Source organism: Camelina sativa, chromosome 12, assembly GCF_030686135.1.
Source record: "Camelina sativa cultivar CO46 ecotype springtype chromosome 12, ASM3068613v1".
NCBI classification, from domain to species: Eukaryota; Viridiplantae; Streptophyta; class Magnoliopsida; order Brassicales; family Brassicaceae; genus Camelina; species Camelina sativa.
This window is the reverse complement of record NC_141891.1, coordinates 33915642-34202212: the sequence shown is the minus strand read 5'-3', so window position 1 is coordinate 34202212 and position 286571 is coordinate 33915642. Positions and strand designations below refer to the sequence as shown.

Here is a 286571-nt window from a genome sequence, read left to right as displayed (position 1 = left end):
CATAAACTATTCCATATACACTATAAGACAATCATGAGTCCATATTGTTGATTGATATCAATAGAATTGTGCAAAAATTATAGATTCCAAAAATTTGTATTGTGACCAAAGTCGGAGAGTCACAAAAGGGTAACACATTGCGACTAACTTGTTACTAACTTTGGGACTCTTGATTTTTGCGACTATCTTGCTACTGAATTTGCGACGATTTCGCTACCCTTCTGTGACCATTGTGTTACTAATTTTAACCATTTTATTATTTTTGCCAAGGTTTAGGCGCGTAATATTCCCCCCTTTTTTTAGTATGTGTCTCTTTTGCGACCACTTTTCGACTCCTCTTCGTTAATTACTAGGCAAAATTTTTAGTATGTGTCTCTTTTGCGACCTCTTTGCGACTCCTCTTCGTTAATTACTAGGCAAAGAACACAACAAATTCTCTTGTTTCTCTCTTTCTATTTTGACAAAGTTTCGAAAACCTTTCAACTCTCTCTTCTTTCTCCTCTCGAATCTCTCCTCTTCCTCTCAATCGATCAAATCTCGCCTCTTCTTCTCTCAAATCTCTCCTCTTTCTCAACTCTCTCTAATGGCTGGTAGGGGTTGCGGAGCCAGATCCGCTGGAGGTGTTAGGGTTTATAATGGTGCGACTAATCCCAGTTCTGCCGCCGTTAATCAGGCCTTCAATGGTGCGAGGGAACCCATTCGAGCCGCAATTAATCAGGCCTCCAATGGTGCGACTTCACGCGGAGGTCGAAGTGGTGTCGGAACGTCGTCTCACTCCTCGAATCCATCAGGCTCTCAGTCCGTGAGTAATTCGTATAGAACTATGCCGTCCCAGTTTCCGCCGAGGACACAACAATTGCCTGCTGCTTCTCAACCACTGCGGGTTGCTTCTCCACCACCGCGGGTTGCTTCTCCCCCACCGCGGGTTGGTTCCCAACAACCACGGGTTGGTTCTCAAGCACCGGTTCTTGCTCCTTAACCACCGCCTCCTCTTCCTCCACTTATACAAGAACAAGAAGAGGATTACGAAGAAGTAAACCCTAATCCCAATCATGCCGAAGAAGAAAACCCTATTCCTAATCCTGCCGAACAAGACTACCAAGGTTTGTTAGATGCAATGCTAGCTCTTCCAGGCCGACAACATCTCCCAGTTCTGTCTGTCGATCCCATCCCCGACGTTGAGACTCTATGGTAATTTCTCTTAGAGTTAGGTTGAGTTAGAGGTTGTGTTTTTTGCTCTTAGAGTTAGGTTGAGTTAGAGGTTGTGTTTTATTGTTTGGTAGATTGTTTGTTTTGTTTTGCGATTGAGATTGAGATTGTTCTCTTTGCTCTTAGTCGTAGGTTGAGATTGATTGTTTTGTTCATTAAGTAGAGGTTGTGTTTGATTGTTTCGATAATACTGATTGTGTTACTTTGTATTGGTTAAGACTGATTGTGTTTGTTTTGTGACAGGTTTAACAGACACAAAGGAAAGATTTCTCTCGTGATCTTTGGAATATTTAGAAGGAAATTCGATGGTCCTTACTACAGCTGGAAGGTTACTCCTAAACACATTCAAGAGAGATATTTCAGGACATTTGCGGTAATGTCTTATAGCTTTCAAAGTTTTATTATCTCTCATAACTGACTTAGTATCATCACTAACTTAACTCAATTGTAATATGTAGCGGAAGTTCTATTGGGATACTGGGATTACTGAGCTTGTTAGAGAGGGGTTCTTAAAGATAGCCAAGAAGCGAATGAAAGGCATTGTTAGTCAAGCTAAAAGCAGTGGTAAACAACATGTTTGGATCACCCGTGCAGAACTATGGGCTGAGATGTGTGAACATTGGAACGAACCTGATGTAATGGAGAGGAGCACAAATGCCTCGCAGTGCAGAAACTCCGATCGTGGTGGTCTTGGAGTCCACAAACACCTTGCCGGTCAGAAATCATATGTGCAAGTTCATCAAGAAATGGTAATTTAACATTGCTTCCATGATATAACACCCTAAACACCTTGCTTCCATGATTATAACACTCTAAACACCTTGTTTCCATGATTTTAACATTTCACAATTTCTTTGTAGGAAGAAGAATTAGGCCGTCCGGTATCATTTGCTGAAGTGTTCATGAAGACACATACTCGAGCTGACGGATCGTTTGTTGATCAAAAAGCTAAACAAGTAGCTGAGACTTATGAGAAAACATTAGAGGAGAGACTGTGTGAAGTGGACGATGATGGTCCAGAAAATTCAGCGAATTCTTCTAAACGTTCAACTCATCGTACTCTCAGCATTGATGAAAAGAATGATATCTTTCTTAAGGTAACTCCTTAGTTTCTTTATTTTGATGAGTGTGTATGATTATTCTTCATGATAACTTTCTAACCTTGATGTTTCTAACCTTGATGTTTTTCTTTGTTTTAGTGTACTCAAACAGATGAGAAGGGAAACCTTTTTGGTCTTGGATATCTTGTTGAGACAGTAAGGAAAGGGAAAAGGAAGGAAATCTATGCAGAATCTTCTCAACCATCACTTCTCGAGCTTCATGAACAACTTCGCAAGAAGATAGCTGATCTAGATGCTGAGAATGCCCGACGTGAGAAGGAGCATCAAGAGCTTCTCATCTACGTGAAAGAGAAAGATCCAGCATATGATACTATTATTGCTTCCTTGCGACCAAGAGTACCAGCAACAACACCAGCAACAACACCAGCAACCACACCTGAAGACTCCACACCTGAAGACAACATACCACCAGCCACCGTGTCAGGTACTCACCAGCCACCAAGTTAGACACAAGACCAGCCACCACATCCCCTTTCTCCACTTACTCCAAGTTATAAACATTGTCTTTTTATCTAAAAAACATGAATTGCTTGTTTGAGATATTTACTTGTTTTTGCTTTAGGATGATATTTTTGGTTAATACAATGATTATGCTAATCTTTATGTTTAATGAATGATTTTGATATCTTTTGTGGTAATTTGGTTTTCAATTGTAATTTATTGTGATTCAACCAAATTTGATAGATAAAACAGGTTTATTATATGCTAAAATCTCACCAATTTGCGACCAAATTTATTTCTATGAAATTATCAGACTAGTGGCAAAATGGTTACTAATAAACGAGGACTATTTTGCGACGACAGAAAGGAGTCTGAAAATGGTCACACAATTTAATCACTAACTTGCGACTGAACTGTAACTACGTTTACGACCGAAACTTCCTAATATAGAGAGTCTGTAAAGAGTCGCTTATTAGCGACTATATTAGAGCAGTCATAATTCCATCGTAAAATTGCGACCATTTTGAGACACCTAAATTTTGCGACCATTTTTTAACGACTATCTGAAATAGTCGCATAATAGTCGCAAAGTAGGTTTTTGCGACGGTTTAGCGATGATTGTTGGTGTCGCTAAACACATGTTTTCTTGTAGTGTCTGAAGAGCTGAGGATCAAGCTCTCTACCTTTAGACAAGGACCTGCTGAATATTACAAAGCTGCTTGGGTAAGGTTCAAGGCATACCAGAGAGATTGTCCGCATCATGGTTTCTCAGAGGTGCAGTTGATCACTATCTTCTTTAGTGGTATTGATTGGAGGTATCAGAATGTCTTTGGATGCTGCTAGTGATGGGAACTTCAAGACAAGGTACCCTGATGACGCTGAAAAGCTGATAGAAAGTCTAGCATCAAGCAATAGCACTAAGAATGCAGACCTAAAGCGGAAAAGAGCACATGAAGGCCATGATTCAAATCAGTTTGCTGCAGTGAATGTTAAGTTGGATACAGTGCATAACCTTCTTGTTGGAAAGAAGTCAGTCCATTTTGCTGAAGATGTTGAGACTTTTGAGCCAAAGCCAGAGATTTGCGAAGAATGTGTCAACTATGTGTATGGAGCTGGGTATCAAAATCAGAGATTTGTTAAGAAGAATTCCTTCACAGAAAATCCAAACAACAACTTCACTAGGAACTATGGTTCTTCTTCTTACCAACCCCTCCCTCCACCCAATTCAAAGAGCAAGATGGAATCAATGATTGGACAGATTTTGGAAGGTCAACAGAAGTTAACTGTAGACTTCAATGGGAAGATTGATTCTGTATACACTGAGCTGACTGGGAAGTTTGATGCATTAAACACTCATGTCAAGAAGCTGGAGAATCAAGTAATTAAGACTGCTGGGTCTGTTAAAAGACAAGAGGAATTTTTTTTTTAGAAGAACAGAGTCGAACCCCAAGCATGCTTGTAATGCGATTTTGGTGAAGGAAGGAGACGGAGATACGTTAGTTGATCCAGCATTGATCGACAGTACACAAGAGCATCAATCGATGCAAACTCAATCAAGCGTCGATCGACACAAAGTTAGCATCGATCGACACCCCCCCCCACAGACAGCTACGGTTTCTATTCCAGTTCCACCATCTAATTCAGAAAAGCATATAAGCCTAAGGTTCCTTTTCCTAAGCATAGGAGATCCAAACATGAGATTGAAGAAGCTAGATGCAAGGTTATGATGGACAAGGTAATGATTGAGATGCCTTTGATTGATGCAGTCAAGTTTTCTCATGGGATTAAGCGGTATTTCAAGAGAATGGTCACCAATGGTTTGAGTTCTGAGGAAGGAGCACTGCTTACAAAGGATGTCAGCTCAATTCTGTTGAAGCAGCCTCTACAGAGGAAGAAGGATAAAAAGCAGGAGGTGGTTGTCTCTAAGGAAGTAAGTGCAGTGATTCAGAGTAGGATTGTAGAGAAGTTACCAGATCCTGGAAGTTTTGTGTTAGATTGCTCTATCTCCACAGGAAGGTTTCCTCACTCACTTTGTGATCTTGGCTCTAGTATTAACTTGATGCCCCATTGTGTTGCTGTGAGACTTGGGATGATGGATTTCAAGCCAACGAAGATATCTCTTATCTTAGCTGATCGATCCCGCAGAATTTCTGAAGGTAACTTAGAGGATATTCCGATTAAGATTGGAGAATGCATGATTTCCACTGAATTTGTGGTGATGGAATATGACAAAGAGCCTGCTGATCCTCTCATCTTAGGACGCTCTTTCTTGGCTACAGCTGGTGCCATCATTGATGTTAAGAAGGGACACATATCTCTGAATGTGGATGATTTGGTCATGAACTTTGAGATGGACAAGCTGAGAAGGGTTCCCACTATTGATGGTCAAACATTTTCTGTGAAAATTGCTTCTGATGAAGATCTGCTCATAGAACTTCATGAAGACGTTAATGCTGGGAATGTCAAAGAGTTGGAGACTGTTGAGAAAGTGAGCAAACAAGCTTTTAAGCTTGAGGATTGGAGTGGGGATAATCTAATCAGTACTAGAGACCATGATGAGGTTCTGATCCATGACAAGTCGCTGGTAGATGATGTTTTTGTAATGGAAACACGGATTGCTGAGTAAAGCTGCAAAATCGTTGAAGAAACACGAGTTACAGGCCAAGCATCGATCAATGCAGCTGTTGCATCGATCGGCACACCTTCCAGAATCAGTTCGGACTTGACCACAACCACAGATTCTCGAGTTGGTTCCTTAGCTGCAAGTCTTAGACCAGTTATAAAGCTGAAATCTCACCAGTCCACAGTCCAGAACCCACAGGTTAGGCCAAGGTATGCATCTCCTTCTCCCAAACCTTCTCCTATCATCAATAAGAATTTCAAAGGTACAAAAACTGTTTTGCAGTTAACCAAGCCAAGAGATTATCGTAGTGATATATCATGGTTTTTGTGGTTTTTAACCATGATATAAGGAGTCTTTTAGACTCTTTTGATTTGTTTTCTAGGATGTTTTTGAGTCTTTACAGGTATTCTAGGATTTTGGCATGAAAGGAGCAAAGTGGAGCAATTTGGATCAGTTTGGAGCAATAATCCGCAAGAAATCAACTTGGAATCGATCAGAGGAGATGGTGTCAATCGACACTGCCTTAGCATCGATCGACACCCAGTCCAAACCGACGAGAGAGCCAAATTTGGAAGTTTTAACAAAATTGCCCGAAGTTTTTCATATTTGCAAGAATAGTCCCTGACGTGTTTTAGGACATATATATATAGTTTTTAGGTTTTTAAAACTCTTAAGTCTTTTTCTAGAGAGTTTTATTTTTCTGCAACCCTGTGAGATTTTGAGAGTTTTTGGGAGAGAGATCTGAACTGTTTTGAGAGAAGAATTCTTAAACTCCTTCCTTACTCTTTTAATTACAATTGCATGTTATTCAGAATTATGATTTGTTCTTCATTAAACATGTCTGAACAGTTTGCTTGTTAGGCTTAGGGTTTTTCATAAGGTTTTTATGAATTATTAGATCTGTTTATTTAGGATTCATTATCTATCAAGATCTTCATCATAGGTTGTTCTTCATATTAATTCTTGATTGGCCATCTAGAATTAATACTTTAGGAAAATAAATTGATATGAGAATATAATTGATTTTCCTGATAAAACCTTTTGATGAGAAAAATTATTTCTTGCAAAGAGATTTGATTTAATAATTTTGTGAATAATCTAAACTTGTTTTTAAAAGCTGATTTATTACCTAGAATTTTGCAAAGAGATTTGGATTTTCTGGTTTTAAATTTAGATATTATTTGCAGTGAGAACTGATTTAATTTACAAAAGTGTTTAGAGTTCTAGATCTGTTCTTAATTGTTTGAATCCTAATTTATTGATTGATTTAATATTTCATAATTTCCTGAGAAATTCCCTAGGCCTAGCTTTTTGATCTTCTGAATTTACAACAACTCTTATTTATTTTTTTGCATTGCTTTTATTTTAATTCAATTTAATCTGTTTAGCATAATTATAAAACTCTATAATTTATTGTCTAGACTTGAGTCCTTGTGGAATTCGACCCCTAAGTATTACAGTGACCTCGTAATTTGAGAGAGTAGCTCAGGGTTAAATTTGAGCATATCACGTAGAGCGCTTGTTTCTTCTGTTGATGATTTTGCAGGACATAAAAGAAAGCCACCCATACCTAAGTCCCGCCCTGGTCATGTTCCTCATGTCCTTTGTAGACCTCATTCATCTACTGCCTACACACCACCTTGGATGAAGAGGACATTCTCTCGGAAGCATTCACTGCCATGTTCCAATCCACCGGATGCCTGAGATCCGACACAATCAAGCTAATGACTGAAAACAAGCGATAGTGGGAGGCAACCCACTGTTAGGTTTTTTTTCTTTTTCCATTTTCTTTTGAATTGTTTTTTATTTTATTTTATTTTATTCGCCAATCTCTTACTTGAAAGCACTGGGGGCAGTGTTGTTTAAGTCTGGGGGAGGTAGTTACTAACTATGTTTTTATTTTTGAGAGTGAGAAAGAAAAATGGTTTTATTGAGTCAAATTTTTGTTGGGAACTATGATTTTTCTTTTTAGTGTACTGCCTTGGTTGATTAACGCTGCAGAGTGAATCCACAAATCTGATTAATGAAAAATCCAATGGCTGACCAGTGAACCAGAGACATCCAAATTTCCAACAGAATCCACAAAAGCCTGAGGTAATTTCTGCGCTATTCTTTTTACCTCATCAAGGAGATTGATGTTCATAGAGCTTGACTCCTTGTTCATACCTGACAAGTAAGATTTCAGAAAAGAAATTTTTTTGGTACTCCTCTCCCTTATTTAAGTTTGAAAGATTTTTTTTGAGAGCTTTGTTTAAAGAAAAAAAAAAGAGAATAAAAGATGAGATGATTTTGATCAGTTTAGAGGGATAGGTAAATTACATGTGACACCATTATTCTACTCTTGAGTCAAATGATCATACAAAGCTTGGAAGCGAGGGGTAGGTAAATTACCAATGACTCCATTATTCGCCTAAACCTTTGATAAAAAAAAAAGATAAGGAAAAAAATAAAATAAAGCAAAGCTCAAAGGAAGATAAAATAGAACAAGTCTGGGGGAGAGAAAGAGTACCACATGTGGTAAAAGATATGTCTGCTTGTTATGGTATTGTGGTATTGTATGGGAATAAGTCTAGAAGGTTCTTGACATTGATCAAATTGATGAGACCCACCGATGAAGGCCTAATGGAGGAAGTAGTGGAATTTAGGATGCTATGAAAGTCAACGGAGAAGTACAAGGTGGTTCGATGTAACATCCGCGAACCAAAAATTGGTTTTTGGGGATGGGTGTTGATCGACACCAAGGGGGTGTCGGTCGACACCACTAATTTCCGGTTCGACCAGATTGAGTTTTTAATCGTTTTGGTTTGATTTGGTTTTGGGAAACCATTGAACCGGGTTATTTAAGTGGAAATCGACGAAGGGAAGGGTTTTGGCTTTTGTCTTGTACGCGGTTTATCGCTTTTGAGAAAAGAAAGAGTGAAAAAGTGTTCTTGAGCTTTTTGGAAGAGACTGGTGAGATTACTTGCTGTTCTTGGGAGATCTAAGGCTGGGAAAATGCTAGAAGCTTGCTAGGAGTGAGGGAAATCGTTATTATTGGTCAGAATCTTTCTGCAGAGAGGTGAGTGCATGACCATGGCTAATCTAAGCCTTTGATTCCCTTGTTCTTGCTTGTTTGTTGCTTGTTTGTGTGTTTTTCTTGCTGGGATTGGTTGATACAGGTTTCTACGGATGCATAAGGCTTGGGTTTTGAGTATTGGACAATTTGGAGGAGATTTTGGAGCAAGATTCGACTCTCGACTTCGCGCGGATCATAGTTGCAGAGGGAGTGTCAATCGACACCACTTGGTGTCGGTCGACACCAGCAAGTTGGGCATCGATCGATACTTTGGGGTAGTGTCGGTCAACACCAAGGCCAGTGTCGGTTAACACTAGGCTGGTGTCGGTCGACACCTCCCTTCCAGCGAGACGATGTTTGATTTCCTGGTTTCTGTGTTTTGTTTGATGCTTGTTTGGAACTTTGGAATCATTGTTGCTTTTGTGTATAGCCCAGTAGAGGAGAGGATTGCCTCACTGAGTGTTTATCAAATACTCATGCATCTCAATTTGTGTTTGTGGTGTAGGTAAAGGCAAAGTGTGATCGTGGAATGAAGGCAATGAAGAGGAGGATGTTCTAGGGACTTGATTGGATGTTGTCTGGCATTGCTAGGTTGCTAGAATTGAGTCATTAGAAACATTGCTAGGTTACTGGTTCCTTGTTTCTTGTTGGTTGGTATTTGGATATTGCTTATGCTATGATATTGGATTGTTATTGGATTATTATTGGTTTATTATTGGATATTGGTTTTGTTATTCCGCTATTGATTGTGAATGTGGTTAGGTGACTAGTGGATATGGGACCACTAGTTGTAGTTTATATATATATATATATTATTTTTTTTATTTATTAAAAAAAAGGTTGGTCGTTTCATTTTGGTATCAGAGCCCTAAGGTTCTAGATTTGGGTTCACTAGGTTTCTGTTGTGATGTTTGGGATTGCATGTCTTGATTGATTATGTGAGTTAGTCAATTGTGTGTGGCATGGAGTCCTAGAACATCCTCTTCGAGCATACAGTGTGATTCCACGGTGAGTATGTGTTTTTGTGTTTTTGGGTATGTTAAGATTGCTTGTTAGCCTCTGTTCTTGGAAGTGCAGTGGTTAAAGGTGTTTGAGTTGTTGGTCGTGGACGGGGACGTGGTCGTGGTCATGGTTGGGCGGGACCCGAGGCCAGCGAGTGTGTGGTCCAGAGTTCCACGAGGAGGTACGTCATAGGGTCGCAAGCGTATCAGGAGGGACCAGAGAGGGTTAGCGGTGTGAATGTCGGGGGTGCTGGCAACCCAGGTGTGGGGTTGCAGCAGGTGGAGCCCAGGGTCGAGATGATCGCTTGGCGGAGCTATTGGCGTGCTGTTGGAGCGGTTACCGAGAGGGGTACCAGTGCAGGCTCCAGTTGTCCCGCATGTGGCGGGGTGCAGCCGAGGGCTACGGATGTTGAGGAGTTTCCATCTTATGTTAAGAGGATGAATAGTATTAGATGACCAGTATGAGATTATTCTCAAGAGGTATCGAGCCTAGAGAGGCGGATAGGTGGATATATGCAGTTGGAGCAGATATTTTTGTAGCTTGGTGGTTAATCCAGTTGGATATTGGAAGTTGAGTGGACAAGCATAACATTGCAATGTTATACTTGGACCACAGGAGGCACTTTTGGTCGTGAGATGTTTATAGTGGTTAAGGATTGTTGCTCCTGAGGGGATGGTGATTCCCCTGAATACCGATAGCTCGAGGGGCTGGGGGCTCCGAGAGTGGCAGAGGGGATTATGTTCTCCTGAGGGGATGAGTAGTTCTCCTGATACCGAGATCTTGAGGATTGTGTTCCAAGAGTGAGACGGTATAACTCGAAGATGCTGGTCTGAGACTGAGATCGGTATGACTCAAAGGTTGCGACCTAAGGGTGGTGGATTTGGGAGCAAGCAATACCTAGGACGTGAGTATAAACAACCCGATTGAATGTAAACCGCGAGAGATTGATGGTGGTTTAATCTCGGGTTTTAAATGTGTTGACCAATGGGTCAGGGTTTTATGAACCAGAGCGGTTTTGAATGTGTGGCTGTTCGCCAGGATTGTGAGGCAGGTGGTGCTGGAGTCCGGGAAGGGGAGTTACAGTAGGTCTGAGCTGGGAAAGGCATGTTTGCCAGATACATAAGTTCACGAGAAGCCTTCATGGCAAGATAATCTAATCGTTGCAACGATGTTGGATTACGTTCATTGGAGATGGACAGGGTTGCAAGATTCAGGGTTTTGGTAAGCTTGTTGGAGGGAATAAGTCAAGTGGGTTGAGTTGGCGGCCTGCAAAGCATTTGATACGGTGAATCGGAATATGCGAACGCATGGTACTTATTTGTTTTATTACGCTCGTATTGATGATTTTCTGTGGAGAATTGCTAAGCGGGAAGCTAATTTTGAATTAAGCTATCTTGTGGAAGTTTCCCTAAGAGGCAAGTTACTAGAGGTTCTTGGACGAAGAAGAAGGTTGATATCCGAGTGGTGGTGAGTTGTTGTGGGCATACTTGATTATTGTCTAGTAGATTTGGAGACGCGGCTAAAGGATTGGTTGAGCAGGGGACTCTTTTGTCTTAACACTTCACTGTGGGGAGCGCAGTGTTCATCAAGAAGAAAGACGAGGTATGGGTTTATGAGTTGTGGCGATGTCGTTCGGGTTGACTAACGCGTCAGCAGCGTTTATGAGGTTGATGAACAGCGTGTTTCAGGAGTTTCTGGACGTGTCTATCATCATTTTAATCGACGCTATCCTGGTATTTTCTAAGAGTCCTAAAGAGCATACAGTGCATTTGAGAGCAGTTCTGGAGAAGCTGCAGGAGCAGAAGTTGTTTGCTAAGTTGAGCAAGTGCAGTTTTTGGCAGCATGAGATGGGTTTCTGGGTCACATTGTTTATGTAGATGGAATTTCTGTAGATACGGAGAAGATTCAGGCTATCAGAGTTTGGCCTAGACCGCAGAATGCCACAGAGATTAGGAGATTCCTTTGGTTGGCAGGTTACTACAGGAGAGTTGTGCAGGGTTTTGTAAGCAAGGCAAGTCCGATGACTAAGTTGATAGGGAAAGATGTTCCTTTTGTTTGGTCACAGGAGTGAGTGGAGGGTTTTGCAAGCCTGAAGGAGATGTTGACTACTACGCCAGTGTTGGCTTTGCCCGAGCAGGAGATGGAGTCTTTGGCAGGAGAGATCAGTGCGTTGGGGTTGTGTGCTGTTTCACAGGAACCATTGGGTTTGGAAGCAGTTGATAGAGCAGATCTTCTGAGTAGGGTACGGTTGGCTCAGGAGAAGGATTTGGGGCTGGTGAATGCCTCTAAGGATGTGGATTCAGAGTGTCAGGTCTCAGATAATGGTACTATCTTGGTGCACGGTCGGGTTTGTGTGCCCAAGGATGAGGAGTTGAGGCAGGAGATTCTGAGAGAGGCTCATGCGAGCAAGTTGTCTATTCATCCAAGAGCGACTAAGATGTACCGTGACCTCAAGAGGTATAATCATTGGGTCGGGATGAAGAAGGATGTGGCTAGTTGGGTTTCGAGATGCGATGTGTGTCAGCTAGTGAAGGCTGAGTATCAGGTTCCTGGCGGTTTACTGAGGAGTTTACCCATTCCTGAGTGGAAGTGGGATATGATCACCATGGATTTTGTGGTCAGATTGCCAGTGTTACGGACTTTTGATGCTATTTGGGTCATCGTGGACCGGTTGACTAAGTCAGCACATTTTCTGGCCATTAAGAAGACTGATGGAGCATCACTGCTGGCTAATAAGTATGTGAGAGAGATAGTCATGCTGCATGGGGTGTCAGCGAGCATTGTGTCTGACAGGGATTTTAAGTTCACTTCAGTGTTCTGGAAGGCATTTCAGGCAGAGATGGGCACTAAGGTGCATACGAGTACAGCTTATAATCTCCAGACTGATGGACAATCAGAGAGGACGATCCAGACGTTGGAGGATTTGCTGAGGATGTGTGTATTGGATTCGGGTGGCCATTGGGCAGATCATCTGAACCTGGTAGAGTTTGCTTACAATAACAATTATCAGGCGAGTATTAAGATGGCTCCTTATGAGGCTTTTTATGGGAGACCATGTCGTACACCATTATGCTGGACTCAGGTGGGGGAGAGGAGCATGTTTGGTGCTAGTTTTGTTCAGGAGACCTCAGAGAAGATTCGGGTTCTCAAGCTAAACATAAAGGAGGCTCAGGATAGGCAGAGGAGTTATGCCGATAGGAGGAGGATATCTTGAGTTTCAGGTAGGAGACAGAGTGTACCTCAAGATGGCCATGTTGCAGGGTCCGAACAGGTCATTGTCTTGAGTCCAAGGTATATGGGTCCATTCAGAGTTATTGAGCGGGTTGGACCAGTTGCATATAGACTGGAGTTACCCGAGGTTATTTGTGCATTCCATAAGGTTTTCCATGTGTCTATTTTGCGGAAGTGTCTCCGTGAGGGTGAGCGAGTGATGGCTAAGATTCCTGAGGATCTTCAGCCTAACATGACTTTTGAGGCGAGACCAGTGAGGGTTCTCGAGAGGAGGATCAAGGAACTTCGGAAGAAGAAGATTTCTTTGGTGAGAGTCCTGTGGGACTGTGATGGTGTTGAGGAGAAGACTTGGGAGCGTGAGGCAAAGATGAAAGCGAGGTTCAAGAAGTGGTATGAGAAGCAAGCCGCAACTTGAGCTTGGTTAGCCTGGTTCCATCTGTAATCCGTGGCTGGAGCAGGAATGGAGTATTCCAGCCCATCTCTCTTGTTACTCGGTCGCTTGGGATGGTTGGTTGTGCGACTCAGTAACAAGATGAGGTGGTGTTCGGGGTACAAATTTTCCGTGAGGCGGGGTTTTTGGAAGAAAGTTTTCCTGAAATAGAAGTTTCCAAAAATAGAAAGTGCTAAATATGGAAAGTTTTACAAGAGTTAGAATTTGTCCATTTTAGCGGTGGAGAGCCTTGGAGGGGCTTGTGTGTGGCCTTAGTGGCGGACTTTTGAGTCAGTGTGCCTGTGTGTGGCGGTCTTTTTAGACATTGTGTGGCCTTTGTGGCGGGCTGTTTAGCCGTGTGTAGCCTTTGTGGCTGGCTGTTTAGCCAGAGTGTCTTTGTGACGATCCTTCGGGACAGATGGTCTTTGTGACGGTCCTTCAGGACGAGTGTCCTTGGTGGCGGTCCTCTTTAGGACATTTGTTTGGCCTTGGTGGCGGTCCTCTTTAGGACGTTTGTTTGGCCTTGGTGGCGGTCCTTTTTAGGACATTTTGTTTGGCCTTGGTGGCTGTCCTCTTTAGGACATTTTGTTTGGCCTTTGTGGCGGCCCTTGTGGCATGTATATGATCCTTGTGTGGTCATGTGGTATTCCAGTTAGGGGATATGTGGTTGGTAAGACATTGAGATATTTTACGCGAGCCACGGGAAGAAAACCTGGATAGGGATAGGACTCAGACGTGTTCAGAATTGTTTGCTCGCGGCTCTTGGAGGACTTAGGTTCTCCTAGTACTGCCATATTCAGAGACTTTGTGGCTTGGGAATATGGTTGGTATATCGACTTTGGATGACGATCCGGGGGCGCGCTGTAGGGTGGCAACCTGAGAGACAAGTTGGATTTTTCCTTATATATTATGGCATGCGGGTTTAGGCCCGATGAGGAGCCAATATTATGGCATGCAGACTTAGGTCTGATGAGGAGCCAATAAAAACTCAAGGTTTAGGCCTATGAGAAAAAGAATGTCCAAAAGTCGAGAGCAAATGACGCTTGGAGCCTAGAGGTGACCTTCTGCAGATCGGTCGGAGGAGTGCGGGCCGTGAAGACGGTTGCACGGGAGTCCTTGGCTGATGGTTGTTTGAGATTCGAGGACGAATCTAGTTTGGTGGGGGAGAACTGTAACATCCGCAAACCAAAAATTGGTGTTTGGGGATGGGTGTCGATCGACACCAAGGGGGTGTCGGTCGACACCACTAATTTCCGGTTCGACCAGATTGAGTTTTTAATCGTTTTGGTTCGGTTTGGTTTTGGGAAACCATTAAACTGGGTTATTTAAGTGGAAATCGATGAAGGGAAGGGTTTTGGCTTTTGTCTTGTACGCCGTTTATCGCTTTTGAGAAAAGACACTGTGGGATAGTGTTGGTCGACACCAAGGCCAGTGTCGGTCGACACTAGGCTGGTGTCGGTCGGCACTAGGCTGGTGTCGGTCGACACCTCCCTTCCAGCGAGACGATGTTTGATTTCCTGGTTTGTGTGTTTTGTTTGATGCTTGTTTGGAACTTTGGAATCATTGTTGCTTGTGTGTATAGCCCAGTAGATGGGAGGATTGCCTCACTGAGTGTTTATCAAATACTCATGCATCTCAATTTGTGATTGTGGTGCAGGTAAAGGCAAAGTGTTATCGTGGAATCAAGGCAATGAAGAGGAGGATGTTCTAGGGACTCGATTGGATGTTGTCTGGCATTGCTAGGTTGCTAGAATTGAGTCATTAGAAACATTGCTAGGTTGCTGGTTCCTTGTTTCTTGTTGTTTGGTATTTGGATATTGCTTATGCTATGATAATAGATTGTTATTGGATTATTATTTGTTTATTATTGGATATTGGTTTTGTTATTCCGCTGTTGATTGTGAATGTGGTTAGGTGGCTAGTGGGTATGTGACCACTAGTTGTAGTTTATTTATATATATATATATATATATTATTTATTATTTATTAAAAAAAAAGGTCAGTCGTTTCATTCGATTTGGATTTATCTGCTAAGCATGTGGATTAAGGTTTGGATGATCATGGCATTACTTTAAAAAGAAAATGAGTTCCTGCGTTTTCAAACCTCTTTCACTGGGCTAAGTTTATGTTTTGCTTGAGGGTAAGCAAAGGCTAAGTCTGGGAGAGTTGATATATCATGGTTTTTAGGTGTTTTTAGCCATGATATAAGTCTTATTTATAGAGTCTTTTTGGTATTTTTAGAGTCTTTTGAATCTTTATAGGATTTAACATGGATGGAAGCATAATAAAGCTAAATAGGAGGATTTGGAGTATAATCAAGCATTGAGGCTGAGCTACGATGTTGGGAGACCAGATCAAGAGTAAGCACCGATTGATGCTTCATATGTGTCGATCGATGCATAGCCAAAGACGAAATCGGAAGTTTTCCCACAAGTTTTGAAGATTTACAAAGCTGCCCCAAAGTTTTCCATATTTGCATCATTAGTCCCTGGACGTGTTTTAGGAATATAAATAGGATTTTTATGGTCATTGTTTAGACCTAAACTTTATTTTTCCCTGCAACGTTTGAGAGAAAACCCTGAGAGATTTTTAGAGAGCTTTTGGAGAGAAGAATCAATACTCCTTCAGAGAAGATTCAGAACTCCTTTTCTTCTTCTTTTATTCTCTTAATGCTATCTATTTTATTCATGATTTGTGTTCTTACAATTATGTCTGAGTAGATCTGCTTGTTAGGTTTAGAGTTTCTCATTAGGGATTTCATGGATTGTTAAATCTGTTTATTTAGGATTCATTATCTTTCTTGTTCTTCACCATAGGTTGTTCTTAATGCTAGATCTTTGATTAGTCATCTGGATTTAGATATTAGGATTATTAATTGATATGAGAATATAATTGATTTTTCTGACAAAAACCTTTGGTGAGAAAAATTACTTTTTGCAAATAGATTTGAATTAGTGATTTTGTGAACTTATCTAAACTTGATTTTATTGCTGATTTTAACTTGAATTTTGCAAAGAGATTTGGATTTTCTGGTTTTAAAACTTAGATAATATTTGAAGTGAGAACTGATTTATTTTACAATTGTGTTTAGAGTTCAAGAACGGTGCTTAATTATTGAATCCTGATTGCTTAATTAATTGATCTGATTTTCTATAATTTCCTGAGAATTTCCCTAGGCCTAGCGTTTATTCCTATTGATTTACAACTCTTTTATTTTCTGTTTTTGCATTACTATTTAAATTACAATTTTGGTTTAGCATAATTAAAAGATTATTAAATCTATTGTGTGAATCTAGAGTTCTTGTGGATTCAATCCCTAAGTACTACAATTGATCTCTTAATTTGAGAGAGTATCTAAGGTAAATTTGAGCACATCACTAGATGATAATGTTTTCCTAACCAACGGTGATGGATGCTCGGAGATAAAAGAAGACCCAAAGAGTGAAGAATTTGCAGAATACATGTACATGTAAGTCAAATTCTTATATCAGATCATTTTTCAATTATATATTTTAAATATGTGGATATATCTGAATTATACGTTAATTTACACTAACATTTAGGTACAATTACATTGATCATGGAGACTCAAGAATCAAATATTTGGATGATACCGACTATAAGTTCGATATGGACTTAAGATAATAAACAAATCTAACTATATTTGTTTAATGATTAATTGATATGAACAATACTGATTTAAATTTATCCTTCTGCAAAATACAGTGATGCACTTGACTCATATATTCATCTTGCTGTTGAGGACTCCTTTGAAAAGCATCGAAATCCTTATTGAGAAGTCTGTTCATATCCGATTTTCGAAATTCTGTAATTTTATTGTTTTATTGATAAACACATTCGGTTAATTTTTATTTCAAAATATGTTGAGATTTTATAAATTAATTAAAATAACATTATTCAAATTATTTATAAAATTTCAAATGATGACATATAGATATTTGTGTAATTTAAAATATAAAGTCTATTATTATAATTTACAAAATAATGTTTATTTAAAAGTTCGACATGTGGTAATTTACAAGTGTTTGATAAATTTCATTAAATTTGCAGAAGTATAAATATGTTAAATTTACTTTTTAAATAATGATATTAAACATTTTTAGGATATATATAAATGATATGTTTACATTCCTCATCATTATCGTCTTAAAAAATAAAGTAAGTAATTATTCCAATAAAAATCAAGTCGGTTGTATAATATCTCTATATATATTGATACGCTAATGTGGTAAAGAGTCGTATGCACAATTCAATATGACTTCTAAAAAATATGAATGTTCGTCCTTTTGTTCAGTTAGGCAATCTCAACCCTGCGCTAGACAATCAAAAATAGAGTCTTTATCATAAGAATTTGGAAGTCATTAAAGTCTCTACAGATGGTCTTCGTTGACAGTGATGTAAGATTTAATAAAATATTTTAAACGTGATGTTTATTTGATATCTATATCATATTTTTAGTAAATCTCGACAATAGATTTTTAACTTCTAATCGTTATATATAGGGTACAAGGATACATGTATCTATTGAAGATGGTTTGGTCAGCAGATTTCAGAACCAACTCGCTGTCGGCGAGTCTAAGATAGTTGTGTAACACCCGCGAACCAAACTCTGCGTTTTGGGGTGGGTGTCACTAAATTCTGGTTCGACCAGATTGCTCCAATTGTCAATTTTGGTCTGTTTGGTTTAAGGAAAACCATTGAACCGAGATACTTAAGTGGAAATCGACGAAAGGAAGGGTTTTGGCTTTTGTTTAGTCGCCATTTATCGTTTGTGAGAGGAAAAAGAGAGAAAACAAGTGTTCTTGAGATTGTGAGTGAGATTGGGAGATTTCTTGGCTGTTCTTGAGAGATTTGGAGCTGGAAAGGATCTAGAGGCTTGCTAGGAGGGTTTCCTTGCTTATGGTCTGAATCTTCCTGCAAAGAGGTGAGTGCATGATCATGGCTAATCTAAGCCTTTGATTTCCTTGTTCTTGCTTGTTTGTTGCTTGTTTGTGTGTTTTTCTTGTTGGAATTGGTTGCTACAGGTTCCTATGGATGTATAAGGCTTGGGTTTCGAGTATTGGACAATTTGGTGGAGTTTGGGAGCGAGATTCGACTCTCGGCTTCGAGCGGATCGCGGTTGTAGAGGGAGTGTCGACCGACACCAAGTGGCGTCGGTCGACACCAATGAAGCGGCATCGATCGACACTGTGGGGTAGTGTCGATCGACACTGTGGGGTAATGTCGGTCGACACCAAGAGCCAGTGTCAATCGACACTTGGCTGGTGTCGGTCAACACCTCCCTTCCAGCGAGTTGATGTTCGTTTTCCTGGTTTGTATGCTTTGTTTGTTGATTTTTTGGGACATTGGAATCACTGTTGCTTGTGTGTATAGCCCAGTAGATGGGAGGATTGCCTCACTGAGTGTTTATAAAATACTCATGCATCTGAATTTGTGTTTGTGGTGCAGGTAAAGGCAAAGTGTGATCGTGGAATCAAGGCAATGAAGAGGAGGATGTTCTAGGGGCTCGATTGGATGTTATCTGGCATTGCTAGGTTGCTAGAGTTGAGTCATTAGAAATATTGCTAGGTTGCTGGTTCCATGTTTTATGTTGATTGGTTATTTGGTTATTTGTTATGTTATGAATATTGGATATTTATAATTATCGGATATTGGTATTGTTATTCCGCTGTTGATTGTGATTGTAGTTAGGAGGCTAGTGGATATGGAGACCACTAGTTGTAGTTTATTTATTATTATTATATTTTTATTATTTATTATTTATTATTTAAAAAAAAAAATGGGTCGGATCGTTTCAGTTTGGTATCAGAGCCCTTACGGTTCTAGGTTTGGGTTCACTAGGTTTCTGTTGTGATGTTTGGGATTGCATGTCTGGATTGATTATGTGAGTTAGTCAATTGTGTGTGGCATGGAGTCCTAGAACATCCTCTTCGAGCCTACTTTGTGATTCCACGGTGAGTTTATGCTTCTGTGTTATATTAGAAATTTGTTTGCTTAGTCTTCTGTTCGTGGTAGTGCAGATGGCTAGAGATGGTGCTGTTGCTGGTCATGGTCGTGGACGCGGACGTGGTCGTGGTAGGGGCAGAGTCCCAGAGGTTAGTGAGGCCAAGGACCAGAGTGTGACAGTTGAGGGTGTTGGCGAGTCGCATGATGTTCCAGTGGCCGGTGGTGCTAGGGTCCCAGGTGTGGGAGTCCCAGCGGGTGGAGTCTCTGGTGTTGATTATGCGGCTTTGCTAGCACAGGTGTTAGAGCGATTGCCAGCTGTGGTACCAGCTCAGACTTAGGTTATGCCACCAGTGGTGGCGTAGGAGCGGCAGCCAGTGGCTGCAGATGCAGGAGCACATGGACGTTATTTGTCCATGCTCAAGGAGATGACGCGTCTCGGGACTGAGCGGTTTTCGGGTGGTACAGACCCTACTGTTACAGATGCGTGGAGGACAAGTGTGGAACGTAACTTCCATACTCTGAGATGTCCTGAGGATTTTTGGGTGGACATAGGGGTCCATCATTTGAGTGGTGATGCTCAGGTGTGGTGGAGATCAGTGGCAGCTAGGAGAGTGCAGAGGAAGGTGACTTAGGCTGACTTCGTCTTGGAGTTCAACCGCAAGTATTTTCCTAGAGAGGCATTGGACCGGTTGGAGGTGCAGTTTTTCTAGTTATCTCAGGGGACAGGGTCAGTACGGGAGCTGGACTTGGAGTTCAGTCGACTTCTTTGTTATGGGGGTCGGGCTATGGAGCCTGAGGAGGTCCAGATCAGGAGGTTTATGAGGGCTCTTCGTGATGACTTGAAGGTCCATTGTAGAGGACGTAGTTATGCTACGCGTGCAGAGCTGGTTGAGAATGCAGCACATATTGAGGAGGATATCTGGGCACAGTCAGTGGCGGTTAGTCCAGCAGTTCAGGCTAGTAAGGCTCAACATCATGGAGGTTTTAGCAGGGGCGGCAAGCCTGTGCAGGGAACCAAGAGGAGGTGGGAGGCTACGCAGACGCAGAATGGCGGGGGTTGCTTCAAGTGTGGGAGCAAGGATCACAAGTTTGCTAGCTGTCCCAAGAGGAGTGCTCCGACGGTAGGGCCTCGGGTATGTTATCATTGTAGGGAGCCAGGGCACATCAGGCCCTTGTGTCCCAGGTTTCAGCCGGCAGTAGTGGCAGCGTTGGAGAAGGTGCAGCCTGGAGGTCAGCAGGTGGCACAGATTGAGCAGGCGCCACGGGTTTACACGACTGCTAAGACTGGTGGAACCAGTGCCGGAGCGATCACATGTATAATTTCTGATACGTAAGCTTTGTGAAATTTAGTAGGTTAAGATTTTATGTTTTTCATGTGATAAAGTGTTAGGTTCTCAACACATGAGGTTTGTGTAGGGACCTAGTTGGTGGGCGGGTTTAAGTCCCACGTTACATTTGATTCTGGAGCTTCTCATAGCTTCGTTACTCCGGAGTGTGCAGAGAGTGCAGGGATCAGAGGGGATCCCGGGGAGCATACATGAGTTGTCAGAGTTGTGGGAGGCAAGTTCCTGAGAGTCGTTGGACGAGTTAGAGGAGTTGATATTTAGATCGCAGGAGAGTCGTGGCTAGCGGATTTGCTTATCAGTCCAGTGGAGTTGTATGATGTTATTCTCGGGATGGACTGGTTGCATCGGCATATAGTGCATTTTGATTGCCATCGGGGTAGAGTGGAGTTTGAGCGTCCAGGAGGGAAGTATGTTTTTCAGGGGATTAAACCGACTTCGGGGAGTCTCGAGATCTCGGCCATCCAAGCTAGGAAGATGATCGAGAAGAGCCGTGAGGCTTATTTGGTTACTATATATATGCCAGAGTCAATGGGGAAGTCTACAGTCAGCGGTATTCCGGTAGTGGAGGAGTTTGAGGATGTGTTTCAGTCATTGCAGGGATGACCACCATCTTGGTCGGATCATTTTACTCTTGAACTTGAACCGGGGACGATGCCGTTATCCAAGGCTCCTTACAGAATGGCTCCAGCATAGATGGTAGAGTGAAGAAGCAGCTAGAGGATTTGTTGAGTAAGGGATTCATCCGTCCTAGTGTATCACTGTGAGGAGCGCCGGTATTATTTGTGAAGAAGAAGGATGGCAGTTTCCCGTTGTGTATCGATTATTGGGGTTTGAACCGGGTCACTGTGAAGAGCAAGTACCCTCTTCCTAGGATCGATGAGTTGTTGGATCAGTTGAGGGGTGCTACTTGGTTCTCCAAGGTAGATCTGGCGTCGGGTTATCATCAGATACCGATAGATGAGGCAGATGTGAGGAAGACAGCTTTCAGGACGAGGTATGGGCATTATGAGTTCGTGGTGATGTCTTTCAGGTTGACTAACGTGCCAGCAGCATTTATGAGATTGATGAATAGCGTGTTTCAGGAGTTTCTGGACGTGTCTGTCATCATTTTCATTGACGATATCCTGGTTTATTCTAAGAGTCTTGAGGAGCATGCAGTGCATTTGAGGGCAATTCTGGAGAAGCTGCGGGAGCAGAATTTTTTTGCTAAGTTGAGCAAGTGCAGTTTTTGGCAGCGGGAGATGGGCTTTCTGGGTCACATTATTTCTGCAGAGGGGGTTTCTGTAGATCCGGAGAAGATTTAGGCTATCAGGGATTGGCCTAGACCGCAGATTGCCACAAAGATCAGGAGTTTCCTTGGTTTGGCAGGTTACTACAGGAGGTTTGTGCAGTGTTTTGCAAGTAGAGCACGCCCTATGACTAAGTTGACAGGGAAGGATGTCCCTTTTGTGTGGTCACAGGAGTGTGAGGAGGGCTTTAAAAGCCTTAAGGAGATGTTGACTACTACGCCAGTGTTGGCTTTGCCTGAGCAGGGAGAACCCTATGTGGTTTATACAGATGCATCTAGAGTTGGTTTGGGGTGTGTGCTGATGCAGCATGGGAAGGTGATTGCCTATGCTTCGCGGCAGTTGCGGAAGACTGAGGGCAACTATCCTACTCATGATTTGGAGATGGCTGCTGTAGTTTTTGTCCTGAAGATTTGGAGATCTTATCTTTATGGTGCAAAGGTACAGGTGTTTACAGATCATAAGAGCCTGAAGTACATATTTACTCAGCCCGAGCTGAATTTGAGACAGAGGCGGTGGATGGAGCTTGTGGGCTATCACCCTGGTAAGGCTAACACGGTTGCAGACGCTCTGAGTCGGAAGAGGGTAGCTTCGGCTCAGGAGCAGGAGATGGAGTCTCTGGTGGGAGAGATCAGTGCTTTGAGCTTGTGTGCTATTTCACAAGAACCGTTGGGTTTGGAAGCAGTTGATAGAGCAGATCTTCTGAGTAGGGTTAGGTTGGCTCAGGAGCAGGATTTGGGGCTGGTGAATGCCTCAAAGGACGTGGAGTCAGATTATCAGGTCTCAGATAATGGTACTATCTTGGTGCACGATCGGGTTTGTGTGCCCAAGGATGAGGAGTTGAGACAGGAGATCCTGAGAGAGGCTCATGCGAGCAGGTATTCTATTCATCCAGGAGCGACTAAGATATACCGTGATCTCAAGAAGTACTATCACTGGATCGGGATGAAGAAGGATGTAGCTAGTTGGGTCGCGAGGTGCGATGTGTGTCAGCTAGTGAAGGTCGAGCATCAGGTTCCTGGCGGGTTACTGAAGAGTCTACCCATTCTTGAGTAGAGGTGGGATATGGTTACTATGGACTTCGTGGTGGGTTTGCCAGTGTCCAAGAGGTTTGATGCTATTTGGGTCACTGTGGAGCGGTTGACTAAGTCAGCACATTTTCTGGCCATTAAGAAGACTGATGGAGCAATGGTCTTGGCTAAGAAGTATGTGAAAGAGATAGTCAGATTGCATGGGGTGCCAGCGAGCATTGTGGCTGACAGGGATTCTAAGTTCACTTCGGTGTTCTGGAAGGCATTTCAGGCAGAGATGGGCACTAAGGTGCATATGAGTACAACTTATCATCCCCAGACAGATGGACAGTCCGAGAGGACGATCCAGACGCTGGAGGATTTGCTGAGGATGTGTGTTTTGGATTGGGGTGGCCATTGGGCAGATCACCTGAACCTCGTAGAGTTTGCTTACAACAACAGTTATCAGGCGAGTATTGGGATGGCTCCTTATGAGGCTTTGTATGGGAGGCCGTGTCGTACACTGTTATGCTGGACTCAGGTGGGGGAGAGGAGGATGTACGGGGCAGATTTTTTTCTGGAGACCTCAGAGAAGATTCGGGTTCTCAAGCTGAACATGAAGGAGGCTCAGGATAGGCAAAGGAGTTATGCTGATAGGAGGAGGAGAGACCTTGAGTTTCAGGTAGGAGACAGAGTGTACCTCAAGATAGCCATGTTGGGAGGTCCGAACAGGTCATTGACTGAGACTAAGAGGAGTCCGAGGTATATGGGTCCGTTCAGAGTGATTGAGCGAGTTGGACCAGTGGCATATAGAGTGGAGTTACTTGAGGTTACACGTGCATTCCACAAGGTTTTCCATGTGTCTATGTTGCGGAAGTGTCTCCGTGAGGGTGAGCGGGAGTTGGCTATGATCCCTGAAGATCTTCAGCCTAACCTGACTTTGGAGGCGAGAACAGTGAGGGTTCTCGAGAGGAGCAGACTTGGGAGCCTGAGGCGAGGATGAAGGCAATGTTTAAGAAGTGGTATGAGAAGCAAGCCGCGACTTGAACTTGTCTAGCCTGGTCCCATTTGTAATCTGTGGCTGGAGCGGAATGGAGTATTCCAGTCCATCTCTCTTGTTTACTCGGTCGCTTGGGATGGTTGGTTGTGCGACTCAGTAACATGATGAGGTGGTGCTTGGGGTACAAAGTTTCCGTGAGGCGGGGTTTTGGAGGAAAGTTTCCTGAAATAGAAGTTTCCAAAAGTGGAAAGTGCTAAAAATGGAAAGTTTATATGAGTTAGATTTTGTCCATTTTTGGTGGTGGAGAGCCTTGGAGGGGCTTGTGTGGCCTTTGTGGCGGAGTTTTGAGTTATTTGTGCCGTGGGTGGCAGTCTTTTTAGACATTGTGTGGCCTTTGTGGCAGTTTTTTTAGACATTGTGTGGTCCTTCGGGACAGATGGTCCTTCGGGACAGATCGCCTGTTTAGGCAGTCCTGTTTAGGAAAGATTGTTTGGTCTTTGTGACGGTCTTTTTTACGACAGATTGTTTGGCCTTGGTGGAGGTCATGTTTAGGACATTACGCGCCGTCCTCGAATCTGTATCGACCGACACACAAAGTGCATCGACCGATGCAATGCCGAGCATCGTTTTCCTCCGAAGCTTCTCGCCGGATCTTCGTTCCTACAACCACAAAACTCGATCCCAACCCACAAGAAAGCTTCCTAACGTCCCAAATATCAATCTAACAAGCCTAACAACACATAACAAGCAAATCAGAGAGATCTCTAGCTTAGATAAGCCATGGTCATGCACTTACCTTTGCCAAGAAGATTTTGAACCTCAAACAAGCAAGAAAACACTTCTAGAAGCCTCCTACAACGTCCTAAGCCTCAGATCTCACCAGAAAATACCACTAATCCACATAAATCACCAAGAACACTCTTTCTCTCTTTTGTTTCTCTCAAAAGCGGCCAAAGTAGACTAATAAGAGAAAAAAACGATTTCAGGGTTTTCCTTTTCCCTTTCCCCAAAACGCAGCGATTAACTTAAACTCGTCCGCACAAAACTGAACATGCATCGACCGATGCACCTATTGCATCGACCGATGCAACCCCTAAATCGGGATTTTGGTTTGCAGATGTTACAATTCTCCCCCACCAATCTAGATTTGTCTTCAAATCTCAAACAACCATCAGCCAAGGACTCTTGTGTAACCGTCTCCACGGCCTGCACTCCTCCGACTGATCTATGGAAGGTCACCTCTAGGCAATAGACTCACGCTCCAAGCGTTATTTGCTCTCGACTTTTGGACTTTCCTTTACTCATAGGCCTAAACCTTGAGTTTTTATTGGCTCCTCATCAGACCTAAGTCTGCATGCCATTATGTTGGCTCCTCATCGGGCCTAAGCCTGCATTCCATAATATATCAGGAAAATCCAATATGCGTCTCTCGGGTTGCCACCCTACAGCGTGCCCCCGGATCGTCATCCGAAGTCGATATACCAACCATACTCCCAAGCCACAAAGTCTCAGAATATGGCAGTACTAGGAGAACCTAAGTCCCCCAAGAGTCGCGAGCAAACAATTCTGAACACATCTGAGTCCTATCCTTATCCTGGTTTCCTTCCCGTGGCTAGCGTAAAACATCTCAATGTCCTACCAACCACATATCCCCTCACTGGAATACCTCATGACCACACAAGGATCATATACATGCCATAAGGCCAAACAATCTATCCCTAACAGGACCGTGACAAAGACCAAACAATCTGTCCTAAACAAGACCGTCACAAAGACCAAACAATCTGTCCTAAACAGGACCGTCACAAAGACTAAACAATCTGTCTAAACAGGACCGTCACAAAGACCAAACAATCTGTCAGAAACAGGACTATCACAAAGACCATATGTCCCGAAGGACCGTCACAAAGACCATATGTCCCGAAGGACCGTCACAAATACCATCTGTCCCGAAGGACCGTCACAAAGACCATCTGTCATAAAGGACTGCCTAAACGGGCACTCTGGCTAAACAGCCCGCCACAAAGGCCACACATCTGGCTAAACAGCCCGCCACAAAGGCCCCACATATGGCTAAACAGCCTGCCACAAAGGCCACACAATGTCACAAAAGACTACCACACACGGGCACAATGACTCAAAAGTCCGCCACTAAGGCCACACAACTGGCTAAACAACCCGCCACAAAGGCCACACAAGCCCCTCCAAGACTCTCCACCACTAACATGGACAAATTCTAACTCACATAAAACTATCCATATTTAGTACTTTCCACTTTTGGAAACTTTCAACTTTTAGAAACTTCTATTTCAGGGAACTTTCCCAAAACCCCGCCTCACGGAAACTTTGTACCCCGAGCACCACCTCATCTTGTTACTGAGTCGCACAACCAACCACCCCAAGCGACCGAGTAAACAATAGAGATGGGTTGGAATACTCGATTCCCGCTCTAGCCACGGATTACAGATGGGACCAGGCTAGACAAGTTCAAGTCGCGGCTTGCTTCTCATACCACTTCTTAAACCTTGCCTTCATCCTCGCCTCAGGCTCCCAAGTCTGCTCCTCCACACCATCACAGTCCTAAAGGACTCTCATCAAAGGAATCTTCTTCTTCCAAAGTTCCTTGATCCTCCTCCCGAGAACCCTGACTGGTCTCGCCTCCACAGTCATGTTAGGCTGAAGATCCTCAGGAATCTTAGCCAACACCCGATCATCCTCACGTAGACACTTCCGCAACATAGACACATGGAAAACCTTGTGGAATGCACGCATAACCTCAGGTAACTCCAGTCTATATGCCACTGGTCCAACCTGCTCAATCACTCTGAACGGACCCATATTCCTTGGACTCAACTTAATCTTAGTCAATGACCTGTTCGGACCCTGCAACATGGCCTTCTTTAGGTACACTCTGTCTTCTACCTAAAACTCAAGATCTCTCCTCCTCCTATCAGCATAACTCCTCTGCCTATCCTGAGCCTCCTTCATGTTCAGCTTGAGAACCCGATTCTTCTCTGAGGTCTCCTGAACAAAATCTGCCCCGAACATGCTCCTCTCCCCCACCTGAGTCCAACATAACGGTGTATGACACGGCCTCCCATACAAAGCCTCATAAGGAGCCATCCTAATACTTGCCTGATAACTGTTGTTGTAAGCAAACTCTACTAGGTTCAGGTGATCTGCCCAATGGCCACCTCAATCCAACACACACATCCTTAGCAAATCCTCCAACGTCTGGATCGTCCTCTCTGACTGTCAATCTGTCTGGGGATGATAAGTTGTACTAATATGCACCTTAGTGCCTATCTCTGCCTGAAATGCCTTCCATAACACCGAAGTGAACTTAGAATCCCTATCAGACACAATACTCGCTGGCACCCCATGCAACCTGCCTATCTCCCTCACATACTTCTTAGCCAAGACCGTTGCTCCATCAGTCTTCTTAATGGCCAGAAAATGTGCTAACTTAGTCAACCAGTCCACAATGACCCAAATAGCATCAAACGTCCTGGACACTGGCAAACCCACCACGAAGTCCATAGTAATCATATCCCACTTCCACTCAAGAATGGGTAGACTCTTCAGCAACCCGCCAGGAACCTGATGCTCAGCATTCACTAGCTGACACACATCGCACCTCGCGACCCAACTAGCTACATCCTTCTTCATTCTGACCCAGTGATAGTACCTCTTGAGATCACGGTACATCTTAGTCGCTCCTGGATGAATAGAAAACTTGCTCGTATGAGCCTCTCTCAGGATCTCCTGCCTCAACTCCTCATCCTTTGGCACATAAATCCGACTGTGCACCAAGATGGTACCATTTTCTAAGACCTGATACTCTGAATCAACATCCTCTGAGGCATTCACCAGCCCCAAATCCTCCTCCTGAGCCAACCGCACCCTACTCAGAAGATCTGCTCTATACCCCGCCTCCAAACCCAACGGTTCCTGTGAAACAGCACACAACCTCAACGCACTGATCTCTCCTACCAAAGACTCCATCTCCTGCTCCTGAGCCAAAGCTACCCTCTTCCGACTCAGAGCATCTGCAACTGTGTTAACCTTACCAGGATGATAGGCTATCTCCAAATCATAATCTGCCACCAGCTCCATCCACCGCCTCTGCCTCAAGTTCAGCTCGGGCTGAGTGAATATATACTTCAGGCTCTTATGATCTGTAAACACATGTACCTTTGCACCATAGAGATAAGATCTCCAAATCTTCAGGGCAAAAACTACAGCAGCCATCTCCAAATAATGAGTAGGATAGTTTCCCTCATGCTTCCACAACTGCCGCGAAGCATAAAGAATCACCTTCCCATGCTGCATCAACACACATCCCAAATAAACTCTAGATGCATCAGTATAAACCACATAGGGTTCTCCCTGCTCAGGCAAAGCCAACACTAGCGTAGTAGTCAACATCTCCTTAAGGCTTTCAAAGCCCTCCTCACACTCTTGTGACCACACAAAAGGAACATCCTTACATGTCAACTTAGTCATAGGGCGTGCTCTACTTGCAAAACCAGTACAAACCTCCTGTAATATCTTGCCAAACCATGGAAACTCCTGATCTCTGTGGCATTCTGCGGTCTAGACCAATCTCTGATAGCCTGAATCTTCTCCGGATCTACATAAACCCCCTCTGCAGAAACAATGTGACCTAGAAAATCCATCTCACGCTGCCAAAAACTACACTTGCTCAGCTTAGCAAACAACTTCTGCTCCCGCAGCTTCTCTAGAACTGCCCTCAAATACACTACATGCTCCTCAAGACTCTTAGAATATGCCAGGATATCATTGATGAAAATGATGACAGAAACTTCCAGAAACTCCTGAAACACGCTGTTCATCAATCTCATAAACGCTGCTGGCGCGTTAGTCAACCCGAAAGGCATCACCACAAACTCATAATGCCCATACCTCATCCTGAAAGCCGTCTTCCTCACATCTGCCTCATCTATCGGTATCTGATGATAACCCGAAGCCAGATCTACCTTGGAGAACAAAGTAGCACCCCTCAACTGATCCAACAACTCATCGATCCTAGGAAGAGGGTACTTGTTCTTCACAGTGACCCAGTTCAAACCCCGATAATCAATACCCAACCGGAAACTCCCATCTTTCTTCTTCATAAACAACACCAGCGCTCTCCACAGTGATACACTAGGACGGATGAATCCCTTACTCAACAAATCCTCTAGCTGCTTCTTCAGCTCTGCCATCTCTGCTGGAGCCATTCTATAAGGAGCCTTGGATAACGGCGTCGTCCCCGGTTCCAGTTCAATAATAAAATGATCCGACCGAGATGGTGGTAATCCTTGTAATGACTGAAACACATCCTCAAACTCCTCCACTACCGGAATACCGCTAACCGTAGACTTCCCCACTGACTCTGGCATAGATATAGTAACCAAATAAGCCTCACGGCCCTTCTCGATCATCTTCCCAGCCTGAATGGCCGAGATCACGAGACTCCCCAAAGTCAGTATAATCCCCTGAAAAACCAACTTCCCTCTTGGACGCTCAAACTCCACTCTACCCCGATGGCAATCCAAATGCACCATATGCAGATGCAACCAATCCATCCCGAGAATAACATCATACAACTCCACTAGACTGATAAGCAAATCCGCCGGCCACGACTCTCCTGCGATCTGAATATCAACTCCTCTAACTTGTCCAACAACTCTGAGGAACTTGCCTCCTGCAACTTTGACAACTCCTGTATGCTCCCCGGGATCCCCTCTGATCCCCGCACTCTCTGCACACTCCGGAGTAATGAAGCTATGAGAAGCTCTAGAATCAAACATAACGTGGGACTTAAACCTGCCCACCAACAAGGTCCCTACACAAACCTCATGTGTTGAGAACCTAACACTTTATCACAGGAAAAACATAAAATCTGAACCTACTAAAATTCACAAAGCTGAAGTACCAGAAATTATACTTGTGATCGTCCCGGCACTGGTTCCACCAGTCTATGCAGTCGTGTAAACCCGTGGCACCTGCTCAATCCGTGCCACCTGCTGACCTCCAGGCTGCACCTGCTGCAACGCTGCCACTACTGCCGGCTGCAACTTGGGACAAAAGGGCATGATGTGCCCTGCCTCCCTGCAATTATAGCATACACGAACCCTTACCGTCGGAGCACTCCTCTTGGGACAGCTAGCAAACTTTTGATCCTTGCTCCCACACTTGAAGCAGCTTGCACCACTCGACGTCTGTGTAGTCTCCCACCTCCTCTTGGTTCCCTGCATAGGATTGCCGCCCCTGCTAGAACCTCCATGATGTTGAGCCTTACTAGGCTGCGCTGCTGGAGTGACCGTCACGGACTGTGCCCGGATATCCTCCTCAATCTCTGCTGCAGTCTCAACCAGCTATGCACGCGTAGCATAGCTACGTCCTCTACAATGGACCCTCAAGTCATCACGAAGAGCGCTCATAAACCTCCTGATCTGGGCCTCCTCAGGCTCCATAGCCCGACCCCCTAACAAAGAAGTCGACTGAACTCCAAGTCCAGCTCCCGCACTGACCGTGTCCCCTGACAAAACTGTAGGACTGTACCTCTTGCCGGTCCAATGCCTCTCTAGAAAAATACTTGCGGTTGAACTCCAAGACGAAGTCAGTGCAAGTCATCTCCCTCTGCACTCTCCTAGCAGCAACTGATCTCCACCACACCTGAGCATCGCCAACCAGATGGACCCCTATGTCCACCCAAAACTCCTCAGGACATCTCAGAGTATGGAAGTTACGTTCCACACTCGTCCTCCACGCATCTGCAGGAGAAGGGTCTGTGCCACCCAAAAACCGCACAGTCTTGATGCCCTTCCTATCCTTGAGCATGGACAAATAATGCCCATGTGCTCCTGCATCCGCAGCCACTGGGTGCTGCTCCTCCGCCACCACTGGTGGCACTACCTGAGCCTGAGCCGGTACCACTGCTGGCAACTGCTCCAACAACTGTGCTAGCAAAGCCGTAAAGTCAGCACCAGGGACTCCACCCACTGGGACCCTACCATCACCGGCCACTGGAGCATCAACACCGTCCCCTCCGACCACACTCATGGAATCCTCCTGGACACCTTGCGACTCGCCAACACCCTCATCTGTCACACTCTGGTCCGCAGTCTCACTCACTGCTGGGCCTCTCCCCCTACCACGACCATGTCTGCATCCACGACCACGTCCACGTCCACGACCACGACCAGCAACAGCATCCTCTCTAACCATATTCACTACCATGAACAGAAGGCTAAGCAAACAATTTCTATTATAACACAGAAACATAAACTCACAGTGGAATCACAAAGTAGGCTTAAAGAGGATGTTCTAGGACTCCATGCCACATACAATTGACTAACTCACATAATCAATCAAAGCATGCAAATCCCAAACTTCCACAGCATAAAGCCTAGTGAACTCAAACCTGGAACCATAAGGGCTCTGATACCAAACTGAAAGGACCCAACCTTTTTTTTAATAATAAATAATAAATAATAATAATAATAAATAACTACAACTAGTGGTCCCATACCCACTACCCACCTAACCACAATCACAATCAACAGCGGAAATAACCAGTATCATTATCCAATAAATAACCAATAATAATCCAATAATTATAACATAACCAATATTCCAATACCAAACAACAGGAATCATAGAACCAGCAACCTAACAATATTTCTAATGACTCAACTCTAGCAACCTAGCAATGCCAGACAACAACCAATCGAGTCCCTAGAACATCCTCCTCTTCATTGCCTTGATTCCACGATCACACTTTGCCTTTATCTGCACCACAAACACAAATTGCAATGCATGAGTATTTTATAAACACTCAGTAAGGAAATCCTCCCATCTACTGGGCTATACACACAAGTAATAGATACATCTCTAACCATCAACCAACAATCAACAATCAACAATAAACAAATCAGGACTCTGCATCGACCGACACCAACATGCATCGACCGACACCAGTTGGAGGTTGCGTTGACCGACGCAAAATCTACATCGACTGATGCAAGGTTAACTTGCATCGACCGATGCTCCCATTTCATCGACCGACGCATGCTTGACATAGCACAAAAACCCTAAAGTTTACGCGCCGTCCTTGCATTTGCATCTACCGACACACAAAGTGCATCGACTGATGCAATGCCGAGCATCATTTTCCTCTGAAGATTCTTGCCGGATCTTCATTCCTACAACCACAAAACTTTATCCCAAGCCACAAGAAAGCTTCCTAACGTCCCAAATATCAATCTAACAAGCCTAACAACACATAACAAGCAAATCAGAGAGATCTCTAGCTTAGGTAAGCCACGGTCATGCACTTACCTTTGCCAAGAAGATTCTGAACCTCAAACAAGCAATAAAACACTTCTAGAAGCCTCCTACAACGTCCTAAGCCTCATATCTCACCAGAAAACGCCACCAATCCACAGAAATCATCAAAAACACCAAGAACACTCTTTCTCTCTTTTGTTTATCTCAAAAGTGGCCAAAGTCGACTAATGAGAGAAAAGAAACTATTTCAAGGTTTTCCTTTTCCCTTTGCCCAAAACGCAGCGTTTAACTTAAATTCGTCCGCACAAAACTGAACATGCATCGACCGATGCACCTATTGCATCGACCGATGCAACTCCCAAACCAGGATTTCAGTTCGCGGATGTTACAGGATATTTATTCCGTCATCGTTTACAGGTGGAAAGAGATATATGATGCAACATTATCTGGACGCCATGGCTACTTGCAAGTATTATGGATTTCCTGATCTTTTCATCACTTTTACGTGCAACCCAAAGTGGCCTGAAATAGATCGTTATCTAGAAAGGCAACGTCTTAGTAAAGAAGATAGACCTGATATATGTAGTCGAGTTTTCAAGATGAAACTTGATAGATTATTGGATCAAGTGACAATGGAAAAAACTTTTGGTATCGTAAATTCTAGTATGATTTATAATATTTATTATTATTATTTATATTAGTCTTCCTAAAAATGACAATATATTAGTGCTTATTTGTTTTCATATTTTTCAGCCATGTATACAATAGAATTTCAGAAGAAGGGTTTGCCTCATGCGGACATGATTCTGTTTTTACATCCAGAAAATAAGATGCGTACAACATACGACATTGATAAATTTATAAGTGCTGAAATTCCTGATAAAGAGGTGGATAAGTATTTATACGAAGTTGTTTCTAATGTGATGATTCATGGTCTGTGTGGTCCTATGAACAGAGATAGTGTCTGCATGAATAATGGACATTGCACTAAATTCTTCCCAAAACCATACATGGATAATACTATTGTCGATGATGCTGGTTATCCAATATATAGACGACGAAACGATGGAAGAGTTGTGGAAAAAAGAGGTTTTCAATACGATAATAATTACGTTATTCCCGATAATCGTGATTTGTCTCTCCGTTTTCGTGCTCATATTAATGTTGAATGGTGCAATCAGACACGTTCAGTAAAGTATTTATTCAAGTACATCACTAAAGGTCCGAACTATATTAGAGCCAAAGTAGGAGAAGAAGATCAGGAAAATGAAATTAAAAAGTTTTTCAATTGTAGGTAACAGTTTATTCAAACTGTCAAACATTTTCATATTTAATATATTTTTAATATTTTTTAAAACGTATCAAACTAATTCAAGCTTTTTTTAGATACGTATCTGCATGTGAGGCTTCTTGGTGAATTTTTGCTTTCCCGATTTGTTATCGTACTACAGCCATAGAAAAACTCCCGGTTCATCTTCCAGGACAAGAATTGGCTATTTACAACGAGGATGATCCAATAGAAGATGTTTTGCACCGTACAACAAATAGAACTTCTAAATTTTTGGGCTGGATGGAATGCAACAAGATTTATCCCCAAGCCAGAAAACTCACATATGCTGAATTTCCATCAAAATTTGTATGGAGTAGGAGAGAAAAACTTTGGAAGTCAAGGTCAGAGAAACGGAAAAGTTTTGCAATAGGCAGGATTACGTACGTACCGCCTTCTGTATGACAAGCCTATTACAGTAAAACCTCAATAAATTAATACTCTATAAATTAATAAACACTATAAATTAATATTTTTTTCTAGTCCCAAGTTGGGCCAGTGTAAAAAATACCAAAATTCGATAAGATAATAAGATAATAATTTTTTGAAATCCTCATGTAAAATATGGTCCCAATAATATCATAAATTAATAATTATGTAAATTTATATATATATATATATATATATGTTGATATAATAATATATGTTTCTTCTAAAGCTCATATCTATAAAACAATTGTTATGTTGTATTTTCAAATTATAATGATATAAAATATTCTATAACATGTCATAAAAATAGCTAAATTTTTTTAAAGTTTTCAATTTCTAGATATCCATCATTTACATTTTGATAGTTTGATTGACTATTAAAATGCAACAATTGATATTACTATTCATAAATTTAAATTTATGTATTTCATGTGTATAAGTAAATTTGTCTATTGTATTTGTAATTTATTTTTAAAAATGTTTTCTATATATTACAAATTCGATTCTTATACCATAAGATTTACAAAATATGCTAAAATTATCTCAATTCATAATTTTAAAATTTTAAATTATAAAACTATATCTATAAATTAATAATTATTAATTTACACTATAATTTATAGATAAATTAATATCACTATAAATTAATAAAATGTAATGGGCCCAATATTATTATTTTATAGAGGTTTTACTGTACTTGCGAGTTTTGCTTAATAAAATTCCAGGACCAACAAGCTTTGACTATTTAAAAACAGTCAACGGTGTTATTTATAAGGACTTTCAAGAAGCTTGCTATGCATTGGGATTACTTGATGACGATAAGGAATACATTGCGGCTATAAATGAGGCAGGTTAATGGTGTTTTGGGGAATTTCAAAGGAAGTTATTTGCGATCCTACTGCATACAAAGAGTTTAACTGTTCCTCTTGAAGTTTGGAATAAAACAAAGGACACCTTGTGTGAGGATATTTTTTTTAAAGAAAGGAGAGAAAGGAACGATCTAGGTACATCCAAATGTTATTTTGTTAATTGAAAATATTTCATTTCTTTTTTGCAAGACAAGATTATAATTGAGTGTTTAACTTTACTGTGGTAGGTCTAATGTTGACACGGGCTCAAATAGAAAATATATGTTTAACTAAAATAGAGCTTATGTTGCGATCAAATGGTACGTCTCTTACGGTCTTCGAGAAAATGCCTAAACCAGATGATAGTATAATGAACATAGATGTTAATAGGCTTATCGTAGATGAGAGAATATATAAGCCTCATAAACAACAGGAATTGTACGGTAAGTTGTTGCCTATGCTAACTGATGAGCAGAGACGTGTTTATGAAGAAATCATTCACTCCGTGAATCACGACAAAGGTGGTATGTTTTTTGTCCATGGTTTTGGTGGTACTAGTAAAACTTTCATGTGGACTATTCTTTGTGCTGATATAAGGTCTAAAGGTAATATTGTTTGAATGTTGCTTCAAGTGGTATAGCTGCTTTGCTTTTGGAAGGTGGTAGAATGGCTCTTTCAAGATTTGGTATTCCAATCAATCTTAATGAATATTATGTGTGTTCGATTGATGCCGAATCTAATCTTGCTGATTTAATTAGAGAAGCAAAGCTCATAATATGGGACGAGGCTCCAATGATGAACAAGCTTTGTTACGAAACTTTGGATAGGAGTTTGAAAGATATCATGAGATGTGACAAGATTTTTGGAGGTAAAGTTGTTGTGTTAGGAGGTGATTTTAGACAGACACTACCTGTTATTACAGAAGGAGGAAGAGTAGCGACAGTTTTAGCATCTATCAACTCATCTGTTCTTTGGAATAGTTGTAAAGTTCTTAAACTTACCGAAAATTTGAGACTTTGCAAGGCACGTATTAATTAATAAATCTATGGATGCGGGTGCTCTCGCTACTTTTTCAAAGTGGCTTCTTGATATCGGGGATGACAAAATCAACGAGTTAGATAGTGGGGATGTAGAGATAGAAATTCTGGATGATTTATTAATTAATACAAGTGGAAATCCTATTGAAGTAATAGTTAAAGAAATCTACGATGAACATTTTGCAAGTAGGATTGATCCAAATTTCTTTAGTAAAGAGCTATTCTAAGTCCAAGAAATGATGATGTTGATAAGATTTAATTTATGCTTACCAAGCTCCCAGGTATGCGAATAAAATAGGATATGGAAATTAAAAAAAAAAAAAAACTAATATTTAAAACATATCTAAAATTCTAAAATTTTCTTATTTACAGGTGAGGAGAAACGATATCTTACATCTGATAGTATTGAATTGTCGGATACAAGTGGACGTGATGATATGATCTACACTCAGGAATTCCTAAACAGTATACAAGTTTCTGGACTGCCAAGCCATGTTTTGACGTTGAGAATAGGAGCACCTGTCATGTTGCTAAGGAATATAGATCCTAAGGGAGGTTTGTGTAATGGTACGAGCCTATTATTACTCATATGGCCAATCATGTAATCGTGTGACAACCAGTCCCGCGGACCCTACTAGCCTCACTGCTAGCCGCTCCAACGGACCCCAAGCTGGCCCTGCAGGGCATCGATCCTAACCCCTCACCGTGGAATGGAACTATTCATCCAAATCCACCAGTAGGTTATTGGTGCGCCAGGCGTTCCTCGAACCCTTGTCCTCACCCTTTAACAACCTTCCCACAGACAAGTTGCCACCAATTGATCTGCAGGTCAATTGGTGGCAACTTGTCTGTGGGAAGGTTGTTAAAGGGTGAGGGATCTGGGTTCGAGGAACGCCTGATGCACCAATAACCTACTGGTGGATTTGGATATCCATAGTGATGGGTTCGGATCGATGCCCTGCAGGGCCAGTGTAAGACCCCGACCCTAAAAAACCCATACTCGGACCAAAACTGGCCGATAAAAATTTTCTAGGGCCGACAAATTCTATGCGATAATTAACTAAGTACAACAGCGGATATGAATAACAGGTGAACTAACTTAAACTTCCGAATTTATTAAAATATTAAGAGGTTCAATTCAACGAAATAACAACTTGTCCCATGCATGGAAATAACAAAAACTAAATAAAAATAACGCCATGAATATTTCTACCCAAAGCCACACCATCCTTCCTCCTCCCTTGCCTCCGTCACACGAGCTGGTCAGCCACTAAAGTCCCGATCATCGGACCTATCTTTTCCTGCGTCCATAAAAAGGAGGCGTAAGCAAACAAAGTTTACTTAGTGGAGCGGTCATCCCGTCTCACTAGGCTCAGTTCGACGATCTCAATCTAACACAGGGAATATTCCAATCAAGTCACGCAAGTCAATCAAATACCATGGATAGTCGCCTAAATCTCTTAGACCAACCATCATTCATATTGCAATAGAAACCATAACCATAAGACAAGCAATTAACAAGATTAAATAAACCACGGGTCAAGAGAATCAACCATGGAACTCGGCCACAGTCACGCACTCACCTTCGGTATCGACCTAAGGTGTTGATCTCTCGGTTTCTATGCTCGGGTCTGATCCCCGCTTCTACACGGACAGATCAATACCATTAATATCCGAGATAAATCTCCTAACTATAACCATACCATCGACGGATCAAGGTGGAAGAACACTTACCGTTCTTCTCGACTCTAGACTTAGGATCTCTCTCGCTCGACCGAAACTCTCCTCTTTCTCTCTCGCGGCGGCTCTTGGATTCTTATGCGGAACTAGGGAAATTCTTAAGGGTTTTATCCCTTATATAGGATCCACGAACCGCCCTAAGTTTCCTTGGAACGATAAGTCTCACCGCCCATAACTTCCCATAATTCTCGCATCTCTCCTTATCCGATCACCTTTCCATTACCGCGAGTTTCCATTTCTCTCGGGTTTCCTTTCCCGTAGGTCACCTTAAATCTCCGCGAGATTTCGAGTCCTTTTAGTCCACTATCCGCCCATCGGCCAAACCATGCCACCTTGTCCATCGGCCCGGTCCATCGATCGCCGATGCAACCATTTCCGGATAGTGCACTTCACTATCACTATCACTTCACTACCACTATCACTACACTATCACTATCACTATCACTATCACTAGGACTTTCATTCCTATTTTACTCGGACTGTCTCCCAGACTAAGTACCGAAACCTCCCATCCCATTTCTCGACAATTTACAGACCCGTTCGTCCGAACCAATTTTCATCCAGAAACTTGCAAGCCTGAATGATCTGATCACTGTAAACTTGGGATTCCATTCCCTTAGTTCAACATCTGCTCACTACTTCAGTAGTCTCGAACTCTCCATTTCCGTCGCCCAATCCCCATAATTTATCGAGTCTTAACGTCGGACTCTATCGTCGCTGGTTACCGCGTTCTATCGGCAACTCTCGATACCAAGTATCGGCAACTCTCGGTAATCCTCGATACCAAGTATCGGCAACTCTCGATAATCCTCGATAAAAATCCTCGATGAAATTCCTCGATACCATTCCTCGATCCTCGATGAAATTCCTCGATACCATTCCTCGATCCTCGATGAAATTCCTCGATCCTCGATGAAATTCCTCGATGAGCTCCTCGAGAGAATCCTCGAGAGAATCCTCGAGACAATCCTCGAGAGAATCCTCGAGAGAATCCTCGAGAGAATTCCTCGATAACTCGACTCGGATTTCTCGACCCTCCCCTACAGAGGTTCCGGGTCGTTACAGCCAGCCTATGGGGGCAACTAGCAGTGAGGCTAGTGGGATCCACGGACGGGTTGTCATAAATCGAAGCAAGAATCGTGACAGGAAAAAAGGTTGGTGATAGAGTACTTATCCCTAGGATGTATGTTAGTCCACCTGATACAAAGTTTCCCTTTCGTATGAGGCGACGACAGTTTCCTGTTACCGTGGCATTTGCAATTACTATAAACAAGAGTCAAAGTCAGATGCTAGAACATGTTGGATTGTTTCTACCGAAACCGGTTTTCACACATGGACAGCTTTATGTTGCCTTCTCACGAGTCACGACCAGAAAAGGATTGAAGGTGTTAATTACAGATAAAGATGGGAAATATCAGAATAAAACACTTAAAGTTGTTTTCGAAGAGGTTTTTGAGACTGTATAATTATGGTTTGTAATTGGATAATTGTTTTGGATATTTAGATTTGAACTTTATTTTCTCTCTTAAAATAAAAAAAAATTTAGAGATTTGTAACAATTTATATATTTTTGGTAAGAACATTACTTCTTTTAAAAGTCAGATATAGACTTTCCCATTGGAAAAAACCATTTACTACATTTTACTTATTTTATTTTAATTATAAAAATGGATAGATACATTGTAAATGGTTTAAGTACATATTATTACAATTTCCACATTATTCTATTTTAATTAATTACAACAATGTTATTTGCAAATATATAGTTTTGCTGTATCATAAAATGTATATTTTAATTATACACTCTTAGGTACATTTAATAATAATCTTACATCATATCTACTGACTATAAAATTAACTTTAATCTGTAATTATATTCATAATAATAAATATTAAAAATGTTAAATATTCAAACACTAAAACGATTAAGACGCAACGCAACGTTTAATCATGACTGTTTGTATTCTTACAAATCCAGAATCCCCTTTCCCTTTACGATAAGATAGAAGAATCACGAAAACCCCTAATTTGAGAAATAATGAGTTTCAAAAAAATTGCTGATATTCTTCCCGGAAGAACTGATTGGCATATCCACGCCAAGGTCTTACATTCTCATGGATGAAGAGGTTAGCGTCGTTAATTATACATCATTCTTACTTAAATTTTAATTTTAACAGTTCTGATACATATGACTTCTTACACATTTGTTATTAATCTGTGAAGGGCAATACAATTGAAGCTACTTATTTAGCAAACACAGTCGCTAACCTCCGAGAAGATATCACCGATGGCGAATCGTATGTTATTAGTACTTTCAGAGTAATCAATCCTACCCTGAATGAGAGGAATACTAATCATCCTTATCAAATAAAATTTACGGATGATACCACAATGAGGCTGGTCCAACAATGGAGTCCAAAGAATTACTTTCGATTCGAGGATTTGGATGATATATATCGTGGAAGAATTAATCATCCCACCTCTTTCGGTAAGTGTTAGGTTAATTAATTTAATATTAATATGGTTAAATCCGTGAATATATTAGATTATAACTTTGTGTTCAGGAATCTAGAATCTTTATAGGATTTGTTTTAACTTTGTGTATTGGTCCCTCCCTTTGAAAATTATGCATAAAACTTTTACCAAAAATAGATTTGGAACATTTTGGAAAGCTAACTTCTGTCTTTTTCCAAAATTAGATGTGTGTGGGTGTATAGTAAATGTGGAAGATAAAAGAAGAGCTTATAGTGCCAATAATAATAATGAAGTTGTCCTCACATTGTTAAATGGCATGTAAAAGGCTTTTACTCTCTCTTTAGGACAATTATGTTTTAAAGGTGACCCTGTTACGAATTTTTATTAATTTGATAAACATGTAGGAATGAAACTGTGAAGTGTCGTCTCAAAGACAACTATGCTTCTGAATTCATGTCTAAATGGCAATCAAACGGGTGTTATCTCATATACAAATCCGAACCTGTGTTTTGTGTAATGCGGTTTGTGAAGGCCGAAGAATATGAAGGTATGTAACATAAAATAGTTCTGATATAAACATCATAATGTAAGGAATATATTCACTTAAAACTGCAAATGTTTATAGGTGCAATATGTATCGAAAACACATTGGCCTCTTCGAAAATCTTTATAAAACCAGGCTATGTAAGATATGATTATGTAAAAATAACTTTATAAAATTTATATATGATTCTCTATGATGTTAAAATGATTTTGTTTCATTCACTTTATATATTTTCATGACTAAGTTTGCTGGATGTTATTACTTAAACCATGTGATGGAGCATCAAGGTGAGAGATCAGGGACTCAGACATAAACAATGGAGTCAGAAATGAAGTAACGGTGGCTTAATGAATTTTTTGTAAATGCAAAATTTAGAATAGATTTGAATGTTTGTAGTAACAAGTACAATGGTATTAAAAAAGAACATTTATGGGTTGCTTAAAAAATTATTTTAATGATCTAAACTAAATTACCTATTATTTTGTCCAAAATTCTTATATCAAGTTAACTAAAATTGAACGTAATAATTGTATTTGGCTCATTTAAAATTTTCTTACATTCTATTTGGGCTTGAATTTAAAAATGGACTTTAACATTTCAATTAAACTTTGAAAATGGACTTTAAAATTTCACTCTATATTTTGTAAATGTAGATTAATACTATAAAATTTTTATTCTCAATTCATCTTATTATTATAAAAAGTGAAAAAATAAAAACAAATATGAAACTTTCCCAAAAAAAAAAAATATATTGTCTTAGCATATGAACTACTATAAAAATAAAAAGATCAAAGATATTTTAAAAATACAACAAAAAATTGATTCAACATGTTAAAAAGGTTTGATCTTTGGTTGATCTTTAAATAAAAAGATTATTAAGATCTTTATAATTTAATATTTTCCATAATTCTCATTATATTTTGCTGTAACATACCTCAAATGATAAGATTGCTATGAAATTAGGATATAGGTTTTTATATTGAAAAAAACATTTTTGTTATTAGTATCAAGATTGTTGTTTGAAAATATATAATTGTTAGCTGTATCATAAAGTCTATATATTAATTATCAGTTCTCAAACACATTTAAATTCTAATTTTGCATCATATCTATTAACTACAAACTTTGTCTTTCATATGTTATTATAATTATAATTATAATATATAATAGTAAAAAAAAAAAGATGAGACACTAAAACGTTTAAGACGTAACGTTTAATCGTGACTGTTTGTATTCTTACAAATCCGGAATCCCCTTTTCGTCTTTGATAACAGAGAAGAAACAGGAAAAAAAAACCTAATTTGATAAAATCATGAGAATCGATTACATTTCTGATCTTCATCAGGGAAGAACGAACTGGTGTATCCACGCCAAGGTCTTAAATTCTTGGTATGTCAGAGAATTCTTCACAAAACGTATTCTTCTTCTTGTGGACAAAAAGGTTAGAGAAGCTAATCGAATGACTATTCTACTTATATTTGTTATTTTAACAGTGCTTATATATTAGATTACTAACACAATGACTATCAAACTTTGAAGGGTGACACAATTGAGGTGGCCTTTGTGCCAACTACACTTAAAAAGCTCCTGAAGTATATTGATGAGGGTGAATGGTATGATATTAGGAATTTCAAAATCATCAATCCAACACTCACGGAGAGGAATACTCATCATCCTTTTCAGATCAAGTTTACGGATGATTCAACCATGACTCTGCTTGAATAAATAAATTTGAAATATTACTTCCGATTTGAAGATTTGGATGATATATATCGTTCAAGAATCCATCATCCCGTCTCTTTCGGTATGTTTTTTTTTTAAGTTTTAAATCAATTCAATTATACCCCGTGAATATAGATAATTGTTATCTTTGTGTTGGAAAATCTTGAGACTTTTTAGGAATTTTGGAACTTTGTGAATTGGTCCCTCCCATAGAAAAGTACAAATATAACTTTTTACCAAAATAGTTATATGTAGATGATAGATTTGGAAACATTCATTCATCTCATTGGAACAAAAAAAAATGTATTTTTGCCACAATAGATGTTTGCGGATGTGTAGTAGTTGTGAAGGACAACAGAGATCATTCTGATGAAGTTGTTTTCACGCTATTAAATGGTAGGTAAAACACATTTATTCCACCTATCATGTTACTAAGATTTATAAGTTTGACTCTTTTAGAAAATGTTTTGACTATCTACATCTGTAGGAATGAAACTATAAAGTGTCGTGCAGTAAACAACTATGCTACCCGTTTCATGTCTTCATGGGAGTCATCTGGATGCCATCTCACATATCAAACGGAACCGGTGTTTTGTGTACTGCGTTTCTGGAGGGTTAGAGAGTATGAAGGTATGTACTAACACTTGCTTGATTGAACAAATGCTAACCACTATGTGGTATACTCATTTACCAAACTTTTATATAACACTTTAAACATCCTTAGGTAAACCGTGTATTGTAAACACACTGGCCTCCTCCAAGATCTTTTTAAAACCGGAGTTTGTAGGACTTGAGCATCACAAGGCTATGTAAGTTTTGAATGTTTATTAATATCAAGAGTGTATCATGCTAGGGTTTAACTTATGAATGTGTTTTCTATATCTTCAGCTCGGAATTTGCTGGACGTTATTACATAAATCATGTAATAGAGCATGAATGAGAAACTTCAGGGACTTAAACTGAAGGCACATTAGTTTAAAAAATTTTTTTGTATATGCAAACTTTATAATTATTTTGAATGTTTGTATAAATAAGTACTAGAAACCCTCATATGGGTTGCTTTTCTATATTTTCACAATGGTCTAAACGAAGGAAGTCAGTTAGAACATTAGTAAATATATTTATAGACCAAAGAATTAACCAAATAACATTAGTTCATATATGTATATACCAAAGAATAAACCAAAGAACATTCGTTCATGTATTAGAGAGATCAGAGTGATTTCCTTTTCTATAATTTTCTAATTAAAATTAACCATAACAAATGTATTGGGCTCATTAAATACTTGAAAATTTGTATATGGGCTTTAAAAGAATACTATAATAAACATCTTATTGAGTTCTCTTATTCGTTTTTTCATTTTTAAAATTGAAATTTTTTAAAAAAATAATTTTCTTTTTTAAAATAACAAAATACTGATTTAAAAATTTATGAAGTATAATTGGATTTATTTACTAGGAGAGTTACCGGCACGCTTTCCTGCCCGCACAAGCGTGCCGGTAACTCTCCTAGTAGACAAATATAACATAGAATACCAGATTACATGTCCTAGTTTAAAAAAAAAAAACATACATTATAATTCTATTAAGAATGATATTATAGTACCAAACTTTCTCTTCTAAGTTTAAAAATGGGCATGACGATTCACTCTCATAATGAATAAGCGATAACGAGTTGGACAGTTTTCGTATTATCAGTACATTATTATTTAGAGAAATCATCAGTAAATTACAAGCCAAATTGAATCACACATACTATGATAATACACAGTAAATTTTAAGGCCAAACGTCTGGCATCTCTTTTCCTCAAAAGGAAGAAGCCAAAAGCAACCAGTCAAGTGGAGACCAGTAGGCAGTAACCATACACAATTCACTCGTTTCCCCACACGAGAAAGATAAGATAATGGAGTTTTCTGCCACATGGCCTTATCTTAGTGGCCCATATCGATAAGGGTGTCAACACCTTTCCTTAATTCTGTGGCAGCTAATGACGGTATCATCAATTATGGACCCTTTGATCATTGTAGGGCTTTTTGCCTCTTGCAGTTCTTACTATATAAAGATGACCAAATCAATTGACAGACAAGTAAGTAAGAGAAAAGAGCAAAAGAAGAAGAGTATCAACAAGAAGTACTAATGGCTTCCTCTATGCTCTCATCCGCTGCTGTGGTTACCACCCCGGCTCAAGCCACCATGGTCGCTCCATTCACCGGCTTGAAGTCATCCGCTGCTTTCCCCGTCACCCGCAAAGCCAACAACGACATTACTTCCATCACAAGCAATGGCGGAAGAGTTAGCTGCATGAAGGTAAATGTCATTGATAATAACACTCGTTTGTCACGTGTAATTGAACAAAACTGAAAATAATTGGAATTGGGATTATATAGGTGTGGCCACCAATTGGAAAGAAGAAGTTTGAGACTTTATCTTACCTTCCTGACCTTACCGATGTCGAATTGGGTAAGGAAGTTGACTACCTTCTCCGCAACAAGTGGATTCCTTGTGTTGAATTCGAGTTGGAGGTAATTAACACACAACTCTTCCTTTGTCTCTAATTTTACTTACACTGCAAGAAACCAAAGTCAATAGTCGGATTTTCTAAACCGAAAAACATTGTGAATCATCGTCCAATACCAATTGTATTGAATGGTTTTACGATGTGTGTATAGCACGGATTTGTGTACCGTGAGCACGGAAGCACACCCGGATACTACGATGGACGGTACTGGACAATGTGGAAGCTTCCATTGTTCGGATGCACTGACTCCGCTCAAGTGTTGAAGGAAGTGCAAGAGTGCAAGAAGGAGTACCCTAACGCCTTCATTAGGATCATCGGATTCGACAACAACCGTCAAGTCCAATGCATCAGTTTCATCGCCTACAAGCCCCCAAGCTTCACCGGTGCTTAATTCCCTTTCTTGAATATTCGACGTTGATCATGTCAGAAATTAATTCTGTGTGGTCAACGCAAATTTAACTATTTAAGAATTTAATTAGCCGACTTCAAAGTTGAGAGATTATCTTCTGAAAATGAAAATGTTGAAGGTTATTTTTATGTATCGATTTCCCTTTTATAATATCTACTCATTTAATTTCACTTTTGCTCTTAGCCCTTTTATTTTCGTTTCAGTTTCTTTACACAACAAGTTGGTTCCTCTAAACCCCCCTAATAATTACTCTTTTTTTTCACTAGACTAAACCATTAATCTCTATAGAAAGAGAAAAGTGTTTGCTACATCACAAAAATGCCTCAATCAATCGACCCTCCATGATTAAAAACTAAAGTTTAAGTAAGAGGATTTAGCTATTTTAAAGATGAAAATAGTCAGTAGAGCTAGCGAAAGGTAATGAAAGACGTAAAGGAAATCCAACCAAATGTATCTCTTAAGACTGAAAACATGTATTCCAAACTGCTTAGTTGGATATTAAGTTTAGTTCAAGTCCTAAAAATACTGAGATATCATCATAACACGCACGGATCAAGTAAGACTTAAATTAATCGAGCATGAATTTGCTAAATCCTGAAAACTGGTTTACGTTAAATTAGATCATTGGTTATATAAGTTATAAGTTGAACAATGTGAATTTATAATAATCTAAATGTAGTTTTCTTTAAAAAAAAATCAAATGTTTTTGGACTTTTCAATGCAAACAGAATACACACAATGTGCAAAATTCAAAGATAAACACATAAATTTAATATATAAACAAATGGAAATTACGGACCATTTTGTCCATATCCTGGATTTAATTCTCATCTTTCGGAGTCAGATAAAATCCAAGTTTAAAAAAAAAAAAAAAAAAAAAAAAAAACCAAAAAGTAGGACTTAAAAAGACAATTAATAGCGTATAGAACAAAAAGGGGCCGGGAGAGCTATTATCCATGACAAGGTTTGGTGACGCTGCTTCTCATATGATTTAAATGGGGGACATGTTAATGAAGAGCTTTAAGGTGATCAGTGACTTGACTGACTTCTTGCCTCGGTTCCACACCGTCCATTGAAATGAGTTATGTTCATTCCTCATGATCCGTTGTTGCGTATATGATTAAACTGACATGGTGGCCGCACTACAAAAGAACAAGGCTTTTAACGTCAGTTTTTATATCGGTTAATGTCGTTAATAAACTGACCCTAATAATATGGCATCGTTTAGTACCTTTCGTATTATGGGGCGACGTAAAATTTTGTGTCACGCAATCTGTTTAACTACCATTTCTTGTTAAAAAATTATTCTTGTTAAAATAAATACAAAATTGTGATAAAGAATAATTGTAAAACGACAATGGCCCTTCAAATAAAATTAAAAACCCAGTTTTATTCAATACGAGGTAAAACATAATTGCTCTTAATAAAATAGAAGATCTTATTTAATGATTACAAATGTTAGTAGAAATTGTAGAAATATTGACAGTTAAACTAGTTTGATATTTACAGAAGTGGAAATTGCATTGTTTGCACCCAAATTTCATAACACCATCGGTGTTGATATCCTTCCGATCGAATAGGGGATGGTCTAGTCCGATCTTTCTATTCACAGACGTCCTCGACGTAGATTGTGTCTTTTCTTCCCCTGATCATGTCCTCTACTCCGGTACTTAAAACGTTGGATGGAAAGAATATGTTCGGTTTCTCCCTTCCCTTGATCAAACCAACGACTTTTACGAGCTTAACCGTGGATATGGTCCTACAAAATTTAAGGTTTTCCAAGATTTAAAAAACAATTTACCTCATATTATACTCAATTATATATGAGATAAAACTCTATACACTATATTTTTTTGTTCTCTCTTCATCTTCTTCGTTTAAAAATAAAACCGAAGCAGTACTGAATTCCCAACTTTCTCATATCTGTTTTATAAATGCGGCCTTATTAATTCACCAAGTTAAGCCAAGCTAAATCATTCATGGTAGATAAAAGGTCCAAAAACAATAAATTTTAAGGGCATGCGTCTAATTTAATTTCTCCAAAAGGAAGGAGCCAAAAGCAACCGATCAAGTGGAGACCAGTAACCATACACACTTCACTGGTTTCCTCACAAGAGAAAGATAAGATAATGGAGTTTTCTGCCACATGGCCTTATCCTAGTGGTCCGAATCGATAAGGGTGTCAACACCTTTCCTTAATCCTGTGGCAGTTAACCACGTTATCATGAATCCTGGACCCTTTGATCATTAGGGCTTTTTGCCTCTTATGGTTTTCACTATATAAACATGACCAAACCAATAGACAAAACAAACAAGTAAGAGAAAAGAGCTAAAGAAGAAGAGAAACAACAACAAGAAGTACCAATGGCTTCCTCTATGCTCTCCTCCGCTGCTGTAGTTACCACCCCAGCTCAAGCCACCATGGTCGCTCCATTCACCGGCTTGAAGTCATCCGCTGCTTTCCCCGTCACCCGCAAGGCGAACAACGACATTACTTCCATCGCAAGCAACGGCGGAAGAGTTAGCTGCATGAAGGTAAATGTCATTGATAATAACACTCGTTTGTCACGTGTAATTGAACAAAACTGAAAATAATTGGAATTGGGATTATATAGGTGTGGCCACCAATTGGAAAGAAGAAGTTTGAGACTTTATCTTACCTTCCTGACCTTACCGATGTCGAATTGGGTAAGGAAGTTGACTACCTTCTCCGCAACAAGTGGATTCCTTGTGTTGAATTCGAGTTGGAGGTAATTAACACACAACTCTTCCTTTGTCTCTAATTTTACTTACACTGCAAGAAACCAAAGTCAATAGTCGGATTTTCTAAACCGAAAAACATTGTGAATCATCGTCCAATACCAATTGTATTGAATGGTTTTACGATGTGTGTATAGCACGGATTTGTGTACCGTGAGCACGGAAGCACACCCGGATACTACGATGGACGGTACTGGACAATGTGGAAGCTTCCATTGTTCGGATGCACTGACTCCGCTCAAGTGTTGAAGGAAGTGCAAGAGTGCAAGAAGGAGTACCCTAACGCCTTCATTAGGATCATCGGATTCGACAACAACCGTCAAGTCCAATGCATCAGTTTCATCGCCTACAAGCCCCCAAGCTTCACCGGTGCTTAATTCCTTTTCTCAAAAAGTCATATATATTGTCTCTACTCATTTCATTTCCTATTGTCTGTGTTTTTTTTTTTTTCTGTTTCTGAGACATTTTCTATATCCGATTGTCAAATGTCTGATTTATGAATAATGTAATTTCTATATCTCTGCGTCTTGATTTTTTATTCCGATGATCGATTAGGTTTCCAATATTTGTTGCGATATGAAAATAGACGAAAGATAATTGAAGAAAAAAACTTATTGTTGGATAACGTTAGTAAGAAAACATTGTACATTCACATAGAGTGTAAGTATCATTTATCCTTAGATGTTAGAAAGTATCATACTCGGTTTATGTAGAATTTCATACACTAGTCATCATCATTGATTTTTTCTTTCACAAGCTTCCTATCCTATGGTACATACATTTACAATATTCTTGGTAGTTTATGACTAGCTCTACTAGTATTATACATAAAAGATGACGACATATGGATTCATATTCTTATTTTTCCAGTGTTTTTAATAGGAACAAAATTTAACTTTTTAATTTATTATTTTTTCTTATATAAGTATTAAAGTAATTTTTCTTTATAACGACAGTGAAACATATGTTCGTAAATCTCATTTACAGATAGTTTAATAGTTAAAACCATAAAGAAAAGGCTGGTCCACTTGAAATCTATGATAGACACATTTGTGGACGGTGTGCCCAGTGCCATTCAGAAGATAGGCTTGTGGATAAGAGCTCAATTTTAAATTTATGATTAAGTCCATCTATCTTATTAATGATCTCAAATATCAGTGTGAAACTTGTGCGTTAAATGACTCTATGTAAACCACAAGAAAAATCATCAAATGAGTAACGGTAGCTTTTTGTTCAAACTTGACTCTTCAAACAAAAAGAAATACTAAATTAAATAGTCTTTTATTCCTTTTTTGGGTCAAAAGAACCTTTTTTGGTCAAAAGAAGGGAAAGTTATAATAATATGGGATATTTCCACCCACATCCACTTTCTCGCAAACAAATACCACCAAAACCCACTTTTCATTCTCTCTATACTTTCTACCTGTAAAATTACATCTTACACCCTATAACTAAACTAACCTTCTCTTTCTACTTTTTATTTTTGTTTCCTTCTCATCTCTCTCTCTAACTTTTCTCTTTCTTTTTTAATATTTTTTTTCTTTAACATTTTTTTATTTTCATTACTAAATTTTAAGTTTAGTAACTTTAGTTGGTGATCAACATACTAAATTTTACGTTTAGTAACTTTAGTTGTTGACAAACAAAAAAAAAAGTTAAGCAACTTGTAAATAAATATTTTTTGCACCTTTCAATATTTTTTCTTTCCACAAAAAAAAATTCATGAATCTAATCTAAATCAAATACAATTGAATTGGTGTTCATAGTCAAATCAACAATTTCTAAGTTCAAACTAAATTAATTAAATAATTTAGAAATTAATGAATTTATTTAACTAAAATTTCAATATGAAATATATTGTTTGTCCACATACTTTAAGCTTAAATTAGATGCATGATGGATTAACAAAATATTGCATTCATAAATAGTTATCTATTTAAATAAGTTTTAAGAAAACTTTGATTTGTTACCAGTACCCCAAAATTATATTGGTATCCACATGAACATGAATATATGGATTTGATGTTGTCGTTGTATCATAAACCCTAAATCTCTAGAACCCGTAAATTCAGTTGGTATCCACATGACTATGAATATATGGATTTGATGTGTTGCTAGTACCATAATTATGGTCATAGATTTGATAACAAACTTTGATGTGTTATTAATACCCACATTTATGGTCATGTGTTACTAGTACCCACAAGTTCTATTGGTATCCACATGACCATGAATATATGTATTTGATGTTGTTGTTGATCCTAAACCCTAAATCTCAAGAATCCACAAATTCTATAGGTATCTACATGACCACAAATATATGGATTTGATACTATCGTTGTATCATAAACCATAAATCTCTATAACCCAAAAATTCTATTGGTATCCACATGACTACAAATACATGGATTTGATATTGTCGTTGTATCCTAAACCCTAAATCTCTAGAACCCCCAAATTTTATTGGTATCCACATAACCATGAATATATGGATTTGATGTTGTCGTTGTATCTTAAACCCTAAATCCACATAAGTCATAAATCCTAAACTCTAAACCCTAAAACATCACCATGTTTAGGGTTTACTTTAACGTCCATCCACCTTTTCTACCATTAAAATTTGGTTAGATATATCCTTAGCTCGTAACCATAACATCACATAGACACTAAATCCATATAAGTCCAAAAACGTAAACTCTATACCCTAAATCTTAAATCCTAAACCCTAAACCATACACCTTGAACCCTAAATCCTAAACCATGAATTAAAAATATAGACACATCATCCACATACCTAAACCCTAAACTTTTAACTTTAACCCCTAAACCCTACACCTTGAACCTTAGACAATACAACTTGAACTCAAAACATAGACATTGAATCTATATACCATCTAAAGTCTAAACCCTAAACTATGGTGATGTTTGAACATGCAACAAACTTGTCAATAAATTTCATCTGGATTGCTTGTCCACGTGGTCAGAGTTTGGTGGATAGGCTTAGAGATTAATAATGACCATGTTTATTGTGTAGTATGCTTCTAGTGACACTTCTAAGTTCTAATATCTCTACTTCTAGCTTAAAAATAGTACAAAAATATTTGGCTAAAAGACATCTAAGTGTCACTACTATGGTGATGTTTGAACATGCAACAAACTTGTCAATAAATTTCATCTGGATTGTTTGTCCACGTGGTCAGAGTTTGATGGATAGGCTTTGAGATTAATAATGACCATGTTTATTGTGTAGTATGCTTCTAGTGACACTTCTAAGTTCTAATATACCTACTTCTAGCTGAAAATAATACAAAAACATTTAGCTAAAAGAAATTTATGTGGCTAATTTATCTTGGACAAATTTCTGCTCATGTAAAGAATGAGCAAGATATTATAAGATAAGTATCCATAACTACTAATCCACATGATTGATATTCAATGTTCTAAATAAATCAATGTTGTTAATTTTTATTTTGTTTATTAACCACTTATGAGTGTATATGTTTCTGGACTAACACAAAACATGAAGCAAGGAGCTCATGGTGTCTATGGATTTAATTGTGTGGATGTTGTATGATGATTCTTTGGTCTGTCTACATTGGTATCCACAAAAAAAAATATCCACATGATCACATCCATAGCCACCATTCAACTGTTATTCTTCAGCTTTAAAACTCGTTTGACTCTAAATAAATGATTGATGTTTGTCCATTGAGATATAATGGGTTTCTTTTCAAGTGCATCAAGTTCACAGAGAACTTTTGTTTAAGTATCTGCACGTTTTGGATGGGTTTGAATGAAAATCATGAATCTTAATGTCTAGATATGCTTTGTAAATCCATGGAGACCTATCCATAGTTTTTCTATCCACTAAACTTTGTTTACTTTTTTTTAAAGTGAATAGTTTTGGTTTTGGGTTCAAGGGTTTATGTTCTAGGATTTAAAATTTAGAATTAAAGGGTTTTCTACTTATTTGGTCTATGTTGTGTTATGGATAATATGCTATAGATAAAGATCTAACCAAATTTATGTATGTATATTTTGTATGAATAAACACAAGTAACTATCTATTAACAATACTGCAATTGATTATCCACTTATCATTGAACAAATGTTCAACGACAAATGGATACTGTATAATCTAAAAATTCATAAAAAATATAGCAATATGTATCTTAAAATGTAGAAAATATATAATCATAACATATTTTATATAAATAAATAGACAATTTGTTTTATGATAACCATTTAAAGTGTTAACAATAAAAAAAAAAAAAAAAGAGAAAAAAGGAGAAAAAGAGGAGAAGGGCAAAAATGTAATAGGAATATGGCCACATAAGGCAAAAACTTAAGAAAGTATAGCATGAGTGGAAAGTGGGTTTTGCTGGAAGAACTCACCCCCAAAGTGGGTTTTGGTGTCATTTTCCCTTATAATATTACATAAAAGTTTCTTTATTACAAGAGTAGCACACAATTGTTGTTAATTACTAAAATAAATTATGTACCCATAGTACCCCTGGAACTAGTATTGAGAAAAAAACACAATTACGGCTAATGCCATTAGTGGAAAATAAAAAACATTGGGAACTGGGAGAAAGTCTACCGGTTCTTTGACGGTACATTTTTCTGGTACATAAAGTCGGTAGTTATAGTTGGTATATTAAGATGGCAGATTGAAGGGGTATGTTAGATTTAATTGGTATACTTAATTGTAGATGGTACACTTATGGTTAAGGTAGATTAATTAGATAAATATATGATTGTGTTAGATTAAGTTGGTAGAGGAACTGCCTTTGATGATAGACTTAAAAGGTGGGAAAGATATTTATGGTAGACTAATGACCCGTTGCGACAGATATATGTGACAGACTTAGTCCTTAACAGATATATTTGATATATTTTCCTTGTTTTTTAAAATAGTTTTAGTAGTGTACTGGTAGACTTCTATTTTGTGGTAGATTAAGTAGGCATTTTTGACAGCTGTAAAGTCTTACTGGAATAATACGAATTTGTTTGAGATGGAAAAGACAGTATAGAGTTGCGATAGACTTATTGGGGGATCTATATAACTCACTTTTTATAGGTTTTTAAGTTAGAAATCAGATGTTGAGATGAAAATCTATAATAGTTGAGTAAAAACCCCACAAGTGAAACTAAAAAAATAGATATAAGCCGTGAAAAAATAAAGTGAGACAGGGAAATTAGGGTTTTCAATCGTATGTTAGTGTAACATCCGCGAACCAGATTTTGTGATTTTGGGAGGAGTGTCGATCGACACCCTAGTGGCATCGATCGACACCACTAATTTCAGGGTTCGGCCGGTTTGATTTAATTCACGATTTTTCGATTGGGATGGTTTGATTAGTGGTTTAACCGGGTATTTAAAGGGGAAATCGACAAAATAAGGGTTTAGTCTTTTTCCTCTGTCGCCGTTTTGTGTTTTGGGAGAGAAAAAGGGAGAAAAGTGTGTTCTTGGGATTCCTAAGAGAGATTTAGTGAGATTGCTGGCTATTCTTGAGTTTTCTGTTGCTGGGAACGAAGGAGAAGCTTCCTAAGGAGTTGCTCTACTGTTCTTCGACCTTTTCCTTCTGTATTTTGAGGTGAGTGCTTGACCATGGTTGATCTAAGCATGAGATCTCCTTTGTTTTGTGTGATTCCTTGTGGTTTGTGGTGTTTGCTTGCTTGGGTACATTGTATTTGTGATTTCTAGTGCATTCCGAGATGGTTAGATGTGTTTGGAGTCGAATTTGTGTTGATTGGAATCGGAGTTCGTCGCTGAGTTTCGCGCGGATCGTGCCTGCAGAAGAGGTATCGATCGATACCACTCTTGAGGAGCATCGATCGGCACCGTCTTGAGTAGCATCAATCGGCACCATTCAGCATCGGTCGGCACCAGTTCCTGTAGCATCGGTCGACACCGAGTTAGCATCGGTCGACACTAGTACCTGCCGAGTCTTGTTTTCCTGGTTTGATGTATTGATTATGTTCTTGTTGTTTGTTGACTTGGGAGTCTCATATGCTTGTGTGTATAACCCAGTAGATGGGAGGACGGCCTCACTAAGTATTTATGATAATACTTACGCATCTCAATTGTTGTTTGTGGTGTGCAGGTAAAGGCAAAGTGTGATCGTGGAATCAAAGGCAATGAGGAGGAGGATGTTCTAGAGGCTTGATTGATTGTGATCTAGCTGTTGTTAGGTTGCTAGATTAAGTCATTGGAACATTGTAGGATGTTAGCTTTTGGTTATTTCCTTGTTTGGATTATGGTGTTATTGGTTATTGGATTATTTATGTTGGAATTTTATTGGATTAATGGAATTGTTTTATTTGGTTATCCGCGGTTATTGATTGTTGTTAGGATGTTAGTGGGTATGGGACCACTAGTAAATTAAGGTATATAAAAAAAAACGGGAAGGGTTGTTTCATTTTGGTATCAGAGCCATTACGGTTCTAGGTCTAGGGTTCATTGTGCTTTTGCTGTTGATGTTTAGGATTCCATGCTATGATTGATTGTGTGAGTCGGTCAATGGTGTGTGGCATGAAGTCCTAGAACATCCTCTTCGAGCCTGTTTTGTGGTTCCACGGTAAGTTGTGTTTTTGTGTATTAGAATTATTGTTTGCTTAGCCTTCTGTTCTTGGATGATACAGATGGTTAGAGGTGAGGATGCTGTAGTTCGCGGTCGTGGTCGTGGTCGTGGGCGTGGTCGTGGTCGGGGACGGGGTCAGGTTCCTGAGGCCAGTGTGAGTGTGACCCAGAGCATGGCCAGTGAGGAGGTGGCGGAGTCACAGGTTCATCCTAGTGTGTCTGGAGACTAGGCTGGTTTGGGTGACGGCAGGGCGGATGGGCCCGGTGTCGGTCACGGTGTTGCCCTGGGTGTGGGGGTTGCAGCTGAGGGTGCTCCGGGCAGGGAGGATGTCTTGATGGACTTGCTAGCTCAGGTTTTGCAGCGACTTCCAGCAGTTGTGCCGCCAGTGGTTGGTGGGCAGGATCCAGTAGTGCCGCCAGTGGTTGGTGGGCAGGATCCAGTAGTGCCGCCCGTGGGTGGTGGGCAGGGTCCAGCGGTGCAGCCTGTGGCAGGTTTGCAGGCAGGTGTGCAGCCGGGGGCCGAGGTAGTGGATGCTCAGTATGTGCGGATGATGGAGCAGCTGCGGCATGTGGGAGCGGGGTATATCTCAGGATGTACCAATCCGAGTGTAGCGGATGAGTGGAGAGAGCGGATGGAGGATATTTTCCTTTCGCTTAGGTGTCCCGACCGGTACAGGGTGGATCTGGCAGTGTTTTACTTGTCAGGAGATGCTCGTGTGTGGTGGAGGTCGGTGACAGCACGGAGGGTGCATCGGGGTATGTCTTGGGGAGATTTTGTGTGGGAGTTTAACTCCAAGTATTTTCCTCAGGAGGCTCTTGATCGTATGGAGGCACGGTTCTTGGGTTTGACTCAGGGGGACCGTACAGTGCGGGAGCTGGATGCAGAGTTCAGTCGGCTTGTGGGGTATGCAGGCAGGGCATGGGAGCCAGAGTGGGCTCAGGTGCGGAGGTTTTTGTTGGCTCTGCGAGATGATTTGAGGACTCGGTGCAGAGTGAGGAGCTATGCTATGAGAGCAGAGTTGGTTGAGGTTGCAGCTGGGATAGAGGATGACTTGAGCTCACAGGTGGTTGTGGTCAGTTCTTCGGTGCAGCCACAGCAGTCTCAGCCGCTTTCTGTTCCTAGCAAGGGCGGCAAGCCTGCGCAGGGGCAGAAGAGGAAGTTTGATGTTATGCAGAGATCGAGGCACGGGGGTGCGAGATGCTTTGGGTGTGGTAGCAGGGACCACAAGGCGACTAGCTGTCCACAGAGAGGTGAGCAGCGGGCAGTGACAGAGCAGCGGGCGGTGACGGAGCCGCGGATAGATACTCGAGTGTGTTACTACTGCAGAGAGACGGGGCACATCAAGCCTCGTTGTCCCAAGTTGCAGCAGAGGGCAGTAGCAGTGTTGCAGGCTGGAGCTCAGCCAGGGGTGCAGCAGGGTGGGCAGCACAGTGTGCAGCCGGTGGCACTAGTGCAGGAGCGATCACAGGTATAACTTTTGAGATTCGAACTTAGTCAATTCAATAGTTCAGATTATATTTGTTTTTGTTTGTGGTCAAGTGTTAGGTTCTCAAGACATGAGGTTTGTGTAGGGACCTTGTTGGTGGGCGGGTTTAAGTCCCATGTTATGTTTGATTCCGGAGCTTCTCATAGCTTCATTACTCCGGAGTGTGCCGAGAGTGCAGGGATCAGAGGGGATTCTGGAGAGCGTTCAGGAGTTGTCAGAGTTGCTGGAGGCAAGTTCCTGAGGGTTATTGAACGAGCTGGAGGAGTTGATATTCAGATCGCAGGAGAGTCGTGGCCAGCGGATTTGCTTATCAGTCCAGTGGAGTTGTATGACGTTATTCTTGGTATGGATTGGTTGCATCGGTATAAGGTGCATTTGGATTGCTATCAGGGTAGAGTGGAGTTTGAGCGTCCAGGAGGGAAGTTGGTTTTTCAGGGTATTAGACCGACTTCGGGGAGTCTCGTGATCTCAGCCGTTCAGGCAGGGAAGATGATCGAGAAGGGCCGTGAGGCCTATCTGGTTACTATATCTATGCCAGAGTCAGTGGGGAAGTCTACGGTTAGCGGTATTTCGGTTGTGGAGGACTTTGAGGATGTGTTCCAGTCATTGCAGGGATTACCACCATCTCGGTTGGATCCTTTTACTATTGAGCTGGAACCGGGGACGATGCCGTTATCCAAGGCTCCTTACAGGATGGCTCCAGCAGAGATGGCAGAGCTGAAGAAGCAGCTGGAGGATTTGTTGGGCAAGGGTTTTATCCGTCCTAGTTGTTCACCGTGGGGAGCTCCGGTGCTGTTTGTTAAGAAGAAGGATGGGAGTTTTCGGTTGTGTATTGACTATCGGGGTTTGAACCGAGTTACTGTGAAAAACAAGTACCCTCTCCCGAGGATTGATGAGTTGTTGGATCAGTTGAGGGGTGCTACTTGGTTCTCCAAGATCGACTTGGCTTCAGGTTATCATCAGATTCCTATATATGAGGCAGATGTGAGGAAGACAGCCTTCAGGACGAGATATGGGCACTACAAGTTTGTGGTGATGCCGTTTGGGTTGACAAATGCGCCAGCTGTGTTTATGAGATTGATGAACATCGTGTTCCAGGAGTTTTTGGACGTGTCAGTCATCATTTTCATCGACGACATCCTGGTATATTCTAAGAGTCCTGAGGAGCATGCAGTACATTTGAGAGCAGTGTTGGAGAAGCTGCGGGAGCAGAAGTTATTTGCTAAGCTGAGTAAGTGCAGTTTCTGGCAGCGTGAGATGGGGTTCTTACGACGCATTGTTTCTGCAGAGGGAGTTTCAGTGGACCCAGAGAAGATTCAGTCCATTAGGGAGTGGCCGAGGCCGCAGAGTGCCACTGAGATTCGGAGTTTCCTGGGGTTAGCAGGTTACTACAGGAGGTTTGTTCGGGGTTTTGCGAGTATGGCTGATGTGTCTGCATTTTATAGGGTTTTAGCTATAGTTTTTACACTTGTTTTGAGTCTTTTGTTAGGTGCAAGTGTGCTTTTAGAGTCTTTTTAGTCTTGTGTGAGTCTTTACAGGTTCTAGGTGACTTTGGAAGGAAACTGAGTGTTTTGGAGGTGAAAATATGCATCTGGAGCTAAATTGGTTGAAGACTGATCGAGCTAGTCAGCAGATGGAGTAAGAGTAGAAATTCGTTCCGGATCGACTGATCCTTTCGAGATCGACCAATCCAGTCCCCAACGCAAGTTTTCCTTTTTTGTTTTAAACCGACTTTTAGGGTTTTATTTTGATATTTAAGTTAGAGGCACGGCCTCCAGAGACATAAGTTTTATTTTCTGAGACTATTTAGTATTGAGAGCAAAGGGAGAAGATCTCTAATCCTTCTTGACACTTTGGAGAAGATTTCTAAACCCTATTTTCTATTCTTTAGATCTAGTCGTACATAAAACCTCACATTCACCCTAAAATTCTATTAATTACAACCAAACAAATCTCTCTCTGTTACAACTCTTTTATCTTCTGCAAAGGCTCCATCTTCTACTCCTTATAGCTTCTAAGTAGATATTACAGGATACCTTAAACAATCATGAGGGACCTAAACTTGCAAAACTGACTACACTCAAGTGAAGCGATAGAAGGCTGGCAGTACCAATTTAAAAGATATATCATCAATGTCCAAAGCTCTGCAGGCTAAATATAATTACTAAACATGCTTCAGTAATTCATGACACCGAGCCGCGAGTTGAGTGAGTGTGTGGTCTTCATCAATCTGTTGCATCACTCTCAGCTGTTTCGCAGCATAATCTAACCTATGCATCTTTATGAATATCTGAACATTCAAAGCATGCCTACAAATATGCATAAACAACCATCAGCTACCGAGTAATGGTAAGACCTTAACAATCACTAAGACAAGATCCAACAACAAAAAAAATCAAAAAGCTTACAGATCCATGGTTCCTCCAGAATGAGTATGCTTGAGAGCCTCGTTGTAGTCTTCCTCATGCATGAATATAGTACCAGCAACCAACCTAATAGTAGCATTGTTTCCTACAGTTGGATCAGCCAACCATTCCCTCAAGCTTGAGATGGTTGATTCCTAACCAAAATCACATATTCAAACAATGCATATCACTAAAATTAGCAATCAAAATCCTAGAGTAATCTTAAATTCAGCTACAGAACATGAATCAGAACATCTCAAAATCTCCAAAATTACCTTATTTCAGGACTCGATAGATACATAGCAAGGAGCTTCACTGCCTGCAGAGGAGTAGCAGCCGCTTCGTCGATCTCACTGATGATAAGCTACGAAGACGAAATTTGAAAAAACAATAATTTGAACTACTTGTTAACTAAACAGCAACCCTCAAAGACTTCAGACATCAGTCATCCCAAACTGACCAATCGTCATTAGAATTCAGAACCGTTCTTTCCGAAATGTATGCCCTTTATCTTTGGTTCTACAACAAGTTGGCAGCAGTATTTTTGAAATGTTATGTCTATGGTCACATCAACCCATATTCTGAACACTAAGTACCAATAAGCATACACTTACGTTCAGTTGAAATCAGTATTTAAAAGATAAAAAAGGATTCAGAAGAGAAAGAAAGACATTTTGAAAGAAGCCAAGTATCTGGGCCACAAGAACATCCATACTCCCAAAAACACTCAGGGATACTTCAGTCCCACTAAAAAACCAACAAAAACCGAATATATAAACAAGTCAAGACACTCACAACAGCTTAAAAATCAGTATTAAAAACAAAAACATAGATTGACGAGTTTACACACCTAAACGTCCTATAAGTAAGAGAGAGAGCTTAAATCTAAACATATTATCTAATTTTTTGCTTTATTAATATATCTTTGGATCATGTTTTTGGTGAAGGGCAGAGGCACATTATGGGTGGGCAGATGTCGTAGGTGATTCAACACAGTTGCTCTTGATCCAACCCCGAAAGAGACCACCAGGTGTCTACCCGAACCTCGAGTTTGGATAAACAGTAATTACCCTCTTTTTGTTCTTCTTTCCTTCATCATCCTCGTCATTATCCTCGTCCTCTTCATCATCATCCTCTTCCTCTTCATCATCATCATCCTCTTCCTCTTCATCATCATCCTCATCCTCATCCTCATCCTCTTCAATCTCATCATCGTGGTCTTCCATATCAAGGTCATCCGCCTCAACAGCTTCACCAGTGAACCATGACACAGCGTGCGAGATGGGATGAAACTTTGACTGAAAAATTAAGTGAAGAGAACAGAAGATGAAACATGTGCCTCAGATCTTTTGACTGAGGAATTAAGTGAAGAGAACAGAAGATGAAATAAAAAGGTACAAACCCGATATCATAGTCGTGTTCCATTTGGCCTTGGAGTACATCAGCCTGTGCAAGATTCAATGATCAGATTAATGTTTAACACAATCTTATGTACTGAATCAAAAGTTAAACTGCAACGGGAGATGGACATACCATTTCATCATCAAGATCCTCATCGTCTTCAGGAACTTGGGGTGGAGTGAAAAAGTTGAAGAAGCTCTCACAGTCCTCAGTCTTAGTGATCGGCTTAGTGTTTTTGGATCCTTTCTTTGGCTTCTTTTTTAAGAATCTTTTGTGTCAAACACTTTCGAGGATATGTCTTGGTCAAGACAGTGTTCTTGAAGTAAGGGTTTTGATCAAAGGAAAACTCAAGCTTGAAACCTTTTGATTCTTCAACCCTACTCCCACTTGATATCTTTAAGATACTTGAGAGCCCCTTTATCTCGCTCAGTTATCTAAAACCATGGAAAAATACACATAAGGAACCTGATAAAATATAGAGAATCGCCCTTTTATTACCCAAAAAGAATAAGAAATGTCTAATAATGAACCTCCTGAGCAGTAATTTCATTGTTCTTCAATGCAATAAGCCAGAATTCGGGAAAAATGTCATTAAAATCCCCAAGTCTACATTTTCGTTGATTTAAATCCCAAATTCTGCTTTTGGAGGAAAAAAAACACCAATTATTTATTGACTTCCAAATAAATCGCAAACTCTTGTTGACCTAGCCTTTTGAGGCACAACATTAAGTGGTCAAACGGAAAAATTAAACGGGGTTAATTATCTGTTAACGAGATCCGTTAATAGCAAAATGACGCTGTTTATAACACCCTAAAACCCCCCAAATTAAGAAATCGATTCTCAATTTTCTCAATTCACAAACCCTAATTGATCTCAATTTATCTTTTCTTCTTTAATTTCAATTTTCTTCTTCGGTTTCTCTCTTCTTCTTCGAGTTGACGAGATGAGTTCTAGCTCAAAGACATCGGTGGTAGCTTCGTTCGACCGTGGAGTGCCATTGAAGTGTGTTTGTGGAGCCGGTGTAACGATCTTTACATCGAGAACTGAAGAGAATCTTGGTCGACCGTTCTTCCAATGTATAACAAAAAGAGATCTGGAATCTTCTCGTCATCGAAGATATCATGTTCGACTAGGGTTAGATCGATTAGGGTTTGTGAATTGGAGAAATTGAAAATCGATTTCTCAATTTGGGGGGTTTTAGGGTGTTATAAACAGCGTCATTTTGCTATTAACGGATCTTGTTAACAGATAATTAACTCCGTTTAATTTTTCTGTTTGACCACTTAACGTTGTGCCTCAAAAGGCTAAGTCAACGAGAGTTTGCGATTTATTTGGAAGTCAATAAATAATTAGTGTTTTTTTCCTCCAAAAGCAGAGTTCGAGATTTAAATCAACGAAAATGTAGACTTGGGGATTTTAATGACATTTTTCCCGCTAGAAATCTGGCACTCCTTTCTCTGAAGAAAGACAATTTTATATCATTTACAAAGGCCATGTGTTCATCATCATCATTAGAACCTAATAAAATATACAAACTTCAGAGTAAATTGATAAAATTACTTTCAGCTGCTTTCTCTTTTCCTTGTTCTGATTTTACATCTTCCCCTACACCTTCAACTTCAACCACGCCGTTCACAATCTAATATCGCTGTATGTGATTGGGTAATTAGGAAAGAAGAAAACCATTACCATTAGTTATAATCACGAATGATGTAGAAAAAAAAGTAAAGAACATGCATCTTTAACGAGAAAGTACCAACAGAGAGAAGTAATATTTTTTAACCTTCAGCAGTTGAGGTGTCATGTATCACAACAAAGATTTCTAATAAAAGGATATTAAAGACCATAAGATGCTCAAAGCATCAAAGACCGTTTACGAACCTTGGTATACAAAGGCTGGTATAGCTTTTGATATTTAGCTTCTAGAGCTGCCCTCTCTTCGAAGAATTTGGCTTCCATCTCATCATATTGGTTCTGCAAAGGTTTCATACAGAAAGAAAAATGAATCAAACAATTGTTGTTCACTTCACCAAATATCATCAGAACACAACAACAGCAATCCAAACAAAATACAAAATTAAAGATCACAAATTTAAAAGATGAAAATTTTACTAACCTGGATCTCTCTTAGAACCTCGACACGCTTCCTGACTATCGGAGTCAAGTTCTCAAGGACATCTGAGTGTTCTCCAGCCAAGTTCTGCAACTTGTTCTGCAGCAAACACACAAAAATCAGGAAATAGTACAATAGCGCTATCAAAAGTCACAAAACTTTCAAACAATCAAATTAAGATGCAGAGACAATCCCTAAAAAACAAACTCGTATTCTCTTATAATCAAATCAATCCCTAAAACCCAATCTCCAAATCATATCGTGAATAAAAAATTCACCTTAAGATCATTAACAAGCCCGGCACGATCCTCCTCGTTAAGAGCTACAACAACAACAAAAAAAAAGCTTTTTTCAATAAATCAAGAAAACAAAAAAAAAAAAGAGAACCCACCCAAGGCCTCGGTCTAAAATAAAATATGTTACCGGCGGTGAGATCGGCCATGTTCATGCTGTCCTTGTTGTTGCTCATCTTCGCACGAAAAGAATCTGGCGGAGGAAGATAAGAAACCTTAAAACCTCAGCATTAATTTCATTGTTCTTTTAAGACTAAAAAACGATGCTTAAGGTAGGCTCTCATGGGGATAGCTACGGAGAAATTTTCTCCGGCAGATGTAGAAGACACTCATCTCCAACAAGAATATGGTTTCTTATGTTTGGATGCCATGATTTTGTCGAAGAAGATGAAGCAATTAGAAATAATTAATTTGGTGTTTTTTTCTAACCAAATCTTATTATATATATAGAGCTTGGTTCTCAAAGTTAGTAAATCACCAGATCGTGACACGTGTTAGTTTTAACGATCAGATATCAAAGTTAAAAACTTATCAGATCATAACATGTGTTAGTTTTAACAATAAAAATTATAAATTAGTAACTTATCATATTGTGACATGTGTCAATTTTAACGATCAGATATCACATATCAAAATTAGTAACTCATCAGATCATGACATTTGTCAATTTTAACAATCAAAAATCACAGTTTTCAAGCTTGGTAAAATGATGTATAAGATAAATGTAATCTTATTATATTAAAAAAAACTTTGTCAATCCTAAAAGAAAAAGGATTGTAATACACCCCTCTATATAAGCAAATAGATGATGACATATTTTTCACCAAACAAAATAATTTCGACAAGCTTTGTTTTTATGGTAAAATTTTCTTCTTTAGTTTTTAATTAACCTTTTGTTTGACACATTATTGTTCTTGAACAAGTCTCGAAATAAATTTGTTTGTTGTCTAATCAAAGCAAATATATAAAAAGATTCCTAAATATTATCATGTATTTATGTCGTCGTTTCTTTGAATTTTGTTTCGTTTCTCAATTTCATAATGTATACTACGCAATTTTTGACTTTGAAATGTTAACAAAGTTTCTTATGCATAATAACTAAAGTTTTTGGAATTAACAAATTTCTCATGGTGTTATTATTATTTCTATTAATTTGTAGGAAATGTAGCATAAAAAAATAGATAAATACACAAATTCAAGATAACAACAGAGATTATATAACACTAGATAACCTAAATAGAAAGCGTTCTTATCATCGAACGTAGTCTTACAAGAAAGTGGGAAGTAAGAAATTTAAAAAAAAAAAAACAATGAGCTCATTGGAATAAATTTTCTCATTAAATAGAAAAGGGATTAAGGAAAATATACAGAAAATTATGAATTCTAAAAAATGTCAATACTCACTTCTATATAAACATAGATCGTCTCATATTATTCATCTAACAAAACAATTTATTCAAAAATAATGCTTTCAACATTGTTCTACTGGCCAAACTTTTTTAATGGAAAGACAAATTTCTTTATTTTTTTAAACCAAAATATACTCCTACTTTCTACTTTTTCAGTTTGGAATATGTAAGATTCATATGTTGACCCAAAAAAATTGAAGATTAATATGTGCATCTTCGTTTTCTAATACTGTATTTTAAAATTTATTGGAGTAGTTTTCGATTGTTTTATTAAATTTGTATTTTCATCTTTGAATTATTTGAGGTTCATATATTACCGTGCTTATCATTTTCTATTATTTCATTAATTATGTCAAATTAATTTTCTTGTGATTTCTCAACCTTGATTGGTTGGTCATAGACCTTTTTTTGTGCAAATATAACTATTACCATTCGTTCAATCTCGAAAGGAGATAAAGAGAAGAAGGTCATCAACCTAATGGTTGGATAAAATAGGCTAATCAAACACAAGCCTACAACAAACATAGATAGATTGGAAAAATATAAATCGTTGTTGATAGATCCATAGGAGCTTGAAGACAGAAGCTACATCATGGTGTCTCAAAGAAACTTCCATGAATACATTGGGAAATTTAACATTAGTTACTATCAAAAGATTTTGTGACGTTGGGAAAGGGTCTTTAGTTTTATTGGTTGCTGGAGCAAGCCACTTTGAGATAGCTAAAAGACGTGAACATGTTCTCTCCACACAAGAGTAGGGTAGAGCCGAGGTTCTCTCTTTGGTGGAGGAGGTTGGACGCAAGGTTATCTCCCCAAGGAAGGCAGGTAGGAGAGGTTGGAAGCAAGATTATCTCCCCAAGGAAGGAAGGCGGAGCAAAGGTTCTCTCAATGGTGGAGGAGTTTGGACGCAAGGTTCTCTCCATAAGAGAGGAGGACAGAGCCGAAGTTCTCTCCTTGGTTAGTCATACACTATTGTGATGTAATTTATTTTTTATTCAAAAAATTTTTGAGTCAATAATTTTAGTGATTAAAGAAATTATGCAAAAGTGAGAGTCAAGAAACATATAATAGTTGGCTTAATTTGTTCATATAGACATTTTCTAGGAGGTGGTTAATAATATATATGTAACATATAATATATCTAGGTGTAAAAAATACACTTTTAATGGTAAGATATATTAAAGATTTGTATATGGATATAAATCAGTGTATTATAGCAAAATAATTTTTATATATAAAGTTTAATAAATTGTAATATATTTTTATTAAACTTAATTTTATTTACAAAACTTTAAACCCGTACATCGGGCGGGCCCTTATCTAGTTTAATTATAAATGGCATGCATAGTAAATAAACATAGTTGTACTGGTTTATAAGTAATGTTCAAACTTTTTTGTAGTGTTTTAGTAAGAAAGATTTCAAATGTATTATTATAGTAATAAGACGAATTTTATGTATTATTATAGGTAATTTCGCTCAAAAGAATGTTCTTTCTAATTAGAATGTATTCTCTCCTTTTTTAAAAAATAGACTTTAGAGAATTGTTGTGCACATGCATAAAAAATAAATTACAAAGCCAATAAAATTTTGTGTTACATATAAATATTATTCTCGTCATTTTAACTCTAGTTAATAGGGACAAAAACTGTAAATGTCACATAAAGTATGTATAGGAAATACAAAATATATATATTTTGAACAAATTTTATATACAAATTTTCTCATATAGGTTATTTCATAAGATGGTAAATAAAATTTGTATTTGTCAAAATTTTCCAATATAAATTGAGGTTTCCTCATTTGATACCATTTTATCTCAATCCATTTATATAAAGATTAAAATCAAATAGAAAAGGCTTTACAAAAAATGGGACGATTGCAATTTTGGACCCCTGACTTGAATCAATTGCAAAATTGCACCCCTCTTTTTCTCTCTCCAACATTTGCCACTTTTTCCCTACTAAATCCTCTGCCATTCCATGTATTCACAGAAATGCCATTATTTCTGATTTATTTGAATTTCTTGCGAAAATATTTATTACATCCATATCCTCATCTTCTTCTTTTATTTACGGTTGTGCCACCGCCATCAATTTTCCAACCATCATTAACAACCAAATTTGAAGCTCTTAATGCTTCAACAACCCAAATTTGTGAGCTTAAATAACACCCAATGCTATGAGAACTTCATTTTCTAACATCTCCTCTCCATTTTAATCTAAAAATTTGAAAGTTCGTTAATCTTGTTATATCTCGTGAACAAGGAAAATTGGCGCTGTGTTTCTTCAGTGGTGACTAAATACGACGTCCTCGGTGCTTGACATTGCGAAACAACCACCGATAAGGTTATTTTCCGGTAGATTTCGTGATTTTCTTTGTTTTTTGTCGAAATTAGACTTCATTTGTTAGTCCAACCGTCATAATATCATGTAAAGTCTACTATGTGGTCAGTTTTGCAATTAAAATTTATCGACTTTCGAGCCCGTAGACTAAAATTCCAGTCTCCTTAATTTCATTTAAAAACAAAAAGATATAGTGTAGACTGCATTACAATACTTCCAACCGATACCTCGTTTGCAGTCTACTAAGGTGTATTTTTGCAATTGACCAAATTATTGACTTCTTAGTGATGACTGCTAGTAGAAATCTTCTTACGATAATAAACGAGTAGACTTCCATAGTGACTATTTTTGGAATTGACCAAAATATTTAAGCATTGACCGTAATATTAATATATTAAAATAATTAGTTGACTGCAAAAGAAGTCTACTATTTAAAAAATGCAAATGTTGGTCAATTGCAAAATGACCACGGTAGACTGCAAACGAAGTCATCATTAATGTAGACTTCGTACGAAGTCTACTTGGCGAAAGTCAAACCTGATCAATTGCAAAACTAACCACGACGAAGTTTACTTTTTTTTGTTGACGGATAGTTAAAGTCTACTTAGTAGACAGAAGTCTACTGTAAAGTCAATGGGTTGGTCAATTGCAAAATTAACCATAGTCGACTATATTTGAAGTTAACCGGTTGAACTTTCCATTGAAGTCTACCTTGTTTTATCTATTTAATTGCAAAACTAACCAAAATATTAACAATGGAAGACCACAAAAGAAGTCAACCGGTTATGGTAGACTTCATTCGCAGTCTGCTTTGTAAAATTGTAATTGCAAAAATAGACCCCAAGAAATAGACTTCATTTGAAGTTTTCCTTGTGTAGTCTTTTTTATGTCTACTCGTTGATGTGAACATGAAGTCAGCATAAATTGAAAACCAAATTATTGCAAATTGGTGAATAAGTTTTAAGATTTTCTTGATGTATTCTTTGATATATATTATTTACTTGCCTCTGTATGTTTTTGACATGAATCCATATTATACATATGGAGAAATCAAGTTTTTGGTTTTCATAGGCAGCTAGGTCACAAAGGTAGACTAATTTGGGAAGTCAACGTGTTGGAGTTATCTGTGAAGTCCGTATAAATGAAATAGTGTTTAACTGAAATTTATAAATTTTTCTTATTGATTTTGTACCTCATTTTTTTTGTATCGATTATGTTCTTGCCTCTGTATATTTTTTTCATGATAATATATTATACTTTTGGGTCAATCATGTTTTTGGTTTTGTTAGGCATCTAGGTTATTGATTTAAGACTTCTATGGGTAGTCAGCTGTGTAATGAGTATTTGACTTGCTGCTTACTCTTTCAGGTAAATGGCGTAAATACATGTTGTTTTCGGAGTATGGGTGACGAGAAATGGGTCTTGGCATTTTGATATGGATGGGCGCAAAGGTGGGAGAATGTTTTTTTTGCGACACGGTTGTACATACGCTGAGCTTCTTGAAATGGCTGTAGAAGATTATCAGATTGACAAAGAAACAGAGATGGTTCAGTTATCGTATCCCTTAACAGAGATGATGCTTCAGCAATTGCCCCAAGATATCCCAAATGATAGATCAGTTCAGAACTTGATAGATTTTAGTAGTAGGAATGTTGTTCGCCTTTGCGTCTCTACGTGATGCATGGATGGACAACCGGTTAATGAATGTGTTAATGATATAAAAAACTCTCGTTCTATAGATGATGGGGAGTCAATGGGTGAAGTAGGTGACGATGTAGATCCAGGTACGGATGAATGTGTAGAAGAATGTCAAGAAGCTCTCCATGATACTACAGATGAGAAGCCAAAAGATGTTGACGACATGGATTTCGATTACAGAGAGTACGGGAAATTTGAAGATGAAGAAGACGATGACGATGGAGATCACCTGGATGAAGATGCTGAAGAAGGGAAACCGTTTGTTGGTGGTATTCATGGACAGTTAAATAATCCTTGGATAGACCAACTGAAAGTAGGTCAATGCTTTCCATGCAAACATGATGTCATAACAGAGGTGCGTTTGGCCGCTATTATGTTAAAATTCTCTTTCAAAATTAAGAAGTCCACAAAGACTCGGTTGGTGGCAATATGCTCTGTGCCAGGATGCACGTGGAGGGTCGTCGCCAGTGTGAAGAATTATCCAACCACTTTTTGGGTCACCAAATATCTGAACGTGCATACATGTTCTATTGTGGACCGTCTAGCTCACCGTAAGCGTTCCACCACCAAATATATTGGGCAGCTTTTTGTAGACCGGGTAGGAATAGTAGATGGTGTTGTCCTACAACATATCGAAGATTCAATGAGGACAATGTTCGGCATGACATTGGATTACACAACTTCGTACGGGCTTTACAACATGCACTAGAATATGTGAGAGGAAACGCCAAATCTGGATACACGAATTTACCTTATTGTCTTAGGAAAATAGAGCAGTCAAACCCGGGGAGTGTCGTTGACCTTGTTGTTGATGACGAGCATAGGTTTAAGTACCTTTTCCTATATTACGATGCTTCAATCCGTGGTTTCAATTACGTGAGGTGAGTTATTGTGGTTGATGGGACCCATCTCACTGGAAAGTATGAAGGTGTATTGCTAGTCGCTTGCGCACAGGATGGTAACTTTCAGATATTTCCCTTGGCTTTTGGAATTGTCGACTCAGAGTGTGATGCTTCATGGGATTGGTTTTTCACCAAATTAAGTGAGTGTATCTCGGATGAACATCCACTGGTAGTAGTTTCGGATAGGTGCAGTTCAATAGCTAAAGCATGTCGCAATGTTATTTCATGGGCAACACGAGGGATATGTTACTACCATCTCCAACAAAACATAATTACTAATTTCCGTGGGAAGCACCTGATGTACTTGGTGAAAGGGGCAGCATATGCGCATACACATGATGATTAGAACCGCAACATGGATTCTCTCACTAACGTAAATACGGCCCTTGCAGCGTACTTGAATGAGGCAGATCCAGCTTTATGGTCTCGGGTTTACTGTCCAGGAGATAGATACAACATCAAGACTAGCAACATTGCGGAATCTATCAACTCCATGATAAAGAAGGCCAAAGGTTATCCCATAACATATCTCATTGAGTTTATTACGAAAAAGTTAGGTAGGTGGTATTGGAAAAGACGAGAGGATGCACTTAGTCTGACAATCACTTTTAGCCGGGGTGTTGAGTTCTTATTGGCCGTAAGGGAGCACTACGCAGATATGATGACGATAGAACGCATTGATGGTTGGCGTTTTTACGTTAGGGGTGGGCAACATGACTGCTTGGTTGACTTGGAAGCAAAAACTTGTTCATGCGGAGTGTTTGATGTTGAGAAAATACCATGTTCACATGCAATTAAAGCTCTCAAGTCAAGTGGATTGCATATGTCTACCGTAGTTGAAGCTTACTATAGAAAAGATTATGTCTATGCGTCATATGCGGCTAACATCATGCCCAATATCGAGCACGATCCAATTGGGCCAGATATCCGATGTATACCTCCCATACCGAAGCGGAAGCCTGGTAGGCAAAAGAAGTCTCGTTGGCTAACATGGCTAGAACTGTCACGTAAAAAAGGGAGCAAGCCGAGGAAGTCTCATAAGCAATATGCTTGTTCAAAATGCAAACAGCCTGGACATACTTGACCACATTGTGTAAGTAACAATCCCACTTGATACATTTTTAACGTTTTCTATATGATCGTCGGTTACACGAACAATTATTTGTTCAGGTTGCTGAAGACGGCGAGTAGAAGTTAACTTCATCGTGAAGTCATCTAGAATTTCCGTAGCAAAAATTTGTCTTTGTAATATTTTTATTTAGGAATGTTCCCACGTGTTGAAGTCGACATTATTAAAGACTAGTACTTAACTATAATTTATTTGTAAGACCATTTTATGATACTTCTCTTCTTAACCAACCACTATCAGCTAGAGAACGATGAGTCAAATTTCGGGGTCAATTTCTGATACAAATTTGCAAACACAAATTAATGGTCCAATCTGCAACCACTGCAGTAGATCAATGATTATTGTGAAATCATGGACAGATGCAAATCCCGGAAAAAATTTCTTCAGATGCACTGTTCATGGGTTTTCACATTGGTCAGACGCAGAACCATGACGTTGTTGGCAAAGGCGGAGCTTATTGGATGCAAGGGATGAGATCCGTTGGCAGAGAGAAGAAATCAAGGTGCTTCAAGAATTTATAAGAGATATGAAAGAACAAGTGTACAACGATCTGGTGAACTCTGGGGTGGTTAACACATATGTTGAAGACAAGAGGGGAAAATATGATTTACTGGCATCCAATGAAAGGGAAAAAATGCTTCGACAATTCGTCCTTCTCTCTTGGATAGGTTTCATTGTTGTCATTGCAATGTGTATTGGGATGAGTACGAAGTCTCTAAGTTAACTTCAGTCAGATGTCTATTGCACTTTCTATGTACGACAATGTTTCAAGTCTACATTCATTGTACCCTTTCGCTATCTCTACGTTCGTTGTACCCTTTCGCTATCTCTACATTCGTTGTACCCTTTCGCTATCTCTACATTCATTGCATCGTTGCCGTCTATTCATCTTCTTCTTTACATATAAATATCCTCTCTATTTCCACTTCCACTCAAGCTATTGCATCTCCTTCTTTGATAACAAGAGAATAAGTTGGTTACGAGATATGGCCGGAGAGAGTTCCAGCAAGCATAAGCGAAGCAGTTCCGATTACGAGTGGGAAGAGGAAGTAATAGGTGCTATGAAACACGCGTTTGAGAAGACGAGAGCCATGGATGAATCAGAGACGAGAGATCGTTTCAAAGCAATTCTTCGTATGATGAGAGATCACATGACGAAGAAGGAAGAGGCTATCGCCCTAAAGCATCAAGTGGATCTGATCGACGCTCAACTATCCCTATTGAATCAAATATTGGGTCAACAACTTGTCGAATTCGAGGCAGAGCACAAGAGGTTAGATGAGATGAGAGAGGTTGCGGAAGCTAATGTCAAACAGTGTGTTGTTCCTCCTCCTATGGATTGGGGAAAACTCCAAGTCCGTCTCGACGATTAATTTACATTACCCAAAGCCTTATTTGTTATTTATTTTTTAACTTAATAATGTAGCATACTGAATACCTATTTCTATTTTCTGTCAACTCTACATGTCAACTCTAAGTTAACTTCAGAAATATGTTTACTAGGCTTTCGCTGCACGCTATTACTACAGAAATATATTTTCTTTCTGTAGGAATGTTATGATTTTTAAAAAACATTTAAAATTACACATACCCCGATAAAGTTATTTATGTAGATTGTAGAAGAAGTCTTTCGGTTAACTTCACCCATATGTCTACTCAGCTTCCACTGAACGCTACTTTGTTACAGCTTTCGCTGTACCCTGCTTGTTTAATTTTTGCCTTATGTTAATTTTTTGCCCAACTACACACTTTAACTCTGTTTTAAGCCAAACGTTTGAAATTATATATATGAAACGTAAAACTGACCAAAAAATACCGATATATTTCCCATATAATTAGTAGAGAACAAGAACAATAATCCTTACACATTACACATTAGAGTTTTAAAGGAGGATCATATAAAAAAATATCAAGATACCACCCATCATCAGTAGGATCCCACCCACAAACTATAAAGATCCCCCAACAGAAACAAAACATCATCCTACATCATCCTACATCATCCTATTTAGTCATACATAATTTAAACAAGAGTTTAAGTCTTTCAAACAAGGGAGTTTATAGTTAGTCTTGGATTGGGGGAGGATCATAGAGCCCAAACTCCTCCATGTAGTTATCCTCATTTGGTCCACGGCATTCAATCTCGTGAAATAAGTCACAAGCTATCTTCTCCCTTATCCATGTGATGTTTGCGTCGCACAAAGTAGTAGGAAATGTTATCCCAAGAGCATGACATTCCATGTACTTCAAAGTATACACACCACAGTCACCTGGCTTCCTGTTCGGAGGCACTCCCTTTGTAACCCGCTCATGAGTGAACTTCTCGTACGACCACAAATGCTTGAACTCTGGAGTGGCTAACTCCTGCAGCACGTAGGGAACCAACACGGCAATGGGCTCGACGGCAGATGCAAGCTCTTTGTCGCTGGTGACACTCGGGATGCTATCCAAGACGACGATGTGTCTCACGGGAATCGATATCCACAAAGCTACCCAGTGCGACGCCTTCACGTTTAAAGGTGCGTATAAGTCGTCCACTTCCAGACCCCATTGCTTGTTAGTCTGTGCATACGGTGGATACTCCCCTGAGTGGTAGCTGAAGGCACCGGCTGGCTACAGTTTCCCAGATCCATTAGGATTAGCATTAGAATTGACAAAGTCTTTGTACTTCGTCGTCTAGATATGAGTGAACATAGCATCTGGGAAAGCCAATCTACTCGTTTTAAACCACTCAGGATGCTGTGCGTGTCGATGTCTAAATTGATTCAAAACCGCATCCATGTGCTGGATAACCACATGGAATTAAAACGAAGTTATATAATATTGAAGACCGAAGTTTTCTAGTATACTTGAAGTAGAAGTTTTCAGTGTAGACTTACCGAATCTCGTAGCCACACTGCTTTTGTCTGCAGTTCGTGCCACCAAAGACAACATTGGGATTTCTCTGGGACCTTGTTCTTGTATGTCCTGCGGGTGATGAATGGGTTTGGATACATATAAGTTACTAGATTTCGAACAATATAAATTTTGAAACATATCATAAAAGTTGGTAAACTTACGGATTTTTCTTTAAGAATTCAACAAAAACCTTCTTCAAATCCTTGTCTGCTTTAACAAAAGGATTGTACGCTGATGTGGCTGGCTTATCACCAATGATAGTCTTGGCTGTGTTATCACCAACAAACGGAGAACGTTGACTTGACGCCAACCTCTTAACCCTTTCAATCTTGCCTTGTGCCGCAATCCTGGCTGCTTCTTTCCTTGGTTCTTGTTTCTTGGTTTAGCAGTGTAGTCGGAAACTGTTGGGATTTCCGTGCGAATAAACACAGGTCGGTCTGACTCAGTGTCAGATGAATCAGCGCTGACTATCTTTACCACCTTCGTATTAGTACGAGTAACAGCTCGAGATGGTTTCGGGGTCTCAGATTGACCTGGCTTGTTCTGCAAATTCCGATTTAAAAGTTACATGATCATTTATGAAAACAAATAATATTAAAGTCGCAGCATATGTTTAAAAGTCTCGAATAAAACAAACAAAGACAACACGGATTTAGAAGTCTACTTCAATAAGGAAGTCTATTACACATAAGGAAGTCTACTTCACACGGATAAAGAAGTCAACTTCACATAAGGAAGTTTACTTCACATAAGGAAGACATCACTTGTTTTTATGTCTTCGAAGTTGAGTCCTTCTGGAAGTCTAAATTTTTCTTCGCCTTGTACCTGGTATTGTGATTGTGAGGGATCGTAGTAGGAAATTGCAAGTGTTCAGAACTAACCATATCCGACTTAGAGTCATTCTTCTCCTTTGATACGGCCTCTTTCGTACCAGTGGCTGCCTCATCCTCCTTCTGTTCCTTTGATGCATCCTCTTCCGTACCAGTAGCTGCCTGAGAGTCCTTCTTTTCCTTTGTTAAAGGATCAGCCTGTTTTGTACCAGTTACGTCTCCCTTCATTTTGTCAAGATCCAAAGCCAGGCTCTTAATCTTCTCAGTCAACATGTCAAACCGAAAATCGTAACTGTTGAAACCTTCTCTCATCTGATCGAGCAGAGCTCCTCCCCACATGCCGAGCTCATCTTTAAAAGAATCCAAAATGTTGACACCCATGTCAATCGAAGGACCTGGACAGTGCCTCTTCCCACTTGGTTCATCAAATTCACCGGCTCTCTTACTCGATCCCTTTTCTTCAATCTTAACCTTTGCATTGTTGGATTGATAAATACCAACCGTCTCCCACAAACCTCTCCCCCACTTCCATGGACCAAAATCCCCATTGAATGCTCTCAAAATGTTATCAATCTTCTCATCTGATTCATCGTCTTGCCAAACAGGACTAATCATGCCACCAATGGTTTTGTAGTTTCTGAAGTTTGTCTACAATTTATATAAAACAAAAATCAAAAGCAAGTTCAAATCTAACACAATAGGGTTACCAACTCATCTAATATCGTAGATAAACTATAGACAAACACGTGGATGCGTACCTGTTTTAGAATATGCTCTTTGACATGTTTTCTTCTGTGAGAACCGCGGTAAGCAAGCAACGGTGGACTTGGATTACCTGGGAAAGGTTCCCCAATTAATTTGGCAAAATCAGGCATAGCTTCGTACACCCATATCTGTAGAGGTTCGACAAATCCGTCTAAGGTGTAACTCTGCTTGTTTAAGTCCTTCTCCTTAATAGACTGAATCAGGTTCTTGAAAGCAACTCTTCCCCATGGATAATCAAGAAATGCATCTAAATCCATGACTAGCCTAGCCATATTTAGACGGGTGGGCGTTGATGGTTTCCTAGCTTCTATAAACACAGCGTAGATGGCTAAATAACCCAACCTAACACGCTCTATTCTATCCCAATCGTTTGAGTTCTTACATGCTGCGATCAGTTGCTCAATACTCGGACCGCTGTCTAAATTGACTCCAAGCTTCTCCCAAAACTCTTCCATCTCGTCTGTAACCTCAACCTCTGGCTGCTCCAACGACTCGACATCTTCACAGTTAAGTCCAGTGATGTCTTCAAACTCATTCAAAGAAAATCGTAGAGGGTTAGAGTTAACAAGACTCCAAATCTCGTACTTTTTGTTGCAGACTATCTTTAAGGTGAGCATATGGTGAACCAGTCTGGAAGCCCATTCAAATTGGAGACGGTTGAACTATAACAAGACACCCAGTCGAGATTGATAAATCTCGTCCCATTCATCCGGCTCGAGAGCTTTGTAGAGTTCATCAAACAGCTTTGTATCGTTGCTGTAATAGCCGATGCTTTTTTGAGGAAGAGGCTCATCACCTTTCGTGTAAAACCTCCGAGGAAATTCTAGTTTTCTCTCATCCATTCTGCAAGATAAGATTAAAAAAATTATTGAGAAAGTGGAAGACTAATCCAACAAGAGAAGGCTACTATCGAATTGCGGAAGAAGTCAAACTTTCAGTTTGATCGAAGAGAACAATAGCGAAGATAAGCGGCGGGAAAAAGCGGTGGAGTTTGTCGAAATCGGCGGAGATAAACGGCGGAGAAAAGCAGAATCGAAGAGTTTCCTTATGAGGAAGAATTAGAGATAACTATCATTGTTATCTCCGTTTTTAAGTCATAAAATTTAAAATAATTACAATAAACCCGGTTTTATAAAACCAAAATCGTTTAATTAGAAACAGAACCAGAAAACTATAAAGAAACTGTAAAGAAACCAATTAAAACCGGATGCCGCGTATCGGTAAATTAAAAAATATAAATATTGCCGCCAACTAACGTCAAATCAATTTATACCTTGTAATGATTATGTCGACGACTTCTCTCGCAGACTTCACCACGGGAAACTGAACCGTCTGCAAATCCATCAAATCAAATAAATTTTTGTACTATTATGCTGAAGACATATCAAATAGACTTCTTTCTGAGGAAACTAAAACGTACTTTAAACTGCAAATCCATCAAATCAAATTAATTTTTGTACTATTATGCTGAAGACTTATCAAGTAGACTTCTTTCTGGGAAACTAAAATGTACTTTAAACTGCAAAACTATCAAATCTAACTAACTTTTGTACTATTATGCTGAAGACTTATCAAGTAGACTTCTTTCTGGGAAACTAAAACGTACTTTAAGGAGTAAATCCATCAAATCAAATTAATTTTTGTACTAATGTGCTGAAGACTTATCAAGTAGACTTCTTTCTGGGGAAACTAAAACGTAATTTAAGGAGTAAATCCATCAAATCAAATTAAATTTTGTACTAATATGCTGAAGACTTATCAAGTAGACTTCTTTCTGGAGAAACTAAAACGTACTTTTAACTGCAAAACTATCAAGTATAAAGTGATATGATATAGAATATTTTTAAGAATGAAACAAACGTGAATGATATGATGAATTGTAGTGATATATAGAAAGTTTCAATTACCCAACCATGATCAGTCTCCAATTAAGCGTGGATGATTTATATTGACCGATAAAAGACTTTCAATCACCAATTCTCCGTCATCGAAGACTTTCAAGATGAACTACGTACTATTTTTTAAAAGAGAGAAGAAATGATCTACTGATAACTTTTTTGGTTGCAGTTTTAAAATAATCAAAAGGCCCCGGGCTGGTTTATATATACGGTTACAATGAACAGTTACATAATTAATAACGCAAACCGTCGCGTCGTAAATCATTAAAGAGTATCCTTCGTCGACTGATTTCTTAATAGAGAAGTCTACTAAATAGGTCAAAAAATGAAGTCAACGATATCGTCCAAATATTAAAGAAACTGAAGTATGTTTAACAGATTACAGACATAAATACGCCATTCAAACAAACGGCCACGATAAAGAGAGGTTCACAGATTTTACTTGAAAGATCTACGAAGCAAAAGAGATTAATACAACAATTAAGATTTTATCGGTGATTAAGACATTCTCGACCACCCCGCATACACGACAAATTGACTGACGTAATTCCTTCATCTGATCTTTCACCTTCTCTAACTCCTGCTGAACCCATAGCATTTCATCATTTTCCTGGATGGCTGTAATAGAATCCCTTTGGTCAGCAAGTCCATCTCTCATTGCTTGAAGTTCTTGCATAATAGCCTCATCCCACCATTTCATAATATGGTCTTCTCCATCCTATACCGTATCATAGAAGTAAATATACCATAAGAATATTATCTATACTCAAATAATAATTATACCATAAGAATATTATCTATACTCAAATAATAATAACCCATCATACAATCTAACAATCTCATGGTTATTGCATCCAAAGAAAATCTTTCCAGGATTGTCGACTGTGGTGGAACATTTCATAACGGTTTCCCTTCCGCAGAAACATCTGTCAGGAATTCCAACTGTCAGGCCAGTAAAGTTTACTTTGGGTGGACCTTCACTCCATACTTGCAAAGAACTAGAAGATGGTTGAGTGTAGCTGTATAACCCCATATCTGTGTGCAAAATGAACAAAAAACTATGAGAACATATATATTTTCGAACAAAATTAGCTAAAGCGTTACAAAAGCAAATAGCCGACTTCCTATGATGAGAATACTTATCTGAAATGTCCTTCAGTTTCGAAGACGATAAATGATGAGGATAGAATCTGAATTTTAGAGAGCAACAATATCAGAATTTTAGAGAGAGAAATTGTGGAGAGAGAGAAATTATGGAGAGAGAGAAAGCACATACAAACTAGTGTTCACCTACAGAAAGAAGTATTTATATGGTTACCGAATCCGGTTAGGTTAAAGTAAGAGAATTGCTATGCATTCGGTTAGGTTCAGCTATCGGTTTGGTTAAATTGTTGGTGAGCTTAAAATAATATAATATTACTATTTGATGGCATAAGAAAGTCAACCATGAATAGTCTACAGAGAAGTCTACTTAAGCAAACCCTAAATCAAATAATTTTAACCTAATCATCCTTACCTCCCTTAATTTGACTAGTTTATATGTAAATTTATTTTATTACAATGTAGGAAGTCTATGTGGTTATTATTTGGTCAAATGGTTAACCAAATTATTTTTTATAATTTTCAAAATTAAAATTTTACCTATAATTAAGGAGTAGACTTACTTTTAAGTCAACCATGAATAGTCTACAGAGAAGTCTACTTAAGCAAACCCTAAATCAAATAATTTTAACCTAATCAGCCTTACCTCCCTTAATTTGACTAGTTTATATGTAAATTTATTTTATTACAATGCAGGAAGTCTATGTGGTTATTATTTGGTCAAACGGTTAACCAAATTATTTTTTATAATTTTTAAAATTTAAATTTTACCTATAATTAAGGAGTAGACTTACTTTTAAGTCAACCACGAATAGTCCACAGAGAAGTTTACTTAAGCAAACCCTAAATCAAATGGTTTTAACCTAATCAGCCTTACCTTCCTTAATTGGACTAGTTTATATGTAAATTTATTTTATTACAATGCAGGAAGTATATGTGGTTATTATTTGGTCAAACGGTTAACGAAATTATTTTTTATAATTTTTAAAATTAAAATTTAACGTATAATTAAGGAGTAGACTTACTTTGAAGTCTCCCCTTTGATGTCAATTTGAAATCAACCTTAAAGATATCTATTGCAGACTTCATCGGGTTAAATCTGTCATTTCGGCTTCTGTTTTTTTGTTTGGTCGTAAGGGGGTCAACTGTAATTTCAGCACCCTTAGTGGTTATATTTCTCAAAAAACGAATATGGGATCTACGAGCTCATTTAAATACAAATAAAGGTACTAAAAATGCAATTGTCCCACAAAAAATTATATAATAATTCGTAAAGTAACCCAAATTGAAAATTCATTTGGCATTCAAAATTGTTTTCTTGTTTGGCACTTAAACCAAATTAAATGTTCTGCCAACAAACCAAAAATTCAAATTTAATGTATGACCATAGTTGTTCCAAACTTATAATTTATTGTTTGTTTATCTACAGTATTTAAAAACATTTTCTAACTTAATTATGGAGTTGCGACAGAAGTAGAGTCCAAAGAATAATAAATAGAGATTAGAAAAGAGTATTATTATTTATTGTTAAATATTAATTTTTTAGAAATATAAGTGTTTAGTTGCCAAAAAAAATATATATATAATAGAATTTCTTAAACTAACTTTTTCAGAATTAATATTAAAATATATTTTTAGCATCTTTGTTTACATGAAGATGCTCTAAGTCCTTGATTGTTAGCAACACAGAAATGCACAACTTACCAAAAAGATTGGAGAGAAAACAAAAAATAAATACAAATTGATCCTACATGTGAGCAACATATAGAAATGTGGAAGCAGTTGAATTAACCTTCCTAAATCCTTTTCATATTTATCCAATTCCAGGTTCTAGAGCATACTTCTTGTTTGTGTGTATTCACGGCTTGGTATGACTAGATATGACAACTCAAAGAACTATTGAGTTAATTACAAAACTGAGTTTGCCCTAATTTTCTCTCCTAGACACTATAATCGAGGCGCCGCTATCACCATTTTTCTCCGACACTGGTAGAACTCCGGCTCGCTGGCGTCGGGATCTTCCAACCTCTCCGCTCCTCCACTACTTCCTTTATTTCTTTAGTTTCACCATTCAATCTTTTTTGCCCTTTTGTTTTCCCCTTTTGTTTCCCTACCAAACCTCGACATTTACCCTAGATCCAGACAAAGGCCTGATCTTGTTCTCCTACAGAAGGATGTGGAGTCCGGCAAGCCCCATCCTCACCTATTCACGCCTAGACTTACCGTCGATGGTACCAATGTCTTTGTGCTTCTTTTTTCTCCGATCCGGATTGTGCTTTGCCCCTGAAGTTTACTCTTCCTTAACGGCACTTGAGTCGTTGTTTGGCGAAGAATCTTCTAGAGTTTCGGCTTGTCTCCGTTATTTGACTCCCGTCTCAAAGGTCTGTCACCCTATGAGCTTGGCAGACCCATGCCTACTCCCACCGGAGATGCAGAACCCTTCACTCTCTCCGGGTAGCCGCCGCGCGAGTCAACTCCCCTGGCCATCCCCAACATCTTTTGGATCTCTGCGGATGAGCTCTGGACTTAAACTCGGCTTGCTAGCATCCCAAATGGTCTTGCCCAACCTCCAAAATCCCTGGTCTACTCCACCTATCCTTATGTTATCTAGTAAACATTTCTTAGGTTAATTGGTTGAACTCGGTATCTGAAGACTACATCTGAGAATCCAATTAACTAGAATGTTTTGTAGTAACAAAGTGTATGGTAGATCTTTGGTCCTTGCTCAATCGGTGAATTTGTTTTCTAACTGGAAGAACCAACAATCACTTTTATCCCTATGCTAACACTACAAAAAAAAACCTACATTAATAGCATATGATGATAGCTCGGTTTTCTCATTTGCTATTAAAGATGAGTTTAGAATTTTAGTCTTGATAAGATAGCATTCAATAAACGCTAAGCCAAAGAATCTCTAAGCGGGAATCAAAAATTACATTGTCCGCCAACACTTAACCAAATAATTCTAACGTATTCAAGCAAACTACTATCATCACCACCACCATTATCCGGGCTGTAGCCCCCCCCCAATCCCTGCCATGGTATTGCTTTTGCAAGTGCTCCTCGCTCCGGTGAGTTCCTTGGTCCTGATTCTTCTGTCAAAGTCACAAAGTCTTATGACCGTGATCTCCTTGTCATCTATCAAGTTCCTCGATGATAATAGTCTTGCAACCATGACCTCACATGTCTCAAGCTGCTTTTTGCATTTGTTTCACAGCTCTCCTGGACTATTGCTTGATGGTTTCTATCTCTTTGTGTATGTTTATGGCTTTGGGGAAAGGCTCTACTTGTAATTTCTTGTACTTTGGGAGTTTATATCCTCCTCTTTGTAATTCTACTATTTGAATGAATAGAATCATCAGTTTGTCCCCAAAAAAAAAAATATACAAATTTTACGAGTAGAATTTACAAATAATCACTTATCAATACAAAAATCCTTGTACAACAACAAAACAAAAGCACTAGGAGAGTATGTTGATGGGTGCACCTTGGGAACCTCGACTCAACAAAGAATATGCTAAGCTAGACCCTGCTGCCACGACCCTCCATAGTCTAGTAATTTTAAGAAACCAACCAATGATTAATTGCGTAATTGACATCGATAATGCCAGTAAAAACTCGAGTTTGAACCATGACACCCAATATGAACCTAAAGATTCAGACACTAATTCCTATCACTAAGGGCATGCCCATTGGTCATACTCATCTTGGTGTCTTAAACTTTTAATAAGATTAAAGTAATACTAATCTAAGTTTAGATCATCAATCCATTGTTTTTATTTTTTCTCCTCCCATTAGTCATCCTTTAACATGGGTGTCTTATATAAATTTTATTAAAATTGTGTTTTAAGTATATTTTATAATATTATAAATGTTGGTGTGAATATTACAACTATTACAACTACCAAGCAATTTGTGTTTAAGTGTTACCTTTGGAAACGTCGGTTTCTTGGAGAAGGCTTCATCGAAACTTCAGTTAAATCCAAGGAAACAGCTGAAACAGTAGCTACAGGTGAGTCGGAGAACACAATTAAAGATGTTGCAAAAGAAGCTGATGATGATGAGGATGATGATGATGATGAGGAGGAAGAACAGGAAGGGGATGAGGATGATGATGAAAATGAAGAGGAAGAAGTGGTAGTTGCAGAAACTGAGAATCAAGAAGAAGGAGAGGATTTAGTTAAGAATAAGGCTGCTGAAGCTAAGAAGCATCTTCAAATGATTGGAGTCCAACTCTTGAAAGAATCTGATGAAGCAAACAGAACAAAGAAACCTGGGAAGAGGGCATCTCGTATGACACTTGAGGTGTGTGTATTAATATGTTCATGAATTTAGTCACATGTTCATGAATATGATATTTTAAGCATGCTTACCAATGCCGACTACATTCATCAGGATGATGCAGATGAGGATTGGTTCCCAGAGGACCCATTTGAAGCATTCAAAGAAATGAGGGAAAGGAAAGTATTTGACGTGTCTGACATGTATACAATAGCAGATGTTTGGGGTTGGACATGGGAGAAGGATTTTAAGAACAAAACTCCGAGGAAATGGTCACAAGAGTGGGAAGTCGAGTTGGCAATTGTACTCATGACAAAGGCAAGAGTCCCTTCAAACCTCTAAATCATTATTATATAACTTTCTATGAATAATGTCAATAATGTAACAATAATAAACGTAATCATGAGTTTGTATAGATGATTGAGGGTGATGTTCCAACTATTGGCGATTGTGCGGTGATATTACGAGCTGCTTTAAGGGCTCCCATGCCTTCAGCCTTCTTGAAGATCTTGCAGACGACACACAGTCTTGGCTACTCCTTTGGCAGGTAACTCAGTTACAACCACTCTTTTGGGTTTAGTCAGTTAGAGAAGCTAGCCCAAGGCGATCAGTATGGCCAAACTTGACTATAAACAATGAAATCTGAATACCGGGTCTTGACTAAAAGACCAACAACCGTTTCTATCCAAAGCCAATAGTAGAAGTCAATAGCACAGAGAAAGTGAACCATCTTAGAGAAGCAACAAAGAAAAAAAAATTAACAGTCTCCTTCCGATCTAAATAGTAACAATGACCAAAAAAAACCAAAGTATAAGCAGATTTTAACTCAGTAAATGTGTTTTGATTGGAGACAGAAAGTTTCACCTTTTGGAGGACATGTGACATCTCCAACTGGTTTTAGTATATGATCCACAGGGCCGCCTGAATGAAACAAGGTACAAACAATTATAACAAGACGTTGAAAAATCAAAGGAGTAGTGAAAGAAGATGACATTCAAGTATCAGGATTTTACTTACAGGGGATTAGTGTGTTTTCCACGGTTTAATGATAAACTTTACTCGAAGCTGCATCATATTCAATAACCTTGATAGAAGCAGTGAAAATGCATAATAATAAGTAACTTAACCATGGTTTGTTGTGAGACTTAACCATGGTTAGTTTAGGTTATTTCTTGAGTCTATGGCTATATATAAGGTCTGAGAGAGTAAGAGAGGGTCATCGAGTATTTGGTGAGGTCTTTTAGGGGGAGTGGGAGGAGCTCCATTAATAAAATCCTCAGTCCCTTTTGTAATTCCAGTTCTATAATCTATCAAGTCTATTTTATATAAGCAAATCGTATCAAATTGGTATCAGAGCAGTTCGGTCCAATGGGAGATAGTGATGGTTCTGTAGAAGTTCTTGTTTATTATGGCGATGAAGATCCAGCGATGTGGATTTCATGGGTGGAAGATTACTTCACGGACTATGGATTCACCGAAGAGACAAAGATTTCCTTTGCATATGGATTTATGGAAGATGATGCTCTATTGTGGTTCCAGGAGTCACAGACTACGTTCACTAATTGGAATGAGATCAAGATTGGTCTGCGTCAACGATTCAGCAAAGGAAAAGAGAGTATTGTGACTGTATACACGCAGAGTGATGAATTTGACTCTAAGGTGAGCAGATGGTCAAGCTATTTAGATAGGCTGGAGAAATATCTCCTTGAGACTGAAGAACAGTTAGAAATCCCAAATCTAAGTGGTGAGAAGAAGGAGAAGGTAGCTTCTGACTGTGAGGAGATTAAAAGTGGGTTTGCTGACATAAAGAATGGAGAGACGCACGCACATGAGGCAGAAAAACAGATGGAGGCCAACAGAGGTGAAAATGCCTTCCAAGTGTTTTGATGAAATGCCTAATAGAAGAAAATGGAAGACGAAGAAGAAAAAGAAGAGGAAGAGATGGAAAACGCTTTCAGAGGTTGATGGGTCTGTAAGTGGTTTAGAACCAAATGGTGATACAGATTTGTTGAAGGTGTTGGCAGAGAGGAAAGGAGAGAATACTAAATTCTATTTCCCACATCTGTTAGAGGAAAAAGTAAGCCACGAGGAGCAATTTGCTAAGCTAAACAAGACAGGTATCACAATGTCTCTGAACTCCCACGAAGTGTTCGACAAAATGATCAGGAAGGAAAAAAGACAGAAAAAGAAGATCACTAGAGGAAAAACAAAGAGGGAAGAAGCGAGGACAGGAACCAAAGTGGACACAAAGACCAATCTAATGGTTCTGGAGAGGCAATGGAAAGGTCAAAGAGTGATAAGGAGGAAAAATATGGTGTATGGTAAACTCAGGAGATGTAAGTACAAATCAGGGAAATGGGATCACCTCAAATTTCAGTCTCAGATGAAGAGAGCCATGAAACGTCAAAGCACCAGAAGGAAAGAAGGAGGTAAAAGAGTCAAGTGTTGTTGTGTTGTGCTTCATAAGCTTCTACTGTGGGGAATTAAGGTTAAGAAGAAGAATTCGCAAACTCAGAACCAGGTAGACTGTTACCAATTGCTCGACAATATGGTGCTTAGTAGAAGTAAAAGAGTCATTAGAAAGGAAACATTCTCTAAGATGTGGAAGAAAGGAACAAAGTTCAAAGAGAAACACAAACGGAAGCCAAAGGATACATTTCATCACTATCTTTGTAAGAGAGGCTTTAGTGATCAACTTAAGAAGGAAAAGAAGAGATTCTACAACAAGCTCACTAAGCTCAAATACAGATTCAGGGTGCTGCACAGGGAGAAACTACTTCGACATCTGAGTAAGAACCAGTGCAAAGGTCATTAAACTTGGACAGTGAGAGAATCACAAGGGCTAACATGCTTTAGTCAATTGGGAAACATGAGAACTGACCAAGTGACTGACAAAATATGGCCGTTGAAGTTACCTAAGAAGAAGAAGAGAGCTTTTGTTGAGCAGAATTACAGAGTGAAGAAGAGTACAAAGCTGAAGCCTAAGAGAAAACTTACGAAGCTCAACAATTGTGTCTATGCACTGATTTGTGAAAAGCAGTTAAGGGGATTGATGACAGTTGATAAGCAGCAGTCCATGACAAGCGGGAAGAGAGTCAAATTTAAAAAGAAGTACAAGAACACTTGTGTGTTGCGAACGTATACGATAGAAGAAGCTCCACTAGGCAAAGGGTTAAGGGAAACGGCATATTTCAAAAGAATATGGGCCTTATCGCTCGGTAAAGAGCTTGCCACTGCTACCACAAGACATGCAGTGTGCATTGACGTTAACAAATGGATTCAGTTGTCATTATTGGGAATTGAAAAACTATTTAGTGCGGGCTTGAAAGCGTTGGATGGGAGACAGGGTGTTAGCCTGGAGATAGTTCCCTTGGTTCTTAGTGCAGGTTTCATGAGTGGTGATGATTCTTCTCTGGAAATTGTTGCTGCAATGGAGGTCTCAGCAAACAGAAGCATACAGTCTCATTTACCTACACTACTGCAAGTGGATGGGTTTGCCTACACTACTGCAAGTGGAAGGGCGAATGAATTTCAAATAGTGCTAAACATTAGTGTGGCCGCTGTTAGTGGAGAAATAGAAGTTAAGCTGATGGGGAAGGGGTTTCTTGTTGTCTATCTAAACAAGGTGGCTGAACCGGAAAAAGAAAATAATGGCATGGCGTGGGAAATTCGTTATCTGGAGCAAAAACTTTGGGAGATAGAAATGGTGTTTCAACTGGATGACGTCACGGCCAAACAGATAATCATGTTGCCTAGTTCAGTGTACTCTTTTGCAGAGAATATTAGTTATGACGAAATTGAAAACATGTTGACGTGTGAGACTCTGATACAAGCAAGAGACGTAATGTTGGTGCAGCTAAAGGAAAATTTCCAAGTCAGATCAGAACTGAATTTGGATTTGGAGGCCATGGACAATCTGAAAGCAGGGCATGAAGAGTTGTGGCTGAAGCGGGAAGTGCTGCCATATTTTGAATGTCCTGGGAAGCTCAAAGAAGGGGTTGGATAAACAGGTTGCTTATTTCAACCTTGAGGACAAGGTTGTTTTCAAAGGCAGGGGTAATGATAGAAGCAGTGAAAATGCATAATAATAAGTAACTTAACCATGGTTTGTTGTGAGACTTAACCATGGTTAGTTTAGGTTATTTCTTGAGTCTATGACTATATATAAGGTCTGAGAGAGTAAGAGAGGGTCATCGAGTATTTGGTGAGGTCTTTTAGGGAGAGTGGGAGGAGCTCCATTAATAAAATCCTCAGTTCCTTTTGTAATTCCAATTCTATAATCTATCAAGTCTATTTTATATAAGCAAATCGTATCAAACCTCCACATCTAAATAAGGATTAACTTCAAACATGTATCTGATCGAGATAAAGCTAACCACCTCCCACCAGTTTTCTCCTTCCCTTGTCGTTTCCAGACATTGATATACCTCGGTAGGTACATTCCTTGAAAATAGAATCCCAAATCAGTAAACAGTACTGTAAGCAAAGACTATGCATCTCATTCATATATAATGGGATCTCGTGAGAAAAACGTCGAGCTTATTCTAAGCAATAGGATCAAAACCTCGAAACCTTGATATTTCACATTATAAAACCCATTTCGAAAAACTAAAACAAACTTTGGAAAATCGAAATTTTCTCACAGTCAAACCAATCTTACAAACAAAAATCTGAAATTACAATACAATCCAAAAAAAGGAAAAAGGTTGATGAAATTTAATGGATCTTACTTGAGAGATCGATTGGAAAGATTCAACGAACTGGAAGTTCGAGCGGCCTTCAGGATCCGATCCATTAACACAGAAAACAAATCTCTCTCACTTCGTCGCTCTTCTTCTTCTCTGTCGTTTTGATCGGAGATGATATGTTAAAACAATTATCGCTTCGCCGCCGTCGTTGCCGTGATACCAGTCTTCTTCTTCGGCGCCTTTTAACCTTCGACCAACTTTGCTGTTCATCCCATGGCTCTCTCTACCAATCTGAGCAGATACGAGGCTGATGTTAGCCTCATCGTTGGTCGCTTGTTTGTGGTGGATTTCTTCTGCTTCTCTACGATAATTACCAACGATGATGGATTACCACGTACAGCTTCGTAGTGGTTCATCTCAGCTCACTTTGATGTATCAGTGGTTTCGATCTATGTTAAATTTTGTCTTCTCGGTTTGAATTTAGTTTACTGTTGGGTTAAGATCGTTTGTTTATGTTGGGTTTGAATTTAGTTCACTTTGATGTATCAGTGGTTTCGATTTATGTTGAATTTTGTCTTCAAGCACGTAGATAAGGGTTAGTGGGTAGAGAAAAAAAGAGTGTTTTGGTTTTTTAGTCTGGTTAGATAGATTTAATTTTATGATATGTTTGCTTAAAATATTATTGTTTCTGCGGTATCCTCTCAAAACGATGGGGATGGTCGCAGAACTTAAATGACATGATTCTTGACTATCTAAAGCAATATGCTTGCACGCGAGTATGAGTTTGCTTCACCTTGCACCACTTGGAATCAAAACTCATTTAGCTTGCGTGTAACTTTGAGGTCTGCTGCGCACATTTCACCACCTAAAATCGGTCTGATAATTGTTATTTGTTCATTGCAGTGCAAGACAACAGGGGATACACATTGATGAAATTGTTCAGCAATTGAAGATCCCAAAGAACAAGCTAAAGTATGCTCTTTCCTACTTTCTCCTTATAACCTCTATCTCTCTTTACTGTCAAAGTTGTTGGGTTGATGAGTTTGCGTTGTTTTGTTTCTGGTGTATGTATAGGGGCCTTATCAAATCATGAGTTTGGTAAATCCGTAGATAAAGAGTCATTAGTATTGTCCGGTGGTTTGAGAGTTGTTTTCAATATCTAAAACCTAGGATCACGTTTATATAGCTCACTTCTATTGTTTCATAGGACATGTGGTCACCAATTCTCGCTTAGGGGTATTAATTTAACTCCCCTTCTGATTACAAACTTGATTGCTTTTTAGGTAGTGATTCTGTAGATAGTGCTTTCCAGTTATGTTTCTGACGATAGTTGTTTTATGAGAAGGAAGCTACAAAGATGCTAAAGATATAGAATTTGAGGGTCTTGGCCTACGAAGACATGACTGAACGTCGCTGCCAAGAAGACGACGGTATGACCTTGATTTCTTTTTTTTTTTCTTCTTTTAATTTGTAGTAAGTTTTCGAACATTCAATTATTAACGTTAAGAAAGAAGATTTGTTGCTCAATCCCTTGAAATGCTCTGTGGAAAAATGTATGTTCTATTTTAAATGCTGAGCCTTTTTTCTTGTCTTGCTCTCTCTTATAATGTGGCTTAAGTGTTTGCTGAAATGTCGAGTTCTAATGGTGTTTCTTGAAAGCATGAAGACGTTCTGGTGCTACAAGGCTGTGTTGTAGGACTTTGGAAGATGTTTACGCGTCTTGGAGGAGTCACGGATATTGGATGACGTGGAAATACTTTTGAAGGCTTGTTAATTAGAGGACAAGATATTATCATATTGACTTGAAAATTTGGACTTATCCTTGTTTAGGAAAGTAGGTTATAGGAGGGTTCCTATATATTGTATTATTAGGCCAAACAATGTTTGGCCGTTCAAAAAGAATTTTAGAGAACTAAGCGAGAAAGCTTTTAGGGTTCTTAGGGATTTTGGTTAGATTAAGAATTGGTCAGTGACAAGCCGTGTTGACTGTGTGTAAATCTGATTAAACATATCTTGTAAGATTGTTTAAGTGATTCTTAATAAGAAAAGAAGTTCTTTTCAATATTGGCTGCATCTTCGTTTTTACAATTGGTATCAGAGCAGTCAACCAACGAGAGCTCTATACTCGCTACAGGTTGAGATCTTGGGATAATGATGCAGTCGGGTAATGAGTTGATGATGCTTCAAAGGGCTGTGATCTTAGATGAACAAAGCTATGGTCATTGGAAGGTCCGCATGGTTCAGTTGATCCGTAATCTTGGTGAGGATGCTTGGACGGCTGTTGAAGAAGGCTGGGAGCCTCCATATGAGAAAACTGAAGCTGGTGACAATATCACTAAACCTAAAGCACGCTGGACAGTGGAAGAAAAAAACTTGTCTAAATACAATGCTAGGGCTCTTAATGTTATCTTTGGTGCTATTGATGATGATGACTTTAAGCTTGTTCAAGGTTGTGAGTCAGCCAAAGAAGCTTGGGATATTCTACAGAAGACTCATGAAGGAAACTCAAGTGTCAAAATAACAAGATTGGATCAGCTTGCTTCTCAATTTGAAGTCCTAAGGATGGATCCAAAACAGACAATCTCTCAGTTCAGTGCTAAAATGAGTTCTATTGCCAATGAAGCTAAGAATCTTGGTAAAACATACAAGAATACCAAGTTGGTTAAAAAATTAATTAGGTGTCTGCCATCTAAGTATGCAGCACACAAAGCTGTCATGAGAGTCTCTGGAAACACTGATACTTTGAAATTTGAAGATCTGGTTGGTATGTTGAAGTCAGAAGAGATGGAGGTTGCTGAAGAACAGAGAATTCATGACAAAGGGATTGCATTCAAGGTAGATGACACAAACGACCAGCTGAAAGAGATAAAAGATATCATGTCCTTGATGGCAAGAAACTTTCGAAAAGCTCTCAAGCGTGTTGAAAAAGGACAGGGACGAGAATTAGCATGCTGGAATCGAAGTGCTACAGGGAGGTCTTGTTCTACGCCAAATGTATCTGAGAAAGAAAAAGCTAATCGGAGAAAAGAGATTCAATGTCTTGAATGTGGTGGTGTTGGTCATTACAAACTTGAGTGTCCAATGGTTAAGCGCAAGGCGATGAAGTGCTTTGAATGTAAAGGGATTGGACATTTAAAATTTGAATGCCCAAACATGGTGAAAGGAAATAATAAGGCATATGTTAGCTTTAGTGATTCAGAATCAGAGAGTGATGGGGATGAAGAAGATGGACGAATGTTGAATCTTTTTGCATACAGTGCTAAAAGTGATGATATAGCTGATGAAAGCTCAGATGATGATGATGAAGATTCAATTTCAAAAGAGAGCTACTGTATTTTGTATGACAATTGGGTTCAGTTGTGTAATGAAAAGCTGTTACTTGTCAAGGAAAAACTAAAATTGGAAGCCAAGGTCAATATGCTAGAAGAAGAATGTAAGTCTGAAGTTACAACTTGTAAGGAGCTACTTCCTGCTGAAAAGGAGTCGCTTGAGAGAAAGTTGAGAAATCTTCAAGAACTCTATGGTTTGGAGAAGGAAAGATCAACAAGCCTTGACAGGGAGCTGAATGAGAATCACAAGAAGATTAGGATGTTGAATGATGGTGGCAAGAAGCTTGATGAGATACTATCTATGGGAATTGTAGGATCTCAACATCAAGGTCTGGGTTATCATTAAGAGGAGACTATTGAGCTGTGGTCTCGTGATAAATCAGTAAGTTTCGTTAAGAGCAATGTAAATCATGAAGCTGAGTCAAGTATTCTGGAAAAAGTGGTACAACAGAAGGTCTCTGTAGCACCAACCTAGAACACACGACATCAACATATATCTTCTCTTGAGCGAAAAGGTTGGATAAATCCAAGCGAGGACGAAGGGTTTATGAATGCTTTCATTGTGGTAAAAGTGGTCATGTGAGATCTTTCTGTTACAAGTTTAAGAACAAGATCAAGGAGCTTTGGATGGCAAGAAAGTGTTTTATTGATCCCTTTCATTTTTCTAGAGTCTGGGTGGCTAAAAAGGATTTGTACAATAAAAGTTTCGAGAATGATGAGACAAAGTATGATCAAGGTTGCAAAGAAACTGAGGAAATCAACCTATGTTGCAATCTCTCGAAGATAGTCACTGAAGATGATGTTGGGGTTGAACCTCAGGTTCTACATAATTATGTTGCAGAACCACCTGTACAAGAAAAAGTCACAACTGGATCAACAAGATCCAATAGTAATGATTGGAATGATGAATCATCAGGAGTCTTAGCTACATCTAAACAGTTGCAAGGTCATAAGAATCAGTTTGCTGCAGTTGCATTTGTTGAGCAAACCGTTCATCATGTTCAGCTGAATTCTCAAGGAGTGCTGCAACATTGTTTTGTTTCACAGGTTGAACCTAAGAACATTATAAAAGCTCTTGAGGATTATTTTTGGTACAAGGCATGATAGGAAGCTTGTTGTGTCTCCCTGCATATATGTCTTCATCCTTGTTTTTATATGAATGTGCACTCACGCTGGGGGAGTATGATGAGATGATGATATTGGTGATGATAGTGATGTTGTGGCTGAATGTGGTTGAGGCTTATGGTTTTGAAAAGATTCTAGTACTGTTCACATCTGGAGCTTGAGTTGTCACATTCAGAGAAAAAGGGGGAGAATGAAAGCATGAAGACGTTCTGGTGCTATAAAGCTTTGTTGTAGGACTCTGGAAGATGTTTACGCATCTTGGAGGAGTCATGGATATTGGATGACGTGGATATACTTTTGAAGGCTTGTTAATTAGAGGACAAGATATTATCATATTGACTTGAAGATTTGGACTTATCCTTGTTTATGAATGTAGGTCATAGGAGGGTTCCTATATATTGTGTTATTAGGCCAAACATGTTGTTTGGCCGTTCAAGAAGAATTTTAGAGAACTAAGCGAGAAAGCTTTTAGGGTTCTTAGGGATTTTGGTTAGATTAAGAATTGGTCAGTGGCAAGTCGTGTTGACTGTGTGTAAATCTGATTAAACATATCTTGTAAGATTGTTTAAGTGATTCTTAATAAGAAAAGAAGTTCTTTTCAATATTGGCTGCATCTTCATTTTTACATTTCTTTTGTGTGTATATATGCTTTAAGGTCGAGTTTTGTTATTAGACTAAGTTACCGCAAAAGAAGAAAACAAAAATCTTCGTAATGAATGTGTTTCTGTATTGCTTCTAAGTATGTTAATGTCTACCTCAAGCTTCTCGTCAAGGAGACCAAAAGGCTGGTTCTTATCTTTTTTATGATTTTGTTTTTCTGTTTGTTGGCTGAATGGTTTATTGAGATTTGGTCATTTACTTTGTGATAAATTTGGAAGTCGTTTTTGGGTGAGGTTGCAGGTAAGCTCATGGCAGTTGGTAAGCTTTCAAGAGATGGAAGATGGTGTTATATAGTGTTTGAGATTGCAGGTAATATTAGGTTTTGTTATTAAAACTGATATTGGTTTTTATAGATTTTGAGTCATGTGTTAGTGTTTCTCTACCATTATTCATTCTGGCTTGAGCAGTTCATTTAAAAATCTAGGTTATTTACTCTCGATTTATTGATTTAATACCACTCTTGATTTTGATAGTGAATGTCCTTTTGATATTTCATTTCCTTATTAGTAGCAGATATGCTTACTTTTGTTGGTCCTTACTTATTGAACAAATGGAAGTTAGAATTGAGAACTACATGCATCTCAAGTTTTAGTACAATAAAAGCAAGTAACACGAATTAATTTTATAATTTTCGGCATTAGTAATAAACAAAATCGAAAACAACAAGTGATTTCACTATGGTATATCCTTGGAATTTTTTTTTTCTTTTGATGAGAATCAAGATAGGGACGGCGAGAATCAACGGGGGCCTGAGCTAATACTCACGTCGAGACAGATTCACTAGCCAAATTTGAGTTAATGGATTATGACCCAGTTAGAGGTATATGCCCCATCATATGTTTTGGTCGGTTTGGTCTGTTCTGGTTTGGTCTATTCTGAACTGAATTAAGTAGTTAGGTTTGAATTGATTTGTTTTCTTTTTCTTTTGGAATTTCTGGTTCGGTTCACATAAAATATATTGTAGCCAAAGTGAAACCGATTCTTTTGATTTTGCTTGTAATCTTAGTTTATATACGATGACTTTGGTACATAATATTTCGCTTAACAAACTTTGGTTTAGACAAATAATTGATCTACATCATATAAGACATGTGTTCCCCCTCAAAATGCCACTAGATGGCAAACAACCTCTTCAAAAATGCTAGGCACACATTAGTTTGATATCAAAATGCCACTTGATGCCAAACAACTTCTTCAAAAATTCTAGGCACACATTTGTTTGATATAATAATGATTTTAAACAATATGATTTGTTACATATTATATTTCAACTAAATAAAAAAAATTATCCAAAAAATTATCCTGCAACATAGCGCAAACTAAATACACATACTGTCATAAGATCCACCATGTTAATCAGAAAAAAAAAAAAAATAAATAAAATAATGCTTTCTATCACTGTAAAAGATCTGCGTGAGTATTGAGAAAAAGAAGTTTCTTAGTTTAACAAAACAACTCGATTTTGTAATGAGGTTATCTATCGGCTCGGTTCGCTGTTTCTACCGGTACTCCATGGTTTTTTATATCTTTTTTTCTTTTTTTTTTTTAATTACAAAAATATATTCTTGCGAAATCTCACGTTTATTATACAAAATAAAAATAAAAACGATGTTTATCTAAAAAAAATTAATGCAACAAATAATAACGAAAAAAATTACCATTGAACAAAATCAAATATTTATTAATTATAAAATTTGATTCCAAATAACATAATGAAAAATTATTTATAAATATACAAAACAAAAAAAGTTTATAGAATAAAAACAGTCCCGCGGCGTAGCGCGGGTACCAACCTGTTATTTTAAAAATTTGTTTTAAATTTTAATAAAATGATAAATTACGAAAAATAAGAGTTCTATTGCTAATGATGTTCAGTAAACTATTAAGCTTTATGACTTTCTAACTGAAAATCAATTAAAATAAGTGTAAGTTTTTGGAACTTTGATGAACTAAAACAGATTTTAGGTGGATCTTCTCCTATCCAAAAATATGTTGCTTTGTGCTGTCTCTGTGCACATGAGTAAGAGTATATTTATGTGAAATTCGTTCTCATGAAAATAATTTAGTGAGCGTTTAGTGAGCGTTTTAGATGAAAATAAATTCCCACTCTCTAACTTACATATCTCTAAAACAAAATGTATCTACGATCATATTGATGTGGTACAATATTCCCTTTATTAATACTCTATTTATGCATAATTTCTAAATTTTATTTTTTCACATATCTGGTGGTGAAAAGAATTTCGATAAGTGATTTTTCGCAATGATTTGATTGTTTTCAACATTGAGTAAAGTGGTATTCGAAGGGTTTAATAGTACTAAACATGATAAAGAGACAGATATTGGTAGGTTCAATTCTTCTCTGGGTAGGATCCACCATCTTGTTAGCCACCATTACTTCCACATTCTGCATCATCTATCCAGAGGCCCGCACGCAAACTCTCCTGTCCCGCACGGAGCTGTGACCTGGCCAAGGTACGCAACTGTAGAAACTATCATAAGAACTGTATATAAGCATAGACCAAACTGAATTCTCTAAAGATACATTGTGATTTCGGTTGATATACATTGACTTTTCAATATCTTAGCTTTTTAGATCTTCAGAAGTCCTATCAACTATTATCTATGTATAATTTCACCAACACATAATCTTTATAATTTAATTAAACCAACTCTCACCGCTCATCACGGTGTCATGATAACGCCGCCACCATCCCCACCCAAACGCAAACGCACACCATGTCCACTCCTCTTCATATGTTAATATCTTCGGCCAATCCTCAACCAACTTTGAATTAGGCATTTCCATCTCTTCCTCCATAATCTCCGTCGCACCTTTATCTTTCTCCTCCTTTTCCTTTTCTATAACTTTATTTTGATATTTTTGTGTCTCTTCTTTCTTTCTCATCGACTTCATGATCACCAACGAGTTGTGTTTGGGCGGCAGAGATTTCATGCTCTCTTTATGAACACTAATTCGAGCTTTCGCGGTCATCCTCGCATGTTTTGATTGATCCCTTCGAGTTTCCTCTCCTTTTCTTGATCTATTCCTCTCTTTACCTTCATACACCGAGCTTACGCGAGCTCTCTTCATAGAATCCACGTGCGTTCACACATTTTTTACATAAACGGTCGGTGTTTTATAACTCGGAATAATAGGATAAGACTTAATCTCTCCCATATATAAAACGTGTATATATTTAAATGTGTCAACATATATAGACTAGTTGTTACACACGTATGAGTCTCCGACGGCTTTGATATATTTCTTCTCTCTGTCAAAAGAGTTCCAGAAAGTGTAATAGTAAGAGCAAAGAATCGAACACAAATTTTCAAAAGAACAAGATTCGATTTACACAAAAGTAGGGAAAGATAAAAGAAAAGCTAAAGATGAAAAGGTGATTAACGTGTGAAGTATGTATGTTGTTATATAAAAGAAAAAGAAATTATCGTCAAGAGTAAATCCAGCATTAGTTAATGGTCCCTGAGCTGTAAAGGACAATTCTCTCCCTTGTAGAAGATCTTTATCTCCTCTAAACATGGAAAATAGTCCACGAAATGTTTTATCATGTGCATCTCTTTGGATGTTCCTTGGAACCCTTTAATCTCTAACAATTTTACAGGACAAGATGTGAGTGAGCGACCCTTTTCTTTACGAGAAAGGCAGTCACAAGCATCCCCGCAATTATCAGTGACATAGTGCAAGAGACCCTGAAAGTTCATAAAGGAGACAATAAGAGATTCAATTCAAAGTAAGAACTTTATCTTTGGCAGATGAGTTGTTCTTTTATACCTCAAGGACTAAAGTTTCTGCATGTGGACAGTTCCTTAGAAGAACTGGCATCGCTTGCCATCCTCGACTCTTGTTACTCTTAATAGTTAACGATTTGAGGTTGTTGAAGACAGGCATCGATTCACAACACAGAGAAAGCACCTAAACACAAGCCAATCCACAATAAGACATTTTGCCGATACAGGCTTCAAAACACGACCTTCACTAGTTTATGAGTTAATGACGTCAGTTAAAAATGGGACTAACTAAACAAGTCCGTCATGATTTTCCTACTTTTATTTCCTGGGGACAATTTGAATAAGGATGTTACAACTGACCTCGAGAGTATTGGCAGACAAGTTCAGACACCGAACATTTCGCATGCCTTTTATAAGGTTCCCCACATTTACTAATCGGAGAACAACATCATCCTCCACCAAATCGTTATTTGCCGCTCTAGCTCGCTCGATTTGTTCTTCAGTTACCAAAAGGCTGATTCTAGCATCAAATAACTTCTCCATTTTAACTACAGGGTAGTCTTTAGCAGCAAACTCAGAGTAACAGAAGTAAACAAGACTAGGTGTATCAAACGAAAAAGTGCCTAAACAATAGTTGCGATCTATTGTTAGGGTCTTGAGGGTTGCATTTGACACGATGACATCTCTATCTCCCCAGTACATACTAACCAGGAATAACTCCTCCAACGCACACTACAAGAAAACATGTATTTTGGGACCATCAAAAGCGTCACAAAATTGTCACAAAATAGCTATTTGAGACTAACTTGAGACTAAATGAGATGGTCGCTAATAATTGGTCGCAAATTTAGAAAGTGACAAGATAGTCGCAAATATGCGACTGATTAGTAACAATAAAAAGGGGTCGTATATCAGCCACTACATTAAGACTAACTATTATAGTCCTACTTAGAGACTAAATTGTGACTAAAACTTTAGTGATTATTTTGTGACATTCCGAGGTTAATTCACAAAAAATATATATATATATTATTTTATATTATATTATTTTATTTTAATTTAGTTTATTTTGTCTCACATTATTTTTTATATTAATAAATAAATTACACAAATGATTTTTCTTTATTAAATATTAATTTCGAAATATACATGTGCGTATATACATTTTGCCTCACATCATTTTTCATTTGAATAAATAAATTACAGAAATGATTTTTCTTTATAAAATATAAATATTAATTTCGATATATACATGTGCATATATACATAAAAAATATACATGTGTATAGTATCGACATTGTGGATGGCCCGTGAAAAGCTTGCCGGCGACGAGTTTTTCAGGCGGTGGAGGAAAAGGAGAGGGAGATTGGTAACGTGTCGGCAGAGAGGAGTACGCTCGAGACGGAGTAATGACGGAGGATTCGAGATCTGGTGGTGGAGGATGGCGAAAGCTTTGAGATCTGTTGGTGTGAACGAGAACAGAAGCTTCGAGATATGATGTGGTGAAGGACGGCAGAAGCTTCTAAGTGTGGTTGGTGGTGGTGGTGAGCGACGGAAGCTCCGAGATCTAGTGGTAATGAAGCCGTGAAGGCGGAAGCTTTGAGATCTGGGGGAAAATGTGAGAAAAGAAGAATCGATTGGTAGATGAAGGATAAAGGTGAATGGGTTAGTTGATTTGTGTTCGTTGTGTCTAAATTGACCACCTTATCGAAAAATGTAGAACTTTGAAGAAACGAGACAAGGAGGAAAATAAGAGAGAAAGGGGAATAGAAGGAGAAGATATGGACCGTTGGATCTAATTAATTCAATGGTGGATGATTGCAATCCTTATCTTTATGTATCAGCCAATCAGAAGCTTTCTTCTTTTAAAGTGAATAAAATCCAAGAACACTCTTATAAACATTCTTATCAATTTATCTTAACTAAGGAAAAATAGAAATAATCCATGAATATTATAAATAAGCTAATAGTGTTTATTTTATTTATTTTAGGAAGTACTGTATATTTCACAATAATTAATTAAATTTAGGCTTTCAATGATTATATTTTTTGTGAAAATTTAAGTGTTGAATTTTAATTTGAGATATATATATATATATATATATCAGTTAAAAAAAACAAAACAATGTTTTGATAAGTTAGTTTTATAAGATGCAAAACTAACAATTCACCACTGAAATCATAAGATGCAAAACTAACAACTCACCACTGAAATCAAATGTAACACTTGTACATGTAATATAAAATACAAATATTTTGTTAAAACATTGAGAACAAGAGTTCTATAGAGATTTTTGTGTATATATTAGTTCAAACCAATCTAGAAACTTAACATATTAACATTATATAATGTGAGTTTGGAAATTAAAATTCCAAGATTTAATAAAAAGTAGTAAAGTAGTCACAATATAGTAGCACAATCGATGTTAGTTTGTGACATACTTGCGACTATATCATAAATTATTATACACGGTCGCAAAATAAGTCGCAAACTCGTCATTAAAAAGTAGTAAAATAGTGACATATAACACAAGTCCCAAACAAGTGGCAAAATCGTCGTGAATTGTAACTATTTTGTGACGATTTGATATACATCACAAAACAAAATCTTGAATTCTACACATAATGGTTAAAACTGTTACTATAAGTCACTCATGTTAGTAGTATATAGTAGATATATGAAGTAAAAATTAGCAAAACTTTGTTTTCACACCTTAGTTTTGAAAATTTTCTAAATTCCTAAACATTCTCATAAAAAGAACATGTAACACTTAACTTAGATTTGAACCTTATACATGTTTTGTTTCTAAACATTGATATTTAAGATTTTGACAAAGTTATTATAACTAAGTTCAATCAAATCAAAGCATATACGTATAACTAAACATGTAAATAAATCTCAAATGTGAAATTTTGATTTTTAAAAAATCGAGAGTGGGTAAATAGTCTCAAATTAGTAGCTAAATCAGGTGTTAGTCGCAAATTCTTTAAGTGTTAGTCGCAAAAGAGTTGTACATTTGCAACTAATTTGCGACTATTTTACATACTAAAACAGTAGTCGCACATCGGTCTCAAATTGTGATTACTTCGCGACCAAAAAATTTTCGTCGCAAACAAGTCACAATCTAGTTGCTAAGATGAGACTGTTGTGCGACCACTTTATATCGTTGTTAATAAGCAACATTTTTCTGACCGTTTATACTGTAGTCGTTTATACGTCTTAAAGTAGTCACATAAGGGTTGCTTTTTTTGTGACCAAAAAAATAGTCACAAACTGGAGTCCCAAAATGCATGTTTTCTTGTAGTGGCAGGCAAAGCACGGAAAGAGAACTTATCAACAAATAACCCAACTGAGCGAAGATGGAGATTTTTAAGCATTGGTAAGAAAACGTCCCTAGCCAACAAATCAATACCAACATTGCTTAGTTTCAGCGTGACCAGATTCCTGCTCATGAAACATACTGATGATAGTTGAAAACAGTCTGCGACAAGCACTTCAAGTTCGGAAACCCCGCGAGCCAAGACGTTGCTTATCCAACAATCTACTCGGTCTGATGATACAAAGATAGTTCTAAACTTGAGGGAGAACTTATTAATGGGAGAATGATTACTACCCTGCAATGCCAATACTCTATCAACGAAATACACGAAGCTCAGATGAATTTCGTACCTACTCTGCTTACCCTCTTCAGGATTCAGAAAGACAGAGTCATCAAAAATAAGATTAGGGACAAATGCAATCAAATCGTGCCACCTCTTTGACAAAACAGATGTCAAAGCAGCCTCTTTGGTGGTAAGGAATGACAATATATGACAAAGAATCTCTTCTGGTAGGTCGATTAAGAGATCCATCTGATCTGCACTAAAGAATCCCAAGTCAGGGATCACCACGCAAATAAAAACTTTGGGATCTTTGTATACATTCGTTACTATAGAGGAGTTATGGTGAGATTTATGTTGAATTTCTTGTTGTCATGAATTCGATCGGGTTTGAGGACGGTTCACGGCGTCTATAGATCAACGGTGGTGGTGTTTGTTGGGGGTAGATCCCACCCCAACAAAAGGCCTGGCCCAGCAAAAGGCCCAAAATAGGCCTCTCAAGGAAAGAGGGGTATTTTGGTCTTTTTGCTGAACGAACCGACACGATTCCCTACAAATATGAGCGTACGGTCTTCGGAAAGAGGATCGCGAAAAAGGCAAGAAAATTCGTACAGCAGTTGCAAACCCGCAGCTCGTCCAAGCAGAAGTCAATGACCTCAAAGTCAACACCTTTGGAATCGACGAGTGAACAGCTCGTCCATTATACTCATCTGCCCTTGTAACTCGTTTAAGTCGGCGTTGGATGGTTCGTCAAATTCCAATCCGCTGATCATCGTCTGCCAATGACGGCACGACTCCTTCAAATCCTTCAGCACGTTTAGTGGAGCGCTCGCGCCTTCCGCAACCATCTCCTCGAGATACGCGCAAATTCCTTCTGCACGGTTGCTCTCGCAGAAGTAATGCTTCAAGCTCTCCAACTGCATAATGTAGCGTCGCAGCACGTCGATACGAGTTTTACAAGCCTCAATATCCTCGTGACCCTCAAACGGCCTTCGACCGACGACATCCAGGTCGCCCGGTTCAAGGTCGGGTAGTGTCACTTCCATGAACGATGCTTTGCGGCGAGCGCGCTCTTCCACCAATTCGTCCCACCGCTGCCTCGGGACAAAGAGCCCTTCGTCAATCAAAACCTTGAGGCACTCGACCAGACCATCAACGCGGCACAAGGAGAAGTAACGTTCGAATGAACGACAAATTACGATAATATAGGCCCTCAGTCGCCGAACGCGTGCGTGATAGTAGTTGAGCTCCGCACGAACTGACGTATCAGGTCCCATGGCAAGTCGTTCCAAACTCTTCACACCAACCTTGAAATCACCGGTGTCGAAGCAACTCCTCCCTACAAGACAACAAACCTCACCAAGAGAACGAAAATAAAATGTGCAAGGCTATTTATAGGAGCAAAAGGCACGGGTTCCAACAGACACAAGTTTCAAAAAAAAGAAGAGGATAAGCCTTTTGACCAATAAATGACGTTCAAAAATAAATGCATTAAATGAGATTCCAAAACTAAATGCATTAAATGAGACTCCAAGAAGTAAAGAGTTTGCATGGGAGCCGACCCCAGAACACGGCCGTGTTCGTAAAAGTACGAGGGAGCCGACCCCAAAGACACGGCAAAAGAAAGATAGTACGAGGGAGCCGACCCCTCAACACGGCGACTGCGACAACAGAGTAATCACGAGACTAAGCCAGCGACCTGAGACTCGTGCCCGGGAGTTGAAGGACGTGGTAGTCCTTCGGCAGGACGGTCCGTGACTTGCTCCTCGGCTCCATCAGAAGGACGGTCAGTGACTTGCTCCTCGACTCCATCAGAAGGACGGTCGTCGACCTGCCCCTGCTTGTCCAGTTCTTCACCCCCGTCGCCTTCGATCTCCCCACTCTCAGACCCGTCGTCTCCCCCTCGTCATTACAACCCTCAGTATTCCCGCTAATTGGGGAAGCGACCCAAGTCGGAATTTGGGGAAGAGGCCCGGAAAAAACTTGGGACAAGTCGAAGTCAGCCTCGGTAATATCCGGCAGATCAAACTCTTCAACCTCGCCCTTCCACTGATTCATCACGGCCACAACCTTGTCCTTAACCCCCTCGTCAAGTAAGGAAATCTGACCCTCGGCGACGAGCGTCTCGAGCATCTGGACGTTCCCAATGGCTTGATTGTATTCAAGGAATTTCTCCTGCGACGCTTCAACCGCATTGGCGAAACTTTTATGCTTGGATAAGAGCCTCTGCACACGACCAGCCACCTCGTGAAAAGCGTTGATTCGCTCGTGGTACCCATACTCGTCACGCCGATCCCTAATCCTCCTCGTCTCCGAGTTAAGGGTGAGTTTCAAACCGTTACAGGCAGCTTCAGATTCCTCGAGCTTCGTCGTAAGGGCATCCCGCTCTGTGATCAACCCGCTCCGGTGATGTTCGAGTTTCGCTACCTCGTCGCTAAGTCTCTGGTTGGACCGAACCGCTTCCCCCAATTGAGCCTCGAGGCGTTCGATCCTCTCATCGACGCCCCTGAATGGTCGCCTTCCAAGTCCCGAACAAAAGGCCTGGCCCAGCAAAAGGCCCTAAATAGGCCTCTCAAGGAAAGAGGGGTATTATGGTCTTTTTGCTGGACGAACCGACACGATTTCCTATAAATATGAGCGTACGGTCTTCGGAAAGAGGATCGCGAAAAAGGCAAGAGAATTCGTACAGCAGTTGCAAACCCCCAGCTCGTCCAAGCAGAAGTCAACGACCTCAAAGTCAACATCTTTGGAATCGACGAGTGAACAGCTCGTCCATTATACTCATCTGCCCTTGTAACTCGTTTAAGTCGTGTTGTATCCCGTCTTTTATGCCTCGGCATCAATAAAATAAAAGAGAACTTCGACCTTCCTGTGACCGATACGGACATCAACAGTGTTGTCGGCTAGGTCCCGGTGGCTTCGTTTCTGCCTTCGGCCGGATTGACAATTCTTGGTCGACTTTTGTTGATTACTATTAACGTTTAAATCCATTTTTCTTCTTGTTGGGCCTAAACCGAAGCCAATTTCATCGGTTGTAATGTTTTTTTTTTTTTTTTAATATAAAAAACAATGTTCGCTACAAGAAGCTTCATGTATAGTTAGATTGAGAGTATGAAAAAGCCAATTTTCCGACCAAATTGACTAGTGTGTCTAGTACACATTCACCTTTACTCAAACTGTCCTGTTTTACCCAACATTAACCGGTAACTTAAATGAACCGAAGATTTTGTTCCCGGTTGGGTAGATGGAAGACAGAACTTGGTTGTGGTTTCAGATGAAGAGGAAAGAGGAAGTATATTACAATATTTTCCCAGTAAAAACACATTCAAGACCTTCCAGCCTATATTTCTAACATAGCATCGTTGAAGTTTTCAAGTTCCCTAAATCGTTTTTTGTTTTTCCGACTTATCAACAATGGGATCAAAGCTTTAGTAAGATGTTTATGAAAAAAGTTATGAAAGACTAGAAGAATTTGTTTTCCACCTTAGTAAGCTTAAGATAGCATTTCTACTTCTAGGAAACATGGCAACAAAGAGCTAAGAGCAAATTGCTAGTGAATAAAAATAAATAAGACAAGCCTCAATAGTAAATGACTCCAAACATTTGAAAAAGTGGAAGAAGAAAACAACAGGTTTTGAAATTGGTTTGGGTTGCGTCTGTTTGGTTTGGAAATGTTTTCAAACCAATTAAAATAAAATCAAACCAAAGTTTGCCAAATTCCAAAGGGGAATTTGGCAAGACTATGAGAAACTTTTGTTCTTCAAGGACTTCATTGTGCACTCCACTCCTTATACAGGTCCCCATTTACCAGGAACTGCACATTGCAATGCTTGTTGTAGAGTTTCATATTCTCCACGATAGCTTCCAGGTCTCTGCCCTTTCTATCAACATTCATATAGATCTTGATATCCATCAAACACAGAAAATAGTTCAAGAAATGATTTATCATGCAACTCTCTTTCATTGTTCCTTGAAACTCTTGGATCTCTAACACCTTTACTGGACAAGATGTGAGTGAACGACCCTTTTCCTTACGAGAAACGCAGTCACAAGCATCCCCACATTTATCTGCGACATGGTGAAAGAGACCCTGAAAACATAAAAGAGAGTATCAGAGATTCTATTCAAAGTGTAAACTCTATCTTTGTATATGTTTGGCAAATGAGTTGTTTTTTATACCTCAAGGACTAGAGTTTCTAAATGTGGACAGTTCCTTATAAGAACTGACATTGCTTGCCATGTATGATTTTCGTCACTCTTAATAGTTAACGACTTCAAGTTGTTGAACAGCGGCAACGAATCACAGCAGAAGGAAAGCACCTAAACACAAGACAAACCACAATTAAACAGTTCACCATTAAATGTTTTAAGACAAAACCTTCACTTCCTCGTTAAAAATGGTGACGAACAAAACAGAACAGAAAAAAGAAGAAAACTGACCTCAAGAGTAACAGCAGACAAGTCCAGATACTGAACATTTCGTATGCCATTCATAAGCTTCCCCACATTTTCAAACCGGAGAACAACATTGTCATCACCTTCATCTAACAAATAATCATTTGGCGCTCTTGCTCGCTTGATCTGATCTTCAGTTACCAAAAGGCTGATTCTAGCCTCAACTAAGTTTTCCATGTTAACTACAGGGTAGTCTTTAGCAACATAATCAGAGTAAGAGAAGTAAACAAGACTAGGTGTATCAAACGAAAAAGTGCCTGAATAATGGTTGGAATTTATCGTTAGTGTCTTGAGGTTTGCATTTGACACGGTGACATCCGTAACGCTCCAGAACCAGAACACATCATCCAGAACCAATTCCTCAAGTGAAGGCAAAGCTCTAAGAAAAAAATCATCAACATAAAACCCAACTGACTTAATCACGAGAGTGTTAAGCATTGGTAAGACTATCCCTTCAGCCAACCAACCAACAGGAGCTGAACAGATAGTATCCGGTTGAACACCAATACAAAGACTATCTAACTTCAGCTTAACTAGATCCCTACTCTCGAAACATTTTGAAGACAGCAGAACGTATTCATCCATACACAAATAGATTAACAGATCAAGTTCACAAACACCGCGCGCCAACACGTTACTTATCCAATCATCGACTCGGTCTGAATCAGAATCACGCATACTTAGACACTTGAGGGAGGCTTTCTTAATGGGAGAATTACCTTGCAATGCCAATACTCTATCAACAAAATCCATGAAACTCTGTTGAATTTCGTAACTTTTATGCTTACCCTCTTCCGGATTGAGAAAGACAGAGTTATCAATGTGAAGATTAGGGACAAATGCAAGAAGGTTGCGCCACCTCTTGGAGAGAACAGATGTCAAAGCAGCCTCCTTTGTGGTAAGGAATGACAAGGTATGACAAAGAATCTCGTCTGGTAGATTGCTAAAAGGATCCATGTTTTCTCTGCACGAAACCAAAGAATGTATATTACCAAAGAGCTCCACTGCAAGATAGAGAGAAACCCTAAGTTAACAAGGCAAATAGAAAGCAAAAAAAAATCAAATTTGTGGAACGACGAAACCGCAAAAAAAAAAAGAAAATGAGTAGACTTTGATACCTACCTTGCAAAAACTGTTGCAAAGGCTTTAATCCAAGACCCACATTTTAGGGTTTTCAGTGAGAAGCAGGAGAGAGACCCAAAGCTTTCAGCGGCCTTCTCAGTTTCGGCAATGCAATTGCAGAGGAGGAAAACGAAATTGAGGGTTTCAAATTGAAGTAGTCTGGTCTGAATATTGGTTCGGTTTTATCCGATTTTTTTAAATCATCGGTTTAGTTTTTGGTAAACCGAGATTGCTTGAGTTTTGGGCTACGAAAGTAGAGGGGTCAAGCGGGCCTAATGGCCAAGCCCAAATAATATCTCAGCAGGACAAGTATATAGACACTAAATATTAGAATCAGCATGACAAGTATATAGACACTAAATATTAGAACCGCAGGATAGACTTGGACATAACTTTTATGTGTGCAAGGGTAGCGGGCGGTCCATCGCAGTCCAGAAGATAAAAATTGTTTGCCGCAGACGGTCCAGATAGATGCGGGCCGGCCTGTTTGACACCTACGAAAGTATTGCTTTAACAGATTCATGCCAACTTAAGAAAGTGATAGGGAGAGAAAGAACATAGCTAAGTATAGGTTGGAATGGTTTCAACGGTTATGACAGCATAGACTGACAAATCCATTTTGTGGATTAGAACACTTTTTATTTACCATTCATTAAGTATAGCCTGGAAATGTAAGTGTTAGAGAGGATATATGAGAATCTTATATTTGTATATATCTCATGATATTCGGCACAAATATGATCTTATCACTTGTAACACTATATATACATAATGAATACACAACTTTACTCTCACGGAGATTCATACAATTTCATGGTATCAGAGCTAAAGCTATTCTCAAAGCTTTAATTGATCCTCCTCCGCTCTCTTCTTTCTCCGTCTGTTTTTTTTTCCCATTTTTTTTCTTTTATTTCCCTTCTTCTTTGTTTATCCTTTCATGAGTGGTGACGATGACTGGCTCCCGCCGTCAGTCCCAACACTGATAAGCCCTTTGGAATCACACAAATTTGAGGCTACATCCTCATCTAGCTTGACCTGAACAAGCTGAATTATGATGTATGACGCGAGCTCTTTGAAACCCATTGCAGTAGTTTTGGTGTCTTGGGACATCTTGATGACTCTTCTGTGCCTACCACTGATGATGAAAAACAGTGAAAAGAACGTGATGGGCTTGTAAAATTGTGGATTTACGGCACGGTCTCGGAACAGCTCCTTGGCACCATCCTCAAAGCTAAATCCAAGGCGCGTGACATATGGCTCACGCTTGAAGACTTGTTCTGTGCTAAAAAAAATAGAAAACTTTTGTAGTACAGACCATTTTTACATAGAAATAGATTTGTAGATACACTCTATTATTCGCCTCAAAAATAGAATATTAATGAAGTATTGGCTACAACATCCATTCGAATCCTTAATATCATCAATATTAATACAAAAATTAAAGAGTTTATCTCTCACTACAACAAAAAGAATAGAAAGAATCTAAAATTACTCGTAAAACTGAAGTATTGTATATAGTACTATCATCTTCATGAGTTATTACGATCTCGCTTAGATATTGTATATGAATTTAGAACTTTAAACTTTAACACAAAAAACATATCTGAAAAGTAGAAACCAATGCCACTTTCTTTTATGTCTGATGTTGTATCACATCTGTTGATTTTGCGCTACGCACAACAGTACAACCTATGTTGTAGCTTATTAAGTTTTGTCATTAGGAATTTAGGAGTATCTGTCTTGCTCTTTACCCTCTTCCGGATACAGAAAAACAGAGTCATCAATATCAAGATTAGGGACAAAGTCTATACACAAAGACCATCCCATAGTTTGTTCACAAATTCGTTTTACCAAATTGCTTCGTTGCAAACTTATGTTATCTATATTAACATTTTTTAAGTATATTTTGTGTTTTACTTTTATAGTTTTACTTATTTAAATCTTTATTTGCAACTTTAATTCCTAAAAAATTGCACAAAACTCAAATAGTAAAATGAAAGAAATCGACCAAAATCATTATAGTTTATTGCCATAAAACTCCACCATATCTATAAGTTTGTTTTAATCTCTCAATATGATACAACCGATTTTCCAAAAAAAAATTCTCTATCATCTCCATAAAATTAACACAATCAATAAAGTTCCTATAATCTCTCTAAGAATCTTGCTTAGATAATTTCCATTATTCTCTTTTATTGTTCACATGAATATTATTATTCTCTATTTTAATTATTTCAAGGAATGAAAATCCACGCACATTAGTCAAAAAAAAATTGGTTAAACGTTACGTGAACCATCTTCCTATTGGTGAATAAAGATTCATAAAGATAAAAATAAAATACTATTATCATTTTAATGTTATTGTGAAAAAAAAATTGTTCTTTTTGGTAAGATTTTTCTGCAAAAAAAAGAAAGAACAAAATCATACACCACCAATAAATATTAAATATCATATTTCCTTAAATATTCAAATAACAATAGTTCTCTCAAATTCAACCCACATTAATTCAAAACAAATATTATTATATTGTAACATCAATACTAAAAATCATAAAAACTCACTATTCAAAAGCAAAATAAAATGTATATAAAAAATAATTGTCTAATGGTGTACCACAGGTTAAATTTTAATTAGTTTGATTATTATAAGACATTGAACTACCGCGTCTATCAAATGTGAGGACAGATTGTGTTGCTCGTTCTTCGAGACCTTTAGTTTCTGAAATTTTCTTTTATAAACTATTACCCTCCGGTTTGGGCAACCAACCTTAAAGTTATATTTTAATTTAATATTTGGTTGACAAAAACAAAAAAAAAGCCATTCAACTAATAACTCACCAAATTATTTGTTTGCTTTTACTAGGTGATTGTCAATACAAATAAATTGTTGTTGTGTATCTTGGCTTTATTATCTGTTTGAGCTACCTACAATTTATTTGCTTCTACAAAGTCCAAATATTAAACTGTTAAACATTCATTAATCAATACACTTCACACATATCGCAACTATGTTAATGATTAACTTTAAAAATCAAAATCTTATATAAGAAAATAATATTTACTCATATCTATCTAACTCATATATTTTAATCAATGATATTGTAGCCGAGAAAAAAAGGTTAACAGTTGAGTGTATCTCAAGCATTATTTTGTACTTTGCTGAGTTGTTGTTGCTAAATCTAAAATAAATAAATAAAAAAGATAAAGAGAACAGAAACAAAAAAAATAGACAAGAAGCTAAAAAATACCCTAATCCGGTGATGTGCCTAGTTCCCGACGATCTAGTAGAAGAAATCTTTGGAAATTGCATGTTTGATGTTTTCCCTGGATGTTGGACGATGGGATTCGGTAGGGACAAAATTAATGGGACTTATAAAGTAGTAAGGATGTTGTTTGAGTATTGCAATAACCAGAGCCGTTATTGTGAGATTCTTGATGTTAACATTGGTGAATGGCGGAAACTGACTCCGCCTCCTTACTATGTGGGGGATAGAAGGAAGTCTACGTGTGTTAATGGGTCCATCTACTGGTTAGAAGTAATGTGTGGTTGCAAGATACTAGCTTTTGATCTTCACACGGAAGAGTTTCGTGATGTTCCAACACCGCCTCTATCTGAAATATACGGAAGGTCAGGCCAAGTAGCGAACCTTAAAGATCGACTAGTCTTAGTCATAACCTATATGAAGAATACTCATTGGAATGTTAAGATATGGAGCATGGATCCTCACTTACTCTATACGTTTATTCTCTATAAATATGCTCCCATCTTATTTGGGCATTTTCTAATTGTGTTGTTGGACAAGTCCAGTCGCGGTTTCTAAGCGAGGAAATCATCTTTTCCATGACAATGAGAAGAGGCTGTTCAAATATTATCGGGAGACTAACAAGGTACGTATCGTCGATATTTCTCCTTCTGTTGAGAATTTGCTCCCACTTGGACGTTCGGATTCTACTCACAAAATCAAGACATGAATTTCAGCATCTAGATCACATGCCGAGCTTTCAGATATCCAATTTTCTAGGACGGCTCGAATACCCAAATATTTTGCTTACCACCGCTGTTGTGGCTCTTGTTGTGTCTGTTGTCTTGTACTAATTTCCTTAGAGAAGGATTTCAGTATCTAGATCACTTGATATCTTTGGATACTTTATTGTCTACGTTAATCCTAAAACAAACGAAAAAGAGTTCACTTAATATTTTTACCGATAGGAACATATATTCTAACCGATGTTGGTTAAAACTCTCGTTCTCGACTCAGAATTTAGTGTTCATAAGTTTGATTTTCTTCTTCATGCTTTGCCAGGAATTAGACTTGGTTGATATACACTTGAAAGGTTGGCTTGTGAATGTAGTCCAAATTCCAGTATGATGGCATGAAATCCACCACTGCCCTAGCAAGGCGCAGAGTTGTCACTCTCATAGAGAAAATTAGGATTTGAAAAATTCAAATCACACAAACGTACGGTAAGTAAGGTAGCTCATTGACTTTTTCGTTTGTAGTAAAGACGCCAACAAAGAACAACTCAAACAAATTAAGGGCAAAATAAATGACGATCGCCTTGGTTTGAAACAGTTTTCAAGCCAATGAAATAAAAAATAAACCAAAATCAAATTCCATGGGAACTTAACTTTAATTTGGCAGAAATATGAGCAACTTAGGCTTCATTATGGAGTCCACCACTTCTTATACAAGTTACCACTCACAAGGAGCTGGACATTGCAACCCGATGACATATTATTATAGTTTTCCATCATCATCTTTGCAATACCTTCAGACGCTTCAGGGACTCTGAGCTGTCTAGGACCATCCTCTTCCATATAGATCTTTATCTCCTTCAAACACGGAAAATAGTCCAAGAAATGTTTTATCATGTGGATCTCTTTGGTGTTTTTTTTTTTTTGGTATAAGTGGATCTCTTTGGTTGTTCCATGAAACCCTTTAATCTCTAAAACTTTTACTGGACAAGATGTGAGTGAACGACCCTTTTCCTCTCGAGAAACGCAGTCACAAGCATCCCCGCATTTATCTGTGTCATGGTGTAATAGACCCTGAAAACATTAAGGAGACAATACAGGAGTCAAAGTATGAACTCTATCTTGTACATGTGTTTGGAAAATGAGTTGTTTATATATATATACCTCAAGGACTAGAGTTTCTAAATGCGGACAGTTCCTTAGAAGAGCTGGCATTGCTTGCCATCCTCGATTGTCTTTGCTCATAATAGTTAATGATTTGAGGTTGTTGAAAACTGGCAATGATTCACAGCATACAGAAAGCACCTGATAACAAGACAAGCCACAGTTAGAACAAAGCCATGCTCCATGAATTAAGACGAAGTGATGGTCTTCTTTTTTTTCTGAAAGAAAAATATCACAATATATCAAAGAAGAAGACTGACCTCAAGAGTATCAGGAGACAGAACTAGGCACCGAACATTTCGAATGCCATTCATAAGGTTCCCCACATTTGAAAATTGGTTGATAACATTGTCCTCTTCATCCTCAAACCAAATATTGTGTAGCAATCTTGCTCGCCAAATATCTCCTCCATGTACCAAAACGCTGATTCGAGCCTCAAACAAGTTTTCCATTTTAGCTACGGAATAATCTTCTGCGGCATAACTAGAGTAACAGAAGTACGCAAGGCTAGGTGTATCAAATGAATAAGTAACTAAACTACCGCAGTAGTTTCTTGTTAAATTCTTGAGGCTTGCACTTGATAGAGTCACATTAACATCCAAATCATCCAAATCTTTCCAGTCTATATCATCTAGGACTAATTCCTCAAGCGCAGGCAAAGCATGAAGAAGAATGTCAAACTTATCAACAGATACCGAAACTAAATGTAGAATGAGAGTCTTGAGCGTCGGTAAGAAAATGCTCCCTTCCACCAAACGAATATCAAATCCATACCTTAATGTTAGCTTAACTAGTTTCTTGTTCTGGAAAACTTTCGGAAACATATGATTTCTATCTGCTGATGGCGTATCATCAAAGATCAACAGAACAATCTCCGAAACACCACGGACCATCACATTTTGTATCCAACTATTCACATGATCTACATCAATACCGCCCATACCCTCGAGGTAGAATTTCTTAATGGGAGAATTATCCTGCAATGCCAAAACTCTATCCACAAATTCCATGAAGCTCTGTCGAAAATCACAGTCATCAATGTGAAGATTAGGGACAAATGCAAACAGATTTCGCCATCTCTTGGAGAGAACAGATGTCAAAGCAGCCTCCTTTGTGGTAAGGAATGACAATATATGACAAAGAATCTCTTCTGGTAGGTTGTTTAAGAGATCCATTTTTTCTGCACCAAAACGAAGAGAGTATATATATTTACAAAACAGTTCGCATGCACTACAAAACGGAGAAAGGGTTTGATCTTTCAATTCATGTAAAATCCAAAAGAAACACGTTAAACTGGTAACATAGCCATCTTATGGAATCGAACATGAACTTTCGGAAAGAAAATTTAAAGCTCACAAAGCAAATAGGAATCTTATGGACTAAGGAACCCTAGAAAAAAAGGAGTAAACCTCGAAACCTACCTTGTTACAAAAACTCAATCCACGCCCTAATTTTTTAGGGGCTTTAGTGAAAAAGAGAGATGAGATTTGCTTAATCGCTTGTTTCTTTGGAACCCATGCACAAGCGAAGAAGTTACGAAGAAAGACTCAAGCTTTCAGGTTTCAACAAGACACATATGCAAACAAAAAAAAAATCGGAGCAGCTTGAGCGTTTGTGCTACGAAAGTAATGAATTGCTTACACAGAATTAGGCCCAAACTTTAAAAAATAACAAAACTAGACGTATTGTTGACCAAAGAACCAAGCAAAATAGTTATATTAACATTTTGTTAAGTACATGTACTTTTTACTTATAAATTTTATAAAATTATTTACAAAATTAATCCTTAAAATATTGCATAAAAAACAATAAGTAATACTCTATATGACAAACAAAATTGATTACTGATAATCAATACAATAAAAACACAATGTGTTGCTTTCCTTGCTTGACACATCAGCATCTGTATTGAAGCAGGTGTTGACACCTCAGTAAAAATCAACAACCTATCAAATTAATTATAACAATTAATACAAATAAGCTCAATTTTGATTACCAGTCATGTTCAAATTATCTAACCTTCCCATTCTCCTTCTCTGCTTCACCATGTCTCGAGGACTCAGCCGTCACTATAAAAAAGAAACATAAACGGGGAAGAGAGTATTATCAGCAAATCTTCACGCTGCGACAAGATTCGGTGAGGTAGCGGTCGTTCAATATATAGTCCGCTCTAATCTGTTGGCTTTTAATTCTAGAGAGGAAACTCACGGTTTGAGGGTCGCCATCCGATCATTTTTGCTAAGAGCAAAGTAGGAGCCATTTGGAAAGTAAGGTGATTGGTTTCCTCTTCCCCTTTCCCTCTGTTTTTCTTTTTATTGTCCACGTTTGTCGATAAACCAAGGACAGTTAACTAATTTATTATGTTACAAGCATCAGATTTTGTACCCACCCCCTCTAAAATTAGTTTAGGTATGAAGTTATCTCTGTTTTTTTGTCTAAAAAAACGGAAAAATTGTTGGCACATAATGTATGAGGAAGCTAGCGAAGTAGCGAATGATGCAGTCGGGAGCATGAGAACGGTTGCTTCATTTTGTGCAGAGTAGAAAATTTTGAAAATGTATAAGAAGAAATGTGAAGGTCCTACGAGAAAAACAGGAATATGTCAAGGCATAGTCAGTGGTATCGTTTTCAGAGTTTCTTTCCTTTTCCTCTTCTCTTCTTATGCTACCAGTTTCTATGCCGATGCAAGGCTTGTCAAAGACGGAAAAACAACCTTTGATTCAGTTTTCAGGGTAAAAAGCAACAAATGTGTTTCAGAAACTCATGATTCCTGTTTTTCTGTGCCCCTTTCTAAAGACTGTTATGTTTCAAAACATGTTTCTTTGCTTTGACAATGGTAGCAATCTCTCAGTCAAGTTCATTGTCTCCTGATTCCAGCAAAGCTAGCAATGCGGCTGCATCGATCTTTACAAATATAGACAAGGAATCAAAGATTGATCTAGGTGATGAGTCTGGAAGAGTTCTTGATAATGTTAAAGGAGATATCGAACTTCATCATATCAGTTTCAAATATCATTCAAGAACAGATGTTCAGATCTTCCAAGATCTTTATCTATCTATTTGTGGTGTTGGAAATGTTATATATAGAAGAACTGAAACCGATTGTCAAATAAAATAAAAGTATAACATATGAGTTAGTTTGATATAAATCCAGCTCAGTTCGGTTCAATTAAATTCTAAATTCTCTTATTTTGTTTTTGGTTCTCTGTTTCAGACAATAGCTTTGATTGGAGAGAGCGGAAGTGGGGAATCACAGTGACTATGTTGTTGCAGAGGTTTTACGAGCTTGATTATGGTCAGATCACTTTTGATGGAGTTGAGATCAAGACATTTCAAGTGATATGGTTTAGAAAACAAAGCGGATTGGTGAGTTGAGAATCTGTTTTGTTCAATGAAACGATCAGAGCAAACATTACATATGGTAAAGGAGGAGATGCTACTGAAATCAAATCTTATTTGCAGCTGACCTATCTTACGCTCATGGCTTCATCGTGGCCTACAATAGGTAACTTAAACCGGAATAATCGAACCAAATAAACAGATTGTCTAGCCCTAATTCCTAAGTCCATGGTTTCAGATTAGACTGAAAGATTTACTTACCATTGCAGGTCTATGATACAATGGTTGGTGAAAGAGGAATTCAATTATAAGGTGGGCAAAAAGCATAGAGTAGCCATAGCTAGAGCAATCGATAAAGACCCTAAGGTGCTGCTACTTGATGAAGCCACGAGTGCTCTAGACGCTGAGTCAGAGCGTGTGGTCCAGGATGCATTGGACCGGGTTATGGTTAACCAAACCGCTGTACGTGGTGGTGGTTCATTGGTTATCGACTATCAAGAATACTGATGTAATTTGCAGTGGTTAAGAATGGAGTCATAGTGGAGAGAGGAAGAAAGCATGATACTTTAATTAATATCAAAAAGATGGTGTTTATGCTTCTTTAGTCAGCTTTTAAATCTTCAATCAACAAATAATAACGAAAAAACAAAAAAAATACTATAGAACACAATCAAATATTTTATTAATTATGATTTTTATTTCCAAACAACATAACAATTATCTATTCCAAAAGGTACAAAACAAAAAAGAATTATAAAATAAAAAATTTAAGAACAACTTGCGGCGTAGTGCGGGTACTAACCTAGTATACTTTAAAATTTTGAGAAATCATTTAGGTTCTTAAAATATCTCTACTAATTTGATTTATAATTTACTAAATTTATAATGATTATCATATATTATCAAGATAGTATATGTAATGGTAAACTAAATTACTATACATACATGATTATTTGAATATTCTTTACCTAAATGATAATGTCATACGAGGTAACAACCTACACTATGTGCAAGTAAAACAATTATTAATTAATTTTACTATAATTTATATTTACAAAATTTATTATACTTATCCATAAAAATATTATTACGAATCTTGTGTAGTATATTTTTTTTAGTTTTATTTGAATATGTAAAACTCTCGTTCTTGACTCAGAGTTTAGGATCATAAGTTTGATTTTCTTCCAACTATATTTATAATTGAAAAAAATACAAAATCAAAAGTTAAACACTTATGAAGGTGTTTTATATTTTACTAGATTAGGATCCGCCCGATATGCGGGTTAGATTTTTTAAAATAAAATTAGATTTAAAAGAATATAAAGTAAATATCTTAGTAATCTATCTATAAAAGTAAATGGATACACCGAGGTATCCAATGTGACATTTGGTGTAAAAGGTGCGACTCTGCGGTTGAGACTATTAATCACGTTTTCTTTGAATGTCCTCGCTCGTGTGAAGTTTGGGATTTATCTCCGACTCTGGTCTCGTCAGAGGGTTTTACATATGAGTCAGTGTAATCGAATTTGGATTTTATTTTCTGAAAAGGTGCTTCTCAAAAGGGTGATCACATGATCAACTCCTTCAAATGTTATGGGCAATCTAGAAAGCCAAATTTTTTCAAGGTTTAGAGATTGTGGCAAATGATATAATTGCTAAGGCTTTGGGCGATAAGTTAGCCTGGGAAGAGGCGCTCTCTTTTACGGCGGTCATGTCAGCTCCATCTCCGTCTTTGCATGTCCATGTTTTTCACCTCGTGTTTAAGACGAAGCCTCTCCCCCATGCATTTGGAGTTAGAAGAGTTGTTTGGATCATAAAGTGGATATGTGCTGTAGGAATCACTTGTCAACATTTGAGACTGATTGTGCTGAGTTACTCACTATGGTGCAGTCCAAGATTGCCCGTCTTTCTCTAACCTGCTCGATGAGTTTAACTCGCTGGAGTCTTTCCCACTATTCTTCATCTCCTGGATCCCGCGTGCGGCAAATACGAAGGCGGAGTATCTTGCCTGTGCTTCACGTTCTCTTATCTCTGGAGTTTTTTTTGTAAACCCCTTCCCTCCGGCTTGGGCAACTAACCGAGGAAATTCCTTTTAATTTATTGCTTGGTTGAAAAAAAAAGTAAATAGATACACTTTTAGTTAAAGAAAATAGTTGTATATGAGTTCAAAGTTATTAAAATAAAATAAACTTTAACAAAGAATATATATTTAATTCTTTTCGTAAGTAAAAACAATGTATACCTTACCCCCAAAAAAAAAGTAAAAACAAAGTATAAAAGTAAAGAGATAAACTTTTAGTTATAGAAAATAGTTGTTTTTTGTGCTATAATACACTAATGTATGTCTATTTTACAAATATATTACCACTAAAATGTATTTGTACACACATATATATTTTACTTGTAAAATATACTCTTTAGTCTTTACTACAACCAACAAAAATTAATTATGAACACATTAAATAATCGATTATATATCTCTTTACTTTAATATTTTTATAGTTACAAAAACACATACGTTAATCTTACATACTCATATCTTATATATATTACAATAGCATTCTTTTTGAATAAATTATTTGATTGGTAAAAAAATATGAGACGATTTATTATTATTTTTTCTACTTCAACGATCTTTTTTTTTTTGTAAAGGTGAGTATTTACATTTTTTAAAAACAGTAATTAATTATATAATTTTCACAATCATCTATTTATCTTATAAAAAAAGTAATCATTTTTCTTGCAAAATTAGCAACTTAAAATAAAAATAAATAAACAATATTATAATTTCGAATTTTATGATATATATATATATATATATATATAATTTTTATAATGATTTTATATAAATTTTAAAGCTGTTTAAATTTTATAATTTTCTTATAATTTTCTTACAAAGGTTTTTTTTTTCTTTAAAAGATTTTAAATAAAATTAGATTTTCTTTTCTCTATTTTACTTTTATATAAAATATTTTTATGGTAGGTTTTTTATTTTTACATTTTTATTTTCAAAATTTTTAATAAATTTAGAATTGATACGACATGTGTCAACATCTAAATGATACAATTGACATGTGTAACGATCTTGTTAATGAATAATTTTGACATCAAGCTTTATATAATAAGATTTTGTCCAATGGTAGAACACTAGTGAGGATCAAAAAATTTTAGTTTTTGAAAACTTGTGAAAAATGTTTGGGTTGCATTGACTCTAAAACTTGACACAGGAGTCATCCTCTTGGTTGTAAATCCTCAACATACCTACGATTAGAATCTTGGCTAGCACAGAGTCTGCCTAAACACACCTTGATGATCCAAATTGATTCTGATAAGTGATTGATCGTATAAAGGAACTTTGTTCTTGGCATTTCATCTTCAATTGCTTCTTTAGAGAAAACCTTCATACATTCTGATCAAATCTAGCATCATAGCCAAGACCTATTAACCGGAAATTAAAATGATTAGAATGAGAAAAGCTTTGTCCGACCTAATAATTCAAATATGTCAATTAGTAAATTAAAGAGGATTTCAGTAACCTGTGTGTAAGCAATAGGATCTAGACAAGCCCCTGCAGAAGAGAACCTAGCAGATGGACCTTCTCCCATGGTGAGGACCTTGGACCATACACACGTATCTACAGGTAGAAACAACAAAGAAAAAAAGAAAAACGTAAAAAACAATGTGAATAAGTTTCCTTATAATGGAACCAATACTTGTTTTCTCAAAGCGAAAAACCTAAGAGTACTAAAAAGCTGTATTTGGAAGAGACTATCCATAACCTAAAGAGCTAATCCAAAAGCTGTGTCTTGAAACAAAAAGCTTGAGGATGTCAAAACCATTTGATTGTAGAATGTGTTCATATGATTTGTTTTGTTCATATGATTTGCCAATCAAATGTGTTCATATGATTTGTTTTGAGAATGTGTTCATATGAAACCCATTGGAGAATGTGTTCATATGAAACCCAATTGTGTTCAGGTGCATAGCTAAGTATCTCGTAGAGAGTCCAACGCTAAGAAAGAAGAGTAACAATCATTACATCAGTTTTGGTAAAATCAATCCCATAAAGGAGCAAGCTTTGCAGAAACCTAAAAATCAATCAATCACAAGAGTTAGCGGAACTAAAGCTTACTTGCTTGCGAATAGTCATGATCGATGAATAAAAGCTTCGTAGCCGCAACTGAACCGGCGGCGAGAACTATGGCTGCATTGATTCCTCGACTCATTAACCGATCGTTATCTCTATCTTCTCCATCTCCTTCATCTTCTAGCTCGAAATTAACACATTTCACATCTTCTTTGTAATTAATCGTCTCTGTTACATAAAAACTCCTAATTTTGCTAACATCATATATCCCAATTAAGAGAACCCTAATTTCGATCACATCAATCCCTTTATATGCCTTAAATGTTCTAGGAGGGCTTGACGAGGAAGGTAAAATTCTCTTCTTCTTTTTCTTCTTTAGGATGTGACTATAGCAACGGTACATTGTGTGATCCTTATTCTTGATTATATTTAGAAAAGGGTGTTTCTTGTTAAAAATGCAGGGCATTGGTGTGTTGCTTGATGGTGTGTTTCTTGTTCAATTGTTTATTGTTACTTGGAACTGTGTTTGCATCGATACCAGTCCCAATATACGCAGCACCGGACTCTATCTTCTTCGACCTTGTTGGTTAGACCATCACAAAACTGAATCCACAACAAACTTTTCTTTCAATTTTTCTTTCTACTCATGATTCTTTTCAATTTCATGTTTTACTTGTATTTACAGCTAAGCTTTTGGAAAAAAAAATTAAGAACTTTGAATTAACAACTTCACCATTGGAGGTATATTTTCACTTGTATCTTATGAAAGTTATTACCATTTGTATGTTTTCTACTTAAAATAATGTTAACATATTTTTACAACTTTACTGTTGGAGATGCTCTTAGTACATATAACAATTTGACTTCCGACATGTACGTAAGTGTAAAGACACGTAAGTGTAAATGGCTCCTTTTGGTAGCTGCCGTGGTTTTTGATAAGTTAGGTTTTAGTTATCGGTGGTAGTTAGCTACCCTCTCCTTTAAAGAAAACTCTGCAGGTATGTTGGTGCGGGAATTAACACCCCCAACATACCGATCTAAACCCGTTTAAAGAAACCGGTTATCTAAACCGGGAGCTCGACCTAAATTTGGACTTCATCCCTGAAGGCCCAACAGCACCGAGAAGCCCATCGCTGAGGTGGCGAACCGACATCTTAACTCGCCCTGCGGCCGACCTAACAAGAAAGGAAGGACTTTCCTAATCAGTTCACCTGTAATTAGGAAAGTCAATATATTCGGTAGATCTTTCAATATATTCGGTAGATCCTCGAAAACCTATAAATAGAGGGCAATCCTCTCATTGTCAGAAATTAATACAAAACCCTAATTCCTCTTTGTTCTTGAGCAAAGCCTAACTTGTTTCTCAAGAGATTTCATTTCTTCCTTGCTTACTTACTTTGATCCGAATTCTTTAAGAGATTGTTATTGAATTTGTTTCTCTTCTAAACAAATTCATTGTGTGAAACACCAGTTTCTACAATTGGCGCTAGAAGGAGGGGTCTTAAGTTCTAAAAAAACACTTCTCTTTTAGATCTCGTCACAAATAAGCAAGAGCCAATACCATGTCTTCGATCTCCAACAACGGTGTCACCAACGCAACCGCCCCGCAACAAGATGACCCAGCCATCAGGGCAACCAACTCGCAGGATGTCACCATGAATCCACCTGTTGCCGCGCCCACCACGCGCGTCCACGCACAGACGGGTATTCGCCGCACTTCGGACAACCCGGCAGATGAGTCAGCGGCAACTTCCGATGGAGTGGAAGACGTTGAGATATCTCACCGCGGGGCCCAGAAACCTGACGAAGTTCCACCAGTCGACGGATCTGTCGACAGACAAATTTCGTCCGCGCAAATCGCCCAACCTCCCCAGTTCGTCCCCATGGACGACCTACGTCACATGTTCGGAACGATCTCCAAGGATCTCTTCCAGGCGATCTCCACAACAAATCAACGGTTGGACACGATGGGGCGCAGCGCACCCCCGCCACTTCAACAGAACGAGGCACCGTCACAGGAGGTTCGGAGGAACGATCCTCTAAACCGCCGCCTGTTCAGCGACCCGCCATCTTCGGCTTTCCGGTTCCCAAGCCAGCATGTACCATCGGTACTCGCCTCGGGAGCACAGCCTCGTCTTGGGCAATCTTCCCGAGGAGATCTGGCCGCGCCTTCCTGTCCCGAGCTGGAGGAAATCCACCTCAAGATCAAGGCTATGGGATCCCTCCTCAACTGAGCTGTAAGCTCAGCACCTGAGATCGACAGAATGTTCGAAGCCACACAGCAAACTCCGTTCACCCAGCGCGTCTTGGAAACATACGTTCCAACATGAAGATAAGAGTTCCAACCTACGATGGAACGAAGGATCCAGTGCAGCACTTGACCTCGTTCATGGCTACCGTCTCCAAAGCCAGGTTCACCGAGGAGCAGAAGGACGCCGGCCAGTGCCAACTCTTCGTCGACAGTCTGATAGGAAACGCACTAACATGATTTTCCCGGCTCCCTCCGGACACAATCGACTGTTTCGAACAGCTGTCGACAGCCTTCTTACGGAATTATCGGGTGTTCATAGAATGTAACGTTTCCAGTGTCGAGCTATGGGAGATATTCCAAGAGCCCGGCGAACCCCTGCGGCAGTACCTCACCCAATTCAAGGAAAAGTACGCCACAGTAACAGTCGCTGAGGACGTCGCAATCGCTGCCTTCAAGAAGGGACTCATTCCCGGCTCCAGACTGCACGTAGACCTCAATATCAGGGAAGCCAATGACCTGGACGAAGCCGTTGATCGAGGGTCTCGCGTCGCTTACGTCGAAGAAGACGAGGAGAAACAAGCCACCAAGCTCCCTCCTCCTCGCCCAGCCATGGCTAAAGAAAAGAGTCGGGAAACCTATTAGGAGCCCCGGATGCATCACAACCCGAGGGATCCCAAGCGCGAAATGGTCAACGCAATATCCGAGGATGAAGGACATAATACCGCCTCTTCCGACACACAAGAAGAGCTCTACTGCGATTTCCATATGTTCGGTGGCCATTCAACAGCTGAGTGTAAGCACTTGTCCAATTACTTATTTGAGAAGTACCTATCCGGCGAAATCAAAGCTGTCTATCAACCTAAAGCTTTTCGCGGCGACCGCGGAGGAAGAGGTCGAGGAGGAAGGTTCGGACGATCCAACCCTGGTCGAGGTTAGAAGGGCGCCAACCAATCCAATAGCGCACCAGATACTCCGCAACAGCCACCTCCCGCCGAGCAGCAGAATCCGACGCTAATGGAAGTCCTTCCAACACCATCCAAGCGTCAAAAAGGATAGAAGAGCGAACAAGCGGCGCCTTGGGGTCGTATCTCTATGATCATCGGTCAGACCGATGAATGCTCGGATTCTGTCCGAGCCCTGAAAAAGCGAGTGCGCCAGATTTGTAACGTTCAGGCAATTTCCAAAGAAGAGGCGTTAAGCACGGATCCCATCGCATTCACAGCAGAAGACGCCAAGGGGATCCACCACCCTCACAACGACCCCCTGGTCGTGGAAGTCAGGATGGGCGAGTTTAACGTGGAACGAGTCTTAGTAGACACCGGCAGCACGGTTAACGTCCTGTTCTCACAAACATTGGAGAAAATGGGCATCACACCGGAGCAAATCAAAACAAGAGGCAGAACGCTGACCGGGTACGACGGTGTAGCCAAAACATCGATGGGCAACGTAAAGTTGCAAGTTCATACTGGTGGCGTGACACGCAAAACCAAGTTTGTGGTCATAGACGCCCCACCGATCTACAACGCCATCTTAGGTTCACCCTGGATCTACACTATGCAGGCAGTCCCTTCCACCTATTATCTCTGTTTGAAGTTCCCAACGGTTGCGGGAATTTATACACCGTACGGCGATCAAAAGATGGCCAGGACCTGCTCCATCCTCGAGAAAAAAGCAAAGGCGGAAGGACGATGCATAGCAACTACAGGGCAAGGACCACTTCGGCGGCCCTCTTAAGCCGGAGCGAGATCGCCTGAAGGCCACAGGATACCGAATCATACAAGTCAACATCGACGGAGTAGACTCCTCCCGAACAGTCGGGATCGGGGCCGAACTCGATGAAGGACTCAAGACCAAGCTGGTAGCATTTCTGAAACCGCGATCCATGACATTCGCCTGGTCTACCAAAGATATGGTCGGTATCGATCCATGAGTCACCTGCCTTAAGCTAAATGTTGACCCCACGTTCAAACCAGTTCGGCAGAAACGACGGCGTCTCGGCACCGATCGAGCGAAGGCGGTGCAAGACGAAGTCGAGCGACTCCTGAAGGCCGATCAAATAATGGAAGTACAGTACCCCGATTGGCTGGCAAATCCGGTGGTGGTAAAGAAAAAGAACGGCAAATGGCGAGTCTGCGTCGACCAACCTCAATAAGGCATGTCCTAAAGACTGCTTCCCGTTACCTCACATCGACTGACTCGTAGAAGCCACAACAGGTAACCAACTCCTCTCGTTCATGGACGCGTTCTCTGGATACAACCAGATCACAATGAGCCCAGCCGACCGCAAAAAAACCGCGTTCATCACAGACAGAGGGACCTACTGCTACAAGGTGATGCCATTCAGCTTGAAGAACGTGGGGGCGACTTACCAACTCTTGGTCAACACGATGTTCGCCAACCTGCTAGGAAAAACGATGGAAGTCTACATCGATGATATGTTGATCAAGTCCCTTATAGCAGAACAGCACATCCAACACCTCGCCGAATGCTTCGACATCCTAGATCGATTCCAGATGAAGCTAAATCCCACATAGTGCACCTTCGGGGTGACCTCGGGGGAATTCTTGGGATATATCGTCACAGAGCGCGGAATCGAGGCAAACCCAAAGCAGATTGGAGCAGTGCTGGGACTCCCATCGCCAACCAACAAACGCGAAGTACAACGCTTAACGGGTCGAGTAGCCGCGCTGAACCGTTTCATCGCCCGATCGACGGACAAATGTCTCCCGTTCTATCAGCTTCTTCGGGGTAATAAAGATTTCCTTTGGGACGACGCCTGTGAAGCTGCCTTCGGACAACTTAAGGAGTACCTGACAAATCAGCCGGTGCTCATAAAGCCCAATGAAGGAGAGCCATTGTACCACTACGTCTCCGTTTCCAGCTCGGCAGTAAGCGGGGTTCTAGTCCGAGATGATCGCGGCGATCAGCGACCAATATTTTACACAAGCTAGGCACTCAATGACGCGGAGACACGCTACCCAACCTTGGAAAAACTCGCTCTCGCCTTGATTGTGGCCGCCCGGAAGTTACGACCTTATTTCCAGTCGCACTCTATTGTCGTGTTAACCGATCAGCCGCTCTGGACGGTCCTTCATAGCCCCCTTCAATCCGGGCGAATTGCAAAATGGGCGATCGAGCTAAGCGAATACGATATCGAATATCGTTCTCGCCCGAGTTTGAAATCACAGGTCCTAGCAGATTTCATCACGGAGCTATCCCCTAACCTCGAAGAAACCATACCTAAGGAGGAACCCTGGACGTTGTTCGCCGACGGCCCCTCTTCCAACCAGGGATCTGGCGTCAGGATTATACTCCGATCCCCAACGGGCGAGGTTCTCGACCAAGCATTCAAACTTGGCTTCATAGCATCAAACAATGAGACCGAGTATGAAGCTGTCCTGGCTAGTATACGGTTAGCGCAGGGTCTGGGAGTGACCAGCATCCAAGTTTTTTGTGACTCCCAGCTAGTGGTTAGCCAGTTTAGTGGGAGTACGGTGCTAAAAATGGGCGCATGGAGGCATATCGTCAGTTACTCCGGACTCTCTCTGCACAGTTCGCCTCATTCGAACTAACCAAAGTTCCGAGGAGCGAAAACGCATCAGCAGATGCTCTCACCGCCCTGGCGAATTGTTCCGACCTGGAGTTGCGGCGGACGATCCCAATTGAGTGTATCGAAACTCCTAGCATCGATCATACCGATTTGACGTACACCATCAGCGACGCCGCGGAACCAATGGATATCGATCCACCCGTCCAGGATCCCACGGAGATAGCACAACTCCCAGACGACTGGTAGCTCAAAATAAAAATGTACATCGAGGATGGCAAGGTCCCGAAGGATCGCTGGAAAGCTCGATGCGCGCATTACGCCATGATGGGAGGCAGCCTCTTCCGACGTAATTCGTCCGGAGCCCTACTTACTTGTGTCGATCGAGAGGGGGCAGAAAGAATAATAATGGAAGTCCACGAAGGTGACGGAGGCAACCACTCCGGAGGGCGTGCACTCGCATTGAAGATAAAGAAAGACGGTCTTTATTGGCCAACCATGGTCGCCGACTGTGAGACATTTTTGGCGAAGTGCGAAGCTTTCCAACGCCACGGACAAATGAAACATGTACCCCCCCGAGCTGCTAAACACCGTCACCGCGCCGTACCCTTTCATGCGTTTGGCAATGGATCTCGTTAGCCCACTACCCCGGTCAAAATCAAAGAAGTTCCTTTTGGTCTTGACCAATTATTTTACCAAATGGGTAGAGGCCGAGGCGTTTAACAAGATACAGTCGCTGGACGTCACCAACTTCATCTGGAAGAACATCATCTGCCGCCATGGACTCCCTAACGAGATTGTCACCGACAATGGAACCCAGTTCACTTCCCTTATCACCAGACGCTTCTTAGGAAAATGGGGGATACGCTTGAGCACCTTGACCCCCCGGTACCCCCAGGGAAACGGTCAAGCCGAAGCAACCAACAAGACCATCATAGACGGATTGAAGACACGTCTCGGGCTCAAAAAAGGAGCATGGGCAGATCAACTCGACAGCGTGCTTTGGTCCTATCGGACCACCCCACGGCGAGCTACCGAGCAATCTCCGTTCTTGTTAGCATACGGCATCGAGGCACTAGCTCCAGCCGAAGCCGGAGTACCGACACTTTGCCGCGCTATGCTGGTTGACGATTCCGAGCTCAACGACAGCATGCTACTCGACAACATTGACTTCGCCGAGGAATTGCACGAGCAAGCCCTCTTCCGAATTCAGAACTACCAGAACGCCGCATCCAAGTATTACAACAAGGCCGTCCGTCAACGATGATTCAACGAGGGTGACTTGGTGCTGCGTGAGGTGTACGAGAACACAAAGGAGGTCAACGCTGGCAAACTCGGTGCCCGTTGGGAAGGTCCCTATCTCATCTCTAAGGTAATTCGTCCTGGACTTTACGAGCTCCTGTCCATGGATGGCAAGCAGATAAAAAACTCGTGGAACGCGGCTCATCTTAAACGTTACTACTACTAGATCATTTGATCAGATTCATTTTTTGAAAGTATGTGTACTACGAACTACGACTGGCTTGATCCCAAATTTTGGGTACGTAGGCAGCCCTTGATTTCTGTTACAAGATTTTGAGGGCACAGCTAGAAAAATATTAAGATTTCTTTTATTTTTGAAAGAACTTGTTATTTTTATTTATGTCTGCCATCTCGCCTCATACAAGGAGTATTCGACATTGGCATATCGCCCATCTAAGGAAAGACAGTAAAAAAAAAAAAAGGGTGCGAAGTCTTATAGCTCCGGGAAGCAGGTGCGAAGTGTGACCCCCTCCTGTGATCTCAACCTCCTCGGCGATTCACAGGCGCAGAGCTCGAGCGGTCAGACTCCAAAGGCTCCTCGACGGCTATACATTCCAGATATGTTCGCCAGCGTTGACTGGCGCAGCGAAACTGATAGAGAACCTTGTGTTCGTTGATTCCCGTGAATGACCGAACAAAGGAGATGTCTTAAAGTCGTTGATTCAAAGAATACCGACTGAAGACAGACTTGCAGATCGTTGATTCAAAAGAATGACCGATGAACAAGAGATAAGCTTAAAGCTCTGGATTGTTATTCAATAAAAGATGATCCCTTCTCAACGAAGTTGAGAGGCTACTTATACAAAGAACAAAACCCTAGTCGTAAACAGACTTAGAAAACACAAAGGAAAAGCAATACGTAAAGCCCAAGCAAATATAAAAGAAAATCGAAAGCCCAGTTCAATGAAAATAGAAATAAAACAGAGGAGGTGTAAGATGCGCTGCATCAGGTCCCCCCGTGTAAGAGAAGATTCGCCTCTGAATCTGGCTTGTCATTGTCGCCCCGATACTTGGAAAGATATTTAACATTGAACACATTCGACGTCTTCATATGCGGAGGCAGTTGAAGACGATAAGCATTATCATTCACTCGAGCTAACACTTCAACAGGTCCAACCTTGCGAGAACGAAGTTTATTATACTCATGGGACGGCATACGATCCTTAGTTAACACCACCCAAACCTGATCACCCGGCTGAAATACCAACTCACGACGTTTAGCGTCTGCTTTGTCTTTGTAATGTTGAGAAGAAGAAACCAAATGATCACGAGCTTGCTGATGCGTAGACCGCAACGCCTCCACGAAGTCAACAGCACAAGCATGCATACGGTGAGGATCCGGAACCACAGCTAACTCCGAAGGTCCCCGCGGAAGCAAACTGTAAACAATCTCAAAAGGGCTAAACCCAGAACTCCGGTTCGTCGCATGATTATGCGCAAATTCAGCTTGACACAAATGGGACTCCCACGTACGAAGATTGTCACCCACAAGACAACGTAACATATTACCCAATGCTCGATTAGTAACTTCCGTTTGGCCATCCGTTTGAGGATGATAAGCCGTACTCATGTCTAGACTTGTATGCAACAACTTCCAAAGGGATCTCCAAAAATGACTTAAGAAACGCGTATCTCGATCCGAAACAATGGAAGTAGGAAGACCATGCAAGCGATAAATTTCTTGGAAAAAAAGCTGAGCCACACGCACGGCATCGGTAGTCCGCTTACACGGAATAAAATGAGCCATCTTTGAAAACCTTTCCACGACCACAAAAATGGAATCATTACCGCGTTGTGTCCGTGGTAGTCCTAAGACAAAGTCCATACTGACGTCGGTCCATGGCTGAGTAGGAATTGGCAACGGGAGATACAAACCTGCATTAGACGCTGAACCTTTTGCAAGTTGACAAACGCGGCACCGCTCCACAAATCGTTCGACATCTCGACGCAAGGAAGGCCAGTAATATGATGATGACACTAACTGAAGCGTTCTGTCTCTCCCAACATGACCTTCTGCATGTAACTCCTGAATTACCTTGAGACGCAAACTACAGTCTGGAACACACAATTGCACACCCCGAAAAAGGAAACCGTCGGCTAAAGTAAAATCCGAACGAGAATTACTCTTGACTTCGGCCAGAACAAAACTGAAGAAGGGGTCCGACTCATAAAGTTCAGAAAAAGTGGCAAAACCTGGAACGGTCACATGCATGCATGGTGTTTAGCAATGTATGACGTCGACTCAAAGCATCTGCCACACGATTCAACTTGCCAGCCTTGTGACGAATGGAAAAAGTAAACTGCTGTAAATACGCAATCCAAGATGCATGTCGAGAGGAAACCTTGACTTGGCTCTCAAGATGTTTAAGTGCATCATGATCCGTAAACAAAATAAATTCGCGATGCACAAGATAATGCCGCCAATGTCGAATTGCCTGAACAACAGCATAAAACTCGAGATCGTAAGTGCTGTATCGACTTCTGGCCCCAGATAATTTTTCACTAAAATAAGCCACCGGTCGAGACTGTTGACTTAAGACAGCTCCGATTCCCAGCTTAGACGCATCACAATGAAGCTCAAACGGCAGCTCAAAGTCAGGAAGAACCAAGATAGGTGCGGAAGTTAACTTAAGCTTGACCAGTTCAAACGCCTCTTGAGCCTCTGCGGACCAGAAAAATTGACCGTCCTTCATACAATCAGTCAAGGGAGCCATCAAAGCACTAAAATGAGGAACAAAGCGACGATAGAAAGAAGCCAACCCATGAAAGCTGCGGACCTCCGTTACTGTCTTCGGCACAGGCCAAGATTTAATGGCCTCGACCTTGCTCATATCCATGGAGAGACCCTCGGAGGAAACCACATAACCAAGAAATAACACCCTGTTCACGCCCAGTTCGCATTTTTGTCAAGCCACATAAAACGTCTCTTGTCGCAAGATCAACAAAACTTGCCGTAGGTGTTCTTGATGCGCCGACACGGAGGAACTAAAGATGAGAATATCATCAAAGTACACAACCACAAACTTACCAATGAATGGCCGCAACGCTTGATTCTTCACCCGCATAAAAGTACTTGGTGCATTGGAGAGACCAAACGGCATAACTAACCACTCAAACAAACCTTCCCGCGTCTTGAATGCTGTCTTCCATTCATCTCCCGGTCTAATACAAATCTGATGATAACCACTCTTGAGGTCCAGTTTCAAAAATAGAGTGGCAGTGCCGATTTGATCCAACAAATCATCTAACCGAGGAATTGGAAAACGGTAACGCACAATAATTTTGTTAATAGCCCTACTATCAACACACATCCGCCAAGACCCATCTTTTTTTGGAATTAGAAGAGCAGGAACTGTGCAAGGACTCAAGCTCTCTCAAATATGACCCTTAGCAACTAAATCTTCGACCTGCCGCCGTAACTCCTCATGTTCTTGCGGGCTCATACGATAATGGGGTCTGTTAGGGAGTGCAGCTCCTGGAACAAGATCAATTTGATGCTGAATATCACGGAGAGGAGGTAGTCCTTGAGGAAGTTCAGCAGGAAAAACATCAGAAAATTCTTGCAACAAATCGACAATCCAAGGGTCCAACTGAACAGAAGACTCCGCCGTGGTAATTGACGACATCAAGATGACAACAAAGCCGGTATCTCTAAATTCTTCCTCAAATGTTGTTGAGGTACAAAATAGAACTTTATCACCATGGGATACGACAATCTCTTTGCCACAACCGTCATTATCAAGGGTAGCAGCTAGTGTTGGTGTCGGCACAGGATTAGGAATCAACACAATACGTCGATTATCAAACACAAAACTATACACATTAGTCTTGCCACTATGAGACACATCGCGATCGTACTGCCATGGTCGTCCCAAAATTAGATGTCCCACATCCATTGGCACAATATCACAAAACAATTTTTCCTTGTAGTACTTGCCAATAGAAAAGGAGACCAATGTCCGCTGGGAAATGCGAATATCCGTACCTTTGTTGAGCCACGTGAGCTTGTAAGGGGTAGGGTGAGCTTCTCGTTGCAGCCCCAGCTTCTTCACGGTGTCCTCAGACACCACGTTACGGCTACTACCAGAGTCAATAACAAAGCGACACACCTTGCCTTTAATGGTGCAGGTCGATTGGAAAATATTTGAACGCAACCATGGTTCCTCACACACCGTAGGTGCCAAACAAACGCGCGCAACAAGTAAAGATCCCATGTCTCCCGTATGACACTCCTCTTCCAACACGTCACCGTCGTCTCCGTGTTCGTTACCGTCTTCGTCCCAAACAACATCGTCCATTAACAGTCCACGACGAGTCTTTTGAGGACATGCAGTCATGAGATGCCCCTGTTCCCCGCAAGTGAAACACCACAATGCGTTAGGACGTGTGGATCGGCGAAGATTTGGAGCCTCCGGTGTTGCAGCACTCGAACTACCCGACGCTTCAATGTCTTTCCCGTTTGGTTGGGATTTCACATTATCACCGCTGACCCCTCCAAAGCTACGAGGCCGATTGGTCGAATTCCAAGTGGTGTTGACTTTGAACTGTTGTTCAAAAGCAACTGCTCTGCGATGTGCTTCGGCAATGGTCGTGGGATCGAATTGATTCAGCGAGTTCTGGAGTTGAGGCCTCAAACCGCCAATGAAACGAGAAACCAACTGAAGTTCACTGTCAAAAATCTCATTCCTTGTGATTAATAAAAAGAATTCATCAGCATACTCATCAACCGAACGTGAACCCTGTCGAAGATTTTGCAAGCGGTTGTACATCGTACGTTCATAATTCTGTGGAAGAAACGAAAGCTTGAGATGTTTTTGTAATTTATCCCATGACTCAATCTTCGGTTTCCCTGTATGTGCCCTTGTCGACTTCAACTGTGTCCACCATGATGCAGCTCTGCCCCGAAATTTGGTGGCCACCAAAGCTACTTTCCTCTCCTCGGGAACGTGTTTAAACTCCATAACCTCATCCACAGCGGTGAGCCAATCTAACAGCTCATCTCCACAAATGCTCCCATGGAATTCTGGTAGGTCGAGTTTAAAACCTAACTCCCACCGGTTGTCATCACGTTCTCGTTCCCCTCCATCTCGTTCCCCTGTTCCACCATGAAGTCTCTGTTTTGGCTTGCAATCACGATGAAAAGGGTTTCCGAGACTGCCATCGGAACTCTCGTAGTCCGCACCTTGTTGTTGGAACCGGTTGTGCAGGACCGTCTCTGCCAAAGCCTGAATTGATTGAGCAATCGTAGCTTGAATGTTCTCCTGCATTGACAATAGAATTTGGCGAAGCTCTGTCCACTCGTGGAAAGCTTCATCGTCACGTCCGTCGGTTTTCTTGGAGTTTCGTGCGGGTGCCATGTCGGACGAAGCTAGTAACTTAATCAAGACCGGTTTAGGCTCTGATACCAAAACTGGCGCAGCGAAACTGATAGAGAACCTTGTGTTCGTTGATTCCCGTGAATGACCGAACAAAGGAGATGTCTTAAAGTCGTTGATTCAAAGAATACCGACTGAAGACATACTTGCAGATCGTTGATTCAAAAGAATGACCGATGAACAAGAGATAAGCTTAAAGCTCTGGATTGTTATTCAATAAAAGATGATCCCTTCTCAACGAAGTTGAGAGGCTACTTATACAAAGAACAAAACCCTAGTCGTAAACCGACTTAGAAAACACAAAGGAAAAGCAATACGTAAAGCCCAAGCAAATATAAAAGAAAATCGAAAGCCCAGTTCAATGAAAATAGAAATAAAACAGAGGAGGTGTAAGATGCGCTGCATCATTGACGCTCCCGCCTCAGCTCTTCTAGCCGATCTGCTGGCACTTCCGCACCCCTGTCCGCCATTTCCTCGAGGAACGCGCATGGAATCTCCACGGTATGACTATCTCGGAAATGATGGTCCGTGGTTTCCAGATGGAGGATGTAGCGCTGCAACCTCTCTATGCAACCTCTGTAAATCGGGATTTCCGCAACATGCAGATTCTCCGATTCGCCTAGCGGCTCGTAGTCGCCCTCCGGCAGGTTGGGTAACAAGGTCCTGGCGACCTCCCCCTCACACCGGTCACGATCAGCAAGTAGCCGGGTCATGCGCCAGCTCGCCAGATAAAAGCCACTGGCGATGAGCTCGTCAAGAACCGAGACGGTTCCTTCCAGACGGCAGAGCTGGTAGACCGAACTCAGAGAATTCTTTTGAATTGTTTCGTAAGTTCCAGCTCGGACGAATATAAGCCGAACCCATAGTTGTAAATTTTGCTTTTCGCTTTCGGAACTAGGGCAAAGAGGGTAAGCCGAAGTCCCCTACTTCGCCCTACGCTTAAAAAGCACATTTACGCTTGGGCTAAATTGCCCTCATAAAGGATTACTCAGAGTAAGCCGGGAGACGTCCCGCCTCAGGAGAATTTCCAATTAAAATGAAAACTTTATTGCAAGGATAAATTGTCTGAACAGGTCAAATTCAACGGAGAATCAAAATAATAAAGCATAGCAAAGGAATCAAATCGCCAAAGCATATCAACCATCCATATCAAGTCCTGCGGCGATCTTCTTGGTATCTGCTTTGAGACGCTTCGGCATAGGCCATAGGAGCTGAAGTCCTGTCTTCTCCCAATCAGCAGGATGTGACTCTAATGCCCTGATCTTCTGTTCGACCTCGTCAAGACGACCGATGGTTCTTCCTCTCTTCGCCCTTAAGGTGGTGATCTCAGCATCAATACCGCCAGACGGTCATCGATTTCATTCTTTTTCATGCGGTGATAGTAAAGCTTGTGGCATTGTTCGCGGTGCACGGATTCAATCTGCACACAGGGTCATCGATCAACAAGGATTTTTTATAATAAACTCGCATAGACGGAGCTAAGAGAAATTACCTGGCGAACGAAGGCGTGAGCAGCAGCAACTTCTACGTTATTGGCACGCCTGTTCATATAGAACGGTTTCACCTCGGAAGGCATGAATTCGCCGCTCATAGAAAAACTTGCCTCGCTTGGAATCGAGTTCGCCGAATGGTGGCACTCATTGCAGTAGTCGATCAAGCACTGCGGCATGTCTGCCACTCTGTCCAGACCGTTTTCAATCCAGAACCTCGGATGGGACTCGAGCAGTTTAAGTTTGAAAAGCAGTTCACTTTGCAACTGCTCTATTGCGGCTAGTCTACCACGATATTCGGAATGGCGTTCTTCGATGAGAGAGAGGAAGGTCTCTAATTCTAACCTCTTCTCCGGACTAACACGGAACATTAGCATCCAGGGAGCTCGGGTATTCGGGTAATAGGGCATCCCTCGCTTAATGGCTTCCGAGTTTGAGAACGTCGGGACATCGTTCCCAATCTCGACTAAAGGATCAGTACTACCAACAGAACTCGGCATCTTGGATTCTTTCGTAAAAGTTGCGGTAAAATCAAGCATAGCGCAATCATATTTATACCGGTCCTAGAGGAAAAATTTCCAATTTCGAAATTGTGAGATTACCATTTTCATTGTCTAGCAAAAAGGAGATATTCCACGCAAGCACAAAAGGGAAATTTCTAAAAAAAAAAAAAATAATAATAGAAGTCGGCCGCAAAACAGGTAGCATTATCACAAAGTCTTAATAGGAAAATAAAAAGGGAAACAGAAAGTGTTCCTAGTAGACGCAGTCAAAAGGCTACAATCAAAGCTCTGGAGGGTCAGCCAGATCGGCTTGGAAAATCGCGGAATTGGAACCGTACGGATGTCGAACGGAGTCTGGAGCCGCAGTCCCGGAGTGAAGCAGTCCAAAGCCGAGCTGGTCTGGAGACATGTTGAGATCGCCTTCTCCAAGCTCTAAGAGGTCCAGCGCCTCCACTTCGTTCTTAGCAGCCTCTCTCTTTTCCTTGATCTCGGCAATCAGGTTGTCCAGAAATGATGCTCCGTTCTTCAGAAGATATTCCATAATCTCCTCAAACCCGCTTGCCTGGTTAAGGACATCTTCTTTTGGACGGGCCATTTCCTGCTCAAGCAGATAAGCCTTTACCTTGTTAAGACGACGCTGCGCTTTCTTCGTGGTACCCTCGACTTTGGCTTGGTGATCAAGGCGAAGTCGTCTCATCTCTGACTCCAACTTTGCCCCAAGATCATCGAACTGTCTCACCAGCTCGGCCTTCTGTTCTCCCAGAACTTCTTCCCTCGACTCCAGTTCGGCAATCCTTTCTTCCAGGTTTTTGCAGTTTTCCTCCTTATTCGCAAGAAGTCCCTGCAGCTCTTTGATCCTCTCGTTCTTCGACCTGTCCACTTCTCGGAGATTCTCCAAGCATTCTTTTATTTTGTTGAAATCAGTCTATGCAGATGCCATCGATTTGACCCGCCTATCCTACATAAGAGTGAGTGTAGACATATAGGCGGCGGTCTGCATTTTGAAACAGAGCAAAATGAGAATCTAAGTTTGCTAATGGAAAAATGAAGAGGGCAATGCGATTCGAAACTGAAGGGCGGACTGAGCGGCTTGGACGTATTGGTCTCTGAATCCCAGCTCATCAAGCGACGGCAGCATGACCAAAGACACCGTAAGTTGCCTGCACAACTCCCCGGCAGCTTCCTTGTTGCACACAAGAGGCGTCTCCCCAAAGTAGTCGAAGCGAAATTGATCAGATCGACCAGTAACCCGTTCAACTCGGAAACGGTCACAGGATTCGAGTCCGGCCTCTTCCGCAGAGCGTTTCCGACCTGTCCCCTGAGCGGAGCTTTTTCCTTTGTCTTTCTCTTTGCTTTTGTCTTTGCCATTATCCTTTTTGGACTTCTTCTTTATTAAACCGCTACTCGGTTCCGGGGCGAGCTGCACCAGAATGATAGGTTCAATCGGTGAAGGAGGAGATGCAACATTGGGAGCTATGTTTTCATCCTCAAGATCAAGAGCCAGGAGTTCGTCACCGTCCTCAATGTCGATGAATTCATTCCCTGCTTGCTCTGATTCGGGATTGACGATCTGTTCCTCGTGTGGATTCACAGATCGGAGCATCTCGGCGCTGACAATTGTGGTCGGTGGGACCTCGGAAGTTTGACCCAATGAGCTTGCAAAGCTGGCAAACTTGGTTCTCGCCTTAACCATTGCTGCTTCCACGCGACGTCGAGAGATTTGGTTCTAGCTACGGTCAGCTACTCCGAAAAGAGAGTCCTTGACGTGTTGAAATCTGGAAGGTAGTTTCCGAGCTGAAGAAGGGCGAGCTGCAAAACACATCAAAATTCAAAATCAGGTCAGAACAAGATTGTCCGATTTGACAGAATAAAGAACGAGATGATACCAGGCGAATCGTTCCACACTCTTCGGCGACCACATTTTGGAATCTAAAAAAAGCGGTTATCGACTCGGACAAAGAAATAGCGAGCTCTCAACTTCTTGAAATTACTGACTTTTCCCCACGAAGGAAGTTATGAGCTGGTTTCATGTTAACCATCCACGACTCACTACCTTGGCTATTCTTAAAATTTGTTAACTGCTCAAAGCATTCGATTCCGAGGAAAACCTTAGCCCAAGCTGCAATAGTGAGAGCGGCGACGAAGTTGCAGATACTTCCTAAGGAGAGCTGGGATATCGGAATTTTACGGTGATGAGAGTATTGAGTGAGCAGATTAGGAAGAGGGAACCACAACCGACATTGGCAGAAGAATCCTTCGTATAAGCAAATATATCCGAGAGGCGGATTCCATGGACGTTGGTGATCTCCGGGAATAAAAATATGGACACCAGAATTGAGTAGGCCACACGAAGTCAAAAGTGTGCGTACCGTTTCAGTGGTGCTGGTCGTCTTTTCGCCCCCAATTTCACCTCGGTGATCTCGGAGAGGAAGGAGGTCCTCGATCATGACTCCATCAGGAGCAAGTCGGACTGTTCCACCATTCGAGTTGTCAGGTGGGAGATCGGAGGTTGACGCAACATTTCCATGATTTCCGCGATCCTCTTCGTCGATTAAAGAAGGGATCGGAATCTCGCTGGGTCTGAGTCTTGAGGAACATTCGGCTTCTTCTGGCCTACTCGGCATCTCGCCTTGGTCTGATCTGATAGCGTTCAGAGGTTTTCTGTTGGAATTCTTACGGATCAATGGTTCGCTTGTGGTAGCAGACGAGGAAACCATGGCCGAGGTGAAGAACAATGCAGATCGCCGAAGAGTGTAGAAAAGATTAACAAACAACAAAGTAATTAAGGACGAAGAGAGAGAACAAAGTAATTACCTTTGACGATACGACGAAAAGTGAAAGCAATCGGTGGATATCAAGTATTTATAGAAGGGAGTGGGCGGCAACCCTACGCGGAGTCATAATTGCCTATCTAACCTATGCGACGCTTCAACTTTCGAATTGACAGATGCGACGCATCGGACGCGTGTCACTCAACTAGTGGATGGCGAAGCGGCGCGACGATCAGGGAAATTAGATTTGGATCTCTTTACGGATTAAATCGGATATTCTCTCTTGAAGTTCGGTCATTCGAATTAACTTCTGAATGTACCGAACTGAGGGGGGACTAATTGTTGGTGCGGAAATTAGCACCCCCAACATACCGATCTAAACCCGTTTAAAGGAACCGGTTATCTAAACCGGGAGCTCGACCTAAATTTGGACTTCATCCCTGAAGGCCCAACAGCACAGAGAAGCCCATCGCTGAGGTGGCGAACCGACATCCAACTCGCCCTGCGGCCGACCTAACAAGAAAGGAAGGACTTTCCTAATCAGTTCGCCTGTAATTAGGAAAGTCAATATATTCGGTAGATCTTTCAATATATTCGGTAGATCTTCGAAAACCTATAAATAGAGGGCAATCCTCTCATTGTAAGATCCATCCAGAAATTAATACAAAACCCTAATTCCTCTTTGTTCTTGAGCAAAACCTAACTTGTTTCTCATGAGATTTCATTTCTTCCTTGCTTACTTACTTTGATCCGAATTCTTTAAGAGATTGTTATTGAATTTGTTTCTCTTCTAAACAAATTCATTGTGTGAAACACCAGTTTCTACAAGGTATATCAATTCTTCGGTTTAGTTCAAGGCTTATTCTTTGTTGTGGCTTCCTGTTGTTATTGCCTTTGTTTGAAGATTGCTTTGCTTTGAGTACTCGCTTCTGCCCTGCGTCTTGATTGTGCTATAGAGGAGCTAGTAGGGCTAATGGTTTATGGTGTGGTTATGGATGGTCTTATTTTGCTCTGTGCTGCTGACTTCGGGGAATGAACTTGGTAGAGGGAGCTTTCACCATTTGCTAAATTTGGCTTGTGAGGTTCCGTTTCAGGGAAAGCTCATGGATTGAAACGAAGAATTGATCTCACATGACGCAGGGAGAGTATGTGATCGATGATTTGGAGTTTTCACCGTTGATGGCTCGGTCTCGGACCTCCTGCGAAAGGCTTCTAGAGCTAATTGTCGCAAGTAAGTGTTTTACAATCTGCAAATTCCCTTCTCCTTCTGCAACTCATCCAGGAAGGACAACAAAAACGTCATCGCTTCATCTTGTTCCCGAAGCTTCATTGCTTGGTTGAATAGATGGACCGAAAACTTGGTTTAATTACCATCTTGTGCTTCCATGTTTTTACTTTTTTTTGCCATTGAACCATTATTTATAGGTTTCTAATCTTTGATTGTAACCTAAACTTTTTTCATTATCAATGAAATATTTACAATTTAGCACAAAAAAAAAGACACTGTATATTGAATTACTATCTTCATGAAATAGAAACCAAAGACACTATTTTTATACGTACTGGATATATATGTTGGATTTAATAATTTTGTGTTTCAAGCCTCAAAGAAGTTATTCAAATTCACTAATTGATAATCCTTTGCAACAATGGAGCGGAGAGGAGCACGTTAAAACAATGATTCTCCAGTCTTTTCATAATCCATCTCGGGTAAAAACCCCTTCTGGTAACAGTGCAGTCGAACTTCCAGTATTATGACATGGAATCCAGTGGATTCAGTCCACCACTTCACTTGGCCGCGGGAAAGTAACAGGGCCGGCGCAACATATATTGCTGCCTAAAGCAAAAATTTACTTTTGGCCAATCTAAAACATAGTTTAAAAAAATTTAGTAAAAAACAGACATCAAGGACGTCGAACTCTGCACCTATTACAGGAATAAATAGGCTTGAACCATGGTGCCAAGGTAACTTTTATGGAAATGATGCCCTTAAAATTACTTATATCATTTGCTGGCTAAAGCCCTTGCTTCATGGGCTTTAGCTACGCGCCGGGCCTGAGTAAGACTAGTTTCCTTAATGTGAGCAGAGTTGTCACTCTCATAGAGAAAAATTCGAATTACACACATGGTAAGTAAGGGTAGCTAATTGAATTTTTTTCGTTTGGAGTAAAGACGCCAACAAAAAACAACTAAAACAAATTAAGGGCAAAATAAATGACTAAATGTAAACAACGTTTTCCCGATCGCCTTGATTTGAAACAGTTTTCAAGTCAATGAAACAAAAAATAAACCACAATCAAAGATATATATGAGCAACTTTCTTCTTTACATGCTTTATTATGGAGTCCACTTTTTATACAAGGTACCACTCACAAGGAGCTGGACATTGCAACCCGATGCCATATTATTATAGTGTTCCATCATCATCTCCGCAATACCTTCAGACACTTCAGGGACTCTGAGCTGTATAGGACCATTCTCTTCCATATAGATCTTATCTCCTTCAAACACGGAAAATAGTCCAAGAAATGTTTTATCATGTGCATCTCTTGGTTTAAGTGCATCTCTTTGGTTGTTCCATGAAACCCTTTAATCTCTAAAACTTTTACTGGACAAGATGTGAGTGAACGACCCTTTTCCTCTCGCAGTCACAAGCATCCCCGCATTTATCTGTGACATGGTGTAATAGACCCTGAAAACATTAAGGAGACAATACAGGAGTCAAAGTATGAACTTTATCTGTTTGGCGAATTTGTTGTTTATATATACCTCAAGGACTAGAGTTTCTAAATGCGGACAGTTCCTTAGAAGAGCTGGCATTGCTTGCCATCCTCGATTGTCTTTGCTCATAATAGTTAATGATTTGAGGTTGTTGAAAACTGGCAATGATTCACAGCATACAGAAAGCACCTGATAACAAGACAAGCCACAGTTAGAACAAAGCCATGCTCCATGAATTAAGACGAGGTGCTGGTCTTCTTTTTTATTCTGAAAGAAAAATATCACAATATATCAAAGAAGAAGAAGAAGACTGACCTCAAGAGTATCAGGAGACAGAAGTAGACACCGAACATTCCGAATGCCATACATAAGTTTGGATCTAGGTCTGGAGGAAGTAGTACGATTGAGAGCAATTGAGAGATACAAGGAGGGACTATGGCGTTTCTCGATTGAGTTGGGGATGTGAGAAATTAGGGTTTTGAGGAATAAACGAAAGAAGAAGAGAAACGATTGAGAAGATATATGAGGGATTAGGGTTTTCTCGGGGAAGAAGAGAAACGATTTGGGTTTGAGCCGTTTTGTTACGGCCCAAATTTGGTTTAAAGCCCAAATTAGTTAAAGCAGTCGCTAAGTAGTAGCTCTTTAGTCGCAAATTTTAGCGACTGTCTATCTGGTCTCCAAATTAGTCGCTAAATTGGCGACTACACTGTGACATTATGCATCAGTCTCTAATTAGCGTCTACTAGGCGACTGTTTTATTTTAGTAGCCATTCAGTAGCAAAACAATCGCAATTCAGTCGCTAAATTTAGCGACTGTGTTTTAAGTCGCAACTTGCAGTCCGCAATTCCATGTTTTCTTGTAGTGTCCCCACATTTGAAAATCGGGTAATAACATTGTTCTCATCATCCTCCAACCCCAACCAAATATTTTGTGGCAATCTTGCTCAAATATCTTCTTCATGTACCCTACCTAAAGCTGATTCGAGCCTCAAACAAGTTTTCCATTTTAGCTACGGAATAATCTTCTGCGGCATAACTAGAGTAACAGAAGTAAGCAAGGCTAGGTGTATCAAATGAATAAGTAACTTAACTATCGCCCCACTTTATTGTTAAATTCTTGAGGCTTGCACTTGATACAGTCACATTAACATCCAAATCATCCAAATCTTTCCAGTCTATATCATCTAGGACTAATTCCTCAAGCGAAGGCAAAGCACGAAGAAGAATGTCAAACTTATCAGCAGATACCAAAACTGAGTCAAGAAAATGCTCCCATCAACCAAACAAATATCAAATCCATAACTTAATTCCAGCTTAACTAATTTCTTGTTCTGGAAAACTTTTGGAAACATATGATAACTATCTGCTGAATCTGTATCATCAAAGATCGACAGAACAATCTCCGAAACACCACGTACCATCACATTCTCTATCCAACAACTCACACGATCTACATCAATACCGCCCATACCCTGGAGGTAGAATTTCTTAATGGGAGAATTACCCTGCAATGCCAATACTCTATCCACAAATTCCATGACGCTCTGACGAAAATCACAGTCATCAATGTGAAGATTAGGGACAAATGCAAACAGATTTCGCCATCTCTTGGAGAGAACAGATGTCAAAGCAGCCTCCTTTGTGGTAAGGAATGACAATATATGACAATTTGAGTAACCACTAATTGAATGACACTTGTCAATTCTTGTTGAGTATCTGTTCTTCCTCAAGCAATTTGAGTATCGCTTCTCTTCTATTCTTCTTCTCTCTCATCTCTATATTAATTTTTTATTGATAAATTTTTGAGAGTTTTTTTATGAATTACGATCATTCTTCTCCAAAGGGATTTGGTTGTAAACTATGTTGCATTATGGCTGGAGATAGTTTTGGAGCCAGGCCTTTTCCATTTAACCCGAGGTTCCACATGAAGATACAATTTTGGAGATAATGTACTTCGAATTCCCCCTAGCTATTTGATGCGTACACCTCAACAAGACAACATGTGGTGGAGTGTACGAGGTTCATGCGCGTTCACATGAATATCTAACGCATGTATCAATAATTACAGTTTTAACTACAAAGTGTTTCTGTACGGTTCTTTACGATACTCTTCAGGAAGACCCTTTAGAACCTTTTCGATCTGATCATCGAGTTCCATAGGCTTCCCAAGATGAGCCAACTTATCAAACCGTGTGGTGAGACCTTGAAAATACTCTTCAATTGATCTCTCACCTTTGATCCAGACTTGGATCTGTTGTTTCAAGTGTTGAACATGGGCACGACTTGGAGCTGCATAGATCGATGATAGGGTACTCCAAATCTTAGAGGACGTCATGGTGGTGGAGAGTAGAGGCTGGACAGAGACGTCCATGGCACCCACTAGTACACTGTAAATGAGACGATCTTGACACTTCCAGATCTTGTAGTCGAGGTTGTCAGACGTGACACCAGCAACAGTTGTGGTAGGAGGAGGAACATCCATCGATGTAGCCTGTGAGATCATAGCCATCGAGGAGAGCATGGAGAAGACTTTGTGAGTCAGATACGGAAATGGTTTCACCAGAGGAGATCGACATAGCAAGCGGCGATGGAAAAAGAAAAGTTTTAGGTTTAAGATTCTAGGTTTAGGTATCATGGCTCTGATACCATATAAGATAGGAGGCTTGGTCTCTTATTAGCTTCAGAGATTACATTTATATATAGAGAGTACATGAGGGTTTAGGGCTATACTAATGACTATTGTAACCTTTACATATATACATTCTAAAGTTCAGACTCCTGTTTTGTCTCAACAAATTGTCAATATTTTTTCTAAGGTATTGTTTCAATAAAATTTTGTCTCAGTTAAAACAAGTAAATCCCATTAATAAAGACCAAATAATATGTAGTCTACAAGCTATCCATCCACTCAAGGACTTGTGACCAGCTTCTCCTACGGTTTTGTTCTAAATCCATTGTCTAACAATTCACTAACGAGTTAAAAGTGATGAATTCATGGACACACCACATTTATGAAAATAGAAAGAAGACACTCTGTTAGTGTATCCGTTGATTTTGCGTCTTGGACATTAATTAGACTAATTAGCACTATCCAAAGGGACAATATTAAACATCGGTTTCTGCTCTGACATCAACAGTGAGATGCTTGGGGTAAAGACGAAGAACAAAAACTCAAAGCAAAACTGATGGGGAAGTAAAAGATGTTTCTGAACGAGAAGTGAAGAAGATCATTGTGCAGTCCACTTCTTATACAAGCAACCACTCAATAGAAGCTGGATATTGCAACTCGATGACTTGTTGTTTAGTTCAATCTTCTCCGCCAGAAATTCAGAAACCTCAGTGACTTTGACTTCTTCAGGATCATTCTCTTCCATATAGATCTTGATCTCTTTCAAACATAGGAAATAGTCAAAGAGATGCTTTACCATGTGCATCTCTTTCACTGTTCCTTGAAACCCTTCAATCTCTAACACTTTTACTGGACAAGACGTGAGTGAACGACCTTTTTCCTCTCGATATACGCAGTCACAAGCATCCCCGCATTTATCTGTGACATGGTGCAAGAGACCCTGAAAACATTAAGGAGATAATTAAGGTTTCAAAGTATGAACTTATCTTTGTACATGTTTGGCAAATGAGTTGTTTATATACCTCAAGGACCAGAGTTTCTAAAGTTGGACAGTTCCTTAGAATATCTGGCATAGCTTGCCATCCTCGACTCTCTTCACTCTTAATAGATAAAGATTTGAGGTTTTTGAACACTGGCATCGCTTCACAGCTTAGAGAAAGCACCTGAAAACAAGACAAACCACTATTAGATGTAGACGTTTCGCCACTAAATGTTTCAAAACGAGACATTCACTTGTTCGTTCAAAATGGATTTAGACGAAGAAGATATCCCAAGAAAACTGACCTCCATAGTATTAGCAGTTAAGCCCAGATACTGAACATTTCGTATGCCATTCATAAGCTTCCCCACATTTACAAATCGATGAACAGCATCCCATAACCAATCATTATCCCCTAACCAATCATTGTTTGGCGCTCTTGCTAGCTTAATTTCATCTTCATTTACCAAAAGGCTGATCGAAGCCTCAACTAAGTTTTCCATCTTAACTACGGAATAATCTTCCGTGGCATAATCAGAGTAACAGAAGCGAACGAGGCTCGGTGTATCAAATGAATAAGTATCAAAACCACCGCTTCACTTTATTGTTAAATTCTTAAGGCTTGCACTTGATACACTCACAGTAACTTCCCAATCGTTCCAGTCTATAGAAACTAGGACTAATTCCTCAAGCGCAGGCAAAGCATGAAGAAGAATGTCAAACTTATCAACAGATACCGAAACTGAGTTAAGAACGAGAGTCTTGAGCGTCGGTGAGAAAATGCTCCCATCCACCAAACAAATATCAATTCCATAACTTAATTCCAGCTTAACTAATTTCTTGTTCTGGAAAACTTTTGGAAACATAGGATAAGGATCTGCTGATTCTGTATCATCAATTATCGAAAGAACAATCTCCGAAACACCACGCACCATCACATTCTGTATCCAACAACTCACACGATCTATATCAATACGGCCAATGCCACCGAGGTAGAATTTCTTAATGGGAGAATTACCCTGCAATGCCAATACTCTATCCACAAATTCCATGAAGCTCTTTCGAAAATCACAGTCATCAATGTGAAGATTAGGGACAAATGCAAGAAGATTGCGCCATCTCTTGGAGAGAACAGATGTCATAGCAGCCTCCTTTGTGGTAAGGAATGACAAGGTATGACAAAGAACCTCGTCTGGTAGATTGCTTAAATGATCCATCTGCACCAAAACGAAGAGAGTATATTGACCGAACACTTCGCACTACAAAACAGAGAAAGGGTGTGATCTTTTAATTCATGTAAAATCCAAAAGAAACACGTTAAACTGGTAACATAGCAGTCTTATGAATTCGAATATGAACTTTCATAAAGAAAAATTAAAGCTCACAACGCAAATAGGAATCTTATGACTAAGGAACCCTAAAAAAAAGGAGTAAACCTCGAAGAAACCTACCTTGTTACAAAAGCTTAATCCAAGCCCTAATTTTTAGGGTTTCTGTGAAAAAGAGAGCTGGGATTTGCTTAATCGCTTGTTTATTTGGAACCCCATGCACAAGCGAAGAAGTTATGAAGAAAAACTCAAGCTTTCAGGTTTCGTCAAGACACATAGCAAAGGCGTCGAAAGTAATGGAATTGAGGGTTTTATTTCATCCGGTTCTTTAATATCACCGGTTTAACTTTGGTAAACCGGAGCAGCTTGAGCTTTGTGCTACGAAAGTAATGGAATTGCTTAAACAGAATTAGGCCCAATTGTTGACCAATGGAACCAAAGCAAAATATATCTAACTTAATTTTACTGATCTGAACAAAAACTATGAGCAAGTTTTCTTCTTGTAAGACTCGTCACTCGTCAGTGTGTGCACTTTTGAAACTTGTTGCGACAAGAGTTCAAGACCAACACTTTTAACCAAACTTGTTATGTAAATGAAACCACAGTTTTGGGAGCTCAGATATCTTTGGATACTTTTATGTTTTTTTTTTTTTATCATAAAAAATGTCTACGCTAATCCTAAAACAAACGAAAACGATACCGATGGGAACATTTTCTAACCGATGTTAGTTAAAAACTCTCGTTCTTGACTAAGAGTTCAGTAATCATAAGTTTCTTCTTCAAGCTTTGCCAGGAATTAGACTTGGTTGATATACACTGGAAAGGTTGGCTACTTGGCTTGTGAGGGCATGCCCATCAGTAATACTCAAATGAGTGTCTCTAACTTTTAATAATATTAAAGATAATACTAATCTAAGTTTAATTTTCACTCCCTTGTTTTTATTTTTTCTCCTTCCATTAGTATCCTTAAATATGGGTGTCTTATATAATTTTCTATTTCCTACACACAATCAAACAGCTCAATGGGAGAGCTATACATATTTCCTACACACAATCAAACAAACAAACCTGCTTCACTGATCCAAATGAGGTAACGAGTCTTTGCATCAAATACATAGCTGTATTTCTAATCATACATGTGAGGTGAGAGCATCAAAGCATGATATGCAAATTCACAGGTTCTTGTTCTCTTTGTACTAAACCTTTGCAGCTGCCCTCCAACGTCAAAGATGTCTCCGATAACGCTTTATGAACAAGTCTAAGATCACCTTAGCAGCTGCATTCCTTTTTCAATGAATTAGCAATGAGTGCTCCGGTGACTGCCTAAACTCAACTTTCAAGTTTCAAATGATAACTAGGGAAAAGATAAGATATTAACATCTCTAAGAAATGATACGATTCATCAATCTTATTATCGAAAGAAGCCATGTCAGCAGGTGTTATCGGAAGAGAAGAGTGACGTGGCAAGTGTGTATGAGTTGACTAAAGAAAGAAGCAAAGACTTGGGTTGACTCAGAGACCTTTCTGTTACGATCGTCTTCAACCTTTTAATAGAGTCGTTAGAGTTCATTTGTTTTTCATGTTGAATCTGTATGTTAATTCCTTTAGCGATGTGCTTAGGATCCCAAGTGATGTGCTTGGGTAGTGATCTATGTTTATCGCTGCTTACAGATCTCAGCTACTCTTTCATTTCTTAGTTCCGATATCAAGTTCACTCTCTCTGTAACTCTATATCTTTCATTCAATTCAGTAAAGGGGTATTCAGTATTCTTTTGGTGTTCGGATCAATCTAGAATCTATCATTGGTGCGGCGTAACTGGATTGTTAGATTGTGATGGCGGAAACGAGTGGATCGGAGCCGATAAAGTCGGCGAGCTTCCAGGATAATCCAACGGAGAACCTTATGTAATTCCTACGCGGCGGATACCACCGTTTGGTTCAATCGAAGGTGGAGCATGATGATAAGATCTAATCGTTGGACGAGACGATGCAATCCGTACTCAATACCTTAGCGCGAGTTGAAATCCAGCTGGGGAAAAGACCGGAATAATCAGAATCGTTGAGTCCACCACCACAGGTACGGTATAATCCTGATCCTTATCCGTGTGTCACTGATGATCGGAATCTACCACTAGAGAATAGATCTAGCTTATTGCGGAAGATTGATATCCCTGTTTTTGATGGATCTGAAGTCTATGAGTGGTTATCCAAGGTAGAGAGGTTCTTTCGCGTCGGTCGTTACTCTGACCTTGATAAACTTGATATGGTTGCGTTAAGTTTTGAGGGAGATGTATTAAAGTGGTTTAACTGGGAGATGAATCGCAGAGAGTTTCGTTCATGGAATGGGTTCAAACAGAGACTGTTTTTACGGTTTGCTGAATCCATTGAGGCGGATCCTGGTAATCGTTTGTTTGCGATCAAACAAACTGGGACAGTAGCAGCTTATGTAACAGAATTTGAAGACTTATCTGCTCAGGTTCCTGGTTTAGATGACTCTCATTTGGAAAAGATATTCTACAATGGTTTGAAACAGGAGATGAAAGAAGTAATCAAGATGAAGGAGCCCAAAGGGATTGATTATCAGAAAGCTGTAGTTTTAAGAATGGAATCAAGTTCCTTTTGCCAGTTAATTAGTGAGAAGAATAACAAGACTAGCATCACTTCCAGACCTTTTGTAACCCGAACTCCACAGCAATATACAACTCATAAACCTCTGTTAGTTCAAGCTGCAGCTGGTCAAGGAGCTCAAGCCGCAGTTAATACACGACCAGCTCTTCCCCCTAGACAACGTCACACAGCAGAAGAATTAGACGCTATGAGAAGCAAGGGGATTTGCTTTAAGTGTAAAGGTAATTACACTCGTGGTCATGTATGTCCACTTAAGGCTTTACAAATTTTAACGGTGGTCGAAGGTTTGGAACTGGAAGTAATGGATGAGGAGTGGCATCCTGAGGATATAGAGGAGATTATTCAAGCTCCAGAAGTGAGATGTTTATCTCTTAACTCTTATCTCGGATTGCATTCTCCAAGGACAACAAAATTGTGGGGACAGATAGGGAAGAGTAAGGTAGTAGTATTGAATGATTCTGGGGCTTCACATAATTTCATTACCCCTACAATGGCAGCCCGTACTAAACTCAAGGTTTATACAGTTTCGGGTTTGGATATATTGTTAGGGAATGGTGTATCTGTCCAAGGTTCTGGGATTTGTAAACAAGTACAGTTCCAACTGGGTGGTGTAGCATTTGACAGTGATTTCATTGCTTTAGACTTGGGTGGTGTGGATGTTATTCTTGGAGTTCAATGGTTGGAAACATTGGGAAGAACAGAAGTTGATTGGAAGTTGCAGGAGTGGCAGTTTACTTATAAGGGACAATTGGTAACATTACATGGTGATCCTTCTTTACCTGGACAACCGTTATCTCTGAAGACTTTGGACTCTCCTCCTCGCAAAGCGCTAACTGATAAACATTTGATGGAGTTATCAAAAGGGAAGAAGTTATCCACAGAAGCTGTTGTATCATCCCTTATCAATTATGTGCTAGAGAAGTTCGAGAAAGTGTTTGCTTTACCTACTTGTTTACCACCAATACGAGGTAAGGAACACTCAATCACACTTAAACCTGGGGTACAGTCTATCTCAGTAAGACCTTACCGTTACCCACACTCTACAAAGGAAGTAATGGAGAAGATGGTGGATGAAATGTTGACTTCAGGAATCATTCGTGTTAGTAACAGCCCCTTTTCAAGTCCGGTATTGCTGGTGCGCAAAAAGGATTCCTCCTGGAGGTTCTGTGTGGATTACATAACCTTGAATAAGGCTACTGTTCCTGACAAGTTTCCGATTCCAGTAATAGATCAGCTGTTGGATGAGTTGCATGGTTCAGTGATTTTTTCAAAAATCGATCTAAGATCAGGCTATCACCAAATACGTATGCGAGAAGAAGACATTCATAAGACAGCTTTTCGAACACTTGAGGGACATTATGAATTTTTAGTGATGCCTTTTGGTCTCACAAATGCCCCAGCTACCTTTCAGGCATTGATGAACTCAGTGTTTAAACCTTACCTCAAGCGTTTTGTTGTGGTCTTCTTTGATGACATACTGATTTATAGCCCGTCGTTATCTGATCATGTGAAGCATTTGTCTTTGGTCCTACAGTTGTTGCTGGATAATCAATTGTTTGCTAACCAAAAGAAGTGTTTACTTGGAGTAGACAAGGTTGAATATCTCGGACACATTATATCTTCGGAGGGGGTGGCTACAGATGCGGTCAAGACAGAAGCTATGCTTGCCTGGCCAACACCATAGAACACTAAGCAGCTTCGCGGATTCCTGGGACTTACGGGCTATTACAGGAAGTTTGTACAAGGGTATGGTATGATTGCTAGACCGTTAACTAACTTACTCAAGAAAGACAAATTTGCTTGGTCTGACACTACGCAGGTTGCATTTGATAAACTTAAGACTTCAATGCCTTCAGTACCAGTGTTGGGATTACCAGATTTTGACAAAACCTTTGTGCTAGAGACGGATGCGTCGGGGAGTGGGGTTGGTGCAGTGTTGGTTCAAGACAAAAGGCCTATGGCTTACTTTAGTCATGCTCTTACCCCTAGAGAACAGATCAAACCTGCATATGAGCGAGAATTAATGGCTATTGTTTTAGCAGTTTTGAAGTGGAAACACTATTTGTTGGGCAGGAGATTTGAAGTGCATACTGATCAAAGAAGTTTGAAGTTTTTATTGGATCAGAAGGAAGTGAATATGGAGTATCAGAGGTGGTTGACTAAGTTGTTGGGTTATGATATGGATATTGTGTATAAACCTGGTGTGGAAAACAAAGCAGCTGATGGACTTTCACGCATTGCTCATCCGATCTCCACGTCCTTGTTATCATTGGTGGTTCCTTCAGCAATCCAACTTCATGATTTATACAAGGAGATTGATAATGATGAGAGTATAAAACGCATGATAATACAGTTAACATCATCTCCGGATAGTTTGGGCAATTACCATTTGGTGGAAGGTAGATTATGGTATAAACAATGACTGGTCTTACCCAAGCAGTCACGATTTTTACCATTGCTTTTACATGAGTTTCATGACAGTCAAGTGGGAGGTCATGCAGGCATATTAAAGACGTTGAAGTGCGTTCAAGCTCAGTTCCATTGGCAAGGTATGTATACAGATGTGCAGAAGTATGTAACAGAATGTGCTATGTGCCAGACTCACAAGTATTCAACGCTAGCTCCAGCGGGTCTGTTACAACCTTTACCTATACCAAAAGCTGTTTGGGAGGATGTATCACTTGATTTCATTGAAGGCTTACCTTTCCAGGTGCTTGAGCGTATTGGTCCAGTGACGTATCGACTTCAACTTCCAGCAGGGGCTAAGATTCATGATGTGTTTCATGTCTCTCAGTTAAAGGCACTGGTCGGAAATCACATTGAAGTGCAGTCTACGGATCCACCGGAGTTTTTGGAGGATGAGTTCTTATACCCTGAATCTGTTCTGGCAGTGCGTTACAATGCAACGGGGCAGCGAGAGTTTCTGATCCATTGGCTTGATCGTACAACAGAGGAAGATTCTTGGATACTCTCTCGTGAGTTTGTGCAGTTGTTTCCTTCTTTTCAGCTTGAGGACAAGCTGTGTCTCCGGGAGGGAAGTATTGATACGATTCATCAATCTTATTATCGAAAGAAGCCACGTCAGCAGGTGTTATCGGAAGAGAAGAGTGAAGTGGCAAGTGTGGATGAGTTGACTAAAGAAGGAAGCAAAGACTTGGGTTGACTCAGAAACCTTTCTATTACGATCGTCTTCAACCTTTTAATAGAGTCGTTAGAGTTCATTTGTTTTTCATGTTGAATCTGTATGTTAATTCCTTTAGCGATGTGCTTAGGATCCCAAGTGATGTGCTTGGGTAGTGATCTATGTTGATCGCTGCTTACAGATCTCAGCTACTCTTTCATTTCTTAGTTCCGATATCGAGTTCACTCTCTCTGTAACTCTATATCTTTCATTCAATTCAGTAAAGGAGTATTCAGTATTCTTTTGGTGTTCGGATCGATCTAGAATCTATCATGAAACATGTACCTGCACTTGTTTTATTGGAAACACACGGGCTTTGTGGTTGTCAAAAGAGATGGATCGCACCAATCACTTTGCTTCTTCCGGGCATGGACAGTGACTTGGAACTGCTGGATAAACATGTTTTTCTGCAACAAAAACAAAAAATAATTACACCATTTTCTCACATAAAGAGAAATCCAATATTCTCAATTCGATTCTATCAATTCTGTCTCTCATCCTCATGTTATGAACCTCTTTTATTGCTTGGGTATTAAGAAACGATTGAAAGCTTAGCTCCCTATTAACCCTAATTCTCTCTTAGGACATCTCCAACCCACCTCTATATTTGCTTTTTAACTCTATTTTAGAGTAAAATCTACTCCAAACCATCTCTATTTCTACCTCTATAATAGAGATTTCTATTTTTTCCTCTATATATAGAGGAACTCTATTTTTTCCTCTATAATAGAGTTGAACTTTTTTATTTATAAAATGGTCCTTGAACTTTTAAACACTTTTATATTTATGAAAATAAATAAATTATATATTTAATGGTCCTTAAACTTTTAACACTTTTATTATTTTATATGATGCAATGTATTTCTTTTAATAAATGTGATATTTAAATAATATTTATGAATGTTAAAAATTTAAATAATATCATAATTTTATGAAAGTTTCACAAATACTAAAATAAATGGGTTACTTTGCAACTTTTATAAGTAAAAGGTATTAATAATAAAATAAAAAAGGAATCTCTACGAAATATTCTTTTTTAATGGAAAAAATAGATGTATTTATTGGAGCAAAAGTCACCTCTATTATAAAGTTCTTCTATTTTAGAGGTAAAAATATGGAAAACCATTGGAGATGGTCTTAGAGATTAAGGTTAATTCTTGGGGCTTTGTTCTCATTAATCAATGAAGACCATTATATAGGCTTTGATACAACTTAATCAAAACCCTATTGAAATATAGAAAATACTTTAACGTAGAATGGAAATTATGAAAACCAAATGCATAACTAAGGCACCAAAACCAATTAATTAAAACGTCCTAACCATACTCTAATCTACCTAACCATGATCACGTATCACCTCACAACATTCACTACATACATTGTTGAACCATCAACCAGCTAATACATACTCAACAAAACCATATATGAGTATACGAACCATTCATTCTGTAATGTCTAATGTTTAGCGACTTCAGGTTGTTAAATATTGTCATTGATTGATTTACAGCATTGCGAAAGCACCTGAAACGAGGCAAAGCACCAACTCAACGTTACAAAGTTAACGTTACTTGTCCTTCTTTTAGATCATCTCTAAAACCAACATAGAGACAACAAAAGAATAAACTGAACAAATTGTTGCTCTTACTCGCCCAAATTGATCATTCAGTTAATAATTCATAGGATGATTCGAGCCTCAACTACAGAAACACCACGCTACAACACATTAAACATAACGTCAAAGAGAACAACTTTGGTAAAACAAAGAGCAAGTTTTGTTACTTGATGACTTCACTGCGCAGTCGTCCACTTCCTGTACAAGGAATCACACACCATGAACTGGACATCACAACTTGACAACTCGTTATAGAGTATCATCTGCTCCACGACATGTTCATACATTCCAGGGAGTTCAAAGGTTGTAGGACCATTCTCTTCGGCATGTATCTCCATCTTCTTCAAACACGGAAATGAGTATAGGAAATGCTTTATCATCTTTAACTCTCGTGTTGTTCCTCGAAACCTTTTAATATGTAACTTCTCCACTGGACAAGATATGAGCGAACGACCTTTGTCCTCCTGAGAAATGCAGTCACAAGCATCCCCGCATTTATCTGTCTCACAGTGTAAGAGACCCTAAAAGCAAAAACAAGACAATTGTAGATGTTTGAGTCTTTAAGACATGTGTTGTTACCAAATACTTTCATTGTTTATCTTCTTAGTTCTTACCCAAAGGACTAGAGTTTCCAAGTGTGGACAGTTCTTTAAGAGAACTGGCATTGCTTGCCATCCGAGATCCACATGACTCAAAATAGCTAAGAAAGTGAGGTTTTTGAACAATGGCATCGCCACGCAGCACAGAGAAAGCACCTAAAACGAGACATCACCCAGTTGCATATTACATGATTCCAAAAATTAAGTGTTCTTTATTTGTTGTCTATGAAATTGTTATGAGCCAAAGCCTTGGCCTTAGCTCTAGTAGTAGCCCCCGTAGTTTATGCTTAAGAACTAAGAGAACAAAAGAGAACAAAGAGATTGAAGCTTAACTTCCTTTAACCCAAGTCTCTTGCTTAGAGAATTAGGTTAATTGTTTGGAAGATGATTTCTTATTGATCATTGAGTCTCCTTATATAGGTAAACCCTTACAACCAACATATGCTAGAAAAAAGTAAAAATACCAAAACCTTAGTTCAATTAGAAAAGGCAATAGCTAAATAACCGACTAAGAAGAGGCTTTGGGCTTCCTCCTATGATACGTAATGCCATATCTCGTATCATTACTCCCTTCCTCGATTAGGAGCTTGTCCCCAAGCTCCAACTCTGGATATGCTTCATACAATTTGGATGCCTCCTCCCAGGTTGAATCTTCTACAGCGTCAGCAGTCCATTGAACCAGTACCTGTCGAGAACCTCCACGCATCCTAGCTTTTAGGAGTTTTAAGGGCGTTGGCGGAGCCACCCGGCCATGTAACACCGGCGGTAACTCAGGCTTATCACTAGGCAGAGTACCCTTATGTTTCTTAAGCAAAGAAACATGGAAGACATTGTGAATTTTTGTTCCTTCCGGCAGTTGCAACCGATAAGAGACTGAGCCAATTCGATCCAACACTTGAAATGGCCCATAATACTTTGGAGACAACTTAGTAAATGCTTTCTTAGCCACCGTTAACTGTCTATACGGTTGAATACGGAGCCAAACCCAGTCTCCAACAGTGAACTCCACAAGTCTATGACCATTGTCATAAGTAAGTTTCATGCGTTGTTGGGCTTCCAAGAGTCTTTCACGTGCGACAGCTAAAAACTCGTCACGCTGCTCCAATGCTACATCAACTGCGTCGACCCTAGAGCTACCAGCCGTATAATACAATAGGCGAGGTGGTTCCCGTCCATATACCACTCGAAATGGCATGGCTTTAAGCCTTGTATGGAACGAAGTGTTATAGCAATATTCAACCCAAGGAAGCAAGGAGAGCCACTGTCGGGGCGAGTCGCCAGTTAGGCATCGAAGATACATTTCCAACGTACGGTTAATGATTTCAGTTTGCCCGTCAGATTGAGGCCGATAAGCTGTAGTAAAGCAGAGGTCTGTACCCAACAATCAGAACAACTCTCTCCAAAACAGACTCCGAAAAATTTTATCCCGATCTGTAACTATGGTTTCTGGGATCCCATGGAGCCTAACAATATCCCGAAAAAAAACTTGTGCCACGGAGCCTGCAGAGTAAGGATGACTTAGGGGTATAAAATGTGCATATTTCGAAAACCGATCAACCACAACCAAAATAACTGTTTTTCCTGACACACTTGGCAAAACTTCAACAAAATCCATGGAAATATCAGACCAGATTTGTGTTGGAACTGGAAGCGGTTGAAGCAAACCTGCTGGTTGTAATGCTTCCCATTTATTTTTCTGGCAAACCTGACAGTTGCCAATAAAATCCTGAATAGTCTTCTTCCATCCTTTCCAATAAAAGTCTCGGCGAATCCAGTCCATTGTTTTCTGAACTCCCTCATGGCCAAAATTGTGAAAACCAGACACCACTTCCTGAACTAAGTCTGAATCAGACGACATGTAAGCACGACCTTTATGAAAAATCAACCCGTCACGCACTTCCCACAAACCTGACATCTCCCCCCGAATAACCTTATCCCTTAACTCTGCGAGAGATGCAACATGTTCGACTTCAGCTTTTAATCTTGCAAACAACCCTTTAGAAGACCCGGATAGCGCATAAACAGCACATCCACCTTCAGGAGCCTCCTCGCCGCGTCGGGAAAGGGCATCTGCCACCTTATTTGTCTGTCCGGACCGGAACTCAACACGAAAGTCAAAACCCAACAATTTGCTAACCCAATGAATTTGCGGTGTTGTGGACAATCGTTGTTCCAGAATAAACTTAAGGCTGTAGTGATCCATTCTAATCAAAAAACGATGCCCCCACAGATAAGGCCTCCAATGAATTACCGCCTTAGCTAACCCAATCAGTTCACGTTCGTAAGCCGCAAGCTTGAAATGCCTGTCGGCCAGTTTCCGGCTGAAAAACGCGATTGGATGGTCTTGTTGTTGTAAGACTGCACCAATTCCACTGCCTGACGCATCACACTCAACCACAAATTCGTTAGAAAAATTTGGAAGAGCTAGCACTGGTGACTCTGATAAGGCCTTTTTTAGGGACATAAATGCTGTTTCAGCCGTGTCATTCCACAAGAACCCATTGCGACGATGCAAACTGGTTAGAGGAGAAGCAATTATGCCGTAATCTTTTATAAACTTGCGGTAATAACCAGATAATCCTAAGAATCCCCGAACTGCTCGAACGGAAGTAGGGGTAGGCCAATCCTTAATAGCCGTAATTTTTGCTTCATCTACTTTCACACCATCCCCTGAAATGACGTGTCTTAGATAACCCACCTCTTTTTGCCCAAACGAACACTTTGCTCTTTTCAACAACAACTGATGTTCTCTTAACAACTCAAAGACCCGTCGCACATGATGTACATGCTCCTCGAACGTCATGCTATAAATGAGAATGTCATCAAAAAAAACAAGCACAAATTTCCGGAGTTCACCTTGAAACACGGAATTCATAAGGCTCTGAAATGTGGACGGTGCATTAGAGAGTCCGAAGGGCATGACTAAGAACTCATAGTGACCATGGTGAGTCCTAAAAGCTGTTTTCTCCACGTCTTCAGGGAACATTCGGACCTGATGGTACCCCGATGCAAGATCTAGCTTGGTATAATAGCGAGCTCCGTGTAGTTCATCCAGAAGCTCATCCACCACAGGAATGGGGAACTTGTCCTTGATAGTGACCTTGTTGAGGTCTCTATAGTCAACACAAAAACGCCATGACTGATCGGGTTTCTTTACTAGCAAAACCGGTGAAGAAAAAGGTGATGTGCTTGGACGAATGACACCATTCCGGAGCATCGAAGCACACTGTCGCTCGATCTCATCTTTTAACAGATGTGGATAACGATACGGCCTTACCGTGACAGGATTCGCACCTTGAATGAGACGGATTCGATGATCACATTGTCTTTGTGGCGGTAACCCCGTCGGAACTGCAAACAAGTCCTGAAACTCCCCTAGCAATTTATCAAGCTCGCCAAACATGGTCTTAGCACCCAATGTTTGCACTGTTTTACACCGCACCACCTGATGTGGTACTCCATTAGTGGTAAATATTTCTTCTTCTTCATTGTCAAACCAGTTGTCTAACGCTTCTTCCTCATTGCCAATGGCATGTAACGCAACTCCTTGGCCCAACTTGTCCGGAACTTCCCTGTGCCACTTAATGAGATTATCTTCATGTTGAAATTCAATGGTACGGGCTGGACCATCCCATATGACACGCCCAAGCGCATTGAGCCAACGAATACCAAGCACTACATCAAATCCGCCGAGAGGGATTGCAAAACAATCAGTGATGAAATGATGATCTTGTACCACCATAGGAAGTCCCTTACAAAATCCATCAACTGGACATTTTCCTCCATCGGCTAAAGACACCATTCGACCTGGTCTGCGTTGTATGGGAATGCACAGTTCTTCTGCAACACTGCTTTTGATAAAGTTATGTGTGCTTCCTGTATCCAATAACACCCATCCTGTATCATGGCAGTCGCTCTGATACCTCTAGTTCAGGTTGGTCTCTGGTAGTGTAGTTAGGACAAGGATCTCCATATTCAGCGCCAATCTGACGCACATGCCAGTCTCCTCTCCCGTCAGCCTTGCGGTGTCCCCGTTCTTCTCCCATAGTACGTCGTGTCCATGGACCCGCCGTGTAGGATTGTTGCTGTCCATGGTTAACAACCTTTTTTGACGTGGAACTGACTCCTTCCTTCCCCTTCTCTTCGTGAATGGTTGTGGTCAGCTTATCATCCTTCACAGGCTTAGGCGATGACTGTTCCACCAAGCCTGCACTCGATTCTTCATGTTCCTTGCGAACAGAATCTTCCCTGGCATGATTCTGCTCCCGCAACTCTTCTTGAGAGGCCACCGTGTTAGCTATCGCTGCTTGCTGAATCGTGACAGCTTTCTGGAGAGACCCTAAAGTCTCACCCATCGGTTCAAGCCTCTCGTAGATATCCCTCTTCATCATCCATCTTTGTGTTTAGGTTCCTGTTCAAATCCTCCATCTGCGAACTCAACTTCGCGAATTGTGCAGCAAACGAATTGTTTTCTCCCATTGAATCAGTCGGCTCTGATACCAAATTGTTATGAGCCAAAGCCTTGGCCTTAGCTCTAGTAGTAGCCCCCGTAGTTTATGCTTAAGAACTAAGAGAACAAAAGAGAACAAAGAAATTGAAGCTTAACTTCCTTTAACCCAAGTCTCTTGCTTAGAGAATTAGGTTAATTGTTTGGAAGATGATTTCTTATTGATCATTGAGTCTCCTTATATAGGTAAACCCTTACAACCGACGTATGCTAGAAAAAAGTAAAAATACCAAAACCTTAGTTCAATTAGAAAAGGCAATAGCTAAATAACCGACTAAGGTGTTGACTGGTTCTCCCGCTACCTCCTGCAAACGCTGCGTTTGCGGGTGGTAGCGGTTGCTAGCGATTGGTGCCAATCACACAAACCGCTTCCAATCGCTCCCAGCCGCTCCCAATCGCTCCCAACCACTGAATTCCAAAAGCTGCTTCCCGCAAGCGTTTGCGGTTGCGGGCGTTTGCGTTTGGAATTTTTTTTTTTTTTTAACTTGAAACAAATCAATGATAATGAAATATTTTTTATATATATCTTTTACCTAACAATTTTATTCATTAAGGATAGGAGAAAATGAACTACGAATACGATTGAGAATATTAAAAAATAAACAATTGGAAGAAAATAATATTTCAATTAACAATAACCCGGAAAACTTGATGTAAATTTAATGGCACATCGCACATAAGTTCAAAAAAATCTAAATAAATATAACATTTCATCAGAAATTTAAGTAAATAAGATTATTTGTGAAAAATATAAAACAAATCACGAGTGACTCTTCTCAACTCTCGCTTCATCATTACTACCGATGCAAATACTGCCCCACAGAACTTATTGAGTGTGTGAGATTTGAGAAAGAAGATCTACGATCTAAAACATATGTTTAGTCATTTATCAAATTACTTGATTAAAGTTTTGGTAAAAAGTCAAATGCATAAAGTAATAAGTATTTCACTATGAAATTTATTTGTTTTTAAAATAATTATTTTAGTATTTTTAATAAATTTTAATTATAAATCAAGTTTAATAAAGTTTTTGATATTTTAAAACATTTATATAATTATATATCACATTTATTTATGTTCCAACCGCTATTGCACCCGCTGGTCAACCAGTCGTAAACCTCCCGCAAACGCATCAATTTTAAACCGCTAAACCAGTCGTTCAAAACGCTTAATAACGCTTGAAACCGCAATCGCCCGCTTCCGCAATCTCCTGCAACCGCAACCGCAACCGCAGCGTTTGAACCAGTCAAGCCCTAAGAAGAGGCTTTGGGCTTCCTCCTATGATACGTAATGCCGTATCTCGTATCAGAAATCAAAACAGTATACTGACCTCAAGAGTAGCAGGAGATAAGAAAAGCTTCTTCACATTTCGTAAGCCACTCATGAGCTTCTTCGCATTACAAAATCGGAGAACAACACCATCCTCTGACAAATCATTATCTGGTTCTCTTGCTCGCTTAATCTGATCTTTAGTTACTAAAAGGTTGATTTTAGCAGCAACTAAGTTCTCCAAATTAACTACTGGATAGTCCCCCGCGACATATTCAGAGTAATCTAGGGCAACAAGATTTGGTGTATCAAAAGAAAAGCTTCTAAAAGAACTATGATACTTAATTTTGAGGAACTTAAGGCTTTCACTTGAGACAGTCTCATCCCAAGGAACCCACTCAACATAAACCAGTTCCAATTTCTCAACCACAGGGCAACCACGAAGAAGAATCTGAAACTGATCAGGACGAAACTCAACCAACTCAAGAAGGAGAGTTTTCAGCACCGGTAAGAATACTCCGCCCTCCACCAACCCGTCAATTCTAATTTCACTCATCAGTATAAGCTCAACTAGTGTCTTGCTGATGAACACTTGTGGAGGCAGAAAATAATTATATCCAAAACAGATGGTAAGTTCAAGCTCAGACACACCACGCTGCAGGACATTACATATCCAACGACTCACATGACCTGGTTCAACACCAGTCCCACACATCACGGAAACTTTCTTGATGTGAGAATTACCCTGCAATGCCAATACCCTATCCACAAAATCCATGAAGCTCTGCAGAATTCCTTCTCTTTCCCGCTTACCCTCTTCCGGATACAGAAACGTAGACTCATCAATGTCGAGATTAGGGACAAATGCAAACAGATTTCGCCATTTCTTTGAGAGAACAGATGTCAAAGCAGCCTCCTTTGTTGTAAAGAAGGACAGTATATGACAAAGAACCTCGTCTGGTAAACTGCTTAAGAGATCCATCTTCTTAACTACCAGATAAAACCCAGTTTCATATCGGAAATCGAAAACAATCCAAAGTTGTGACTTATGAGTTCTCGGTGCTAACCTTTTGTAGACAGAAGCGAAACCAAAGACTAACACTTTTCAGGTCTCGGAGACAATAATATAAAATATTTGTGGGACAACTGCAGTTTCTGCACAATAAGTAAGACAAAATAATATTTGATTGGTGAAAAAACTGTTTGAAGTACGGATTTCATATTATTCATTAATTTTATAGTATATATATATAAATAAATAAATATTATTATTATATTTTTGAAGCTTAAATATCTAAATAGTTCAAAAATAAAATTTTAAATTTTTAACATATAAAATTTCTCATCTCAATTCAAGATTTCAATCATAAAACATACAATACATTAAAAGATTGATTATCTAGTATTTTGATTTTTTTTTTCTTTTTTTGGAATGAATGTAAAATTATATTCATCGAAAAAGTCCTTTTTACAAAGAATGCATCCTTATAACAAATTTAGAATTTAGACTTTGAGAGCTTAAGTTGAGAACACTAGCAGCGAGTGGCCAGCCAAATCTGCAGGCCATCAGCGAACTTTGCCATGTGGCTCTGTATCGATAGCAATTTGTTCAGAAGAAACCGATCAAGAAACTTGACAAATTGAGTAGAGGCACTGTGCCGACCCCCATGCCGACGACGATTACGCTCAAGCCAGATTGTGTGCACCGTTGCTTGAAAAACAATCTTCAATATGAATCTATCAGTCCCTTTGATGGCCAAGCCTGAGAGGAGAGATAACAGCTGAGTAAAGGAGGAAGTGTAGTTGCGTTGCAGGAGCTTACAAGCTAAATCCTTCCAAACCCGGGATGAGTAAGGGCAGCCAAAGAAAAGGTGGGGAAGTGTCTCTACTGGTTCCCTACAGAACACACAAGAGACATCCACACCTCTGTTCCAACACTACATACGGTCACCCGTAGTGAGTCTATTACGAGCAGCAAGCCAGAGTAAAAAGGAGTGCTTAGGAGTAGAATGAGGGAACCAAACTCCCTTGAACCAGTGGACAAGAGAACCAATACGGCAAATCTGCAGCCAGGTCTCTGCAGTAGAGAACCGTGTCTTGTAAGTTCCATCAAAGTACCACCACAAAGGAGTATCTGCCTGACCGTTTTGTCCCCTGCCCCTCAGTTTTGTAATCTCCCTCTTGATATTGTTAAGCATATCACCACGATGATGGCGGGTTGGGTGGGTAAGCAGAACAGATGCAACCGTTACCTTTGGGGGAACACCAAAATCAATGAAACCCCTATCGCCAAACAGATCATGGAGACATCCATAGGAGCACCAACGATCGTACCAGAAGGATGTATGCAAACCATTTCCTATCTCCACTTGATGGAAAGCTTTGGCTTGTGAACGATAGTTAAGCAACTTCCGCCACCTCCAGGAACCTTTAGTAGTGGATTCCTTGATCGACCAAAAGGAGGCCCCTCGAAGTAGTTCCCGGTTCACCCAGTTAACCCAAAGAGAGTCAGTGGACGAGACTAGCCGCCAAATCAACTTGAAACAACTAAGCTTATTCACCTCAGCAACTGATTTCAATCCTAACCCCCCTTCATGTTTAGGAAGACACACATCCGCCCAAGACAGCTTATTTTTCTTTGCGTTAAGATCTGGACCTGACCATAAGAAAGCTGCACAAATCCTTTCTACCTCGTCAACACAAGCTTTCGGGAGCCAGAATGCCGAGATCCAGAAGTTGGTCAGGCTAGCAATCACTGAACTAAGCAACTGCAGACGCCCTGCAAACGATAAGAAACGATGCTTCCAGGATCCAATATGAGCACAGATCTTTTCTATCAGGGGAAGACAGTCGTGAATAGTCATACGTTTAGTAAGTAGAGGCAGGCCTAGACAGCGGACAGGTAGAGTGCCAGATGCAAAAGGAAACTGTGCAGTGAGTTCATCCCTAGCTGAGTCCGAGACTGCAGCGAGGAACAAGGTGGACTTCTCCAAACTAATACTCAAACCAGAAAACGCTTCAAAATCCCTGAAAACCTTCAGGATTCCTTCCATAGAAGACGCTGCACCATCAGAAAAAACCATGATATCATCGGCGAAACAAAGATGAGTAAGCTGCAGGTTCTGGCATCGAGGATGGAACCCAAACTTTCGAGCTACTACAGCACGATCCAAAAGGGACGACAGAACATTCATACACAAGACAAAGAGATATGGAGAAAGCGAGCACCCCTGACGCAGACCCGTCTCACTTTGAAAAAATCCCGCAAGCTCCCCATTAATTTGAACAGAGAAAGAGGCCGTAGAGATGCATAACCTGATCCAATGTATAAACTTTGCTGGAAAATGCAGCGCCTCAAGGACATTTAGTATAAAAGGCCACTGGACCGAATCAAACGCCTTAGAGATATCTAACTTCATGGCACATCTAGAAGAAATGTCTTCCTTATGGTAGTCCTTAACAAGCTCAGTAGCAAGCAATAGATTCTCCATCAAGAAACGGTTCTTTATGAACGCAGATTGGTTTGGGGCAATGAAGTCCGGTAGAAGAACTTTGAGGCGGTTTGCTAACAGCTTTGAAATGAGCTTGTACAACACATTACAACACGAAATCGGCCTATAATCCTTCATTGCCACAGCTGAAGTTAGTATATTAACTTAAAAGAAAGTTTCAGGATGGTAAGATGTAATTATTTAAGAAATGTAAATTATATTAATTGTAATTTTAATTTACATCTTAAGAATATTAATGCGGCATTTGTGCACTTTCAAAATAGTTTGTGAAACCGAGACCAGATGATGATGTTTGTTGAATGATAGGTGAAGTTTCTTGTTGAGTATTCCTCATATTTTCACCTTGGTCACCAAGTGAAAATCCGTACCGACAGTCATTGCTTTCAACAATTGTAGCTTATCCTCGTTGGTGTTTGAGGCTATGTCAATAAAATACTTACGCCAAAATACTTGCTCCTTAAGTGCATTAATGCAGGCCCAATAAAATCTAGTATGTTTGGGAAGGTCAAGATCAATAAATATCGCTTCTGCCTTTTTAAATTTATCGTAATCATCTTGGTCAAAACCACCAGGGCGAAGTTGTTGAAAGCTTTGTTGTTGGAATTCTCTATAGCCAGCAATGGTGTCTTGTATTGTCGTCTCAAAAGATTGTCTCCTACGAGTTCCTCTTGAACCACTGCCAGTTGAAACTCGTGAGCTTCCTCCAGATCTTTGTGAATTACTCCCACGTCTGGTGGTTGACTGCAAATTTAGCCTCCCTCGTTGTTGGCCTCTACGAGCAGAATTTTGGTTCGTGTCATTGTCATCAATGTTAACATGATACACTTCTTCTTCTTAGTCTTGTGTCACAGGAATTTGTGGTGGAATGTCACCACTATCGCTATCTGAATCATCACGATCCTCTTCATCATTTAACTGCTTGTTCATCAACTGTTCTCTTCTTTGTCGAGCAGAGTGTTTAGATTGTGATTGAACATCATGTAATATGAAACATCGTTGCATCACATCCCAAAATTGAGATGGCTTTCGGTTCAAGCTTTTTGTTACTTTGCATCCCTATAAATTTAAATAATTTAGATTCGTGATACCAAAATTTAAAACATATCTTGATGAGTAGAATGATTATTTATACTTACAAACTCTTGATCCTTCCACCATGAGTTAGATGCATATATCATGGATGTATCATTATCAACCGTGATTCCGGTTTTATGCGTAAGAACCTTCCACCTCTTGTAACTTTTTTTGAATTCATCAAGTTTGTTTTCGAAGAATCCATAAGTTATATTCATGTTGAATGCTTGGTTAAATTTTTATACCATATACTCTCTACTGATAGCACTAGGATTCTTAAGAGTATAATTATTCATCGCAATTGCTTCGTCGAACAATTGAATTAATGTTTTTTCCTGAATGTACGACCATTTATACTTGTCTTTGCTCTATAAATTCCGCAAATACAATGTCACATATATATCAAGTATAATAATTATTTTATTTTTTTTTAAAACAAGCTAAAAAAAATTTACCCGTACTGTTGTTTCTGTTGGAAGAGTTGAATTTTCGGTTGGCTGATTTGAACTTGTTTGTCTAGAAGGATTTGTGTTTCTTCGACGATTAGACGACATATCTACATTGAATAAAAGTTATCAGTTACTATACATTTAATATTGAAAAAGTTATTTTATTGTTAATAAGAATTCTTTTAAACATATTGTTTTACTTCTAAACTACTTTATATTGTTATATATACATATACATGTACATATATATATATATATTAGTTAGGAAAATAAAATAAAGATGATATGAAACATAAGGAAAATGTTCATTGTTATATAATTAAACTAACATGTATAATTTTAAAAAAGTAAACTGGATTACAATTTTTTAAAAATAACATAAAAACTCCATGATATATAAGTGTTTTAATAACCACTATGATATTTAAGTAGTATGGACAATAGTTTTATTTACTGAATAATAACATTATTATTTTTATTAGTTTTCAACTTAAAACATATATTATAACCCTATTTATTAACATAGAAACTGCATTTTAAATCAGTTTTTATAAATTTAAAATCTAACAAAGTTTTTAAAAGTGTATTTTCCATTAATTCATTTTGAAAATATATTAAACAAAATCTATATAAAATTGGGTTTAGAGAGCATATTGACCATACTGACACGACAATGATTTATGTTCCTTTATGCAATTCATGTGTTTCATCACCAAAACAATTCAGATTATTGAATAGAAAGAAAATTGTGAGAATAACCAAACAGAGTATAAAAACCGTACTAAGGTCTTACAAAAAAAAAGAACATACCAAATCAGAGTTCTTAAATTACCTTTTCATTGCTCTCTAATAAACACGATAATGGTCAATTTGACAATTTGATAAAATTTGGTTTAGAAAAAATAAAAAGAAAATAAATATGAGAAGGAACTAAAAAAAGAAGGGAGATTCTCAAAAATAGCACCAAAATAAGTTTTTGTTCCAAACTTAGCACAACATCTCTAAAATTCCAAAATAGCACTAATTAATCTTCTAAAATTAAATCCTAAATTCAAAATACTAAACCCTACTCCTCAAAACTATACCCTAAATGTGAAATTGAGAACCCAAACATAAAAAAACAAATTCTAAAAATTAATTTTAAATATATTAATGTGTTAAATAGTGTTGTTTTTGGAAATTTATAAAATGTGTGCTATAATTATCCATAAAACTTGATTTAGTGCTTTTTTAGGGTATTTCTCAAAAAAGAAACATTACCAGAATGATGGTGAGTGAAATCGATAGATGTTTTTTTTTGTTTTTTGATAAAGTATAGTCGCATGCATACATTTATATAGTACAATTATATATTAAAAAATCATTAAATAAACCATTAATTGTTTGCGGTCCGAAAAACCGCTGATTATTACCCGCTGTATTTTTGAAAGGCGGTCCATGCCATTATCTACTGAATCGATCCGTTTTTTGTTTTTTTTTTCAAAAAACACAAATTAACTGTTTTTTGTTCTGATTGGTTGTATATGTGCAGTTTTTTTTTTTTTTTGAAAACCGCGAATTCATTGCTTCCATTCACTGCCTAAAAGCCAAAATTTTACCAACCAGATTTATTGCTTTATTATTTTTAATAGTCTTTAAAGTCTAACTCCCCACTTTTAAAGTTGGTACGTACAAATTTTTCAAGGGAAAAATGTCATTAAAATCCTGAACTTTACATTTTCGTTGATTTAAAACATTAACTCTTCATATGGTGAAAAAAGCTCATTCTTTTGTTGACTTCTAAATAATTCACAAACTTTTGTTGACTTGGCCTAACGAGGCACAACATTTAGTGGCCAAATAGAGAAATCACATGAGATTAATTAGCCGTTAACGAAATCCCGTTAATAACAATATGATGTCGTTTAATCAGCCCTAAAACCCCCAAATTGAAACTTGATTTCCATTTTTTCCACATCAAACTTGAGACTTTTTTGGGATGTAGAAAATAAATAATATTAAAATATAGTTATTTTTCTCTTTCTTATTTTCCATGAAGATTGAAACTTTCTTTTAACTTAATATACTAAATTTTAAGAATATACTAACTTCAGCTGTGGAGAATTGGCCTATAATTACAATTAATATTATAGTTAATGTAATAAGTGCCAGGATTATAACGAACGTATAAGTTAGTATATTCTTAAAGTTTAGTATATTAAGTTAAAAGAAAGTTTCAATCTTCATGGAAAATAAGAAAGAGAAAAATAACTATATTTTAATATAATTTTAAAATATAAAATGTGTAATTTTAAAATATAATTTCTTTTAAAATTTCTTTTAAAAATGGTAAGATGTAATTATTTAAGTTTCGGCCTATAATTACAATTAATATTATAATTTACAAATTTGTGTTTGAAATCGGCCTATAATTCTTCTATCTTCCACATCCATTATACACGCACAGACATCTAATTTGGGAAAATAGAATATAGGTTTTCAAAGTGTTGCTAATCTATTATTGGTAAAGTGTTATTATTCCTTTTTTATGTGAAGAACCAATACACAAAGTTTCATAAATCCTAAAATTAAGAATCTAGTTTTTCAAACACAAAGATACCAATTAACTATATAGACGGATTGTTTCAAACTAATATAATCAATTAAAGAAATACTTACCGAAAGTTATGGGATGATCTATTCTTCCATGTTTTATGTCATCCAAATCCTCGAACCTAAAGTAATTCTTAGGACTCAATGATTCGAGCAGCGTCATTGTGGTTTGACCCGTAAATTTAATCTGATAGGGGTGATGAGTATTCCTATCCTCCAGGGTTGGATAGATCATTTTGAAATTTCTAATATTGTACCACTCACCATCGTATATATTTTCGGGAGGTTAGCGAGTGTATCGTTCAAATAAGAAGCTTCAATTGTGTCACCCTTCACAGTTTAACAAAAAATTTGTAAGAAGTCTTATATACAACAACTGTTAGAACTCGAAATTTAAGTATAAATCATTCAGATAATGACTCTAACCTTTTGATCCACAAGGAGCAGAACTCGTTTTTTGAAGAACTTTCTGACTGTCCAAGAGTGTAAGACCTTGACATTGATACACCAATTAGTTCTTTCGCAAACCAGATCAGCAATATAATCGAATTTCATGATTTTCTCAAATTAGGTTTTGCTTGATTCTTCTATGTTATCGAAAACAAAAAGGGGATTTTTGATTTGTAAGAATACAAAGAGTCACGACTAAACGTTGCGTCTCAATCTTTTTAGTTTTTCATTTTCTAGGAAAACAATTTTACGACCTTGCCTTACTCTTACCACCGTTCCACAAAAATCTGAAAAAAATCAAAAAACTATGAATCTAAGGAAATAATGTTTTATAAAAACAGTAAGTTAAACAGTATATTTAAATTAATTTACCAACACAACAATTCCTCTCATCTTCTGCAGCATTTTCCACTGTTAGTGCATCTATTAGATGAAAAAAATTGTCTCCACATCTAGGAAGGATCGGAGTGATGCGAGTTTGGCGAGTGATCAATATTTCGGAAGAATTGTTACAATTCCTGTAAATATTCTGATTTTCAACAACTTGGAACTTGTAAAGAAGAAACCATCGTCCTTCTTGCAACACGTCTATGTACTCAGCAAAGTAAAGCTGACTTCTTAATTTAGCTTGAATTCTTTTTCCCTAAATTATATGAAAAAACTAATTTCAGATTTAAACTTTAAGGAAATGATGGATATAAATGGATTGTTACCTTCTCATCAACCAAGATCAGACAAATGTAGGTAGGCTGCATTATAATGATTTCGGGTATCCACAGCCTCAGTACTTTAACAGCAACACTCAACCTATCTGTTGATGTGTAACACCCGCAAACCAATTTTTGGTATTTTGGTAAGGGTGTCGATCGACACCCTCTAGTGAGGCATCGATCGACACCAGTTGTGGCCGGTTTGGTCGGTTCAATTTTAATTGTCCGGTTTGGGGAGTTGGTTTAAGGAAAACCCTAGCTCGGGTTTTTAAGAGGGGAGCTCGAGTTTTTCTCCTCTCTTGGCCGTTTTTGTCAAAAACAGAGAGAAAAGAAGTGTTCTTGAGATTGTGAGTGAGATTGTGAGATTTCTTGGCTGTTCTTGAGAGATTGGAGGCTGGGAAGGTGCTAGAAGCTTGCTAGGAGTGAGGGATTCGTCCTTATTGGTCAGAAACTTCCTGCAAAGAGGTGAGTGCATGACCATGGCTTATCTAAGCTAAGATCTCTAGATTCTATGTGATGTGGTGCTTATGTGGTTGTTTCTTTGAGTTCTCTATGTTATTTCGTTGCTGTCTGGGCTGGGTTTGGCTTCTGGGAGTGCAAGGAGCGGATTGGAGAAGCTTGGAGGCGAGATCTGGAATTTCTGATCGAGGGGAAATCGCTGCTCGGCATCGGTGTCGGTCGACACCAGTTGGGGTGTCGGTCGACACCAACGCGAGGACGGCTCGGGACTTTAGCGAGTGTCGAACGATGCCATGTGGAGGTGTCGGTCGATACAAACTAGGGTTTCCGGGAGTGTCGGGCAGGGTGTCGGTCGACACCAGTTTGGTGTCGATCGACACCAGATGTTCAGTATCGATCGACACCATCTGGTGTCGGTCGACACCCCTTGTTCAGTTACAATGGACGTCGCGTGCTTTGTATATTGCCTGGTTTGTTTTATTGGTTGTTGTTTGTGGCATGTAGAGATCTTAATGCTTGTGTGTATAGCCCAGTAGATGGGAGGATTGCCTCACTGAGTGTTTATCAAATACTCATGCATCTCAATTTGTGTTTGTGGTGCAGGTAAAGGCAAAGTGTGATCGTGGAATCAAGGCAATGAAGAGGAGGATGTTCTAGGGACTCGATTGGATGTTGTCTGGCATTGCTAGGTTGCTAGAGTTGGGTCATTAGAAACATTGCTAGGTTGCTGGTTCCTTGTTTCTTGTTGTTTGGATTGGTTATTGTTGATGATTATGGTTATTGGTTTTTATTGGAGTACTATTAGATATTATGTTGGTATTGTTATTTCCGCTGATGTTTGTGATTGTGGTTAGGTGGCTAGTGGGTATGGGACCACTAGTTGTAGTTCTATTTATTATATTATTATTTTAAAAAAAAAAAAAGGTCGGACGTTTCATTTTGGTATCAGAGCCCTTACGGTTCTAGGTTTGGGTTCACTAGGTTTCTGTTGTAGATGTTTGGGATTGCATGTCTTGATTGATTATGTGAGTTAGTCAATTGTGTGTGGCATGGAGTCCTAGAACATCCTCTTCGAGCCGAGTGTGTGATTCCACGGTGAGTTTACGTTTCTGTGTATATTAGAAATTGTTTGCTTAGCCTTCTGTTCATGGTAGTGCAGATGGTTAGAGAGGATGCTGTGACTGGTCGAGGTCGTGGACGCGGACGTGGTCGCGGACGTGGTCGTGGTAGGGGCAGAGCCCCAGTGGTTAGTGAGACCGAAGACCAGAGCGTGACAGCTGAGGGTGTTGGCGAGTCACAGGATGTTCCAGGGGATTCCGTGAGTGTGGCAGGAGGGGGCGGTGTTGATGCTCCAGTGGCCGGTGATGCTAGGGTCCCGGGTGTGGGAGTCCCAGCGGGTGGAGTCCTTGGTACTGATGTTGTGGCTATGCTAGCACAGTTGTTGGAGCGGTTACCACCTGTGGTGCCGGCTCAGGCTCAGGTAGTGCCACCAGTGGTGGCGGAGGAGCGGCAGCCGTTATCCAAGGCTCCTTACAGAATGGCTCCAGCAGAGATGGCAGAGCTGAAGAAGCAGCTAGAAGATTTGTTGAGTAAGGGATTCATCCGTCCTAGTGTATCACCGTGGGGAGCGCCGGTGTTGTTTGTGAAGAAGAAGGATGGGAGTTTCAGGTTGTGTATTGACTATCGGGGTTTGAACCGGGTCACTGTGAAGAACAAGTATCCTCTTCCTAGGATCGATGAGTTGTTGGATCAGTTGAGGGGTGCTACTTGGTTCTCCAAGGTAGATCTGGCGTCGGGTTATCATCAGATACCGATAGATGAGGCAGATGTGAGGAAGACTGCTTTCAGGACGAGATATGGGCACTATGAGTTTGTGGTGATGCCTTTTGGATTGACTAACGCGCCAGCAGCGTTTATGAGATTGATGAACAGTGTGTTCCAGGAGTTTCTGGATGTATCTGTCATCATTTTCATCGACGATATCCTGGTTTATTCCAAGAGTCCTGAAGAGCATGCAGTGCATTTGAGGGCGGTTATGGAGAAGCTACGGGAGCAGAAGTTGTTTGCCAAGTTGAGCAAGTGTAGTTTCTGGCAGCGTGAGATGGGCTTTCTGGGTCACATTGTTTCTGCAGAGGGGGTTTCTGTAGATCCAGAGAAGATTCAGGCTATCAGAGATTGGCCTAGACCGCAGAATGCCACAGAGATCAGAAGTTTTCTTGGGTTGGCAGGTTATTACAGGAGATTTGTGCAGGGGTTTGCAAGCAGAGCACGTCCTATGACTAAGTTGACAGGGAAGGATGTTCCTTTTGTCTGGTCAGAAGAGTGTGAGGAAGGCTTTGCAAGCCTGAAGGAGATGTTGACTACTGCGCCAGTGTTGGCTTTGCCTGAGCAGGGAGAACCCTATGTGGTTTATACAGATGCATCTAGAGTTGGTTTGGGTTGTGTTCTGATGCAGCATGGGAAGGTGATTGCCTATGCTTCGCGACAGTTGCGGGTGCATGAAGGCAACTATCCTACTCATGATTTGGAGATGGGTGCTGTAGTTTTTGCCCTGAAGATTTGGAGATCTTATCTTTATGGTGCAAAGGTGCAGGTGTTCACAGATCATAAGAGCCTGAAGTATATATTCACTCAGCCTGAGTTGAATTTGAGGCAGAGGCGGTGGATGGAGCTTGTGGCGGATTATGATCTGGAGATAGCCTATCATCCTGGTAAGGCTAACACGGTTGCAGATGCTCTGAGTCGGAAGAGGGTAGCTTCGGCTCAGGAGCAGGAGATGGAGTCACTGGTAGGGGAGATCAGTGCTTTGAGCTTGTGTGCTGTTTCACAGGAACCGTTGGGTTTGGAAGCAGTAGATAGAGCAGACCTTCTGAGTAGAGTGCGGTTGGCTCAGGAGAAGGATTTGGGGCTGGTGAATGCCTCTAAGGATGTGGACTCAGAGTATCAGGTCTCAGATAATGGTACTATCTTGGTGCACGGTCGTGTGTGTGTGCCCAAGGATGAGGAGTTGAGACAGGAGATTCTGAGAGAGGCTCATGCGAGCAAGTTATCCATTCATCCAGGAGCGACTAAGATGTACCGTGACCTCAAGAGGTACTATCATTGGGTCGGGATGAAGAAGGATGTGGCTAGTTGGGTTTCGAGGTGTGATGTGTGTCAGCTAGTGAAGGCTGAGCATCAGGTTCCTGGTGGGTTACTGAAGAGTTTACCCATTCCTGAGTGGAAGTGGGATATGATCACCATGGATTTTGTGGTGGGTTTGCCAGTGTCACGGACCTTTGATGCTATTTGGGTCATTGTGGACCGGTTGACTAAGTCAGCACATTTTCTGGCCATTAAGAAGACTGATGGAGCAGCGGTCTTGGCTAAGAAGTATGTGAGGGAGATTGTCAGGTTGCATGGGGTGCCAGCGAGCATTGTGTCTGATAGGGATTCTAAGTTCACTTCGGTGTTCTGGAAGGCATTTCAGGCAGAGATGGGCACTAAGGTGCATATGAGTACAGCTTATCATCCCCAGACAGATGGACAGTCTGAGAGGACGATCCAGACGCTGGAGGATTTGCTGAGGATGTGTGTGTTGGATTGGGGTGGCCATTGGGCAGATCACCTGAACCTGGTAGAGTTTGCTTACAACAACAGTTACCAGGGGAGTATCAAGATGGCTCCTTATGAGGCTTTGTATGGGAGACCATGTCGTACACCATTATGCTGGACTCAGGTGGGGGAGAAGAGCATGTTTGGTGCTAGTTTTGTTCAGGAGACCTCAGAGAAGATTCGGGTTCTCAAGCTGAACATGAAGGAGGCTCAGGATAGGCAGAGGAGTTATGCCGATAAGAGGAGGAGAGATCTTGAGTTTCAGGTAGGAGACAGAGTGTACCTCAAGATGGCCATGTTGCGGGGTTCGAACAGGTCATTGTCAGAGACTAAGTTGAGTCCGAGGTATATGGGTCCATTCAGAGTGATTGAGCGGGTTGGACCAGTGGCATATAGATTGGAGTTACCTGAGGTGATGCGTGCATTCCATAAGGTTTTCCATGTGTCTATGTTGCGGAAGTGTCTCCGTGAGGGAGAGGAGGTGTTGGCTAAGATTCCTGAGGATCTTCAGCCTAACATGACTTTGGAGGCGAGACCAGTGAGGGTTCTCGAGAGGAGGATCAAGGAACTTCGGAAGAAGAAGATTCCTTTGATGAGAGTCCTGTGGGACTGTGATGGTGTTGAGGAGCAGACTTGGGAGCCTGAGGCAAGGATGAAGGCAAGGTTCAAGAAGTGGTATGAGAAGCAAGCCGCGACTTGAGCTTGTTTAGCCTGGTCCCATCTGTAATCCGTGGCTGGAGCGGGAATGGAGTATTCCAGCCCATCTCTCTTGTTACTCGGTCGCTTGGGGTGGTTGGTTGTGCGACTCAGTAACAAGATGAGGTGGTGTTTGGGGTACAAAGTTTCCGTGAGGCGGGGTTGTGAAGAGAAGTTTCCAAAAGTGGAAAGTTTCCAAAAATGGAAAGTGCTAAATATGGAAAGTTTTACGGAAGTTAGAATTTGTCCATTTTAGCGGTGGGAAGCCTCGGAGGGGCTTTGTGGCTTTTGTGGCGGACTTTCGAGTCAGGGTGCATGTGTGTGGCGGTCTTTTTAGACAGTGTGTGTGGCCTTAGTGGCAGGCTTTTAGCCAATTGTGTGGCCTTTGTGGCGGGCTTTTAGCCAATTGTTGGCCTTTGTGGCGGGCTGTTTAGCCAGAGTGTCTTTGTGACGGTCCTTCGGGACAGATGGTCTTTGTGACGGTCCTTCGGGACAGATGGTCTTTGTGACGGTCCTTCGGGACAGATGGTCTTTGTGACGGTCCTTCGGGACAGATGGTCTTTGTGACGGTCCTTCGGGACAGACGGTCTTTGTGACGGTCCTTCGGGACAGATGGTCTTTGTGACGGTCCTTCGGGACGAGTGGCCTTGGTGGCGGTCCTCTTTAGGACATTTGTTTTGGCCTTGGTGGCGGTCCTCGTTAGGACATTTTGATGGCCTTTGTGGCGGCCCTTGTGGCGTGTGTATGATCCTTGTGTGGTCATGAGGTATCCCGGTGAGGGGATATGTGGTTGGTAGGACATTGAGATGTCTCTACGCGAGCCACGGGAAGGAAACCTGGGTAGGGATAGGACTCAGACGTGTTCAGAATCGTTTGCTCGCGACTCTTGGGGGACTTAGGTTCTCCTAGTACTGCTATATTCAGAGACTTTGTGGCTCGGGAGTATAGTTGGTATATCGACTTCGGATGACGATCCGGGGGCGCGCTGTAGGGTGGCAACCCGAGAGACGAGTTTGGGCTTTTCCTTATATATTATGGCATGCGGGCTTAGGCCTGATGAGGAGCCAACATTGGCATGCAGACTTAGGTCTGATGATGAGCCGATGAAACTCAAGGTCTAGGCCTATGAGTAAAGGAAAGTCCAAAAAGTCAAGAGCAAATGACGCCTGGAGCGTGAGTCTATCGCCTAGAGGTGACCTTCTGTAGATCAGTCGGAGGAGTGCGGGCCGTGGAGACGGTTGCATGGGAGTCCTTGACTGATGGTTGTGTGAGATTCGAGGACGAATCTAGTTTGGTGGGGGAGAATTGTAACACCCGCAAACCAATTTTTGGTATTTTGGTAAGGGTGTCGATCGACACCCTCTAGTGAGGCATCGATCGACACCAGTTGTGGCCGGTTTGGTCGGTTCAATTTTAATTGTCCGGTTTGGGGAGTTGGTTTAAGGAAAACCCTAGCTCGGGTTTTTAAGAGGGGAGCTCGAGTTTTTCTCCTCTCTTGGCCGTTTTTGTCAAAAACAGAGAGAAAAGAAGTGTTCTTGAGATTGTGAGTGAGATTGTGAGATTTCTTGGCTGTTCTTGAGAGATTGGAGGCTGGGAAGGTGCTAGAAGCTTGCTAGGAGTGAGGGATTCGTCCTTATTGGTCAGAAACTTCCTGCAAAGAGGTGAGTGCATGACCATGGCTTATCTAAGCTAAGATCTCTAGATTCTATGTGATGTCGTGCTTATGTGGTTGTTTCTTTGAGTTCTCTATGTTATTTCGTTGCTGTCTGGGCTGGGTTTGGCTTCTGGGAGTGCAAGGAGCGGATTGGAGAAGCTTGGAGGCGAGATCTGGAGTTTCTGATCGAGGGGAAATCGCTGCTCGGAACCAACGCGAGGACGGCTCGGGACTTTAGCGAGTGTCGAACGATGCCATGTGGAGGTGTCGGTCGATACAAACTAGGGTTTCCGGGAGTGTCGGGCAGGGTGTCGGTCGACACCAGTTTGGTGTCGGTCGACACCAGATGTTCAGTATCGATCGACACCATCTGGTGTCGGTCGACACCCCTTGTTCAGTTACAATGGACGTCGCATGCTTTGTATATTGCCTCGTTTGTTTTATTGGTTGTTGTTTGTGGCATGTAGAGATCTTAATGCTTGTGTGTATAGCCCAGTAGATGGGAGGATTGCCTCACTGAGTGTTTATCAAATACTCATGCATCTCAATTTGTGTTTGTGGTGCAGGTAAAGGCAAAGTGTGATCGTGGAATCAAGGCAATGAAGAGGAGGATGTTCTAGGGACTCGATTGGATGTTGTCTGGCATTGCTAGGTTGCTAGAGTTGGGTCATTAGAAACATTGCTAGGTTGCTGGTTCCTTGTTTCTTGTTGTTTGGATTGGTTATTGTTGATGATTATGGTTATTGGTTTTTATTGGAGTACTATTGGATATTATGTTGGTATTGTTATTTCCGCTGATGTTTGTGATTGTGGTTAGGTGGCTAGTGGGTATGGGACCACTAGTTGTAGTTCTATTTATTATATTATTATTTTTAAAAAAAAAAAAGGTTGGACGTTTCATGATGGATTCAAATCTTCTATGTATGCAACCATCTCTTTGTTTGGTACTGGGTTATTTTTGAGAAAGAAGAAAGGTGAGAGGTTAGACGTTAGAAAGAAGAAAGAAGAATGTTTTATCTTGGATATATCTACAAAAGTTGAATAGGAAGAGTGATTGGAAGTTACGTAAAACAATTATGTCAATTTGGTAATGTCAGTTCGAAATTGTTTTAACCAATGCGAAGACTTTGAAAATAACAAAAAACTTTTTTATTTGGACTTGCATCCATACATGCATTCGTTCATATTCTCGGTTTGGATTTTGCTGTTGCTTGAATTAAAGTTGTTACTAATCGCATATACCATAATTTTTTTCAATGATCTCAATTTCTATTGAAATAAAAATGAGAAATATGACGATAATAGCTTTATATTGTCTTCCATATAATAGCTTTATGACGATAAGTATTTTATATGTATTGAGAAGACTGTATATTATACAAAACTCATTAAAGTGAAATAATTTCAAAAAGATGAAAGATAAATATAATAAATTTAAGACTACTGTTACATTTAAAGAAATTTCAAATTAATTTAACGAAACAAATATTATAGGAATATTGCATGGCGATTGAAATTGTCTTCTCCTTGATTTTCTCTTCCATATTATATCTCTAGGACACCAAACTAATGGTTTTGGAATTTCAGAATAAGTGATTCCTTTGGCTTGAGCAACTTGTGTATTGAATATAATCCATTCCGAGAATTTAGCTGTCGTAGCCATCGAACGATTCATACCATTATCCTCAGGACCATCTTCATTGTAGCATTTCCTAGGTGAAACCTGTTCAATATTTTAGTTAAAAGTAAATCAAAATTCCCAAATAAAACATGTTTATATAACATTTTTAAAATGGATAAAACATGGTAGTATTTAAGTTACACATAAAATTATATAACACGATTATAAAAAAACGAAATACCCGTAAATCGAATCCATGGATATTTACGATCATAATAGTCCTGAAACATGGCAATCCAAGTTTAGACAAAACTATTATTTATTATAAACTATAAATAAATTAAAAAAGGAAAATACAATCGTGATAAGAATTATAATTATAAGAAATAATACCTGATATTATTTAGTATCAAAGTCTCCTCCACAATACCTAAATGTGTTAATTGAGGCCCAAAAATATTAGTCTCATGTCTTTTTGTACGAAAGATAAAACAAATATTATTTTGTTTTTTTGTCTCGACAAACAATTATACCATTTTTCTTCATTCCTTATCATATCCGGCTATCTGGTTTTTGAAAAACTGAGAAATCAGAATTTCATTGTTATGATTCTTCATTGTTTTTAATAGAAAGAACAGACTAATTTAGTTTTCGTTTTACATCTAAAAATGTATTGACTTATATCCAAAAATTCAGATCGTTTTCATCCCCAGAATTCCAGATCTATTCTGATCTAGAGCCAACAAAAGCGAACCCATGTATCTTTCTCTCTATCTCTTTCTTGCATCACGGCGATCCCTCTATCCGACGAGAATTCATGAAATCGGAAGCAAACAGAGAGTTGTGGTATCATGTCATATTGCCGCCGCAAGCATCAGCAAAGGTAAGTCTCGCCTCTTATTCCTCACTCCTTTCTCTTTCTGTTCTAGGGATTAAAAAGAGTCAAAAGTAGCAGCCATAGGGAATTAAATGAAAGAGTGTTGAAGGTTTATTGTGAGTGTAGATGGCGTAATCGAGTTTTAGGTTAGTAATATTTATAGACAAACGATTAGGTCGACCAAGACATCTTTACACCTCTAAAAAAATATCCGATCAAGCAAAAAATTAGGGAGATAATAACTATATTGGTTTTTTATGGAATCTTTATGGGATATGATATATTTTGGTATTTAATTTTGTTTCTCTTGATTGATTTAGAAGATAAATGATTGGTGAGAATCAAGAAGTTTGAACACAAATCTCGGTTAGGATCATCGTCGAAGGTAATAAAATCTCTGTCTATTTAATATTTAATATTTAATATTTAATATTTTAAGATAAATTATTAGGACGAAAGATTTGGGAATCAAGAGATTTGATCATAAATCTCGGTCGTGATCATCTCCAAGGTTTAATAATCTGTCTCTATTTAATGTTTATTATTTTAATATCTTGAAGCCAAAATTTTATATCTCAAATGGGTTTGGGCTTTAGTAGGAAGGAGCTATGTCGTCGAACCCAACTTATCATTTTCAAAAATTTGATGGTAATGGCAGTCTTGTAAATAAATTTGAAGTTGAGGATTTATTTCATAATTGTACTTGGAAAATGTATATATAGATTATACCCTTGTTTAAAGGTGAACCAACAATAACCGAAGCTTGGTGAGATTCGAATGTTGGTTCCCAAGAAAACACTACAAAAACAGGAAAACACATTAAATTAGGTGAATAATACAAAACAGTAAGATTTGAAATTTTACTTTCCAAGTAACAGCTACACGAACATGAAAATAAAAGTGAATCATAAGAAACAGCAAAATCTGAATACAATTATTATATATGAAACAACCATAGAATCAGGTAAATACAATTAATCTGTAGATCTGTAGATTATTCATAAACACATTATAGGAACACCAATATAAATTTGAGATCATGACAAAAGAAACTAATGTAAATCATCATTCAAAATAGTAAAATATTATACCCTTTTTTAAAGGTGAACCAACAATAACCGAAGCTTGGTGAGTTTTGAATCTTGGTTCCCAAGAAACCACTACACAATCAGGAAAACACATTAAATTAGGTGAATAATACAAAACAGTAAGATTTGAAATTTTGCTTTCCAAGAAACAGCAAAATCAGAATACAAATTAGAAATTGAGAATATGAACGAATCTATAAAACTCAACAAAAAAAAAGGAACGATTTTATACCTTGATTAGAAGATAAACCAACAACAACCAAAGCTTTATGATTTGTGGATCTTGCTTTCCAAGAAACCACTATACGAACAGGAAAATAAAAGGGATCAGTCGATGTATCATTAAAAACAGCAAGATCGGAATACAAATAAAAATTTGAGAACATAATAAAAGAATTATTAAAATTCAAGAGAATAATGCTTTTTTCGGGTTATGGTGAAAACATACGAAATCATTGTATTTATAGTTGTAAAGCATCTATCTTTTTAGGGTTTACAGAAAGGAGGTGTTTTCTCATCGGGCTTTTTTCTTGCAGAAACCCATAATTTTTTATTTTCGTGGATCTTTAAACAATCTAACCTAAGCCCATTAATTACCAATTTATGCGTGTTATATTATGGTCATGTATCCTTTGATTAAGCGTGAAAGAGATCTTATTCATAAAATTTAGGGATTAATTTAGCAAATTCTATTTGTGCAATTAGCTTTTTATGCAATTAGATTATTTCTAATCTGATTTTTGATTTATTTTTAATGCGAAAAATAGGTAATTTTACGTCCAGGGGCAAAATATTTCAACGTGAAGGGCAATTTCATTAATGGTATAATGGTAAAATTTTGCTGAGATTGAATGTGGGACGTTTTCACTTCTCGTTTAATATAATTGATAACATATTTAAATCACATATTGCCATGATGGTCAATGATGCATTATCGTGTCGATTCCAATACATTCTTTGAAACTCAGGCTTTACTTTGACGCACACATGAGTCCCATCCATAGCTCCAACGAATCCACTAAAATATGGCCAATATCTTCGGTTTACTTGAAGTCTTTAAGGAATGCGATATAGCTTTTGTCTTGTTGGAGTTCTAATATAATCACATGCCAATAACTCTGTTTCCCTAAGAACTTCCCTAAATTTTCTTTCCACAGTCTCTTGATTTCGGCAAAATCTTAAACCAATATCCCTTTGAACTTCATTGTGCCCATATATCCGTAGAATCATAGCCACACTCTCTTCAATCCCTATATTTAATGTTGGTTGTAGACCATAGTTTTTTTGCAACATATTGCACAATACCGTGAAACATGGAAGTGACATTCGTAATAGTTGAAGACAAGCAGCATCATCTTGTTGTAGTCGACGCCAAATATTCCTCCATCCCATACCTCCATAGGTTTGCGCTGGTTCCCTTTGAAAATATCGATCACAATAAGTCAAAGCTGGTTGAATTACTAATTCTTCAAATTGTTCATTTTCTAAATTCCACAGTTCAATTCTCTCTTCATAATTGAGATTGTTGAGGCCTTGTGATCGCAGTTGACATATGCGAAATGCCTGAAATTCATTACAAAAACATATCATTATACATATATTATTTTAAAAGAACAAATTACATTAACTTTAAAATAAAATTTTAACATAAATGATCCAGCAAAAACAAATTGATAAAACAAAATTACGACAAATTAATCTTCATCTCCTACATCGCTTTGATTACTTTCATTTGGTCCTTAAGAGGTTCCTTAAATATTGAAAAGACCTCCTGGTCTAGGCATTACGTTAGTATATTTACCTCCTGGTATAAATAAGTTAGTATATTCTTAAATTATAATATTACATCTTTGGAATAAGTGCCAGGATGGTAGCGTTTACCCCTCGGGGTAAAAAACCAAACATTAAAAAAGACTGCACTGCTTTAACGAGATCATTACCCACGATGGACCAAGCACTCTTAAAGAACTCAACGGTATAGCCATCTGGCCCCGGTGATTTATTCAGAGGCATGGGAAACAGTACCTGTTTCACCTCCTCCGCAGAAACAACCTCAAGGAGTTGGTTTTGCTGTTGGTCACTACATCGGAACAGCATCAGCTCCTGTAGAGCAGCAACAGAGATGCCGGTGTACGCGGATGGTCGGTGTGAGAGCAAATGCAAAAAGAATCGCACTCCCTCTGCCTTAATGTCCTCTGTATTTGTGAGGTAGTGTCCAAGGGGATCAGTGACTGCATGGATAAAATTTTGGAAATGCCTCTCCTTAATAGCATTGTAAAAAACACGGTTGTTCTTGTCTCCAACTTTCAGCCAGTGTAACTACGATCGCTGTTTCAGAAACTTCTCCTCCAATCCTGCAACTCTCTCCCATTTAGCCTTAGCTCTTGTCTCTGCAACAACCGCCTGAGGCGTGGGGGTAGAAAATGTGTCTAGCTGCTTCGCACAAAAGTCCATATAAGCTTCAGAGGCGCGGCGAGAGATGTCAAAGAGCTTTTGTCGACTCAAAGACCGTAGACGCGGCTTAAGTTGCTTCAACTTCTTAGTCAACCAGAATAACGAAGAAGTGGAATGAAAGAGAGCTGGAGATTCCTGCCAGAGGTCTGCAACATACGGCAAAAACTCTGGTTGGGAAGCTATCAGATTTGTGAACTTAAACGGTCCCTTACGTCTCTGCAACCCAGAATCCAAATAGAGTATACCACGAAGATGGTCTGAACAGCCCCCAGCCTCCATCACATAGTAGGAATTTGGGAAGGTTAGCGCCCACTCCACATTCTGAAGCACCCTGTCGAGTTTCTTACATATTAGATCATTCTCCTGCTTGTTAGACCAAGTGAAAGATGGTCCCAATGCCCGTAAATCCTGTAAAGAACAGTACCGCAATACTTCTTGAAAATCTCGCATCCCAGAAGTGACAAAGGCGCTGCAGCAGAGTTTGAGTGCTCCTCAATGTCTATTGTTTCATTAAAATCACCAAAAAGAGACCAAGGTTTCCCTTGGAAGGCAGCGTGATCAAATTGTTGCTTGATATCACTCCATAGTTCACGACGTTCGTCCGGAGTGTGCTGAGCATAGATAAAAGAACACCAAAACTCCTCAGTAGCTCCCGCTAGTTGAACAGAGCAAGTAATCAACTGAGCACTCTTAAAAACAACCTGCAACTTTGTACAAGCATTCCAGACAACCCAAATGCGCCCCATACGACTGAACTCATAGTTAGATTCCAAGTTCCAGTCTCCAACAGCGCGAGGCAAAACTTTGCCAACATTATGTGCCTTAACCTTCGTCTCCAAAATACAACCAAATTGAAAATTATTTTTCCGAATCCAATCTCGAATAACATCCTGTTTAGTAGACTTATTTAAACCCCTAATGTTCCAGAAGAATCCTGACATTAGTGTTTTTTAGTGGAACCCTTTTTGCTGGTACTGCTTGGGATAATATCCTTTGCTTTTTGAGAAGAGTCGGAAAGATATTTGTGAGTGTTCTTGGAATGGCGAGGCTGCTGCACCCGGAGAGACACCTGACTTGAAGGTGGCGGTTTGCAACCAGTCCGTAAGACCTTATCCTCCGCTATTTCAGTTTGAATATCAGCCTGAAGAGTTTCTTCCTTGTCTGCCTCAGAGACAATTTCCCCATCCTCTACAGTACCACGAAGCTCTGCAAACCGAGAAGGGGATGCAATCCGAACCTCTCCAAATACAAGAGGAGGCTTTGCTTGTTTAGTACTCTTACCGCCTGAATTAGTAACTTTTGTCCATTCCTCTTCTTGTGGAGAGTCCCGCACTTCAACTGGCAAGGAGACTGAGGGCGTCATATTTGCAATATTGTCTCTTATTTGCGTCATATGTTCTCCATCTGCTATCTCTGCTGCATCCATATCACCTATATCATGCTCAAAATTTATGTTGTTTATATTTGTCTCAGTTATTACATCTGCGAAATCTGCATCAGAAAAATTTGAAATTCTGATGAAATCATGTAATCCCACTGTAGCCATAACCACTTTTTTTAACGTGAACATTATATCTTGGAAAATCAGAAAGAATCCTCCACTTTTTCTTCCAATCTCCAAAAGATCTCTAGATAACAGACCGTAAAGATGCATGACATTGGTTAAACAATTCATGTTTATTCCTAGGGGGGGGGGGGGGACCAGAATAGAATTGAGACATATGATATCTCACAACACGATTTCGTGATGATCTATAAGGAGCGAGAAATCCTTGTTTATTTGGATATCCAGAATCCACGAGATAATACTTCTCTAAAGGAGGCAAAGGAAATCCAAACTCACTTTCTTGTGACATTTGCAAAACAGCTGTATTGTGGCATGAACCTGGTGCTCCATTCCAAATATATGTGAACTAAGGAGGTACCCGCGCCTAAAGCGCGATATTAAGATTTTAATAATAACTGTTGTGTTACTTTATGATATGTTATTTTTCTTAACTAAATATAGAGTTTTATATTTTTTTAAAGTTTATAATGTTTTATTGGATTATAAATACATTTTTGTATTTGCATTTATAGTAAAAGACTTATTTCACTAAAGAAAAATAATTTTCTAAATGTGAATTATTAATTGATTCTTTTAAATAAACTACTAAACTGTAGTAAACAGATATTGAGATTCAATAAGTAATACCAAATTTTGTAAGAGCGTAAGCAATTTCCAAAAGTTCGATATTAGAATGTATTATCTAAATTACAAAATAAAGTTTAGAGTAACGGAAAGTTGGATTTGAGTAGCGGTTAATACAAAAACTAAAATATAGTGTCCTTCAAAAAGAAGAAAAAAGACAGCCAACATCCCATTCTTTACATTTGAGTTGCTGAGCTTTAACCTTGTTGGTTCATCACATGTTTTATATAATAACGCCCAGCAAATTCAGTCATGCAAATATATAAATTGTTTTAAGAAATTTGACTTTAACATCATATAGAACTTGATTTTATAAAAATAATTACATCTTACATAGCCTGATGATGCTCAAGTCCTTTGTACTCTGGTTTTATGAAGATATTCGAAGAGTCCAAGGTATTTTCAAGACATGGTGAACCTATGGACATTTAGAATTTTAGGTAATTTTATTGATTACCTTATGATAATTAAAACTTATGTTATATACCTTCATATTCTCCAACCCTCATAATCCGCATTACACAGAACACAGGTTCAGATTTGTATATGAGATGGCACCCGCTTGATTGCCATATGGTCCTGAATTCAGTAGCATGGTTGTCTTTGAGACGACACTTCACAGTCTCACACGTACATGTTTATCAACTCAATTAAAATGTTGACAGAAACTACTTTGAATTGTAACAATCATAAAGGCAAAGTAAATATCTTGTACCTGCCATTCAACAATATGAGAACAACTTCATTAATATCAATGATACTCCCAGGCCTTCTTCTATCTTCCAGGATGGAATAAGTTAGTATATTCTTAAAATTTACATCTTAAATTTTATAATTTACATTTTAAAATATAATTTACCTCATGGTCTAACTTAATATACTAACTTATTTAGACCAGGAGGTAAATTTAAATATACTAACTTTACCACAGACCTCCTTAGAATTATATTTTAAAAGAAATTTGTAAATTACAATTAATATTATAGTTATTTGAAAACTACACATTTTGAAATGAAAAATAGACAGAAATACCCATATTATTAAACAATTTTAACAATTAAATAAAAACAAGAAAAAAACTTAATTTATATTTGAAAATAAATAAACTTTAAAAATAGATTACTTTTAAAAATTGTTAAATTCGAAATAAATTATTTAATAAATAAAAATTATAACGAACGTATTTATTGTATTTTAAATAATGATTACACTAGGTACTAACCCGCGGAAAACCGCGGGCTGAACTTTTTTTTGATGACAATTTGTAAGAATTTATTTTGTTATTATGTTATTCATAATGGTTTGCGATTAACATTCGGTTTTCTTATATTAAAATTTTTATATTTTAGAAATATTTATTGAAAACCTGTCAATAAAATATTGGCATGTAATGAATAAAATTGTTTATACTTTTGTCAATTAAACGCAATTCTTACTATAGTTGTGAAGTAAGTAAAACAATATAACTAACATGTAAAAGAACAACTAAATATAGTTAGTGAAGGTTATGAAAAACCTTTCTGAAAACAACATTCATTGTTTTTTCCTTTAATAAGCACCTTCAAGCATTAAATATATTTAAATCTCAACTTAATTTTATTTTTCTAAAGAACGGCTAAAGAAAAATATAACTTTTTAAAATAGATAAGATAATATATCTATATTCGTTATATATTTTATTTGATTAGATTTTTGATAAAAATTTTAGCCCATGCTAGAAATGTTTTTTGATAAAATTTTGTGGTTATATAAATTTTATTCGATTAGATTTTTAAAATTTTAGCTGTTAATTTTTTTTTAAGTACGATTAGATTTTATTCGATTAGATTTTAACTTTCTACAATTTATTTTATTTTATGTGTCCCCAATTTTTGTTTTTAATTAATTATATTTAATTAGTTAATTAATTAATCTTAATTAAGTTTTTCTAATGGCAATTGAATGTATTTGTTTTTACACAATTTAAGCTTAGTTTCATATTTGTACTTCCCAATTAATATAGTAGGATGAATCAGTTTTTGATCGTAAAATATTGAATAAAAAAAGAATTTAAATATTTTTGTTGATATTATTTAGATTTAAATTTATTTAAAATTAAATAATTCATGATTATACAATTTATAATATATATAGATATATTAATATTTTAGACTTATTTTAATCAATGCTGATTTATTTATAATGTCGACTTTTTGAACAATTGTTTTGTTTTTGACTTCTGTTGATTTAATTATTTTCGTCATCGACTTATATTAAAACAGTTGACTTATGTTATGGCTAGTGGATTTATAACATAGTCGATTTATTTAACTGTTGACTTATTTTTTTTGTTCATCGATTTACATTTATTTTCTGTTGATTTGTTTATTTATTGTTGACTTATTACATTCTACATTGATTTATTAATAAAGTCGTTATTATGAATGGTTGACTTAAGTTTAATTTTTGTCGACTTATTTATTTTTTCATTGATTAATTTTAAAATCGTTGATGTTTTTTATTTATTGATTTTTACATAGTCGACATTTGATGATGTTGACTTATTTTGTTTTGTTTGTTGACTTATATTCTTTTCCATCGATTTGTTTGGTCTTTGTAGACTTATTTCATTTTAAGTTGACTTATTAATATAATTGACTTTTTGAACTGTCGACTTATATTTTATTCCTGCTGATTGTTTTTACTTTGTTAACTTATATTAAAAAGTGGGGTTATTTTTTGGGGTATTCTCAAAAATACCCCTTTTTCCATACCCCTTTTTAAAAATACCCCTTCATGTTGACCATTTTTAAAACTACCCCTCTTTATATACAAAATGACCAAATTACCCTTTTTTGATTGACAGCAAGAATGTACAGTCATCAAAATCGAAAATATTTTCCCGCCAAAATCGAAAATTTTTCCCGAAAAAATTATTTTTTCCCGCCAAAAATATTGAAATTTATACCTTTTTAAAACATTGTAAACGCTTTTAAATTTTTTAAAAGCGTTTACAAGGTTTTTAAAAAGTTTTTAAACACATTGTAAACGCTTTTAAAAACCTTGTAAATGCTTTTAAAAAGCTTGTAAATGCTTTTAAAAGGTTTTTAAACACCTTATAAACGCTTTTAAAAGCATTTACAAGGTGTTTAAAAACCTTTTAAAAATCTTATAAAAACTTTTACAAGGTTTTTAAAATCATTGTAAAAGCGTTTACAAGGTGTTTAAAAACCTTTTAAAAATCTTTTTAAAAACCTTTTAAAAATCTTTTTAAAAACTATTTGAAAACCTTTTAAAATCCTTTTAAAAACCTTTTAAAAACCTTTTAAAAATCTTGTAAAAGCGTTTACAAGTTGTTTAAAAAACCTTTTAAAACTCTTTAAAAAATCTTGTAAAAGCCTTTACAAGGTGTTTATAAGGTAGAAACCTTATAAAACCTTTTAAAAACCTTGTAAATTTTTTTTGGCGAGAAAAATTTTGGCGGAAAATTTTTTTTGTCGAAATTTTTTAACAAAATTTTTTTGACAAAAAAAAATTTTTGGCGGGAAAATATGTCGGAAATTTTTTGGCGGGAAAATTTTGTTTTTCTTTTTATTGAATAAAATAATTTTCATCTAAGGGTAAAATAGTCATTAAAAATTAAAAGAGGGCAAAAATAAAAATGGCCAGAAAAGAGAGTATTTTTGAAAAGGGGTATATCAAAAGGGGCGTTTTTAACAAATTCTCTTATTTTTTTATTAATTGATTTGTTATATAGTCGATTTTTTGAACAGTTGATTTGTTTTCTAAAAGGTCACAATTTTTTATTATTTTGTTAAACTTAATAATTGTCAAAATAAATTAAATATGTATTTTTCAGAAATTTTTTATTAAATGAAAAAATTTGAAGAATTATTATTGAATTATATATTTATTTTAAATCTAATATTATCTAAAACATTTACTAAACATAAATTGAAAAATAATAATTCTAATTAATTTTATTTTAATATTTATATAATAATGATTTTGTCTAAACTGTGATTTTTTTTTTTGTATTGTTTATGTTTTATAAAAGGGAGATTCTAAAAAGTAGCACCATAATAAGTTTTTTTCCAAACATAACACAACATCTCTAAAATTCCAAAAATAGCACCAAATAATCTTTCAAAATTAAGTCCTAAATTCAAAATACTAAACCCTACTCCTCAAAACTATATCCTAGATGTGAAATTGAGAACCCAAACTTAAAAAACAAAATTCTAAAAATTAATTTTAAATATTTTAATGTGTTAAACAGTGCTATTTTTGGAAATTTATGGAATGTGTGCTATAATTGTCCATTAAACTTGTTTTAGTGCTATCTCAGGGTATTTCTCTTTATAAAACCACCTTTTTATTTCTTTATCTGAATTTTAATTTTCTTTCATTGATTAATATTTTCCATAATAAACTACTTCATCATTATCTAAATTTTTTCAATATCTAATTTATAAACAGTGATTTTTAAAAATAATTTTCTAACATAAATTAATTTAATTATTTTGTGTTTTTAACGTTTAATTGATTAATTAAGGGTATATTTTATTTATTTCATCTTAATTTTATCTTTTAGTTATTGATTAATATTATATATAATAAATTAATTCATCATTTAAAAAAAATTAGCAAAATTCTCAATATTTAGTTTACACAATGTTTTTAAAAATATTTTTTTCAATTGAATTAATTTAATTTTATTTTATTTAGTTTTAATTAATTTGTAATTGAGGACAAGATAGTCATTTAGTTCAGTAGATAAGGTACATCTCAAAGACTTAAAAAGTTTAGTATAGATTTCAAATTTCTTATAAAGTTTTTCAAATTTTTCCATGTATAATTTATAACAAATACATTTTGATTCATTAAAAATCTATTTTTTATTTATGTTATTTTGGGATCCATTTTTGTTAATTATTTTTGCATCAACAGCCATTATAACCTATAATCGATTATGTCATATTTTTATATTTTTTTATTTGTTAAGAATATTTATCTGTTCATTTTTATGAGTTTTTATGTTTTTCAAAAATATTTTTCAATAAAATTTATTATGTTGTCACTTAAATTTATTGTTAGCAAACTTTATATTTATGAAAAACATAAAATAAAAATAACAGCTAGTGTTAATTACTAAAATCATCAAACACTTACCATTCCTCCTTTAAAAGTCACTAAACACACAAAAAGTATTGCCAATGACTGTATCCTTGGCATTCCTCCGAGATGTTAAGCCTTAGAAGACTTCATGGACAGTTCAAGTTTGGATTCTTCATACCTGGAAGACGTATACAGCAAAATTGGGTGAAACCTTGGACATGTTACTCGCTGATGTTCAAGTGAAGTGAGTATAAAGAATTTTTTTTAAACTATCACCATTTTGTATACATACATATTCAAGTTGTATTTTTATGAAACTAAACAAATCTAATGTTATTTCAGGGTACAAAGATCCACGCTTACGTGAAAAATGACTTGATGAACCGGTTTGGAAACAAGATCATTTCAAAGAGTGGAGATCAGTTGAACATTTTAGCTTGAGTATTTCTAGTGGTCAGTTCAAACCAACGCATCATCTATACAAAATGAGTTTGATGACTGTGCTTTGGCTGCTTGCATGAAATAAACCCCTGCTTTTTTTTCCGGACTAGAAATCATAAAACAATGTAATTTAGATAGAAACATATTTTAAACCTACTTCAAAGATTATACATTCTTAACACTAATTTTAAAAATTTATCCAGTTCTGATTTTGCAGGGGTTTATTTCATACAGTGTGAAATGAAAAGCTGAATATTCAGGATCTCAAATCGTTGGGGTATACTATACCTACCTACTCGATTTTTATGAGAGGTTGAATTAATAAAATTAAATTCAGTGATATTGAGAACCAACCTTTTTATTCTGGTGTCGTTGCCGACCATCCTACAACAATATTAGACCATGCAGCATCTTCATGGATTTGAGGATAGGTTTTCATCTGAAACATAGTTAGAAAAATAAAAGAGTGTTTAAACTATAAACCTATGAAAGGATTAGATTGAGTTCCTTATCTTTGTGATTGATTCTCTATGTCAATTTGGGATAAAGTTCCATCTTAAAAAAAAAAAAAACAGATTTCGAAAGTAAGGTCTCTTTGATTCATATTAAAACCTGAATTTGAGATGCTTAGTTGCTTCAACAAAAACAAACTTACAAAATTCATATTCGGTTTTGAAATTGTATAAACCCCAAATTTTGTATTTGGTTTTTTATGATTATTAGTATATAATCGGAAATTATTGTCATCATATTTACAAATATCTTTTGGGTGATGATTAATTCGAATTGCGAACTGGGTTCAATTTGAAGATCAACAACCACACAAATTATAAAAAGATTAAGTTGTGAATTGGTTAGATACAAACCTCAGATCAACCAGAATCGGGTGAATTTGTTGAAGTCTCATCTTTGATTAAACCTACACAATAGAATCAAATATGAAAACAAGAGAAATTACAAGAAGAAAGAATAAGAAAAGAGTCATAAGAATTAAGAACTTAAAAAGGAAGGGAAGAGAAGAAGAAAAGAAGAAGAGAGTTGTTGTTGTGTCGTAATGTGGAAGAAGAAGGAAGAAGCCAAGTCGTATGGGTTTTGGTGTAGAATTGAAGGCCCAAATAGTAAATGACTTATTTTGTGTTGTTCAGAAAAACAATTAGAGTAAATAGGTTAAGATAAGTTGTAGTATAAATGTTATTCTAAAATATTATTACATATTTGATTCCTGTATAGTATAAACATCTTAAAATAATTTATAATCTATATATACATTTTTGGAGACATTTAGCAAATAAATCCTGGAGTTGCAACCTATTTACAAGCATGCCATTAGCATTAATTATTAATTTATTTTTAATTAGTTAATCTATGTATACATTTTTGGAGACATTTATGAAATAAATCCTAGAGTTCATATCTATTTACAAGTATGCCATTAGCATTAATTATTAATTTATTTTTCATTTAATTAATTAATATTAAATTTCAATTTTTGGAAACAAGATTTCTCATCCTAATAAAATTTCCAAAACAATAGGAACCACTCCATTTAACATTAATATTAAGTTTAGAATAAATTTAATTAATATTAACTTTCCAATTTTACAAAATAATATTTTTTCTATAGAAATATTTCCTAAACAATCGGCCTAATCAATAAACGACAATGTTTTTAAAACCGGACTGGAAGGTGAACCGGAAGTCTTTCGGGTTGTTGTGTCAATTAGTTGGACCGGTTGAACCACAGGTCTATTAGTTTATTGGTTTGTTTATATTTTATGAATATAACATCTATTTTTTTATAAATATATGAACAAAACATACATAGTTAAGTATTAGCCGTCGATATAACATTCATACTTTTAGTACACGTAGGAATTCTATACTACTAACAGAATAATTTATAATTTCTATACTAACTAATATATCTATATTTGTAAGGTTGTACAATTTTAATAAATACAAATTAAACATTAGTTATATATATAAAACAAAGTACATTTTTTATTAAAAAATAGCCCCGCGGTGTACCGCGTGTGAATATCTAGTTTTTGTTAATTATTTTTGCATCAACAACCATTATAACCCATAATCGATTATGTCATATTTTTATATTTTTTTATTTGTTAAGAATATTATTCTGTTCATTTTTATGAGTTTTAATGTTTTTCAAAAATATTTTTCAATAAAATTTATTATGTTGTCACTTAAATTTATTGTTAGCAAACTTTATATTTATGAAAAACATAAAATAAAAATAACAGTTAGTGTTAAAGTTTTAATAATTAAATTTTTTACAGCAAAAGTCTCTATTATAGTTAAAACATTTATAGCCGTTACCAATCATGCCTTTAGGGGGTGTATTGAAATCATGATTTTGGAGAATTTTATGGGATTTAAAAAATTTGGAATTTTGATAGATTTTAGGGAAGTTGATATGATTTAGGATGAAATTTTTTCAAGTCCCACCTAAAACCATGAGATTTAGATTTTTTTATTTTTAACTAAACAAATCCTCTCAAATCCTCCAGAATCCCTAAAACTTATTAAAATCCAAATCCACAAACTGTTTTGAATAAAAGTAGATTTTTAAATCATCAGTTCAATAACAGTGGATTTCAAGAGACTTTTTAAAATCAATGATTGAATAACATAGGATTTCCAAATTTTATATAAATCACTTAAAATGTCAAGTTGAATACACCCCCTAAACCATGATCCCTAAACCAATTAAGGTAAAAACATGGTTTTAAGGTAAATGTCAACCGAATCAAACCAATTAAACCATGATTAATTTTGTTTTTACCTTAATTGGTTTGATTCGGTTGTCCGTTCTATAGTAAATAATTTTGCCCAAATGAAACGGTAGTCCGTTTTGGGGTTGCTCCGATATTTACATCATGTATTTATACCATTCTTAGCATTTTGACCTATATTTTCTCCTCTTTATAAAACAATCCAAACTTAATTTATTATACATAAAACAACATGTACTTTTTTAAAAATCTAAAATAGTACCTATCCAATTGGGATGGAGAAACACGCTCACTAAACCCAACTAAACCATTTAATCGTGATTAGTCATTTGCGTTTGATTCAAACATACGACCTATATGACTCGATGATATACGACGTAGTCTAGTGAGAAAAGAGAGACAACATCGTTTAGTTGTACGTCTTAGGTTTATAAGAACCAAAATTGGGGCAAATTCTAGGGTTCTTCATATTGGGGAAAATTGGTTTTGAATGATTTTGGATCCGGATGATCCAAATTTAATCCCAAAGCAATGCAAGTGATGAAGATTCTGATGGGTTTGAGGAAGTCTTGAATGAAGAGAGTGTGGCTGATAGAGATAATAGCGAGGATGATGGAGACAAGGAGGATAATGTCGTCGAGAACGAGAATGATGGAGATAAGAGCGGAGATGATGGAGAAGACAAAAGCAATGGTAGTGATGTGGCTGGTGATGACGACATTGATGTTGAAGTTGGGAATGAGGTAAGCCGAAGCAAGGTAAAACAAAAGAGAGACGAGTCTGAAGATGAAGACAAAAGGGAGAGTAAGGTGAGCCAGAATAAAGATGAACATGACGACATAGTTGAAAGGTTTGAGTTCGAGATAGAGGAATTTGTAGCCAACTGGTTTGATGATTTTAGGATTAATTGAAATAGTGTTCCAAAGAGTTCATATGAAGAGGAATATCCGATGGTTATTAGAGATAGGAAAATTAGAATGGGAACTAATGAGAAGTTAGCTAGTGGAAGAAAATTCTTCACTTGGTTTAAGTTTAAAGGGGTTGTGTTACATCATGCTTTGAAGTCGAGGGAAAGCATTAAGCAAAACAGATACGAGAAAGACAAAATGAGCTTTGTATGTGGTCCAGATAAGAATTGTGATAGAAAAGTATACGCCGCATTTAACAAGACTCAAAAATTGTGGGTTGTGAGGACTAATTGTGGATATCATAGATGTAAATCTAATGGGAGATGCAAGCTATTGAAGAGTCTTATCATTGGAAAGCTTTTTCCGGATAAAATGAGGTTGCAGCCTAACTATGACTCGTGATATTCAAAGGCATATTAAGGAGCAGTGGAACATACTAGGTTCTATAGGAAAAGTTCAGAAAGGAAGACATGTAGCTATGAAGTGGCTTCAACAAGAATATGCTCAACATTTTGCTCACCTTAGATGTTATGCGATTGAACTCATAGATTCAAATTTGGGATCCACTGCAGTTGTTGATACCTACCCTAATGCTGATGGTGAAGATGATTTTAACCTTTTTATGTGTGTCTTGGAGCAATGAAACAAGGATTCTACTATTGTCGACCTATCATTGGGACTAATGGAAAACTTTTGAAACACGCCGTCAAAGGTTGCCTATTGACTGCTATTGCTCATGACACCTCAAAAGAGCAAGAATGAGGAGTCACCCGAGCCAAAACCCAAAGGCGTGATCGTACAGAAGAACAACCCGAAGCCTCAACCCGAACTAGTGGAGCTAAGCACAAGAAGAACCACCCGAAGCTTAACCCGAAGAGGTGCTCGACCATAGCCTTAGGTAGATGCTTTGGATGACAGCTAGTGCGGCTAGGTAGAGTGGTTTCCATATATAAACCCTTTCTTTTTTCGAGAGCCACAACCCTTGACAGTGAGCGAGAGCCACCGAAAGAATTCCCAAACCGATTTTACACTTTTTTGAGAGATTTTCTTAGACTTAGCATTTCTTTTCAAGTTTGTATTCTACTCCTAATCGTTTTTCTACTGCATTTGATTATATACAACTGTTTTAACATTTTTATTATGCAATCATTATCCATCCTAGTGTTTATGTCGATTTTCATGAGATATGAATAGTGAACCAAAGTTTCTAGAGATGGGATAGGCTAGTAAGTGTTCTTAATCGATTAAGATGTTTTAGATTGATTGTTTTTATGAAATTTCCCTTCTGCATTAGTGGTCTTAATGCTAGTTTAGAACCGAGAGGTTGAGAATAGATTTTAGGCATTTCCACAACAAGAGGTGCTCTATGAAATGCCTGAATTAGGTAATGCCATATATTTACGCACTTAGCCTAAGAGATTAGATGTGTAAGGAGTTTATTGACAATAATGGATTGAATTTTAATGCTTGCTTGGTCATTTTTCTCCAACGAGAGTTGGGTAAGAGAGTGATTAGGTTTGACTGTTTCTACCACAAGAGTGGATTAGCAAGGTTTAGAAATTCATTTTCTAGGGAATAGCTTGTTTGAGGCTTGTAAAACATTCTAGGTTGATTAGGAATGCTTATGAACCGGTTACCCCATCCTTAAGAGCTTTCGTATTTTGACTGTTTACAGTTTTAATATCAACTCGACCACTAACCCGATCTAGTACTTGATCATCTGGATCGTGTGGTACCTCGAGTTGTTCTTGACTTGTTCTTATTTCCTTGTTACCCAATCCCCTAATCGATCTGGTACACGATTGCTTGCATCTTGTATCCTGGTCGTGTAATTCTTTATTTCATTCTTTTTATTTCTGTTGATTTTAGGTTGTTAGTTAAACCCATACTATTGCTTGGCTTCACTTGCATTGTTTTGATCACATATTATCTGCTAGCATACAACCATTTGGATTGATAACCCTTTGTACTAAAACTGCATAGAGAATTGATACTGATATATCATGGTTTTTACAGTTTTTAACCATGATATAAGTGTGCTTTTTGAGTCTTTTGATTTGTTTTTAGGTTGTTTTTGAGTCTTTACAGGTTATCTAGGATTTTGGCACGGATGGAGCAATATGGAACAATTTGGATCTTTTTGGAGCATTTTACCGAAGGAAATCAAGTTGGAGTCGGATCAGAGTCAGAGCATCGATCGACACCACCTAAAAGGGCATCGATCGACACTCATGTTTACCCGACGAGAGAACAAAAAATTGGAAGTTTTACAAATTTGCCCAAAGTCTTCTACAATTGCAACATAAACCCCTGAACGTATTTTAGGATGTATATATATTGTTTTTGGGTTTTAGAAACCCTTAAGTTATCTTCTCGCAGTTTTTGAGAGAAAAGGATATTGAGAGCTTTTGGGAGAGATAGATCTGAATTCTTTGTAGAGAGAAGATTTCTTGAACTCCCTCTTTTACTTTTTAATATCTATTGCATGTTATTCAGAGTTATGATTTGTTCTTTATTCAACATGTCTGAGTAATTTGCTTGTAGGTTTAGGGTTTTTCATAGGGTTTTTATGATTTATTAGATCTGAGATTTTTAGGGTTCTTAATCTTTTATAATCTTCATCCTTGGTTGTTCTTCACAATAATTCTTGATTGATCACCTAGAATTGTTATCTTAGGAAAATAAATTGATATGAGAATATAATTTTTTTCCTGATTAAACTATTGATGAGCAGAATTGTTTCTTACAAAGAGATTTGAATTAATAATTCTGTGAACTTATCTAAACCTGTTCTTAAAGCTGATTTTTAACTTGGAATTTTACAAAGAGATTTGGATTTTCTGGTTTTAAATTTGGATATTATTTGCAGTGAGAACTAATTTAATTTACCAAAAGTTTAGAGTTCTAGATCTGATCTTTATTGCTTGAACCTTAAATATTTTATTGATTTAATATTTCATAATTTCCTAAGAAATTCCCTAGGCTTAACTCTTTTGATTTTCTGAATTGACAACACTTTCATTTAAATATTTGCATTGCTTTTATTTTAATTCAATTTAACTTGTTTAGTGTAATTTACAAAACTCTATAATCTATTGTGTTTAATCTTGAGTCTCTGTGGATTCGACCCCTAAGTACTGCAGTGATCTCTTGTTTGAGAGAGTAGCTCTAGGGATTAATTTGAGCTTATCAAATTTTGGCGCCGTTGCCAGGGACTCTCTGATCTACCATTAGATTTGAATTTTTAATTTCGTCTAAACTTTTCTTTTTATTTTCTACTTACACGTTTTTGTTTTTCTTCTCTTTGGTGTTTCAGGTGCATGCCTCCTAGACCTCACACAAGGAGCAACAAGTCTGGTCCTACTGTGAATTTGTCAAACCAAGAGTTGGGAAAACTTGAGCGTGAGAACAGAAAAGCAGCCAAGTCTCTAAAGATGGTTAATCTGATCATTCTGATGCGTGATGTTTTGAGAGATGAGAGGGCCACTTGCGCAATGAGCAGGACCAAAAGCTTGATGCTGAAGGAAACGTGATTGCTGAACCTGTTCTCAGTGAGCAGGCTGTCGTGAACCAGCAAGCTGGTGTCGTTGATGATCCGAATCTCGGTGTCGATCGACACCAACAAGATGGCATCGATCGACACCCACTTGCTGTAGACGGACGTGGAGCTGCCAACCACGTCCAAAACCCGGTTCGAAGACAGGAGCAGAACCGGGATCTGATCAGGACCATTGCTGACTACAACCGAGCTGATTTGGTGTATGAGAACAGGTCCGCTATTGTTCCTCCTCCATTCCAGAGGATCGATTTTGAGTTGAAACCTGCGTACTTTCAATTAGTTACTAGGTCTCTGCCCAACTAGTTGACTCTAAAAGAAATATTACTTTTAGTTATTACTTTTAGGTTAGAATTATTATTACTTTTCACATGACCTAAAAGAAATATTAGAAATTAATAAATAAGTTTTATTTTAACGTAAATATTGGAGTTGACAACAAAAAAAAAAAAAAAGAAAAAAGAATCAAAAACATTAGAATTGTGTAGTCATCCAAAGTATTTAGATAAGTGTGGAAAAATAAATAAAACGGTGGCAAGGAACCAACAATGACAAATATTAGTATGATATGGAGATCTTTGTTTTCATATTTTAATCTTATCATAAAATGCGACTTCCCATGGTTTTAGGCTCTTCTATCAAAACAGACTACTCTATAAATCACTTAAACGAGTTATAGAGAACACTTAACTGGCGTTTGATAAGAAAAGTTCACCTCATGATTCATGAAGATATGAGAGAAGCCCTTACGTGGCTTGGCTTCGACGTTCCTATATTTAACACCTGAAAATTTGCTTCTTCTACTTCTCCAAAATCGAAGTTGGGCAATTTGGTTACTGTTGCGTTTATTATTATTATTATTTTTTTTGGTACAAAAGACGTTACAACGAAATCTTTTGACATGTATTTTAATATATTGTTTACTTACTTAGATAATTTAGATAATGATGAACATTACCATATATAATATTTCTTCTTTCAACTAAATATTTACAAAAAATGAGCATGTAATATACTAATCATATATATAACCCAACTAAACCGAAAAAACATATATTAGACATTAGTAAATTTACAAAAGATTAGAAAGATTTATAGATATAATATATTTATAAATATAATAAAAAATTTGTCTAAACATGGACTAAACCAACTAAACCGAAAAAAACAGTTTTACTTTAGACGCACATACAAAAAGAAAAACAACAGATGAAATCTAAATAATTTTATGTCAATCTCAATGTTAAATATGCATCAAATTAATGTTTCAACTAGTAACTGAATTAAAAAGATGTGAATATATATACATATATATATATATATAAAGGTAATTTTATAGAAAAATTAATGTATTGCAAAGGAGTTATAAATTGTTGTAAATACAATGACAAATGTGACACATATTTTGCCACATATTTTTACTTAAACTTTCTTGCAAAATAGACACAACTCATAACCGTTGAATATTTCTTGCAAAATTTGCAAGACATTTTCGTATGTCGTAATATTGTTGCTAATTTGTAATGAAAAAAGCAACGGACAGTCTTGTCACTATTTTGCAATAAAATTGTAATAAAATTGTTACGTGCATACATCATTGCACAAATATAGCAAAAAATGTTACAAAATCTTAACGAATATGATCATTGCAAAAATAACGTGGCAATAACTATGTTTTCTTGTAGTGGGCCTTTCTCTGCTTTGCCCAATGAGAAGCCCTTGGACCACATTGAGCATTTTGAGGATTTGGTGACTAGCATCAAGGCTAATGGGGTGACTGAGGACTACATCTTCTGCAAACTCTTCCCGTACTCACTTGCAGGAGAAGCATCTCAATGGTTGAAACAGCTGCCAGCTGGATCATTGACAAGTTGGCGTGATGTCAAGGCCTTCCTCAACTACTTCTATGATGATGCAATGTCAGATGAGTTGAGAATCAAGCTGTCTTCTTTCAAGCAAAGACCAGATGAAGCTTTCAAAGCAGCTTGGGTGAGATTCAAGGCTTACCAAAGGGACTGTCCACACCATGGTTTCTCAAAGGTTCAACTGCTAAGTATCTTCTTCAGAGGGTGTGACTGGGAGTATCAGTTGGCTTTAGATGCTGCAAGTCATGGGAATTTCAAGACAAGATTACCAGTAGATGCTGAATTGTTGATTGAGAACTTAGCTGCTAGCAATAGTACTAAGAGAGCAGATGCTGAAAGGAAGAGATTACATGGAAGATATGATTCAAACCAATTAGCTTCTGTTAATGCTAAGCTGGATTCAGTGCATAGTCTCCTTGTGGGTAAGAAATCTGTTCACTTTGCTGCTGAAGTTGAGACATATGAGCCAGAACCTGATCAAGGAAATCATGAGGAAGAAGAGGTGAACTATGTCTATGGGAATCAGGGACAGCGGTTTGGAAATCAGCAAGGTAGCAGGCCTTACAGTGGAAACAGCCAGCGCAGTAACTTTCAGGGCAACTCTTCTGGTTTTACACCCAAACCTGAATATCAGAAGCAGCAACAAAACAGTGGATTCACAAGGACTTATGGCAATAATTCATATCAGTCTCCACCTCCTAAGTCAGCTGAAACTAGTAAGATGGAAGCTATGCTTGAGCAGCTTTTGCAAGGTCAAGAGCAAATGACAGTGACTTTCAATGGGAAGCTGGATAATGTCTACACTGATCTTAATGGGAAGTTTGAAGCTTTGAACATCCATGTCAAGAAGCTGGAAAGTCAGGATGCGCAGACTGCTGGGTCTGTAAAAAGGCAAGATGGTTATCTCCCTTAAAGAACTGAATAAAATCCTAAACATTCTTGCAATGCAGTGACTTTGAGAAGTGGCAAACAACTCCATCCTACACCCCAGAAGAATCAAACTGATGATCTACAGGAGTTGATTGATATAGAAGACGAAGAGGATGTTTCTGCTGAGCCAGTATCGACCGACACACATGGGCATCGGTCGACACCAAAGTCACACGAATCCGCGAACAAAATCCCAGAACAAGGCATCGATCGACACCCACAAGATGGCATCGATCGACACCCTTCACGGACCGAACCTGAACTCGCGAAATCTCCTACTCCATCTCCTACTCCAGTTACAGAAAGAGTCTACACACTTAAGGTTCCATTGCCCAAGAATCCAAGGAAGTCTAAACAAGAGCTAGATGATGCTAAGTGCAAAGCCATGATGGATAAGCTTATTCTTGAGTTGCCTTTGGTTGATGCTGTTAAGACTTCTCCAATGCTTAGGAGATATGTCAAGAGGATGGTAACCAAGGATTTTAATGCTGAGCAAGGAGTTATGATGATATCAGCCCAAGTCAGTGCCATCATTTAGAACAAGATCCCAGAAAAACTTCCTGATCCAGGGAGCTTTGTTCTTGATTGCACTATATTCACTGACAGATTTGCTAGATCTTTGTGTGATCTTGGTTCTAGTGTCAACCTCATGCCAAGATCAGTAGCACTCAGCCTGGGAATGATAGACTTCCAGCTACTAAGCTCACTCTCATCCTTGCTAACCGATCTGTTCGTATTCCAGATGGTGTTCTTGAAGATGTTCCAATTAAGATTGGTGAGTGCTTGATACCTACTGATTTTGTGGTGTTCAAGTATGAGGAGGAACCCAAGGACCCTCTTATTCTAGGAAGATCATTTTTAGCCACTGCTGGAGCTATAATTGATGTCAAGAAGGGTCAGATTGGTCTCAATATTGGTGATTTACAAATGCGCTTTGAAATGGAGAAGCTGGTTAAGAGGCCAACCATTGATGGCCAGACATTCTATGTAGACACATTGTCTAATCTGGCTGAAGAGATATTCCAGGAGCTGCATCCTGAGGATCCATTAGAGAGAGCATTGGTTGCTTCTGCTGAAGAAGCTGAGCATCTAGATGACATTGCTGCTGGGTATGTCAAACTGCTTGATGCTAATGAACAAGTGAAGAAGCTGGTTGCACAAGAGGAATTGGTTAGTACTTCTTCACATGCTGCAAAGGTTTCTGATTGAAGTCTTGAAAAAGCTCCAAAGCTTGATCTCAAGCCATTTCCTGCAGGTTTAAGGTATGCATTTCTAGGTGAGAACTCTTTTTATCCTGTTATTGTTAGTGCTTCCTTAAACAATGCAGAGCTCACTTTATTGCTAAGAAAGCTGCGCAAGTTTCGCAAGGCTCTTGGCTATTCTCTTGATGATATTGCAGGAATCTCTCCAGACTTGTGTATGCATAGGATTCATCTTGAGGAGGGAGCTAAGACATCTATTGAGCATCAGAGGAGGCTGAATCCGAATTTGCAAGATGTTGTCAAGAAGGAGATCATGAAGCTGTTGAATGTTGGGATCATCTATCCAATATCTGACAGCAATTGTGTTAGTCCGGTACATGTTGTTACTAAGAAGGGTGGAGTCACGGTGGTGAAGAATGACCAGAATGAGCTGATCCCTACAAGGACAATTACTGGTCATAGAATGTGCATAGACTACAGGAAGCTGAATGCTGCAACAAGGAAAGATCACTTCCCACTTCCTTTCATTGACCAGATGTTGGAGAGGTTAGCTAATCATCCATACTACTGCTTTTTGGATGGTTACTCAGGCTTTTTCCAGATTCCTATTCATCCCGATGACCAAGAGAAGACCACTTTTACTTGTCCCTATGGTACCTTCGCTTACTGCAAAATACCTTTTGGTCTCTGTAATGCTCCTGCAACATTTCAGAGATGCATGATGTCAATCTTCACTGATATGATTGAAGATTATAAGGAGGTGTTCATGGATGATTTTTCAGTTTGTGGATCTTCATTCAAAAGCTGTTTGGATAATCTCTGTAAGGTGCTAGCAAGGTGTGAAGAGAAGCATTTGGTGCTTAACTGGGAAAAATGTCATTTTATGGTTAGAGATGGCATAGTGCTTGGCCACAGGGTTTCAGAAGCTGGAATAGAAGTTGACCGCGCTAAGATAGAGGTGATGACAAGTCTTCAACTACCAGAGAATGTGAAGGCAGTGAGGAGCTTTCTTGGACATGCAGGGTTCTATAGGCGTTTTATCAAAGACTTCAGCAAGATAGCAAGACCACTTTCTGCTTTGTTGTGCAAAGATGTCAAGTTTGAATTCACTGATGAATATCGCATAGCCTTTGAGAGGATTAAGCAGGAGCTTGTGAGTGCACCTATTGTTCAACCACCAGATTGGGATCTTCCATTTGAAGTAATGTGTGATGCTAGTGACTTTGCAGTGGGAGCAGTGTTGGGACAAAGAAAAGATAAGAAGGTTCATGCAATCTACTATGCAAGCAGGACACTTGATGAGGCACAAAGAAATTATGCAACAACAGAGAAAGAGTTGTTGGCTGTGGTGTTTGCTTTTGAGAAGTTTAGATCTTATCTGGTTGGTTCAAAAGTCACTGTTCATACTGATCATGCTGCATTAAGGTACTTAATGCAGAAGAAGGATGCTAATCCTAGACTTTTGAGATGGATTCTTTTTCTACAAGAGTTTGACATTGAAGTGAGGGATAAGAAGGGGATAGAGAATGGTGTTGCTGATCACTTGTCCAGGATTAGGATTGATGATGATGTCCCAATTCGTGATTGTCTAACTGAGGAGCATGTGTACCTTGTTGAAACTGGGTTTCGGACTAATGATTTCAAGAATTTGTCTTTGGATGCATGTGGTGTCGATCGACACCATACTAGCATCGATCGACACCTTTTGTTTCCCGAATCAGATTGGTCGAATGATGGAGATTTAGCTGCTATGGCTAGCTCCAATCAACCCTGGTATGCTGATATTGCCAATTATCTTGCTACAGAGGTGGAACCAGACAAATTCACAGGCTATCATAAAAAGAGGTTCTTGAGAGAGCTAAGGAGATATTATTAGGATGAGCCTTATTTGTATAAGCATTGCAGTGATGGTGTTTACAGAAGATGTCTAGCTAAGACAGAAGTTCTTGATGTTCTTTTTCACTGTCATGGATCAGATTATGCTGGACACTTTGCTACTTTCAAGACAGTGTCTAAGGTTCTACAAGCTGGGTTTTGGTGGCCAACAATGTTCAAGGATGCTAATGAGTTTGTCTCTAGATGTAATGCTTGTCAGCGGAAAGGTCAGATTAGTAAGAGGCATGAGATGCCACAAAACTTTATCCTTGAGGTTGATGTTTTTGATTGCTGGGGCATTGACTTTATGGGACCATTCCCATCTTCTTACAAGAATCAATACATCTTAGTGGCTCTTGACTATGTCTCCAAGTGGGTTGAAGCAATTTCAAGTCCAACGAATGATTCTGCTGTGGTTCTTAAGCTGTTTAAGACCAATATCTTTCCGCGGTTTGGAGTTCCTAGAATTGTCATCAGTGATGGAGGCAAGCACTTTATCAATAAAGTGTTTGAGAAGCTGCTGAAAAAGTATGGTGTTCAACATAGAATGGCTAGTCCATATCATCCTCAGACCAGTGGACAAGTTGAGGTTTCCAACAGGCAGATTAAGGAGATCTTAGAGAAAACAGTGGGTGTTACAAGGAAAGATTGGGCTATGAAGCTTGATGATGCACTTTGGGCATATAGAACTGCATATAAGACACCACTTGGCACTACTCCTTTCCATCTGTTTTATGGGAAAGCATGTCATCTACCAGTGGAGTTGGAGCACAAAGCAGCCTGGGCAGTTAAGTTGACGAATTTTGATGCCAAGACAGCTTCAGAGAGAAGGTTGGTGCAGTTGAATGAGTTGGATGAGCTGAGATTTCATGCATTTGAGAATTCCAAGCTGTACAAGGAGAGGACCAAGGCTTATCATGATAAGAAGATCATCTCCAAACAATTTGAGCCTAATGACCAAGTTCTCCTTTACAATTTCCGCTTGAAGCTGTTTCCTGGAAAGCTGCGTTCCCGCTGGTCTTGTCCTTTTACTGTTCAAGAGGTTAGACCATATGGAGCTATTGTGCTGTTGAACTCCAAAGGAGAGAAATTTACTGTTAATGGCCTAAGGGTGAAACACTATTGGGCAAAAGCTGAGATACCAGACGGACACATTGTGCGTTTGGATGATGCACCCTCTGCCTAATCTGCTGCTAAGTCAAGCTAATGACTTAAAACAAGCGCTGAGTGGGAGGCAACCCACTGGTAAGAATTAATTATTTTGAATTTTTGCTTTTTAGGATCACTAACATATTAATTTTTGGTTTTGAGTTTTTATAGTTTCAGGAAAATAAAAAAATAAAAAGAGAAAAAGTTACGGATACCATTGATCAAAGCTAGCATCGATCGATACCATTTATATGGGCATCGGTCGACACTACTATAGACCAGAGAATCGAAAACGGGCCATCGGTTTGATTTTGATGGGTTTCAATCGAGTGGGCTTGAATCGAAAATAGGCCGGCTCCGACAGAGGAAGCATCGACCGATACCACTTATATGGGCATCGGTCGATACCATTTAAACCCGAGAACGGAAGATTAAAATCGCGAGTTTCTTCTTCTTCTTCCATTTGATACAAAACGGAGCTCAACCCTAAATTGCTCATAACTCTCTCGATACAGCTCCGTTTTGAGTGATTCAAAGCTCTAATCCACTCGATTTTCTCTCCTCTACCTGGATCTAGTGTCAATTTCGTGTTTTGGAGTGATGGAATCCAACAAGAGGACTCGAAAGAACGACAGCGAAGCTTCTTCTTCAACTCGCCCACCTCGTCAATCCGGCCGCCGCCTCCGCGAGCTCCGGCGAGCCTTACCCAGCCTCCACGACGTTCAACGACGGTCCCCACCACCTTACCTGACTCCTCTATTCCATCTCCCATTCCATCAAGGTTCCCATGGCCAAAAGAAGAAGGTCTACAAATTCCAACTGAGAGAGAATGGCCTAAACACAAGCTTCCTGAGCTTAGCAAGCCTGAATTCATCAATAGGCCAGTGGGTGTTTGGGGAGATTATGAGACAATGCTCTACAATGCATGGTTGGGAGTTGAGATTGAGCCTACAAGGTTTGTTGATCATGTTGTTCTTCATAGGTTGGGAATTCATGATGAGGTCTTGGCTTTGCTTGATAGGATGGGTTTAGGAACTGTTTGTACTAGGCAGTATGATTTGTATCCGGATTTAGTGCGACAGTTCATGGCATCTGTTAGGGTCACTTATGAGAATGAGCAGGCACCAATGGCAAGAGCTGGTGAATTGCATTTCTTCATCAACGGAATGCCTTATAGTATCACTTTTGCTCATATTTGTGATATATTTCGTTGGGTCCGTTTTTATCAGAACGTTGCTTTGCCCAAGCATTATGAGGATCTCTCTCCTTTGTGGTCCAACATAGGACTTGGTGTGTATAATTCTAAGAAGATGCTTCAATCAAAGGTCCGCCATCCTGTACTCCGGTATGTTCTTAGAGTTGTTGCTACCACTTTTCAGTGTAAGATGGAGCCTAATAAGATGAGAGCAGCAGAGCTTTATTTTCTGAACATTGGAGTTCGTGCCATGGTCCCTTCTTTGGCTTCTGCTGAGCGTCGCGACCCTCAGTGCCTCAACCTTGGGGCTATTTTCGCACATTACTTGGTTGAGCTTCAGACCAAGTCATTTCTGGGTACTGGAGCTAAGAAAGAGGCTGTGGGGAGCCTTATTACTGCTATCCTTCAGTTCAAGAAGATTCCTACTGATGGTTATAGTGTTGTCACTAAGAGATAGCTTATGGATGAGCAGTATTTGAGGAGTGCACAATGGCTGAAACCGGGTTTGTTATGGAGGTTTATTGATGATACAGGAGAGCACTTTGTTCGCCTTCCATGACCTGATCTTACCACCATTGGTAGTGATCCTGAGCAGTTGCATTTTCACCCTTCTGTTGATGATTACGTTGCTTTTGCTCCTTCTCCTCGCTATCGCACTCCGCGGACTACTTCTGCTGCTGCAGCTGCTACTAACCCTGCTGGGGGTTTTGAGTTTGGTTCTTCTTCTGGGACCGCGACATTTGAGTTTCCAGAGCCACAGCAGGATCCCGCCACTATGGACCAGGGAGCTCATCAGACTTATGCGGTTTCTGCTTTGCGCGCCATCTGGAATGGCATGGTTCGACTTTTCCAGTGTGGCTGCATTCGTCCTACCAGGCCTACTAGGCGCAGGTCCCCTTAGCCATCTTCACCATCTGCTGATCCTATTTCTGATGAGGATGCTGAGGATGCTGACGATACTGATGATGATGATGGTGCTGATGATGTTTCTGTTACACTTTAGCTTCTGGTCATGGTTCTCTTTATCTTTTTCCCTTTTTAGGATTGAGTCATTTTTATTTTTTCTTTGAGTCAGTTTGTGTTTGAAAGTTGTTTGGATTTATGAACTATCTATCATGTTTCTTATAACCTGTGTTTGTGTTTGAGTGCTTCTTAATAGAATTAACATCAAAGGATTGATCCAACAACACACAACTAACTGCAACTAACAAGGAGATTCGGCCAAAATTCACCATTCGCCGAAGGTGTCGATCGATGCTGCCTTGAATGGCATCGATCGAGGCCGATTGGGTAACCCGAGAATCTGTTCAATTTTTCTTTCAACTTTTCAACACAATTTTTGTTTCTTGACTTTTCCCTTGCTTGATAACACTGGGGACAGTGTTGTTTAAGTCTGGGGGAGGTTAGTACTAACTACTAACTTGGTTTTTGTGTCTTGTGTCAAAAACCGTATTTTTGTTTTTATTGAGTCAAAATTTTCAAAAATTTCTGTTGAATTATGATCTCTAACTGATGGTTCTTGTTCTTTGGCTAACACTCTAATGATTCTTGACTAAGCTTGACCTCAAAACTGAAGTGTTGAAAGACTATGAGCTGTATCAACAATCCTGAAAGCCTTTATTCAAAGGATATCTAGTTCAACCAATGCTGTCTCAACTTTTATCAGGATTTTAACCGGACTTAATTTCTTACTTTGGGGTTGGAAATCAGTGGACTAGACTTCTTCTTCGGGCCATACAAGACAGTGCAATTTTCCAAAGTATGTTTCCCCTCTCTCTTCCCTTCAGAGTTAAAAAAAAAAAAGAGAATAAAAGATGAGATGATTTTGATCAGTTTAGAGGGTTAGGTAAATTACCAGTGACCCCATTATTCTACTCTTGAGTCAAATAATCACACAAAGCTTGGAAGCGAGGGGTAGGTAAATTACCGATGACCCCGGTATTCGCTTACACCTTTGATTAAAAAAAAAATAATAAGAAAAAAAAAATAGAAGTGAGAAAAGGGAGAGGAAAGGAGATGTAAGAAGAATGTCTTGGCCTGAAGTTTTTCGAGAGTCCATACGCCACTGTTTGAATACCACAAGGTAAGAACTCACCTGTACTTGCTTTAATTTATGTAATGAGATGGCAATGGTTAGATTAGAGATTCCAGAGGATTGTGGGATTTGAGTAAGGAATGTTGATGCTTTTCAATTGACAAAGTATATGAAGTAAGTTCTTGAGAGTCAAGGCGATAAAGAGTGCGAAGATCACTTACCAGCAGTTGAGTGAATTCTATGTTTTCAAACCTCTTTCACAGGTCTAAGTTTATGTTTTGCTTGAGGGCAAGCAAAGGCTAAGTCTGGGGGAGTTGATATATCATGGTTTTTACGGTTTTTAACCATGATATAAGTGTGCTTTTTGAGTCTTTTGATTTGTTTCTAGGTTGTTTTTGAGTCTTTACAGGTTATCTAGGATTTTGGCACGGATGGAGCAATATGGAACAATTTGGATCATTTTGGAGCATTTTACCGAAGGAAATCAAGTTGGAGTCGGATCAGAGTCAGAGCATCAATCGACACCACCTAAAAGGGCATCGATCGACATTCATGTTTATCTGACGAGAGAACAAAAAATTGGAAGTTTTACAAATTTGCCCAAAGTCTTCTACAATTGTAACATAAACCCCTGGACGTATTTTAGGATGTATATATATTGTTTTTGGGTTTTAAAAACCCTTAAGTTATCTTCTAGCAGTTTTTGAGAGAAAAGGATATTGAGAGCTTTTGGGAGAGATAGATCTGAATTCTTTGTAGAGAGAAGATTTCTTGAACTATCTCTTTTACTTTTTAATATCTATTGCATGTTATTCAGAGTTATGATTTGTTCTTTATTCAACATGTCTGAGTAATTTGCTTGTTAGGTTTAGGGTTTTTCATAGGGTTTTTATGATTTATTAGATTTGAGATTTTTAGGGTTCTTAATCTTTTATGATCTTCATCCTTGGTTATTCTTCACAATAATTCTTGATTGATCACCTAGAATTGTTATCTTAGGAAAATAAATTGATATGAGAATATAATTGTTTTACTGATTAAACCATTGATGAGCAGAATTGTTTCTTACAAAGAGATTTGAACTAATAATTCTGTGAACTTATCAAAACCTGTTCTTAAAGCTGATTTTTAACTTGGAATTTTACAAAGTGATTTGGATTTTCTGGTTTTAAATTTGGATATTATTTGCAGTGAGAACTGATTTAATTTACCAAAAGTTTAGAGTTCTAGATCTTATCTTTATTGCTTGAACCTTAAATATTTTATTGATTTAATATTTCATAATTTCCTAAAAAATTCCCTAGGCTTAACTCTTTTGATTTTCTGAATTCACAACTTTCATTTAAATATTTGCATTGCTTTTATTTTAATTTAATTTAACTTGTTTAGCGTAATTTACAAAACTCTATAATTTATTGTGTTTGATCTTGAGTCTCTGTGGATTCGACCCCTAAGTACTGTAGTGATCTCTTGTTTGAGAGAGTAGCTCTAGGGATTAATTTGAGCTTATCAGATACCATAGGCTATACATCTCTTAAGTGGGTGTAAAAATCTACTATCAGACATTGTTTGGATTTGGTGGCAGTCATGATGGACATTGTTTGGCCTTGGTGCGTTCCTGTTGGATATTTGTTTGGCCTTGGTGGTGATCTTTTAAGACTTTTGTGTGGCCTTGGTGATGGTCGTGCGGGACATTTTTGTGGTCTTTGTGATGTTTTTGTGGCCTTAGTGGTGGCCCTTGCGGTGATTGTTGGTCGTAGGACATTGTGATCTTCTTGTGTGAGCCATAGAGGTAGTTCTGGTCAGCGTGGTACTCGGTCAAGACCATAATTATTGCTCTAGAGAAATGAGATCTCGAACAACTCATGACGGGATGGTTAGGTTCCTGTGTATCATTATCTCCACGAACTTTGGGGCCTGAGGGTATAATTGGTTTATTGACTTCGGGTGCCATCCGAAGGCGCATTGTAGGGTGATAACCCAAGAGCAGGATTAGACTTCCTGGATTTCGTAGTTGAGGGCCGAGGCTTGATAGCGAGCCGGTAAGATTCAAGGGTCGAGACCTGAGAGTGGGGGAGATGCATGAGCTGAGAGCGAATAATATCAGAGAAGCAGGTTATTGGCCAGATAGAGTCCTCATGGATTAGTCAGAGGATATGCGAGCCATAGTATTGGTTGCACGAAAGATCCTTGATTTTTGGTCATTGTGATAGATCTGAGTATTCTTGAGGTTTCTGCAGGTTATTAGTCTCTGTTGGTGAGATTTCTTCCTGGAGAGTGAGGATCTAAGGCTAACGATGAGTGGGGAAGGCTGTTGTGGTTCTAGCTTCGTCGTTTGGGTTCAGATCTTTCTGTTTTGCAAAGGTGAGTGCATGACCATGGCTTATCTGAGCATGAGATCTTTGAGTTTTCTGTGTTTTCTCTGTGATTTGGTGGATTGATTCCTTGCTTGTTGTGTTTTCGTGATTCATATGGCTTTGTATGGCTGCTGTGACATCCCTGAATAAGTGGTGGTTCTGGAAGAGGAGTTGCGGTCGATGGCGACGCCGGTAATCTAGCACAATGTCCAACAATCCAGGCGAGTGTCGTTCTAAACCAGTTCTCAGCTGGACACTGAAATACTTAGTGAGACAGTCCTCCCATCTACTGGGCTATACACACAAGAAACAAGATCTCAAAACAAGATCCCATCTACTTATGCATCTCTTTTGTGTTGCGGTGCAGGTAAAAACTAAGTGTGATTGTGGAATCAAGGCATTGAAGAGGAGTGTGTTCTAGAGGCTCGGTTGTTTGCTATGTGCTTTTGTTAGGATACTAGAGTGGAACATAGTTGTCTAGAACGGTTGCTAAATTGCTAGTTCTCTGATTTGATTTATGACATGATTAGAATGTTGGATCTTTGGTTAATCGTTTATTCATTTATGGGTTATTGGATTATTGGTTTGATGATTTTGGTTAGCTGCTGATTGTATTGAATGAGACTAGGTTGTTAGTGAATATGAGATCAGAGCTATTATGCAAATAAAAAAAAACAGGGTCGGGTTGTTTCAAAATCGTAAAAGACAACGAAAAAAAATTTACTAATCATTATTTAGATTTTTTCTACTAAACTTTTAGAAAATAACGCAGGTACTGAAAGTAAAATCTTTTAATAATTTGAATTATTATATTTATGTTAAAAAATTGTATTGATAAAATGTTTATACTAAATTTCCACATAACGCGCGGGTACCTAAACATTAGTAACGAATAATGTAAGAAGATCTCCAAAACATTGGTGGAGACAAATGTGTCAAAGTCATCTATGACTAATGGAGTAATGGGTCGATCCAAACGATTATGGCCTATAATTTATAATGAGTTCGATATTTTGACTACAATAAGTTAATGTGTCAATGAAGTGTTTGCCTCTAGTTAATGGATTTATTTATGGGTCACAAGAAACTAATTACTAAGGCTTTGTCATAAATACTAATCGAATTCATAGGTTAAGGTTTCGTCAAAGCCCAACACATATAACATAATCTATACTAACATTTTTTGAGTATAAAATTGTGTCCTCCTTTTTGTCACCCGGGTCGGGTTATTTACTTCTTTTAAACCGATTCAAAAAATCGGATCTTTCCTTTACTTATCACATGGGTCGGGTTTTTTTTTAAACATTTAATCCGCTTATGAAAATCGGATCTTCCCTAAAAATCTATTCTAATAAAATTTGCAACATCCCTAAAATATCGAGAATACACAACAAATTTGGTAAGTGGTTATACGTATATTAATCATAAACGATCCGTATATTCCTAATATATGTGCGATGTTTTATTTTAAACATTAAATAGAGATTCATCCCTAAAATATAGAACTAACTAAAACGGAAATCTAATTAAGATAAATAATAATATGCAGTTAATCAAACATAATCTCATCAAATTAAATCATGATGGTAAACATCCCAGAAATATAGTGTAAACTATCAAACTATATAAAAAATAAATCATTTACTTTTCCTAAGATATCGCAATCATTTAATCTGCATTAATCATCATAATTCAATATTCCTATATACTTTATAATACTTATTGGCAACCAAAACTGTTTTCAAATGATAGAAGATACGATTAATAGACTCCAATAGATAAGGTAAGATGATTTCAATTTCCAATTATAAAATCTTTTCACAAAACATAAAAGCACACTAATTCCAAATATAGTTTCCGAAATTTTTATTTTTAAATCAAATTAAATTCTTCTAAATTTGCTCATCACGATTTTTGCGAATCCTAAATGAAAAACCCTACAATCTTACCTATACACAATAAATACTTTTCTGTCACTACACTTTCAAGCACCAAACTCTTCCACTCTTTTCTTTAGAGAAAGCAACTAAACTATGGCTTTCATTCATCTCACCTAAAATCACTAAAGCTCGACACCATTATTCTAAAGCACAAGCAAACTAATTAATTGTGACAACTCCAATGGTTCGCTTTCTTATACTTCTACTCTGATGATATTGTATTATATGAAGTCCTTCTTTATGTTGTATCAAACATGTCTTATTTTTAAAAAAATTGCAAGTGACTCATTTTCAAAGTGGGTGTTGAAAAGGAGAATATATTACTAAGCAAACTTCAATTTTTATGTAAGCTCATTGATAGATACAGAAAACTATATATTCTAACCTTTGTCGAGATTGATTGCTAATGCCTTAGCTTCTTCCTTTTTTTTTGGTTTCATAAAGTGTCACCTACGAAGCAACACATATGTATATATATATATATATATATATATATATATATATATATATATATATATATATATATATATATGAAATTGTCGGTTCTAAATTCATTAAATAACCCAAATCTTGCTTTTATTTTCTTCCATACATAATTGATAATCCTGTAAAAAACTTTTGATTAAAAATATAGAGAAGGATTACGATACTTGGCGAATGTGTGGAATAAGAGAATTTGCAGCGGAAGCCACTAGGAAGATTTGTTGGAATCTCATATGTGATTAATCATATGCTAGAAAAATTAGAAAAGAGGTGTGATAAGATGGTGAAGGTTAAGTAAAGAATTGTAAACAGAAGAAGAAAAGAAAAGAGAGAAGAAAGGTCTATAACCCGAGTGCTAATTGGGTTTGCTTTGTGTTTTTGTATTATTATCTAATCTCATATATTATAGATTTGTAATCATAGATTAGAATTAATGAAGTTACAAATTATATCCATATATGTTATATGGACTACTAAATATTATACATATTAACAATTTTTATTTTTGAACAAGTAATTTTTAAATGAAAAAGTTTCCAAACAGAAATATTTTAATTTGTATTAAAAAAAAAGGATACACACTAACCTACCATATATTATTCTACAACACAAAACAAATCTATAAAAAATTATATATTATCCATCAAAATTTTTTATAATATTTAAATTTTAAATCATAAACATATAAAATATAAGAAACAATAATATTTTTTTTTCTATTGTGACAAGGGTCCAAACAAGATATAAATTAAACATTACTAAAAACATTCAAACTTAGAAAAGGTATAAAATACTACCAGACAAACTTATATGGTAGGATGGGTTTAGATGGACATTCATATAAATTAGAAAATTTTAATATGGTCCTACAACATGGGTAAATCATTTTATTCGGTAAAATTTTATTCTTTTTCTAAATTTGACATTTTATACATTCAATAACACATACTATTAATAACTGTCAAAACACACACACATATATATATATATATATAATATTGTAACATTTATATTAAAACTCAGAAAAACTTGATTTACTTATATATATATAAGTATTTCTATATAAATTGCCTCGTGGTGTAGCATGGGGTCAAATCAGTAATATTCAAAAGATATGGTTGTAATATATTCAGCCCATCATTGGAAAAAAAGAATATACCGAACCAAGATGTACATAAAATCGTAGCATCAAAAACATGTTTGTCTTGTCCAAGTGAGTTTCGATGTAAGAAATGAATTAGGATATATCCCGTGCTTAAAGCACGGATCAACATTTTTTTTTAAAAATTATTATATAATAATAAAATTATTGTTTTTTTTGAAAAGTTATTTTGTTTGACATAATATTTATTTTAGATTGCTATGTAAATCTAGTAGTCTATTTGAATAATAATAATTTAAGAATATTATAGTATTTTATTTTTTACGTATTATTACAGTTTTATATTGTTTGTTTGTTGTATTTGCATCATTATTTTGTGAAATATAAAATAGTAACTTTAAAAATTATAATTGAGAGTAAATAAAAATTATTAATTTATCATTTATATAAATTTAGTTTTACCATCCTGCCAATGTGGAAATTAAAACACACATTTTCATACAATGAGTAATATATCTTCGTTTTTAAAAATTCAAATCACAACATATGCAGAAAAATATGCATGTTAAATTATAAGTATTATATGAAAATTCCAAACAATGTGTAAATAAAATAAAATAAAGATGATAGGAGAATCATAATTTGAAAACTTAACAAAATCTTCGAATTTAGTTATTAAAAATAATCGTATTGTATACTTGGATATAAAATCTTAGTTTTTAAAATTCTGATTGGTTTATATATTATAAAAAAAAATTAGTAATTGCGTCCATAATTTATTAGAGAGAGAAAATAGTTTTTTAGATTTTTTTTGATTTTTTAATATTTGATCTGTTAGTGTTTTTTATTTTTAGTTAATTATATTTATTTAAATTAGTTAATTAAACTTAATTATTTTTTACTAATGGCAATTGAATGTAATTTTTTACACATTTTAAGGTTAGTTTTATATTTGTACTTCTCAATTAATATAGTAGGATACATAAGTTGAATTTATAAAATGTAACATTATCTTGTCGATTATCCACCCAATTTAATTCATGCCCGATTTTATTTACAATTTTAGGGACATGTTACCTCACTTCATGTTCTATTTATAAGTTTTTTAGATTCTGTTTTTTTTTAACTCTTTAATTTGTATGCATTCAAAGAAGATTCAGTCTTCATTGAGCAAATTTGTAAATGTTAGAAACAAGAAGGTATATAGAATTGTCATTTCTGTTATTATATTTCATAGGATACAATATATATATAGAAATACAATATTAGAGTTTATGGTTACACTAATGGACCGATAAAGGAGATCTATATAACAATAGAATTATTCATAACAGAAAATGATATTTTTTTTCCTCACTTTCGTTTATCAATCTTATTAATTATTTTCTTATAATAGTTTGTTTTTTTTAAATAAATATTTTGTATTTTTTAAATCAGTCGTGTAGTCGAATTTTATGGTTCTCACAAATAAATGAATGATGGATTTATGATGTTTAAATGATGATTATAGACTTATGGTTAATCTATCTTGGTTTTTTACATTTTGGATGTATTACTTGAATTAAATTAGTCACTTAATTAAGGAATCTTTTTAAAATTTTAAACACATGTTATTATTTATTTTTAAAATAGAAAATAGAAGGCATACACAATCTAGAGATCGACAACCTTCTACTTTTTTGTCACACATGACAATTATTGAAAACATGAAAAACAACACTCTGAAATATGACCACCCCTTCACCTGAAGATGTATGTGGTATCTTCATGGATATTGTTGTTTAGGCAGTTTCAACTGCATTTATTGAGCCCTTGGTGCAGATTGTAGAACATGCCATGACACATTTTTCAACAGCTCCATTCACAATTTCACTTGCATCTAGTCATCGAAACAAAATTTGAATGTATTATAAATATGTTCTCTTGTGGAGTATTAAAAAAGCTGTCTATAGTAATGATAATGAGATTTAGGAGTTTGCTATACCGGAGTTATGGAGAGTGGTTAAAGCACCACAGATAGAAGATACACACCCAACATTGCAGTATTCATTCACAACATCAACTTGAGACAAAAATCAAAACAAATAAATAATGAAATCTTGATCCGTATTTAATAACGTAAAATAATAATCAATTTACCTGTGTTCTCAAGAATGTCCTTAGTATATCCATTAGGACAATCCCCATTAACGATTGTGCAGCGACTGAGGCTAGCACAACTTTTTCTATTACCTCCTTCAATGCGGCAATAATTATAGGCTAATCTAGCAATTTTGGAGGGACAGCAGCTCTTTGCGTCAACTTGAATTTGTGCCATGAACAGACTCATTACGAGCACACTTAGAATCAATGTTTTTCCTTCCATCTTTCGATTGATTAGTTGTCTGATCACAAAATGTATGTGGAGAGTTATAAGCTTGTATTGATGAACTGATGATGAAACAAGGCTCGCTTAAATACTAGTTGGTCTACAATTTGCAACCACAAAACTTTGTTTGATAGCCAGGTTTATCACATGCTGCGTGGACCAACCCTATATTAATTGTAATCGTCACCTCCGGGCCGGGTGATCTCTAATTCTGACCAAGGATAGTTTATATCTTCTTTTTCTTTTTCTTCTTGGTTAAATAGAACCAAACAGAGAATTTTGTTGAAGTTTTGTGTTAATGTATTATTTAGGATATTACGTATAAGTTTGGCTGGTTATATTTTGTATGTTCGTGCTAACTGCTAATCGTATAATTATTATGCACTTTCTAAAAATTTAGTTTACAACTATGATGAGAGTTTATATTATGAGTATTATGTGGATAATATTTTTATCAATTATTGTATATGAGTAGTTTGGAGAGGGAAAGATAAGAACGTAGTTTGTTACGACGTGTTTTTCATTTCATCATTTGACACCTCTCAGGTGGTTATGTTTTTCGTTTCATCATTTAATTTTTAACCACCTCTCAGCCAGGTGGTTATGTAGGTATACATTAAATTTTAAACCAACTCTATTGTCGTTATGTAGATATATATATTTTTATACTAGCTGATGGCACATTAAAATATGAGACAAAAATCCAAATAGTTTTGTGTTGTTATGAAAGTAGAGATTTAGGTTAAAGCTCTTGTATTCTTATTGATTCAAACTCGAGGTTACAAGGATATATATACTAGAGTACATATACCGACATAAGAAGTAAAGGGCCGAGTAAGGCTTCGGCTAATGGGCCGAAACTGCATGGACTGAGTAAAGCCTATGGACCGAGACTCCATAGCTTAGTACATGGGCCGGTCTAGTGAGTCCACTAAGTGTTTCACAACACTCCCCCTTGGACGAACGACCGTACCAATGTTGGATGGGATCGCTGCAATGTGCTTAGGGGATGCTGCCTATTAGGGTTTTAGGGTTAGAGACTCGTGCTGATAACGTGTTATGAAAGTAGAGATTTAGGTTAAAGCTCTTGTATTCTTATTGATTCAAACTCGAGGTTACAAGGATATATATACTAGAGTACATAGACCGACATAAGAAGTAAAGGGCCGAGTAAGGCTTCGGCTAATGGGCCGAAGCTGCATGGACTGAGTAAAGCCTATGGACCGAGACTCCATAGCTTAGTACATGGGCCGGTCTAGTGAGTCCACTAAGTGTTTCACAACATGTGTTTCTTTTTGTTTAGTTTTAACTTTTAACCAACTCTTTTGTTTCGACTTTCAGTTTGAAATTTGAATAATAGATTTGGTTTTATTTCCAATTTCAGTTTGATAGTGTTATCACTAGATATGATTTTGTATTGCCATTTTACCACAGAAAGAAAAAAAAAGCATTCTATTTTGACATTTTTTTTTAATGAATGTAAAATTTTATTTATAAAAAAAAAAATTTGTTTTTTACAACAAGTGTAACATGTTAGATTCTAGTAATGTGAAAATCATGACGACAGCTTTATGTTCTAGTGGAAAACCAGATTGTGAGGATGTCTTCGTAACGGTGATTACCGGAGTTCAAAAGGAGGTGCAGATTATTCTGAATGGTCTTATATTTCCAATTACCAAGTCGAGATGCAGAGGTCGGATCTTCACCATGCCTGCGGTTGTTGCGCTCTCGCTATAGTGTATATACCGTTGTTTGAAACGTGTATCGCAAAAACAATAGAATGTGCTTACCGAGAGTAGTGTCTGTAATGAGCGTCTGAATTGTGGCCCAGTCCGATGTAGAGTAGGTACCAAGGAAACCCGTTGTGAGTTTGCTCCAAATCTGATGTGAGAAGGGACACTGCAAGAAAAGATGATTCCTTGTTTCCAGTGAGGATTTGCAGAAAGAGCCTAAAGAGTCAGCATTCCTGTTCCACTTTAACATACGGTCACCTGTCGAGAGTCTGTTCAGCATACCAAGCCAAGTTATAAAAGCACATTTTCGGGTAGCCTGGGGAAACCATACACCCGGTGCCCAAGCACATTTTGGTTTCTCTATACGCATATGTTGCCAAGTTTCCCAGGGCGAGAACCGAGGTTTGAAGCCTATTCTCCCCTTCCAGAGATGCAAATCCTCTGTATCTGGTTTTCTCTTCGCTCAAACAATTGTAATTTCTGCTTCAACGTGGTTTAAAACTTCACCACTACGTCGCCGTGCTCTATGGTTTGACATTACAGTTGCCACATTTGTATGCTTAGGGATTCCCAAATCTTATAACCCCTGTCACTTAACAGATCATGTAACGTACCCAATGAAGACCACCGATCATACCAGAAGGAGGTTGACTCACCGTTTTGTATGTCCTTGCGGTTGAAGTCCTTTGCCAGTTCTCTGAGTTTGAGCAACTTACGCCACAACCAGGACCCCTGAGAAGGTGTTTCTCCGATGTCCCAGAAGGAACTTTGACGAATGAGATAGGTGTGGATCCACTTTCCCCACAATGAATCTTTAGATCCCCAAACGATGTTTATCTCTTTTAATGACCATAAACCTAAACAACCCTCGCAATACGGTGAGCAAATATCTTGCCAAGCAACCTTCGCCTTATGAGTTTTAAGTTCTGGACCACTCCATATATAGGAAAGCAGAGCAAGGCTGTTCGATCTCTTTCATGCATTTTCCAGGCAGACGAAACGCAGAAGACCAAAAATTAGTAATACTCATAAGAACCGACTTAATAAGCTGTAACCGTCCCCCATAGGAAAAGAATCTACATGTCCAAGTACCGATTCGATGTCGAATTTTTGCGAGCAGCGCTGCATAGTCATGACTGGTCATAGACTTGGTTAGGAATGGAAGACCAAGGTAACGTACTGGTAATGTGCCAACTTCAAATGGGAAAGTTGATTTGATCGCCTCTTGAGTAGATTGAGATATCCCAGCCATATAGAGGGTCGACTTCTCGAGACTAATCTTCAGACCCGAGATTGTCGCAAACTCGTTAAAAATTTGGATCACACTTTCTACTGATCGTGTAGTGCCCTCTGCGAAAACCATAAGATCATCCGCAAAGCATAGGTGCGTGATAAAAGGTTGTGACATCTAGGGTGATAGCCAAACCTATTCTCTGCAGCTGCTTATTTATCAAATGTGATAGAACATTCATACAGATTCACATTCATACAAATGTGAGAGAAGATTTCTTGAACTATCTCTTTTACTTTTTAATATCTATTGCATGTTATTCAGAGTTATGATTTGTTCTTTATTCAACATGTCTGAGTAATTTGCTTGTTAGGTTTAGGGTTTTTCATAGGGTTTTTATGATTTATTAGATCTGAGATTTTTAGGGTTCTTAATCTTTTATGATCTTCATCCTTGGTTATTCTTCACAATAATTCTTGATTGATCACCTAGAATTGTTATCTTAGGAAAATAAATTGATATGAGAATATAATTGTTTTACTGATTAAACCATTGATGAGCAGAATTGTTTCTTACAAAGAGATTTGAACTAATAATTCTGTGAACTTATCTAAACCTGTTCTTAAAGCTGATTTTTAACTTGGAATTTTACAAAGTAATTTGGATTTTCTGGTTTTAAATTTGGATATTATTTGCAGTGAGAACTGATTTAATTTACCAAAAGTTTAGAGTTCTAGATCTTATCTTTATTGCTTGAACCTTAAATATTTTATTGATTTAATATTTCATAATTTCCTAAGAAATTCCCTAGGCTTAACTCTTTTGATTTTCTGAATTCACAACTTTCATTTAAATATTTGCATTGCTTTTATTTTATTTAATTTAACTTGTTTAGCGTAATTTACAAAACTCTATAATTTATTGTGTTTGATCTTGAGTCTCTGTGGATTCGACCCCTAAGTACTGTAGTGATCTCTTGTTTGAGAGAGTAGCTCTAGGGATTAATTTGAGCTTATCAGATACCATAGGCTATACATCTCTTAAGTGGGTGTAAAAATCTACTATCAGACATTGTTTGGATTTGGTGGCAGTCATGATGGACATTGTTTGGCCTTGGTGCGTTCCTGTTGGATATTTGTTTGGCCTTGGTGGTGATCTTTTAAGACTTTTGTGTGGCCTTGGTGATGGTCGTGCGGGACATTTTGTGGTCTTTGTGATGTTTTTGTGGCCTTAGTGGTGGCCCTTGCGGTGATTGTTGGTCGTAGGACATTGTGATCTTCTTGCGTGAGCCATAGAGGTAGTTCTGGTCAGCGTGGTACTCGGTCAAGACCATAATTATTGCTCTAGAGAAATGAGATCTCGAACAACTCATGACGGGATGGTTAGGTTCCTGTGTATCATTATCTCCACGAACTTTGGGGCCTGAGGGTATAATTGGTTTATTGACTTCGGGTGCCATCCGAAGGCGCGTTGTAGGGTGATAACCCAAGAGCAGGATTAGACTTCCTGGATTTCGTAGTTGAGGGCCGAGGCTTGATAGCGAGCCGGTAAGATTCAAGGGTCGAGACCTGAGAGTGGGGGAGATGCATGAGCTGAGAGCGAATAATATCAGAGAAGCAGGTTATTGGCCAGATAGAGTCCTCATGGATTAGTCAGAGGATATGCGAGCCATAGTATTGGTTGCACGAAAGATCCTTGATTTTTGGTCATTGTGATAGATCTGAGTATTCTTGAGGTTTCTGCAGGTTATTAGTCTCTGTTGGTGAGATTTCTTCCTGGAGAGTGAGGATCTAAGGCTAACGATGAGTGGGGAAGGCTGTTGTGGTTCTAGCTTCGTCGTTTGGGTTCAGATCTTTCTGTTTTGCAAAGGTGAGTGCATGACCATGGCTTATCTGAGCATGAGATCTTTGAGTTTTCTGTGTTTTCTCTGTGATTTGGTGGATTGATTCCTTGCTTGTTGTGTTTTCGTGATTCATATGGCTTTGTATGGCTGCTGTGACATCCCTGAATAAGTGGTGGTTCTGGAAGAGGAGTTGCGGTCGATGGCGACGCCGGTAATCTAGCACAATGTCCAACAATCCAGGCGAGTGTCGTTCTAAACCAGTTCTCAGCTGGACACTGAAATACTTAGTGAGACAGTCCTCCCATCTACTGGGCTATACACACAAGAAACAAGATCTCAAAACAAGATCCCATCTACTTATGCATCTCTTTTGTGTTGCGGTGCAGGTAAAAACTAAGTGTGATTGTGGAATCAAGGCATTGAAGAGGAGTGTGTTCTAGAGGCTCGGTTGTTTGCTATGTGCTTTTGTTAGGATACTAGAGTGGAACATAGTTGTCTAGAACGGTTGCTAAATTGCTAGTTCTCTGATTTGATTTATGACATGATTAGAATGTTGGATCTTTGGTTAATCGTTTATTCATTTATGGGTTATTGGATTATTGGTTTGATGATTTTGGTTAGCTGCTGATTGTATTGAATGAGACTAGGTTGTTAGTGAATATGAGATCAGAGCTATTATGCAAATAAAAAAAAACAGGGTCGGGTTGTTTCAAAATCGTAAAAGACAACGAAAAAAAATTTACTAATCATTATTTAGATTTTTTCTACTAAACTTTTAGAAAATAACGCAGGTACTGAAAGTAAAATCTTTTAATAATTTGAATTATTATATTTATGTTAAAAAATTGTATTGATAAAATGTTTATACTAAATTTCCACATAACGCGCGGGTACCTAAACATTAGTAACGAATAATGTAAGAAGATCTCCAAAACATTGGTGGAGACAAATGTGTCAAAGTCATCTATGACTAATGGAGTAATGGGTCGATCCAAACGATTATGGCCTATAATTTATAATGAGTTCGATATTTTGACTACAATAAGTTAATGTGTCAATGAAGTGTTTGCCTCTAGTTAATGGATTTATTTATGGGTCACAAGAAACTAATTACTAAGGCTTTGTCATAAATACTAATCGAATTCATAGGTTAAGGTTTCGTCAAAGCCCAACACATATAACATAATCTATACTAACATTTTTTGAGTATAAAATTGTGTCCTCCTTTTTGTCACCCGGGTCGGGTTATTTACTTCTTTTAAACCGATTCAAAAAATCGGATCTTTCCTTTACTTATCACATGGGTCGGGTTTTTTTTTAAACATTTAATCCGCTTATGAAAATCGGATCTTCCCTAAAAATCTATTCTAATAAAATTTGCAACATCCCTAAAATATCGAGAATACACAACAAATTTGGTAAGTGGTTATACGTATATTAATCATAAACGATCCGTATATTCTTAATATATGTGCGATGTTTTATTTTAAACATTAAATAGAGATTCATCCCTAAAATATAGAACTAACTAAAACGGAAATCTAATTAAGATAAATAATAATATGCAGTTAATCAAACATAATCTCATCAAATTAAATCATGATGGTAAACATCCCAGAAATATAGTGTAAACTATCAAACTATATAAAAAATAAATCATTTACTTTTCCTAAGATATCGCAATCATTTAATCTGCATTAATCATCATAATTCAATATTCCTATATACTTTATAATACTTATTGGCAACCAAAACTGTTTTCAAATGATAGAAGATACGATTAATAGACTCCAATAGATAAGGTAAGATGATTTCAATTTCCAATTATAAAATCTTTTCACAAAACATAAAAGCACACTAATTCCAAATATAGTTTCCGAAATTTTTATTTTTAAATCAAATTAAATTCTTCTAAATTTGCTCATCACGATTTTTGCGAATCCTAAATGAAAAACCCTACAATCTTACCTATACACAATAAATACTTTTCCGTCACTACACTTTCAAGCACCAAACTCTTCCACTCTTCTCTTTAGAGAAAGCAACTAAACTATGGCTTTCATTCATCTCACCTAAAATCACTAAAGCTCGACACCATTATTCTAAAGCACAAGCAAACTAATTAATTGTGACAACTCCAATGGTTCGCTTTCTTATACTTCTACTCTGATGATATTGTATTATATGAAGTCCTTCTTTATGTTGTATCAAACATGTCTTATTTTTAAAAAATTGCAAGTGACTCATTTTCAAAGTGGGTGTTGAAAAGGAGAATATATTACTAAGCAAACTTCAATTTTTATGTAAGCTCATTGATAGATACAGAAAACTATATATTCTAACCTTTGTCGAGATTGATTGCTAATGCCTTAGCTTCTTCCTTTTTTTTTGGTTTCATAAAGTGTCACCTACGAAGCAACACATATGTATATATATATATATATATATATATATATATGAAATTGTCGGTTCTAAATTCATTAAATAACCCAAATCTTGCTTTTATTTTCTTCCATACATAATTGATAATCCTGTAAAAAACTTTTGATTAAAAATATAGAGAAGGATTACGATACTTGGCGAATGTGTGGAATAAGAGAATTTGCAGCGGAAGCCACTAGGAAGATTTGTTGGAATCTCATATGTGATTAATCATATGCTAGAAAAATTAGAAAAGAGGTGTGATAAGATGGTGAAGGTTAAGTAAAGAATTGTAAACAGAAGAAGAAAAGAAAAGAGAGAAGAAAGGTCTATAACCCGAGTGCTAATTGGGTTTGCTTTGTGTTTTTGTATTATTATCTAATCTCATATATTATAGATTTGTAATCATAGATTAGAATTAATGAAGTTACAAATTATATCCATATATGTTATATGGACTACTAAATATTATACATATTAACAATTTTTATTTTTGAACAAGTAATTTTTAAATGAAAAAGTTTCCAAACAGAAATATTTTAATTTGTATTAAAAAAAAAGGATACACACTAACCTACCATATATTATTCTACAACACAAAACAAATCTATAAAAAATTATATATTATCCATCAAAATTTTTTATAATATTTAAATTTTAAATCATAAACATATAAAATATAAGAAACAATAATATTTTTTTTTCTATTGTGACAAGGGTCCAAACAAGATATAAATTAAACATTACTAAAAACATTCAAACTTAGAAAAGGTATAAAATACTACCAGACAAACTTATATGGTAGGATGGGTTTAGATGGACATTCATATAAATTAGAAAATTTTAATATGGTCCTACAACATGGGTAAATCATTTTATTCGGTAAAATTTTATTCTTTTTCTAAATTTGACATTTTATACATTCAATAACACATACTATTAATAACTGTCAAAACACACACACATATATATATATATATATAATATTGTAACATTTATATTAAAACTCAGAAAAACTTGATTTACTTATATATATATAAGTATTTCTATATAAATTGCCTCGTGGTGTAGCATGGGGTCAAATCAGTAATATTCAAAAGATATGGTTGTAATATATTCAGCCCATCATTGGAAAAAAAGAATATACCGAACCAAGATGTACATAAAATCGTAGCATCAAAAACATGTTTGTCTTGTCCAAGTGAGTTTCGATGTAAGAAATGAATTAGGATATATCCCGTGCTTAAAGCACGGATCAACATTTTTTTTTAAAAATTATTATATAATAATAAAATTATTGTTTTTTTTGAAAAGTTATTTTGTTTGACATAATATTTATTTTAGATTGCTATGTAAATCTAGTAGTCTATTTGAATAATAATAATTTAAGAATATTATAGTATTTTATTTTTTACGTATTATTACAGTTTTATATTGTTTGTTTGTTGTATTTGCATCATTATTTTGTGAAATATAAAATAGTAACTTTAAAAATTATAATTGAGAGTAAATAAAAATTATTAATTTATCATTTATATAAATTTAGTTTTACCATCCTGCCAATGTGGAAATTAAAACACACATTTTCATACAATGAGTAATATATCTTCGTTTTTAAAAATTCAAATCACAACATATGCAGAAAAATATGCATGTTAAATTATAAGTATTATATGAAAATTCCAAACAATTTGTAAATAAAATAAAATAAAGATGATAGGAGAATCATAATTTGAAAACTTAACAAAATCTTCGAATTTAGTTATTAAAAATAATCGTATTGTATACTTGGATATAAAATCTTAGTTTTTAAAATTCTGATTGGTTTATATATTTAAAAAAAAATTAGTAATTTCGTCCATAATTTATTAGAGAGAGAAAATAGTTTTTTAGATTTTTTTCGATTTTTTAATATTTGATCTGTTAGTGTTTTTTATTTTTAGTTAATTATATTTATTTAAATTAGTTAATTAAACTTAATTATTTTTTACTAATGGCAATTGAATGTAATTTTTTACACATTTTAAGGTTAGTTTTATATTTGTACTTCTCAATTAATATAGTAGGATACATAAGTTGAATTTATAAAATGTAACATTATCTTGTCGATTATCCACCCAATTTAATTCATGCCCGATTTTATTTACAATTTTAGGGACATGTTACCTCACTTCATGTTCTATTTATAAGTTTTTTAGATTCTGTTTTTTTTTAACTCTTTAATTTGTATGCATTCAAAGAAGATTCAGTCTTCATTGAGCAAATTTGTAAATGTTAGAAACAAGAAGGTATATAGAATTGTCATTTCTGTTATTATATTTCATAGGATACAATATATATATAGAAATACAATATTAGAGTTTATGGTTACACTAATGGACCGATAAAGGAGATCTATATAACAATAGAATTATTCATAACAGAAAATGATATTTTTTTTCCTCACTTTCGTTTATCAATCTTATTAATTATTTTCTTATAATAGTTTGTTTTTTTTAAATAAATATTTTGTATTTTTTAAATCAGTCGTGTAGTCGAATTTTATGGTTCTCACAAATAAATGAATGATGGATTTATGATGTTTAAATGATGATTATAGACTTATGGTTAATCTATCTTGGTTTTTTACATTTTGGATGTATTACTTGAATTAAATTAGTCACTTAATTAAGGAATCTTTTTAAAATTTTAAACACATGTTATTATTTATTTTTAAAATAGAAAATAGAAGGCATACACAATCTAGAGATCGACAACCTTCTACTTTTTTGTCACACATGACAATTATTGAAAACATGAAAAACAACACTCTGAAATATGACCACCCCTTCACCTGAAGATGTATGTGGTATCTTCATGGATATTGTTGTTTAGGCAGTTTCAACTGCATTTATTGAGCCCTTGGTGCAGATTGTAGAACATGCCATGACACATTTTTCAACAGCTCCATTCACAATTTCACTTGCATCTAGTCATCGAAACAAAATTTGAATGTATTATAAATATGTTCTCTTGTGGAGTATTAAAAAAGCTGTCTATAGTAATGATAATGAGATTTAGGAGTTTGCTATACCGGAGTTATGGAGAGTGGTTAAAGCACCACAGATAGAAGATACACACCCAACATTGCAGTATTCATTCACAACATCAACTTGAGACAAAAATCAAAACAAATAAATAATGAAATCTTGATCCGTATTTAATAACGTAAAATAATAATCAATTTACCTGTGTTCTCAAGAATGTCCTTAGTATATCCATTAGGACAATCCCCATTAACGATTTTGCAGCGACTGAGGCTAGCACAACTTTTTCTATTACCTCCTTCAATGCGGCAATAATTATAGGCTAATCTAGCAATTTTGGAGGGACAGCAGCTCTTTGCGTCAACTTGAATTTGTGCCATGAACAGACTCATTACGAGCACACTTAGAATCAATGTTTTTCCTTCCATCTTTCGATTGATTAGTTGTCTGATCACAAAATGTATGTGGAGAGTTATAAGCTTGTATTGATGAACTGATGATGAAACAAGGCTCGCTTAAATACTAGTTGGTCTACAATTTGCAACCACAAAACTTTGTTTGATAGCCAGGTTTATCACATGCTGCGTGGACCAACCCTATATTAATTGTAATCGTCACCTCCGGGCCGGGTGATCTCTAATTCTGACCAAGGATAGTTTATATCTTCTTTTTCTTTTTCTTCTTGGTTAAATAGAACCAAACAGAGAATTTTGTTGAAGTTTTGTGTTAATGTATTATTTAGGATATTACGTATAAGTTTGGCTGGTTATATTTTGTATGTTCGTGCTAACTGCTAATCGTATAATTATTATGCACTTTCTAAAAATTTAGTTTACAACTATGATGAGAGTTTATATTATGAGTATTATGTGGATAATATTTTTATCAATTATTGTATATGAGTAGTTTGGAGAGGGAAAGATAAGAACGTAGTTTGTTACGACGTGTTTTTCGTTTCATCATTTGACACCTCTCAGGTGGTTATGTTTTTCGTTTCATCATTTAATTTTTAACCACCTCTCAGCCAGGTGGTTATGTAGGTATACATTAAATTTTAAACCAACTCTATTGTCGTTATGTAGATATATATATTTTTATACTAGCTGATGGCACATTAAAATATGAGACAAAAATCCAAATAGTTTTGTGTTGTTATGAAAGTAGAGATTTAGGTTAAAGCTCTTGTATTCTTATTGATTCAAACTCGAGGTTACAAGGATATATATACTAGAGTACATAGACCGACATAAGAAGTAAAGGGCCGAGTAAGGCTTCGGCTAATGGGCCGAAGCTGCATGGACTGAGTAAAGCCTATGGACCGAGACTCCATAGCTTAGTACATGGGCCGGTCTAGTGAGTCCACTAAGTGTTTCACAACACTCCCCCTTGGACGAACGACCGTACCAATGTTGGATGGGATCGCTGCAATGTGCTTAGGGGATGCTGCCTATTAGGGTTTTAGGGTTAGAGACTCGTGCTGATAACGTGTTATGAAAGTAGAGATTTAGGTTAAAGCTCTTGTATTCTTATTGATTCAAACTCGAGGTTACAAGGATATATATACTAGAGTACATAGACCGACATAAGAAGTAAAGGGCCGAGTAAGGCTTCGGCTAATGGGCCGAAGCTGCATGGACTGAGTAAAGCCTATGGACCGAGACTCCATAGCTTAGTACATGGGCCGGTCTAGTGAGTCCACTAAGTGTTTCACAACATGTGTTTCTTTTTGTTTAGTTTTAACTTTTAACCAACTCTTTTGTTTCGACTTTCAGTTTGAAATTTGAATAATAGATTTGGTTTTATTTCCAATTTCAGTTTGATAGTGTTATCACTAGATATGATTTTGTATTGCCATTTTACCACAGAAAGAAAAAAAATATCATTAGATATGATTTTGTACTCCATTTTGAGTCTAGGGAGTACTTCTGCTTTAATAATATAGATTATAGACTTGTCGTTAATCTATCTTGGTTTTTTACATTTTGGATGTATTACTTAATTAAATTAGTCACTTAATTAAGATATCTATTTAAAATTTAAAACACGTTATTATTTATTTTAAAGATAGAAAATAGAAGGCATACACAATCTAGAGATCGACAACCTTCTACATTTTTGTCACACACGACAATTATTAGAAACATGAAAAACAACACTGTGAAATATGGCCACCCCCTTCACCTGAAGATGTATGTGGTATCTTCACGGATATGGTTGTTTAGGCAGTTTCAACTGTATTCATTGAGCCCTTGGTGCAGATTGTAGAACATGCCATGACGCATTTTTCAACAGCTCTATTCACAATTTCACTTGCATCTAGTCATTGAATCAAAATTTGAATGTATTACAAATGTGTTCTCTTGTGCAGGATTAAAAAAAAAAATTTAGTAATGACAATGAGATTTAGGATTTTGCATTACCGGAGTTATGGAGAGTGGTTAGAGCACCGCAGATAGAAGATACACACCCAACGTTGCAGTATTCATTCACAGCATCACCTTGAGACAAAAACCAAAAAAAGAAAATAATGCAATCTTGATCCATATTTAATAACGTAAAATAATAATCAATTTACCTGTGCTCTCAAGAATGTCCTTCGTATATCCATTAGGACATTTCCCATTAACGATTTTGCAGCCACTGATGCTAGCACATCTTTCTCTGGAACCTCCTGCAAAGCGGCATGAATTGTAGATATTTCTAGCAGTGGTGGAGGGACAACAGCTCTTAGCGTCAACTTGAATTTGTGCCATGAACAGACTCATTACAAGTACACTTAGAATCAATGTTTTTCCTTCCATCTTTCGACTGATTAGTTGTCTGATCACACTATGTATGTGGAGAGTTATAAGCTTGTGTTGATGAACTGATGATGAAACAAGGCTCGCTTAAATACCAGTTGGTCTACAATTTGCAGCCACTAAACTTTCTTTGATAGCCAGGTTTATCACATGCTGGGTGGACCAACCCTATCTTAATTGTTACCTTCACCTCCGGGTGATCTCTTATTAAGACCAACCCTATCTTCTTTTTATTTTTCTTCTTGGTTAAATGGAACCAAACAGAGAATTTTGTTGAAGTTTTCTGTTACTTAATATATTAGTTAGGATATTCCGTATAAGTTTGGCTGGTTATATTTTGTATGTTCGTGCTAACTGCTAATCGTGTAATTCTTATGTACTTTCTAAAATTTTTGTATACAGCTGGGATGAGAGTTGGTTATATGATGAGTATTATGTCGATAATTTTTTTTTATCAATTCTTGTGTATGAGTAGTTTTTGGAGGAAAAGATAAGAACGTTGTTTGTTACAACGTGTTTTTCGTTTCTTCGTTTAATTTTTAACCAACTCTCTTGTGGTTATGTAGATATATATTAAATTTTTAACCAACTCTATTGTCGTTATGTAGATATATATATATATATATATATATTTTAGACTAGCTCATGGCAAATTAAAATATGAGACAAAAATCCAAATTGTTTGTTTAGTTTTAACCAACTCTTTTGTTTCGACTTTCAGTTTGAAATTTGAATAATGGATTTGGTTTTATTTCCAATTTCAGTTTTATAGTGTTATCAATAGATATGATTTTCTATTTTGACATTTCTTTACGACAAGAACTTTTTACATGTCAATATGTGTGTTCGACAACTATATTTTCCACGAATTTATTCTTTTATCATCCAGTCATGTACGTAAGTATGTTAAAGCCATATAATCTTTTTGTTGAGTAATCTTGAAGTGGATTGGGGCTCAAGCAGAGTATAATTATGAGCAATCTAAATATTCATTTATAAGAAGAATAGGAAGTTATGAGTTATGTTAAATTTCATTTTGTTAGAAATCTTCTATTTCTATGTCTTGAGCAAAGCATATATATTGAGTTGTGGTAATGCGTGTTTGAATCTGACCTAGACACAAAGAATGTGTGGTATCTCGACAATGGAGCTAGTAATCTCATGAGTGGAAACTGAGATTTCTTTCTAAAACTAGATAAAGCAATTACAGGAATGGTGAGGTTTGGATATGATTCAAGAATCAATATACAAGGTAAAGGCTCAATCCGTTTCGTGTTCGAGAATGGAGTAAAGAAAGTGCTAAACAATGTATATTATATTCAAGATCTAAAGAGTAATATCATAAGTCTCGGTCAAGCTACTGAAGTTGGATGTGAGGTGCGAATGAAAGAAGATCTGTTGAAAAATCTATGATCAATTAGGAGGTTTGTTGATAGAGACTAGAAGGTCAAGGAATCGTCCATACAAAGTCGTTCTTGAAGTCGATAACTTTAAGTGCCTGCAGTTAGCATCTTCGACAGAGTCCACCAAATGGCATGCAAGGTTGGGTCATGTAAATGTTGAGACAATGAACACAATGATCAACAAGGAACTAGTAATTGGCATACCAAGCATCATGTTCGAGAGAGACGTGTGCATCGTGCCTACTTGGAAAGCAAGCAAGACAATCTTTCCCACAATCTACCTCATATCGAGCCTCTGCAATTCTTGAACTGATTCACGGGGATCTTTGTGGTCCAATCACGCCACCGACTCGTTCTCACAAAAGGTATATATTCGTGATTATTGATGACCACTCTCGATATATGTGGACTGTTCTTTTGAAGGAGAAAAGCGAAGCATTAGAAAAATTCAAAGCTTTCAAGAAACTCGTCGAACAAGAAACTGGAGCTATGGTTAAGATATTTCGAACCGATAGAGGTGGAGAATTTGTCTCTCACGAGTTTCAGAATTTCTGTGATAAGTTTGGAATTCAAAGGCATTTGACTGCACCATACTCTCCTCAACAAAATGGCGTAGTAGAAAGACGCAATAGAACATTTATGGAGATGACTCGAAGCATCTTAAAACACATGAACTTATCTAACTACCTTTGGGGAGAAGCTGTGAGGCACGCTACTTACTTAATCAATAGGGTTGGAACAAGATCATTGATTGGGAACACACCATATGAAGCATTTAAAGGAAGGAAGCCGAATGTTGAACATCTCAGAATCTTTGGGTGTTTGAGTTATGCAAGAACTGAATCAATTGGAAGAAAGAAACTTGATGATAGATCAAGAGTTCTGGTTCATCTAGGCACAGAACCCGGTTTGAAAGCACATCGACTTCTTGATCCCACAGCCAAGAAAATCTGTGTGTCTCGTGATGTGGTCTTTGATGAAAACAAAAGTTGGTTCTGGAATGACAAGGAGGAAGGACTTGTTAAAGAATCTGGCACATTCATTATTCTTGAAGAAAATGGAGGTAGCGAAACAGAGCATACTAGTGCCGAAACAAAGGATCTTGTTAGTGATGATGAGAAAGGCGGAAATGGTCAAGAAGAAGGAGATGATGCTAGTTCATAAAATGGTGAAGAAGGTGATGAAGAAAACCATGATAATAGTGATGTTATTTCACTAAGAAGTTCAACGAGACCAAAAGTGAAACCAGCTTGGATGAATGATTATGTTATGATGGCTGAAATAGAAGGCGAGAAACTTCTAACTGTGATTAATGATGAACCGTGGGATTTTACACAAGCCAAAGATCACAAAGTTTGGATAGAGGCATGTGAAAACGAGCTTTCTTCCATCGAGAGGAACAAAATGTGGAACCTAATTGATCCTCCTCAAGGAGTTAAACATTTTGGTTTAAAGTGGGTCTTTAAGGTAAAACGCAATTCTGATGGTAGAATCAACAAACACAAGGCGCGTTTAGTAGCAAAAGGATATGTTCAAAAGCATGGAATTGAATATGATGAGGTGTTTGCTCCGGTAGCAAGAATGGAAACTGTTCGCTTCATCATTGCTCTAGCGGCTTAAAGAGGCTGGGAAATTCACCATCTGGATGTTAAGACCGCGTTCTTACATGGAGAATTAAAAGAGGAAGTCTATGTCAGTCAGCCCGAAGGCTTTACGATATCAGGAAGTGAACATAAGATCTACAAGTTGAAGAAAGCTCTTTATGGCTTAAAACAAGCTCCCAGAGCCTGGAATACAAAGCTCAATAAAGTGCGTAAGGAACTGAGGTTTCGCTGATGCTTAAAGGAACCTTCTCTGTATCAAAGGATTGATGGGGAAAATCTTCTTATAGTGGCGGTATATGTTGATGATTTGTTGGTGACATGTTCCGTATTAAGCTCGATCAAGGAATTCAAGGAAGAAATGGCAACTAAATTTTAGATGAGTGATCTCGGAAGGCTTACTTATTATCTCGGGATTGAAGTACAACAACAAGAAGGTGAGATTAGCTTTAAACAAGATAGATATGCACGCAAGATATTATGTGAAACAGGAATGGCTGATTGTAACTCAACACAAGTGCCAATGTATTTCAATTTGAAGCTGTCCCAGTCGCAAGTGCCAATGGACGCACAACCGTCGGCTCACTTCTTTTCTACCTATATCTTCTTATTCTTCTTTTCTTTCCTCTCTTTTTTTATGTTTTTTTATGAGTATTGAAGGGAAGAGAGAGGGGAAGCATACTTTGTGAGGAGATGAATGTCTTGTAAGGCTTAAGGGAGAAGTCTTGTCCGATGTATACCAAGTCCCAAGGCAAGAAATTAAATCCGGTTAAGTCATTTCAAAGCTAGAGACAACGTCGGATCAACTTAATGTTCTCTTCGGTGAGGGTCTTTTGGGGCGTGTTAATTCTGCTCATGCTCGTTCCATGCTTCATTCTAAAATGAAAAGTACTAAAGCAATCATAAGAGTGTTAAGTCAAAGAAGATAGTCTCGGTGTGAAAGCAAAGCCAGGAAAAAGGCACCTCCAAAAACAAAAGATAGAAAGAAAAGAAAAATCCTAAAAAAAGAAACCTGTGATCAGTCGTCAGGCTATCGGAAAGCCGAGGAGGTCACGGAATGGTTAGAGTGGAGATTCTCAGTAGCTGCATCCTCGACGTCAGAGGCAGCAGCAGGGTCTGATGGTGGTGGTGCAAACCAAGATGGTGCAATCCCCTGAAGCCAAGTAGGCTGTCGAGTGAGTAGCATGTTGTTCTTCCTTTGGGTGTCGTAAACCCACTTCTCAAATTCAGATTGAGGTTCCTGGATAGGCTGTGTAGCAACAAACTGGCTCACATCAAAGGGCGGAAATGGTGGAAACGAACGAGATGGATGTGATGGCTCCAAGGCGGCATCCGGCTGTGTGCTGCGTTTAGGCCGACGCAGAACATGCTCTCTCTCTTCATCAATTTCTGCAAACTCACATAGAGTTAAGGAAGGAGGCTCAAAAGTGACGTTCTCAGTCTTTTTAAGGGAAGTGCAGGCAGGTATAGGGAGCATCATGTAGCGAAGGTCACCTGCTTTATCCTCGAATCTGTAAATTAAGTGGTGACGCACAAGGATCTCGCTGGTGAACATGTACTTAAAGATCAAGGAGCCGTCTTGACCCTGCTGAAGTGGGTGGTGGCCACAATCCTCGATGATAGGGATCACCAGGGTTCCAATGAGTATCACCTTCTTTTTAACCTTAGGCATGTTCTTCCGCACCTGCTCAAACTCTAGAGAAAGCAAGAATCCAAAGTTAATGTTGTGTGTCTGATGGTAAGCCTGGGAAGTCGGATCATGAAGGAACCGCCGTAGACCATGAAAGAACATCCACAACTCTGGCCGCTGCAATGTGCTAGTCTCAGCCCTAGAATAAATGGTGTTGCTCACAAACTTAGCAGCAATTCAAAGTACTGGATTTCTGATGCGGGATTGTCTAGCTCCGCGTGATACATAGTTCCCAGCTCCAATGATTTCCCATACATCGTTTCTACTCTCAAGCTTCTCAATCTTGCATTGTGTGTTTCTAGGGAAAGCAAAGATGTCACAAAGGTCGAACATGGAGATGATGTAATGTTTCTTGCGCAAGAAAAATCTTATCGAACAATGTTTAGCTGAAGGATCAGGACTGTCAGACAAATCCACCTTCACGGTGGCCAAAAATTCAAGTGCAAGCTGCTCATGTTTGTTCCATGCTTTCTCAGCGAAAGAACCAAACCCCATGTTCTAGACTAACTCATCAAAATCTCTTTGCATTGACATCCTCCTTGCAACTCTTGGTCAGCAAACCGAGTTGACTCCATATTACACTGGTCCAGCATCTTTAACCACTTGGTATCCTCATCATTCCAAATTCTGTTTGTCAGCTCGTCAGTGAGAGCAATTACTGGATCCTTACCACTGCGACGTCACTTAGGCATTATCCGCAAAGAACATCAAACCAAAGCAATGAGAAGTCATAAATAATTGAAGAACAGCAACATTCTCAGGAACATTCTCCTATCTGACATTAATCCTAACAAAAAGAAAAATCAAATCTCTATAAACCCAAAATTTCCCTAGGGATTAAGTAGTGGTTCATCTCTAAAAAATTTCAAGCAATAGCAATACAAATTCAGACTTCCACTATGCATATAACCATGCAATCCTTCGATTCTCGGTCCAATTTTGGAAAAAGTAGAAAGAATTTTTAAGAACCGAAATTGAACATGGAAAGACTCCAAAAATCGAGTAGAAGAGTGGAGAATTAAGGGACATACCTTACCCGATCGATGCTCTAATTATGGGGGTTTGATAGATATTGAAAAATCGAATTGATTACACCCAAATTTCAGTCAAGACAATAAAAGTCGAGGGAGAGGTGGAGATTTGAAGTCTTAGGTCAATGGAGGAGAAAAGAGGAGGAAAGAAGATGAAAATTGAGTTAAAAAGGGTGGAATCAGCAGTAAAACGGTCAACCAGGTTCAATTTAAGTCAAAAAATCTCCTTCCCTTTCTCTTTCCCTCTTTTTTTTTTGCTTACCTGAACGGGTATCGACCATTACAAAATCGGATCTGTCGATCCATAATGATTCTGGAACACTTGCAACAGAATTCACATCTTCTACGTTTCGAACTTGTTCCATAAAAATTCAATACCAGACATGATCATCAAGTAGTTCCTAAAGAAAACAAAACAAAAGAAAAATCCTAAAGAAAAGAATAAAAAGAAAAGGGAAAGCAGACGCTAACCCCATTGGATTGCTTCCCATGAGCGCTTGTTTAAAGTTGCAAGCCTGACTGTCTTGCTATTTAGGCGGATGGGGGTTCCCATCAATGGGATGGTCGAATCTTCTGTTGGAACGTGATCTGGAAGATATGGCTTTAGGCGTTGACCGTTAACCGTAAACTTTTTCCCTTCTTGGTTCCAACGAACGACCGCACCATAGGGCATTAACTTCCTTGATGCAAAAGGGTCCAGACCAGCGAGAACGTAGTTTTCCAGGAAAAATCTGCAGCCGCAAGTTGAAGAGTAATACCAGGTCATTAGCAGAAAAATTCTTGGGAACAATCCTCTTGTCATGCAGCGCTATCGTCCGTTCCTTCTATATTTTGGTGTTCTCATATGCATTCATGAGGATCTCATCAAGTTCATTAAGCTGAATAAGACGTGTTTCTGCCGCGATCTTGGTGTTGAACTTCATCTGCTTTGTCGCCCAAAGTGAATTGAACTCAAACTCGACAGGGAGATGGCATGATTTCCCATAAACCATTTTAAACGGTGTGGTCCCTATATGTGTTTTATAGGCTGTCTGGTACGCCCATAATGCATCATCGAACTTCACAACAAAGTAAGAAGGTGGAATAGGCCCCATGAAGTCGATTCCCCAACAATCAAATACCTCAATCTCTAAGATAAAATTTTGTGGCATCGAGAGACGAAGTCGTGTACATCACAAAATAAAGTATGCCACCATAGGCCGGCTTGAAGCACTTAAGTTGCAGTTTTGAATGTAGCAAAACGCCCCGCAGAGTTAGATCCATGACAGTGAAAATGGATACCTGGAACTTCTGACTCTAGGACACATCTTCTATAAAGGCCATCGGCACGATGCTTTTAGGGATAGGGTCATCCCAAAAATAATGTTGTACATCCCGCAAAAACTTCTTCTTTGCATCGCCAATAAATTTTGGAGGTTCTTTTTCAGCACACAAGTAGTTGGATATGTCAGCATACCATGGTGAGTCATTAGCAATCTGTTGGAGAATATTTACATCAGCTTTTCCTTTGTAACAGTCCTTAAGCACCGTGACTACATACACATTTTCTTCGGGAAGCCGGTCATCAATGGGGGCTCAGCGTCAATTGTTAAATGAGAAAGGTGATAAGCGACCCTGCTATTCACTCCCTTTTTGTCTTTTATTTCAAGGTCAAATTATTGCAGAAGAAGGATCCATCATAATAGCCTCGGCTTTGCATACTTTTTTTATAACAAATATCGTAGCATAGCATGATCAGTGTGGTAAATCACCTTAGATCCGACCAGGTAGGATCTGAATTTCTCTAAAGCAAAAACTATAGCGAGTAGCTCTTTTTCTGTCATGGCGTATTTGGTCTGTGATCCATCGAGTGTTCTGTTAGCATAATAAATGACATGAAGCTGGCTATCGTTACGCTGACATAGGACTGCTCCTATTGCAAAACCGCTTGCGTTGCACATAAACTCAAAAGGTAAATTCTAGTCGGGTGGATGGACTATTGGAGCTGAGACCAGTGCTTGCTTAAGTGTAAGGAAGGCTTCTAAACATTCTGCATTGAACAAAAACATGTTGTCTTTGCAAAGTAGCTGAGTGAGGGGTCTGGCGATTTTGGAGAAGTCTTTTATAAACCGCTGATATCATCCAGCAAGGCCGAGAAAGCTTCAGATATCTTTCATCGTTTAAGGAGGTTATAGGCTGGACATCACCTTGATCTTAGCCTTATCAACTTCTGTTCCTTTTTTAGAAATACGATACACCAATACAATCCCATCGGTGACCATGAACCATGAAATGTCATTTTTCCCAATTCAGAACAAGATGCTTGTCCACACTACGTTGAAGAACCCTGTGCAGACTAGACAAACACAACGAAAAAGATAAGCCATAAACTGAAAAATCATCCATAAATACCTCCATGATATCCTCTATCAAGTTCGTAAAGATTGACATCCTGCAAAGCTGGAAGGTATCAGGGGCATTGCACAACCCGAAAGGCATTCGACGATAGGCGTCGTTTTTTCCTTATCATCCGGGTGGATCGGGATCTGAAAGAAACCAGAGTAGCCATCTAGAAAACAATAGTAAGGATGATTAGCGAGACGTTCAAGCATTTGGTCAATAAAAGGAAGGGGGAAATGATCCTTCTTGGTGGCTGCAATGAGCTTGGGGTAATCGATGCACACTCAATGCCATGTGATAGTTCTTGTAGGGATCAGCTCATTCTTTTCGTTGGCAACAAGTGTCACCCCTCCTATTCTTACAGTTTCTTCAGCCAAGTAACCTTGTTCTAGTTCCTCCAGTCCGATGTAGAGTAGGTACCAAGGAAACCCGTTGTGAGTTTGCTCCAAATCTGATGTGAGAAGGGACACTGCAAGAAAAGATGATTCCTTGTTTCCAGTGAGGATTTGCAGAAAAAGCATAAAGAGTCAGCATTCCTGTTCCACTTCAACATACGGTCACCTGTCGAGAGTCTGTTCAGCATACCAAGCCAAGTTATAAAAGCACATTTTCGGGTAGCCTGGGGAAACCATACACCCGGTGCCCAAGCACATTTTGGTTTCTTTATACGCATATGTTGCCAAGTTTCCCAGGGCGAGAACCGAGGTTTGAAGCCTATTCTCCCCTTCCAGAGATGCAAATCCTCTGTATCTGGTTTTCTCTTCGCTCAAACAATTGTAATTTCTGATTCAACGTGGTTTAAAACTTCACCACTACGTCGCCGTGCTCTATGGTTTGACATTACAGTTGCCACATTTGTATGCTTAGGGATTCCTAAATCTTATAACCCCTGTCACCTAACAGATCATGTAACGTACCCAATGAAGACCACCGATCATACCAGAAGGAGGTTGACTCACCGTTTTGTATGTCCTTGCGGTTGAAGTCCTTTGCCAGTTCTCTAAGTTTGAGCAACTTACGCCACATCCAGGACCCATGAGAAGGTGTTTCTCCGATGTCCCAGAAGGAACTTTGATGAATGAGATAGGTGTGGATCCACTTTCCCCATAATGAATCTTTAGATAGTAACCTCCAAATGAGCTTTAGTCCCCAAATGATGTTTATCTCTTTTAATGACCATAAACCTAAACAACCCTCGCAATACGGTGAGCAAATATCTTGCCAAGCAACCTTCGCCTTATGAGTTTTAAGTTCTGGACCACTCCATATATAGGAAAGCAGAGCAAAGCTGTTCGATCTTTTTCATGCATTTTCCAGGCAGACGAAACGCAGAAGACCAAAAATTAGTAATACTCATAAGAACCGACTTAATAAGCTGTAACCGTCCCCCATAGGAAAAGAATCTACATGTCCAAGTACCGATTCGATGTCGAATTTTTGCGAGCAGCGCTGCATAGTCATGACTGGTCATAGACTTGGTTAGGAATGGAAGACCAAGGTAACGTACTGGTAATGTGCCAACTTCAAATGGGAAAGTTGATTTGATCGCCTCTTGAGTAGATTGAGATATCCCAGCCATATAGAGGGTCGACTTCTCGAGACTAATCTTCAGACCCGAGATTGTCGCAAACTCGTTAAAAATTTGGATCACACTTTCTACTAATCGTGTAGTGCCCTCTGCGAAAACCATAAGATCATCCGCAAAGCATAGATGCGTGATAAAAGGTTGTGACATCTAGGGTGATAGCCAAACCTATTCTCTGCAGCTGCTTATTTATCAAATGTGATAGAACATTCATACAGATGACGGAAAAGTACGGAGAGAGAAAGCAGCCATGTCGCAGTCTGCGGGCACTACCAAAGAAACCTGCTAATTCGCCGTTGACATGCACCGAGAAGGTAGCTGTGGAAATGCATAACTGAATCCAATGAATGAATTTTCAGGGAAGCGTAAAGCGTGTAGCGTGTTAATCAGGAAAGACCACTGAACAGAGTCAGAAGCTTTGAAAATATCTATCTTCATAGCACAACGAGGGGAGATGTCTTCTTTATGGTAATCTTTTGCCAGTTCTGATGCTAGGAGAACATTCTCCATGAGTGGCCTGTCCTTTAGAAAAGCTGATTGGTTAGGAGAGATGATCTCAGGGAGTATGCCTTTGAGACGATTAGCAAGGATTTTCGAAATCACTTTGTAGATGACATTACAACATTATATTGGCCTGTACTACTTCATGACTCTAGCAGCATCGGTTTTGGGAATCAAAGCAAGAATAGTGGTATTTGCACCCTTTGGTAAAAAACCTTTTTGAAAAAATATTGTACCGCCACTGCGAAGTCATTACCAATAATAGACCATGCGTTCGTATAAAACTCACTTGTGTATCCATCCGGTCCCAGACTTTTGTTTGCAGGCATGGAGAACAGTACACTCCTGATCTCCTCTGCAGAAACTTCTCTGATCAACATGGCTGTGTGAGTGTCACTACAGCAAAATGGCAATAAAGATTCAAGCGAGTCCACCGTAGTTCCTGCATAATCACTTTGTGACTGTCCAAGAAAGTCAGAGAAAAACCTAACTGCCTCTTGCTTAATGGTCACTTGAGTGGTTGCAACAGAACCGTCTGCATAGTGAACCTCATGGATAGAGTTTTGACTTTCACGTATTTTCACCGCATTGTGAAAAATACGGTTATTTTGATCCCCACATGGAGCAAGATTGCTCTTTCAAGAAATCCTCTTCGAGTCAAGCGACATACTGCCATCTCTCAAAAGCCTCTACCTTCTCTTGCACAGCAGCAACAGTTGGATTTGCCAAGGTCTCAGCTTGCTTGGTACACAACTCAGCATGAGTATCACGAGCTCGTTTGACCCGGTCTCCCAGTCGATCCTTCGTCAAGGCACGAATACCCTGTTTCAGGCCCTTAAGTTTCTTCATAAACCTGAACATTGCGGATGTGGAACGAAATAGAGTCTTTGTTTCATCCGAGTACGACCTCACAAGAGGCAAAAAATCAGCCAGACTAGCGACTGAGTTCACAAACTTAAACGGCTTTTTCAGAGCAAGTGTACCCACGTCTAACTATACCCGACTGCGAAGGTGATCAGAGCATCCTCCAGCCTCAAAGGCATAGTAAGCACGCATGAATCGATGCAGCCAGACATCATTAATAAGAACACGGTCTAGTTTTTTGCAGATGAGACCATTATCACGCTTGTTACACCAAGTGAACAACGGAACATGATATCCTATATCCGTCAAGTTACAGTGACACACAGCAGCTTGAAATTCACACATACCCGGAGGAAAAACAGGAGAAAGGGGATAGTCAGAGTGCTCCTCACCATCCAGTATTTTGTTAAAGTCACCCATTATTTACCACGGCTTGTTCCGGAAGAGTGGATAATCATGATGGTTTCGCATATTGTCCCATAATGCCCTTCTCTCTTCCATTTTGTTCTTTGAATCGAATGAACGAACAGAAAAACTCCTCTGCCTCACAAAAAAGCAAAACAGAGGAAGTGACGATTTGATCACTCTTAGAAACCAGAGTCATCCTCACATGTGGTCTCCAAACAACCCAAATGCGACCAAAACGATGATATTCATAATTAGCCAAAAAAGACCAGGTGGGAAAGACCAAGGATACAATTGCATCTGCTTTTGTTTCTTTGACTCGCGTCTCCAAAAGGCAACCAAATTGTATCTAAGAATTTCTTGTCCAGTCACAAACCACGTAATGTTTAATGGTTTTGTTGAAGCCGCGAACATTCTATGAGAAACACATCATTTAAACATTACCGCGAGGAAGCTTCTTCGAAACAACCGAGGCAGCAGCCTTGGTTGCAAGCGCTGAAGTTTCCACACTTCCCTGTTGTTTCCTTTGAGATAGACGTGCCGATGGAGGTCTTCCCCCCCTTCAAGCATCATTAATCTCAATCTGATCTGTAGTACGAGCTACCTGTGCCTACGTAGCAACTGCATCAGCAGGTGATTCCACAGGAGCCTGACCCGCAATATCAGTTGTCTCAGTATTTTCCCCATCCTCTTCCTCATCCGGACTGACGACTGCAAACTTTGATGCCGATACTAGAGGGATACTTGAGTTAGAGCCAGATAGCTTATGAGGACTACGACTAGTTTTTGATGGTGAGACAGGGGACCACTCCCCCAAATCCTCCGCCGAGTTCACAACCTTGTGACCCACTTCCGCAGACAAACCATGAACTGACTCCTTGTCCTGCCGTGAAAGCATAAGTGAGGTCTGAGATGTGGTAGCTTGGACAACACCACTCGCTACTATGCTTACTGATTCTTTGACTGTCTGTTGAAGAGTTTCAGTCGCTCCCACCTTCGTGCTTGCGACACACCTAGCTGCCAGATGTCCCCATTTCTCACAAACAGTGCATCGTGGTGGCAGCCAAGGATAGTTAAAATCAACACAAAAATCAGACCAGTTTTTAGAATAACAGATACTTGTAGGTGGTACTTTCGATAGATCCACATTAACAAACACCTCTGCAACATCAAAATTTGAACAAGCCAAAGTATCAGGATGCAACCGTACTAGTGCTCCCACCGCACTAGTAATGAAACTAAGCCCTTCCCAGGAGTACACATGCAATGGAACCTTCTTCAAATGAACCCAAAGTGGGATCGATTTTTCCTCGGTTAAGTCTTTTCAGCGACCAGAGACAACTTCGAGACCACTATTGGCACTTCTGCTATATTCCACATACCACGTTTTAGGATCCTAGCCCGGATGAGTGGATCAGGGACCTTAAACCGCAGAGTAGTAGCATTCTTTTCATAAACATCAATCCCGTGGAACTCTGGACCTGCTTCCATATCTTGTTTAATATGACATGAACGTTTCCGATGTGGGGAGCAGTGTCCAGGAATTTACCGACTAGGAAATCCTCCCAAAGCGGCGTAGCGTTGTTGAGGACTTCATCCGAAATCTTCACAGATCATTTCCCTTCCGAAGTTTTTAGATCGACATCAAACTTTTGCAAAACTTGTTTATATTTAACCATTGAAACCCATGACTCCTTCACTTTAGGACTTGAGACATCCAAAGCACCCTCAGATCTCTCTGACATTTCCCTCCGAGCAGCCTAACAGCGCCGCAGGAAAAACTTGTCAAATACAAAAACCAAAACCTTAATCGCCAATTTTTCGCCTCCTTAGCAAAACACACCGTTTTCCAATTTAGAGTATAGTTTATTTTGACATTTCTTTATGGCAATAAATTTTTACATTTCAATATGTGTGTTCGACAACTATATTTTCCACGAATTTTATCATCCAGTCATGTACGTAAGTATGTTAAAGCCATATAATCTTTTCAGTTTGATAAATGAAGATGGTTTCCACATAGAGCTTTTTGGACTCTTGCAAGATATCAGAGAACTTCACAGTAGCTTTGTTGCTATATTTTTCAATTTTACTCCTTGTCTTGCCAATCATGTGGCAGATTCGTTAGCTAAAAGGGCTTTAGCCTCCTGTGATTTACTGTGTTTAAATTCTAATTGTATCTAATGAAAGCTATTTGGTGACCAAAAAGAAAAAATATTTTCAGTTTACGTTAACTGATACTTCTAGTTCTAGTCAATTATCATGTCTACTTAATCCAAATGCCTTCGATCTACTCTTTTTTTGTTTATTGGTGAAACATTAGTGAAAATCTCTGTGTAAATTCATGATTTGTGATTAAAAAAAAAAATTATGTGCATTTAAATCATAAAATTTGTTTTAACCATAAAAGAAAATAAATATATATCGAGTTCACTACAATAAAAAGAGACCGCATGTAGAGAGCAACATATCGATGTTTACTCTTCATAAGTCCCCATTTTTGGGTAAGTTTTTTTTATAAGCGTCGAAGAACAAATTCAAAATTGCTAACTTTTAAGAGACATATGCTAACAAATTTAAAGCAGTATAGTCAAAAAAGTACTTGATGTTTTGCACAACCACTCGATGCTATTAACAGCGTGAAAATCGTAATTGGATATAATTAAGATCTTTTACATAAATTAGTCATAATGCATATCAGAAAAAAAAACCTTTAAACAGCACTAAAACATGTTTCATAGATAAAAATAGTACACCTTCTCTCTAGAGAAGCTGCTCCTCTGTAGCTCTAGTCAGAAGAAAAACAAAAGGGTCCGTTCAAAGGCAACCCCAGTGGTGGTAGTGAGCGGTCAAGATATGGGAAAACCTATGGCGGACTACAGAGGAGATCAGTTCCTCAAGGAGACTCTTCCTCTCGACAGCCACGATTTTCCAATTATGTCCAATATAATGAACACCGACATCGCCATAAGTGTTTGGCTGTAGATAAAGTGGGGTAATCGAGTGAGGCGGCGGATTAAGGGTTGGTTGTAGAGCAAGGTTCGGTTTGTAAACCGGGACAGCGGTTCTGCAGGAACGAAAAGTGGTTTGTAAACCACTGTTTCTGGACTATGCGGAGGAGCCAACGGTGGAGAACATGGTCTTGCTAGACTCGGCTACTGCTCCGATTATAGACTTAGGGGATACTACAAGGGTGGAAGCAGGCAGCGATCTAGTATGGGTGGAAGAGGATTTGGCTCAGGTGTCTCTTAACTTGGAGGGTTCAGCGATGGTGGAACAATTGGGTTCTGAGGACGTTATGGAGGAGCTGGGTGCTGATGACATTATGGAGTAGATGGAGTTGCTTTTATGTTGCCGTGAAGGTAAAGGCTAAGTTTGATCCTGGAAATCAAGGCGATGAAGAGGAGTATGTTCTAGAGGATCAATTGTTTGCTTTGTGCTTTTGTTCAAATGCTAGAGGGGAAAATAGTTGGCTAGAACGGTTGCTAGATTGTTCGTTCTCTGGTTTGTTTTATGACATGATTAGAATGTTGGATCTTTGCTTAATCGTTCATTTTATTGGTTATTGGATTATTAGTTAGATGATTATTAGTTTGAGGATCAGTTAACTTCGGAGATCACTGATGCAAAGGTGAAGCAAGTGCTCCTATCCATGCCATTAAATAAATCAATGGGACCAGATGGACATACGGTTGAGTTATTCAAGAGTGCTTGGCTTTTTATTGGTGCTAATCTCACAAAAGCAATCCAATCTTTTTTCAGGTTTGGTTTCTTACCTAAAGGTTTAAATGCTACGATCCTTGCTCTCATTCCAAAAACAACAGCGGCCAGAGAAATGAAGGATTACAGGCCGATCTCTTGTTGCAATGTCTTGTACAAGCTAATCTCAAAGCTTTTGGCAAATCGTCTTAAAGTGATCTTACCTTATTTCATTGCGCCCAATCAATCCACATTTATCAAAGACCGGTTGTTGATGGAGAATCTTCTTCTTGCTACTGAGCTGGTCACTGACTATCATAAAGAGAATCTCACTTCTTGGTGTGCCCTGAAGATTGATATTTCGAAAGCTTTTGATTCCATCCAGTGGCCTTTCCTTTTGAATGTGCTATCTGCTCTAAACTTACCTCCTTAGTTCATTTACTGGATCAACGTATGCATTTCTACAACATTTTTTCTGTTCAAATAAATGGGGAGCTTGCCGGTTTTTTTAAAAATGTGAGAAGGGACTTCGTCAAGGTTGTTCGCTATCTCCTTATCTATTTGTCATTTGTATGAATGTCTTATCATCATTGTTGGATAAAGCAGTTGTCTCTCGTCAGTTTGGCTACCACCCTTGCTATCGTGGTTTGAACCTTACCCATCTTTGCTTTGCTGATGATATAATGGTCTTTTATGATGGTAAAGCCTCTTTGATTGAAGGGATTTTAGAGGTTTTCCAGCGTTTTGCTGCTTATTCTGGTTTATGTATCAGTCCGGAGAAATTGACGCTTTTCCTTGCCGGGGTGTCTAACCAAGAACGTCAAATTCTAGTCACAACCTTTCTTTTTGCTCTGGGTACACTTCCTGTTCGCCACTTGGGTCTCCCCCTACTCAGCAAGCGTATGACAATTCATGATTGTCTCCTCTCCCACTAATTGAGAAGATCAAGTCTCCGTTAAGTTCTTGGAAGCAACAGTTTCTATCTTTTGCTGGCCGTTTGCAGTTACTCAGTTCTTTTATTGCAAGTCTCACTAATTTTTGGATTTCAGCTTTCAAACTACCTAGTGCATGTGTCCAATAGATTGAACGGCTTTGTGCAGCATTTCTCTGGTCAGGACCAGAACTAAATGGGAGGAAAAACAAAGTTGCCTGGGTTAATGTGTGTTTACCTAAGGAGGAAGGTGGCTTGGGTCTGAAGTCACTGGTGGAGGTAAATAAAGTTAGCTGTTTCAAACTCATTTTGCGCATAGTTTCGGCCACAAAATCTCTTTGGGTTAATTGGGTTAAGCCGGAACTGTTACGATCCTCTTCTTTCTGGTCGGCAAAGGGGTCCATGATCAAAGGTCAATTAAAACCCAAGGTGCACTCAACCACGATCTAGTGGTGTCGTCGTAGCACTTTAGGGTCGAATCAACAGAGACAAACAATGCACTATAAAATTGTGAAGATCAAGTCTAGCTAAGGCAAAAGGAAATTTGTGTGACAAGTAATTATCAAAACAGGAAAATAAAAGAGTGTTTAAATTCAGAGAAGAGTATTGGGCATTGGGAGTCTATTAGGAGTTATGATCACTAATTCAGATAATAGATTGGGAAAGCATTAGATACTGTTCTTGAACTCAAATCTCGAATGTAAAACTAATCTACTGTCGCTACATTAGTTATCTATGCATGGAATTGATTAAACTCTAAACCGTCGTTTGAATCTAGCAATCCTAGCAAGCAATAAGTTCAAGTTTGATTTTTTTCACAAGGTGCCTTAACTTCAACTTCCGTTGGCTAAGGATCATCTTGCTCACCTATGTTCCTTTCAAGCAATTCAACAACACTTTTGATGCCTAGATGAATTAAACCTATAATCATAAACTAGGTAGCTAATCTAGTTTAAGCATTAAGAACAACAATAGAGGAAGAACACAATAGATCAATCCCAAATCTAACAACCTAAGTTCAGAGAATCATAAAACCCCTTTTGAAACCCGAAACCCAACAGAGAGACTACTCAGACATCGACAACAACAACCACAAATCAAAAATGAAGAAAACATGTTTGAATTGCTAGGAGAAATAAAAGGGTTCAAAATTCTTCTCCAAAGGGTTAGAAAGGATAAGAGATCTTCTTCCAAAGCTTACAAGTACTCAAAAGCTGCGTAGAATAAAACTTGTCTTTCTAGAGGTCGAGCCTCATCCTTAAATAGTAATATAAAACCCTAAAAGTTGGTTTGAAGCATAAAAGAAAAAGTTGCTTCGGGGACGGGACTGGTCGATCTCGAGCGAGGATCAGTCGATCCGAAATATTTTTCTGCTCTCACTCTATCTGCTTGCTAGCCCGATCAGTCTTCAACCAATTTAGCTCCAGGTGCATACTTTCATCCCCAAAGCGCTCAGATTCCTTCCAAAGTCACCTAGAACCTGTACAGACTCACACAAGACTAAAAAGACTCTAAAAGCACACTTGGACTTAACAAAAGACTCAAGTACAAAAACTATTGTTAAAATCCTATAAAATGCAGACACATCAGTCCACCACTAACGGTTCTTGGGTGTGGAAGAAACTACTAAAATACAGATCTCAGGCAAAATGCTTCCATCGGATGGAAGTGGGGAACGGAGTGTGACACCCTGGTTTCAGAGGCTGCGGAGAGGTTTAAAAGAATTGATTTGGCCACCTATGTCACCAAAGTGCACTTATCTTTTCGGTCAATGGTCTTGAGAGAACTCCATAGTTAAGTGTGCTTATGCTGGAGTAGTCTCAGGATAGGTGAACTTCAGAGAAGTGACTGTTGGAACTATGCGAGTGAGGACAAAACACAGGGAAAGATCATGTGGTGATTTGTAGGGACGGTAACAAGTCTTTAAAATCACCCAGATGTTGAAAACCACGCGACCGTCGGATATGGATGGGCTCATGGGCCCAGTGAGAGGACGTGAGGCCCGTTAAGGAAAGGTGGCAGTCGTGGCATTAAAAGTGGTATCAGAGCCAAACCTAGACGAGTGTGGAGTCGAGTGGGCTCACACCGTCGGGGGTGACGGTCTTGAAGCGCAACAAGGACGCTGCGATTTGTTAGTGGGGGTGAATTGTGACACCCCGGTTTCAGAGGCTTGCGGAGAGGTTTAAAAGAATTGATTTGGCCACCTATGTCACCAAAATGCACTTATCTTTTCGGTCAAGGGTCTTGAGAGAACTCCACAGTTAAGCGTGCTTATGTTGGAGTAGTCCTTTTGGTATGATAATTGGAGTCCCCTGGGGTGCCTTCATGCGGTCCTTGGAGATTGAGGTTTATTATTTGGTATACCCTCCACTGCAATAGTAGTTACGGTCCTCCAAACTCACACACCTTGACATCACCGTTTGGTTCTGTTTAATCAGATGGAGGTGGAAGTCACAAAGCTTCAAAACCGAGAGCCCACGGCTAGTAGTGATATTGCACTAGGGAAACGTATGAACAACACCTACACGACTCAGTTCTATACTTCAGAAACTTGGTCGCAGCTTAGACGCCACGAGTCATGTAAGCTGGTATACCGCGGTCTGGTTCCCACACTCCATCCCAAAGCATTATTTTTTGCTTTGGCTTGCAATTCGGAACATACTCTCAACGGGAGACCGTATGCTTCTATGCAACAGAGGCGTGAGCCAGTCTTGTGTGTACTGCAGGTAAACAGTTGAGACCCTGTCTCATCTTTTCTTCAACTGCGTATTTACTTCTCGGGTCCTCGACCCTCCTTCCTCGACCCTCCTTGGTTTGCCTTCCCCAGCTCCTTGCTCTTCTCTCCGGTCTAGTAGTCAAAGGTACACAACACTATCTTCTGCGCATTGCCCTCCAGGCTGCCGTCCACACAATTTGGCTTGAGCAGAATCGCCGCAGGCATGGAGAGGTGCCTGCTACCTCGGGCCAGATGATTAAATATCTTGACCGTCTTATACGAAATAAGCTTCTCTCGATATAAACCTCTAGTGAAGCAATTCCACGATGGCCTGCAGCTTTGGTTAGCTTCCCGTAGCTAATTCTCATTTCTTTTTAGTTTGCCTTTTTGAACTTTTTTCGAACCTTTTGATACAAGGACGCATTTGATGTATAAAGAACTTTTTTTTTGTTTGAATATAATTTTACATTCATTAAAAAAAAAAGTTTGATGATTTTGGTTATCCGCTGATTATACTGAATGAGGCTAGGTTGTTAGTGAATATGAGATCTAGCTATTATGGTAATAAAAAAAACAGGTCTGGTTGTTTTGAAATCGTAGAAAATAACGAGAAAAAGTTTACCGAAAGTGATTTAGATTTGTTTAACTAAAATTTTAGAAAATAATGTACCGAAACCAAAATCTTTTAATAATTTGAATTATTATATTTATATTAAAAATGTATTAAAAAATTTATACTAAAATTCCGCATAACGCGCTGGTACCTAAACATTAGTAACGAATAATATAAGAAGATCTCCAAAACATTGGTGGAGAAATATGTGTCAAAGTCATCTATGACAAATGGAGTAATGGGTCGATCCAAACGATTATGGCCTATAAATTATAATGAGTTCAATATTTTGACAACAATAAGTTAATGTGTCAAATAAGTGTTTGCCTAGTTTATGGATTTATTTATGGATCACAAGAAACTAATTACTAAAGGCTTTGGCATAAATACTAATCGAATTCATAGGTTAAGATTTCCTCAAAGCCAAACACATATATCATTGTAAGGAGCTCAAAAATCGAATTGAAAAAATATGCGAATTATATTTAAACAACGAAATCAAGAACGAATTACAACAGCATAACAACATAATATTAAAGCAGTAAATAAATCACGAAGGCGAGATATGATATCTCTTTCATTAATTCAATAAATCGGCCGTAAGTGCTTTCGGACAATTACGATTTATGAATCTTAGGATACAACCGATCACGAATTATTATAGTAGCACACCAGTAATAGAACTCAAGCGAACAGATCTACGTTATACTCTCGAGACTACTAACTATAAGAACTTCCTCTGACTAAAGCAAAGGAGAGGGAGAGAGAGAGCTCTGTGGCTGGACTTATTAGAAGGAGGGTTTGTGTTTTTGAGTGTGAGAAATAATGAGAGGCTGCACCTCTATATATAGTGGAAGGAGGTGGTCTCGCGTGAATATTCAGAAAATATTCTCTGAATATTCTCGGAGTACTGCCCAAGTTTACTTGGAGTTTAAGCCAAGTCTTTCCAAAAATTAAATGGGCCTACAACGGACCAAAAAATGCTCGGCGAGATGAGAATTCCCAAGAGCCCGAGCCCGAGCCGGCCCGGTTCGGTTCAGCGCGCGTGTGGGAAGTTCCTTCTTCCTTCTACACACTTTTGAAACTAGAAGAGTGTGAAACTATATATATATGAGTGAAAAATCACTCATATTTTCAATGTGGGATATTTCCCAAACCATCCCAAGTAGCTCTCTTCACACTTTTATTTCTCATTCAAATCAACTCCGTTTTGGACATATAAGTATACCATCTTGTAGTACTCGTTACCAGCTTTCCATTGCACTATCGACCAGACAATTCTGATCAGCCATTTGGCCGGAATTTTGCCGGAAAGTCGCCAGAAAATCATTATCCCAAAACATGTAAATTTTAAGAAAACTGCAGTCCCAACAATCATAACAATATTCAAAACAAAAAAAAGGATTGTAATATATTATTCAGCCCATAACTGAAAAAAAAAAAGAACTGAACCAAGATGTACCTACAATCTTAGCATCGAAAACATGTTTCGTCTTGTCCAAGTGAGTTTCGATGTAAGAAATGAATACTTAATAAGTTGAATTTATAAACTGTAACATTATCTTGTGGAATATCCACCCAATTTAATTCATGCCCGATTTCTTTTTACAATTTTAGGGACATGTTCTATTTACGTCACTTCATGTTCTATTTTATAAGTTTTCTAGTTTCAGTTTTTTGAACTCTTTAATTTGGATGCATTCGAAGAAGATTCAGTCTTCATTGAACAAATATTGAAATGTTAGAAACAACAAGGTATAAGGAATTATTTTTTCTTTATAATTATATTCCATAGAATACAATATATATATAAGAATACAATAATAGAGTTTAGGATTACACTAATGAACCGATAATGGATATCCATATAACAATAGAATTATTTATAATAGGACAAGATATTTCTTTTTCCTCACTTTAATTTATCAATCTTTTTATTTTCTTAAAGTAGTTTGTTTTGTTAATAGATATTTTGTATTTTTTTAAATCAATCGCCTAGTTGAATTTTATGGTTCTCACAAATAAATGAATGATGGATTTATGATGTTTAAATGATGACTAGGTGATACCCCGTGCTACAGCACGAGATTATATATTTTATTAGTTACTTTTTTTGTAATTTATATTTTTGTAATGTAGTTTTTTATTTTGACTTATTTTCTTTGTTTATATAGTGTTTATTTATATATTTGGGGTTATACAGTAAATTGGAAATTCTAATAGAGTAAGTAGTTTGTAGAATGCAACTTTTCACGGAAACAGATACACCGCAATATTGGATAGTAGTTTTGTAGTAAAATACATTTGCTTGATAGGTGGCCAGTAATACACAACAAAATCAGCCGTAATAGCTCAATAATTTTGATCAAGCTAGGGATGCAATGGTTAATAACCAATTTTCATTGCATAAATTGTATAAAACTCTAAATTTCAGAAATGTAAACTGATTGTTGCTGGAAAAAAAACAAAAAATTTATTGTTGCTGAATAAAATAACTCATGGTATATAAGAATGTAGTTTGGATATAGGAGAGTATAGCGTAAATCAATAACTTAATTAATGAAATAAATAATCCTTACAATCAAAACATAGTTTGAGCGAACGTAATAGAAAAGTAAAAAAAAAACAAAAATGATTATAATTAAAATTTTCTGCTTGTGTGTTTCACTTTTTTGGTGTTATGAGCTCTGGTGAATGAGCAGTATTTATAGACTTATAAGGAAATCCTAGGGTTGTAGGTGAGTGATTAGCATTATATGGAATATGCGAGTAATATACCAATGATTAAGAATATGCAATATTGGTTTCCATTTGCTATTAATTATATGATTTCCAGTTTCCATATAATCTAAATCAAAGATGTAATTAAGATATTCTAGTTTCCATAATCTTAAAATACTAAATGTTGTTTGATTTGTTTAATTAGCATTGAAGATCGAGATAATTTTGGGAACAAAGATATGGAAAGATAATCCTGATTTATGGTTTATTTAGCATACTATTATGGTTCTTAGAATTACAAAATATTCATTTTTAAAGATTATTTGTTAAGATCGAATCTCGGTAATTAAGGAAATATCTGAATTTTTGGTAATTAAAATTTATGGTTTTCATTTAAATATCTTAAAAGAAAATGAAATCAGAGTGTTTGCCTATAATGAATAACTCTGTTTGGGATCTTAAATAACTAATCTTGAATGAAATAATATACTGGATCCGAAAAAGATTAATCTGGAGTATAAACAGATCCGCAGGTTTTTTTCCTTCTGTTGTCGGATATTTTAGGATCCGCGTCCCGACCCATAATTTTTTAAGTGATCGATTGAAGGCATAATGGTCATTTGTCAAAAACGAAACTATAGTGTAATTAGATTAAATTTTGTGATTCTCTAATCATTTTTAATGAAAAACCTACCAAAACAAAGTCATGGTCCATTTTGAGTCTAGGGAGTACTTCTGCTTTAATAGTATAGATTATAGACTTGTCGTTAATCTATCTTGGTTTTTTACATTTTGGATGTATTACTTAATGAAATTAGTCACTTAATTAAGATATCTATTTAAAATTTAAAACACACGTTATTATTTATTTTAAAGATAGAAAATAGAAGGCATACACAATCTAGAGATCGACAACCTTCTACATTTTTGTCACACACGACAATTATTAGAAACATGAAAAACAACACTGTGAAATATGGCCACCCCCTTCACCTGAAGATGTATGTGGTATCTTCACGGATATGGTTGTTTAGGCAGTTTCAACTGTATTCATTGAGCCCTTGGTGCAGATTGTAGAACATGCCATGACGCATTTTTCAACAGCTCCATTCACAATTTCACTTGCATCTAGTCATTGAATCAAAATTTGAATGTATTACAAATGTGTTCTCTTGTGCAGTATTAAAAAAAAAAATTTAGTAATGACAATGAGATTTAGGATTTTGCATTACCGGAGTTATGGAGAGTGGTTAGAGCACCGCAGATAGAAGATACACACCCAACATTGCAGTATTCATTCACAGCATCACCTTGAGACAAAAATCAAAAAAAAAAAAATAATGCAATCTTGATCCATATTTAATAACGTAAAATAATAATCAATTTACCTGTGTTCTCAAGAATGTCCTTAGTATATCCATTAGGACATTTCCCATTAACGATTTTGCAGCCACTGATGCTAGCACATCTTTCTCTGGAACCTCCTGCAAAGCGGCAAGAATTGTAGATATTTCTAGCAGTGGTGGAGGGACAACAGCTCTTAGCGTCAACTTGAATTTGTGCCATGAACACTCATTACAAGTACACTTAAAATCAATGTTTTTCCTTCCATCTTTCGACTGATTAGTTGTCTGATCACACAATGTATGTGGAGAGTTATAAGCTTGTATTGATGAACTGATGATGAAACAAGGCTCGCTTAAATACCAGTTGGTCTACAATTTGCAACCACTAAACTTTCTTTGATAGCCAGGTTTATCACATGCTGGGTGGACCAACCCTATCTTAATTGTTACCTTCACCTCCGGGTGATCTCTTATTAAGACCAACCCTATCTTCTTTTTATTTTTCTTCTTGGTTAAATGGAACCAAACAGAGAATTTTGTTGAAGTTTTCTGTTACTTAATATATTAGTTAGGATATTCCGTATAAGTTTGGCTGGTTATATTTTGTATGTTCGTGCTAACTGCTAATCGTATAATTCTTATGTACTTTCTAAAAATTTTGTATACAGCTATGATGAGAGTTGGTTATATGATGAGTATTATGTCGATAATTTTTTTTTATCAATTCTTGTGTATGAGTAGTTTTTAGAGGAAAAGATAAGAACGTTGTTTGTTACAACGTGTTTTTCGTTTCTTCGTTTAATTTTTAACCAACTCTCTTGTGGTTATGTAGGTATATATTAAATTTTTAACCAACTCTATTGTCGTTATGTAGATATATATATATATATATATATATATATATATATATATATTAGACTAGCTGATGGCAAATTAAAATATGAGACAAAAATCCAAATTGTTTGTTTAGTTTTAACCAACTCTTTTGTTTCGACTTTCAGTTTGAAATTTGAATAATAGATTTGGTTTTATTTCCAATTTCAGTTTTATAGTGTTATCAATAGATATGATTTTGTATTGTCATTACCAAAGAAAAAAAAAGCATTCTATTTTGACATTTCTTTACGACAAGAACTTTTTACATGTCAATATGTGTGTTCGACAACTATATTTTCCACGAATTTATTCTTTTATCATCCAGTCATGTACGTAAGTATGTTAAAGCCATATAATCTTTTTGTTGAGTAATCTTGAAGTGGATTGGGGCTCAAGCAGAGTATAATTAGGAGCAATCTAAATATTCATTTATAAGAAGAATAGGAAGTTATGAGTTATGTTAAATTTCCTTTTGTTAGAAATCTTCTATTTCTATGTCTTGAGCAAAGCATATATATTGAGTTGTGGTAATGCGTGTTTGAATCTGACCTAGACACAAAGAATGTGTGGTATATCGACAATGGAGCTAGTAATCTCATGAGTGGAAACTGAGATTTCTTTCTAAAACAAGATAAAGCAATTACGGGAGGTTTGGATATGATTCAAGAATCAATATACAAGGTAAAGGCTCAATCGGTTTCGTGTTCGAGAATGGAGTAAAGAAAGTGCTAAACAATGTATATTATATTCAGGATCTAAAGAGTAATATCATAAGTCTCGGTAAAGCTACTGAAGTTGGATGTGAGGTGCGAATGAAAGAAGATCTGTTGAAAAATCTATGATCAATTAGGAGGTTTGCTGATAGAGACTAGAAGGTCAAGGAATCGTCCATACAAAGTCGTTCTTGAAGTTGATAACTTTAAGTGCCTGCAGTTAGCATCTTCGACAGAGTCCACCAAATGGCATGCAAGGTTGGGTCATGTAAATGTTGAGACAATGAAGACAATGATCAACAAGGAACTAGTAATTAGCATACCAAGCATCATGTTCGAGAGAGACGTGTGCATCGTGCCTACTTGGAAAGCAAGCAAGACAATCTTTCCCACAATCTACCTCATATCGAGCCTCTGCAATTCTTGAACTGATTCACGGGGATCTTTGTGGTCCAATCACGCCGCCGACTCGTTCTCACAAAAGGTATATATTCGTGATTATTGATGACCACTCTCGATATATGTGGACTGCTCTTTTGAAGGAGAAAAGCTAAGCATTAGAAAAATTCAAAGCTTTCAAGAAACTCGTCGAACAAGAAACTGGAGCTATGGTTAAGATATTTCGAACCGATAGAGGTGGAGAATTTGTCTCTCACGAGTTTCAGAATTTCTGTGATAAGTTTGGAATTCAAAGGCATTTGACTGCACCATACTCTCCTCAACAAAATGGCGTAGTAGAAAGACGCAATAGAACACTTATGGAGATGACTCGAAGCATCTTAAAACACATGAACTTATCTAACTACCTTTGGGGAGAAGCTGTGAGGCACGCTACTTACTTAATCAATAGGGTTAGAACAAGATCATTGATTGGGAACACACCATATGAAGCAGTTAAAGGAAGGAAGCCGAATGTTGAACATCTCAGAATCTTTGGGTGTTTGAGTTATGCAAGAACTGAATCAATTGGAAGAAAGAAACTTGATGATAGATCAAGAGTTCTGGTTCATGTAGGCACAGAACCCGGTTTGAAAACACATCGACTTCTTGATCCCACAGCCAAGAAAATTTGTGTGTCTCGTGATGTGGTCTTTGATGAAAACAAAAGTTGGTTCTGGAATGACAAGGAGGAAGGACTTGTTAAAGAATCTGGCACATTCATTATTCTTGAAGAAAATGGAGGTAACGAAACAGAGCATACTAGTGCCGAAACAAAGGATCTTGTTAGTGATGATGAGGAAGGCGGAAATTGTCAAGAAGAAGGAGATGATGCTAGTTCAGAAAATGGTGAAGAAGGTGATGAAGAAAACCATGATAATAGTGATGTTATTTCACTAAGAAGTTCAACGAGACCAAAAGTGAAACCAGCTTGGATGAATGATTATGTTATGATGGCTGAAATAGAAGGCGAGAAACTTCTAACTGTGATTAATGATGAACCGTGGGATTTTACAGAAGCCAAAGATCACAAAGTTTGGATAGAGGCATGTGAAAACGAGCTTTCTTCCATCGAGAGGAACACAATGTGGAACCTAATTGATCCTCCTCAAGGAGTTAAACATTTTGGTTTAAAGTGGGTCTTTAAGGTAAAATGCAATTCTGATGGTAGAATCAACAAACACAAGGCGCGTTTAGTAGCAAAAGGATATGTTCAAATGCATGGAATTGAATATGATGAGGTGTTTTCTCCGGTAGCAAGAATGGAAACTGTTCGCTTCATCATTGCTCTAGCGGCTTCAAGAGGCTGGGAAATTCACCATCTGGATGTTAAGACCGCGTTCTTACATGGAGAATTAAAAGAGGAAGTCTATGTCAGTCAGCCCGAAGGCTTTACGATATCAGGAAGTGAACATAAGATCTACAAGTTGAAGAAAGCTCTTTATGGCTTAAAACAAGCTCCCAGAGCCTGGAATACAAAGCTCAATAAAGTGCGTAAGGAACTGAGGTTTCGCTGATGCTTAAAGGAACCTTCTCTGTATCAAAGGATTGATGGGGAAAATCTTCTTATAGTGGCGGTATATGTTGATGATTTGTTGGTGACATGTTCCGTATTAAGCTCGATCAAGGAATTCAAGGAAGAAATGGCAACTAAATTTTAGATGAGTGATCTCGGAAGGCTTACTTATTATCTCGGGATTGAAGTACAACAACAAGAAGGTGAGATTAGCTTTAAACAAGATAGATATGCACGCAAGATATTATGTGAAACAGGAATGGCTGATTGTAACTCAACACAAGTGCCAATGTATTTCAATTTGAAGCTGTCCAAGTCGCAAAAGGAGAAAGGGATTGATGTAACAGGATACAAAAGGACTATTGACTGTCTTCGATATCTGCTGAATACACGACCTGACTTGTCTTATAGTGTTAAGAGTGTTGAGCAGATATATGCAAGACTCATGGAGCTGCCTTGAAACAAGTTTTAAGGTACTTACGTGGAACTACTTCTCTTGGAATCTTCTTCAAACGATCGGTAGTAAGTGGCTTAGTAGGCTATAGCGACAGTTCACATAATGTCGACATAGATGATGAGAAGAGTACCACTGGGCAGGTATTTTATCTTGAAGGTTGTCCAATTACTTGGTGTTCACAAAAGCAAGAGACAGTTGCGTTATCTTCTTGTGAGGCTGAGTTCATGGCAGCTACAGAAGCTGCTAAACAAGCATATTGGCTCCAAGATCTTCATGGAGAAATCGTTGGAGAAACTGGCAAAAAGGCAACAATACATGTTGATAACAAATCTGCGATTACGCTCACCAAGAATCCAGTGTTTCATGGACGAAGCAAACACATTCACACTACATATCATTTTATAAGGTCCAAAACAAACCTAAAAACTATATTTAAAACCGATAAAGTACAGAAACATCAATTCCCCCGGACTTGAATCTTTGCTTGTCCTTAAGCAAGAACAGACAAAAACTCATGAACAAAGAAAAGGGTTGAATGTTGAAACTCACATATTTTAAACCTTTTCTTTGCACTCTTCATCACATCAAATTAAGAGCTACTTTTTGTACTCTTCCCATGATTAGGATCAACACTCCTTACTATGAACTCCATAACCTTAAAGAACCTTCATTATCCCCATTGTTGTCTCTCTACATCAGATTAGTGAAAATGTATGGACTCGTTGAGAGAATATCGATCACTGAACTTATTGAGTCCTTCGACCTTTTAATTTCCAAGACTTCCTTCATATGCTCCCCTTCCTCTCTCTTTTCTCACTCCCAAAGGATCGATTTTTCCCTAATTTTCTAGGGTATCATTTTTTTTTATCGATCCCTTGCTCTTCTCTTTCTGAAAGGTTTCCATGAATTCCAAAGGATGAACGGGTTTACGCACAACCGTCGGCTCACTTCTTTTCTACCTATATCTTCTTATTCTTCTTTTCTTTCCTCTGTTTTTTTATGTTTTTTTATGAGTATTGAAGGGAAGAGAGAGGGGAAGCATACTTTGTGAGGAGGTGAATGTCTTGTAAGGCTTAAGGGAGAAGTCTTGTCCGATGTATACCAAGTCCCAAGGCAAGAAATTAAATCCGGTTAAGTCATTTCAAAGCTAGAGACAACGTCGGATCAACTTAATGTTCTCTGGTCTTTTGGGGCGTGTTAATTCTGCTCATGCTCGTTCCATGCTTCATTCTAAAATGAAAAGTACTAAAGCAATCATAAGAGTGTTAAGTCAAAGAAGATAGTCTCGGTGTGAAAGCAAAGCCACGAAAAAGGCACCTCCAAAAACAAAAGATAAAAAGAAAAGAAAAATCCTAAAAAAAGAAACCTGTGATCAGTCGTCAGGCTATCGGGAAGGCGAGGAGGTCGCGGAATGGTTAGAGTGGAGATTCTCAGTAGCTGCATCCTCGACATCAGAGGCAGCAGCAGAGTCTAATGGTGGTGGTGCAAACCAAGATGGTGCAATCCCCTGAAGCCAAGTAGCCAGTCGAGTGAGTAGCATGTTGTTCTTCCTTTGGGTGTCGTAAACCCACTTCTCAAATTCAGATTGAGGTTCCTGGATAGGCTGTGTAGCAACAAACTGGCTCACATCAAAGGGCGGAAATGGTGGAAACGAACGAGATGGATGTGATGGCTCCAAGGCGGCATCCGGCTGTGTGCTGCGTTTAGGCCGACGCAGAACATGCTCTCTCTCTTCATCAATTTCTGCAAACTCACATAGAGTTAAGGAAGGAGGCTCAAAAGTGACGTTCTCAGTCTTTTTAAGGGAAGTGCAGGCAGGTATAAGGAGCATCATGTAGCGAAGGTCACCTGCTTTATCCTCAAATCTGTAAATTAAGTGGTGACGCACAAGGATCTCGCTGGTGAACATGTACTTAAAGGTCAAGGAGCCGTCTTGACCCTGCTGAAGTGGGTGGTGGCCACAATCCTCGATGATAGGGATCACCAGGGTTCCAATGAGTATTACCTTCTTTTTAACCTTAGCCATGTTCTTCTGCACCTGCTCAAACTCCAGAGAAAGCAAGAATCCAAAGTTAATGTTGTGTGTCTGATGGTAAGCCTGGGAAGTCGGATCATGAAGGAACCGCCGTAGACCATGAAAGAACATCCACAACTCTGGCCGCTGCAATGTGCTAGTCTCAGCCCTAGAATAAATGGTGTTGCTCACAAACTTAGCAGCAATTCGAAGTACTGGATTTCTGATGCGGGATTGTCTAGCTCTGCGTGATACATAGTTCCCAGCTCCAATGATTTCCCATACATCGTTTCTACTCTCAAACTTCTCAATCTTGCATTGTGTATTTCTTGGGAAAGCAAAGATGTCACAAAGGTCAAACATGGAGATGATGTAATGTTTCTTGCGCAAGAAAAATCTTATCGAACAATGTTTAGCTGAAGGATCAGGACCGTCAGACAAATCTACCTTCATGGTGGCCATAAATTCACGTGCAAGCTGCTCATGTTTGTTCCATGCTTTCTCAGCGAAAGAACCAAACCCCATGTTCTAGACTAACTCATCAAAATCTCTTAGCATTGACATCCTCCTTGCAGCTCTTGGTCAGCAAACCGAGTTGATTCCATATTACACTGGTCCAGCATCTTTAACCACTTGGTATCCTCATCATTCCAAACTCTGTTTGTTGGCTCGTCAGTGAGAGCAATTACTGGATCCTTACCACTGCGACGTCACTTAGGCATTATCCGCAAAGAACATCAAACCAAAGCAATGAGAAGTCATATATAATTGAAGAACAACAACATTCTCAGGAACATTCTCCTATCTGACATTAATCCCAACAAAAAGAAAAATCAAATCTCTATAAACCCAAAATTTCCCTAGGGATTAAGTAGTGGTTCATCTCTAAAAAATTTCAAGCAATAGCAATACAAATTCAGACTTCCACTATGCATATAACCATGCAATCCTTCGATTCTCGGTCCAATTTTGGAAAAAGTAGAAAGAATTTTTAAGAACCGAAATTGAACATGGAAAGACTCCAAAAATCGAGTAGAAGAGTGGAGAATTAAGGGACATACCTTACCCGATCGATGCTCTAATTATGGGGGTTTGATAGATATTGAAAAATCGAATTGATTACACCCAAATTTCAGTCAAGACAATAAAAGTCGAGGGAGAGGTGGAGATTTGAAGTCTTAGGTCAATGGAGGAGAAAAGAGGAGGAAAGAAGATGAAAATTGAGTTAAAAAGGGTGGAATCAGCAGTAAAACGATCAACCAGGTTCAATTTAAGTCAAAAAATCTCCTTCCCTTTCTCTTTCCCTCTTTTTTTTTTGCTTACCTGAACGGGTATCGACCATTACAAAATCGGATCTGTCGATCCATAATGATTCTGGAACACTTGCAACAGAATTCACATCTTCTACGTTTCGAACTTGTTCCATAAAAATTCAATACCAGACATGATCATCAAGTAGTTCCTAAAGAAAACAAAACAAAAGAAAAATCCTAAAGAAAAGAATAAAAAGAAAAGGGAAAGCAGACGCTAACCCCATTGGATTGCTTCCCATGAGCGCTTGTTTAAAGTTGCAAGCCTGACTGTCTTGCTATTTAGGCGGATGGGGGTTCCCATCAATGGGATGGTCGAATCTTCTGTTGGAACGTAATCTGGAAGATATGGCTTTAGGCGTTGACCGTTAACCGTAAACTTTTTCCCTTCTTGGTTCCAACGAACGACCGCACCATAGGGCATTAACTTCCTTGATGCGAAAGGGTCCAGACCAGCGAGAACGTAGTTTTCCAGGAAAAATCTGCAGCCGCAAGTTGAAGAGTAATACCAGGTCATTAGCAGAAAAATTCTTGGGAACAATCCTCTTGTCATGCAGCGCTATCGTCCGTTCCTTCTATATTTTGGTGTTCTCATATGCATTCATGAGGATCTCATCAAGTTCATTAAGCTGAATAAGACGTGTTTCTGCCGCGATCTTGGTGTTGAACTTCATCTGCTTTGTCGCCCAAAGTGAATTGAACTCAAACTCGACAGGAGATGGCATGATTTCCCATAAACCATTTTAAACGGTGTGGTCCCTATATGTGTTTTATAGGCTGTCTGGTACGCCCATAATGCATCATCGAACTTCACAACAAAGTAAGAAGGTTGAATAGGCCCCATGAAGTCGATTCTCCAACAATCAAATACCTCAATCTCTAAGATAAAATTTTGTGGCATCGAGAGACGAAGTAGTGTACATCACAAAATAAAGTATGCCACCATAGGCCGGCTTGAAGCACTTAAGTTGCAGTTTTGAATGTAGCAAAACGCCCCGCATAGTTAGATCCATGACAGCGAAAATGGATACATGGAACTTCTGACTCTAGGACACATCTTCTATAAAGGCCATCGGCACGATGCTTGTAGGGATAGGGTCATCCCAAAAATAATGTTGTACATCCCGCAAAAACTTCTTCTTTGCATCGCCAATAAATTTTGGAGGTTCTTTTTCAGCACACAAGTAGTTGGATATGTCAACGTACCATGGTGAGTCATTACTAATCTGTTGGAGAATATTTACATCAGCTTTTCCTTTGTAACAGTCCTTAAGCACCGTGACTACATACACATTTTCTTCGGGAAGCCGGTCATCAATGGGGGCTCAGCGTCAATTGTTAAATGAGAAAGGTAATAAGCGACCCTGCTATTCACTCCCTTTTTGTCTTTTATTTCAAGGTCAAATTATTGCAGAAGAAGGATCCATCATAATAGCCTCGGCTTTGCATCCTTTTTTTATAACAAATATCGTAGCATAGCATGATCGGTGTGGTAAATCACCTTAGATCCGACCAGGTAGGATCTGAATTTCTCTAAAGCAAAAACTATAGCGAGTAGCTCTTTTTCTGTCATGGTGTATTTCGTCTGTGATCCATCGAGTGTTCTGTTAGCATAATAAGTGACATGAAGCTTGCTATCGTTACGCTGACATAGGACTGCTCCTATTGCAAAACCGCTTGCGTTGCACATAAACTCAAAAGGTAAATTCTAGTCGGGTGGATGGACTATTGGAGCTGAGACCAGTGCTTGCTTAAGTGTAAGGAAGGCTTCTAAACATTCTGCATTGAACAAAAACATGTTGTCTTTGCAAAGTAGCTGAGTGAGGGATCTGGCGATTTTGGAGAAGTCTTTTATAAACCGCTGATATCATCCAGCAAGGCCGAGAAAGCTTCAGATATCTTTCATCGTTTAAGGAGGTTATAGGCTGGACATCACCTTGATCTTAGCCTTATCAACTTCTGTTCCTTTTTTAGAAATACGATACACCAGTACAATCCCATCGGTGACCATGAACCATGAAATGTCATTTTTCCCAATTCAGAACAAGATGCTTGTCCACACAACGTTGAAGAACCCTGTGCAGACTAGACAAACACAATGAAAAAGATAAGCCATAAACTGAAAAATCATCCATAAATACCTCCATGATATCCTCTATCAAGTTCGTAAAGATTGACATCCTGCAACGCTGGAAGGTATCAGGGGCATTGCACAACCCGAAAGGCATTCGACGATAGGCGTCGTCTTTTCCTTATCATCCGGGTGGATTGGGATCTGAAAGAAACCAGAGTAGCCATCTAGAAAACAATAGTAAGGATGATTAGCGAGACGTTCAAGCATTTGGTCAATAAAAGGAAGGGGGAAATGATCCTTCTTGGTGGCTGCAATGAGCTTGGGGTAATCGATGCACACTAAATGCCATGTGATAGTTCTTGTAGAGATCAGCTCATTCTTTTCATTGGCAACAAGTGTCACCCCTCCTATTCTTACAGTTTCTTCAGCCAAGTAACCTTGTTCTAGTTCCTCCAGTCCGATGTAGAGTAGGTACCAAGGAAACCCGTTGTGAGTTTGCTCCAAATCTGATGTGAGAAGGGACACTGCAAGAAAAGATGATTCCTTGTTTCCAGTGAGGATTTGCAGAAAGAGCATAAAGAGTCAGCATTCCTGTTCCACTTCAACATACGGTCACCTGTCGAGAGTCTGTTCAGCATACCAAGCCAAGTTATAAAAGCACATTTTCGGGTAGCCTGGGGAAACCATACACCCGGTGCCCAAGCACATTTTGGTTTCTCTATACGCATATGTTGCCAAGTTTCCCAGGGCGAGAACCGAGGTTTGAAGCCTATTCTCCCCTTCCAGAGATGCAAATCCTCTGTATCTGGTTTTCTCTTCGCTCAAACAATTGTAATTTCTGCTTCAACTTGGTTTAAAACTTCACCACTACGTCGCCGTGCTCTATGGTTTGACATTACAGTTGCCACATTCGTATGCTTAGGGATTCCCAAATCTTATAACCCCTGTCACCTAACAGATCATGTAACGTACCCAATGAAGACCATCGATCATACCAGAAGGAGGTTTACTCACCGTTTCGTATGTCCTTGCGGTTGAAGTCCTTTGCCAGTTCTCTGAGTTTGAGCAACTTACGCCACATCCAGGACCCCTGAGAAGGTGTTTCTCCGATGTCCCAGAAGGAACTTTGACGAATGAGATAGGTGTGGATCCACTTTCCCCACAATGAATCTTTAGATAGTAACCTCCAAATGAGCTTTAGTCCCCAAACGATGTTTATCTCTTTTAATGACCATAAACCTAAACAAACCTGGCAATACGGTGAGCAAATATCTTGCCAAGCAACCTTCGCCTTATGAGTTTTAGGTTCTGGACCACTCCATATATAGGAAAGCAGAGCAAAGCTGTTCGATCTCTTTCATGCATTTTCCAGGCAGACGAAACGCAGAAGACCAAAAATTAGTAATACTCATAAGAACCGACTTAATTAGCTGTAACCGTCCCCCATAGGAAAAGAATCTACATGTCCAAGTACCGATTCGATGTCGAATTTTTGCGAGCAGCGCTGCATAGTCATGACTGGTCATAGACTTGGTTAGGAATGGAAGACCAAGGTAACGTACTGGTAATGTGCCAACTCCAAATGGGAAAGATGATTTGATCGCCTCTTGAGTAGATTGAGATATCCCAGCCATATAGAGGGTCGACTTCTCGAGACTAATCTTCAGACTCGAGATTGTCGCAAACTCGTTAAAAATTTGGATCACACTTTCTACTGATCGTGTAGTGCCCTCTGCGAAAACCATAAGATCATCCGCAAAGCATAGATGCGTGATAAAAGGTTGTGACATCTAGGGTGATAGCCAAACCTATTCTCTGCAGCTGCTTATTTATCAAATGTGATAGAACATTCATACAGATGACGGAAAAGTACGGAGAGAGAAAGCAGCCATGTCGCAGTCTGCGGGCACTACCAAAGAAACCTGCTAATTCGCCGTTGACATGCACCGAGAAGGTAGTTGTGGAAATGCATAACTGAATCCAATGAATGAATTTTCAGGGAAGCGTAACGCGTGTAGCGTGTTAATCAGGAAAGACCACTGAACAGAGTCAGAAGCTTTGGAAATATCTATCTTCATAGCACAACGAGGGGAGATGTCTTCTTTATGGTAATCTTTTGCCAGTTCTGATGCTAGGAAAACATTCTCCATGAGTGGCCTGTCCTTTAGAAAAGCTGATTGGTTAGGAGAGATGATCTCAGGGAGTATGCCTTTGAGACGATTAGCAAGGATTTTCGAAATCACTTCGTAGATGACATTACAACATGATATTGGCCTGTACTACTTCATGACTCTAGCAGCATCGGTTTTGGGAATCAAAGCAAGAATAGTGGTATTTGCACCCTTTGGTAAAAAACCTTTTTGAAAAAATATTGTACCGCCACTGTGAAGTCATTACCAATAATAGACCATGCGTTCTTATAAAACTCACTTGTGTATCCATCCGGTCCAAGACTTTTGTTTGCAGGCATGGAGAACAGTACACTCCTGATCTCCTCTGCAGAAACTTCTCTGATCAACATGGCTGTGTGAGTGTCACTACAGCAAAATGGCAATAAAGATTCAAGCCAGTCCACCGTAGTTCCTGCATAATCACTTTGTGACTGTCCAAGAAAGTCAGAGAAAAACCTAACTGCCTCTTGCTTAATGGTCACTTGAGTGGTTGCAACAGAACCGTCTGCATAGTGAACCTCATGGATAGAGTTTTGACTTTCACGTATTTTGACCGCATTGTGAAAAATACGGTTATTTTGATCCCCCACATGGAGCAAGATTGCTGTTTCAAGAAATCCTCTTCGAGTCAAGCGACATACTGCCATCTCTCAAAAGCCTCTACCTCCTCTTGCACAGCAGCAACAGTTGGATTTACCAAGGTCTCAGCTTGCTTGGTACACAACTCAGCATGAGTATCACGAGCTCGTTTGACCCGGTCTCCCAGTCGATCCTTCGTCAAGGCACGAATACCCTCTTTCAGGCCCTTAAGTTTCTTCATAAACCTGAACATTACGGATGTGGAACGAAATAGAGTCTTTGTTTCATCCGAGTACGACCTCACACGAGGCAAAAAATCAGCCAGACTAGCGACTGAGTTCACAAACTTAAACGGCTTTTTCAAAGCAGGTGTACCCACGTCTAACTGTACCCGACTGCGAAGGTGATCAGAGCATCCTCCAGCCTCAAAGGCATAGTAAGCACGCATGAATCGATGCAGCCATACATCATTAATAAGAACACGATCTAGTTTTTTGCAGATGAGACCATTATCACGCTTGTTACACCAAGTGAACAACGGAACATGATATCCTATATCCGTCAAGTTACAGTGACACACAACAGCTTGAAATTCACACATACCCGGAGGAAAAACAGGAGAAAGGGGATAGTCAGAGTGCTCCTCACCATCCAGTATTTTGTTAAAGTCACCCATTATTAACCACGGCTTGTTCCGGAAGAGTGGATAATCATTATGGTTTCGCATATCGTCCCATAATACCCTTCTCTCTTCCATTTTGTTCTTTGAATCGAATGAACGAACAGAAAAATCCTCTGCCTCACAAAAAAGCAAAACAGAGCAAGTGACGATTTGATCACTCTTAGAAACCAGAGTCATCCTCACATTTGGTCTCCAAACAACCCAAATGCGACCAAAACGATGATATTCATAATTAGCCAAAAAAGACCAGGTGGGAAAGACCGAGGATACAATTGCATCTGCTTTTGTTTCTTTGACTCGCGTCTCCAAAAGGCAGCCAAATTGCATCTCAGAATTTCTTGTCCAGTCACAAACCACGTAATGTTTAATGGTTTTGTTGAAGCCGCGAACATTCCATGAGAAACACATCATTTAAACATTACCGCGAGGAAGCTTCTTCGAAACAACCGAGGCAGCAGCCTTGGTTGCAAGCGCTGAAGTTTCAACACTTCCCTGTTGTTTCCTTTGAGATAGACGTGCCGATGGAGGTCTTCCCCCCCTTCAAGCATCATTAATCTCAATCTGATCTGTAGTACGAGCTAGCTGTGCCTGCATAGCAACTGCATCAGCAGGTGATTCCACAGGAGCCTGACCCGCAATATCAGTTATCTCAGTATTTTCCCCATCCTCTTCCTCATCCGGACTGACGACTGCAAACTTTGATGCCGATACTAGAGGGATACTTGAGTCAGAGCCAGATAGCTTATGAGGACTACGACTAGTTTTTGATGGTGAGACAGCGGACCACTCCCCCAAATCCTCCGTCGAGTCCACAACCTTGTGACCCACTTCCGCAGACATACCATGAACTGACTCCTTGTCCTGCCGTGGAAGCATAACTGAGGTCTGAGATGTGGTAGCTTGGAGAACACCACTCGCTACTGTGCTTACTGATTCTTTGACTGCCTGTTAAAGAGTTTCAGTCGCTCCCACCTTCGTGCTTGCGACACACCTAGCTGCCAGATGTCCCCATTTCTCACAAACAGTACATCGTGGTGGCAGCCAAGGATAGTTAAAATCAACACAAAAATCAGACCAGTTTTTAGAATAACAGATACTTGTAGGTGGTACTTTCGATAGATCCACATTAACTAACACCTTTGCAACATCAAAATTTGAACAAGCCAAAGTATCAGGATGCAACCGTACTGGTGCTCCCACCGCACTAGTAATGAAACTAAGCCCTTCCCAGGAGTACACATGCAATGGAACCTTCTTCAAATGAACCCAAAGTGGGATCGATTTTTCCTCGGTTAAGTCTTTTCAGCGACCAGAGACAACTTCGAGACCACTATCGGCACTTCTGCTATATTCCACATACCACGTTTTAGGATCCTAGCCCGGATGAGTGGATCAGGGACCTTAAACCGCAGAGTAGTAGCATTCTTTTCATAAACATCAATCCCGTGGAACTCTGGACCTGCTTCCATATCTTGTTTAATATGACATAAACGTTTCCGATGTGGGGAGCAGTGTCCAGGAATTTACCGACTAGGAAATCCTCCCAAAGCGGCGTAGCATTGTTGAGGACTTCATCCGAAATCTCCACAGATCATTTCCCTTCCGAAGTTTTTAGATCGACATCAAACTTTTGCAAAACTTGTTTATATTTAACCATTGAAACCCATGACTCCTTCACTTTAGGACTTGAGACATCCAAAGCACCCTCAGATCTCTCTAACATTCCCCTCCGAGCAGCCTAACAGCGCCGGCAGGAAAGTTGATTTGATCGCCTCTTGAGTAGATTGAGATATCCCAGCCATAGAGAGGGTCGACTTCTCGAGACTAATCTTCAGACTCGAGATTGTCGCAAACTCGTTAAAAATTTGGATCACACTTTCTACTGATCGTGTAGTGCCCTCTGCGAAAACCATAAGATCATCCGCAAAGCATAGATGCGTGATAAAAGGTTGTGACATCTAGGGTGATAGCCAAAACTATTCTCTGCAGCTGCTTATTTATCAAATGTGATAGAACATTCATACAGATGACGGAAAAGTACGGAGAGAGAAAACAGCCATGTCGCAGTCTGCGGGCACTACCAAAGAAACCTGCTAATTCGCCGTTGACATGCACCGAGAAGGTAGCTGTGGAAATGCATAACTGAATCCAATGAATAAATTTTCAGGGAAGCGTAAAGCGTGTAGCGTGTTAATCAGGAAAGACCACTGAACAGAGTCAGAAGCTTTGGAAATATCTATCTTCATAGCACAACGAGGGGAGATGTCTTCTTTATGGTAATCTTTTGCCAGTTCTGATGCTAGGAGAACATTCTCCATGCGTGGCCTGTCCTTTAGAAAAGCTGATTGGTTAGGAGAGATGATCTCAGGGAGTATGCCTTTGAGACGATTAGCAAGGATTTTCGAAATCACTTCGTAGATGACATTACAACATGATATTGGCCTGTACTACTTCATGACTCTAGCAGCATCGGTTTTGGGAATCAAAGCAAGAATAGTGGTATTTGCACCCTTTGGTAAAAAACCTTTTTGAAAAAATATTGTACCGCCACTGTGAAGTCATTACCAATAATAGACCATGCGTTCTTATAAAACTCACTTGTGTATCCATCCGGTCCAAGACTTTTGTTTGCAGGAATGGAGAACAGTACACTCCTGATCTCCTCTGCAGAAACTTCTCTGATCAACATGGCTGTGTGAGTGTCACTACAGCAAAATGGCAATAAAGATTCAAGCGAGTCCACCGTAGTTCCTGCATAATCACTTTGTGACTGTCCAAGAAAGTCAGAGAAAAACCTAACTGCCTCTTGCTTAATGGTCACTTGAGTGGTTGCAACAGAACCGTCTGCATAGTGAACCTCATGGATAGAGTTTTGACTTTCACGTATTTTCACCGCATTGTGAAAAATACGGTTATTTTGATCCCCCACATGGAGCAAGATTGCTGTTTCAAGAAATCCTCTTCGAGTCAAGCGACATACTACCATCTCTCAAAAGCCTCTACCTCCTCTTGCACAGCAGCAACAGTTGGATTTACCAAGGTCTCAGCTTGCTTGCTACACAACTCAGCATGAGTATCACGAGCTCGTTTGACCCGGTCTCCCAGTCGATCCTTCGTCAAGGCACGAATACCCTCTTTCAGGCCCTTAAGTTTCTTCATAAACATGAACATTGCGGATGTGGAACGAAATAGAGTCTTTGTTTCATCCGAGTACGACCTCACACGAGGCAAAAAATCAGCCAGACTAGCGACTGAGTTCACAAACTTAAACGGCTTTTTCAGAGCAGGTGTACCCACGTCTAACTGTACCCGACTGCGAAGGTGATCAGAGCATCCTCCAGCCTCAAAGGCATAGTAAGCACGCATGAATCGATGCAGCCAGATATCATTAATAAGAACACGATCTAGTTTTTTGCAGATGAGACCATTATCACGCTTGTTACACCAAGTGAACAACGGAACATGATATCCTATATCCGTCAAGTTACAGTGACACACAACAGCTTAAAATTCACACATACCCGGAGGAAAAACAGGAGAAAGGGGATAGTCAGAGTGCTCCTCACCATCCAGTATTTTGTTAAAGTCACCCATTATTAACCACGGCTTGTTCCGTAAGAGTGGATAATCATTATGGTTTCGCATATCGTCCCATAATACCCTTCTCTCTTCCATTTTGTTCTTTGAATCGAATGAACGAACAGAAAAATCCTCTGCCTCACAAAAAAGCAAAACAGAGCAAGTGACGATTTGATCACTCTTAGAAACCAGAGTCATCCTCACATTTGGTCTCCAAACAACCCAAATGCGACCAAAACGATGATATTCATAATTAGCCAAAAAAGACCAGGTGGGAAAGGCGTCTGCTTTTGTTAGCTCCCGAGGATACAATTGCATCTGCTTTTGTTTCTTTGACTTGCGTCTCCAAAAGGCAGCCAAATTTCATCTCAGAATTTCTTGTCCAGTCACAAACCACGTAATGTTTAATGGTTTTGTTGAAGCCGCGAACATTCCATGAGAAACACATCATTTAAACATTACCGCGAGGAAGCTTCTTCGAAACAACCGAGGCAGCAGCCTTGGTTGCAAGCGCTGAAGTTTAAACACTTCCCTGTTGTTTCCTTTGAGATAGACGTGCCGATGGAGGTCTTCCCCCCCTTCAAGCATCATTAATCTCAATCTGATCTGTAGTACGAGCTAGCTGTGCCTGCATAGCAACTGCATCAGCAGGTGATTCCACAGGAGCCTGACCCGCAATATCAGTTGTCTCAGTATTTTCCCCATCCTCTTCCTCATCCGGACTGACGACTGCAAACTTTGATGCCGATACTAGAGAGATACTTGAGTTAGAGCCAGATAGCTTATGAGGACTACGACTAGTTTTTGATGGTGAGACAGCGGACCACTCCCCCAAATCCTCCGTCGAGTCCACAACCTTGTGACCCACTTCCGCAGACATACCATGAACTGACTCCTTGTCCTGCCGTGGAAGCATAACTGAGGTCTGAGATGTGGTAGCTTGGACAACACCACTCGCTACTGTGCTTACTGATTCTTTGACTTCCTGTTGAAGAGTTTCAGTCGCTCCCACCTTCGTGCTTGCGACACACCTAGCTGCCAGATGTCCCCATTTCTCACAAACAGTGCATCGTGGTGGCAGCCAAGGATAGTTAAAATCAACACAAAAATCAGACCAGTTTTTAGAATAACAGATACTTGTAGGTGGTACTTTCGATAGATCCACATTAACAAACACCTTTGCAACATCAAAATTTGAACAAGCCAAAGTATGAGGATGCAACCGTACTGGTGCTCCCACCGCACTAGTAATGAAACTAAGCCCTTCCCAGGAGTACACATGCAATGGAACCTTCTTCAAATGAACCCAAAGTGGGATCGATTTTTCCTCGGTTAAGTCTTTTCAGCGACCAGAGACAACTTCGAGACCACTATCGGCACTTCTGCTATATTCCACATACCACGTTTTAGGATCCTAGCCCAGATGAGTGGATCAGGGACCTTAAACCGCAGAGTAGTAGCATTCTTTTCATAAACATCAATCCCGTGGAACTCTGGACCTGCTTCCATATCTTGTTTAATATGACATAAACGTTTCCGATGTGGGGAGCAGTGTCCAGGAATTTACCGACTAGGAAATCCTCCCAAAGCGGCGTAGCATTGTTGAGGACTTCATCCGAAATCTCCACAGATCATTTCCCTTCCGAAGTTTTTAGATCGACATCAAACTTTTGCAAAACTTGTTTATATTTAACCATTGAAACCCATGACTCCTTCACTTTAGGACTTGAGACATCCAAAGCACCCTCAGTTCTCTCTGACATTCCCCTCCGAGCAGCCTAACAGCGCCGGCAGGAAAGTTGATTTGATCGCCTCTTGAGTAGATTGAGATATCCCAGCCATATAGAGGGTCGACTTCTCGAGACTAATCTTCAGACTCGAGATTGTCGCAAACTCGTTAAAAATTTGGATCACACTTTCTACTGATCATGTAGTGCCCTCTGCGAAAACCATAAGATCATCCGCAAAGCATAGATGCGTGATAAAAGGTTGTGACATCTAGGGTGATAGCCAAACCTATTCTCTGCAGCTGCTTATTTATCAAATGTGATAGAACATTCATACAGATGACGGAAAAGTACGGAGAGAGAAAGCAGCCATGTCGCAGTCTGCGGGCACTACCAAAGAAACCTGCTAATTTGCCGTTGACATGCACCGAGAAGGTAGCTGTGGAAATGCATAACTGAATCCAATGAATGAATTTTCAGGGAAGCGTAAAGCGTGTAGCATGTTAATCAGGAAAGACCAATGAACAGAGTCAGAAGCTTTGGAAATATCTATCTTCATAGCACAACGAGGGGAGATGTCTTCTTTATGGTAATCTTTTGCCAGTTCTGATGCTAGGAGAACATTCTCCATGAGTGGCCTGTCCTTTAGAAAAGCTGATTGGTTAGGAGAGATGATCTCAGGGAGTATGCCTTTGAGACGATTAGCAAGGATTTTCGAAATCACTTCGTAGATGACATTACAACATGATATTGGCCTGTACTACTTCATGACTCTAGCAGCATCGGTTTTGGGAATCAAAGCAAGAATAGTGGTATTTGCACCCTTTGGTAAAAAACCTTTTTGAAAAAATATTGTACCGCCACTGTGAAGTCATTACCAATAATAGACCATGCGTTCTTATAAAACTCACTTGTGTATCCATCCGGTCACAGACTTTTGTTTGCAGGCATGGAGAACAGTACACTCCTGATCTCCTCTGCAGAAACTATTCTGATCAACATGGCTGTGTGAGTGTCACTACAGCAAAATGGCAATAAAGATTCAAGCGAGTCCACCGTAGTTCCTGCATAATCACTTTGTGACTGTCCAAGAAAGTCAGAGAAAAACCTAACTGCCTCTTGCTTAATGGTCACTTGAGTGGTTGCAACATAACCGTCTGCATAGTGAACCTCATGGATAGAGTTTTGACTTTCACGTATTTTCACCGCATTGTGAAAAATACGGTTATTTTGATCCCCCACATGGAGCAAGATTGCTGTTTCAAGAAATCCTCTTCGAGTCAAGCGACATACTGCCATCTCTCAAAAGCCTCTACCTCCTCTTGCACAGCAGCAACAGTTGGATTTGCCAAGGTCTCAGCTTGCTTGGTACACAACTCAGCATGAGTATCACGAGCTCGTTTGACCCGGTCTCCCAGTCGATCCTTCGTCAAGGCACGAATACCCTGTTTCAGGCCCTTAAGTTTCTTCATAAACCTGAACATTGCGGATGTGGAACGAAATAGAGTCTTTGTTTCATCCGAGTATGACCTCACAAGAGGCAAAAAATCAGCCACACTAACGACTGAGTTCACAAACTTAAACGGCTTTTTCAAAGCAGGTGTACCCACGTCTAACTGTACCCGACTGCGAAGGTGATCAGAGCATCCTCCAGCCTCAAAGGCATAGTAAGCACGCATGAATCGATGCAGCCAGACATCATTAATAAGAACACGATCTAGTTTTTTGCAGATGAGACCATTATCACGCTTGTTACACCAAGTGAACAACGGAACATGATATCCTATATCCGTCAAGTTACAGTGACACACAACAGCTTGAAATTCACACATACCCGGAGGAAAAACAGGAGAAAGGGGATAGTCAGAGTGCTCCTCACCATCCAGTATTTTGTTAAAGTCACCCATTATTAACCACGGCTTGTTCCGGAAGAGTGGATAATCATGATGGTTTCGCATATCGTCCCATAATACCCTTCTCTCTTCCATTTTGTTCTTTGAATCGAATGAACGAACAGAAAAACTCCTCTGCCTCACAAAAAAGCAAAACAGAGCAAGTGACGATTTGATCACTCTTAGAAACCAGAGTCATCCTCACATTTGGTCTCCAAACAACCCAAATGCGACCAAAACGATGATATTCATAATTAGCCAAAAAAGACCAGGTGGGAAAGACCGAGGATACAATTGCATCTGCTTTTGTTTCTTTGACTCGCGTCTCCAAAAGGCAGCCAAATTGCATCTCAGAATTTCTTGTCCAGTCACAAACCACGTAATGTTTAATAGTTTTGTTGAAGCCGCGAACATTCCATGAGAAACACATCATTTAAACATTACCGCGAGGAAGCTTCTTCGAAACAACCGAGGCAGCAGCCTTGGTTGCAAGCGCTGAAGTTTCAACACTTCCCTGTTGTTTCCTTTGAGATAGACGTGCCGATGGAGGTCTTCCCCCCCTTCAAGCATCATTAATCTCAATCTGATCTGTAGTACGAGCTAGCTGTGCCTGCATAGCAACTGCATCAGCAGGTGATTCCACAGGAGCCTGACCCGCAATATCAGTTGTCTCAGTATTTTCCCCATCCTCTTCCTCATCCGGACTGACGACTGCAAACTTTGATGCCGATACTAGAGGGATACTTGAGTCAGAGCCAGATAGCTTATGAGGACTACGACTAGTTTTTGATGGTGAGACAGCGGACCACTCCCCCAAATCCTCTGTCGAGTCCACAACCTTGTGACCCACTTCCGCAGACATACCATGAACTGACTCCTTGTCCTGCCGTGGAAGCATAACTGAGGTCTGAGATGTGGTAGCTTGGACAACACCACTCGCTACTGTGCTTACTGATTCTTTGACTGCCTGTTGAAGAGTTTCAGTCGCTCCCACCTTCGTGCTTGCGACACACCTAGCTGCCAGATGTCCCCATTTCTCACAAACAGTGCATCGTGGTGGCAGCCAAGGATAGTTAAAATCAACACAAAAATCAGACCAGTTTTTAGAATAACAGATACTTGTAGGTGGTACTTTCGATAGATCCACATTAACAAACACCTTTGCAACATCAAAATTTGAACAAGCCAAAGTATCAGGATGCAACCGTACTGGTGCTCCCACCGCACTAGTAATGAAACTAAGCCCTTCCCAGGAGTACACATGCAATGGAACCTTCTTCAAATGAACCCAAAGTGGGATCGATTTTTCCTCGGTTAAGTCTTTTCAGCGACCAGAGACAACTTCGAGACCACTATCGGCACTTCTGCTATATTCCACATACCACGTTTTAGGATCCTAGCCCGGATGAGTGGATCAGGGACCTTAAACCGCGGAGTAGTAGCATTCTTTTCATAAACATCAATCCCGTGGAACTCTGGACCTGCTTCCATATCTTGTTCAATATGACATAAACGTTTCCGATGTGGGGAGCAGTGTCTAGGAATTTACCGACTAGGAAATCCTCCCAAAGCGGCGTAGCATTGTTGAGGACTTCATCCGAAATCTCCACAGATCATTTCCCTTCCGAAGTTTTTAGATCGACATCAAACTTTTGCAAAACTTGTTTATATTTAACCATTGAAACCCATGACTCCTTCACTTTAGGACTTGAGACATCCAAAGCACCCTCAGATCTCTCTGACATTCCCCTCCGAGCAGTCTAACAGCGCCGGCAGGAAAAACTTGTCAAATACGAAAACCAAAACCTTAATCGCCAATTTTTCGCCTCCTTAGCAAAACACACCGTTTTCCAGTTTAGAGTATAGTTTATTTTGACATTTCTTTATGGCAATAAATTTTTACATTTCAATATGTGTGTTCGACAACTATATTTTCCACGAATTTTATCATCCAGTCATGTACGTAAGTATGTTAAAGCCATATAATCTTTTCAGTTTGATAAATGAAGATGGTTTCCACATAGAGCTTTTTGGACTCTTGCAAGATATCAGAGAACTTCACAGTAGCTTTGTTGCTATATTTTTCAATTTTACTCTTGTCTTGCCAATCATGTGGCAGATTCGTTAGCTAAAAAGGCTTTAGCCTCCTGTGATTTACTGTGTTTAAATTCTAATTGTATCTAATGAAAGCTATTTGGTGACCAAAAAGAAAAAATCTTTTCAGTTTACGTTAACTGATACTTCTAGTTCTAGTCAATTATTATGTCTACTTAATCCAAATTCCTTCGATCTACTCTTTTTTTGTTTATTGGTGAAACATTAGTGAAAATCTCTTTGTAAATTCATGATTTGTGATTAAAAAAAATTTATGTGCATTTAAATCATAAAATTTGTTTTAACCATAAAAGAAAATAAATATATATCGAGTTCACTACAATAAAAAGAGATCGCATGTAGAGAGCAACATATCGATGTTTACTCTTCATAAGTCCCCATTTTTGGGTAAGTTTTTTTTATAAGCGTCGAAGAACAAATTCAAAATTGCTAACTTTTAAGAGACATATGCTAACAAATTTAAAGCAGTATAGTCAAAAAAGTACTTGATGTTTTGCACAACCACTCGATGCTATTAACAGCGTGAAAATCGTAATTGGATATAATTAAGATCTTTTACATAAATTAGTCATAATGCATATCAGAAAAAAAAAACCTTTAAACAGCACTAAAACATGTTTCATAGATAAAAATAGTACACCTTCTCTCTAGAGAAGCTGCTCCTCTGTAGCTCTAGTCAGAAGAAAAACAAAAGGGTCCGTTCAAAGGCAACCCCAGTGGTGGTAGTGAGCGGTCAAGATATGGGAAAACCTATGGCGGACTACAGAGGAGATCAGTTCCTCAAGGAGACTCTTCCTCTCGACAGCCACGATTTTCCAATTATATCCAATATAATGACCACCGACATCGCCAGAAGTGTTTGGCTGTAGATAAAGTGGGGTAATCGAGTGAGGTGGCGGATTAAGGGTTGGTTGTAGAGCAAGGTTCGGTTTGTAAACCGGGACAGCGGTTCTGCAGGAACGAAAAGTGGTTGTAAACCACTGTTTCTGGACTGTGCGGATGAGCCAACGGTGGAGAACATGGTCTCGCTAGACTCGGCTACTGCTCCGATTATAGACTCAGGGGATACTACAAGGGTGGAAGAGGATTTGGCTCAGGTGTCTCTTAACTTGGAGGGTTCAGCGATGGTGGAACAATTGGGTTCTGAGGACGTTATGGAGCAGCTGGGTGCTGATGACATTATGGAGTAGATGGAGTTGCTTTTATGTTGCGGTGAAGGTAAAGGCTAAGTTTGATCGTGGAAATCAAGGCGATGAAGAGGAGTATGTTCTAGAGGATCAATTGTTTGCTTTGTGCTTTTGTTCGAATGCTAGAGGGGAAAATAGTTGGCTAGAACGGTTGCTAGATTGTTGGTTCTCTGGTTTGTTTTATGACATGATTAGAATGTTGGATCTTTGCTTAATCGTTCATTTTATTGGTTATTGGATTATTAGTTAGATGATTATTAGTTTGAGGATCAGTTAACTTCGGAGATCACTGATGCAAAGGTGAAGCAAGTGCTCCTATCCATGCCATTAAATAAATCAATGGGACCAGATGGACATACGGTTGAGTTATTCAAGAGTGCTTGGCTTTTTATTAGTGCTAATCTCACAAAAGCAATCCAATCTTTTTCAGGTTTGGTTTCTTACCTAAAGGTTTAAATGCTACGATCCTTGCTCTCATTCCAAAAACAACAGCGGCCAGAGAAATGAAGGATTACAGGCCGATCTCTTTTTGCAATGTCTTGTACAAGCTAATCTCAAAGCTTTTGGCAAATCGTCTTAAAGTGATCTTACCTTATTTCATTGCGCCCAATCAATCCACATTTATCAAAAACCGGTTGTTGATGGAGAATCTTCTTCTTGCTACTGAGCTGGTCAATGACTATCATAAAGAGAATCTCACTTCTTGATGTGCCCTGAAGATTGATATTTCGAAAGCTTTTGACTCCATCCAGTGGCCTTTCCTTTTGAATGTGCTATCTGCTCTAAACTTACCTCCTCAGTTCATTTACTGGATCAATGTATGCATTTCTACAACATTTTTTCTGTTCAAATAAATGGGGAGCTTGCCGGTTTTTTTTAAAGGTGAGAAGGGACTTCGTCAAGGTTGTTCGCTATCTCCTTATCTATTTGTCATTTGTATGAATGTCTTATCATCATTGTGGATAAAGCAGTTGTCTCTCGTCAGTTTGGCTACCACCCTTGCTATCGTGGTTTGAACCTTACCCATCTTTGCTTTGCTGATGATATAATGGTCTTTTATGATGGTACAGCCTCTTTGATTGAAGGGATTTTAGAGGTTTTCCAGCGTTTTGCTGCTTATTCTGGTTTATGTATCAGTCCGGAGAAATTGACGCTTTTCCTTGCCGGGGTGTCTAACCAAGAACATCAAATTCTAGTCACAACCTTTCCTTTTGCTCTGGGTACACTTCCTGTTCGCCACTTGGGTCTCCCCCTACTCAGCAAGCGTATGACAATTCATGATTGTCTCCTCTCCCACTAATTGAGATGATCAAGTCTCCGTTAAGTTCTTGGAAGCAACAGTTTCTATCTTTTGCTGGCCGTTTGCAGTTACTCAGTTCTTTTATTGCAAGTCTCACTAATTTTTGGATTTCAGCTTTCAAACTACCTAGTGCATGTGTCCAATAGATTGAACGGCTTTGTGCAGCATTTCTCTGGTCAGGACCAGAACTAAATGGGAGGAAAAACAAAGTTGCCTAGGTTGATGTGTGTTTACCTAAGGAGGAAAGTGGCTTGGGTCTGAAGTCACTGGTGGAGGTAAACAAAGTTAGCTGTTACAAACTCATTTTGCGCATAGTTTCGGCCACAAAATCTCTCTGGGTTAAATGGGTTAAGCCGGAACTGTTACGATCCTCTTCTTTCTGGTCGGTAAAGGGGTCCATGATCAAAGGTCAATTAAAACCCAAGGTGCACTCAACCACGATCTAGTGGTGTCGTCGTAGCACTTTAGGGTCGAATCCACAGAGACAAACAATGCACTATAAAATTGTGAAGATCAAGTCTAGCTAAGGCAAAAGGAAATTTGTGTGACAAGTAATTATCAAAACAGGAAAATAAAAGAGTGTTTAAATTCAGAGAAGAGTACTGGGCATTGGGAGTCTATTAGGAGTTATGATCACTAATTCAGATAATAGATTGGGAAAGCATTAGATACCGTTCTTGAACTCAAATCTCGAATGTAAAACTAATCTACTGTCGCTACATTAGTTATCTATGCATGGAATTGATTAAACTCTAAACCGTCGTTTGAATCTAGCAATCCTAGCAAGCAATAAGTTCAAGTTTGATTTTTTTTACAAGGTGCCTTAACTTCAACTTCCGTTGGCTAAGGATCACCTTGCTCACCTATGTTCCTTTCAAGCAATTCAACAACACTTTTGATGCCTAGATGAATTAAACCTATAATCATAAACTATGTAGCTAATCTAGTTTAAGCATTAAGAACAACAATAGAGGAAGAAGACAATAGATCAATCCCAAATCTAACAACCTAAGTTCAGAGAATCATAAAACCCCTTTTGAAACCCGAAACCCAACAGAGAGACTACTCAGACATCGACAACAACAACCACAAATCAAAAATGAAGAAAACATGTTTGAATTGCTAGGAGAAATAAAAGGGTTCAAAATTCTTCTCCAAAGGGTTAGAAAGGATAAGAGATCTTCTTCCAAAGCTTACAAGTACTCAAAAGCTGCGTAGAATAAAACTTGTCTTTCTAGAGGTCGAGCCTCGTCCTTAAATAGTAATATAAAACCCTAAAAGTTGGTTTGAAGCATAAAAGAAAAAGTTGCTTCGGGGACGGGACTGGTCGATCTCGAGCAAGGATCAGTCGATCCGAAATATTTTTCTGCTCTCACTCTATCTGCTTGCTAGCCCGATCAGTCTTCAACCAATTTAGCTCCAGGTGCATACTTTCATCCCCAAAGCGCTCAGATTCCTTCCAAAGTCACATAGAACCTGTACAGACTCACACAAGACTAAAAAGACTCTAAAAGCACACTTGGACTTAGCAAAAGACTCAAACCAAGTACAAAAACTATTGTTAAAATCCTATAAAATGCAGACACATCAGTCCACCACTAACGGTTCTTGGATGTGGAAGAAACTACTAAAATACACATCTCAGGCAAAATGCTTCCATCGGATGGAAGTGGGGGACGGAGTGTGACACCCTGGTTTCAGAGGCTGCAGAGAGGTTTAAAAGAATTGATTTGGCCACCTATGTCACCAAAGTGCACTTATCTTTTCGGTCAATGGTCTTGAGAGAACTCCATAGTTAAGTGTGTTCATGCTGGAGTAGTCTCAGGATAGGTGAACTTCAGAGAAGTGACTGTTGGAACTATGCGAGTGAGGACAAAACACAGGGAAAGATCATGTGGTGATTTGTAGGGACGGTAACAAGTCTTTAAAATCACCCAGATGTTGCAAACCACGCGACCGTCGGATATGGATGGGCTCATGGGCCCAGTGAGAGGACGTGAGGCCCGTTAAGGAAAGGTGGCAGTCATGGCATTAAAAGTGGTATCAGAGCCAAACCTAGACGAGTGTGGAGTCGAGTGGGCTCACACCGTCGGGGGTGACGGTCTTGAAGCGCAACAAGGACGTTGCGATCTGTTAGTGGGGGTGAATTGTGACACCCCGGTTTCAGAGGCTTGCGGAGAGGTTTAAAAGAATTGATTTGGCCACCTATGTCACCAAAATGCACTTATCTTTTCGGTCAAGAGTCTTGAGAGAACTCCACAGTTAAGCGTGCTTATGTTGGAGTAGTCCTTTTGGTATGATAATTGGAGTCCCCTGGGGTGCCTTCATGCGGTCCTTGGAGATTGAGGTTTATTATTTGGTATACCCTCCACTGCAATAGTAGTTACGGTTCTCCAAACTCACACACCTTGACATCACCGTTTGGTTCTGTTTAATCAGATGGAGGTGGAAGTCACAAAGCTTCAAAACCGAGAGCCCACGGCTAGTAGTGATATTGCACTAGGGAAACGTATGAACAACACCTACACGACTCAGTTCTATACTTCAGAAACTTGGTCGCAGCTTAGACGCCACGAGTCATGTAAGCTGGTATACCGCGGTCTGGTTCCCACACTCCATCCCAAAGCATTATTTTTTGCTTTGGCTTGCAATTCGGAACATACTCTCAACGGGAGACCGTATGCTTCTGTGCAACAGAGGGGTGAGCCAGTCTTGTGTGTACTGCAGGGAAACAGTTGAGACCCTGTCTCATCTTTTCTTCAACTGCGTATTTACTTCTCGGGTCCTCGACCCTCCTTCCTCGACCCTCCTTGGTTTGCCTTCCCCAGCTCCTTGCTCTTCTCTCCGGTCTAGTAGTCAAAGGTACACAACACTATCTTCTGCGCATTGCCCTCCAGGCTGCCGTCCACACAATTTGGCTTGAGCAGAATCGCCGCAGGCATGGAGAGGTGCCTGCTACCTCGGGCCAGATGATTAAATATCTTGACCGTCTTATACGAAATAAGCTTCTCTCGATATAAACCTCTAGTGAAGCAATTCCACGATGGCCTGCATCTTTGGTTAGCTTCCTGTAGCTAATTCTCATTTCTTTTTAGTTTGCCTTTTTGAACTTTTTTCGAACCTTGTTATACAAGGACGCATTTGATGTACAAAGAACTTTTTTTTGTTTGAATATAATTTTACATTCATTAAAAAAAAAAGTTTGATGATTTTGGTTATCCGCTGATTATACTGAATGAGGCTAGGTTGTTAGTGAATTTGAGATCTAGCTATTATGGTAATAAAAAAAAACAGGTCTGGTTGTTTTGAAATTGTAGAAAATAACGAGAAAAAGTTTACCGAAAGTGATTGAGATTTGTTTAACTAAAATTTTAGAAAATAATGTACCGAAACCTAAATCTTTTAGTAATTTGATTATTATATTTATATTAAAAATGTATTAAAAAAATTTATACTAAAATTCCGCATAACGCGCTGGTACCTAAACATTAGTAACGAATAATATAAGAAGATCTCCAAAACATTGGTGGAGAAAAATGTGTCAAAGTCAGAGCTAAAATCTCATAACACCCTTTCTGTCAAAACAAATTCTCAAAACTCCCTCAATGGTAAAAGGACAATATTACCCTTAATGAAGATTGTTTTAGGTTAAATATAATTAAATAAGTAATTGTTCAACGAAAAACACAGTAGCTTAGTGGTTGTGAGCTCCATGTGCACGCGCGCGCGCCCAGGGTTCGAATCCCACTATGCGCGGTACAACTGGTACAACTAGGGTGCAACTGGTACAACTAGGGAATATATGGTACAACTATGCGAGGTGCAACTGGTACAACTATGGTGCAACTGGTACAACTAGGAGATATATGGTACAACTATACAAGGTGCAACTAGGAGATATATGGTACAACTATTCTTTAAAAATTGTTAGAGGGGTAGTTTCGTCCTTTCGTTAAAAAAAGGGGTAGTGAGATTAAGTGGGGGTAATGCAGAGATGAATTTCTGGTATAGGGACACTAGAGATGAATTCTCGTCAAAGTCATCTATGACTAATGGAGTAATGGGTCGATCCAAACGATTATGGCCTATAAATTATAATGAGTTCGATATTTTGACAACAATAAGTTAATGTGTCAAATAAGTGTTTGCCTCTAGTTTATGGATTTATTTATGGATCACAAGAAACTAATTACTAAGGCTTTGTCATAAATACTAATCGAATTCATAGGTTAAGATTTCCTCAAAGCCAAACACATATATCATTGTAAGGAGCTCAAAAATCGAATTGAGAAAATATGCGAATTATATTTAAACAACGAAATCAAGAACGAATTACAACAGCATAACAACATAATATTAAAGCAGTAAATAAATTACGAAGGCAAGATATGATATATCTTTCATTAATTCAATAAATTGGCCGTAAGTGCTTTCGGACAATTACGATTTATGAATCTTAGGATACAACCGATCACGAATTATTACAGTAGCACACCAGTAATAGAACTCAAGCGAACAGATCTACGTTATACTCTCGAGACTACTAACTATAAGAACTTACTCTGACTAAAGCAAAGGAGAGGGAGAGAGAGAGCTCTGCGGCTGGACTTATTAGAAGGAGGGTTTGTGTTTTTGAGTGTGAGAAATAATGAGAGACTGCACCTCTATATATAGTGGAAGGAGGTGGTCTCGCGTGAATATTCAGAAAATATTCTCTGAATATTCTCGGAGTACTGCCCAAGTTTACTTGGAGTTTAAGCCAAGTCTTTCCAAAAAATTAATTGGGCCTACAACGGACCAAAAAATGCTCGGCGAGATGAGAATTCCCAAGAGCCCGAGCCCGAGCCGGCCCGGTTCGGTTCAGCGCGCGTGTGGGAACTTCCTTCTTCCTTCTACACACTTTTGAAACTAGAAGAGTGTGAAACTATATATATATGAGTGAAAAATCAACTCCGTTTTGGACATATAAGTATACCATCTTGTAGTACTCGTTACCAGCTTTCCATTGCACTATCGACCAGACAATTCCGATCAGCCATTTGGCCGGAATTTTGCCGGAAAGTCACCAGAAAATCATTATCCCAAAACATGCAAATTTTAAGAAAACTGCAGTCCCAACAATCATAACAATATTCAAAACAAAAAAAAGGATTGTAATATATTATTCAGCCCATCACTGAAAAAAAAAATACTGAACCAAGATGTACCTACAATCGTAGCATCGAAAACATGTTTCGTCTTGTCCAAGTGAGTTTCGATGTAAGAAATGAATACTTAATAAGTTGAATTTATGAACTGTAACATTATCTTGTGGAATATCCACCCAATTTAATTCATGCCCGATTTCTTTTTACAATTTTAGGGACATGTTCTATTTACGTCACTTCATGTTCTATTTTATAAGTTTTCTAGTTTCAGTTTTTTGAACTCTTTAATTTGGATGCATTCGAAGAAGATTCAGTCTTCATTGAACAAATATTGAAATGTTAGAAACAACAAGGTATAAGGAATTATTTTTTCTTTATAATTATATTCCATAGAATACAATATATATATAAGAATACAATATTAGAGTTTAGGATTACACTAATGAGCCGATAATGGATATCCATATAACAATAGAATTATTTATAATAGGACAAGATATTTCTTTTTCCTCACTTTAATTTATCAATCTTTTTATTTTCTTAAAGTAGTTTGTTTTGTTAATAGATATTTTGTATTTTTTAAATCAATCGCCTAGTTGAATTTTATGGTTCTCACAAATAAATGAATGATGGATTTATGATGTTTAAATGATGACTAGGTGATACCCCGTGCTACAGCACGAGATTATATATTTTATTAGTTATTTTTTTTGTTATTTGTATTTTTGTAATGTAGTTTTTTATTTTGACTTATTTTCTTTGTTTATATAGTGTTTATTTATATATTTGGGGTTATACAGTAAATTGGAAATTCTAATAGAGTAAGTAGTTTGTAGAATGCAACTTTTCACGGAAACAGATACACCGCAATATTGGATAGTAGTTTTGTAGTAAAATACATTTGCTTGATAGGTGGCCAGTAATACACAACAAAATCAGCCGTAATAGCTCAATAATTTTGATCAAGCTAGGGATGCAATGGTTAATAACCAATTTTCATTGCATAAATTGTATAAAACTCTAAATTTCAGAAATGTAAACTGATTGTTGCTGGAAAAAAATAAAAAATTGATTGTTGCTGAATAAAATAACTCATGGTATATAAGAATGTAGTTTGGATATAGGAGAGTATAGCGTAAATCAATAACTTAATTAATGAAATAAATAATCCTTACAATCAAAACATAGTTTGAGTGAACGTATTAGAAAAGTTAAAAAAAAAACAAAAATGATTATAATTAAAATTTTCTGCTTGTGTGTTTCACTTTTTTGGTGTTATGAGCTCTGGTGAATGAGTAGTATTTATAGACTTATAAGGAAATCCTAGGGTTGTAGGTGAGTGATTAGCAATATATGGAATATGCGAGTAATATACCAATGATTAAGAATATGCAATATTGGTTTCCATTTGCTATTAATTATATGATTTCCAGTTTCCATATAATCTAAATCAAAGATGTAATTAATATATTCTAGTTTCTATAATCTTAAAATACTAAATATTGTTTGATTTGCTTAATTAGCATTGAAGATCGAGATAATTTTGGGAACAAAGATATGGAAAGATAATCCTGATTTATGGTTTATTTAGCATACTATTATGGTTCTTAGAATTACAAAATATTCATTTTTAAAGATTATTTGTTAAGATCGAATCTCGGTAATTAAGGAAATATCTGAATTTTTGGTAATTAAAATTTATGGTTTTCATTTAAATATCTTAAAAGAAAATGAAATCAGAGTGTTTGCCTATAACGAATAACTCTGTTTAGGATCTTAAATAACTAATCTTGAATGAAATAATATACTAGATCCGAAAAAGATTAATCTGGAGTATAAACAGATCCGCAGGTTTTTTTCCTTCTGTTGTCGGATATTTTAGGATCCGCGTCCCGACCCATAATTTTTTAAGTGATCGATTGAGGGCATAATGGTCATTTGTCAAAAACGAAACTATAGTTTAATTAGATTAAATTTTGTGATTTTCTGATCATTTTTAATGAAAAACCTACCAAAACCAAGTCATGGTCCATTTTGAGTCTAGGGAGTACTTCTGCTTTAATAATATAGACTAGGTAGTAACCCGTGCTACAGCACGGGCAAAATACTTTTTATATAAAATATTAAATTCAAATATCAGATTTCAGTTTGGATTATTGTGCGTATATAATCTAGACGTATCTACTTTAGAACGGAAAATACGTCTCTTCCCGTCCCATCCATACCGTCCAATTCCGTCTTGTTCCATGCACCGTCCCATTCCATCTTTTAAATGATTACTCGTAGACGATGATTATTAATAGAGATTGGGTAAGAAAATGAGACAGTATACCTGAATTCTCCGTTACTTGTTAAATGATTTTGTCCCATGTTTTACCGCTGAGGCTTTTAATGTCTTCTAAGTACTATCTCGGCATAAAACATTTTCCTGTATCTTGTCCATTTTTTATATTTAAAAGTTCCAATTAAATTAAATTATCTACATTTTATGATCTCATATTATTTTTTGATTAGAAATAGTTTAGATAATTACTTTTATTGTTTGAATTACCCGTTCCACGTTCTTTTCTATAAGATCATATTTTTTTTAATATAAATGACATCATTTACATGTTATTAAAAAAAAAAATATTTCCTAAAATTTTTAAATAATGATTCTAAAATAGAGATTTTGTTCTATAAATATAGAGATGGTACTTCTACTATTGCATAAAATGATTTCCTTAATAATCATAACTACTTAGGTAGTAAATATTCCTTACCTTTACCATCTCTTTCACCACAAATATCTCGTTGAATGTTTATCAAAAAAAAAATATTTAATTGTTTTCAAAAATATCCAAAATTTTCAAAATACTCTTTTGAAAATAACTGATTACATGTCTTTTGTGATATTTTTGAAAAAAATAATTAAAAGTGATATTTTTGAAAAAAAAAACTAAAATTGTGGTATGTTAAGGAATTTCTTTTTAACATTTTTGTAACTGTATATTGTATATATTTATTTTTTCTCTATTTTTACCCGGTGTCCTTTTTTATGAGTACCCGTATTTAAGGGTTGAGTACCCGTAATATCTTTGATTTCCATAATATACAAAAAAATAAGTTGTAAGATTTTAATTTTGTTTAAATACAAATTAATATTTATTTCTTTAACTACTAAATTTTTTCTGTTAATATTAATTTCAAAATTAAAAAGTCCAAAATAGCTAAAAAAAATATATTTTTGATATTAGTGATATTATCTCGTAACCTTTGCTTATTTTTGTAGTGAAACTTCTTATTCTATTTGTATAATCTTGACTGGATTGATTAATGGTTTTTGTTTTTTGGAACTATATATTGCATATATTTCTTTTTATCTATTTTTATCCGGTGTCCCTTTTCTGAATACGCGTATTTAAGGAATGATTACCCGTAATATCTTTTTTCCCATATATACGGGAAAATAAGTTGTAAGATTTTAATTTATTTTAAATACAAATTAATGTTTCTTTCTTTACTAAATATGCAAAACGCTCACTAAATGTGAATTTTTTTTTGTTAAAATTAATTTCAAACTTAAAAAGTCCAAAATAGCAGGGATGTTAAAGTAATTTTGTTACACAGTGTTAAATCTCGTCCGGTCTCATCCCATTGCGTTCTGTCCCGATCCATCCCGTTAGAAATTTTATGTCCCATAGCCCTTCTCTTTTAAACAATTACCCATATAATAATGCTATTAATAAATTTTGGCTTAGAAATTTAGACGAAATAGATATATTCTCCATTTGAATGTTTAATTTATATAGTTAGTAGAAATTATAATTTTCAAAAGCTCTCAAAATATTTTCAAAAATATCAAAAATTCTCAAAAAACCTGTCTCAAAACAGTTAACATTTTTTTAAAAATCATTTAAGTAGTTAACTGTTTCTCATCATAATACCATAGGTAGACTGGAATTTTAATCAAAATTTAATGCACTTGTTCAGAATTGAAATAAATTGCATAAACATTAATATATTTGCGGTGATATTAAGAGTGTATATTTTTTTAAAAAAATAATCTTATGATTAAAGATTATATAGTGTTTTTTTAGACGAAAAAACACCTTAAAATCATTTCTAACTGAATAAGAGAGGATTGTATTAATCAGATACATAATTTAATAACAGCAGTCAAATAAAAAATTTCCATTTGAATATTTAAAGTTATACATTTAATTTTCATGTTTAATATATATTTTTAATAAAATTATATGATTATCATATATTATGGTTTTGCCTTAGCTTCAATTTCTAAGATTAGATCAAGATGATAGCTTCAAGTTCTTTATTGCAGCTTCATATCTAAAATAATTCCACATGTGAAATGTAATCAGACGACCAAAATCAATTATAGATTCCAGTAACCCCCAATCTGTATGTGGACTTGTATTCTTTATTTTTGTTTGTTAAAAGCACTTGTATTCTTCTTGCCCTCTATGCTCTATTTTTGTAACTATACTTATTTTATTCACATACCAAAAATGATAATTACAGCCCAAGTAATTATCAAAATGAACATTATGATCTTTCTCCAATTTTTTTTTTTTTTTTTTTTTTTTTTTTTTTTTTTTTTTTAATTTATACTGTGAAAACGAAATTAGTAAACAATCATATGTGTGTGTAAATTCTTTTAAAGGCCCGTGAACATTTAATTTTGATTATTCAAATATCCAAATCAATACCAACAAATAAATAAAACGACTTGATTATCTTGGATGAAGTTTAGAATAATTCTTTATTAACACAATAGAGGTAATAAGGTGGTTGACTCGAGAGTCTCTACTGGAACACAGATACGCAAAAAGCTTGTCCGTTTGTGTTGTGTTGTACCTCAGATCTGTCTCAAACCTTAATGATTTTATCGTAGCTAGGTAGAAAAACTTCTTCATTAAGAATCCAATCAACTAATCATCACACAGTCAGATTATAAGAAACAAAGTCATGTTCAAGATCAGAGGCAGCCTCCCAACTGTGAAGATTTGCAGATGGGAGAAGTAAGTTAGAAACGGCACAATACTATCACATAATGCAGAAAGAAACTCGAATCTCGTTTTTTGATCCATAAACTTAGTAAATACGAAATGTTGCAATGAAACATAAACCGTGAAAATGTGTAAAGACTTAATCAAAGTGTTATTAATATGTCCATGACGTAAGTAAGTACTAACCAAAATGGCTTCCATCTCTTCGTTTGAAACTGGAGTACACTTGGGCTGGGATGATGCCTTCCCGCCTATAGTCTTTGGGACGTTCAAACTGGAGAAGAATAATGTATCAGCTTCATTTGCCACCACCTGAGTCTTTTCCCTCTAAAGCTGCAAAATTCACAAAATCAAACTGTTCAAGAAGACTTCTATCAACAAAAACAAATCGATACCCAAACCAAATAACTAACTGACCTTGACAATATAAGATGTGACTAACGGAGAGAAGTCTTATTTAACCTTCTATATTTTAAGGTGTCATGATTCTAATGATAGGAAATTCATATTCAGGATTCAAGAGCATAAAATAGCAATGTTAAAAGATATGCCTTTTGTAGAATCTTGGTATAGTGCATGATTATTGGCTTTTCTGTGATTCTCTTTGAACATCTCCAGCTAGATCCTCTTTGTCTCAAGCTCTGCAAAACAAATGATCACAAACCCTTAATAGACCAAACATAACAAAAGGTTGTAATATCATAATAGCCTTTGTATCTATAACACAAACATTTTTCTACATATGTATAATAGCCTTTGTATGTATAACTGAAAAAGTTATGATAATCGGCATCGCCCCAGAATAACTCATCTATTCTAAGGATCTTTTTGTCATCGCATAGTAAATCTGTGGGAAGGAAAGGATATAAATAGCATGTTAATCGCCCCAGGCACAGGTTTATAATCAAAGAGAAACAAAAACGATTTGTAAAATAAAATTGAAAGAGAATCAAAGATCAAAGAAGTAATTTTGCCGAAACAATGAATGGAAATCAAAACAAATCTTAAATCTCTATTAGTGAACGAAAGAGAGAGAGGTAGGGACGATATATCGATGTATTGATTTGCTACCAGCTGCATTCTCCATGGTTCTAGCTCGATCTGCCGTCGATGATGAGTACACTACGTGACTGGAGAGATGCTGATTTATGAGCATGAGTTTATCATCTAAAAATCATGATGATGACCAGAGAAGAATCCAAAATCAAAACACATCAAGATACGAAATTCCAAATAAATTTGATTTTAAGCATTAGAGGACGATTTGGTTTTATGTTGAAATCGAATTACCTTGTTATAGCCGATAGATCCTTAACTATTGTTTTATGTTAAGGATCTCCATGATATTCTCGCGGCTTCTGCTCCGAATCTTTACTGGGTGATCCCATAACAGATTTACCATATCTCCCGGAATGTTTTGGCAATCTTACTTCATCATCCTTCTCTTCCACAATTTCACAAGCGCCTCCAAACGATCCCATTGCAAAACAGAGCTTATACAGTAACTAAAAATCTCTTGAGATAAATCAAAGCAGCACCGAGTTATTCATCATCTTTCTACGATCCGTTTCTAAACTTCTGGGAAACACAGTCACACAGTTACCTGAAAAAGAATAATCAGAAGAAAAAGACTGGTTAAAGCAATGTGTATGATAAAGTGATATATGAAATTAAAGAGAAGCAACAGATCTGGAAAGCAAAGTTAATAGTGCTATAGGTGTTTCATTATTTGTCTTTTGTAGACTTAATTTTGAACCCTACACAAAGTACAGATAGGGAGAGGTACCCATAAATTAATACAGCGAAGAAAAAAAAGATGACAATTTTATATTGAAAAATTTGTTAAAAAACCATCACTGTAATTGAAATCTGAAGATATTTTCAACAATTGAAATTAAAATTAGTTAGTCGACTTATGTGTGAACAGGAATTTGCTATGAAGAACCCTAAAGATTGAATTTTTACAGAAAAGTTTACGAATTTAATAAAACAAACCGCGAAAAGTAGAAAGCTTGGAGTGAGGTAAGAGATCTAACAAACTATGAGGAACAACATCAGAAGGAATCGATTAAGTCACAACAGATCTAAAAGAAACTTAAAAATTTACAGGGAAACAAAGAACAGTGTAGCTGGTGAAGCATGAGTGAAGAAGATTCGATTTAACCCAGCTAAATGTAGCAATTTTTAGTTTTTTTTTTTTAACAAAACCCCACAAACAAATCACAAATGTCAAATCAGAGAGAGAGAGAGAGAGAGCCAATGCGTGAAACAAAGATAAAGCTTAAAGCAAACCCAGAAAACAAATTGAAAAAAAGATAAAACCTAAATGTTTTGAGTTGAAACTGCAAAGACTCGACCACATATAGATAATGAAAGGTCAGAATAAAAAAAAAAAAAAAAAAAAAAAAAAAAGGAAAAATCTTCAGAGAAACCCACCAATAAACCCCTGAATACGGTCCCCAAATCTCATGAAAAAGCACTCAAAGAGAGAGTTTCAGAAGAACAAAAAAAATAAGTGCAAATGAAGCCGTGCATAAGCAAAAATAGAAGATCTCTTACCATAGTGATTTGTTATTTTTCTTTGGTGTCTCAGCCAAACACATCGTAGAGGAAGATTTACCCATTTTCTCATAGAAGAGATCACGAAATCTGCGACCTGCAAATTTAAGAAAGCAAAAGGATCTTAAAAATAAACATAAAATATTTAATTCTGTAAAAAATCAATGATCATATTAGATCGAGTGAGAAGGTCACAGAAATTTTCAGAATTGGATAACTAAAAGCTGAAAAACTCAGTTGCTAGTATCTATGTAAAAACTTTACTCAGAAATACTCATCCATAACACAAACAGAATATAGAAATTATTTTAAATTTCAATCAATAAACATGGAAAAAAATCAGACAATTAGAAACGAAAACAATACCCAAAATCAAACCTACTATCCTTTAAAATTGAAATCAAAATAGATCTTACATATTTATTAGTGGACTGGCGATAGAATAAGAAGCAATTAGGGAGAAAAAAAAAGAAGAGAGAGTGTCGAGAACATCATCTTACATATCTGTTACTGCTTTGCTGCCGCCACTTTCTCGTTGTAAAACTCAATCCCAGAACATCATCGTCCACTGTTCTGCTGAGAAAGAGAGAGAGGCGAGAGAGAAAACGAAGTTCTGGGTCAGGGTTTTGTTTCTTACTTACATATTGACAGAGTAATGGGCGGCTAAGATTAAAAAGATCTTAAAATATACGGTCAGGATTAAAAAAAAGTTAAGCAATGAACGTCTCAGATTATAACACAAAACCGGGTTAGATTACCGGGTCATTTTAGATCCGCGTGTTTATCCGTTTAGGAGGGGTGGAAATTTCGTCATTACCCTTTTAAAAAATCGAATATTTGCTTATAACTCTAATGGCATACCCTTGTAATTTCTTACAAAACGAAGGTTTAGTCCAAACTGTGTTTCAAAATAATAGTAGGGATTATAGACTTGTCGTTAATCTATCTTGGTTTTTTACATTTTGGATGTATTACTTAATTAAATTAGTCACTTAATTAAGATATCTATTTAAAATTTAAAACACGTTATTATTTATTTTAAAGATAGAAAATAGAAGGCATACACAATCTAGAGATCGACAACCTTCTACATTTTTGTCACACACGACAATTATTAGAAACATGAAAAACAACACTGTGAAATATGGCCACCCCCTTCACCTGAAGATGTATGTGGTATCTTCACGGATATGGTTGTTTAGGCAGTTTCAACTGTATTCATTGAGCCCTTGGTGCAGATTGTAGAACATGCCATGACGCATTTTTCAACAGCTCCATTCACAATTTCACTTGCATCTAGTCATTGAATCAAAATTTGAATGTATTACAAATGTGTTCTCTTGTGCAGTATTAAAAAAAAAAAAATTAGTAATGACAATGAGATTTAGGATTTTGCATTACCAGAGTTATGGAGAGTGGTTAGAGCACCGCAGATAGAAGATACACACCCAACATTGCAGTATTCATTCACAGCATCACCTTGAGACAAAAAAAAAAAAAAAAAAAAAAAAATAATGCAATCTTGATCCATATTTAATAACGTAAAATAATAATCAATTTACCTGTGCTCTCAAGAATGTCCTTCGTATATCCATTAGGACATTTCCCATTAACGATTTTGCAGCCACTGATGCTAGCACATCTTTCTCTGGAACCTCCTGCAAAGCGGCAAGAATTGTAGATATTTCTAGCAGTGGTGGAGGGACAACAGCTCTTAGCGTCAACTTGAATTTGTGCCATGAACAGACTCATTACAAGTACACTTAGAATCAATGTTTTTCCTTCCATCTTTCGACTGATTAGTTGTCTGATCACACAATGTATGTGGAGAGTTATAAGCTTGTATTGATGAACTGATGATGAAACAAGGCTCGCTTAAATACCAGTTGGTCTACAATTTGCAACCACTTAACTTTCTTTGATAGCCAGGTTTATCACATGCTGGGTGGACCAACCCTATCTTAATTGTTACCTTCACCTCCGGGTGATCTCTTATTAAGACCAACCCTATCTTCTTTTTATTTTTCTTCTTGGTTAAATGGAACCAAACAGAGAATTTTGTTGAAGTTTTCTGTTACTTAATATATTAGTTAGGATATTCCGTATAAGTTTGGCTGGTTATATTTTGTATGTTCGTGCTAACTGCTAATCGTATAATTCTTATGTACTTTCTAAAAATTTTGTATACAGCTATGATGAGAGTTGGTTATATGATGAGTATTATGTCGATAATTTTTTTTTATCAATTCTTGTGTATGAGTAGTTTTTAGAGGAAAAGATAAGAACGTTGTTTGTTACAACGTGTTTTTCGTTTCTTCGTTTAATTTTTAACCAACTCTCTTGTGGTTATGTAGGTATATATTAAATTTTTAACCAACTCTATTGTCGTTATGTAGATATATATATATATATATATATATATATATATATATATATATTTTAGACTAGCTCATGGCAAATTAAAATATGAGACAAAAATCCAAATTGTTTGTTTAGTTTTAACCAACTCTTTTGTTTCGACTTTCAGTTTGAAATTTGAATAATAGATTTGGTTTTATTTTCAATTTCAGTTTTATAGTGTTATCAATAGATATGATTTTGTATTGTCATTACCAAAGAAAAAAAAAGCATTCTATTTTGACATTTCTTTACGACA

The 286571-nt window shown here is 38.3% G+C and overlaps 20 protein-coding genes, 3 long non-coding RNA genes, 1 other non-coding gene and 12 pseudogenes across 32 annotated transcripts; 8 read left to right on the top strand and 28 right to left on the bottom strand.

Annotated features, from left to right (window-relative positions):
* Nucleotides 1-3431: 3431 nt before the first annotated feature.
* LOC147933039 (small nucleolar RNA R71) lies at nucleotides 3432-3538 on the bottom strand. The gene has a single exon (XR_015576910.1). It is a non-coding gene; the product is annotated as a small nucleolar RNA R71 (small nucleolar RNA).
* Nucleotides 3539-44259: 40721 nt separating this feature from the next.
* Nucleotides 44260-45239, top strand: LOC104733002 (ribulose bisphosphate carboxylase small subunit, chloroplastic 2). Its single transcript, XM_010452611.3, has 3 exons — nucleotides 44260-44449; nucleotides 44530-44664; nucleotides 44812-45239. The coding sequence occupies exons 1-3, from the start codon at nucleotides 44279-44281 to the stop codon at nucleotides 45049-45051; spliced, it is 546 nt and encodes a 181-aa protein (XP_010450913.1). The 5' UTR covers nucleotides 44260-44278; the 3' UTR covers nucleotides 45052-45239.
* A 2139-nt stretch (nucleotides 45240-47378) lies between these two features.
* On the top strand, nucleotides 47379-48346 carry LOC104733001 (ribulose bisphosphate carboxylase small subunit, chloroplastic 2). The gene is made up of 3 exons (XM_010452610.3): nucleotides 47379-47604; nucleotides 47685-47819; nucleotides 47967-48346. Exons 1-3 carry the CDS (start codon nucleotides 47434-47436, stop codon nucleotides 48204-48206), a joined length of 546 nt encoding a protein of 181 aa, XP_010450912.1. The 5' UTR covers nucleotides 47379-47433; the 3' UTR covers nucleotides 48207-48346.
* Nucleotides 48347-58110: 9764 nt separating this feature from the next.
* LOC104734063 (uncharacterized) lies at nucleotides 58111-58455 on the bottom strand. The gene is made up of 2 exons (XR_015574159.1): nucleotides 58308-58455; nucleotides 58111-58208 (listed from the first exon to the last, which is right to left on the bottom strand). It is a non-coding gene; the product is annotated as an uncharacterized LOC104734063 (long non-coding RNA).
* Nucleotides 58456-58532: 77 nt separating this feature from the next.
* Nucleotides 58533-62530, bottom strand: LOC104734064 (nucleosome assembly protein 1;2). Its single transcript, XM_087477264.1, is given in 13 exon segments — nucleotides 58533-58536; nucleotides 58580-58668; nucleotides 59568-59750; nucleotides 59838-59969; nucleotides 59971-60087; nucleotides 60089-60139; nucleotides 60236-60288; nucleotides 61155-61163; nucleotides 61267-61354; nucleotides 61588-61680; nucleotides 61823-61918; nucleotides 62098-62141; nucleotides 62243-62530. Coding segments are annotated over 13 exon segments (1005 nt in total). The 5' UTR covers nucleotides 62289-62530.
* Nucleotides 62531-67545: 5015 nt separating this feature from the next.
* On the top strand, nucleotides 67546-69548 carry LOC147933038 (uncharacterized; annotated as a pseudogene).
* Nucleotides 69549-71657: 2109 nt separating this feature from the next.
* On the bottom strand, nucleotides 71658-74928 carry LOC147933037 (uncharacterized; annotated as a pseudogene).
* A 5634-nt stretch (nucleotides 74929-80562) lies between these two features.
* On the top strand, nucleotides 80563-81708 carry LOC104734066 (uncharacterized). The gene is made up of 3 exons (XM_019233721.2): nucleotides 80563-80695; nucleotides 81044-81390; nucleotides 81481-81708. Exons 1-3 carry the CDS (start codon nucleotides 80563-80565, stop codon nucleotides 81706-81708), a joined length of 708 nt encoding a protein of 235 aa, XP_019089266.2.
* A 438-nt stretch (nucleotides 81709-82146) lies between these two features.
* On the bottom strand, nucleotides 82147-86243 carry LOC147933036 (uncharacterized). The gene is made up of 3 exons (XR_015573715.1): nucleotides 86097-86243; nucleotides 82384-85809; nucleotides 82147-82287 (listed from the first exon to the last, which is right to left on the bottom strand). It is a non-coding gene; the product is annotated as an uncharacterized LOC147933036 (long non-coding RNA).
* Nucleotides 85902-88116, top strand: LOC104733004 (uncharacterized). Of its 5 annotated transcripts, none has more exons than XR_759029.3 (4): nucleotides 85902-86448; nucleotides 86958-87026; nucleotides 87400-87484; nucleotides 87714-88116. It is a non-coding gene; the product is annotated as an uncharacterized LOC104733004 (long non-coding RNA). The 5 variants fall into 5 exon arrangements; XR_015573713.1 differs by having other exon boundaries at nucleotides 86310-86448; nucleotides 87673-87990; XR_015573712.1 differs by having other exon boundaries at nucleotides 86324-86464.
* Nucleotides 88117-93663: 5547 nt separating this feature from the next.
* Nucleotides 93664-94277, bottom strand: LOC104733005 (uncharacterized). Its single transcript, XM_010452613.3, has one exon. It carries the CDS (start codon nucleotides 94260-94262, stop codon nucleotides 93828-93830), a length of 435 nt encoding a protein of 144 aa, XP_010450915.2. The 5' UTR covers nucleotides 94263-94277; the 3' UTR covers nucleotides 93664-93827.
* Nucleotides 94278-94473: 196 nt separating this feature from the next.
* On the bottom strand, nucleotides 94474-98950 carry LOC104734067 (F-box/LRR-repeat protein At1g52650-like). Its single transcript, XM_087478311.1, has 4 exons — nucleotides 98228-98950; nucleotides 95279-95650; nucleotides 94962-95102; nucleotides 94474-94879 (listed from the first exon to the last, which is right to left on the bottom strand). The coding sequence occupies exons 1-4, from the start codon at nucleotides 98768-98770 to the stop codon at nucleotides 94643-94645; spliced, it is 1293 nt and encodes a 430-aa protein (XP_087334437.1). The 5' UTR covers nucleotides 98771-98950; the 3' UTR covers nucleotides 94474-94642.
* Nucleotides 98951-102055: 3105 nt separating this feature from the next.
* On the bottom strand, nucleotides 102056-104265 carry LOC104733009 (F-box/LRR-repeat protein At5g38396). 3 transcript variants are annotated; one of them, XM_010452617.3, is made up of 4 exons: nucleotides 104096-104265; nucleotides 102959-103977; nucleotides 102698-102838; nucleotides 102056-102608 (listed from the first exon to the last, which is right to left on the bottom strand). In XM_010452617.3, the coding sequence occupies exons 2-4, from the start codon at nucleotides 103928-103930 to the stop codon at nucleotides 102288-102290; spliced, it is 1434 nt and encodes a 477-aa protein (XP_010450919.2). In that variant the 5' UTR covers nucleotides 103931-103977; nucleotides 104096-104265; the 3' UTR covers nucleotides 102056-102287. The 3 variants fall into 3 exon arrangements, with proteins under 3 accessions (XP_010450919.2, XP_087334436.1, XP_087334435.1); XM_087478310.1 differs by having other exon boundaries at nucleotides 102959-103937; nucleotides 104096-104240; XM_087478309.1 differs by having other exon boundaries at nucleotides 102959-103997; nucleotides 104096-104210.
* Nucleotides 104266-107355: 3090 nt separating this feature from the next.
* On the top strand, nucleotides 107356-108067 carry LOC104734069 (F-box/LRR-repeat protein At2g43260 pseudogene; annotated as a pseudogene).
* A 489-nt stretch (nucleotides 108068-108556) lies between these two features.
* LOC104733010 (putative F-box protein At5g38390) lies at nucleotides 108557-110874 on the bottom strand. Of its 2 annotated transcripts, XM_087478055.1 has the most exons (4): nucleotides 110657-110874; nucleotides 109496-110415; nucleotides 109236-109376; nucleotides 108557-109145 (listed from the first exon to the last, which is right to left on the bottom strand). In XM_087478055.1, exons 2-4 carry the CDS (start codon nucleotides 110408-110410, stop codon nucleotides 108762-108764), a joined length of 1440 nt encoding a protein of 479 aa, XP_087334181.1. In that variant the 5' UTR covers nucleotides 110411-110415; nucleotides 110657-110874; the 3' UTR covers nucleotides 108557-108761. The 2 variants fall into 2 exon arrangements, with proteins under 2 accessions (XP_087334181.1, XP_019089478.2); XM_019233933.2 differs by lacking the exon at nucleotides 110657-110874 and having other exon boundaries at nucleotides 109496-110574.
* A 1106-nt stretch (nucleotides 110875-111980) lies between these two features.
* LOC147933035 (ABC transporter B family member 21-like) lies at nucleotides 111981-112824 on the top strand (annotated as a pseudogene). Its single transcript, XR_015574261.1, has 2 exons — nucleotides 111981-112311; nucleotides 112450-112824. The product of XR_015574261.1 is annotated as an ABC transporter B family member 21-like (transcript).
* A 23413-nt stretch (nucleotides 112825-136237) lies between these two features.
* LOC147933034 (putative F-box protein At5g38390) lies at nucleotides 136238-139103 on the bottom strand (annotated as a pseudogene).
* A 570-nt stretch (nucleotides 139104-139673) lies between these two features.
* LOC104734070 (putative F-box/LRR-repeat protein At4g13960) lies at nucleotides 139674-141841 on the bottom strand. The gene is made up of 4 exons (XM_087479475.1): nucleotides 141681-141841; nucleotides 140535-141488; nucleotides 140273-140413; nucleotides 139674-140190 (listed from the first exon to the last, which is right to left on the bottom strand). Exons 2-4 carry the CDS (start codon nucleotides 140730-140732, stop codon nucleotides 139849-139851), a joined length of 681 nt encoding a protein of 226 aa, XP_087335601.1. The 5' UTR covers nucleotides 140733-141488; nucleotides 141681-141841; the 3' UTR covers nucleotides 139674-139848.
* Nucleotides 140826-141446, bottom strand: LOC147933033 (putative F-box protein At5g38390 pseudogene; annotated as a pseudogene).
* On the top strand, nucleotides 141775-145869 carry LOC147933032 (uncharacterized). The gene is made up of 2 exons (XM_087477263.1): nucleotides 141775-141850; nucleotides 143612-145869. Exons 1-2 carry the CDS (start codon nucleotides 141775-141777, stop codon nucleotides 145867-145869), a joined length of 2334 nt encoding a protein of 777 aa, XP_087333389.1.
* A 3116-nt stretch (nucleotides 145870-148985) lies between these two features.
* On the bottom strand, nucleotides 148986-156486 carry LOC104733011 (F-box protein At3g59000-like). Its single transcript, XM_087477664.1, has 4 exons — nucleotides 156421-156486; nucleotides 155415-156343; nucleotides 149593-149733; nucleotides 148986-149499 (listed from the first exon to the last, which is right to left on the bottom strand). The coding sequence occupies exons 2-4, from the start codon at nucleotides 156333-156335 to the stop codon at nucleotides 149155-149157; spliced, it is 1407 nt and encodes a 468-aa protein (XP_087333790.1). The 5' UTR covers nucleotides 156336-156343; nucleotides 156421-156486; the 3' UTR covers nucleotides 148986-149154.
* Nucleotides 156487-159097: 2611 nt separating this feature from the next.
* Nucleotides 159098-160493, bottom strand: LOC147933031 (uncharacterized; annotated as a pseudogene).
* Nucleotides 160494-193461: 32968 nt separating this feature from the next.
* On the bottom strand, nucleotides 193462-193562 carry LOC147933030 (small nucleolar RNA R71; annotated as a pseudogene).
* Nucleotides 193563-209250: 15688 nt separating this feature from the next.
* On the bottom strand, nucleotides 209251-210140 carry LOC104733012 (putative thionin-2.4). The gene is made up of 3 exons (XM_010452620.3): nucleotides 209802-210140; nucleotides 209647-209724; nucleotides 209251-209541 (listed from the first exon to the last, which is right to left on the bottom strand). Exons 1-3 carry the CDS (start codon nucleotides 210025-210027, stop codon nucleotides 209444-209446), a joined length of 402 nt encoding a protein of 133 aa, XP_010450922.2. The 5' UTR covers nucleotides 210028-210140; the 3' UTR covers nucleotides 209251-209443.
* A 9795-nt stretch (nucleotides 210141-219935) lies between these two features.
* On the bottom strand, nucleotides 219936-220865 carry LOC147933029 (putative thionin-2.4). Its single transcript, XM_087478306.1, has 3 exons — nucleotides 220487-220865; nucleotides 220332-220409; nucleotides 219936-220226 (listed from the first exon to the last, which is right to left on the bottom strand). Exons 1-3 carry the CDS (start codon nucleotides 220710-220712, stop codon nucleotides 220129-220131), a joined length of 402 nt encoding a protein of 133 aa, XP_087334432.1. The 5' UTR covers nucleotides 220713-220865; the 3' UTR covers nucleotides 219936-220128.
* Nucleotides 220866-222312: 1447 nt separating this feature from the next.
* Nucleotides 222313-223347, bottom strand: LOC147933028 (putative thionin-2.4). Its single transcript, XM_087478307.1, has 3 exons — nucleotides 222860-223347; nucleotides 222705-222782; nucleotides 222313-222600 (listed from the first exon to the last, which is right to left on the bottom strand). Exons 1-3 carry the CDS (start codon nucleotides 223083-223085, stop codon nucleotides 222503-222505), a joined length of 402 nt encoding a protein of 133 aa, XP_087334433.1. The 5' UTR covers nucleotides 223086-223347; the 3' UTR covers nucleotides 222313-222502.
* Nucleotides 223348-233059: 9712 nt separating this feature from the next.
* Nucleotides 233060-234559, bottom strand: LOC147933027 (uncharacterized). The gene is made up of 4 exons (XM_087477262.1): nucleotides 234275-234559; nucleotides 233946-234097; nucleotides 233565-233842; nucleotides 233060-233376 (listed from the first exon to the last, which is right to left on the bottom strand). The coding sequence occupies exons 1-4, from the start codon at nucleotides 234557-234559 to the stop codon at nucleotides 233060-233062; spliced, it is 1032 nt and encodes a 343-aa protein (XP_087333388.1).
* A 595-nt stretch (nucleotides 234560-235154) lies between these two features.
* On the bottom strand, nucleotides 235155-236289 carry LOC147933026 (uncharacterized; annotated as a pseudogene).
* Nucleotides 236290-246062: 9773 nt separating this feature from the next.
* Nucleotides 246063-246964, bottom strand: LOC147933025 (putative thionin-2.4). Its single transcript, XM_087478308.1, has 3 exons — nucleotides 246613-246964; nucleotides 246457-246534; nucleotides 246063-246352 (listed from the first exon to the last, which is right to left on the bottom strand). Exons 1-3 carry the CDS (start codon nucleotides 246788-246790, stop codon nucleotides 246255-246257), a joined length of 354 nt encoding a protein of 117 aa, XP_087334434.1. The 5' UTR covers nucleotides 246791-246964; the 3' UTR covers nucleotides 246063-246254.
* Nucleotides 246965-257893: 10929 nt separating this feature from the next.
* Nucleotides 257894-259577, bottom strand: LOC147933024 (uncharacterized). Its single transcript, XM_087477261.1, has 3 exons — nucleotides 258781-259577; nucleotides 258399-258676; nucleotides 257894-258210 (listed from the first exon to the last, which is right to left on the bottom strand). The coding sequence occupies exons 1-3, from the start codon at nucleotides 259575-259577 to the stop codon at nucleotides 257894-257896; spliced, it is 1392 nt and encodes a 463-aa protein (XP_087333387.1).
* A 363-nt stretch (nucleotides 259578-259940) lies between these two features.
* On the bottom strand, nucleotides 259941-261123 carry LOC147933023 (uncharacterized; annotated as a pseudogene).
* Nucleotides 261124-261493: 370 nt separating this feature from the next.
* LOC147933022 (uncharacterized) lies at nucleotides 261494-263177 on the bottom strand. The gene is made up of 4 exons (XM_087477260.1): nucleotides 262922-263177; nucleotides 262384-262870; nucleotides 261999-262276; nucleotides 261494-261810 (listed from the first exon to the last, which is right to left on the bottom strand). The coding sequence occupies exons 1-4, from the start codon at nucleotides 263175-263177 to the stop codon at nucleotides 261494-261496; spliced, it is 1338 nt and encodes a 445-aa protein (XP_087333386.1).
* A 382-nt stretch (nucleotides 263178-263559) lies between these two features.
* LOC147933021 (uncharacterized) lies at nucleotides 263560-264742 on the bottom strand (annotated as a pseudogene).
* Nucleotides 264743-265112: 370 nt separating this feature from the next.
* LOC147933020 (uncharacterized) lies at nucleotides 265113-266694 on the bottom strand. The gene is made up of 3 exons (XM_087477259.1): nucleotides 266000-266694; nucleotides 265642-265895; nucleotides 265113-265429 (listed from the first exon to the last, which is right to left on the bottom strand). The coding sequence occupies exons 1-3, from the start codon at nucleotides 266692-266694 to the stop codon at nucleotides 265113-265115; spliced, it is 1266 nt and encodes a 421-aa protein (XP_087333385.1).
* A 466-nt stretch (nucleotides 266695-267160) lies between these two features.
* LOC147933019 (uncharacterized) lies at nucleotides 267161-268343 on the bottom strand (annotated as a pseudogene).
* A 16580-nt stretch (nucleotides 268344-284923) lies between these two features.
* On the bottom strand, nucleotides 284924-285972 carry LOC104724190 (putative thionin-2.4). Its single transcript, XM_010442639.3, has 3 exons — nucleotides 285478-285972; nucleotides 285317-285394; nucleotides 284924-285211 (listed from the first exon to the last, which is right to left on the bottom strand). The coding sequence occupies exons 1-3, from the start codon at nucleotides 285701-285703 to the stop codon at nucleotides 285114-285116; spliced, it is 402 nt and encodes a 133-aa protein (XP_010440941.2). The 5' UTR covers nucleotides 285704-285972; the 3' UTR covers nucleotides 284924-285113.
* Nucleotides 285973-286571: the final 599 nt, after the last annotated feature.

Bases quoted from the DNA above. Each gene is read 5' to 3' on its own strand.
- LOC147933027 (XM_087477262.1), bottom strand. From the start codon at position 234,559: ATGGGTGACTTTAACAAAATACTGGATGGTGAGGAGCACTCTGACTAT. The intron at 233,843-233,945 runs GTATGTCGCTTG...AATACGTGAAAG, and splicing joins GAGGCTTTTGAGAGATGGCA to TCAAAACTCTATCCATGAGG. The intron at 233,377-233,564 runs GTGAGTTTTATA...TCATCTACAAAG, and splicing joins GGGACCGGATGGATACACAA to TGATTTCGAAAATCCTTGCT.
- LOC147933025 (XM_087478308.1), bottom strand. From the start codon at position 246,790: ATGGCACAAATTCAAGTTGACGCTAAGAGCTGTTGTCCCTCCACCACT. The intron at 246,535-246,612 runs GTAAATTGATTA...TTTTGTCTCAAG, and splicing joins GGACATTCTTGAGAACACAG to GTGATGCTGTGAATGAATAC. The intron at 246,353-246,456 runs GTAATGCAAAAT...TTCAATGACTAG, and splicing joins AACCACTCTCCATAACTCCG to ATGCAAGTGAAATTGTGAAT.
- LOC104733010 (XM_087478055.1), bottom strand. From the start codon at position 110,410: ATGGATCTCTTAAACAACCTACCAGAAGAGATTCTTTGTCATATATTG. The intron at 109,377-109,495 runs GTCAGTCTTCTT...TCTTGTTATCAG, and splicing joins TGTCTCCTGATACTCTTGAG to GTGCTTTCTGTATGCTGTGA. The intron at 109,146-109,235 runs GTATATATATAT...TAATGTTTTCAG, and splicing joins TAGAAACTCTAGTCCTTGAG to GGTCTATTACACCATGACAC.
- LOC147933028 (XM_087478307.1), bottom strand. From the start codon at position 223,085: ATGGAAGGAAAAACATTGATTCTAAGTGTACTTGTAATGAGTCTGTTC. The intron at 222,783-222,859 runs GTAAATTGATTA...TTTTGTCTCAAG, and splicing joins GGACATTCTTGAGAGCACAG to GTGATGCTGTGAATGAATAC. The intron at 222,601-222,704 runs GTAATGCAAAAT...TTCAATGACTAG, and splicing joins AACCACTCTCCATAACTCCG to ATGCAAGTGAAATTGTGAAT.
- LOC104733005 (XM_010452613.3), bottom strand. From the start codon at position 94,262: ATGAAGAGAGCTCGCGTAAGCTCGGTGTATGAAGGTAAAGAGAGGAAT.
- LOC104733012 (XM_010452620.3), bottom strand. From the start codon at position 210,027: ATGGAAGGAAAAACATTGATTCTAAGTGTGCTCGTAATGAGTCTGTTC. The intron at 209,725-209,801 runs GTAAATTGATTA...TTTTGTCTCAAG, and splicing joins GGACATTCTTGAGAACACAG to TTGATGTTGTGAATGAATAC. The intron at 209,542-209,646 runs GTATAGCAAACT...TTCGATGACTAG, and splicing joins AACCACTCTCCATAACTCCG to ATGCAAGTGAAATTGTGAAT.
- LOC147933029 (XM_087478306.1), bottom strand. From the start codon at position 220,712: ATGGAAGGAAAAACATTGATTCTAAGTGTGCTCGTAATGAGTCTGTTC. The intron at 220,410-220,486 runs GTAAATTGATTA...TTTTGTCTCAAG, and splicing joins GGACATTCTTGAGAACACAG to TTGATGTTGTGAATGAATAC. The intron at 220,227-220,331 runs GTATAGCAAACT...TTCGATGACTAG, and splicing joins AACCACTCTCCATAACTCCG to ATGCAAGTGAAATTGTGAAT.
- LOC147933022 (XM_087477260.1), bottom strand. From the start codon at position 263,177: ATGACTCTGGTTTCTAAGAGTGATCAAATCGTCACTTGCTCTGTTTTG. The intron at 262,871-262,921 runs GTATGTGTGAAT...TGACGGATATAG, and splicing joins TTCTCCTGTTTTTCCTCCGG to GATATCATGTTCCGTTGTTC. The intron at 262,277-262,383 runs GTAGTATGTCGC...AATACGTGAAAG, and splicing joins GTAGAGGCTTTTGAGAGATG to TCAAAACTCTATCCATGAGG.
- LOC104734067 (XM_087478311.1), bottom strand. From the start codon at position 98,770: ATGGATCTCTTAATCGACCTACCAGAAGAGATTCTTTGTCATATATTG. The intron at 95,103-95,278 runs GTCAGTTGTAAC...GCTTGTGTTTAG, and splicing joins TGTCTGCCAATACTCTCGAG to GTGCTTTCTCTGTGTTGTGA. The intron at 94,880-94,961 runs GTATAAAAGAAC...ATGAACTTTCAG, and splicing joins CAGAAACTTTAGTCCTTGAG to GGTCTCTTGCACTATGTCAC.
- LOC104733001 (XM_010452610.3), top strand. From the start codon at position 47,434: ATGGCTTCCTCTATGCTCTCCTCCGCTGCTGTAGTTACCACCCCAGCT. The intron at 47,605-47,684 runs GTAAATGTCATT...GGGATTATATAG, and splicing joins GAAGAGTTAGCTGCATGAAG to GTGTGGCCACCAATTGGAAA. The intron at 47,820-47,966 runs GTAATTAACACA...ATGTGTGTATAG, and splicing joins GTGTTGAATTCGAGTTGGAG to CACGGATTTGTGTACCGTGA.
- LOC147933024 (XM_087477261.1), bottom strand. From the start codon at position 259,577: ATGACTCTGGTTTCTAAGAGTGATCAAATCGTCACTTGCTCTGTTTTG. The intron at 258,677-258,780 runs GTATGTCGCTTG...AATACGTGAAAG, and splicing joins GAGGCTTTTGAGAGATGGCA to TCAAAACTCTATCCATGAGG. The intron at 258,211-258,398 runs GTGAGTTTTATA...TCATCTACGAAG, and splicing joins TGGACCGGATGGATACACAA to TGATTTCGAAAATCCTTGCT.
- LOC104733009 (XM_010452617.3), bottom strand. From the start codon at position 103,930: ATGGATCCTTTTAGCAATCTACCAGACGAGATTCTTTGTCATACCTTG. The intron at 102,839-102,958 runs GTCAGTTTTCTT...TCTTGTGTTTAG, and splicing joins TGTCTGCTGTTACTCTTGAG to GTGCTTTCCTTCTGCTGTGA. The intron at 102,609-102,697 runs GTATAAAAAACA...TTATGTTTTCAG, and splicing joins TAGAAACTCTAGTCCTTGAG to GGTCTCTTTCACCATGTCGC.
- LOC104724190 (XM_010442639.3), bottom strand. From the start codon at position 285,703: ATGGAAGGAAAAACATTGATTCTAAGTGTACTTGTAATGAGTCTGTTC. The intron at 285,395-285,477 runs GTAAATTGATTA...TTTTGTCTCAAG, and splicing joins GGACATTCTTGAGAGCACAG to GTGATGCTGTGAATGAATAC. The intron at 285,212-285,316 runs GTAATGCAAAAT...TTCAATGACTAG, and splicing joins AACCACTCTCCATAACTCTG to ATGCAAGTGAAATTGTGAAT.
- LOC147933020 (XM_087477259.1), bottom strand. From the start codon at position 266,694: ATGGAAGAGAGAAGGGTATTATGGGACGATATGCGAAACCATCATGAT. The intron at 265,896-265,999 runs GTATGTCGCTTG...AATACGTGAAAG, and splicing joins GAGGCTTTTGAGAGATGGCA to TCAAAACTCTATCCATGAGG. The intron at 265,430-265,641 runs GTCTGTGACCGG...TCATCTACGAAG, and splicing joins CTCCATGCCTGCAAACAAAA to TGATTTCGAAAATCCTTGCT.
- LOC104733011 (XM_087477664.1), bottom strand. From the start codon at position 156,335: ATGGATCTCTTAAGCAGTTTACCAGACGAGGTTCTTTGTCATATACTG. The intron at 149,734-155,414 runs GTCAGTATACTG...GTCTCGTTTTAG, and splicing joins TATCTCCTGCTACTCTTGAG to GTGCTTTCTCTGTGCTGCGT. The intron at 149,500-149,592 runs GTAAGAACTAAG...TTTTGCTTTTAG, and splicing joins TGGAAACTCTAGTCCTTTGG to GGTCTCTTACACTGTGAGAC.
- LOC104733002 (XM_010452611.3), top strand. From the start codon at position 44,279: ATGGCTTCCTCTATGCTCTCATCCGCTGCTGTGGTTACCACCCCGGCT. The intron at 44,450-44,529 runs GTAAATGTCATT...GGGATTATATAG, and splicing joins GAAGAGTTAGCTGCATGAAG to GTGTGGCCACCAATTGGAAA. The intron at 44,665-44,811 runs GTAATTAACACA...ATGTGTGTATAG, and splicing joins GTGTTGAATTCGAGTTGGAG to CACGGATTTGTGTACCGTGA.
- LOC104734070 (XM_087479475.1), bottom strand. From the start codon at position 140,732: ATGGAAAACTTAGTTGAGGCTTCGATCAGCCTTTTGGTAAATGAAGAT. The intron at 140,414-140,534 runs GTCAGTTTTCTT...TCTTGTTTTCAG, and splicing joins TAACTGCTAATACTATGGAG to GTGCTTTCTCTAAGCTGTGA. The intron at 140,191-140,272 runs GTATATAAACAA...TAATGTTTTCAG, and splicing joins TAGAAACTCTGGTCCTTGAG to GGTCTCTTGCACCATGTCAC.
- LOC147933032 (XM_087477263.1), top strand. From the start codon at position 141,775: ATGCACAAGCGAAGAAGTTATGAAGAAAAACTCAAGCTTTCAGGTTTC. The intron at 141,851-143,611 runs GTAATGGAATTG...CGGAATAATCAG, and splicing joins ACATAGCAAAGGCGTCGAAA to AATCGTTGAGTCCACCACCA.
- LOC104734066 (XM_019233721.2), top strand. From the start codon at position 80,563: ATGGGTGCACCTTGGGAACCTCGACTCAACAAAGAATATGCTAAGCTA. The intron at 80,696-81,043 runs GTAAAAACTCGA...TTCTTGGAGAAG, and splicing joins AATTGACATCGATAATGCCA to GCTTCATCGAAACTTCAGTT. The intron at 81,391-81,480 runs GTGTGTGTATTA...TACATTCATCAG, and splicing joins CATCTCGTATGACACTTGAG to GATGATGCAGATGAGGATTG.